The sequence below is a fragment of the Leptodactylus fuscus genome, chromosome 3, assembly GCF_031893055.1.
Source record: "Leptodactylus fuscus isolate aLepFus1 chromosome 3, aLepFus1.hap2, whole genome shotgun sequence".
In the NCBI taxonomy this organism is placed as follows: Eukaryota; Metazoa; Chordata; class Amphibia; order Anura; family Leptodactylidae; genus Leptodactylus; species Leptodactylus fuscus.
In genome coordinates, this window is record NC_134267.1 from 182348019 (window position 1) to 182555731 (window position 207713).

Here is a 207713-nt window from a genome sequence, read left to right on the forward strand (position 1 = left end):
CTTCCAGACTTCTATATAATAATCCAGCAAGTATTCCCCAACATACAAATTTAGTATTGTTTAACTTGACTTTCAGCATTATGATACCTTTCTGTGCCGTGATATCCTATCTCAGAAGGCAACAAACTCATTGAAAGAGATCAGTGAACACTCTGTGCCACATTGTTGATAACGTGACATGAGTCATGTTAACCTTTGCTACATCTGTTCACTTCTGATGTGTCCACCCAGTGTAGGCCAAAAAAGAGGCAAATATGCATTGCAAACCTTTTTTCACTGTATTTTTTTACAATTGGAGTCAGTGACTTGATGCATGCCACTGGATGCCTATAACAGGGCATCTGTCAGACACTTCAGCCTGAGCAACACATGAGCAGAACCTAATAAAGGAGCCAACCTGACATTTCTGCTTTAGTAAATATACTCGAGTATAAGCCGAATTTTTCAGCCCAGTTTTTGTGCTGAAAAAGCCCCCCTCGGCTTATACTCGAGTCAGCAAAAAAAAGTTTTTATTTTTTGGGTTTTTTTAGGAGGGGGGGGGGGGGGGTCTATGACCAGCCACAATATTAGTGTATAGAATATCCCATAAAATATTGCAAAAAAAAAAAAAGATTTAAAATAAAAGTTCTAAATCACTCCTTTCCCTAGAATACATATAAAAGTAGAAAATTACTATGAAACACTTACATATTAGGTATCCCTGTGTCTGAAAGTGCCCGGTCTACTGAATATAGGGTATCTGCAGTGCTTCTATTCCGTCAGGAAGGGGTTAATAGGAGCACTGCAGATACCCTATATTCAGCCAGACTGAATTCCAAGAAGGGGAAGAAAAAACAGTCCTCAAGCTCAGGGAAGGGGCAGACAGACAACCAAAACATCCCCTCCCCTTTCCCAGCACTCAGCAACTACTGCACCCAAAAACTCCGACCATTTTAATTTTTTAAATTTTCCAGTAGCTGCTGCATTCCCCCCCCCCCCCCCCCCCAGGTTTATACTTGAGTCAATAAGTTTTCCCAGTTTTTTGTGGTAAAATTAGGGGCCTCGGCTTATATTCGGGTCGGCTTATACTCGAGTATATACAGTATTTAAGTTCATAATTATTCTGAAGCTTCTTTTCTCAACTCTGTAATCTGCAGTTCCTCTGTAATTCCCACTGGAAATGTATGAATAAATTGACAACTGGGTGTTACCTTTCTCCTTTTTCAAAAGGGTGTGTCCACACATAGTTTAACAATCTGGCAGTACTGACTGGACGATGTCGTCAGTGTCCCCCCGAACTGGTAGTGGTCTGTTATTTATTCATTTCTAGTTGGAATAAATGAGGAACAGGGAATACAATGGTAACAGACATGTCAGCATGGCTGGCAGCTTTTCTTTAATGATACAGTACAGTTGTCTTGGAGCAATGGACTATGTAAGTATTACCTGCAATCTGTGAAAAAATAAGGCTTCCAATTGGGAATAGCTGCAGAATTAGCAGCATAACATTACAGTGGACTCATCCTTTGGCCTGTGGCACTGTTCATACTGCCAACAACAATCATGGCTAAAGTCATCTCTGCATTTCATCAGCATTTCTTATTACATTCATCAATGGGAAATAGTGTTGATCAACGTTTTTACTGTAATAAACCGCAGTTTGTAACCGTATAAGGCAGCAGGTCTTGCTTTAGAGCCTTGCTAAGAAAGTAAGGAAATGAGAAGCCACTTCCTTAATAGTTGAATGTAACTCCCCAGAGAGTTAGAGAATGAAACCTAATATAAACTCATGTAATCTCTATTGAAAGCTTACACGTCTGTATATAATATGTTATAAATCATCATCACTGTGACTGATCTAGGCTCAATGCACAAAGCCCTGCTTTCCATACACAAATCAGAGGTGTATATGGGGGTGGAATGATGGTCGATAGTTTAAAAAAGCCCTTCTGCGGACACTGCCTGACCATTGATCTCCTGAATGGTGATGATGCTCAGGAGAGTGGTGGCTCATTGGTTATTGGGCCCCACTGATCACCAATGAGCAGTAAATGTTCATAAATATATTCACTGGTCAATCCCTGGGCTCCATACTGTATGTGTGCGTGGGACCTGGGGACTGTAAGGGAATTGCTAGAAGAGCAATTCCCCAATATCTGCTGGGGAAACCTGGAAGAAAGGGAACGACAAGATAGTGAGTCCTAAGCTGAACCTGTCCCCTGTCCCTGCCTACTTGCCTCATTACCCTAGGCGTCAGCGGACAACTTGGCAAAAGTCCCTTCTTAAGATATAAGATGAGGTGTATAACAAAGAACGCAGACAAAGACAAACAACAACAAACGGGAGGTCGGCAAGCCAAGGGTTTGGAGGCAGCCGAGCAATGCAGTGCAGAATCGAAATCCAAGAGAGTAGTCACAAGAAAAGCCAAAGGTCAGAAATGTAAATACCAAAAGAAACAGTTTAGAGCCAGCACACACAGAAAGGCAAATAGCAAGAATTAGGGAGTAGGCTGAAAAGGTATTTAAAGGAATCCAGCCTAGACTTGACTGGCCAGGAGGAATGTCAATCTAAAGCACTGAGTTAACTCCATGGTAGCCAACGGATCCTCAGCTGTGCAGCAACAACAAGCGTAAAGGATCATAACTGAACAGAGCTCCTGGTCTGCAGCATATGAGCGGAGGGTGGCACAGAGGTCCGAAAAGGCAAAGATGTTACTGGGACATTATACTTTGTAGAAATTGGGGACATGATACTGTATGATACCTGGGGACATTATTCATTCTGGGAACCACTCAGGGGTTATTATACTGTGTTGGGGTACATGGGGAGAATATACTGGGTCACCAAAGAGAGCATTATACAGTGTGGGGGGCATTATACTGTGGGAGGAACTCACTCAACAATACACCTGCTCCCACCCCTGGGAAACCTCCTCAGGCATATTTGGTAAACACCTCTGAAGCCAATAATAAATATGTAAGTGTTCCTGTTTCTGTATAGACCTAGCCCATGTCCCATCCATCAGGGAATGTGGCCCTGTGTTATATTTGAGGACTGCATTTAATAGGTTACAGTAGTAAAACATTACAGGACTACAGCCTCTTCTGGCCATGTGCGGCACTAAAGAATGAAATCCCCTTCTCATATGTCCCCTACAGGTCCATCCATACCTGCATATGAAATACAGCAGCACATCTTCACTAAGGCTTTGCTCTGTATGAAAACACAAAGAGAGAAAGCCATCAGACTTCACAAAGCATTGCCCTACTGTAATAAAGAGAAATATTTTAAGCACATAGCCTGTGGGGAGTCACTGCCTGACTTTGTAGAGCCGCTGCACACATGTTGCAGAGAATTAGAATGTCAGCAATATGAAGACCTTGATAAAGAGAAAACAGAATGTCCCTTCCCTCAATCCCTAATCCTTTACTTTTTCACCTATGCCCCTTACTTTTCAAGATAAACTCTTGTCTGTCTACATGAGGAATATGCTACATTTTTCACCAGTTTTTTTTCTTCTGTATGCTCTAGCTCTAACAATTTTTAGTACAGACCAGTTGTTATGAAGTCTCCCATAGACATCACATGGAGAAAACTTGAGATTCTGCTCCCTCTGTTATTCTGAAACTGCAGTACCGCACAAGACATTATAAAGAAGTGCTGACCTGTACTGACCTGTATGGAATAAAATACTTAAAGGGGTTGTCCCATCACAAGGTTCCTATCTATACTGCTAGTTTATGTGGATTTAAGACTTTTCCTAAATGCATTGCTTTATCAAAACTGCTTTGTTTGGCCGCTATCTTAATTTATTCACTTCATTGTTTACACTTTGTTTCTATGGCCCTTGGGATTACCTGCTCATTTGTCAAGTGATGTAGCTGCCTGCTCTCAGGGAGGGAGGGAGGGAGGGGGTGTAAGCAGCTCTGAGCTGTTTGTGTCTTTTAAGTAGCGGAGCTTCTCAGAGAGCTCTGGGATTTTTGAGCTCTTATCAGTCGGTTTAATTGAATTTAGCTGATAAGGGCTGAGATAGGGAGTCCGTTACCTCTGTATGTAATGCAAACTGACTCAAATCCAGCTCTGCTACATCAGCTTCACACTGTGGTAATTCATTTACAACCAATCCCGTGCAAGTGAAACCCCGCCCATCTATGTGCCGAGAAAAGCAGAAAGTGAAGAGAGCACAACATCCTGCAGGTTAGTGAACAAGTGTCATGGGAATACCCCTTTAAATTGAGAAAACTTACCATAAACTGCAGCAATCTCTGTTTGTGGCCTCCCTGTCACTCACCTCCTCCACCCTTCTCCACCACTTCTTTCCATAGGCTTCTATGGGCACATGTAATTTGATATTTTAGTGCACTGACATGGCTTCTTGGGAGACCAAGATAAATTAAAGGGGTTGGGTCGTCCAGGAATTACTTCCAGAATAAGCCTCAGGGCACCAATGAACCAGACAGCGTCCTGGAAATTGAAATGTCGGGACAGGTGAGTATGTTTTTTCTTTTTTCACCTTCCCAGAGTTCCTGGCAAAAATCTGTAATTCCTGGACAACCTGTTTAAGCTAAATTCATACTATTGTCTTTTAATCTTTCAAAGGATCAGATCAAAGAACTGAAAATCCAACAGAATGACAGATGCAGACAGAGCACCCTCTGTTCCCATCCATCACTGTTCACTTTAACCTTAAAAAGGAAAATGGATGTTTCTTTAGATTGAGGATCCATGGATTGTAAATTATCTCCATACCTCGGTCAGATTTCCCAGTCCAAACCCATTCAGGAGACTGGACGACTTATGTCATAATGATCTTTGATGCTGGGAGTTCCTCCTCCCTACAGGGCTACTGTCCATACTACTATATATATATATATATATATATATATATATATATATATATATATATATATATATATGCAGCATAATACATTACAAGACCCCAAGTACATATATTAGAATTCTGGCACATTTAGCTAAGTAAAGCTCCACCACTGTTAGTCTGGGATTTTCTATTGAAAGAAATTATCACTGGATTTTCCTAAATTCCAACGAGGGAAAAAATAATGCAGAAATTGAGTGGTTTTTGAATCAGAGTCCACAGGGTAATAGCTTTAGGTTGCAAACTGTTTGAAAACCCACAATGGAAGTCAATTTTCCCTTTTTGTGCCATCTGTGGATTAGTCTTGTTTAAATCTCATCTACTTTGCTACAAGTGTACATTACATTGGGATAGCTGGCAGCAAGTCAGCAGCAGCTAATCTATTGCAAGTAGGTTTAGTGTGGAGCCAACCTCAATGTTTTCTCCACTCTGATGCACAGCCAAATTGAATATTGCTAATAGTCTTCTCTATACCTGGAAATCTCATGCATCCTGCCCTAATAGCTAAAGCTTCATTCCAGTCTGTTTTAGCTTATTTTATCTAACTCAGCATAACATGCCAGCTCCGTAGATAGATAGGTTAGGGCAGTGGTTCTTAACTAGGGTTCGATCGAACCCTAGGCCATATGCATGGTTCATTTTGTGTACCAGTAAAAAAAACATATACCTATGTCTTGAATTTGGAAAAAAAATCATATTTGATTTATCACTAAAGAAGGGTTTGGTGAATGTGCATATGAGACTGGTGGGTTCGGTGCCTCAAACAAGGTTAAGAACCACTGGGTTAGGGCCACATGAATCAAATATGTTTCCCCTTGTTAACTGGTACCTCTTCTGAGATATTGCTGGTCTTGTCAATATGCAAATCAGCTCTTTGGATCAATGAGAGTATTGTTCCCATTGTTTTAAAAAAATGCATTTGCATATTGACAAAAATGGTATATTTCAGTAACAGAGGCATCGTTTCACAAGGTGAAAATCTAACATATCTATCTGTAGTACCGGGTTGTAATGTAGGATTCTGGTGACATGCTCCCTTTAAGGGGGCTCTATCAGCAAAATTATGCTGATAGAGCCCCACATATGCGTGAATAGCCTTTAAAAAGGCTATTCAGGCACCGGTAAGGTTATATTAAACTACCCCCCGTTTTAAAATAAAGCCCTAAAACAGAATATGTTCAACTTACCGAAGGTGCACGGGGGGCGGGCATTCAGGGTCCGATGTCATCTTCAGCCACGCCTCCTCTTCCAGCGATGTTCTCGGGTCCCATCTATCTAGCAAACTGTCATTCATGAAAAATGGTGCGGGTGCATGTGCAGTAGCATGCTGCTTCTGCTACTGTGCATGCACCCGCGGGAGGAGGGAAATGTTTCCTCCAGTCCTTGTGGTGAGAGAAAGAGGATGAAGAAGGAAGAGCCAGGAAGTGACATCTATTCCTAAACTCCTCTCTCCCTACAGTAATACACTAAGCACTATATACTCCTGTAACACTCAGGAGGGCCAGGGCTGGTATCATGGGTAATATATCAGATGTGGCCGGCTTTCAGGGGGTCCCTGGGTCCCAAATGTGCACAAAATCTCCTTTTTGATGTCCCCGACTACCCACCCCCACGTGATATCTGACGACAACAGACAACCAGGTCTCGGGAGTAGCCGTTGCTCTTTTACTAGCAGGACAAGGTAATACAAATGTACATATGGAGTAATTCTTCACATACAATACAGCGATCTTTGTAGGTAGTGTCCAGTTAGCAGGTGATGGAGTTTGGAGCAGGAATGCTTTGGATAGTTTAATTAATAGTTGCTTGGGTAGTTAAACTTGTATATACTTGTAAAGATGGCCTGTATCCAGGGGGTTAGTCCTCAACAAACTGGGTACACGTATGTAGGAGAGAAACTAGAAGTGCCAGCAGTGGGAGACCCTCGAATTCTGCCAGACTAGCTATGGGCTTCTTAAATATAGATTTGTCCCAAAGACTTACTTGAATAGAGAGATATGTGTAGAAGTCCTAGATGTATGGATAAAACAAGTCCGTAAACTTTAGTGCTTGTAGGCTTGGAGTTTCAGAGGAAAACGCTCTCTGAGGAGAATCTTGAGTACAGAGGAAAAGACATCTCTGTTTGGAGTGCTCTTAGACTTGGCTGCCATTTTCAGCTTCCCATGTGTTCGATGGCTCCACACAAAAAGACCCAGACAAAAGGTCCCCAACCCCCCTAGAGGGGGCTGTAACTCCTCCTCCTCCAGGCCAGTCAAGGGAGCTTGATTGGTCCTGAAGGTCACCTGATCATAATGGACACACCTTCACATTGGCAACTCAAATTACAATGGCAAGTATAGGCAGGTGTAGTTCACAAAAACATCCACAAGATGGCGCATTAATAGACCCCCTGTGTGCTGGCTCTGGTAAAATAGAAACACTGGTAAATACATAGAAGGAATGAAGGGGGGGAAACTCTTTACCTTATATGCAAATGTACATACCTATCTCGGTCTGCAAGGACTATTAAAGGGAATGGGACGAGCAGGACCGGGACATTACACTCCTAAAGCTGAGTATACACACATATACTCTTAAAGCAGAACCAGTCTGTATAAATCTACACAACTACTGCACGAAGAAGAATCTGCAGGAGTTATTGGTTCCCCCATTCCAAAGTCATGTCCCCCTTTGCTGATGACTCCGGGGTTGTTTTAATGAAAGGATCTGGTGGTTGAAATTCAACTGCCAGTTTTAGCTCCCCTGACATCAGAGTTAGGAGGATCCTATACCAAATCAGAAGGGGTTGGATGACATACATTGAATGCACATGCTTTCCTTTAGGCTACATATCTAATCTTATCAAAAGCATTATGGAATGGGGGAGTTTATTAAGGATCACATTAATCATCATTGTTTTGGTTAAAATACTGGACACTAAAATACTCTTTCCATTTTACACGATTCCTTTTAGTGAATATTAAATGAAAAGGCCTGGGAAATGTCAATGTGATGAGACAAAGGAGGAATGCTGTGCTGAGAGACCAAATCGGGACATTTCCAGGAATGTGCATTTCCATGGACAAATCTTTAGAACTTAAGGCTGTCATTGTGTGCTCAATATCTTGATATATGCTTATCCAATCTATACAAAGACTATATGATTATAGGGGATTATTTCTTATGTCAAGCACATGTTTCACCACTTACTCAAACTTTATGATATAAATCCCAGTGTTGTTTTAGATGTTAATAATATTCCTTAATAAAAGCATTGCTGAAGACTAGATTTAGGATATATGGGACCTATCAGTGAGGGGGTCAGACATTCAGTATCTCCACTGGTCAGCTGATATCTGTGTGATGTACAGAGTCAGAAGGTTACACTGTATTACCGTAGTTCAGCTCCCATTTACAAATGCACAAAGGTCCAGGAGGAAGAAGAAGAACTTCTTATCCTTATCAATTGATGTATAAGGGATAGATATATATATATAGATAGATAGATAGATAGATAGATAGATAGATAGATAGATATTGTAAATAGAAAGATCTGTAGATAGATTGATTGGATAGATAGATAGATAGATAGATAGATAGATAGATAGATAGATAGATAGATATTGTAAATAGAAAGCTACTGTAGATAGATCGATTGGATAGATAGATAGATAGATAGATAGATAGATATTGTAAATAGAAATTGATTGGATAGATAGATAGATAGATAGATAGATAGATAGATAGATAGATAGATAGATAGATAGATAGATAGATATTGTAAATAGAAATTGATTGGATAGATAGATAGATGATAGATAGATAGATAGATAGATAGATAGATAGATAGATAGATAGAATGGACACTTGACAGATATCATTATAGTCAATGTCCAATGTGAGTGTGGTCCTCTAACAGGCACAGATGAGGAAAAAGTGTAACACTGGGTTTTTTAGAACACTGATATACCAACATATTACCATATTTATTAGAATGGTCTGGACCTTCTCAGCACATTTCTAGAATATGAACCAGATTGCTAGGTCAACTAAGGCTTCTCATCTTGGCAATGGTGCCCAAAATTCGTGACTGAGCATAAATGTGTTTTGCTAACTGCAAATCTTTCTGTTCAGTCACTGTAGTAAAAGCAGCGAGTACTGACGTGTCATCTGAAGGGATACAGCATGGAGTATATACACTTTTCGATTTTACTTGCACTAAAAAGGAAGTATTAAAAAAGAAGCAGGTTTTTATGTGAAGTATTTTATGGATAGTACAAGATGTTCAAGTATAAATAGCATGCCCTAGAAGATGAAGTAGGACACCACTGGTTGAGCATATACTGTAATACAGGAACAATAGTCTAAAGGAGGACATAGGATGTACACAATTAGTTGTTCAGGTGTCTGGCCCATACATATACCATCTTAGATGAGGCAAATGGGGCACCACTGATGAGTATATACCATTGAGGAGTATAGGAGCATGTGAGTGTGAGTTTCAACTCAAGGTAGTTGAAGTTGTTGTTTTGGACTACTGACACTATGTTCACACTAGCTCCTGGCTCTGGAGACCTGGGACCTGGACTGTTAAAACAATGGTTACAAATGAACACTAAAGACCCCATTGTCTATGATGGGGTCCGACTGGTGTAAACCATTTCAAAACTAAAAGCAGCAGAGAGAAAAATCCTCCGTACTGCACTTTTCTCTCAGCGATTTCTGACAGAGACTCCGGTGCAGATGTGAACCCAGCCATAGATGTTTGAACCAAGTTGGAGACCCAAGACGTCCACTTTGGAGATCTAAGGGGCATTCATCACCCACCCAAACTGCTTATACTATGTTCAGATGAGTACCGGTGCTCCATCAGGGGTCCCAAACAATGGAGAGGCGAAAAAATAAAACAGTGGTTACACACGGAGCCCAGCAGAACACATTAACTATAATGGGGTCCGTGTGTTTTTAAAGAGGACCTTTCATGTCCTTGAGCACCTGCGGTTTTATATACCGCTAGAAAACCAACAGTGCACTGAATTCAGCGGCTTTCCTGTTCTGTGCCCCCACTGAAGAGCTCTTCACTGTCAGAAGGGCATTTCTGATAGTCTATGAGGAGCGCCCCTCCTGACAGTAGAGTCCATAACGCTGTACTATGAGAGAAGGCTTTCCTTACCGCCCAGCGATGATGCTGAGCGATGAGGAATGCCCCCTCCCCTCCTGATAGTACTCGTCCATAGACTAGTACTGGGGGGGCAGTCCTTACCGTTCAGCGTCACCGCTAAAAGGTCCTCTTTAAACTGAAAACAGCTGCATAGGGGTCAAGTGGGGTGCAAGTTCCAGAAGAGGGATGGAATCCCAACCAATTTTTACCCAAGGTTCCTATCTTTCTTTACATGTTACACATATGCAGCCTTTCCTTTTCTTCAAAAACCATGTTGGACCATGTGATGTAACTGTAAAGATACAAACGTAAGGAAGTGGTACAGTTGATAGCTTGAGTAAGTTTCTTGCACATCTATCGGTAGCCCCGTTATACAGAAAGGAAAAAGCTTTATCACAATAAAAAGGAGCTCCTACTACCTTCTCTGTTCTTCTGTCCTCCAGCTCTATAAACAGGATATATACTGTACACTGGTTACAACACCATACCTGATTTCATGCCATTCTGACTATTTGATGATGGGGTATATTGAACTTGACCTATATGAGAAACCCCTCTGAGCGAATCATCTGTAAACACACATGACTCCAGCTGGGCATTGCCCTTACCTGTGGAAAGTAGCTAGAAGGGTAATAAAATATTAACTATCTCAACAGAACAAAAGAAAATATATTGTTTCTGCAATAAACGTGCACAATAGCCATAGAATTGAGCAGTGGAAGTGACAATTGACATGTATCAGAGCCAAGTCACAAGCCCCACTATATGACACGCAATACATGCATCAATCTAGGGCTTCTTAATCTTGCATGATCTTTCAATCTCGAAAGAAGAAGCCAACTGATTGGTGTAAGAAATGCAACCATGCACATTTTTCTTGACCACGTTTATTCTTCTAGATTTTACATGAAAAAGCTGTAGATTAGTCACAGTGAATAGTAATGGGGCCAATCCCCACATGCATCTGCTACACATCAACATTTACTAGCACTACCCTCACATTTCTGTCCAGGACCGTGTTGTAAAACGCACTCTGTATATGTATCATACTCGGATTGTACAATATACACAGTAATGACATCATAGAGACCAAGTAATGGGGAGAAGAAGATTTCACTTTTCTGGCAAAGTGATCATTGGGCTCCCACAGGTCCTAGGCCCCATATGTGACTGTAACCTCTACACTTTCTATGCTTATATTCCTTAGCAGACAGATTTATTTTTGAATTTATTCATGTAAAAAACCATAGAGAAATAATAAGACATTATTTACATTAACATTGAAAACACCCGTGACGGACAATTTTGTAAGATCCATCACATGGCTGTTTGTAGCACACATTGGGGAAGACTTATTAAGCCTGGCATTTTGTACACCAATCTCAACTAAATTAGGAAGGTTCTACGGCCTCTTAATAAATTATGTGCATGCCAGTACACCAGAATAGATATCTATGCGAATCAGGAATTGGTGTAGAATTCCTGTATAACACATGGCAGAAAACTGGCATGAGTAATATTAAATATGTTGAGCGGAGGAGTCCCCACCTTGGTCTGATCAATTGTGGAAAGTGGTGAGTGAGGCAGGGGATGTGGTACATCTTTGGTGTAAGAAAGGGTCCTGTGCAAAACATGTGCCTCACTATCATATATCTATGCCACAAAACTGATTATATTTTCCCCATTGAGTACAGTAGAGTTATTCATATGTCCATTTTTTTATGGATCTTTTCATTCGGTTAAAAAATAGAACATATTTTATGTTTGTCCTTTTATTCACAAATCCCTAAATAGACTCAAGTCTATGAGGGATCAATGTACAATGCTTCCCTATGGATGCAAAATCACTCTGAAAAACAGGTCATTGCATTGGTTTTCCACTTTTGTTTTTTTACAATGCTTATGTGAATGTAGCCTTAGTCTACGACCCCATAGCTGTAATCTGCTCAGTATTTTGTATCAGTATTTCTAAAGCCAAAACCAGGAGTGGATCCAAAAGACAGAAGATGTACAAACCTTTCCATTATACTGTTCTCTATGGATTTCACTCCTGGTTTTAGCATGTAAATAATAATGAAGAACACTGTCACACGGGCATAACCTAAACTACTAGCCTAGCCGACTACAATACTACAGAACATTAGTCGTGATTAATAAAAGCCTACAACATTGATGATAGTCTACTAGAAATGGATACAAGCAGCCTCATTTAGTCAATGCCTAGCAGCTGCATAAAGGTAGAGCTAGTAGACTTACCGGTTGTGGTCCATGCCCTGGAGCGTTCCTTCTGCATACCAAGTGCCTAATTGAAATTATACACACCTTTATTCTATGTATTCCTTCAGGTGCTCATCTGTGACTATGATAGAATCGAGTAAAGCTTGTATCTAGGTTGGTGGATATGATGCAATCAAACCCAAGAATTTTTCCTATCTATATATAATATAAGGCTTTATATAATATATGCTCTTTGGCTGTGTCCCTGGAGTTTATTATAATTATTGTTCATGCCACAAAGCCATCATTACACATCTGTCACTCTGCTAAAGAATAGCTACAATTGTTACCAAATGTTACCAATCGTGCAAAGTATTCACATTAGTACTACAGAAGATGAATGACTTTTATGTGTCAATTTCTCAGGTTTAGAGCTCTGTTTGCTGTCATGTGATATACAGTCCATGGTCATGTAATGCACACACAGGTACACAGCTTGTTACAGTCACAGCACAGTAATCAGACATCTGCTTGGTAACGAGCTGTGCACCTGTGTGTACATCACATGACCATGGACTGTATATCACATGTCCATGGACTGTATATCACATGACCATGGATTGTGTATCACATGATCATGGACTGTATATCACATGACCATTGACTGTACATCACATGATCATGGACTGTATATCACATAACCATGGACTGTACATCACATGACCATGGATTGTGTATCACATGACCATGGACTGTATATCACATGACCATGGATTATGTATCACATGATCATGGACTGTATATCACATGATCATGGACTGTATATCACATAACCATGGACTGTACATCACATGACCATGGACTGTATATCACATGACCATGGATTGTGTATCACATGACCATTGACTGTACATCACATGATCATGGACTGTATATCACATAACCATTGACTGATTTTTAACCACTGGGAGTAAATACAATAGATGATATCAAGCAAAGATTTAAAAACTGTGATGAGTTGATACATACAGTATAAACAATAGATTATCACACATAAAAAGCATACAGTATCAAACATACAAACAATAGAGTATCAAGCATACAAATATACAGTAGAGTATGACACATACAAACATACAGTATCAAACATACAAACAATAACGCTTGTCTCTCAATATTGGATTAAACCCCTAGTAAGCCTTGGTGGTGTGACATGAGCATGTAATACCGAGATACGCTCTTTGAACCTGTTGTGAACCTGAATGGGTATCTGAAGGATCTGGATATGTTTTAACTATAGGAAATAAAAGTTGTATACACCGTCTCTTTATCAGGCGGTGTAATAATCAATAATAGTGGGGACAGATACCCTCTTCATATATGCTCTGTATAAAGGTCAGAGTAAAAAATTAAAATAGGGATTTAAAGGATCCACATAAACCACCATGGGGCGTTTAGTGTCCTCATGTGCTCTGCCAAGATCTTTGTAAAGATATTGTTAGCTAAGCTGAGATGTGGATTTCATGCTGTGGATTACTGTGCTCTTGGATGCCGGCCTGGGTAGATAGGTCAGAAGCTTTGTATCTCGCTGTCAATCACTCACCACAAAGGCATCCAAGTAACAAGGCTAAATCATGTCCAAGAGGTGAGACAAAGGCAACTACATCACTTATTGTATATTAGGGATTAACCTTGATGCAGGAATCTTATTATCATATGGAAAACAATAGTGAACAAAATATTTAAAGCGTAACTAAACTTTCAGACAACTTTAGATTTTCTGGCAGTATTTGTGTCATTAATAAATTTTGTAATATACTTTATTATCAAATTTTGTCTCCTTTCTGTGAAATCCTGCCTCGGTTTATTCTTCCCCTGGCTTCTGTATTGAGAGCTGTTCCTGCCTCTCCCTGAATGTTACTGTGTATGGAATACAGGGATGTGTAAGATGTAGAAAAAATCATAGGGTTTATGTACAGACAAAATGAGACATTAGAGTGATACATTAATTCACACAATTGGAGTGAGAGCCCAAGAGCTTACAGTCTACGAGGTAGAAGGGCTTACAGAAGAAGGAAAACGGTAAGATTCAGATAAAGCTGTATGAGCCTGTCAGTCGTCAATGTCATTGTTTAGTGCAGCGCTGAGGTTCTTGGGCAGGCAAGGTTGTACTAAAGGCATCATGTCCTATGTGATAATGTAATGAACGGGTGGAAAGAGTAGGGTTATTTTGGCGTCAGTATGTACAGAATTGTTTGATTAGGAATGTAATAGGCATATCTGTAAAGTTGTGTATTTAGGACACGCTTGAAGCTTTGGGAGTTGTTTGGCCGTATTTACAGGACAGTGAAAAATAGCCATCACAAAGCCATTTTAATAACAGGGCAGGGAATGGGTGTAATCACGTCCCTTTTTTTTACGTGCTGTTTTTGACAGTCATCCGAAAAACTGAAATGCTTTATCTTTGCCCATCAAAACAGACACAGAGCTGTATGAAGAGACCCATAGGCATTCAGCTGTCACATGGCCATTATTCACTGTCATATGAATAAGTCTCTTCCATAGACTTGAACAAACTGACAAGGCTATTTTTCATGGGTGTTAGGTATGTTAAAACTGGTGCTGTTTTGTGAATATAGATGTAGTCTGATTGTCCGGAGTAGCAAATCCCAGATAACAAATGTAACTTGGGAAAAGTCTTGGAGATGGGAGTGGAAGCTTCTCTATAGAGATGTTAGTCTTAGATCATCGGTAGAAGGAAGAATACAGGTAGAAGGGTAGATAGAGATGAAGGAGAAAATGTAGAGAAGTGCAGCACAGTGGGCGAGGGTAATAAAAGTAAATTGTATTCCATCCCATTATGTCATGTCTGTAAATGTCATCTTATTTTCCACAGCACAGTTATCTTTTGACTTAATCAGGGGTCTCACATTACATACGGTATTGTCAATACCAAGGGACAGTGATTTATATTATGCCTGTCTGAATGCTTGGAATGAAGACAAGGAGTCTGTGTCTGCTGCCCTGCCTGCCTAGACTGCTGCTTTTATCAGTACCTGAGTAGGTTAGAGGAATATTCCTGACTCTGTGTCATATCTAGCACAAGCTTAGGCTGTTCTTGGTGGTCCTCCAGTGCTTAATAGCGGGGCCTGGTCCTGCAGCTCCGCTGTTTTCTTCCAGCATAAGTCCCTGCCACACGTGACTGTTGACGCCAATCAGCAGCCTAAGGAAAGGGATTTCTGAGAATTTCCGGCAAAAGAGCAACAGAGCAGCAGAATTGGACCGCGCTGGTAGGCACCGGAAGAATCCAGGGACACGTGATGCTAAGTTCACACTAGCATTCGAGTATCCGCATGAGACTCCGTAAAATCACGGCCGCAAAATAACGCAGCGTATACGATCCTAACTCCTATTGAAATCAATGGGAGCTTTTACGGCGCGCAAACTCTCACACGCCGTATACGTGCCATATCACGCGGCACATTACATCGTGTGAACGCACCCAAAATTTGAGTTTTTTGATGGAAACTGGGTGGAACTCACTAAGATCTATGGGGTCCATGCGTTTTCGCAGATAGGGTTTCCATCTTTTAGTTGCCCAAGTCGACATGAAGGACAGAAACCCAAACTCTATGGTGAGCCTAGCTTAATTTAAAAAATCATTTTTATCCTGGACAACCTCTTTGATCTTTCCTATTTGGGCATCTAATAAATTATTCATGATAATTATTTTCAGGTTATGTTGTATACAAAAAAAACAAAAAACTTGATCGTCTTCAATAGTTGATACCTTTTTAATGGCTAACTAATAATGATCAAATTATGTTTAGAATTTGTTGAATGGGAATGGGATCAATGCTGCTATGAATAGTCACTGTCACAGTAAACTTCTTACTAGAAGGTGACATGTAAAGACATACCCTTCCATACCCAGCATACTATACCACTAGCATGGAACTACAGATATAGAAGGTTCCACTTAGTGAACTGGCTCTTGTCACTGACTATTATCTACCAGGTCACTTATCTGTGTGAGGCCACTTTTTGACATTCCGCAACTTTGGAGTTACAACTTTGTCAACCAGGATCATATGTTTTCAGGGGACAAGAAGTGTGATAGATAGTTTTGTCTGTTTAATACATAGTCAAAATAGAAATTTTGCTCAGCAGGAATGCCATATATACAGTGGTAGGTGAAAACTGGAGTAAAAAACAAAACTAGTAGAAATTGGTGGGTCATAGCATATGGGATTTTTCCAGTGTGATCTTTGATCTTGAATCCGTTGTCTTGACTCAGCCTGAAGTCTCCAGTTCCAGTTTGTGGTTATACATTACATTATGAGCACCTTCACAGAAATGAAAAATAATTGCAAGAAATGTCGTTGTGTGTTTTTAGGACTTTACAAACGGTAATGCATATTCCAAGCATTCCTTCCCAGAAATCGAAGTATAGATTCATTAATGTGCTAGAAATAAATCTATGTGGAGATTAGATTTTCCATAGCCTGGTACAATGTTACAAACATATTTGGGTGGGGAGATATTTGCTTCATAGAAATAACCAGATTGATTCCTCCACTATGGCTAATCTTTTTATAATGAATGAAACATCATCTATAACCATGTATGGTGACCAGCACATCAAAAGGTCTGTGGAGGTCTCTGAGACAAAACTGTAGGGTCTGCTACTATTTTGATCATTAGGATTCTATCACTATACCCTATAAATGGGCACATACAGTATCAAAGACTAGAGATGAGCGAACACTAAAATGTTCGAGGTTCGAAATTCGATTCGAACAGCCGCTCACTGTTCGAGTGTTCGAACCCCATTATAGTCTATGGGGAACATATACTCGTTAAGGGGAAAACCCAAATCCGTGTCTGGAGGGTCACCAAGTCCACTATGACACCCCAGGAAATGATACCAACACCCTGGAATGACACTGGGACAGCAGGGGAAGCATGTCTGGGGGCATAAAAGTCACTTTATTTCATGGAAATTCCTGTCAGCTTGCGATTTTCACAAGCTAACTTTTCCCCATAGGAATGCATTGGCCAGCGCTGATTGGCCAGAGTACGGAATTCGACCAATCAGCGCTGGCTCTGCTGGAGGAGGCGGAGTCTAAGATCGCTCCACACCAGTCTCCATTCAGGTCCGACCTTAGACTCCGCCTCCTCTGGCAGAGCCAGCGCTGATTGGCCGAAGGCTGGCCAATGCATTCCTATGGGAATGCAGAGACTTAGCAGTGCTGAGCCAGTTCTGCTCAACTACACCCTGTGTCGGTCAGCCCATCTGATATAGCAGAGCCGAGTGTGCATAAGGGTTCTAGTGCACCCTCGGCTCTGCTATATCAGATGGGCTGACCGGCACACGGTGTAGTTGAGCAGAACTGGCTCAGCACTGCTAAGTCTCTGCATTCCCATAGGAATGCATTGGCCAGCCTTCGGCCAATCAGCGCTGGCTCTGCCGGAGGAGGCGGAGTCTAAGGTCGGACCTGAATGGAGACTGGTGTGGAGCGATCTTAGACTCCGCCTCCTCCAGCAGAGCCAGCGCTGATTGGTCGAATTCCGTACTCTGGCCAATCAGCGCTGTCCAATGCATTCCTATGGGAAAAAGTTTATGTCACAAAAATCACAAATACACACCCGATAGAGCCCCAAAAAGTTATTTTTAATAACATTCCTACCTAAATAAAGGTTATCCCTAGCTATCCCTGCCTGTACAGCTATCCCTGTCTCTTAGTCACAAAGTTCACATTCTCATATGACCCGGATTTGAAATCCACTATTCGTCTAAAATGGAGGTCACCTGATTTCGGCAGCCAATGACTTTTTCCGATTTTTTTCGATGCCTCCGGTGTCGTAGTTCCTGTCCCACCTCCCCTGCGCTGTTATTGGTGCAAAAAAAGCGCCAGGGAAGGTGGGAGGGGAATCGAATTTTTTTGGAGTTTGCCACGTGATGTTCGATTCGAATCGAACACATCGAACAGCCTGATATCCGATCGAACATGTGTTCGATAGAACACTGTTCGCTCATCTCTATCAAAGACTACCATATAATCGGAAATAAGAGGCTCAAACAGTGTATATAGTACATAATGATGCCATACTGTATGCAAAATCACTGTATAGTGGAAATCTAGGGATACTGCTTAGTAGAGATGAGCGAACAATGTTCGGATCAGCCGATCCGAACAGCACGCTTCCATAGAAATTAATGGAAGCACCTGGCACGTACGCTTTGCCGGTGACCGGTCGCTTAACCCCCCGCGTGCTGGCCGCTTCCATTCATTTCTATGGGAGCGTGCTGTGAGCGTGCTGTTCGGAACGGCTGTTCCGAACAGTGTTTGCTCATCTCTACTGCTTAGTGTATAAATAACACTGTGATGTAGAGTATAAATCCCCAACAACGTGCAGGCGAAGTCGTGGGCAGAGGCTAGTTTTCTATAAACAAAGTGAAACATTTATTGATGGCTACTCCTTGTCACCGGCCGGCAAAACCAAAAAGGGCTTATTCAAATTTCCGTTTTTAGCACATCCAATTAAAGAGGACCTCTCACCACGTACAACATACTAAATGCCAAATAGAAGATTAACGTTAACTGTCCACTTGGTGAATAAGATATAATTTACATTTAATCTTCCAGAATCCATATCTGTTGGATGGATTAATAATACAAGTGCGGTACTGATCAAGGGCACGCCAAGGATCATGTGATCTATGTCACATAGTATTTAGTACTGGCTGACAGGTCCGCTTTATATCATGGACACCAGGTGATCCTATTCTTTTTTATGGGCACAAGTAGACATGTTCCTTTTCCAAGATTGAGGGTAAGTTCACATGGTGTTTTCTGGATCAGAACCTGGCGGAGGCCACCTCAGGTTCTGATCCAAAAACTAGGTAGCCGCGACTGAAAGCTGGTGAAAGCATCCAGCCGCGCACTCTGCTCCGGATTAGGCCCAATGAATGGGCCTAGTCCGGAGGAGGGAGTTTGTTCAGGCCAAATCATAAGGCGAAACGGCCTGAAGAATGAGCATGTCGCTTCTTTTTTTCGGGAGCCAGAAGAAACGGCTCCTGGAAAAAAGACCTGAGCGGCTCTCATTGATTTTAATGGGAGCCATCTTTTTGGTCAATGTTTTGAGCCAATTACGGCCTGACCAAAAAACTCAGTGTGAACTTACCCTAAGGCCTGGTTTACTTCTGCGCTTGGGGAGCCCCCGAACGGAAACCTAATCCACATAAAAAAGCGGTCGCCTAAGGAAACCCATGGACCCCATAGACTATAATGGGATCTGTGTGGTTTCTGTGTGAAAAATGCGGAGAGAAAAGTGCTGCTTGGATAACTTTTTTCTCCACATTTTTTATATGGAGAAGGCAATGGAATGACTTGAACGCAGATGTGAACTGGGTCTAACAGTCTGTGGATAAAGAATGGAGACCCGCTCTATTTCAGTCTGTTTTGTGGACTATGGAGCACGATTCTAGTCTACGGGTCCCTGAATATCACGGACAGGTCCTGCATGCCATCCATGTGCTGTATGTGTTTCAAAGACCCAGATACATTGTTACATATGATAATACATACATATACAATTTTACTGCTAAAACACCAGAAAACTGGTCTAACCCCTGATAGATCCCATTCTATGTCAACGTGGTCTGTTGAATGATGACCGCATGACCATGACGCCAATGTGAACAGAGCCTTACACTAAAAGAAATCTGTGAGAAGTGGTAAAGGGCTCCAGAACTTTTATTGTAGAAATGAATGATGAGTCAGGATGGCATCCTGCACCAACAACACAAAGCTACAACCCATCGGAAAACTGCACTTCCCCTTTAAGTAATTTAACCCTTTTTAGCCTTTTTTTTTATTGCAATGATCACTGCCTTTGTATATGATATAAGGACTGAACACTCCATTCATTGTCAATGATCTCCAGCGCTGTCCACACCACTGCCGGTGAAGAACCGCACCAGAGACGAGCGGTATGTAGTGCGGTATATAGTACTCAGGCTTCAGAGCCGTGCAGGGGGCGGGGCCTGGTCACGTGGTCACCGCGTATAAGAGGGAGGTCACAGGGAAGCTCCATGACCGGCAGCATCTGTACAGCTGGGTCAGGGGAGGAGGCGACCGCAGCTCCGGAACCGCGTACTAATACACTGCACCGCAGAGATGGCAGGTAAGTGCCCGCCGGGAGGAGGCAGGAGCCGGGGCATGGGCTGGAGGGCTGACCGTGCTGCGCGGGAGGGGTAGAGGGCAGAGCGGGACAGGAGAGAGCCGGATCTGGTGTCCTTTCTTACCGGGTGCAGTGAGGACTGGAGTGTCGGGAAGACCGGCCAGTGACCTCCACATCTCCCGGCACTGGAAGTGATGGCGGTCCCGGGACTGCGGCTGGGTAACCCCTTCCTGCCTCGCTACACCTGTGTACACTGAGCAGGCATGGCAGCTGTCGTACATGGTAGAGTAATGGAAGCTGTCATACATGTATATAGTAGTGTAATGGCAGCTGTCATACATGTGTATATGTGCATAGTACATATAATGGTAAGTGTGTAATGTGATGGTAGTTGTCCTGTAGCTGTCATATGTATAGTGCAGTAGACTGACTGCACCTGCACCCCTTCCCCATTGCTTCCTCCCTGCTGTAGAGTAGTGGTCTTCAGCTTGTTCCCCTCCAGTCAGTGCACTACATCTCCCAGCATGCAGTGGGGGGCAGTGTCTCACGGATTGATGGGGTCGTAGCTCAGCTTTGACCATAGAGGGCTAATACTGAGTCTGCAGGGGAAGATGAGGCAGATGGTCGCATCATCCTAGACCTATATAATGCTGCCAAACAACCTGCAACAGGTATAAGGCTAAGGTCTGTGTTCATCTGATGGCAGACCCAGCTGTCCTTATCAGTCTCTCTTTGATCCACACCTGGCTCTCTGAGAAACCTGAATGTGACAATTTCTCCAGGAGGATGGCAATTTCTCCAAGCTGGATATGATCCATCACCATACCCCACACTCAGATGGCAATCCCACTAGATTTTAACAAACCTCTCCATAAGCCTATATACATGTATAGTCTGCAGCATGCAGAGTCCCTGTGACTCCATACTGTGGTGCTGCTGACTTTGGCATATCGTCCACCATACTACAGCTGGACACTCTTCACTTGTATGCAGAAGTCCACTGTAATGTGAATGAGACCTTATGTACCCACTTTCTCTCTGGGAACTAAATTCTATGGGATTCTTATCAGTCTCACAATTTGCAGAGATACAAATATGAATCCCAAACTGGGAACTTTAGAATGGGGTCCTGTGATGGGGGAATATTAAGGACTTGCATTAGGTTGCCCTAATTATTCCAATCCCATAAGGGGTTAAATCACAAGCCTTTCATTGCAGTGTTCTCCCGCTTATTCTCTCCTATTTGCTATCCATGGAGATCCAATGTCACTGTGGCATTCTTCCGTTTGCACGTCTTGCGTGAGCTGTCATCCAGTTGGGATACCCTTCAATCGGGAGCTCAATAAAGATTTATTAATGGCAGGTTATAGGCAGGAAGTGTAACCCAAGGCCATATACTAGCGATTAGTACTAGAACACAAGACACATGATGTGTCCTTGAATGTGCATCATGGAGGGGCTTGCTGATGGTCAGGTGGTACATGCCTGCAGTGCCGTATTGTGTTTCCTTCTAGGAACTTAACATCTTCATGCCTGGCTTGGAAGGAGACCGTCTTACACTTTGCTTCGGTCTTAGCCTCAATAGGTTTCAGAGCATCATCAAAGATATTTGCTTAATTTTAGAAGCCAAAAGACCCTTAAGGGTATATTCTATGTCATGGGCTTATGATGGTGTTTCATTGACCTCAAAACTGAATATTTGTCCCAGTTTAAGGAAATCTAGTAAAGTGAAATTCAGACTAAAACAGAGATGCCTTCCTAACAGGCCAGTGTCTCCTCTCGCCAGCTGTTGGTCACTGACGTTGCTTCCAGCTCTATTTTTAGCTGCTCTTCCATGCTGTCACACTAAACCCAGTTCTTCAGTCTACAGTATTTCCACACTAGAGATCAGGTCTTTTGAGGACCAGGTTTTATGCACAGATCACTGTTGGGCAATGTTCACACCTGCCCCCTGATCTCCACTTGGGGATTCTGTTCCCCCTTCTGCTTTATAAATCCAGAGAGGAGTCCTTTAAGCTGGATTTTTCTCAGTATTTTTCTGGAGGAAATCAGGTGGGAATCCAGCAGACCCCATTAGTCTATGGGATCTGCAGGTTTCCTTAAAAAAAATTAATTTTTTTTACATGTATTGCAGATTAGTTTTTCCATTCACAGGGTTGCCAAGTGGATCTGATGAATGGAAACTCCAATGCAGGTGTGAACCTAGCATTACTTGTGATGAAGGTAATTGCTGGAGCTCCTTTATGGATCACACTTGGTGTGCCACAACTACTACTTAAAGGGGTTACCCTATGGATGACATGGGTGGGAGGAAATGCCCAGATGTCTGAAGTTATTGGCATCAAAATCTGCCTGCCAGGTGGACTAGGAGTTGTATCAACAGTTGCTCTCTGAAAGGCATGAATGTTGAAACGCCAAGGGGCTGTCTCATCTCTCAGTGGGAAGGGGGGGGGTGTTTATCAACACATATAATAATGTGTCATGGCTTTGGCACAAGGCCTTTTCTTGCTCAAATTGTTGTTGCATCATCCCACCGCCACCCCAATCTGAGATCTTATGCCAGTTTCTGACTGGTCTAACCTATTAGATGCATGGGCATATGTCTGATTTATTAAGAGGTCAGGTGCACCTCGTGCCGAGGGGGGGGGGGGGGGGGGGGGCTCTATTTAACAAAAGCGCACAAGCTAGTCAGCACTTCCAAACAATGTGAATAAGAAACTCAGGTGCTCATTGCTGTGTCTGCAATACAAATGTGAACACGTGGGGCCTTTATTTAGACTGGTGCTCAAAATGCCATTAATAAATCATTCCCAGTGCATTTTATACTTCCTGGTCTAGGTTTGCATGGCCTAAGAATGCTCCAGATATATTGCAGTGCCTGATGCTGGATGATAAACCTGGTATAGTCTTATAGCACTTATTAGGCCCAGTTCACATCTGCATTTGGTATTGTTTGGGGAGTCCTCTTGGTGGACCCCTACCCCCCAAACAGAATACAGAACACATTAAAAAGAAGTCAGCAATGGGACCCCATTATAGTCTATGGTGTCCATGTTTTCTGTGCGGTGTCCATACATGTCATGCAGAGCCAAGTGTTTCTTGCAGTACTTTTCTCTCTACGTGATTTTGTGCAGAAAACACAGACCCATTAGTTTATGGGGTCCATGTAACTTCTTAGCAAACTGCTTTTTAATGCTTCCAGTATTTCAATCGGACGGTCCCCAATGGGATACTAAATGCAGATGTGAATCAGGACTCGGTATTTTGTGATAACATATGCTAAATGTTGATATAATTCTGGCTCGCATTGTTGCACCTTCAGGCAAGTAGTGTATCTGAAGCACCAAATAAGTGGTACATGGCATGTAGTTCAGTCTTCTCGTGTATTTCACTTGGTTACAAAGGCTGAAATCCATAGTGTGAACACATTGTAAGACTTTATGTGCTTGACAGCTCTATCATCCCCCACCATGTCAGTTCTGGGTGACATGTTTAAAGCTTCTACTGTAATGCACTATGGATTTTCTGACCACAAGCCTGCACTGGAAAATTTGAAGTGCATGAACATGCCCTACAGAGCTGTTGTCCATTCTGCATGAGATGACCACCCTCTGTGATGGCTGTATGTTCTAATGGGAGGGGGAGCTATGGGCAAGGGCTATCCTGGTGAGAAAAGACATTAAACCTGGTGTATATATGTTCGTGTTTGCACATGTGGGTTAAAGTACAGGCAAAGAGCACCAGCTAGCCAGCCATACAAGTGACCAGCATGTAGTCCAAAATGCAACATGGCAGGCTTGGCTTTTACAGTTTGCTGACAGACAAATTTGGGTGGTGGTAGGGGCGACTGAGAAAGCAAAGTGATGGGAACTACTAGATGGCTCAATTTAAGTTAAAGGGTCACTCTGTCACTCTGCTGTGAATGAGCAGCAGTTCTTATCTAGCACTACAGACCCTTAACATATGGGTTCCAGTAGCTGGGCCCCTGCTGAGTAGGAAGTGATGGCATATCTAATTGCTGTTTGCTTGCAGCAAGGCATCTCTTGGCACTGATGGAGGACCTGATGTTGCCAACTACCACATTGACAACTGTCTAAAGTCCATATCAGACATGCTGGTCTGGGTTTGTGAATGCACACATCTTGTGGGAATAAAAACAGAATGACCTCCTGTCACTACAGCCTTCTAATGTTGTTACAGATCTGTTCTGCAGTGTTGAATGGGTTTTCTGAGATTTAATACTGATGACATAGCATTATGATAGACCAGGGGTAGGAAACCTTGGCTCTCCAGCTGCTGTGAAACTACAACTACATGCTCCATTCACTTCCTTGGGAGTTGCAAGAACAGCAGAGCAAGTATGCATGCTGGGAGTTTTACAACAACTGGAGAGCCAAGGTTCCCTACCCCTATGATATGTCAAGATTTTGATGGTCTACTCTACATCAAACACTGCAACGTCTTCTGGTGAATGTCCTGACATCCACCAGTCATGTGGTCCTTCTGCAGCTCATTCACAGGCAATTAAGCACTCATACTTGGACACAACCACTATCCCAGGGGTGCTCTACTACTTCTAGTACAGGTCCATTTACTGGGGTCTGCCATCAGGGGACAATCTGAACTGGTCACCAGTTGCAACGGTGTCTTCAAATCCAGTGATTCTTGTTCACCATTTACATGGTGGCTGCAGACAATCGGTGGCCTCATCTCTGTATGTCCAAAGCAATGTTAATTGGTTGCAGCAGTCACATGAGCGCAAATTGACTTAAAGGGGTTGTCCAGTTTCAGTCTTTGTATAATAAAATGCTATAAAACTGCAGTATACTTTCTATATCTCTACTTGCTGTCATAAAAATCCATCCATGGCCATGTGATGGACACGCGGGTGCACTGCTAGTTAGTCGCAGCACAGTAATCAGACATCTGTGTTGTACTTGCTGGGAGTAAGCAGAATGAACGACAGCAAGAAGAGGTCTAGAAAACTGAGGAATTGCTACAAAAAATATATTGGAAAATTGTTCAACCTTTAAGACTCTATAATTCTAGTTTGTATACATTGTGAAAGTGGACAACCCCTTTAATCTTTGGAGCCAGGGACATGTGGTGAGGGCAGTGGGGCATAGAATGGGCAACTATGGCTTTTCTAACTCTACCCACCCTCTTATCACTTGGAAGTTACAACACTTCTTGTGGCTGAAGCCCCCCTTATGAAAACTCAGCTTATTTGCCGCTGCGGCAATACCATGGGGGTAAAATGCTTCATTTTCAGTAAGTGAATGAGACTGACTAACACCTTCACCATATTGCTGAAAATTGCAGAATGTAAATTAAACCTGCAGAAATGCTCAGTTTCCCTATAGCAGAATTTCCCAAACTGTGCTCCAGGGAGCACCAAGTCCTCTGAACCATCTACAGGTGCTCTGCGATATGGCGATAATAAACGGTAACAATAAAAAAAAATTGATGTGAAGAGTTTCAAAATTAAAATACTGATTCATATGCACTCCTAATATTCTACTGGCGTGGCACTACGGTCTGTTCAGCGAAAATACGAGGCCGGTGGAGTAACGCTTCACAGTCGGACGGAACTTCCAAACTGGTCTCAGAAAGCCCTTTCTGGCTTAATATGCCGGTCTTGTATATTGTGTGTGTGTGTGTGTGTGTGTGTGTGTGTGTGTGTATATAAACACTACCTACGGATGGAAGTGCTTTAGTCGTCTTTCACGCTCGCATTGTGCGGTCACTCAATCTTTGCTGTGTTAGTTTAGTTTGCGCAGTATTTGCAGTTATTCGCCATGCATTATTCGAAAAACATTCCTAATTTGATCAGCAATGGATTGCTGGTTAAAGACTGGATCCTTCAGAAAAGCAGTTAGTACCACTGACACAGACACTTCAGTAGGAGCAGCAGCTTCAACATCGAACAGATGTTCAGATATTATGTTAAAAAGTCATGGACAACACAGTGGCTCAGTGGTTAGCCTTGCAGTGCTGGAGTCCTGGCTTTAATTCCCAACAAGAACAACACCTGCAAGGAGTTTGCATAGTTCTCCGTGTTTGTGTGGATTTCCTCCCATTCTACAAAAGCTTACTTATAGGAAAAAAATGTACATTGTGGTCCCTATATGGGGCTCACAATCTACAATAAAAAAAGAAAAAATTGGAGTTAAAATATGGATATTGTGATTATCCAGAACCAGATTTGGGTGATGTGACTTTTCAATTGCAGTGTTTAAGAGTTTACTGGTGCTGAAATAATTTGACAGGCTGAAGAGTTAGTGACGCCTAATGCGGCAGAAGTGTTCAACGAATGAAAATGTAATATCTAATATCAATTTAGCTATTCTACCTTTAGGTGTCTTCTCCGTGCCGCTGTTCGGTATAAATCCTGGTTTTCATTGGTATGCAAATTCTCTCGCAGCACTGGGGGCATCCCCGATGCTGTGAAAGAGCCCTCTCCAGCGCCACCTCAATCTTCAGGAATGGCCTCTTCATGCGTCTTCATCCGGCACGGGCGGTCAAACTTCTAGGCCTAGGGCAGAGCATGCCCACAACCACAAGAAAGTGGCTGCTCACTTACTGTGTAAGCGGCCATTTTTCTTGTGGCCACAGGCATGCGCAGTTGGCTCTGCCTGAGGCCTAGAAGTTTGACCACCCGTGCCGGAAGAAATGGAGAGGGTGCTGGAGACTTCAATCGCAGCATTAGGGACTCCCTCAGTGCTGCAAGAGAAATCATTTGCATACCGACAAAGTGGGATATATACTGAATGGTGACGCGGAGAAGACTTCTAAAGGTAGGAGAATAGCCTTTCTTAAGGCTATTCCTACATGTCAACGATAAAATTATTTATTTTTTTTTTTATAGTAGAATCCCTTAAACAGTGGACCACAGCTGCTATGAGAGGCAGGCCTTGCCTGCAGTGACACATGCGATACCTTTCCTCTCTTTCCTCAGTCTCCCTCAGTTTTTACTGGTGTTGAGTGGTTTATGCATTATTCTACATGGTTAGTGAGTGCTGTAAAACAGGCACATCTTTCACTCCAGGTGGGGGTGCATAGAGTTGAACCAGCACCTAACAGTGAGTAAATGTGACCTGAGATGGTCTCCTTCTACAGTGATGTCATATACATCCACATGACATCAGTGGCTTCGTGCTGCACTTACAATTGGCACTGTTGAGGCCAATGATGGCTCCAGTAGACACATGGATGTATAGAACATCACAGCTCTAGCATAACATAGACCACTGGGAAGCAATAATGCACGGGCAGTCTCTTATTTCAGGTTTCCTCCTCCCGGGTAAACTGTTTTCGTCTTCAAATCCAGTGTGGAATCAATGGATCCATTTAGCAGACCCACTTGGGAAATTGACATGTGATGTCTAGGATTACACAATCCAGGACTAGTCCCTGCTATCATATATATATCACAGTATTTCTGATTTCTGCACCTCCTGGCATGGTGCCTATTGTTAGTGTCTTTAATAGACTGGCTGCCATTCACACAGGCCTTCATGTGAGCAGGTAAGCCTGGACTCTGAATAATGGTCCTATTCCAGGAAAATGTGCACTACTTTTGTAAGGGAATGCAGATGTAGGTCATGACTCTGCAAGTATGAGGGCTTTATAGTCCTGCTACAAGAACTATTTACAGAGTGGTATTTTTGTGGGTTGGAGCGGGAGATTAGACTAAGCAATCTGTAATGCCATCCTTGTCAGTGTATGGCCAGGATCACGGCTACAGCTGTCTACACACTAGGAGCCCTGGCTTGCTCATACTCCAGATTACTGGCATACAGGATTGCATTATCTTACTTGTTCTGTATCTCTCCTAACTTGTAATCGGGGAGGATTAGGGCACTCACTTGGCTGAACTTCAGTCTGTTTTAATACATGTGTATTGCCAAAAGATGGAACAGGCAGAACATAGAGCAATTTGGGATTGTTCACAACTGTAATGTACAGTTGCCATAATGGCAGAATTGAGTTTGCAGCTGATAGATGTAGAATGGCAATTTTCAATGCCAAAGCAATACTTTGTATATAGCAAGCGCCATAGGTTAAGTGACAACTGCAACGTGCTACGGTATTGTGTATATGCCAGTACACTGTGCAAATTCCTGTTAAAGTGTTTTAATGGCCTAGCCACTGATTTCAGTAGGGGCTGAGCTGCAGTACCAGTACCTGGCCACTACACAGGGCTTGGCGCTATCTACCTCCAGCTACATGTAGTGTATAGTACAGACTAGACTTGCTAGAATAGATGTGACCCCAAAGTCAGATTATAAATATCCTTAGTATAGGATGTAAGTCTCAATGGGGTGAGTGGTGGGGGGGGTCCAGAACTAAAGGGGGTCTGCCTATTCCTCAGCATTCAGCTGTCGCCTGTTAGAGAACATTAGTGATACCCTTATGTACCTCACGTTTGAGGCACTTGGTGCTCTGGCTATGGGAATTCGACTCTCGGCACTGCTCTAGCTGTCCCTACATCTCATCCCTATGCCCCTTCTGCAGTGAGTTGATGTTCCCACTGCTGACATGACTCATCCTATCTGTGCTCCCAGGGCTGAAGCCCAAACTCTGTAGGCACTTCTCCAAATCTACATATGTGACATAGCAACAAAGGTATGACATGGTTGTGATGGTGAATAGGACTGCACACTTTGTATTATCCTATATTGAGAGAAACATTATACGGACACATTTGTCAGATGGATACCAATAGGGCTCCTTCCACCTCTGGTAAACCTTGGCATAGGCTACCTGACTTGGATTTTGGATAGAAATTCCTGAGTGTTTCAGGTTAGTTGGCACCTTGTCTTGCTTCATGTTAAAGGATTCTTTCTCTGGTAGGCACTTGAGTACACGTCTCTAAATAACTTGCTGAATTCTTGGCAGAAGTGAGTCTAAAGTATGTGGAGGTGAAGCAGTGTCCACAGTATGCCTTTGTCTTCTGTGTGTGCGCTTCTTGTGCAGGGACAGGTTATGTAATGGCTGGCATGCTTGGATGTCAGATAGGAACAGTCTTGTTCCTGGATAAATTGGATACTATTCCATTTGGCTGGATCCGTAAATGCTTGATCTCAATGGACACTTGCCTGAATGAGCTGTTACCTTGTGGTTCACAAACAGAGGCCAACACAGTACAGACTGTCTATATATCCCTTAAGGAATATGGGATGACATTTGACATATGGAGAAATAAGTGAAGATGTATTGAGCTATTCAAAGGTAGAACAACCCTCTTATTGGGTCCTAACCTCATGATCCAGCATTAGTAGAAAACATCCAAACAGTATTGGTCTCTTAGTCATATGGAGACGTCTATCTGCTGCAGTTGCTTTTGCTATGTGCAGGGTTTCCATTGCAGAGCCAAGCTTGTGTCTGGTAACTTCTGTAAAGTGATCTTGTAGCTCACTAATGGCTCTAATGGTGCACAAAGGTAGGGAAGAAACTCCTTGTGGGCAGGACATGTTGACGGGGACTAGGGCAAGATCTTTCAGACTTGGTAAGGATGACAACAGATGTTAGACATGTCAGATGCCTTGCTTTGCTGCAGACAATACACTGAGATATCAGCCAGGTTCTGGCTCTAATGTTCCCGGTAAGAGGCATACTTGGCACTGATGCCTCCGGGGGTGAGAAGGCTGTGGGAACATTACAGTACATGTATGAGAAGTGACAGACTGCCAAGTCTTCTTGCTGTGACACTCTGGAAGAGGTTTTCAGAAATGCTCTATTATATAGTAGGTCATTCTGAGGTTGTCAGTGCTACCAGGCAGCTGAAAGGTCTCCAAATGTTTGGTGACATTGCTGTCTAGCATCCATACAAGTGGTATATAATGCTATAGTGGCTGTCATATTGGCAGAGTTGTATTTGTATTAAGCACAAGGTTTCCAAATACCCCTAACGTTTAGTATCTAAAGTTATAATAAAGGCACCCAGATGCCATCTCCTAAACCTTAACCAGCTCCTGGTCATGTTTGTCTGTGACATTCACCAAATGGAATAAATACTTTGACTTATTTGTATGGACATTTTTTTTTTTTGGGGTGGGGAATACAAATGTACAACTTCTGTGATCTAGGGGAATGGGGATAACATAGAAAAATGTTACATTTCATATTTGTTAATAGCACAGTTGATATGTGAGCCCTAATATTTGCAACATTCACCCCTACTGGTGTTACATGGCAGTGACCCCCTCCTAAATTCCAGACTTCAGTGCAGTGACTTCCTCTGCACCCCTATTGCTTTAGGGACTGCAAAACTTAGTGTGACTACTGCCGGACCCTTCAGAACTACCACAGCTCTCCTGTCCCATAATGAAATGATGGTATAAATGCAGGGACAGAGCGGCAGTCATTCAGAAGCTCATGGCGTATAATGTAAGCTTATTTACAGGAGCCACAGTTGGGCTGGGAAATATGGCCAACCCACAAACTGTCTTAGCCTGAATGCTTGTGTATGGTCTTGTAGTCTTCTGGTTTCTTGCCTCTGTAGATCTGTACATACCCTATGTGCACTTGTAGTAATCTGATGTCTTTGGGTTCTGTAATATACACTTGTTAGCGGGTTTTTATCACCTCATACAATACGGTTTTTATTCAGTGTCAGTCCACTGATTCTGGCAGTTACTAGATCATACACCAAAAATAACAGCATTAACTTGTCCGGTGCAGGGAGGGCTAGTGAAAATTCTACGTAGACTCTATTGAGAAGGATGTCAGTAGAATTGCCCCCAATGTCTGCTCCTGCCTGATACTCTGAATTATGCCTCCCTAGCCTGACACTGCCCCCCCCCCCCCCCCCCCGACAGTATAGAGTTTAAATAGCACCTCATTCACCAAAACTAACTGCATGGATTGCTTGGGAATGGTGGGGACTAGAGAAATTCCAACTGTGCTGGGATCAATGTAGCAGGACCTGTGCAGAGAACTTGAATAGGTGGAAAAGTTGACCTATCCTTTGAAGCAAAAACTGATCAAGTGAATTAATGTCTTGTGTTTTGTTTTTTCCTTAGACCAAGCTTTTGTCACACTTTCCACAAATGACTCTTATGCAAAAGGAGCGTTGGTACTGGGCTCATCTCTTAAGAAACATTCTTCAAAGAAGCTGGTGGTGCTGATAACTCCTCAGGTCTCAGACTCCATGAGGTAAGTTGTGCTCCTTCTTGCTACAGGAGACAACCTGTGGCAAGGCTTTGCTTATTTTCACTCTTTCTACAGAAAAGTACTAGACAAGGTTTACGATGATGTTCGAGTTGTGGACGTCTTGGACAGTGAGGATTCTGCTCATCTGGCTTTAATGGAGAGACCGGAGCTTGGAGTGACTTTAACCAAACTTCACTGCTGGACCCTGATTGAATATTCCAAATGTGTATTTATGGATGCAGACACAATGGTAAGACAATCTTGTATAGATTAGACCTGTAGTAACCTAATGGCTTTTGCATAAGTCAGGTGAAGATTTCCCCACTGATGGCTACACTCTTGTTTTTTCACTTAAGGTTTTACAAAATATTGATGACCTGTTTGAGAGAGAAGAGCTATCTGCAGCCCCCGACCCAGGCTGGCCTGACTGCTTTAACTCTGGCGTGTTTGTATACCAGCCCTCTATCGAAACTTATAACAAGTTATTAAAGATGGCCAAAGAAAAGGGCAGCTTTGATGGTAAGAATGGATTATGGATTCCTGGTGATTCACGTTATAAGTGTGACTCTCCGTTCTTGTGTTGGTGCCCACCAGATTGTTGTATTGTGACAAGAACTTGCATATGTGTAAGTCTTGGGCCCAAACTGACTGGAGTAAACTACTCCTCCATATGAAGTGAATTTGGGGAGGGGTGGCAATACAATACCTAATTTGTGTGGGGCTCTGCAAGGTTTCAATGATGATGCTGGGGGAATTTTTACTATTTCCTTATGACAGAAAACTGGCATAGATTGAAATGGTTATAGCACTAATTTGGCATGAAAATCTGCCACTTCACTTTCTGCACACCACTACAAAATGAGCAGGGCAGAGACATGGCAGGGTGATATTTCAGTCCAACAAATTTGTAGCACTCATGCCAGAAAACTGGTATTCCTTATATAGGAAGTCTGACAGACTGACATTCAGGTGCACTCCATGTGCCAGAATTAAGGGGCTAGAGGGAAATGAATTAATACTGGCATACAGAATGAGACCTCATACGCTTCCCTACAGTGTAAAAGTGGAACAGGATACCTCAAACTAGTCAGTACAATGCCATGTTTGCACACTTATGACTTTGCAACTAAATGCTGTCAGGACATCTAATGTTCCCCAGGTTATACAATAAAGCTGGTTGCACATGACCGTGTGCTAACTGGCATCTGTGAATGAATGGCATGGGCGACACGGGTATGAACTATGTGCTGCCTGTGCATTAACCGTGCTTCCATGGGCCCTTTCATTCAATGAAGCAGGGCCACAATCAGACAGGAACTTCCAAATCATAGCTTGTTCATAATTTGTCAGAATTCCAGGTGGAAAATCCAAGTATTAGTAACACTGGGTCTAATCTGCCTAGGCATCCACTGTCACATCTACGGCAGAAATCTGTTAAGAATTTAAAACAAAATGGCTGCATTCAACTCATTAAATTAAATACAACATATAAATGTGGCCTAGGCCTCGGTCTGCAAACTGGAAACTTGTTTAGGCGAAATATCAACAGTAATACATTTCCGAACTTGTCACCTGGTCAAGGATACTCAGCATTTAAGACTGTTCTCCTGTAGTCACAGCTATTGACCCTGAATGAAGATTCTGTCGATCTGTTAGATAGTGTATAGAATCTGCTTGTATGTAGGTGATGGAACAAAACTATCTACTTCCCTTCATGATGTCTACAAAGGCCTCAGAGCAGGCCTGACCTGAATTAACCTCTTCAGTCTATTGCTCCTGTAAAACATATCTAAATGGTAAAATCTTTTACTTCCCAACCTCAAATATACAATCAGTATCAGTGGGGGCGAACACAAAGCCCAGTACCAAACAGAGTGCACAAAACAGCACATGGCAATCCTTAAAGGAATTCTACCATTAAAAATCTTTTTTTCTGTGGCTAACATGTTGGAATAGCCTTTAGAAAGGCTATTCGTCTCCTACCTTCAGATGGGATCTCCGCCGCGCTGTTCCTTAGTAATACCGGTTTTTACTGGTATGTAAATTAGTTCTCTGGCAGCGATGGGGGCGGGCCCCAGTGCTGAAAATGCGATGAGGGCGTCCCCACCGCTGCCCGAGAACAGGATCTTGCGCCGCCTCTATCTTCTGCTGGATCCTCCCCTTCTGACGCCTGCGCAGTTGGCTCTGCCACTGAGAGGAAAGACAAAGAAAGAGGCGGCGCAGGATCCTGTTCTCGGGCAGCGGTGGGGACACCCTCATCGCACTTTCAGCACTGGGGCCCGCCCCCATCGCTGCCAGAGAACTAATTTACATACTGGTAAAACCAGTATTACTAAGGAACGGCGTGGCAGAGAGCCCAGCCAAAGGTAGGAGACGAATAGCCTTTCTAAAGGCTATGCTGACGTGTTGGCCACAGAAAAAAGATTTTTAATGGTAGAATGCCTTTAAGAACTTGTACAAAAATATCTGTTTGCAAATGTCATCTTAACAGGTAGTTAAGGGGATAAGAATCTTGCAAAGTAAGAATACTGAAATGGTTGGATTATTCAGTTTCTGTAAGTGGTATTTAATACTCTAAAAGGGGTTGTCCACCTTCAAGTGTTTGTATAATGAAAAGTTGTGGGGAAACTATCAATTCCTCATGGGTTTTCTAGATATCTGCTGTCGCTTTTTCTGACTACTTCTATTAGATAAAAATCACTCATGTCACAGGTGCACAGCAGGGATCAGTTACTGTGCTGTGACTGCAAGGCTCCATGCACACATCTGAGGGGGCATCTGATGGTCCGTTCTGATTAGAGATGAGTATATTAGATCGAATACCTCCCCTGCATAGTTTTTGGTGTTTAAAAAAAAAAAAAAAAAAAGCACAAGGGGGAATCAAATGTTTTACCGCATGATATTTGAGTACACCAATAACTATGCAAAGGGAGGTATTCAATCAAATACTACTCTCATCTCTAGTTCTGATGACAGTGGAGCAGGTCCTATCCTGCAGCTTCATCAGAAGTCCCCATAGAGGCAAGTGCGTAACAGAATACATTCAGATGACACTTGGAGTGACATCAAACTTCATTCTGTTGCAAACTTGGGTGTCTGAGGACCAACAAGCTGTTATACTTGACCATAGACTGACTTTTTCACTGATAGTAAGTGGAACAAAGGACAGCAAGCAGATCACAAAAACTGAGAAATTCATAAAGTATATTGGAACATTATATAACATACAAGTGGGGAAGGAAAAACTGCAGCATTCCAGGAATATCAAAAGGCAAAAACAGTGTCTTTATTCAGTCATATACAACTCTCACTCACTGCTGCAGACTTTGGGTCATGCGGGTTAGACTTGGATACAGGTTATATTTGGGTACTGAGCTACTGGAGGTGACCAGATAGTCGCTGTGCATAAACCACAACTAATACAGCCCTTCTATCTGACACGGATGTGAGCACTGCATAATGGGTGTTTCCTCTCTGAATTATTTCACATGACTTGACTACAATAGAAGAGTGAAATCTGCTGTGACAGGAGACTCCTTACTAACAAGAAATGGTCTAGACAGTTTTGGACACCTAGTAATGTAGAATTCAGTGTACTTGTCACAAATGTATAATCTAGGCACTGTACAGGACCTTCACACCAGTGTGGTGAAAACTGACTTGGCTCATAGAAAACCTTCTGGTACCTTGGAAGTTTTACCCAAGTTAAAGGGAGTCTCACCAAGGAGACGCATATTAAACAGATGCTCAAGTTTTTTTTATGAAAAATGTATTAATTGTGAAGATTCAATTATTTGTGCAATCTGGAGCAGAGAGGTTGGTTCCACTACTCCAAAGTGCTCTAACACACCCTTCTTCACCCTCCCTTTAAGTCATGGAGCCATGCAGAAATCTCCCGTCCCAGTGCAGTGTATAGTAAGATGGGGACTTGGAACTGCCCTAAGTGTCCTGGATTGCTAAAACAAATATCTTAGAACGTAGGCATACATTTTCATGAGGGGGTGCAAAGGTGTTAATGGCTTACTATGCTTCACCCTGGTGACACCCCATTTAACACTAGTAATGTATCCCTTTGTAACATCTTATACTACTAAAGGGCTCAACCAGTGTCATAATCGCCATTTAACTCCCCGGTCTACAATATCTTTCAGCATGGAGATGTGTCAGCAGCTGTAATAACGAAATGTCCGTATTGGGATGACATAGGTTGTAGGAAGTAGATGGCATAGGACCCAAGATGGAACTGTAGCAGCGAGGGATCAGGACAGAGTAGCACCTTGGTCTTAGAAAGCTGTTTAAGGTTCCTTGACTGGACAATCCCTCTGTGGTTACCTTGTATGATCTATGCAGTGGAGTAAATTGTGACTAAATTTTTTTTTTTTTTTTTAGGAGGTGACCAAGGTTTACTAAACACCTTTTTTTGCAACTGGGCAACAAAAGATATCCACAAGCATCTACCCTTTGTCTATAACTTGAGCAGTATTTCCATATACTCCTATCTCCCAGCATTTAAAGTGTAAGTACATGTTGGCTTAAGGAAGCTGTATCTGTGCAGGTTCGGGTGGGTGGTGAAGACTTGGCTACGTTGTATCCATGACGAGACATCACATGAAAATTCCATCCCCACGCACTGCAACATCAAGTTACATGGACTGCTTGCAACTGCTAACATAAGCATGACTAAAGTTGGCTTCTGATCATGTACTTCTATCAGGCTTTCCTACTGGGATACAGATTCACTTTATTTTTCTCTGCAGCATTTTCATGTTTTGTGGAAAGACATTGCAGCATTATATTAGAGGTCGTGTGGGGGTGCAGTTAGGGAAACTGATTATGCATTGCTCATTGTATACATCAAATAATTGCCTAGCATCAGGGGCATGGCAATAGGGGAAGCAGTTACTGCTGAGCCCCAAGGGGATCTAAAGGACTCCAAGGGTACATTCACATGGAGGAAAATGGTGTGGAATTTCAGTGCTGAAAAGTCTCCCATTGACTTCAATGGGTTCCTGCTAGCAAAAAAATGCACCAATTGAAGTCAGTGGGAGGCTTTTTTTTTTTGTTTTTTGCGCTGAAATTCCACACCGAATTCCTCACCACTTTCCTCCATGTGAATGGACCCTTACACATAACCAGATTGCTGGTTAAAGTGTATGTCTCTGACTGGTATAAATGTTGCAAAGGACTCTACATACAGTGCCAATCTTCAGCTTCTTCTAAATTACCTTTATTTCTAGTTTTTTACTTATAAGTTGATGTATTTCCCACAGCAGATTGTTGTGCTTGGTGTAAGTCTGTGCTCTTCTCAGAAGGAAAGTTGCCAGAGAAATCTTAATACAGATATTAAGCAGACAGAGAATTCTGATGCTGTAGCTCTGCACTAGCATGCATGTATCCAGGGATTCACACAAAATAAAGCCATAACATGGTTCATAATGGGGGCATATGGGTCTGCACCACGCCACTGGCATAAACTAACCAACCGATAAAACTAGTACCTACAGACAACCGGCTGGGCTTGGTAACATGGACTTTTGTAAAGTGCAGTTCAGTGTTGCTCACCTCTGGCTAAAATCTGGCATGTCATTGTAATACAGCTAGGGTAGATGATAGACAAGGCTGAATGCTGCTGTTCCAAAGAAGTAAATGGATACAGAAATGGTGTCAGAGTAAGGCTATGCTGGCTGTGTAGTGCACACTCACTTCTATGGGAATGGTGTACACAGACCTTGTGAGGACTTCAACAGCATGTTAGCCACCATGAGGAGCTGAAATGGGAATAACCTTTTAAGCTGGGTGTCAAACTGAGCAAGTTACCAGTAGGGCAGCCACTGGCGATTCCTCCAGACGTGCAGTAGTGGATGGGGTACATACAAACCCTAACTTGACACGGAGGGTGGTGGTGGTGGGGGTAGTGCAGTGTTCTGAGCGATGGTTGTGAGCCTGCAGCATGGCACTCATTGCTGTGGGTTCAGCTGCCGTTTTCAGCCCTTCCAATGTAAAGGCTGAATGCTGAGAACCAGCCAAACTAGGTTTCTGTCCACTGTAGGATGTGTGACCTCTGGGTGATCATTCTGTGTTCTTGAAGTGAAGGCAACAATTTGGATGTCTCAAACGCTAGAGTATAAGTAGTCTGCCATCTATGTTGACTGTATACTTCTAGCTGTAACTTGTAAGGGGTGATGTAAACCAGTGTTATCCACAGGAACTGAGCATTGTGTTCTGAGCTACCTGTGAACAGGCTCTTGTATTCCACCATCCATATTAACTTGTGGTCAGATGTTGCGCTGACATCCCACCTGGCTGTGTAATCTCGCTACACCATTACCCCAGTAAGGTCCTCCTTTCTGTTACACTTGTTAATTCTCTACAAAACTACTGCAAAGTAAAATCTTCCCATCACTATAGGAGACCCTAAAGTTTATTCTAAATTTCAATGCAATTTCTCAATTTCAATAATTTTTTACTTTATTTTTTTCTCCTAGGTTTGGTGAAAATGCAAAGGTGGTGCACTTCCTTGGTAAGGTGAAGCCATGGAACTATACCTATGACAGTAAAACAAAGACTGTGAAAGGAGATGTACATGACCAAACACTCATTCATCCAGAGTTCCTCAACCTCTGGTGGGACATCTACACATCCAGGATCCTAATCCTCTTAACAGAACACGGAGTAGTTAAAGATACCTCAACTGGCTTGAAAGCGGTAAGTCTGCCTGTGACTGTCAATGTAATTCATGACACTTGGACATAAAGCAGAATCGATGATGGTCAATATATTGTTAAAATAGAATTTACAGCTGTGAGATCTGAAATTTTGTATACCCTTCAGAAGGTGGTTTGCAAAGGAGCAGGAAAATAAGATCATGTTGGGGTTACTTTACTACTGTGCATCAGATAATGTCTTAACAATCGAATTCTAAAGCTGGAGATCACTCAGATGACAAATTGTCAAGCTTGCTTGTTTGGCATGTAGCATGGGCAGATGGCCACCGGAAAAGCCCCTGGTTTTATAGGATAACTTGAAGAGAACTTAATTCTAAAAGTTTTACTGTATTCCCTTGACTTGAAGTTGCACAAGCAATTCTTCCCAGTATAGCGGTTTCAAGTTGTCTGACTACAATGTGGGAACAAATATATTTTCCTCTCCTGGTTGTTCTTACAGTAGTGTAAGTAATGCTTATGGCTATCAAGCTTGTCCTAGACATGTCACTGTTTCGGGCTGTATGTCCAGATGCAGCTTAAGAGATTGTATAAGAGCACCCTCAATTTGGCTATACACTAGACTGGGCAGCCATGATGTGGTCATCTGATCAGAGACTTTAGTTTAAATTACAACTGGGCATAACAGGACTAAAGTGTAGCCAGCTTTAGTGTATGACTCAGTCCAATAAACTCTTGCTTCAGATAATTAGCCCCTCCACTAATATCTACCAGCTTTGGGTTCAGTACCAACGTGACTGAGCCATTTGGTCACTCGCTGCAAAATAGTCTTGTGCATGAGGCCTTATGAGATCCCTTGAAAAATATAGTGGGGGGGGGGGGGGAAAGAAACCAAAGTAGAAGTGTCGTCACTAACCTTGCATGCACAACTTCACTCCTTTCTCCTGCTCTGCCTCCCTCCCACTACCGTAGTTAATCCTCTTGGGTAACTTCAATAAGCAAGGTATGCTCATGCACCACTGCTGCAGCCATCAGGGATCACAGGAGTGGAGCCAGCAAGGTATCTCCCAGAGATGACTTCAGGCCCCCTTTCCCCAAATCAGGAATTGTAGATCCTAAGCTATACAAAACCATGAATCCTGGAGTTTAACCACTTAAAACTTGACTTGTGCATGCTAGTATTCTAGTTGTGCACATCCATGGGACTCACAAGTGACCTGGTGGATCCTATAGACAGCGCAGTAATCGCTGGGTAGGTTTTTCTTGTACAAGACATTGAGAAGTGCTGCACACTTGTATTTGCATGAGCCATGTTCTTCTCTCGCAGAGGATTCCTTCTTATGGGGAATCATAATTCTTCAACCTATCCACTTTTCTATAACTATTCACAGCTGTCGGGCTTGGTCTGCTCACTGGCTTTCTCTTGTCGCTTCTGTAGAGAAGAGGTATGAAGAACTTGTTGTCCAGCTGCTATGTACAATTTGCAGACCTCATGCAGTTCATCTTTATTTTCTACTTCAGTTTTTCATTTTGCAATTCTTGCGAGCTGTCTAGTTCTGCTTTGCCTGCCTCTTTGCATGGAAGCTATCCATTGGTTTTCAGTTCTCGCTCATGCTTTGGTTTACTTCTAGTGAACTTGACTTATGTATTTTGTTTTAGGAGGAGGTTACAGAAGCGGTGTCACAGATGTCCATAGCAGCGGCAGCACCTCCACCCCCACCATGTATATCCTCAGAAGAACGCAGGGAGAGGTGGGAACAGGGCCAGGTTGACTACATGGGAGCAGATTCATATGAGAACATCAAGAAGAAGCTGGACACGTATCTCCAGTAGGAGTGTAATGTCTTCCACAAGAGCACAAACCTAAAGGGACTTTGTTGAACCGCTGTTTGGCATTTAGGACTGTGTTCTACCACAATGTTTACTAAACTGCTAGGAGCTTTACTAAACCTCGGTTGGTGGATTCTTCCACCCTTGTAAGTGGGATATGTAAATTAAGCATCCTTCTCTTGCGTGCCCAGTTATGTGCCATTTCAGTGACTAGCTAAATGGCTTCACTGGTTTTAGGGGAACTGCTGGGTACCAATGTGCTCACACCCAATGTACGTAGCACTTAGCTGGCTCTTTCACCTTTCCAGCTGGAACCTTTTTTCACGTGGATGCTCTTATTCCCACTGCTTCATTGTCTTGGGTGGTCAAGGATGTGAATCTTGTTTGCCTTTCCATTGACGGAAACACTGTACAAATTTCCTCCATGTACAGAAGTGAATTGTAGTCAGTTCTCTCCAAACTGGACCACATAGCGTAAACTAGGAGCACACTGTAAACCTCTCAACGCTTCCCTTTCTGTTCCTCAGAGGGCTAATGTATTGCTTCCTTCAAACAACTGTAACATGGCACTTCAGAGAAATAAACTGGTTTTGGTCAGTAGCTTGTATATTACTTATTTCTTATATAACCTCTGTTACATAAGGGGGCAGAACTTTACAACTGTAAAGTCAATGGTTTTATTGCAGGGTTTTTTAAGCAGGAGAGAAGTTTCCTTAGCTTTCCCATTCCTCTTGGAGCTCAAATGGCAAAATCTGCCATGAAAGACAAATATTCTGCAACCACAACCTTGTTTTATTGGACAGGGTGATGGACTGTTGTGCTCATACAGAAGTGTTAACCCATCAGTTACTAGGCAGTCCAATATCAACATGGACAGTGTCATGTCACATATAATACACAAGATAAATACACCAGTGAAGTAAGAGTGAAGTAAGAGTGCAATAAGGTCAAATTAGATCTCACATGGCTCCAAATGTTAGCTGGAGTGTGGACCTATACTTCTACTTTATCCCCTATAACTGGTGTTCTAGGGAAAACCTTGCCGGTAGTACTGGTGGCTAGTCATGCAGGTTGGCAGCACATGAAATTGCATCTTTTATATGTTGCTATAACTATTATGGTCATAAAGTCTGAGATGTATGTTTGAAGTGGTCACACCCCCCCTCCAAACCTTGGCAAAACAAGGACAATACTGGAGCCAGTGGAGGAACTTATTAAACTGCCAACCCTTTCACCAGTCTTGATTCCCTGCCAAGCACAACTTGCCAGAGTTACTAAAGCTGTGGCATTTTAGTAATCCTAGCACATATAGATGTATCTGGTTGCAGATCTAAGCGAGCCAGGGGCTGGTATGGATTTGTGGTGGAACTCTTGGCATGAGTTGTAGTAAATCTGCCATGGCCTGGCCACATTCACACCCCTCTGCCCACTGTCTAGTGATCAGGGCACAAAGTAGAAATGTGACAGGGCACCAGAGATGCACCAACATATGCTGCAAGTTTCTGTCAATTCTGGTGGGAAACTATAGTAAATGAGGGCCAGGAGCTTTTTAAAGCAGAATTCCAAAATTCAATGACTTGTGCAAACATTTTGGTACACAACTGTAGTGCAGGTGCATTGAAAACTGTTCATTGGTTTATGAATGATTCTGGAAATGTTGCTGCTTCTGTATGTAAATAAGGCCCTAGTATACTTGGACATGCACAGCATTAACTATTCAGCAGATATCTGCATTGAACAATTCTTTGCTTTTTCCATCTCTTGAAGCAGTCTATCCCACATATCCATGGATTGTCTGGTATTGGAGTGAAAGGCAAGTGCTGGGCATGTGTAGCATACTATTTGATAGGAAACTCATTTTATTCTGTACAACTTCACAGAACTTTATCTGGTGACTTGCATTTTGTTAATCTATACAGTAACCTGGTGCATGGTGGGAAAAACATCACTGATCCTCTGGGATGTCTACACATTCAGGTTTTTGATGCTGCAGAACAAAATTCCATGCAAAAAACTGGCTGCTTCAGGGACATCTATGCCCTCAATCAATGGAAACCATAAGCTTTACAGGGCCCAATGCTGGCAATATTCAAGGTCCCAGCAAACCATGAATGGGCCAAGACAGAAAGGCAGTTCTAAAATAACCCCCAATTTTTTTATTTTTTTTTTACTTGAATGTGTACTACAGTAGATAATCAATATCTACCTGCCAATCTGGTACACTTTGTTGGCATGATGTACCCTAAACTTCATCAATCATAGATCCACTATAAGGGTCCATTCACATGGAGTAACATGATGCGCGATCTGGCACGTATACGGCATGTGAGACTTGTGTGCCGTAAAAGCTCCCATTGATTTCAATGGGAGCCTGGATCGTATACGCTGCATTTTGCGGCCACAAAATCACGGCCGCAAAATAATGCAGCGTATACAATCCAGGCTCCCATTGAAATCAATGGGAGCTTTTACGGTGCGCAGTCTCACATGCTGTATACGTGCCACATCACGTGGCATGTTACTCCGTGTGAATGGACCCTTAGATGGCTGCTTACTACACACTGCTTCATTACACACGTGTTGGCTGTACCCTTTTGGTAGAAGCCTATGGTTCTAGAGGCTTTAAAGCAGAGTTCATACAGGGTTTTGTTTGTCAGATTTTTAATGTGGAATCGGTTTCAAAATCTGGCTCCAAATAAATCTGCCTCCATTGAATTCAAGGAGTTCCCTTTTTCCACAAGCGGTTTGTTCACTATTTGTTAGATCCATTGTATAGCATATGCATGAGGCTTCATGGTTTGTAGTGTGTTCTGCTCAATAACTACTAACCTAGGGCTGGACTGTGGTACAAGTGAGGGCTGAAGCCCGGCATTCTCCATACTTACTCAGCATCTGTCAGCTTGTCACATAGCCCTGCAGGTCAATGTGATGTGCTGTTACCTCCACATCTAAGGATGATCCCTGCTGTGACTGGTACAAGTGAAGGCATCCCTGTCATCTACAGCTAGGGTCACACTACTGGTCAATGTCTGCTGCTAATCTATCACAGGATTAACTGACAGATGAAGCCTCCTCTGTTGGGTTGTCTTTGGCATTTTCCCCATTGTAAGGGTCAGTTCACACGTGAAAACCGCCTAGCTTATTTGTGCGAGGTAAAAAACCTCGTTTTTTTTTTACGCGGTTTTTTGCATTCCACGCGGTTTTTGACGCGGTTTTCGCTAGGTTTTTTTTCCCTATATGTGCTATAGAAACTGCAGGCGAAAACCGCGCGGTTTTGTGTGCAAAAAACCACGCGGTTTTTTTACCGCGCGGTTTTCGCCTCCCATTCACTTCTATGCAATTCTTCAGGCGTTTTCCGCCTGAAGAAAGGTCATGTCGCTGCTTCAGGCGGAAAACGCTAGGAGGAAAAAAAAAGCTAGTGGTCTACCTAGACCACCATGTTAAAGGAGAGGTTTTTGAAGCGAATTCCGCTGTCAAAAACCTCCCCTTTGCCCACGTGTGAACTAGCCCTTAAAGTAATGGTTTAAGTTTGTCGTGTGTTTTTTTTTTTTTTTTTTTTCTTCCTATTGGAAAGAAGCCTAGCATGCAGGGTTACAAGTCAATATAACACAAGATGGTATCTGCCATAGCTACACTAGTCTATGGGAATGGGCACCGCAATGGCATTAACAGTGGCAGAGTAACAAAGCCCCCTGTCTGACAGGACAACAGTAGTGTAAACATGGCTGACACCTGGTACTACACACTGATGGCCTGTCTCCCTATGGAAAAGACATGTTGATAAATCTGGAGGGGGGGGGGGTGTCAGATTACACCACACAAGTCTGCTATTGGGCAAAAACAACTTATCCTATGCTAAATCGAGTGTGTGGATTCCAAATCCAAAGGTTTTTTTTTTTTTTTTATTAATGTAGATTGTGAGCCCCATACACCGATCACAATGTACTTTTTTTTTTCTTTCACCCCTATCAGTATGTCTTCATAGAACAGGAGGAAATCCACGCAAACACAGAGAGAACATACAAACTCCTTGCAGATGTTGTTCCTGGCAGGATTCAAACCCAGGACTTTATCTGTTCTCCATTGTAGAGCTATCTGTATGGAAGCACTTTCCATGTTTGCCACTTGCATGTCCCAAATTGGATGGGGAAGAAGTCAAGATGGGAATGTAAGATGTATTTTCAATAACATTCGGCAGCCAAGTTTTTCATCTGCTGTAAGCCTGTTGTCTACTAATTCAGCAGAGTTTTCAGCTTGTCTATTCCCAAGGAAGTTCTGCACTACCGGCACAAATACATCCCAAGCTGCGAGGTCCAGAGAGTTGATTTTCGTTCTAAATGTGTAATTGCATTAGTTTGTTGATTTTGGAGCCAATAAAAATTGCAGCCTTTATTTTAGCCTCAGTTTTCAGTGTGCTAAACTTCTCCTTCATATACTGGAAACCATTTCCATCACAAAGTGCAATTAAAAATTTTTTCATTGAACCAAGTATGTGAAGTGGTGGAAGATAAACTTGGAGTGGATTGACCAGTGGTTTGTATGGTACTGACCAACTGTGTGCTTGACGAGAAGCCGCTCTCATTTTGTAATGATTGTTGTTCCATAGGTACAAGAAACACACAGGCTTTGTGTACCCTCTATAGGCCAAGTGGCAGCGCTGCCACGGTCAGGTCCGCATAAATTTTCCATTTATGTTCTGAGTATGATAATTTTAAAAATTAACTCCATAGAAGTATGGGTCTCTTTCATTCCAACTGCATGGGCCAATGAAACGGATGGTTTTTCATTACCATTGTGCATCAAGACGCCTTTCAAACTTGTTTTGCTAGAGTTTATGAATAGCCTCCATTCATTGGGAACACGTACCATCTAACTCCATATTAACACCATTTACAGCAGTACGGAAACAGACATCACTTTCCAGTGCATAGTATGCAGCTAACTTGGTGTTATTTGGAATCAGCACCCTTGTGCGGTGTTATTAAAAACTTACTCTAGTGCATGGTATTGTTAAACTTGTCACATCTAGAAGTCTAACATTGATAAATTTAGTGCAAATTATGTAATGCGGATCCAGCAAACCCGACTTCAAAAATACCAAATTGTGATATATATATATATATATATATAATATATATATTTTTTTCTTTAGAGAGAGAGGGGTGGAGGGGGGTCTTGTGTATATTTTTGCTACAGTTTAGACTGAAGCCAGGAGACTTCAAGAGGGATGTGAAATATTAAGTTAGACCTGGAATGTTTTTCCTACCCAATCTAGTGCTGGATTTGGCTCAAAATATGGTGACATGGGCATGTAATCTGAGCTAACAACATTGACTTGCTAGACAAATGGGTATAAATGCAATAAGTAGGTGAAAAACTTACACTAGACAGTGTAAACAGGCACCAGATTTATCAGCCGGCATCTGCCAATGTGTATGGTCTCATTCTACTATTCACTTGTTTTGCCCAGTTTCAGGAATTATTGCCTTTGTCTTCAGAGTCAGATTATAACTATTGCCAAAATGGATTGGAAGGTATGCCGTGTAGTTGGCAAACATACACAGTTAAACCCCTCTGTGTTTCTATGCTGCAACATCAAACCACATTTGTTTTATAATTGGCTTAACCCTGCATACAGAGTAAATATTGTTGTAATGGCTGCTAATATAACCAGGCTCCAGCAACAGGACATGCGATGATGTTTTGTACAAGTGCCCTGGATTGGGTACAGGACACAAGTCTAGTTTCTCATACAGTGGCATGGGATACTTCTAACATAGGTTGGAGTCCTAAGAATGCAAGGTCAGAGTACTTCAGCAATCTTTGGATAAAGCCAGTACCTCGGCACAGTGAATCAGGCCTCATCCAACACCAATTATCCACACAAATGAGCAATATGTGCCAGTAGTAAACTACAATGAAGTAATGGATCTAGCTGCCGGGCTCATACAAACGAGAATACTAACCATACATAACATTCAGCAAGTTATGGGAGCCCAAAATAACAATGTTTCACTAGGGGAAGCATCCAATGAAACTTGCGCTAGGGTTGGTAACTTGTCTGTAGATGCCATTGTGTTACTTTCCAAATGTTAATGTGAATAGTTAGTAATCTTTTCATGTGCTTGAACCAAGAAGGTGACATTTTCTTGTACTTTATCATATTGAGATTACTGGCAATATATAGCAAATGTTAGCACTATATGACATCAATATCATTTAGTTTAATCTTTGTATTAACACATATTGATAATGCTGCTGGAGGATATTTCATAAACTATGAGTGGTAAAGGTTGCTGCGCCACAGAAGGCATAGGCCTAGCTAAGGAGTAGTGTGGGCTCTGCAGGGCATGCTGCTGTGTCTGACACTACAAGGAGATGGGAGTATGCCTCTAGTGGTTTAGCTTTATTCCAGATACCAATAGATTAACTGAGCCAACCATCTTTGGACAGGCTTTTAAGATCTAATTACCGGTATGTTTATTGAAAGTATGTACAGTTCCACCTATATGCAGAGTGTATATATATATGTGTGTGTGTGTGTGTGTATGTATATGTGTGTGTATATATATATATATGTATATATATATATATGTATATATATATATATATATATATATATATATATATATATATATATATATATATATATACACACACACACACACACACACACACACACACACACTAAAGAAAATACAGCTGACTCGTTAGGTTGTAAAGGTTTTTATTTAAAAAAAAAAAAAAAAAACATAGGTTTTCAAGTACTGGTCTCAAGACTAACACAAAAATGGGCTAGTAGTCCTGCTGGCTGAAGCAGACCTTGAGCTTCATGTATATGTAATATTTGTGGTCCCAAATATTGTCAATAGGGCCCTACATATCACCATTGGTATGTTCTATTACATTCTTCAACACATCTTGTGTGAATTCACCCTTATAAACCATTTAAATTGAAAAATACTGCATCAAAAAAAAAAACTTTGAGCCCCTGAAGCATATATGTTAGGTATGTATTGCATGAGGGAAAAATAAAGAATCTGTTCTTGGTATCTATTAAAACTGAAAAGTTAACCATGTAGGAAACCAGTTAGGTTCTATGTTGAGAAAGGCAGGAATCAGGTGGGGAACCTTCCCCCACCCCTCCTTTTTATACTACCATCCCTGCTCTTGGCATGTGCACTGACTGTAGGCTGTGAACTAGATTTTGATACAAGCACTTTTTCCATAAAGGAACATCTTGATATAACACTTATGTAATAATGCAGCAAACTTCATAAATCAACCAGTGTCCTTATTTCATTAAGCCGGGCTTCTTTTATTTGACTTGCACTTGGCTTGTTCGTTCCAAAGGCTCCTGCAGCGAGCTCTCGCTTTTTGCTCTGGATTTTCAGCATGTTTTCTTCCACAGAATCTTTCACAACAAACTAAGGAGAAGTTACAAGATATTTTTTGTTACTGAATGTTTTCTACTCAACTTAGGCCAAGGTCAGGAAAGGGAGCAGATTAGGTCAAGGTATTTTATAACATTATACTATGTAACACTCTCAGACAGCAACAGGCAGGGTGACAAGGCCTAAAAGAACGGTGGAAACTAAAGTTCTACTCTCCGCTCCTGAGTGATGTCATGGTGGTCGGTGAGGAGATTGGCGCTCACACACATTGCACCTTCTTCACCACTGACAACAAATCTCAGGCTCAGCATTGACTCAACTCCCCTCCATTTCTTGGGTGCTGAAGTTGAAACTTTGGGTCAATCTGAACTGGTTCATTCAACTCCACTGAAAATCGGTATTGATAAATCTCAATTTATCCTACAGCATGCAGCCAGTAATATATAGTGTACACTACCATAATAGACCTGCCTAACCCCACAACATCAGTAATGCTTCATGGTCAGTTTGTACATTGTTATCCTGCTGGATGTAACCATTAGACAAGGTATACGTCGATTTTCACCATTGTTTCAATCTAGGCTTATGGACTGAAGTTTTGCAGTTAAGTTTTCCTTACATATGACTGCACTTGCGGCTCCAGGATAGAGCTCAGTTATAACTGCATTCGGTACATTATGTATACTATAAGGGAAGGGTCACTGTGTGCTTGATATTCCAGCATTGGTGATTGCTCAAGGATGTATGATAGGTAGAATGAGTTTGTCAGGTTTGGTGATGGATTTTTTGCAGGTTGTCTCTTTATACTAATTCCTAATTCCCAGGTTTTACCTTGGTGATGATCACTTCCTTAGTTTGTCCCAGCCGGTGACAACGATCAAAGCATTGCTCTTCAGCAGCTGGATTCCATGCCTATAAGTAAGCAGGGATACAAGGACACAGAATGGTCACAGTAATGCACATTTTGCCAAACAGCACTTGAAATGCATATTTAATAAAACATTACATGGCTTTTTCTTCCTTGGATTGGTTATGGAACTGAATTTTGATAAATAGAGGTAGCATGTCTATTTCTATGTGTACGAGTCATGTCATAGTTAAAACTGTATGATACCTGGACACTTCATTGATCATGAGACCAAACACTAACCTCCGGAGACTATCACCACAATGAGCATGTTGTTCCACAGCAAAAGCAACACTGAAGTGTTCACCACAAGGCCTTAATATTCTAACCCAACCAGAACCTGCATTCATCGCAAGACATGACAGCTGGCTGTCAATTGCAGGACATATAATGGATGCTGTGACATCAAATTTATTTCTGCCAAGTGCCTGGAAAAGGTCAGGGCACAGACAGGGGTGTGTAATAAAGTTGAAGCTAGTGTCTGGATGATGGACAAAAACTGCGGGAGCCGCTTGTACTTCTCGGCAGATAAAATCCTCCTCTCTACTGTTAGGCCTGCTTCAAAGCTGCGTATGGCAAATCCATTCAAAATCAGTATTTGAAATCATCAAAAATTGATTTTGAACTGTCCAGATTAAAACCCATTGATTTCAATGGATTTTTAAAAGTAATCCGCACGTATCAGTTTGTGCTTTTTCTGTCTGGTTTCTGCTTTTTTGTGCAGAGAGAAAAGTAGAACTTGCAGGACTTTGTCTCCAAACTACAAATAAGGATTCCAGATGGACAGCAACCGATCCGTTTGGTTTTTCTTAAACATTGAGGTCTGGAAAACGGATTGCAAATGGATAGCAATCAGTTTTCCCCTCTGCGCATGCTCAAAATGAAGAAAGGGAAAGAAAAAAAAAAAACCCAAACAACTGATTGGTCAAAAACGGACAGAAACGGTCAATTTTTTTTTTTTTGAACTGACGCTCATTGACTTAATTAGTCTTAAAAAAATAAAATAAATAAAAATAATAGATTTGGGTATCAGCTGTGTAACCATTTGGAATCCTTTTTGTACCAAATCTGTTTTCCTCTTAAAACTGTTTGCAAGCAGAAGGATAGCAGCCACAGGCCCGGTTCACATCTGCATTCTGTATTCCGTTTGGAAAATCTGCTTGGGGACCCCCAAACGGAATCCTATACGCATTAAAAAGCAGTTAGCTAAGAAACCAAACAGACCCCATAGACTCAAATGGGGTCTGTGTGTTTTCCATTCAGTGTCCGCATGTCTGCAAGCAGCACTTTTCTCTCGACATGTTTTGTGCAGAAACCACATGGACCCCATTACAGTCTATGGGGCTCTGTGTGGTTCCTTAGCTAACTTTAACTTAGCTTAGCTTTTTAATGTATAGATTTCCGTTTGGGGTGTCCCCAAGCGGACTCCCCAAACGGAATACCAAACACTGATATGAACTGGACCTCAATCTGTCAGGACTGACTGGAGCCGGTTTGCTGTGTCTAGATGCTCTTACGTAACCACTATTTCTAACAGCTAGGTCAAAACATCCTAGATTGCAGGCACTTTGGCAAAACCAAACCAAACCAAAACCATGCCACTTCTCAGTGCAACAATATGATCCCTCTCAAAGTCTGTCAGTGAGGCAAAATGTCTTCAAGAGCATCATAGATTGTTAGGCATGTCACCAAGAGGTACACTACCCAAAAGTAGATTCTGAGAGCCTTTTAATAGGGAAGCAGGTGAAGCACTTTTACGCCCCTCTTGTGGTAAATGTCTGATCAGACATAAATCACTTACATACCTGCCTGGAACATAACTACATACCCAATTTTGTAGCCATCCAACTTTTCCATCTGTGTGCATTTGTTTTTATGTGGTTGTACACTCATTGACAAAACAGTTTCCTTACTTTTTCTCTTTACTTCAGCTACTTACAGGATCAATCCCAATTCAAATGAAAGATGGATCTGCAACACTCCTCTTCATTAATAAAACTTCATCTTTAATTCCATTTTACAGGACAATACAAAAACTCCATACAAGTGACCAAAGTTTTTGACATATTGGACATTACTTACAGGATCCATTAAAAACACACGAGAAGCTGCCGTCAAATTCAGACCTACTCCTCCAGCTTTCAATGACAACAACATAATGGTTGGAGAGTCGACATGAGTGCTCTGGAAAGACTGAATTGCTTCGGTTCGTTTTTTCTGTGTCATTGAGCCGTCCAAGCGTGTAAACGTGAAGCCAGACTCTCTACACACAAAATTAGGACAGTGTACAGTTTCTATGACAACAGACATTACATAGATGGAAAAATCTGACTTGGCATCAAGCCTGTGTTATGCAAAAAAAAAAAACTAGGTTACATAACTGCTGAAGGGAAGAAACACGAGGGCAAAAGGCTAAACATGGCCGATGTGTAAAACCTCAGAAGACCTGGGAACCACAGCTCGGCTCTATGCTGCACACTAGCCATGTATTAGTAGACATAAGATACCAAGCTGAGTGTTTATCAAGCACAAGATTAAAATCGGAACTTTATTATCTGCTCTTAGTCAACAAATGAGCAATAGACTGATGTGTATCCTAAGAAAACATGATCCTGGATTTCTTTACTCGGACACATATCAGCCTATTGTTCACTTTGACCAAGGATACACACAGGTAACATGAATATGAAAGTAGTGGAGGCCACACCATGGAATATTAAACGGTTTGTAATAAAGTTATTGTTTTAATCTAGGGCTGAATAACCCCTTATGTTGGAACTGGCCAGCTGTCCATGGTAATATCTGTGCGCTGAACTTTGGATTTGATCCGTCAGTTTGATCTGCATATTGTGGGTGAGCTTTGATCGGTTTGCTTCCTGGCTACAGCCACAAGATACACCTTAAGGGTCAGTGCACATGGAGTTCTATTGGGAGGATGATTTTGAGGTGGATTCGGCGTCAAAATCAGCGCCAAAAAACTCCTTATGCACTGACCCTAAATGTCTCAGAGATACTTTTGAAAGGCACCTCTAGGACTGTGGAGAAGCGGTGTGGAACATCCCATACAGTTTTATGTTACAGGATGTCCTGGCCCCAGATCAGCTCTGCAGTCTATACTGGGAGGCTGTATTCCTCCTATGAGTGCCCCCTGTGATTCCAAACTATGTGTCACCTAGATAAAAACTTGGGTAATGGAGAGCAAAAAATATTTTAACAATTTTAATAGTACTTTATTCTATGTATAAAAAAAAGGCAAAAAACAGCCAAATGGCAGCCATTTCTCCCCTTTTAAAAAGATGAAAAAATGCCTTTGAAACTGCCTACACATAAAAAAAATAAAAATAATCATGAAGTAGTTACATACAATCGAAGGTAACTACGTCCATTATAGTACAAATTAGAAATAACATTTGATACACATTACTTTCTTAAATTGTAAAAAAAATATAAATAAAACAAAAAAAAAAGCCAAAGTCTTACCCAAGAGCTTTCTCTATCAGTGACAAGTATGATGTGAACTGTGAAACAATGATACTCTTCACATGTGGATCTTTATGTCTCTGTTCTGTCAGTGCACATAGAAGAGCATCTACCTGGAAAAGCAAGCAAAGTGAAAAACCTAGAATTATACAGGCTATGAACTAACTGGTATCCTGGCCTATAAAGGATTAAAGAAAAAATACAAATTTGAGAAAATATGGGCTTTAGGAGAGAAGCACACCTAGTCTTCAGGCTAGAATGTGACTACAGAACACCATGGAATCTCTTAAAGGAATATTTCTCCATAAGTGTGCAAGGTGACAACTATGAGTGCTTGTATTTGTATTACACATCTAGAGCTTGGTAGGTGTGAGTGTGTGATATCTGTGCTATTCTACTATTTCTATAGCTGGCAAGCTCCTACAGAGACCTATCCTCAAGTGGACCTATATAAGTAACCCATTGGATCCTCTCCAGACTAGCGCTCGCCCCCAGACTTTGTACCTACAGGAATGCGTCGAAGAACTCAATAAAAGCCACGTATGGTCTATTATGTGCTTCACGACATGAAGCTTATCCATGGATCCTTGTTCTCCGTTTTATTAAGCATCAAAAAACCACTTTCAAAACACAGAATTTATAAAAGAGAAAAAAAAAAAAAAAAACAGAACCAACTAGTTTACCTGTTTTTTTGCGTGAATTATGCTTCTTAATTTTTTTTTTTTTTTATTAAAATAAAATAACTTCCAAAATTCAAAAGAGTGTTGAAAACAGCCCCAAATAAACTACCAACAGGTCAGGTATATAGGTGTGTCTGTGTATGTATATATTATTTTTCTTTCTACCTTAAAAGCCATTATTCGTGGTAGACCCTTAACAGAACAACAACTGGTTGTTATGGGCAACACCTACTATCTGGAAAATAAGCATTTTTGGGTTTTGGGCCCCTTCCCACTGGCAGTATCTGAACGGAAGTGCTGACACATAGGTGGCTGCAGAACGACGGCTGCGTAAGAACAGCCACAAAACTGGACAGGAGTAGGACCTGCTCTGAGTATTGCAGCCTGGAGTGTCGAGCCTGCACAATGATCTGGGTAATACACAGTCATGTGCATGGGCCGATAGAAATGAATAGGACAGTGTATTATTTGAGTGAAAACCCAGATAGCATTCTGAACTTGCAGACGGCCATCTGCAAGGGGCCTTAGTGTAACACACATAAATAAATATTTTTATTTCTTACTTTCGAACTTGACATCCACTTCTGATCTTTCTCTGCACTAGAATCAGTTTCGTCTTCAGGACATTCCAGTAAGTGTTCCAGATGGATTTCACTTCTGCAGAGAGGGCACTTGGCATTTGGCTAGGAGGGAAAAATTTGAAAAATTTCAGCACTATTTTCCTTAAAAGGGCTATTATGGACAATTCTCCCCAATCCACAGGACAGGTGATTATTGTCTGATCACTGAGTCTCCACGCGATCAGGAGGATAGGGGACAGAAAAGTCTGGACGGAAGGCTATGACTAAGGGGTAAAGCATACCCGGAAACGCGTCAGCCAGCTCTCAAGTAATGGGATTTTAAAACACTTTTTGTGTCTTCACCGTCACGTTGTCTTGTCTGTATTATATTTACCCATTTTTACGTATGGAATATTAAAAGTTAAATTTTAAGAAAAAGGCCATCTCAGGAGTGCGGACTGGAGTATATTTTGTATTCGACAGAAAAGTCTCCCTGATGTAAATAGGTCTCCCTCCATGTAAATAGAGTGCCAGTGCACTTGGGTGACCAGCGCGCCATTTACTTTTATGGGGCTGCCAAGACTACAATCTCTCATAGAAGTGAATGCAGCGCCGCTCAAGGGAGCGCATTAGTGCGCCATTCACATGGAGGCTTTAGGGAGACTTTCAGTCCCTTCTCCTCATGATCACTGGGAGACCCAGCTATTGGATACCTATCACCTATTCACAGGACAGGGTATACATGTCCATAGTAGCACAACCTCTAAGTTATAGGATGCACTTGAATGAATGATGAAATAAAAGGGGATCAGTCACAAAATTTGGAGACATTTCCAAATGCTTTTACTACACATTGTTGATACAGCTGGTTGTGACATGGGCAGGACTGGAACAACATGATAGTAGTTTGGCAGATTTCCTTCAGAGCACAGCCATGCCTCCATGGCCAACTAGATCTACTTACTTTTTCACTGTGAATAACCTGACAAATGCAGGGTTTACAGAAGACATGAGCACAACGGGTAATAACTGGGATGTTCAGAGAGTCCAAACAAATCGCACATTCTTCATCTGATCCAGAGGTCAGAACCAACTTTATCTTGTTCACAAGTTTCTCACGTAATTCTTCTGGAGTTGAATTTGCTAGAGAAGAGAAAATATCTACAGATTGAAATCTCAGTGAAAATTTTGACTGAGGTTACATTCACATCTGCACCGATGTCCATCTAGTGCGGGATGCATCCAAAATGGTGTATGTAAAGTCTTGCTTTACAGTTCTATCAGTCCTTCTGGTCCATGATGGGCCGGGGGTATAGACACAGACGTGAATGCACCCTCACGTGGTTACACAAGTTTACCAAATCCAGCTGGATCGTGGGTAGAACAAGGACTATGCTTCTACATCAATACACCTGTAAAACTACACACATAAATAGTTCAAAAGAAGAAAAGCTTTACTATAATATTTGTCTCAAGAGTCGGCCATCTTTTAAAATGTTGCAGGGTATATAAAAGAAAAAAGTTATAGGATTTCAGCATATTTTAATACTTTTTCCTTTACACCAAAATTATAGAGGATCGGGTCAAGAGATCTGACATTACATCACCTGATTGGCGCCATCACGCTGAGCATTTTGAGGTATTGTATATCCAGATATGTTCAGCCATTCTAAACCCTTTTAGTGTTGATCGTTGCACATCAGGATATACTAGCCAAGAGGGCGGTAACACAGCATGACATACAGCGCACACACATTCAGATAAAGAAAAGTGCTCAGGTTGACAGCGCGGTCAGAGGAGATCAAATGAGGTAGGTCACAGTCTTATGTATATGTATGTATGTATATACATGGCTAACATGGTACAAATATATATTTTTGTTACCTGCGATAGACGTGGAAGACAAATTAGTTGAAACAAGATGAGGGTGACAGCAGAGCTGCCTTAACCGCACTAGCACAGCAAGCACATCTGCATAATGGGTTAGGACGGTGCCGTTGTCAAAGTATCTGGTGGACACAAGCATTTATTTTCATTCAGAAAACTAGGAAACATAGTAGGACTACAATATTAAAAGACAACATTAAAGTAAAGTAGACAAACCATCTGCATGACTTAGACATGAGTTTAGGTCTCCTAAATCAGCATCTTCTGGTGCTGTGAAGTGGGTGGTATGGTTTTCAATGGTGTAATAGAGCAGATGGAAATGTCGGCTGGTGGTTTAGTGGGAACATGACAGGTTCCCTTTAATAATAATTTAGTACAAAATTCATCAACCCCCAATCCAGAAAACTGGCATAATAAGTTGCAAGTTTAGAACTTTTTAAATTCAATCTGTAAAATTTAATGCAAAATAGAGTTTTATGCTGCCTTCACCACATACCAGAATGGGGGCAGGGTGTATGAGGAGCATAGGTGAGGAGTGAAATCTACAGAAGCTACACAGGATAAAAAATGGCAGTCTTGATAAATCTCCCCCAAGATATTTAAATAAACTAGGTTAGTAAAATATATCTTCCATTTACGGTAATCTATCTATATGCACTGGCTGCTATCTGCAGTAAGAACTATCTCGCCAAGAGAGAACAAAATTTTGATTCTTCAATATTTCCCAGTAAACAAAATATCAGGACAATGGTTAAGTACCCAGAGTGGTCCTTACAGGACTGACTTGGGATCAGTTGTGGGAGGAGTTGAGTGAAATTTGGTAGAAGGAGACCAACACTAATTGTGGCCTCAAAAACTTTGAATAATATTATATAATTAATGTATCAAAAGAAAACCAGCCAGGAGTCGTCAGAGTCTGGGTTGGAAGATTGGCTTTTGGACACAAAATGTATATCTAAAGAGGTTGCCCAAGACTAGAAAAACACGGCAGCTTTAATCCAGAAAGCATCCAAACACTGAACCACATCTGTCAACAGGTAAAAACTGGATCAGATCTGTCCATTAAAATAAATGGAGCTTAGCTGCAACACCGCACAAACTGTGGACAGGTGTAGCACTGGTTCTCCATTATATCCATATGTCCTAAGAAGCTACTCAAACGCATGGATATCGAATGTCCAAGTTTGACAATCCCTTTAAGGCTATGCAAGAAACAGAATAAATCAGAATCAGTACATTTCTAAAGTGTAAAATGCCTCACCTTCCAATAATGGCTTTTCCTTCGTTTTGCATTGATTCATAGATTTGCCGTTCTTCTGTAGACAGTTTGACATATTTAATATAAACTTTGCGCTCTGGCAATTCCAACACAGGTTTTCCTTTGACTTTGGTTGTCTTTGTCCTTCTCAGAGTGATGTTTTTAATAAGCAACTGAAGTCGTCTAAATACAAAAAAAAAAAAAAAAAAAAAAAAAATTAATAAAAGTAGCCATTTCAAGATTTCTAATGACTTGTATAAAACCACATTGTCATTAAAGGGAGTCTCTCACCATCACCTGTACACCACTCATATGCTGTTGTAGGGCTGTTAGTGGTATAATGGACATGACTTTGTGTCAAAGTGTAATCTTGCTGCTGAAAATAAAAACCCTCTTAATTTGTACATTGATTAAATGTTTCCTGCGCTTAGGGAGTAGCAGGGTTTGTCAGAACACCAGTTTAGCCGCACGTCAGTACCTGTTAATCTTTAAGTTAGAAGGGAATGACGGGTAGGAAACATAGGCAAAAAATTGGTGCCCAGGAAAGCACCCCGGGTGCACCAAACAGCTGATTTGCAGATGAATTACAAGGAGATTTTCTCTCCAGCAAAATTGCACTTTTACACACACAAAAAAAAAAGGGATTTTTGTGTACTCACCTGTAAAATCCTTTTCTTGTTGTTTCACTGGGGGACACAGCACCTTGGGTATAGACCTGGTCACTAGTAGGCGGACACTAGGGAAATGAAGGAAGTTGGCTCCGCCCACACAGGCTATATCCTCTCACTGATAGAGCACTCAGGCAGTTTTGTACCACAGCAGTAGGAGAGAGTCCAAAAACAGGAAAAAACGAATATGGAACCAACAACCACAAACAAAACCTAAATTGTGAAGAAATCAAACCCTGTACACAAAATAACGGGTGGGACCTGTGTCCCCCAGTGAAACAACGAGAAAAGGATTTTACAGGTGAGTACACAAAAATCCCTTTTTCTCGCAGTATTTCACTGGGGGACACAGCACCTTCGGACGTCCAAAAGCAGTCCCCGAGGGAGGGAAAAAACAGATAGTCCTGAACAATCGGCGCACTGCCGCTTGCAGAACCCTCCGACCAACTGGCATTGGCAGAAGACACCGAAAAGATCTGGTAAAATTTAGAGAAAATGTGTACCGAAGCCCAGGAAACAGCTTTACAGACCAGCAAAACGGAAGCCTGATGTCGAACAGCCAGCCCCGGAGACACCGACAGCCCTGGTAGCGTGAACTGCTACATGGAAGGGTGAATCACTACTTTTTAGCTGTAAGGCTTCCTTCTGACAGACCGAATCCATCTAGAGATGGACACCCTAGAAGCGGCAAGCCCTACCTAGAGCTCTCTGGAAGATCAAAAAAGAGAATCACAGTGCTGAAAAAGGTATCATGAGGGCTAGAAAAAAAAAACGGCCGCCCGGAACAACATCCAGGCACTGGATGGCGCTCACGAGGATCCTTAGACTCTGGACAAAAAAAACGGCAAGACAATGTTCCCATTGGTGAGAATAGAGGACGCCACCTTAGAAAGAATAGATGGTGGAGGACAAAGAACCACCCTGTCCTGTAAAGAATCAAGAAGGGAAACTGGCGCGCAAGCTGCCAGCTCAGAACCCTACAAATAGAAGTGATTGCAACAAGTAAAAAAAATAAAAATAAAAAAACATCTTCCAAAAAGAAAATGGAGTGAGCTTTGCTCTAGAGCAGGGGTAGGGAACCTTTGGCTCTCCAGCTGCTGTGAAACTACAACTCCCAACATGCTCCATTCACTTCCATGGGAGTTCCAAGAAAAGAAGAGCAAGTATGCATGCTGGGAGTTGTAGTCTTGCAACAGCTGGAGAGCCGTACGTTCCCTACCCCTGCTCTAGAGGCTCAAGGGAGGAGCCTGAAGTCCCTAAAAAACCAGGTAAAGTCATAAAGGATCAACTGGAAGTCGGAAGGAGGGACACCATGAGCCATACTCTGGAGGAAAAAAAAAGGTCTTTGCTTGAGCATGGAAAACCAGGGCCTACTGGAAAAGAAAGGAAGCGCAGATATCAGACCTTTCAGGGAGAGGCCAAGACCCTGATCCAACCCATACTGAAGAATCGCCAATCTGGGCAAAGAAAGAGACAACAATCTACAGTTCCGCACCAGTGGACATAAGACCACCAAGTGCGATGGAAAATTTTAGCTGACTGAGGCTCCCTGGCCTTGATCATAGACTAAAAAACAGGCTCAGAAAAAAACTCAGCCTCAACAGCCACGTTGTTAAACGTAGCTAACGTAAGGTGAGGTGGAAAGGTCCTTGAGAGAGCAGATCCTCCCACCGAGGAGCAAGCCAGGGCGTCTGCCAACAGAACCATGATATCTGCGTACTAGCCAGACGAGGCCAGTCTGGAGCTACCAGGATGGCAGGAACCCCCTCGACCCTGAGTTCCTTGAAAATCCGAGTAAGGACGGGAAGAGGGAGGAACAGATACAGAACTAAAAAAAACCCCGAGGGAATTACAAGAGCGTCGGACACAACGCCCGAGGATCCTTGCACCTGGTCAGTGCAGAAGAACTTTTTGGATAAAACAGGAGGGCTCAGAAACAAACCGCCTGGCTCTTGGCCCTGGAGAGACAAGGAGGCGACGGCCGTAGAACTGTTGGACTGAAAGCGAGCCGGCCAACCCCACAGAAGGGGGTCCAGTACGCAGTGCCCGAAAGAAGGCCCTCAGTTCCAAAGGACTGAATTGGAGGGAGGATTCCTTCCGGACCACTGTTCCAGAACATCCTGGACCCGGAACTCTGCATCCCCACCGAAAAGCTGGCGTCGGCAATGACACCTGCCAGAGGATGGAAGACAAGACTTCCCCAGAAAAAAAAAAAAATCCCTGGAGTTTGAGATGAACTCGTGGAACACAGGAGTTAGGCGATCCAGACTGGACTGGCACTGGCATCAACGTGTCAAAATTACCAGCTGAAAGGCAGCAATTGCAACTGGACAGAAGAGTTTGAACCTTGGTTTTTGGAGGGAGAATCTTGCCCAGACGAGTATCTAAAAACATATCCAGAAACCTCCATGCGCTAAAGAGCACAAGACAGGACTTTGCCTCATAGAAGAGCCAGCTGAACCGCCAAAAAAGATCCAGAGTGATCTGTAATTTGGAGAGATAGTCTATCCTGGAGGAGACCTAAGCCAGAAGATTTTCCAGGTACGGGATGTCCAGCAGGTCTAGTCTTGCTGGAGGGCTTCTTGGACTCGGAGGACGAACCTCGAGGAGATTGCCTCCTGAAGAGGGAAGAAGAGCTAACACTCTGAACGTCTCTGATAAAGCAGGGAACTTCAAACCCCAGTCGCTACTCCAAGCCCTTCCCAAAGGGACGGCACTGCTCACATGAGAAAAAAAAGGTGGGGAGAGCAACCACAATCATCTTAGAAGCAGGCTCAACGTTCCAGGAACGGAACAACCGTGTGACATATAGCCACAACATCAGCAGCGGTCTTGGCAGACCGGCGAGCCGCTTCAAGGGAAGCATCATATAGACATTAGAAGCATATAGAATCTGATCTACCAGAAGCTGGTAGTCCTGCAGAGCTGATACCTCAGCAAGACCAGCCCTTAGCTGTTTACCCCAGGTGATACGATTAATCCAAGACGCAGCAAAAAGAGGGACGCTGGTAGTGCTGCAGAGCTGACTCATCAACAAGACCAGCCCTCAACCGTTTGCCTCAGGTGATACGATTAACCCTGGATGCAGTGAAATGCAGAGCTGATTTTACAGCAAAAAGAGAGATGCACAGAAGCAGCCGTAAACAAAACGCCAACCAGTCAAAGAGTCCAGCTTTCTAACAGAGAAATCACTGAGAGTGGCAGAGTTACTAGAGGCAAAATAGGTAGTTCTAGAAAACTTGGCAATGGCTAAACCAGGCTTCAGAATAGGAAGAGACACACCAAACAAGGTCCTCCCTGCAAGATTCCCGCCTAAACAGGTGGGAGGAACACCCAGTCCCGCCCTCCAGATTCAAGAAAGCCCAGGAATGAGGCAGGGCCTAACGTGGCCTACATGACGGCGAAGCCGCGGCCTCAAGTAGAAGCCGCGGGCGCCACGTGGTTCCTGGCGCTGGCCGCACGCCTGGGAACACAGTGGGACCTAGTGCGATCCACTCGCCGGCGCCGGCCGTGCGACCTGGAAAGTCCGAGGATGCGGTGGGCCTAGTGCGGCCTATACGTTGCCGAAGCTGCGGCCACCGCACGGAGCCCGCCGCCAGCCACGTGGACCACACTCCCTGCCCAGAAAAAGATAAACAACCCCAAGGGTAAGAGGGGAGAAAGGGAAGGGCAGAGAGTGGAAGAGGTGGAAGAGGGGGAAAAAGGGACAACATACTCCCCTATGTTCCTCTGCTCATACTTACCAGTCTGAAGTCTTCAGGCGCCACAGACTCACCCCTTCGGTGATACCTCGCACGTAATAGTGGGGTCGCCGCTATATCCAGCCGCCAATGCAGCAAGTAAAGAGGGGGACTGGGTGACTGCGAAGCGCTCTATAACAGGGGGCTTGCGCCCGCAGGCGGTACAATTAGTGTAGCCTATACACTGACAACCCCCTGCCCCTGAAAGAAAAGAAAAAATAAAAACAGTGTAAGACAGAAAGACCTGACTCAGGTCGTGACTGACTCCTACAACACTAGGTTAAAAACTGCCTGAGTGCACTGTCAGCGAGAGGGTATAGCCTGTGTAGGCGGATCCAACTTCCTTCATTTCCCTAGTGTCCGCCTCTTAGCGACCAGGTCTATACCCAAGGTGCTGTGTCCCCCAGTGAAATATTGCGAGAAAGGTAAATTTAGTGTGCAGCGCCTACCAACTACAGGAGAGGCCATGGCTTGTGTAGCTCATCCACAGTAACATGCCACTTAAAAAAATAAATAAATAAATAAATAATAATATTATTTAATAAAAAAAAATTGAAAAAAATATTATTCATATTACACCTTACTGATGATAATGTCTTTTGTGTGCAGTAAGAATTGCAATTTCCAATTGCTGGTGGATATGTAAAATTAAAATGGCCACTGACTTTTCAGACAACTTAGTTTCATTTCATGGAGCTTGTGATTCCAAGCCAAAATGTAATGCACATTCAATATGTTGTTCGCTGCATGGAAAAAAAACAAAAAAACACAAACATACATACAACCTCTCTAATGTTCCTGACACTTCCAGCGAATGCTGTTCACTCTGTTACTAGTGAAGGTCCTACCTTAATCCTGCTTGATCTCCCTGGGTGACTGGTCTCTGAATTGTTCGGTGCCACCACTCTCTATCAGTGAATGGTTTCAGTTTCAGGAAAGACAAAATAGACCATAAATCCTTCAGGGAGTTCTGAATTGGTGTACCTGTGAAATCAAAAGAAATGTTAATATTAAAATTAAAGCAGCAAACTATAAAGCATCTAATACAAAAAAACTAAATGGTAGTCATCCTCACTAATTTCCTACGGTTCTGGTTCACACTATGCCCAGGTCCCTGCTACTCTCCACTTTCTGGTATCTAACAAGTCCAGGAAATACATGGAGATGCCTTCTCAGTCAGTCGCGGTCTACGAAGGGTCAATGATCTGCTCACTGATTGGCTGAAAGGGCATCTCCAAGTTGTGGCAGGGGAAAATTAGCATTTTTTTTTTTAAAGACCCTTATGCTCTGCTATTTTAATGTAGTTGCACACACAGACCTTTTGTAGACTTTTTTTGCTGCAGTTTTTTAGTATAGAAGCCAGAAGTGATTTAAAAACAGAAGAGACCTATGAAGATAGGACTTACACTTACTCCTCCTGCTGGATACACTTCTGGCTTTGGTACATAAAGTTATTGTTAATGCTTACAAGTTGGACTTTCCTCTGTGTCCTCCAACCCATTAACCCTTAACCTCCCCCCTCCTTTTATCAATCAAAAGTAGGCACTTGTCTGCACATCTTATAACACAATAGAGGTCCAAGTCCGACAGGCCATCTAAAATCTGTAGTACGGCATATATCTAACAATGCCATCTTCATACCGACCAGATTAAATATAGCATATTAAAACAAAAACAAAAAAAAAAAACAGCTGATGCTTTAACCCCTTCCCACCTCAGCCTTTTTTTAAATTTTAACTTAAAAATTTAAGGGGTTGTCCGGGATAACTGGAAATCTCTACACTAATCTAAACACCCTCCTCTCCTACTTTCTAAATAACATAATTAAAAATGTATATTTACCCATATTCATGGGACGGTCACATTTTCTGATTATCCGGTGACAATCCATATCCGGAAATGGATTGTCGCTACTCGTCCCCCACCCCATTATACTTCTCCTCGACACTACTTCCTCCTTCTTTACTGATTCTGTGTCTGCGCGCTCTTCTCCAAGCGTTGTATTGCAGTTTATGAGTAAATTGCTATATACGTATTGAGGCCTGTCCCATGTACTGTAGACTTATCAAAGCTGGTGGCAAAGGAAAAGTAGAAAGGGAGCCACAGCAACCAGAGTCTCGATGACAGAGGCCCATTTGACAATAAAAGATTGGGCAATTACTCCATGTTTTTCCATTCACCCCTTTAAATAAACGTACTTGGTTTTCATAGAGTTTATCTTGCTTTCTTCCTAGCTACTAAACATTATTTACTTAAACCTAGGTAACGCTTGTAAGAAAATTTCCTATTCCATTAAAATGTACTGATAAGTTTTAATTTCAGAAGATCTAAGCACTTTATCCTACAGGATAGGCAAGTCACAGCCCACAAGTGATCTTGTTTGATTTGTAATAGTGCCGTGTTTGTACCTGTGACAACCCATCTTCTCACTGAATCCAGACTGTGAACAGCCTTTGTCTGCTGTGCATTGGGGTTTCGGATAGTGTGTCCCTCATCCAGCACCACTCTTAGCCATTTTATTTTATGCAATGGGCTGTTATTCTGCAAGAAAAAAACAAACAAAAAAACCCACATAAATACATTTTTCACCCCAAAGTTTTTATCAATCTTCTTATCAATCACATCTTTGGGGAAGGGGGGAGCTGTATTCAGCAATATGATCAGGTTAGCTAATTGCAGTTTGCCGATAAAGGTAAATGCACAAAAAAATAAATAAAAAATGTAAATATTGAGTTTACTGCAAATTCATTCTCTCTCGTTTTTACAACCATGATCGTAGATGCCACAAAGCCAAATGTGTGACATTTTTTCATTGTGTACTTTTTCATTTGTGCAGGTTTCAACCCTTTCCATGTTATTTGTCCCCACTTTCAAGTTCTGAAGAAGTACGGGGCAACACGGTGGCTCAGTGGCTAAGGACTACAGCTGGAGTCCTGGGTTTGAATACAGCCAAGGGCAAAACATCTGCAAGGAGTTTGTATGCTCTCCGTGTATTTGTGTGTATTTCCTCATATACTCCAAAGACATGCTGATAGGGAATGTAGATTGTGTGCTGTATATGGAATTCACAATCTACATAAAAAAAAAAAAAAGTTTTGAAGGAGTTAAAAAATGAAGAATATACAAAAACCACAGTGTCTTCTTTAAAAAGTTCCAGGCATCCCTAGCGGAAGAAGGGAGAAAAGGGGGTTAGAGCAGCTCGAGCGGCAGTGAGGACCACCTTGGTTCCCCCGTCTCCAGCCACATGTCCAAAAGTTGTGTGCAGTATAGCAGATGAGCTCCATTCACAACAATGCAGCTCCGCTGCAATACCAGAAACAACCCAAGGACAGAGGTGGAACGGTTTCTGGAAAAGCAGCCATGTTTTCAATTCCTAACAGTTGGAGATTTTTTCATGTGTCAAATTTGAGGCTGGATCTCCTCCCTGGTTAACTACCTGCACTCCCCATGTTCCTTAAAACCATTTACCAGCTTGTAAGATTTCTTTTCCAGACCCCTTGATATGTGTTTCTGATAAGTCCCTTGATAAGTGGAGGAGGGACTCCTGCTAAGAAGCTATGGAGCTTGCTCACTCTTACTACTCCGGTATAAGCTTATCCATTGTACACACTTTCCTCCTGGTACACACTTCCAGTTTTGCCTACTATACACTAGTGAATGTAGCACCCCATGTCCAGTAGGTAAAACGGTCAGGCTACGGGCATACATGAAAATCCACCCAAAAGAAATGGGTTGTAGAAGGCTTTTGTGATGGACTGTGCCCTTCTCAGCATAGAAATAGACATAAAATAAACATTATACCAAATCTTTTCTGACTAAACTATAGCAATCTGCTTAGCTCCAACTGCTCCAACTCCAACATGGGGTTTGCATCTTAAAAATGCAGTGTAATGTCTGCACTGAAATCTGCATGGAAAATCCATAAAAAATAATTATACGAAATACAGATTTAACAAATAACAGGTTAAAAAAAAAAAAAAAGTGTGCGTCACCGCATAACGCGTCATACAGAGGCATCTAAAGATACCTTAGAGGCATAACATAGCATGTTAGAGAGCAACTACCGAGAATCTTACTGTAAGGAAATGTCACATTATATTTACTTTAGTTTGTAAGATTCAAGATCGTGTCTATCCCTTGTAATACTCACATTCTAAGCAGCCTGTATATGCTGTACCTACCCCAAAATCATGAGTCACAGTACTATATGTGGTCAATACAACATCCTGCTGAGAAAGGGTATCGGGATCTTTCTTTCTTTCAGGTCCATAATAAATATAGATATTTAAATCCACTTCAGCCTGGACATGCTGCTCAAACTGATCCTGAAAAATAAAGAAATAATGATATGTAGTTTGCATTATACTTGATATGTATTAAATCTGCTATGGAATAACATAAGAAAATAATATGGGATTATATCTGTCACTTTGAAAGGGCAGTCCAATCCGCAGGCATCATATTAAAGATCAGGAAGAGTTTAGCAGTCTAATATACCGTATTTTCCGGACTATAAGGCGCACATAAAAACCTACGATTTCCTCAGAAATCGTAAGTGCGCCTTATATATGGATGGAAGCGGCGGCAAAGTCTGCGTGCCGCTTCCATACATACATAAAAGGCACCGTAAGGGTGCATTCACACTACGGAACGCCAGCGTGTATCACAGCCGTATATGCCGGCGTTACAGCAGGGCTGCCGGACACTTCCCATTAATTTCTATGGGAGCCGGCATGCGAGCGCTCCCCATAGAAATGAATGGACAGACACTTCCCATTCATTTCTATGGGAGCCGGCATGCGAGCGCTCCCCATAGAAATGAATGGAAAAAAGCAGTCCATTCATTTCTATGGGGAGCGCTCGCATGCCGGCTCCCATAGAAATGAATGGGAAGTGTCCGGCAGCCCTGCAAAACCCTGAAACAGAATGTGAAACTTACCGAGCGGTCCAGGGTGGGCGGGCCTCCTCTTCCTCCGATGTCCTGACCACTTCCTCCGGCACTCGCGAACTGATAATGGCCTGGGCGCATGCGCAATATCATAATGCTTCTACTACGGCTACTGCGCATGCGCCCAGGCCATTATCAGTTCGCGAGCGCCGGAGGAGGAGGACGGAACATCGGAGGAAGAGGAGGCCTGAATGCCCGCCCACCCTGCACCGCTCGGTAAGTTTCACATTCTGTTTCAGGGTTTTATTTTAAAACAGGTGGGGGGGGGGGGGGTGGTGGGGGGGGGGTAGTTTAATGTAACTTTTACGGTTGGGCTCTATCAGCATGATTTTGCTGATAGAGCCCCTTAAACTCCTCCAATAGAAGCGGCTGGCACGCGGGGGGTTAAGCAGCCGCTGGCAAAGTCTGCGTGTCGCCGCTTTCAATAACATATAATGCGCACCGGACTGCGCCTTATAGTCCGGTGCGCCTTATATATGAACCGAGACGGACTATAAGGCGCTCATGGGCAATGTGCCTTATAGTCCAGTGCGCCTTATAGTCCATAAAATACGGTATACACTTTTTTCAGAGGGGAAAAAAAAAGCAACAAGTCCTATCTTCAGGGGAAGTCCACCTTCAAAAACCCATTGAAATCAATCGGTGGCAGAAAAAAAAAATGTGGCGCAGTTTTTTGTCACAATTTTTGATAGTTTTTTTTTTTTTTTTTTTAAAGGGAAGGTCCATACAGTGTGCTGAAGAAAAAGAAAAAAAGGCAGAAAAAACCACAATGAAAAACACAACAAAAAAAGTCACAAAAAATGCATCATGTTAAAGTAAAAAAACAAACAAACAAAAAAAAAAACAATCCTGTTTCCTAATTCCTGAAGCAGATTTTTAAAACCTGTAAAAAAACAAAACAATATAAACATAAAGAGATTTTACTTACAATCCAGTTACTCAACACTGATAGGGGGCAAATAATCAGTGTCGGCTTAGGAAGTTTTCCATCACATTTGGAATGAGACTGTACTATAGTTTTATCTGGAAAAAAATAAAAAAAAATTGAATACCACCTTCAGACTATAATGCATTTTGTACCATAAATCAGTATGCTTTATGTAGACTACCAATTTGTGTAACCTGCTGTATTTTTTTTTATATCATACCCTACTACTACTCTTGTGTATCCCCTGTAGGTAGTACCTACATTGTCATTCAGTTTTCTTTAACCAGTTGCTGAATCTGAATTCCTGATTCTGTTTAAGGGTCCCTTCACACGAAGTAAACGCTCTGCTCATTTTGTTCATTTTACACTTGTAAAAATATACGTGTAAAATGTGGTTAGCACTTTTTCGTATAACGCGCGTCTTTTTGCGCGCAAAACGTGTAAAATGGATAGAATACACGGAGCGTAGACAGAATACACGGAGTGTAAACTCCGTGTGAAGGCACCCCAAAGCTTATGGTCGGCTATGAGAGCAGACAGCATATACAGTGTTGGCCAAAAGTATTGACACCCCTGCAATTCTGTCAGATAATACTCAGTTTCTTCTAGAAAATGATTGCAATCACAAATTCTTTGGTATTAATATCTTCATTTAATTTGTCTTCAATGGAAAACCACCAAAAGAATTGTCAAAAAGCCAAATTGGATATAATTCCACAGCAAACATAAAAAAGGGGGTGGAATAAAGTATTGGCACTGTTTGAAAAATCATGTGATGCTTCTCTAATTTGTGTAATTAACAGCACCTGTTACTTACCTGAGGCACCTAACAGGTGGTGGCAATAACTAAATCACACTTGCAGCCAGTTGAAATGGATTAAAGTTGACTCAACCTCTGCCCTGTGTCCTTGTGTGTACCACATTGAGCATGGAGAAAAGAAAGAAGACCAAAGAACTGTCTAAGGACTTGAGAAGCAAAATTGTGGGGAAGCATGAGCAATCTCAAGGCTACAAGTCCATCTCCAAAGACCTGAATGTTCCTGTGTCTACCGTGCGCAGTGTCATCAAGAAGTTTAAAAAGCCCATGGCACTGTGACTAACCTCCCTAGATGTGGACGGAAAAGAAAAATTGACGAGAGATTTCAATGCAAGATTGTGCAGATGGTGGATAAAGAACCTCGACTAACATCCAAACAAGTTCAAGCTCCCCTGTAGTCCGAGGGTACAACAGTGTCAACCTGTACTATCCGTCGGCGTCTGAATGAAAAGGGACTGTATGGTAGGAGACCCAGGAAGACCCCACTTCTTACCCAGAGACATAAAAAAGCCAGGCTGGAGTTTGCCCAAACTTACCTGAGAAAGCCAAAAACGTTTTGGAAGAATGTTCTCTGGTCAGATGATACAAAAGTAGAGCTTTTTGGGAAAAGGCATCAACATAGCGTTTACAGGAAAAAAAAAAAAAAGAGGCCTTCAAAGAAAAGAACACGGTCCCTACAGTCAAACATGGCGGAGGTTCCCTAGAAAATGGTTTGAGAGAAAGCACTGGAGACTTCTAAAGTGGCAGCAATGAGTCCAGACCTGAATCCCATAGAACACCTGTGTAGAGATCTCTTGATGGCAGTTTGGAGAAGGCCCCCTTCACATCTCAGGGACCTGGAGCAGTTTGCCAAAGAAGAATGGTCTACAATTCCAGCAGAGCATTGTAAGAAACTCATTGATGGTTACCGGAAGCGGTTGTTCGCAGTTATTTTGTCTAAAGGTTGTGCTACCAAGTATTAGGCTGAGGGGGCCAATACTTTTGTCCGACCCATTTTTGGAGTTTTGTGTAAAATGATCAATGATTTGATTTTTTTTTTTTTTTCATTCTCTTTTGTGTTTTTTCATTGCAAGCAAAATAAATGAAGATATTAATATCAAAGAGTTTGTGCTTGCAATCATTTTCCGGAAGAAAATGAGTATTATCTGACAGAATTGCAGGGGGCCAATACTTTTGGCCAACACTGTATAGGCAGTGTTACTGTCGGCAGAACAAATATACATGCACTTAAGAAAATTGAGTCATACAACGTTTTATGGTATATTGAGGAAGTGCTATATGGTGCATGCATAAAACAAAGTAGACAGAATATCACCGTGTGCAGGAGACCTTACAGCAAGGGTGCCCAAAACGTCGCACTTTTTTATTTTTTTTACTTTTTTTTTTTTTGAACCAGGGCAGGAAAGCGGTCGCTCTCTTTGCGCTGGTTCAGACGTCTACATTTCAGCGTAGGCGTCGTCGTCACGCCGCCTACGCTGATACGCAGATGTCTGCCAGAAGAAAAGGATGCGGCGGCGGCAGCAGCAGCAGCAGCATTGAGGTCGGTAAGTATGAGAACTTTATGTTTGTTTGTTTTATAATAGGCCGCTACCTCCTGGAGTATTCCCAGCAGGCAGCAGCCTATTTATCAACCTCCCCGGACCTGCTCACTGCCGCCCCCGCTTCCCCTTGTACTATAGGCCGTGGCGGGTGGTAGTGAATAGGCCCGGGCCAGGCCGCGATCCCACTACCGCTATTATTATATTTGGGGGTCTTTTCAGACCCCCGAGTATAATAATCAGAGCCCCAGGGGAGGTGAGAGAACATAATAAACAATGTTACTTACCTCTCCGGGATCCGATGTCAATCTGACAATGCTGCGGCCCAGGCCCCGCCCACAAGAAGTGGGTAGTAGATCTTTTAACTGGGTCATTTTATAAGTAGCTCACATGCGGAAAAAGTGTGAGCACCCCTGCCTTACGGGAAGCTCAGAGATTGGTCAAGTGGTCTCTGAAGTGATTATTTGGCTATAAGACACTATTTAGCAAGGAAAAACCTTATTATAAAGTGCCAGTATCTTATACTTTGAAGTCAGGGGCATCCCACAGACTGACTACTTTCCCAATGTTGGTGTAAAGCAGTGCTAAACTCAGTGGTTCTTAACCAGGGTTCGATCGAACCCTAGGCAATATGCACGGTTCATTTTGTGTACCAGTAAAAAAAAACATATACCTATGTCTTGAATTTGGAAAAAAAAAATCATATTTGATTTATCACTAAAGAAGGGTTCGGTGAATGTGCATATGAGACTGGTGGGTTCCGTACCTCAAACAAGGTTAAGAACCACTGGCTAAAGTGATCAGTGCAGGTGGGAAGGAAAGATGAAAGCAATCTCGCCATCATGGAGAAAACAGAGGAAAATGGTGAGGAATTTGGTGTGAAATTTCAGCGCTGAAAAAAAAAGCCTCCCATTAACTTCAATGGGTTCCGCTAGTTGTTTTTTTTAAATTTATTTCTGCTAGCAGAAAAAGGAACCCATTTAAGTCAGTCAATAGGAGGTTTTTTCAGCGCTGAAATTCCACACCAAATTCCTCACCATTTTCCTCTGTGTGAATGGACCCTCAGGAACAAGGACTCTCCAAGCTGCAGGTCCTGACCAATATATCACAGTACAATAAAGGTTCTAGTGTCAAAGAACTTTCATGATGTCATGCACATGTACCACAAACTTACGGTTCTTCAAATACAAACCTATAGTTTTCTTTTTAGATTTTTTCTTTACTGCAGGTGAAGCACCAGACAATGCCAAAGCAAACTGATCATCATCAAGAAGAGTGCAGGCTGGAGACGCTAAACAACAAAACATAGAAAAAGGTAAAACTTCTTTTAAAAGTCTCCACCCCCCAAAAAATAAATACAATAAATAAATATACATTTAATACATTCATCTTGTGCATTCCTTCTATATACTCACATTTCATTTTTCGAGGAAGCCACTCCTCTTCTTCAGAATCATTTAAATCACATTTAACTTTTCTGGATTTCTGCCTTAGGAAGTATAAAGTTTCATTATAAACTTGCCAGAAATGATGGAACACAGAAAACACGGTCACATACCACATGACATCATATAACTATTGAACAGGATATTTATCTTATTTTCTCTGTATTACCTGCATACTACAGTACAGAGTTTGCACTGCTGATTTGATGACTTTTCGCCTCTTTCCTTTTGTTTTCCCCATTGTCTGTGGTCTCTTGTCAATGTTTGCACTTGTATGGATATATATTAATCTATAACATGTATAATCTAGAGTGGATGGGGCATCTACAGGGACAGTTTGCATTGTGTGGGTGTTATATTTATACATTTTCAGCTTGTTTCTTCATACATCTTCTTATATAATATGCATTGTAAGAGATGATAAAAACCCCTCTGGGGTACATACATACTTTATAATAAACAGTCACTGATCTAAATAAGCCATTATCCAGCAGCACTGCCATGCTATAGGGGGCAACAACAATCACCAATAGCAGCAGTCTGGGGATAATATCACTCCTTAAGAAGAGAGCACCTTCACAGGCGTATGGAGACTTACAAAGCCATTTTCGCTCCACTGGGGGATTATGGGAAATATGCAAATCTGTTTTCCAAGATGTAAATAGGAGAACAATGTCTCCGCTTGCTGCCCTCTAGGGGCAGCCCCCTTAAACATCATGCACGACTTCTTCAACAAGCCTTATGCTATGATGCGATGTTTAGCCAAACCATTAAATCTATTCCAAAAGGAACAGAATCCCAGCTGTGGACAGCGCTGTTTCGATCTGTTGGATCTATTCAGCACAGCATAGGGATACTGGTTTGGCAGAGTGAGAGACTATAGACAAATCTTGGAAAACAGATTTGCATATTTTTCCATAATCCCCCAGTGGAGTGAAAATGGCTTTGCAAATCTCCATACACCTGTGAAGGTGCTCACTCCTTGAGGAGTGATATTATCCCTAGATCCTTGGTCTATAGTCTCTCACTCTACCAAACTAGTTTCCCTATGCTGTGCTGAAGAGATCCAACAGATCAAAACAGCGCTGTCCACAGCTGGGATTCTGTTCCTCTTGGAATAGATTTACTGGTTTGGCTAAACCTCACATCATAGCATTAAGGCTTGTTGAAGAAGTCGTGCATGATGTTTAAGGGAGCTGCCCCTAGAAGGCAGCCAGCAGAGGCACTGTTTTCCTATTTACATCTTGGAAAACAGATTTGCATATTTTTCCAATAGCAGCAGTGGCACAGTGACCTCTCTATTCAATACATACTCTGTAAAAGTAAAGGCAGACATGATTTTACAATCTGCACCTTGGGGTTTAGCTGAACACCCAGCATGCTAGATCGCTGAACTTTAAACCAAACCTGGACATTTTCAAAGGTGTAGATTTAAAATCCAGAACCTACGGTGAATTGACATCAATCAGGATAAGTAACATAACATGCTTGCTACATGTTAGATGTGACATACCTTTTATGGCCTGTACTTGCAGTCACTTTGCTGTTACCACTCTCAGATGCTCCTACAGCATAAAAAAAAAAAGTTTAAATAAATAGTCATATCCAAAGGGCTGGAACCTCTTATGAAATGGCATATTCTGTGGAACATAAGTGAACACCACTACCAGCAAAAACTGCCGGCGTTTTCATAGGTACAACAGACATGCTGTAAATTTCAAAACACAATTGCTTTTGAAATGGCGGCATATCTGCTGCAGGTATTTTTCTTCAGTGTGTGGATGAAATTCTCTAGAACAGGGGTCTCAAACTCGCGGCCCGCGGGCCTACTGTGGCCCTCGGGACGATAGCTTGCGGCGAGTCACCCGGCCGGGTGTTTAACTATGGCGGCCACCCGGGAGTCAGGCGGCCGCCATAGCTGCCAGGTGTCTACTGTCACAGTAGACACCCAGTGCTAATGCCTCCGGTCGGTGCCCGCACCAATTGGAGGCATTAACCCCTCAGGCGCCTAGGCCATTTTGCTGGTGATCGCCGGCACCTGGAGCATGCTCCAAGGCCAACATCACGTTGGCATGACAGCTGGGAGCCTTGTAAAGGTTCCCTGGCCGGTCTGCAGTGATTTTCTTTTGCAGGCTGCTCTATGCAGTCTACAAAAGAAATGACAATTTTTTGCAATGTATTGCAATGCAGTAGCATTGTAATGCATTGCATTAGTGATCAGACCCCCTGGGGTTCAAGACCCATAGGGGGTCTAATAAATGCAAAAAGAAATTTAAAAAAGTAAAAAAAAAAAAAATTAAAAAAATTCAAAAGTTTTGAAAATTCAAATCACTCCCCTTTCCCTAGAACACATATACAAGTAGTTGAATACTGTGAAACATATACATGTTAGGTATCACCGTGTCTGAAAAAGCCCACTCTACAAATCTATAAAAATATTTTTCCTGTACGGTAAACACTGTAGTGGGGAAAAAAAAAGTCAAAAGTGCCAAACCGCCATTTTTTCACTGTTTTGCCTCTGATAAAAATTTGAATCAAAAATGATCAAAGCAATAGCAATTCCCCAAAATCGTAGAACTAAAAAGTACACCCTGCCCTACAAAAAAACCTCACAATGCATCCCTGTACACGGAAGTATAAAAAAGTTACGGCTGTCAGAATACGGCGACTTTTAGAAAAAAAATTTTGGGGAAAAACCTGATGCGGCCCAGCCTCACCCAGACTCTACCTCCAGTGGCCCCCGGGTAAATTGAGTTTGAGACCCCTGCTCTAGAAGGACTGTAAAATGCTGTGGTTTTTTTTGCCTACATCGGGCTCAGGCCCAACAGCAATTTATTAACCTACAAATCTACTAAGACAAAAAATATATTATATGTATTACTCACTATACTAAAGTATAGAATAATTATACTAGTTTAATTACGGTTCAAAACACAAAAACACATATGTAATAGCAAAGAAATCATTTTTATTCATTAAACAATTTAACGGTGCTTTCACATGGAGTTATGCTCCGCCCATTCTGACACGTATACACGTGTCAGAGTGTGAGCGCTTCAAAACAGATCCCATTCACTTCAATGGGTGCCGGCTTACGGGCGCTACACATTGAAATCAAAGGGAGGCTTTTTAACACATTGATTTCAATGAATAGCGCGCGTAAGCCAGCACACATTGAAGTGAATGGGATCTGTTTTGAAGCGCTCACACTCTGACACGTGTATACGTGTCTGAATGAGCAGGGCGTAACTGTGTGAAAGCACCCTAAGTGCACTATTGTAAAAATTTATGAGAGGTCAGGGCGACACTCAAGGTTCTTACACATAAATATAAAGTGCAAATGTAAGGTGCTCATGGGTAAATGGTTTCTTAGTTGCTCGAATAAGATCCAATTCATATACTAATACACCAAAAACACAAAAACAAAATGTCATTAAAAATAAACAAAAATCAAAATATAATATACATGATATTCTCAAAACAATATATCAATTGTACAAGCATACTATATATATATATATATATATATATATATATATATATACACACACACACTGTCTATCTATCTATCTATCTATCTATCTATCTATCTATCTATCTATCTATCTATCTATCTCACATGAATTATGTGAGGGACGAACCTGGTACAGTTCATAACCCTGCTCCATGAAGTGTTGTTTCCAAACACAGACTCAAAGGGCAACTAACCAGAATGAAGCCATGACCTCCACCTGCAGCCCCAACACGTGTTTCACCCCTTGCTTTGTGAGAGCAAATTAGTTTGGAGGCTGAATTTGTTATTAAAGGCATTTTAAGGTTTTTTTTCCCCCCACAATAATACATTTGTGCAATAAATATTAATCATGTGTCAGGACTGAAATATTCCATATTTAGGAGTACAGTCAGGGAAGGTTGGGCTGATTCTGTACCGCAGATACAGTAAGAAGCAGCATATTGCATGCTTGACCTCTACTTTATTTGACTCCATGGAAACTTTAACAAAGAATTAGACCCCTCAACCATTAACCGGAGCTCTTCTGTGGTACTGGACTACAAAAGGCTAGCTTCTATTCCTCACACACATTAATAAGCCTTGGGCACCCACGCTTCTAGGGCTAATGCACTGGTTGGCTTTCCTTGGACAAGTTTACACAGCACAAGTTCTGCCATTTTGGCGATGCTGAGCCAGCAGTTTAGGTAGATTTTGCTGCCTAGTATACCTCAACCTCTATTAGGCTGAAATGGTCACATGATCATGTTATTCACTTCACCTATCAGTGGATAAATGTTGTGTGCTTTGAATAGAAGACTGCATTTCATGAAAAATTAAAAGATATATTGCTGGGTTTTTCTTTTTTTATAAAGTTTTCAAACTTTTATGTCTTTAATTCTAGAATAGAAACCAAAATGTACACAAAGTTTTTAGTGCAAAGTAGAAGGAGGACTTTTTAAATACAATAAAAATAGTAATAAACATAAGGGCTCCTAAATACCATATATATTCGAGTATAAGCCTAGTTTTTCAGCACAGTTTTTGTGCTGAAAAAGCCCCCCTCGGCTTATACTCGAGTCAAGCAAATAAATAGATAAATATTATTTATTTATTTATTTGGGGGGGGGGGTCTATGACCAGGCACAATAGTAATAGTATATAGAATCTCCCATAAAATAGTGAAGAAAAAAAAATAGTGAAAAAAGAGCTTTAAAAATATATAAAAAAATAAAGTAAATAAAAGTTCTAAATCCCTCTTTTCCCTAGAATACATATAAAAGTAGAAAATGACTGTGAAACACATACACATTAGGTATCCCTGTGTCTGAAAGTGTCCGGTCTACTGAATATAGGGTATCTGCAGTGCTCCTGTTCTGTTGGGAAGGGGTTAAGAGGAGCACTGCAGATACCCTATATTCAGCCAGGCTGAATTTCAAGTGGGGGGAAAAAAAAAAAAACAGTCCTCAAGCTCAGGGAAGGGGCAGACAGACAACCAAAACACCCCCTCCCCTTCCCCAGCAACTATTGCACCCAAAAATACCAGCCATTTTAATTTTTGAAATTTTCCAGTAGCTGCTGCATTTCCCCCTGGCTTATACTCCAGTCAATAAGTTTTCACAGTTTTTTTTGTGGTAAAATTAGGGGCCTCAGCTTATATTCTGGTCGGCTTATACTGGAATATATACAGTAGCCTCTGGGAAAGCAAGCTGAGATTTTAGTGGTTCCTGTTAGCAACTACATTTTTATTTATTTTTACTTCACTAGTTTTATATTAAATTTCCATCTACAGACCAAGATATCTAAGCAGCCTCTCAAATGACCAAAAGACTCCTTTCTTATCCCAAAATACAGATGGTATTCCCAGCCTAATGTTTATGGCTAGATCCAAAGGATATCTTATAAATGCCTGATAGAAACAAGTCTCACATCTATCTTAAAGGGGTTGTCCAATCTCAAGGATCCTATCTATACTGCTAGTTTAAGTGGATTTAAAACTTTTCCTAAATACATTGCTTTATCTCAGCAGCCTGCTTTGTTTGGCTGCTGAGATTCTTCACTTCATTGTTTACACTGCGCTTCCATAACCACGGACCTGGGGATGGTCTTATCTCTCCGCTCAGGACAAGTGACGTAGCTTTCTGCTCTCAGGAGGGAGGGGGAGCTGAGTGCTCGGAGCAGCTTGTATTTCTGAGCTCTTTATCTCCTGCTCTTCCAGTTATCAGTCAGCTAATTGAATTTTGCTGATAAGGGCTGAGATAGGGAGTCCATTACCTCTGTAGGTAAACACAGACCTAAAATGGAGTTTATTGCAAGCTGACTCTTGGTGCTGTAGCATGTAAATTTGGGATTCTCATCACCTATCAAATCCAGCTCTGCTACATCAGCTTCATATTTTGCATCTGTCAGTGATACTGTTCTAATTTATTTACAACCATACCTCATTACTGACTGCAAACATGGAGAGATAGCAGAGCTGGCTTTGTCTGGGAGACCGCAAGTGAAACCCCGCCCACCAATTCACTGAGAAAACCAGGAAGTGAACAGAGCATACAGCCTCCAAATTGGTGAACGGGTGAGTTGGCAATACCCCTTTAACCCCTAAGTATTATCATGGTGTCTATCATACACATATCATTATGATAGACTTAAGGGTTAAGAAAGTAAGGTGGTGGTTTCCCACATAGGGGGTCTCTGCAGGTATCTACTTTCCCTTGTATAGCAGGATACCGTCTCGGCTATTTTCAGATCACCTATACAAGTGCTCATCACTGCAGCAAGAAGATGTATGTTGTGTGTATCTTTAATATTAAAAGGAAAAAAAAATCCAACACAATTTAATTTGGTTTCACATAAACTTACCACTGCAATCCCCTTGTAACTCTCTATTTCTTAATTGTTTGCCAGGATCACTTATCAGAGACATATCGGCTGTATTTGTTTTCTGAATAGAAGAGAGAGATTACATTGAGGGTGCTATTACATTAGAGGTAGTTGCCACATGTAGCATTTGTGCTTTACTGCTAGTTACTGGATTGCACATGGAATTGCCATGGTTTTACGTTGCATGTGCAGTGCAGAAATTTTGCAGCCAACTGTCAGCTGTAACCCATGGCAACTAGTGCATGCATATAGCATTTGCAAAGCAGTCGGTCAATGGTCAGATAAATGCCCAAATCACGTTAACGACATTACAACAAGGACAACCTTACCTGTTTTCCGGATTTCATTTTGATGGGCAATGGCTGTCCATCATGAAAGTTTGTAAGAATTAATGCAATAATTGACAGAGTTTTTCCCTGAAGTATAAAAGAAGGGCACCGTTATAAACAACAACAAAAACAACAACACCATATTTACATCAAAGATGTGTGAATACTGATTATAACTAACAATTACGTTAGAATTACATCTGCGTCAGGCTGTCTTTTTTGGTCCATTGGAGGACCAGAACAATGAACCGCTGATATAGTGGACACATAATGAAGTGCAACAGACCCCACTGACTACAATTGTGTCTGTCGGGTAACAATGTTTTTAACTGAAAAAGTAAAAAGTATGTCCGAATAGAGAGTCCGACCCAGATGTGAACATAGTCTTAGGGTGTTGCATTTTCTTCTTTTGTAATTAATATAAATGAATCACCAATTGTTATACAGAAAAGGCTGCAGTTCTGTTCAGAGCATTGTGTCACTCTATCTACCACCACCTTTACTCCAATGACATCAAGTTGGGCTATCACAAAGAAGATTATTAACAGAGATTTTCCCAAAAAATTCATTTTATTTATGTTCTTGCAAATATAAGTTAACATTTTAGGGGTCTTCTAGATATTGTCTAACCGTATTAGTGGTGACAGTTTTTAGTCTTGATCTGTTGCCAATGGATATGACCATGAATACAGGACTTTCTATGGACTGACACTTGTCAGAAATATAGCCATGATTTCCTTATTGTGGCCACATACATGAAGAGTCCTTGCCTGTTAGCCTATCCACGCTCCTGCATTCATGGTTGTAGCTACTGCCAATTCATTCAAGACAATTTAATGTCACCATTGTGATGGTTAAATAAAAAATAAAAAAAAGTCTTTAAAAATAAACTAATTAAGTTATGGAACAGAACTGATCTTACATTTATATCAAGGTATAAATTATACCAGCCCTTTAGCTTCCTGCATCTGACATCAAAACGTAGGAAATAAAGAAAGATGGCTTTAAAAAAAAAATGTCAAGATATTAGCCAAAAAGAATTGCGAGTGGTCTGTGTGTCTATATGGTGTACCAATAGACCTGGGATCACTGCAGTGTGAAGGTATGTACTAACAAATGAGAGTATAGGAGTGTCAAAAGATCACAGAGTGGCTCACACATGAGACTCATCAGGAGCAACATGGTGGCTCAGTGGGTTCGAATCCCACCAGGAACATCATCTGCAAGGAGTTTGTATGTTCTCCCCATGCTTGCATGGATTTCCTCCCTTTCTACAAAAGACATACTGATAGGGAAAAAAAAAAGGACATTGTGATCCCTATATGAGGCTCACAATCTACATTAAGAAAAAAAAAAGGAATCAGACTCATCCAAGCCTCATTTGGCCCACAGTTGCCATCAGCTGCAGCCTCCTTCTTGTCCTCCCACTTCCTAAAACTCATCTTTCCCCAATCCTTACTTCTGACCGATCATCAATTGACAGCTCTACTATCTCACCGGTCTCACAAGTCTAATGCCTGGGGATAACTTTTGATTATGCCCTGCTTTAAGTCTAATATCCAAACTTTTTACCTCCTACACCTCAAAAACATCTCTCGTATCTTCTCTTTCCTCACCCCAGAATCTACAAAAAGTCTAGTCCATGCCTTTAGTTCTCATCTAGACTACTGCATTACCCTTATGTGGCGTCTCAACTAACAGTGTTACTTCCCTCCAATCTATCCGTAACTTTGTTGCCCAATTAATCCACCCCTCCCCTCCATTTTAGTTATGATATACAAAGTCACCCACAACTTATTCCCTCCATACATCTCTGACCTAATATGCTTTTACCTCCCGTCACAAGAACTCCTTTGAGACTATCTTCACACCACCGGCACCACCAAGACTCCTCCCATGCATCCTCCATACTCTGGAACTTACTACCACAAGTCAGAAGACTGTACTCTAATAATCACAACCATATGATATACATTGACCCTGCTACCCTCAACTATTGTGTCCACATAACTTCCCATATAAGCCGTGGGCAGGGTCCTCTTACCTACTTGAATTATGATGCAAAATATATTGGGGAAGGGTTCCTCAATGTATAAACCTGCCACGCGCTCCCTCGGTGTAGACAAATATCGATACACGGACATGTAGATTTTATTGTAAAGGATAACGCGTTTCGGTTTTTTTTTTGGTACTATATGAGTACATGCTGATACAGCTTCAATAAGAGATCTGATGAAGGGGTGGCACTCAGTACCAAAAAACCCCAAAACGCGTTATCCTTTACAATAAAATCTACTTTTGTCTACACCGAGGGAGCGCGTGGCTGATTTATACATTGAGGAACCCTTCCCCAATATATTTTGCATCATATACTCCGACCTAAGAGTCGTCGCCGGTGGACGCTACCCATTGTACTCTGTTAATACTCTTCTTTTGCGCCCTACCAGGCGCAACAAGAGCTTGACTTGAATTGGAATTTCCTGAAGTTCTAAGGTCTCCTAATAAGCGCGGTCATACTTGTTCAATTGCTTTATAGGACTACTTGAATTATGGTGATCATCTAGTTAGTTTTGTGCTTATTGCACTTGTTATTTGTACCATGTATGTAAACCTCAAATGTACAGCACTAATGTAGGTAATGGGGTTAACTAACTAAATAATTTGGACAATATAGTAAAGGTTGTTGTCATCACATGAAAAATAATATAATTACTGTGTCATATTAAGAAGAATTTAGAATTACATACCAGGCCCATATCGTCTGCCAAAATCCCTCCTCTAACGCTTTCAGGTCTTTCTTTCTCTGCAAAGTTTGTAAGTGTGTTGTAGTAAAGGTTGCTCCTCTGTTCCCAAAAAAGTGGCAGCTCTTTACTGTTCTCACGTGAAACCATCCAAGCCAAAGCCTGCTTCTGATGCGGAAGCAACACGGTTTGTACAGACTAAACATAAAAAGAGTCAAGTGAGTAGTGATACAGACCCGATTCTCGTCAAACCGCCCACTTTCATAAAGTGACAGGTGCTCCTTTTCTGACATCAACACGCCCCCTTTTATGCAAATTTTCTGCCGTAACCACGTCCCCTTTTATTATGTGGCCACACCCTTTTTATGCGTTTTCCCCACCCACACACATACATACACACACACCCCCACCTGATTCATGTTCTATCAGGAGTGTATTAATAGCAATTGTTTAGCTGGTGTAATATAGAGGTAACCGCATTTATTTTTAATATAGTGGTAACCGGGTTTAATTCTTTTTGCGCTGGCATGAATGATATTTCTTTGATAGAAAGGAATATCATTTATTTTAGCATAAAGTGTCTATAGGTTATTTAAGATAAAATAATATACCTTTTTTTTAATGGTTTAACTTTTTTTTTTATTGATGGTGTAATCAATCCAGGTACCTCAGCGTGTGCGAGGGACATGTCCGTACATAGCCAGAAGACAAACACGTGCGTTTCCATTGCGCCTGCGTACGGGCAAAACATGTATATGCCCCAACATGTTGAAGACTTATACCATAGGTGATACTGTTTCCAGGGTGAGACAGCATCCTGTCAGCTCTCTCTGGTCTGTGTGCAAAAATTTCACACTGCAAATCCTTCCAGTAGGTTGGACTGGGTGTTACAATGGCCTCAACGCCACCTCCAAATACTTTTGACATACACACATATCATTTAAAAGTTTTATTCAGAATGTCAAAACACAATAGATACTGTTACAATGTTAACCACGCTTGCTGTAATAGTTCTCACTTTAGGCAATAATTTCCCGTGGGTCAACCCTGAGGGTGATGAGGGAAAAATGGGCACCCTGGACCAAGATGACTCTGAAGTTGAGGGGTGAGTCAAATTCATTTTTAAACTGTCTAGAATTTCTCTCCTCGTAGGATTACCTATCACACTGGACGGTATATTTAATTCTGCCATCAAGCTGAAAAATACATGGGCGCTAGGTACTTCGCGCACCATGAAGTAATACTACGTCCTGGGGCACTCGCCCGCTCACTTGCTTAGCGGGCAGAATCTTGAGCAGGTGATAGCTGTTACCGACAGCTATCACCCTTTTCCATAACCTCCGGTCGCAGCTTTTACTGAGCGAAGGTTTTTAACCTTTTGCATGCGGTGGTCTGGCCAATGACCCCAGGCTGCCCTGCCATGTCTTCTGGAAGTCAGTGTGTCTACATAGACCAGGGGTGCCCAATACGTCGATCGCGATCTAATGGTAGATCGCAAAGGATGTATGAGTCGATCGCGGGATGCAGGGATCCCCGGTGTCTGCTTCTTCACAGTGCAGGCTGAGAATCATCTCCGGACACTGGCAGGCTGGGGCTGCGGCAGCCCCGCCTGTCAGTGTCTGTAGATGACTCTCAGCCTGCACTGTGAAGAAGCAGACACCGGGGATCCCTGGGCAGCCACAGAACGCCGCTGTCTTGCTCTCACGATCCGCCCGGTCACGCCCACAGACACGCCCGCCCCACCCTAGTAGATCTTTTGCCTTGGTCAGCTAAAAAGTAGCTCACACACTGAAAAAGTGTGAGCACCCCTGACATAGACTGACTTCCTGTTATGCACTGGGAGACACGTGCATGCTGTGTTTAACAATGTATAATACAGGATTAGTGCTGAAATCATCACTGTCCCATAAGGACACATGAAAAAGTTTAAAAAAAAAAAAGTTAATAAAAACAATCCATATTTGGTATCGTGGCGTGGAAATAGTGATTTTTCGCCATCTCACCTTACAAAATATGCTATAAAAAGTGATCAAAAAGTCATATGTACCCCACAACATTACCAATAAAAAGCACCGATTGTCCCGCACAAAATAAGCCCCCAACCAACACTGTCAACCGAAAAATCAAAATGTTACACCTCTCAGAAGACGGCAATGCAAAGAACATTGATTTATGTCCCCAAATGTGTTTGTTCTGCAGAATTTGTATTGCATATAAAAAAAAAAAAAAAAAAAAAAAAAAAAAAAAAATTATAAATGAGGTATCTCCATAACCGTACCGACTTGCAGAATAAAGGGAACATCTTACTTATACTGTACGCTGCATGACGGAAAATTTAAAAGGTAAAACGCAATGCCAGTATTTTTTTAAATTTATTTTAATTCCAGCAAAAAATAAAAAAAAGTTACCGTAATAAAACGTATTCAATAAGTTGTAGGCACCCAAAAATGGCATCATCTCATCCCGCAAACAACAAGCCCTTATATGGGCACATCACCAGAAAAATAAAGAAAATATAGCAATGTAAAGACAAAAAAAAAAAAACAAATCGCCAAATTATTAAAATATAACTAGGTGCAGCAGGAAGGGAATATATAAGCTGTGCGAACAAATATCAACAGACACCTCAGATTTAGAGCTTACGGGGGAAAATATACTAGAAATGACCCCCAAAGTGACTCCCCCAATCATAGGAGCTACTTGCGATATAGTAGGGAATTTGATGTTCCCAAAGTACTCCGCACCGCTTGCATATTCCCTCTTCGCCATCCGCTGTGCATTCACGTCTGGCATACAAATACTCACTACACCACCTGATAAATTCTTTGAGGGGTGCAATTTTCAAAATAAGGTCACTCCTTTGGGAAATCTACTTTTCTGGTACCTTACAGGCTCTACAAGCATGAAATGACGTCCAGATACCAAACATCCGAATCTGCACACCAAAGGCCGCATTGCGCTCCTTCCCTTCTGCGCCCTGCTGTGTCCCCAAACTGCAGTTTATGACACATGTATGACACTAGTGTATCCAGGATAATGTACGTAATGTCATATGTGGGTATAAACTGATATTAGGGCACAGCTGGACACAGAAGGGAAGAAGGGTTATTTGTTTTTTGGAGTGCAGACTTAGACTGTTTGGTTTTTTGATGCCATGACACTTGCAGAGACCTAAAAATTGCCTTTAGAAAATGGGGTCACTTCTTGGGGAATTCCAGTTTACTGTAACCTCCAAGGCTCTGCAAAAACAAGATGGTGCCCAGAAAGTCCCTCTAAATCTGTACCCAAAAAGCTAAAAAGCGCAGTGCTCCTTCCCTTCTGAGCCCTGCTGTGTGCCCAAGCAGCAGTTAACACTCACATATATAATTTTTTTCGCCACTTAATAGATTTAGGAGTGCAGGTCTCTGACAACACAAAGAGAGTGCAATGTATTGGGCACAGAAATGGCATAGGTCTTTAAAAATTTAAATTTTTGGGAAGCATTTTTAGTCTCAAAATCATAATGCCCCTTGATACATTCCTTGACAGGTGTAATTTCTAAAATAGGGTCATTTTTGAGGGGTTTCCATTGTTTTGATACTCTCACGGCTCTGCAAATGAGACATGGTGCCTGAAAACTATTCCAGCAAAATCTGCCATCCAAAAGCAAAATAGCGCTCTTTCCATTCTGAGCCCCACCATGTCCCCATACAGCATACTATGGCCACATATGGGGTATTGCCGTGTTCAGGAGAAATTGTTTAACAAACTATGGGGGCTTTTTCTCTTTTAACCCCTTGTGAAAATGAAAACTTTGGGGAGAAAGTGACATTTTAGTCATTTTTCATTTACACATTCCAATGTTAGTAAAATCTGTGAAACCGTGGTGTCAAAATGCTCATTATACCCCTTTGTCACAGAAAGAGTAAATTTAAAACATAACTTTTAATTAAGATAAACAAAAAAAAAAAAACCCAATGTGCGCTAAAAATTGAGAAATGATACACATTATACGGCATGATGGTGTCCGTGTGCGTTAATAAATTCCTCAATACATAAACTGTAGTCACTGTATAGAAGGATAGTGACCCAATTAGGAGAATGTAGATAGGAGAGCCATGAGCAACTGCCCCTCAGTCATCTATATATATATATATATATATATATATATATATATATATATATATATATAGCACCCTAACCTGTACTGGTTATAACAGTCACTCTAAACCCCTGTGATTAATTAAACACCTGGGGAAGGAAAGGGTATATGGATTTGGCATAAAATAGATATTACTGCTCTCCTATTCTGACCTAATGAGGGCTATGTACTCCTCATGGAGGAGCTAAGAGGAGTACATAGCGAGTGACAGGTGTCCCCGCCCCTTTTATGATGTCACCACGCCCCCTTTTATATGATTTTGACGTCACCACGTCCCAATTATAATTAAACCCCACCCCTTTTATTGATACCATGCCCCTTTTATATACGATTTCTCCATTCCTCCTGATTCATGTTCTATCAGGAGTATATTAATGGCTATTCTTTAGCTATAGGTTAACCTGATTTATTTTTGCGCTGGCATAAATATTTCTTTGATAGTAAGGAATATAATTCATTTCAGCGCTACAGTTTATTTAAGATAAAATATACCTTTTTTTTTTAAATTACTGATGTCATGCTCTTCAGCACCACGGCGTGGTATCTTGAGTCATGTTCGTACATAGCAGCCGAAGAAACAAAACATGTTGTGACATGTCCGTACATAACCTCTAAGACAACTACGTACCATACTTCTGCGCAAGCGTGTAGCGCAAATCATGTTGGACATGTAGTGGCATGTCCAACATGACCGAATGGTATGGCCGGAACATGTCTTTTCAGCATAGCTTACGGTATGGTCTGCATACAGGGCAAAACCACAAACATGGAATTTATTTAAAAAAAAACAAAAAAAAAAAAACAAACACTTATTCAGAATACCAAAACGCAATAGATATTAGGCGTAATCAGATTTTTATTGAAAATTTTTACAAGATAAGAAAACAGAAAAAAAAAAAAAAAAAAAAAAAAAAAAACAATGAAGGTACAAAAACCCCAAAAGGAAACGGGGCCACGCAGGTCCTCAGAATAGAGTATACTTAAGGGGGAAACCCTTTCAGTGAGAACGCAGTCCTCCTAAAAACAACAAACCAAACAGGTCAACTAAGGACTAAACACAGGAAGAAGACAGAGAGAACAAAAGAAAGGAAGGAAGGAAGGGAAAGGAAAAAGGAAACAAGAGAACGACAAAGCAAAGTCCACACACTAGGGACCAGAAGGGGGGGGGGGGGGGAAATACCAGACACTCGCACAAAAGGAGGGGGAAAGACAAAGACCAGTATAGGGAGGCAGACAACAAAGACCGGGGGAAACGCACAGGGAGGAAGTCAGGCAAACAGGGCACAGAAGTCCAAGGACTCCTGGAACTCCACCCACGGCCGCCAGAGGGTTTCAAACTTGGAGGAATCGGGTAGATCCATCGCTACTAAATACTCCATTCTACGAATAAGGACAATTTCCTGTAGCCATTCCAACATTGAGGGAGGAGTGGCACTACGCCAGTGGCGGCCGTAAGGAAGTGGCCCAGGATATTACCTTTAACACTAGAAAGTTTGCCAGGGATAAGGGAGAGGAGAGCCACCTGCGGGGAGGGGGTCAGAGAGCGGCTAGAGACCTTCTTGTACAGGGAAAACACAGACATCCAAAAGGGTTGACTCTCCCCACACTCCCACCAAATATGCAAGAGAGAACCCTCAGCAGTACCACAGCACCAACACCGGTCAGAGACAGAGGGGTAAATTTTATGGAGGAGGGTAGGGCACCGATACCATCGGGTCAGCAGTTTAAAATTTTTCTCTTGAGGGCTACAGGGTAAAAGCAGCTTGTGTGAGAGTAGGAACAATAGATATTATTACAATGTTAACCACGCTTGCTGGAATAGTGGAATAGTTCTCACTTTATTACCTAAAGTCCCATGGGGCAGTCCCAAGGCTGTGGGTGATGAGGGAAAAATGGGGGTTCTGGACCGAGGAGGTCCTGAAGTTGAGGGATGAATCAATAGTGCAGGCCCTTCATTCCATTACCAACCATGTCTAGTCATAAGCATGAATTTATCTGGGATTTCAGAACGCTAATAGTTTCAGCTGTCACAGCAAACATCTTGTTCAATTTCTTTAGTTTTGCTAGATTGCGTGTGCTGAATGTGCGTGGGTTTTTTGGATTGGAATGTAATTGTGCATACCGGGACATCATATCACTGATGAGTTGATGTACACGGTAAAGCTCTACATTTTCCCTATACATGCAAACTAAATCATTCAACACTTGTTCTTCGCTGACCAATTTTCGCTTTAGTAAATTCAGGTTGTGAGCCCTTGGATTTACATGCAGCGAAAATGGGGTTTGGTGTTCTTGCTACAAACTCGGCTGTAGCGAGATGGTGTTCCCCCGCGGTTTCACTGGTAGATGTGTTTGTGGCTACATCGTTCACTACAACAGATCCGAGTAGTGATACAGCCCCACTTCTCGTAAAACTAAAAAGTGACAGGTGCCCCGCCCCTTTTATGACGCAACCACACCCTTTTATTATATGACCATGCCCCCTTTTATATGATTATTTTGACGTCACTACGTCCCATTTTATAACCCCCCTCCCCACCCCTTTATTATGATGCTCCGCCCCTTTTTATATACGCTCTCCTTTTGCACTGGCATGAATATTTCTTTAATAGAAAAGGGATATCACTCATTTCAGCGCAAAAGTGTCTATAGTTTTATTTAAGATAAATAATATACCTATTTATTGCTGATGTAACCAGCTATGTACTTCAGCACCGCTGCGTGGCGTCATGAGTCAAGCTTGTACACATCCACCCCAGAAGACGGCAAAACATATTGTGACATGTCCGTACAAAGGCCCCCTAATACAACTACGTGCCGTGCTTCTGCGCAGGCGTGTAGCACAAAAACATGTCTTGACATGTAGAGGACCTGGCCACAATGAGCGATTGGCATGCCCGGACATGTCTTTTCAGCATGACTTACGGTACGTTCTGTGTACGAGCAAAAAACCACAAACACAGCATTTATTTTTAATAAATATAATTTTATTCAGAATACCAAAAACACAATACATATTATTATTACAATGTTAACCACGCCTGCTGTAATAGTGGAAAAGTTCTCACTTTAGGTAATAAAGTCGCATGGGGCAGTCCCGAGGCTGTGGGTGATGAGGGGAAAATGGGGGTTCTGGACCGAGGTAGTTCTGAAGTTGAGGGGCGAGTCAAATTCATATTTAAACGGTCCAGATTTTCCCTTCTGGTCGGATTACCCACCACACTGGAGGGGATATTTAATTCGGCCATCGAGCTGAAAAATACGTCCCAGCCGGGTGGCGTATTCTTTTTCACCAAGCTGTAACTCTGCGTGGCGTGTTTAATGAGATCCAACATATTAGATCCAGGGATCGGTTCCCCTCTGTAAATAAATTCACCTTTGTCATTCCAGGCTGTGACATCAGATTTCTGATCCATTTTGCTCAGTATAATTTCTGCGCTCCTTTTAAAGCGCGGGCTGACACTGTCCACAATTTCACGGTATGAAGCATTTTTATCAGGTAGTGTATTTGACAATTGCTGGTGGTTGGTGAGAGGAGGCACAATAAGGTTCAAACTAGATAACTTGGTCGTCTCCTGTTTTACAAGATTCAAGTACCTCGCTAGCACCTCTGTGTATTTCTTAATCTTGACATCGTCAGGGAGATCTCTACGCTGTAAAATGTTGTTAAGCTCCTCCTCAAGAGTATGCAGGGTATTTTGGCGCATAGTGGGTGCTGGTGTAATAGGCTGTTTTAGTTTAAGTTCAGTTTTAGGAACCAGGTACATTTTCTCTGCGTGTTCCATTACTTATTAGCAATAAGTCCAGCTATTAGCGGTATAGCAAAACTCAGAGGTCCTATAAATCCACCGCGCTGGTTCACTATGCGCTTCTTTTTCTTTGCGTCTATATAATTATCCCCCAGCTGTCTTATAGCCTTACGCCATTTCTTGAGTATATTCTTCTGTCTCTCTTTTAGAGGAATTCTACCTTTCAAAATATTTAAAGCAATTTCACCTATGGCCAGTATTAAATCTCTACTGGCATTGCGTAAAATCGATGTCCTGAGAGGCAGGGGTGCCTTCAGAGTTTTTAAGAGGTGCCAGTTACGGCATATTCTCTCAGACATCTTGTCGATACTATGCGCAGGACATAGAATGCGACTAGACCTCTAAGTTTTTGTCTTATTAACCTTTGATTTTCTTTTGAACATAGGCAACTGGTAAATCTGGTGGAAACAAACCCACTCAATCGCATATCCTCAGGAGTAGAACCTCTTAAGTCTACTAACAAATAACCGTAAGGGTTACGTGTCGAGTCTTCAAAAGCTTCTAAAAAGAAGCGTGTTTTCCCCGGGTACATCTGCCGTGCTAATGTCATAACTTGTAATTTATCACGAGGATTATTAAAGAGAACCATGTACTTTGTGTTTAAAGCTATCGTTCTACTCTTTTTACCCTGACAAAATATGTTCTGGACTAAATAGAAAATGCTCAGATTTCTGTGATGTACGTACTTGGTGAAAGCCTTCTTTATCTCACCATTTTGGCTCGCGCTCTCCGTGAGATCAACAATTGTCAAATTTACCTTGTCAGGTGGAAAAAGCTCATCATCTATAAAAGTTGCCGGCAGGCCTTCAATAAAACGTATGTTAGGAATGGTGCGAGACAGATCATCGTATAATTTTTGCCAACATGCATAAAACCAGACAATATTTTCGGGTTTGTGTGATAAATGAGTGTCAGCGTTATGTAACAATTGTTTTACAAAATAGCTTTTCCCTGAACTACTAGGACCCGCTAGAATGCAGAAGGGGTGTTGTAATCGGGGGTCCATAATTTCAATAATACTGCCTGCAGCTTCCAAAATTCATCCAATTATATTCTAGGTCAAACCGTCTTTCTAAACGTTGCAACCGACGTAGACTGCGCTGTAGACGCGCTGTTTCTTCTCTTGATCCACGCCTGTGTATATCAATGCTCATGTGTCTCACAAGAGCGTTCCACAAATCTAGTAAAAACACATGAGAGAATGGGTAATGTAACAAGACTAATACCCGAAAGGCAGTGTTGTAAAATCATCTAGCAGATGACGTTTCGTGTAAACGCATCTCTGTGTTTTACTCAGAGGGCGAGTCTCAATACCCCAGTATTTCTTATTACGAACAATGCCAGGCTGTTGCACAAATAATGATTTCTGGGTGCGAAAGTCTGAATTGTGGGGGTAGTCCAAAACTAAATCTTTTAAACTGTCAAAATTAATAATCTGGCTATTGGCGACATTCAGCGTTATCCCCTTAACTTTCAAGACAGTCTTACCAGTGTTCAGTTTGTAGCCGTATGTTTTTGGGCCTGCAGATACAAACTCAGTTATGTAGGAGTCATCGGGTATCTCACTGGTTAATTCACCCAGATAGTAGCCTAAAGGCGGACACCACTCACCAGCACGATGGATGAAGATGACAGAGTGTGTCGTGGTAGAGACACCGTTCCTGCAGTCTGTCCAGTAACTTGTACAGTTCAAGTCTGGCATAGGCAGTAGTAAAGCACGCTATAAAGATGTTTGTGTTTCTGTTGACCGTGTAGTGATCTTTTGTAAATTTCCAATTGACAGAGGCCGTGTCATCGTCTATAAAATTTAGCTCTGAGACTTCATAGTAGGGAAGGAAGACATAACTGAAGAGCACATCAGGGTCTGTGACCAAACTAGTCGTTGGTAAGTTTGGTTTTTGACCAAACTTCCCCCATAATGAATTTAGAAAAAGTTTTGAGATTTGTCTTTTTGCGGGGTTTACTTCAATTTCATCAGGTCTTAATTGTACACCTTTTTCATGAAAGTCAGCTACGTATTGAGCCTTCTTTTCATCATCAGTGCATCTGCTAGGGTAACCCGAGGCCTCCTGTTTATCCCTGAGATGTAATTTAATGTATTTAGCAAATAATTTGTCACTTGAATGAACGAAATCCCACACCTCATAGACCTCTGCTATTCTATAACCCTTTTCAATAGCCATTTCTAACTCTATGGTGCACCATGTACCTGTGAGCGTTCGTTCCTCCTCAGTATGCGTGCAGGGCTCCGTCTGAGAGTTTGCAGCGCATGTATAACACAGAGGGAACATTAATTTTTTGTTAAGCTTCACAGGCAATACTGGGAAGAACAGATCACGTGGAGGGTATACCTTAACTCTGGCAATGCCAAAGTATTGTTTCAGATGACCGAAATTCTCATAAATGATCTTGGGGTGACCTACAGGATATCTTTTTGTTTTGTTGACAAAGGGGTAGAGGCTGGTGAAATCATAGTACTTAATGGTCTCACCCTCAGACAACTTGTGATACAACTTAATCGCGTTAGTTCTACCGCCATAAAGGGCATCACGCGGATCTAGAGGCTTGGGGAATTGCATCTCATCAAGAAAGGCACAGACACCCGCATCTTTTTCAACATCTCTTTCCACTCGTGCTCCCATAATTCACGTACAATAAAGCCACAACTATGGAGGTAGCACTTTTTACGCAGAGACATGTAGTACAATTGACCAAAAGTCGTGTCAGTGACACTATTTTCATCTTCATCATTATAGCAGACACGACAACCGTGATAAAAACAACCCTGAAATTCAAATGCTGTCTCTTGGCCATTAACATTAGCATAACCGTCTAAAAAATATTTCCCCACTTTTTCACCACCTCTCAAAGCGTGTTGTATCTCAATATTCTCACTGCGTGCTACATACATGAGCCACTGTATAGCAGGTGTTTAACACTTTTTTGTCTTGTTGTAATTGTCAGCTGGCACGATAGCTATACTCTTTTTCGGCAAGAATTTAAACCTTTATATATAGACATGCACACGGACGCCAAAGTAGTAAGCTGAAATGGATCAATATATACAGTTTCCAAAATATCCGCCCGCTCTACTGGACAGTATCTGACAACCTCTTTGTCATTTCAATAACGCGGTCCCTATACCGGACATATGCTTGACGCAACACTTCAACATCTTGTTTGCAATATGCTTTCAGCTCTGATTTAAAATCAAAAAACCACGCCTTTCTGCGTCTCATACCACTCCATGAACTCTTTCTTCTCACTCTCCATCATATACTGTACACCATAATCCTCTGGCGGTGGTAAAGGCCCCACATAGTTTTGATTCTTTTCAGTATTAAAAAAGTGGGGAAAATGACCTTTTGTTTCAGAAAAACCCATGGCCTGCGGTAATTTACTCAACTTCATGGGTATAAAATTCAGAGAATCTATGAATCGTATCCCCAAGCCATCAACGGTCACACACACAAGAGCTTGCCACCCTGAGTAATCATTTTTACAGGCAATTTCTCATTTATCAATTCTTTTACTATGAAATATGGCTGCCTGATACAGAGCTCCAAGCTGGGAGCAATCTCTATCTTTTCCTTTTTCACTCTTTTTCTCTGTATCTTCAAGAAACCGGTAACTAAGCAAACTAGCACTATGAATTAGCAACTATAAATCGAATGGAAGACCCTGTGGAGTATTTTGTTCCTTTTGTATCTATTGTTAAAGCATGGACAATGACTCTGTCCTGTGCTCATGTGCCCGTTACCATCCCCCCAAGAGCAAAGCATGGACAGCATATCTCACCATGCGGCATGGAGGAGAAACCTGCATGGATGTGTGGACTTCTTTTCAAGGAGATGATTTTTGGCATCTATTGCTGATGTGTGAAGATGCCTACAGCTGAGTGGTATTTCTTTCTATTACTGTGGACACATGGGACTCTGTTACAGCCTGGGAACCTACCATCACCCACCTACCCCAGGAGTTATGGAAGCTTGGCAAGAGAGCAGCACCATGTATACCTGGATGGCTTCGAACTTCTCTGGGCAGTAGAACACAGTGGTAAGAAGGAAAGAGGAGGAGGGCTTGTGATGAAGGACATTTGAGGCATTTTTTTTGTGGTTAATGGACAATAGTGCTGATGCAAGATACCGAACTATCAGCTGTGAGCAGGAGATCTCACCACCTACCAAAGAAGCTGCCACATGTTATCATGATAGCTGCATATGTCCCCCACCTTTGCAAAAACATTTCTGACTGTTATATCTACATGCTGTGACCTCTCCTCATGTCCTCCAACCACATTCGGCTGTATTATTAACATCACTCCGCACAGAGAACTAAATAATCCTGCAGTGTGTCTGTGTTGCTTTCTTTTTAGTTGCTATAATTCCTAGGATTTCTCTATCTGCCATGAGCTTGTATGTGTTTTTTCTCTCTTGTTATATACTACTGTACCATCTATGAAACTGTATCACTGAAATTTCCCCATTGTGGGACTATTAAAGGAATATCTTATCTTATAACGCCCGCCGTTGTGGGCAACAAATGTAAAGCCAGAAAAGTCACTAGATGTAAAAAAACTGAACAAATTCACTAGCACATGTTTTTCCCTCAAACTCCCAGAACTTGTCACCCGCCAATGTTGTGGCGTATACGTAATTAGGGACATGAGGGCAATTCTCCTGCATGCATTCAAAGTCATAGAAAATATAAGCATCAGTCTCATCCATATCTTTACAGCACCGCATATAACAGAGGTGATCGTCCTATTTTTGAACACGTGCACGACATACACTACAGCGCAGCCCCTCACACTTATGATCATCGAATGTCTCACTGCGTACAAACCAGCAGCACTGGTCACAAAATCTTTTAGCTATACAAAACTCTCTGTCCTCTCTACTCAACAATATGTGGCGCTTCAAACAGTCTCTAGAACGAACATATACACGGCAAATAGGACAACGCACATCAGCTTTCGGGTCCTCTTTACAGTCCTTGTTCCTGCAAGCTCTACACAAATATGACATGACATGAATGATCGTTTTGTGATGATACGCAGAATTACAATACTCACAAAAGTACTTCGCACCAAAATTTTTTTTAATATTTTTGATGCCGTAATAGTGGTCATTGTGATGGAGAATGAATAAGGTTTTACCTGAAGGGGGTTTTCCTGTCTGATAACGCCAATCACCACGGCTGAAATACATGACTCTAATAGTTATGTTCAATACACGTTCAAATTCTGTGACATCGCTAAAACTGACCAATTCCTTATCGCAAATGCCCAATTCGGCATGCAGCTGTTTAGCACGTTCCACTATTTCCCACTCACTCACAGCACCTTCCTCCAGCAACGCTATCAGACTCGAAGCCATGCACAGGTTCGTGCCATGATTATTGAAATCATACAGCCATCTATGTTTTCGCTTAATGATCTGCCTATATGAAATAGCCCTTATATGCTTTTTGATGCCACCTCTTCTATTGCTAATTATGGTGACCGTCAGTTTGAGGCGACCATCGGCTATACACTCGGCGTTACTCTGTAAAGCATTCGCTACCACGTTTAAAAACTCCTCTGCATTGAAATTGTCACGGGCCTGCTTTGTTGAGTAAACAGGGTCTAGACTGCCATCCCCTGAAAGTCTTAACTGCACAAAATCACCAGGCTCTGTGTCACTACGCAGATTGTCAAGTAAATTCTGAACAGCTGTGTGAATTGCATCAATTGTCTCTACAAAAGAACGTATACGATTCAAATTGGCAAAACAAAAATGATCACTGTACACAATACCGTTAAAACCCGCAAGCACTCTCTGGTGATGAAAAATATGTTGTAAAAACACAGAGGTTCAGTTTGAGTCCGAGCCATCACAATCACCATTAGATGGCAGAGGTGTATCAGATATCTCATCACCATGATTGTCCTGGACGTCATGAACTGTATTCGTTTGTAGTGGTAACTGATGCATCTCTGATTCTATACACTTTTCTATGGCATGCGTACGGCTCTGTCTGCGCCTCCTGGCCACCTAGAACGTATCAACATATTTATAGTTCGCTTAACATGCTTACGATTAGCCGCAGCCGATGTGTGTGGTTTGGGCAGACACTTCATTCCATTACCAACCATGTCTAGTCATAAGAATGATCCTATCTGGGAATTCAGAACACTAATAGTTTCAGCGATCGCAGCATACATCTTGTTCAGTTTCTTTAGTTCTGCTAGATTGTGTGTGCTGAATGTGCGTGGATTTCCGGGATCTGAAAGTATTTGGCTATACCGGGACATCATATTGGAGATGAGTTGACGTGCACGGTAAAGCTCCATATTCCGGCTATAAACTTGAACCAGATCATTCGTCACCTGCACTTCATCGCCTACCAATTTTGGTTTTTTCGCTTTAATAAATACAGTTTGTGATACCTTGGATTTACAGGCAGTGAAAATGGATGGTGGCGTCCTCGCTTCAGCTGAGCGACGGCGTCCCCCAGTGGTTTTACTGGTAGGAGAACATGTGTTTATGGCTACATTGTTCACTACAGCAGATCCGGACGGCAGTACTGTGGCTGTACCTGCAGGGCGCATTGAAACGTATGTGCTTGTGTTTTCAGTGTCTGTGTTGTGACAAACCCGTATAATATCTGGTTTTATACAGATTGACTTACCATTGTGTGCTTTCTTGACGGGTGCCGTAACAACTTCGCAAATTAGTGAAAGTGGTACGTGTCTTACAGCTGGATTATGCACAGCTGAGGCCTCTACTGAAGTTTGATTAGGTTTGGATTTCTGTTTTCTCTTGCTATCTTCATGCTTTTTTCCAGATTCCTTGACATTAATTTCTAAAGGTACGTGACTGGGTGGAAAAGGCTGAGCGTTCGGTAGGCACTGGGAACCCTGTTCCGCGTTGCTCACTCCCACTACACCTCCTGACTGCACGGTCTCTGGAATGATTGCGTTCGTTTTGGTGCTCCGATTACGATTCTTCATCAATAATTTCTTGGATAGTCTACGTGGTCGTCGCTTTGTTGCTGAAAAAAGAAAAGTAAATATGTATCATTACAATGCAGATTAACGTTTTGTTGAGTAAACAGGTTTTAGCCCGATCAGTCATTATTCTACTTACAGACTCCGTATACAATGCTGGACATGGCATCGATTTCATTCTGCGTCATTACAGCCGATCTACGGGATGTCGGCACCCCGGGGTCGGTCACTTTAGTAAGCGTTACATTTTCTTTATTTTCCTGGTTTTGGGTCTTTTTATATTTATAGACTGAAAATCAAAATTAAATGTTGTCATTCATACTATCTGTACAATAGTATACACGTAGAGCTCGTTTCGTTAGTCTTTTTCCTTATTTGTTTTTTTATTACGCATTATCAAAGATTAAATTAAAAAAAATAATTCCCTTCTTTTTGTTTAGGGCATCACAACCGTTGACGCTCAATGGCGACTGTAATACGTTCTCCGACAAAGATTCAAAGATTACAGCTAATTAGGTACAAAAGAAAATGTATTTTAGCATTTTTTTTTTTTTATACACTGAAATAGAAAAAAAGGCTAAACCGAAATAAAATAAATAGGACACCTTCGCTGTCTCTTTATATTTTGGTTTAGGCCATCACTGTCTTTTGAGGATACTTGTAATATGTCCCCCGGCAGTGAATCATAGACGTGCGCTAATTAGGGTTAAAAGAAATATATCTTAGCATTTTTATACACTGAAATAGAACAAAGTTATTAACCGTACACGGTATATTTACCTAATTCGGAATCAGTAACAAGATCGCTGTACTCGCCGAGCCGGCTTTCATTATTTTTCTTCTCCATCTAATAATAAAAACAACGTGTTAATAAAATGATGAAAAATGTATATGAGCACAGATTAGCTAGGAATTGTAATAAAACACGCTCATTAGAAGAAAATGGTGAGGTAGGCAACGGCAGAAAAGTGAAGCGTGTTACTAAAATGGTATGCTAGAATCAAAACTTAATTTATCTAGCAGAAAATAATTCATTAGGTATTAATGATGCACAGTCTTTTTAAAAAATAAAATAAAAAAAATAGCGCAAGTCTTACCTTTTGTAGGAATGAATGCTGAAGGCTAGAGCGCTGCTCTCTGTCAGTGCAGATTCGGAAGGGTGAATAACCCAGTGTCACAGGAAACTGACCATTGCTTCTAATAAATACCCTCACAGTTGTATGGTAGGGCTGTATGAATGCTCCCCTGAAGAAGCTATGCAAAATTTACGCGATAGAGCAGATCTTTACTACAAATTCAGTAAAAGCTGCCATAGTAGAGAGATTTAATCGCACCCTTAAAACACGAATGTGGAAATACCTTAGTCACCATAATACTTATAGATATATTAACATATTACCTAATTTGATATATAGTTACAACCATGGTTATCACAGAACGATACACTGTAGCCCTGCCGATGTATCAAAGCATAACTCATTAAGGATATGGAGAAAAAAAAATGTATGGTCAAGAATCTAAAGCTAAAAAGGAAAAACCTACTTTAAAAATAGGTGACCATGTAAGACTTTCCCAGTATAAGCAGGTGTTCGCCAAAGGTTATGAGCAAACATACACTGAGGAAATATTTATCATTACTGGAATCAACACAAAATTCAGAAGATCGCCGATTTGAGCGGGGAACTTATAGAAGGCTCATTTTATAAGGAAAAAAATACAGAAAATAACATTCAAGGAGAACCGTGTCTACAAGATTGAGAAAATAATAGAAGTAAACGTAGTGGCGGGAAAATTTTATGTTTTGTCAAGTGGAACGGTTACCCTGATAAATTTAATACGTGGATAGCTGCAAATCAGCTGATTGATGTGTAAAGCATGATGGAATCAGATTCATTTTATATAATACTGCCAAGCAACGAATCCCGTAAGATTTATAACAACAACAGCATCGCTAGTTTCACAACAAAATTAGCGAAGACTCTCCATTTCTCGGGACCCTTTTGCAGTACCTCTGACAGATACAATACCCCCATACATGGGACAGTTTTGGCACATTGGAGGAAATCTTTTTTTATTGCTAGAGTCGGCGAAGAGCTGGTCGAAATCCAGGGTATTTCTCGACAATGGTTGCATTAATCTCAACTCTGAATGATGAGATTAGAAATCTAAAGCGAAGTACTGAAGACTTTAGACTCCGCTATGAAGAAATAAGAGGTATTTTGCGTATATATACCCACATCACGTACAATATGATTCGAACTAGGCCCTAAGTTGTCTAATATTTTAGGATTACCGTGCTGTTTTGATGCAGGTAAACGGAAACCGTATCCTGATATAAAAGACAGTTTTTATACTCTGTACGTCTACAGTGACATCATACAACATCAGTCGGTGGGCGACAGTTACGTGCAGCTTTTAAGAACTGTAGAGATTGCTGGAAAAAACGAGATTGTTACATTACAGTATAAAACGCTGGATTATATTCCTCTCGCCGAACACCATTTCGACTTGATAACAATAATAATTCTAAACGATTTGGGGAGACCGGTTAGATTTAAGTACGGCAAAAGTATTGTACGATTGCATTTTAGACCCCGCAAGGTGCTGAACACAAAATGCTATCCCAGAGGGTGTATGGGAACCTGGCCATCTATGCGCGTTACTACGTAGCACAGGCCAGCCATGGATTAGAAGGCTTCCGCGTCGATGAGTACATGTATGGAGCGGGTCTCGCTAGCATATTTAGAGGGCTTTTTAGAAGAGCCGTACCTTTATTTAGAAGAGGAATCAAATTAGTAAAACCGCATGTAAAAACGGCTGTGAGAAACATTGCTAATGCTGTTACATCTGTATGAACAAAATCAACAACACAGCTGACGAACAGGAGGGTTCAGGGCTTGTATATGCTGTAAACACGACCCGTAAAAGAAAAAGGCGTGCCCGTTCACCACTACCCCCGCTACTCATGAATAAGAAACCTCAGCGTAAAAGAGCTCAAGGTCATAAACCTGTAAGGCGCACACGAACATCTTCTAATCATCCGTCATGGCGTTCGTTCAGGAGGCCTCTGAGGAGTGTACAAAATCTGAACCCGACATTTTCGATATACCCCCTACTCAATCAAATATTGAAAATTCTTTGGGGAGGCGCAGCCGATCGCGGTTCTGAAGGACAATGCCCCTCTGGAGTTCTTCATCTCTGGGACATTGGATTTTTATTATGATCTTAACTCTTTTATACATAGATTGTAGAATTGTAAAACAGGATAACACGGCTATCCCTGATGGAGCCCGTGTAGGCTTGATTAACTACCCTATAGCAACTCTTTTTAATCAAGTGGATGTCACCCTGGGTGACCGACTTATTTCACAATCCGATAACCTTCATAGTTACAGAGCATACCTTGAGACCTTGTTAAGTTACAGCGACCACGCTCTTTACAGCCGGCCTGCTCTATAAAGATACCGCGGGGGACCATCTCACCCGTACTTTTGGTGGTGAAAATTTGGGGTTTATCTAAAGAGCTCGAGCAGCCGCACGCTCTAGACCTGTAGAACTTTTAGGCCCCATTTTTGCTGATATTTTTAATCAGCCCAAGCTTTACTTAATGGTCTGGATCTGAAGATAAAACTCTCCAGGAATAAAGACACTTTCTGTCTCATGTCAGCGGATGCTGAACCGTATAAAATACAGATTCTCCAGGCCGCGCTCTGTCAATCGCGTTCAGGTCTCTTCAGCAGTCAGAATAGGCCACAGACAAGCCCTTCTAACAAACCCTGCCAAGTACAGTATTGATAAGACCTCTCCGAAAGTATACAGTATCCCTCAAGGCACGCAGGTCGCGAATCATGAAAACCTATTCCTAGGACAAATCCCCAAAACTGTAATATTGGGGCTTATAGAGAATGAAGCATTTTCAGGTTCCCCTGCAAAAAACCCTTTATGCCTTGATCATTTCAATATATCACTAACATCACTATTATGATGGATATCAAGTACCTTCGCGTCCGTTTCAACCCAATTTCGCCTCTGAGCTGTCTGTAAGAGTATATGACTCTTGTGCACATCGCTGGCAAGCAGAAATCGGACAGCGGTTTATCCATAGATCGTGAAGAAATCTTGCACGGGTATACATTATTTGCTTTTGATCTAACTCCGGACCAAGAAACCGGTGGCCATTTCTCCCTCGTTAAAACAGGTAACCTGCGTGCTGAAATAAGATTCACAGTTCCAACACCTCATACGCTAAACATGATTGTATACGCTGTGAACTCTGACATTCTTCAAATTTCCCATAAACGTGAAGTGATTTTTTCATGACATTATTAAATTAAATGAATCTGAAAAACCTGAAATCTGAATTTTGCAAGAAAAATTAGAACCAGCTATCAGAAGAAAATTGTACAACAGCTACCGATGATGAATACTTTACAGATTACAAATATTCTGAATTCAGATTCCTACACCCGGAGAATATTTTCGGGCGTATATCCGTGTGACTTCTTACCGCAAAACAAAATACAAGACCACCCTGCCGCATTTGTTGTCAATACCGATGATTCTATTTGTCCGGGTACCCACTGGATCTTAATTGTACTATGTGACGAGGAAAAGGCTATATTCTTTTACAGTTACGGAATCGTGACATCGAACGCTGTATTTCCCAAAGAATTTCTTTCTTAGAAATGAACTCTGATACCTACATTTAACAGAATAGACAACTACAAAATGTAGATTCTGCTTACTGTGTTCATTATTGCATATACATACTGTTTTGGCTTCGCAGGGACGTGCCATTAAGAGAATTTTAATTCAAATTTAAAAAGAAATGATACTTTAGTCACTACCTTCGTATCTGAAACGATGAGGTGTGTGCATGGAAAAAAAAATTGCTCGTATATGATCAAGTCTGTAGAGCGTGTTCATTTGATTAAATTTATTGTTTTTTTGACAATCTGAATAAAACTTTTTTAAATATTTGATGTGTTTGTGTCTCACTTGCATTCACAGGATTGCATTATCAGCTATATGTCTTCAACATGTTGGATGTATTTCAGTATCTGCAAAGACAGTTTTCCTGTTTCCTTAAGAATCCAGGATACTCATATCTAAGTGTAGAATCATCTGTGAGCTGCTAAAAAAGGGGAAATACAAGTTTTAAACTCTATTGTGACATAAGGTTACTATAGGATGTTGAGACATGTTGGGATATATTTTTGTATCTGCAAAGACACTGGTTTTCCTGTTTCCTTACAAGGCAGGATACTCCAACAGTTATCTAGGTGTAAAATGAGGTGTGAGCTGCTAAAAAGGGAAATACAAGTTTTAAACACTATTGGCAAGAATGAGTCTATTGATACATATGGTCAGGATAGGATGTTCAGATTGCTTTCTAGATGACACATCAGGAAGAACAAATTTTAGTCTTCATTTTAGACAGATACAAACAGTTTTATACATTTTCTACTAGAAACATCAACTTTATTCATCATATGTTTTATATAACATTTGGTCCTATTAAACTCTATTCTAAATAATAAGGTTATTTGCAGTGAGATGCTACTGACATCCCCCTAAACTTCAGGACCACCTCGGCCAGAACCCCCATTTTTCCCCTCATCACCCACAGCCTCAGGACTGCCCCATGGGACCTTATTACCTAAAGTGAGAACTATTCCACTATTACAGCAAGCGTGGGTAACATTGTAATAATATCTATTGCGTTTTGGTATTCTGAATAAAAGTTTTTTTTTTTTTTTTTTTTAAATAAATGCTGTGTGTTTGTGGTTTTGCCCCGTACACAGACCATACCGTAAGTTATGCTGAAAAGACATGTTCCGGCCATAGCATTCGGTCATGTTGGACATGCCACTACATGTCCAACATGATTTGCGCTACACGCTTGCGCAGAAACATGGTACGTAGTTGTCTTAGGGGTTATGTACGGATATGTCACAACATGTTTTGTTGTCCTCGGCTGCTTGTACAAACATGACTCACGACACCACGACGCGATGCTGAAGAGCATGACTGGTTGCATCAGTAATAAAAAAAAGGTATATTATTTTATCTTAAATAAACTATAGACACTTTTGTGCTGAAATGAATGATATTCCTTTCTATCAAAGAAATATTTATGCCAGCACAAAAACAAACCAGGTTAACCTACAGCTAAAGAATAGCCATTAATATATTCCTAATAGAACATGAATCAGGAGGAATGGAGAAATCGTATATAAAAGGGGCGTGGTATAATAAAAGAGGTGGGGTTTAATTATAATTGGGGTGTGGAGACGTCAAAATAATCATATAAAAGGAGGAGTCGTCATAATAAAAGGGGTGTTGTGACTTCATAAAGGGCGGGGCACATGTCATGGGAGCCGTTTTGGGCAGTGGATTTTGAGGCAGATTCAGAGTCAAAATCCCCTGCCCAAAAAAACAAACAAAAAAAAAGCAAAAAAAAAAAAAAAAACTGCGTGAACAGACCCTTATTGAACATTTAAAAAAACACAAGCATCTCTGGCTAGACATCAATATTATATTTGCTTTCCATCGCCCCCTGGTGTTCTTTAGAGTCACTATGCAACAAAGATTTTCAATGACTGTGAAGTCAATTCTAGTGTACACACGGTTATTCGTTGACCTGCACAAAAAGTAGACTTTTAAGGAATTGAAAAAACACCAGGGGTTGCCATAAGAAGTATGTAATAGTCTAGATGCCAGTTTTTTTTTTTTTTGTTTTTTTTTTAAAGATTCCAATTTAATATTTAACCCTTTCACTGCCAAGGGTCTCTAGAAATTTTGCACCTCCAGTAGCCAGAGCAATTATCACAGTTTTGAGATGGACAAATCAAATCTAAACTGCAACATAAAGGGAAAAAAAAAAAAAAAAAAAAAAAATCATCCAACCCCTCATACCTATATATTTTCTTAAAGTAGACACCTGCAGCATTGTCAGCATGCCACTTGGTACTGTATACGAACAGGCACCTTCATGCAATTTTGATTTAAAGTGAATGTTTTATGAAAAAAGGCAAATAAATGTACAGTGTTGGCCAAAAGTATTCGCACCCTTGCAATTCTGTCAGATAATACTCATTTTCTTCCAGAAAATGATTGCAAGCACAAACTCTTTGGTATCACCGTATATACTCGAGTATAAGCCGACCAGAGTATAAGCAAGACTCACAGAGAGTCTTGGTCCACCAATGGCAGAGTAGTAGCCTCAGACATCCAAGCTATGGAAAGATCCACTTGGAGACACATTGGTTTGGGAAGGGGGAACGGGACAACAGATATCTTTGAGGAAGGCAAGTGGCGGTCCAGGTGGAGACATTCCTTTTTCAACATCTTGTCAAAGGCCCTGTCGTTCAGAAAGGTCATGGGGCAGTAGTGGTGACTGTGTCCTAAAGAGACATATTCCTGGGTAGCGGGATCAGGGTCTTCAGATGTGTGAAGGGTATCCCTAACTGCCCGAATTAGGTCCACATGGCAGATTTCCATTACAGCGGGTACACTGATAAGATGTGGCAGCATGGCAGAAGCCAGATATCAATGAGACTCTTCGATTATGGGATATACAGGCCATGGAACAGCTTGTTACAGTCACAAATTAATCACTGTTTTGTTGTCCGACTTGGAAACATTTTTTCGGACCTCACCTAAGACTGGCTTCAGCTCCAACTTCACAGTCCCAGAAAGCACATGCAGACCCAGCTCTGAAACTGCTATAGTCACATTCAGGATAACCGTGTGGCAGCTGCCTTAGTCTTTATTCACACAACAGTTCTCAGCCGTCAAAAATGGATCAATCGTTTTGTATTTGTTCCGTATCCATTTCTGGGTAAGGAACAAATTTTCACTTGTCTTGCATCCAATTTTAATGGACTGTTAATTTGAATGAATTTCATTTTTTTTTTTTTTAATTACCCAACCCATCAATCTGTGCTTTACAAAAGTAACTCAGACATTATTATGTCCATTACAAATGGACCCATTAATGTCTATAGGGTCCAAGTATTCGTCAAAAGGGACCAACGTGGAACATGCCGTTTAGCTAACAGCTTGTTCTATCTTTCAAAAAAGACGGCCATGTGAATACTCATTCACTGTCATTATAACTGAGCGACAGCCAAACCATTGTCACAAAGCTTTTTTTCACAGCACATGTAGAGTGTGATTAAGTCCTTCCGGAAGGGAACAGGTATTAAAACAGCAGAAGGACAGGGAAGTTCAAACACATGACTGATGATACATTTGCTAAAAAAGGACATTGGACAGCACATGTAAAATTACTAAGCCTACTAAATGGATAATTCACAAATAAAAAAAAGTTCACCTTTGCAGGATCTAATTCTTGTGTTTTATCATCTTCTTTCAAATCTTCAAATAATTTATCAAACTCCATCTTCAACTGAAGAATTAAATGAAAAATGTAAATCAAAGAACATCCATCATTAACTGTTCGGCCTCCACCCTTTAACGTAGATTACACTCTGCCCCTAGTGTATCAGTGTTCAGTTTTTACAATAGCACTGTTAATATGCTGCAGTGGTAAATTCACACACACAGGCAGTCATTTATTGGAATGGGGTTGTTTCAGAGATAAGCAAGCCCTATTAACATGCATTGGGTGTGCCAGACATTTCTTGAACAAACCTGTCATGTGAAAATGGGGCACAACTGTATAGATACTCACAGCAATAGCTCTGGATGATGCTTCCATCTTATTATGAAATAAATTAATCTCTAAGTGTTTGTGTCATTATAGGTAAGCAGACTAATATCTCTAACATAAGAATTTTGGCCTATATTTATTAGTCTGGTATGGTGTCATATGTTATTATGAACAAGTCCACGTCAGAGTCAGATGACACAGAGGGCACACATATGATATCCATGCACCATTCATGACCTCCAAGAACTCATATCACTGCAGATCCCAGATCACAAAACTGACTGGAATGTATATGGAGCCATATTATATAATGAATCAGTGTGCTAGCTTTTAAAAATATGGCTAGCACAATGGCAAAGCACACAATCATGTCCATAGAGCCTTAGAATAGTCAGTAGCAGATTTATTAAAAAGGTGCACTTCTGTCCTATAGATGGGGGATAAGTATCCCTAAGTGATCTGGAGGACAGGGGACCGAAATTCCCCTAAGACCCCCATCTGTATGAAGTACCAGTACACTTGCCTGGCTAGTGCTCCATCCACTGCTATGCGGCTGCAGGTGCATTACAGTCCTGGAAAACCCAAAGAAGTTAATAGAGCATCAGTCATATGCACACTGGCACTTCATACACAAGGAGGCCCTACGGGGAATTTCAGTCCCATGTCATCCTGATTACTTGGGTACCCTGTGATCGTGACACTTTGAGTCAGAAAACCAATTTTTAAAGGTAACAATATTTTAAAAATTAATGGATAAAAAGTAAAGATACCATGTAAACCATAAGATAGTAACACAGACCTGATCAGCGGTCATCTGCACAGCTGGAGGAGAAGCACTGGATCCAGCACCTTCAGATAGGAAGCTTGTTCCAGAACCTAGGTCAAAATACATTAAACAATGAAAACCAAAAATGCTAATTTAAAGAGGACCTTTCACCATCTGGGGCACATGCTATTTAATACACTGCTAGAAAGCAGACAGTGCGCTGAATTCAGCGCACTATCAGCTTTCATGTTCTGTGCCCCTGCTGAAGAGCCATCGGTGCCAGTACCGTAGCTCTTCACTGTCAGAAGGGCATTTCTGACAGTCTGTCAGGAGCACCCTTCCTTACAGCAACGTCTATAGCGCTGTACTGTGAGAGCATCATCGCTGGGTAGTAAGGAGCCCCCTCTCACAGTACAGCGCTAGAGACTCTACTGTGAGGAAGGGCGTTCCTGACTGACTGTCAGAAATGACCTTCTGACAGCGAAGTGCTACGGTACCGACACTGATAGCGCTTCACTGCGGGCACAGAACGGGAAAGCCAATCGTGCGCTGAATTCAGCACACTGTCGGCTTTCTAGCTGTGTATTACACTGCATGTGCCCCAGGAGGTGACAAGGTCCTCTTTAAACAGATCGGAGTAAAACTGAAAAATACTTCAAACTTATATTATATGACCATATACATGTACTTAAAGCAAGATTTCTGAATAAAAGAAAGTACAGGACTCCTAAGGAAGAGAAAAAGCCATATTTGAAGTGTCTACACCAGGAGATTGACAGGTCTCGCTGTATCCCCTTTACCATTAAAGAAATTTGTCAGGGTAAATGCAAAACTCATTAAGTGCCAGAGATTGTATAAATAAAAGAGAAGCTCACCTAGCCCCTTGTTCAGGTGACACAGACTGCTGGGACCTGAAGTGCAAAGGTTCTGTTCCCCACTGCAACCAATTACTGGTCTCATGTTGGGTACTAGTGACATTACTGCTGATGCATCACTAGTACCCATCATGTAACCGCTGACGCTTGTGATCATTCACAATGGTCATTTGGGCCACCTCAGTTTCAGGCGAGGCAGTCTGTGCACTGGAATGAACCAGGAGACCTGCCATCCAAACAGAGGACCAGGTAGGATAGTCTCATTTTACTGTACACTACTCTGAAACCCAGATTATTGCAATTATCCTAGAAACTCATGCTGTGATAACACAGGGCAGGTTGATCTTGGTGACAGACTCTCATTCAATTTAGATTTCAGAATATTTACATTGTCATTTTTAACACAAAATAAGAATCACTACTACTCACCTCTTTTAACTAGTTCAAGCTTATAACCATACTTCTTCAAATGGTCTAAAACAGCCTCCTTATTTTCTTCTCTTCCCCAAAAATTCAGATTTACTGGCATAGTAAACACATTGTGTGCACCGTATGGCACAACGCTATTTAGGATAAAAAGAAAAAAAGTTTTTCATAATTCTATAGACTAATTGACACAGAAGGGAAAAAATACTATCTTTAAAATAAATTTATATATAAGAAAAACAAAATAAATATATATATATATATATATATATATATATATATATATATATATATATATATATATATATATATACATACACACACACACACAGTAAGACAACACTTGAGGCTTGATGTGGATAAAAATGAAAAATGTCAGACATCTAGTTTGTTAGACTGTTACAAAACACCTAGATGAAGCTGGATAAAACTAAGATTGTAAGAATATGTACACATGACGGAAAATGAAGAGGAATCCGCAGCAAGATGGAGCAGGACTCTTCATTTTTCCGTGTCCTGCTGTGATCTCTGCCTCCTATTGAAAACAATGGGAGGTGGATTTCGGCGGGAATCTGCCATGGATTAGGGGGCGAAATCCCCCTAGAAAAAAGCTACATTTCCACAATGTGGGGCCTCAGCCTAAAGGGGTATTACAAGCTTAAACAGTTATATGCCCAGATGTGAGCCACAAGATTACCAGATTTTGAAAGCAACATTATTTTACAGTATTGCATCACAAAGTGATATGCTACATGTGTCAATTTTTATTGACCCAGTAATTGTGTTTTGTACTGCAGGCTATTACTAGAATATTGCAATATTGTTTTGAATTGGCTATGGCTCAGAAGTGACCACATGGAGCAAGATCTTTTAAAGCAAGGGTAGGGAACGTACGGCTCTCCAGCTGTTGTAAAACTACAACTCCCAGCATGCATACTTGCTCTGCTGTTCTTGGAATTCCCATGGAAGTGAATGGAGCATGATGGGAGTTGTAGTTTCACAACAGCTGGAGAGCTGAAGGTTCCCTACCCCTGTTTTAAAGGGTCCTTCCCCAGCCAACCTGTGTGGTCCATAAAATGGCCCTGGATCTTCCATGATCCTGTTAGTAAACCTAGAACTGAGAGATGCGGTGGGGGTGTGGTCTCTTATCTTACAAGTTTCCTGTTCTGTGGATGGGTGGTCTCGCAGGGGTGCAGTCACGGGCGAGGATAAATTGGAAGTCCTTAACCAAATTCAAGCTACGTTAAAGGGGTAGTCAGGGATCATAAAAATTAAACACATGCAGCAGAGAAGGATTAGAAAGTAAAAATACATTCTTACTTCCTTGCATCCTCCCCTCCCTTACTGCACAAGTCCCCAGGAGCCTCAGAACCTGTACACTTGCTAAATGTGTCATTTCATTGATTTTCATCCATGGTGAGAAACCCTTGAGACTATATGATGTACCCCCTGGGTATACATACCACAGGTTGGGAATCACTGGCTCAGAGCAGTGTCTGACTGCAAGGGTCCTGTCCATGTGATGTCACTGCTGCAGCTGCTCTGAATATAGTCGTCCGATCCGGTGAAAAAAAAGGCAGGAAGATATCAGTTGGATTTTTTTTTTTTTTTTTATTCCAGCCTTCCCCTGCTGCATGCAGTTTGGACACCTCTATATGTCATACATGTCTGACAGCTGCAGATGTCAGGTGGGATACCATCTTCATACAGAACTTGGTCCCAAGCATAGTTGCTTGCCTGCTTTCAGACGTCCCATAAAAATGGACAGAACCACAGATATTGTGGCTAACTCTCCTGCAGATCGATGAAGGGAAGATATCCCAATGGACCCTAATAATATTTATTAATCTATAATGCATTCAGTCTTCCAGAATTCACCGTCTCCTAATAAGACTTGTTTTATGAAACATTAAAACTTACCCTTCAATGCTCACTAACTTCCGGTCCATAATCTGTGCCAAAGCTGCAGCAAGTTCTTTCCTGATATGACCAACTTGTTCTCCATTAACATTATTCACTTTTACGGCATTCTTATCATATGGATTGTTGGGCTCTCGCTGTAACGCTACCATTTCATTATTGTTCACCTGCAAAAATGTACATATTTTAGAAATTCAAGTGTCCAATTATAAAGAGGACCTGTCACAAAGTACAAAATGCTAAATGCCATATATTATTTGATTGCCATTGTGCCCCTGTTAAAATTGTGTGTGTGTGTGTATATATATATATATATATATATATATATATATATATATATATATATATTTTTTTTTTTTTTCTTTAAATCCATTCATCCATTTCAAAGATATAATCCCTGGAAATTAACTCTGATCCTCCGAGTAATAACCTTCTGTTTTTGAAGTCCATGGGAGCTGTCACTTATGCTTTATTCTCGTTTGGCTGTATTGTACACAGAATAATTACTCTGCCTATTGCTTTAACTTCTCAATTACTAATAAACAAGATAAGTCTGTTTTAGGTGGTAAAAATACCAAATAACTTTGTATATCATACATACCACTCCTGTATAGTATCGTAATCCAACCACATTCCCTCTCATCATTCCAAATAAGACCAGACAATCCAGATCTTCCTCTCCAGATGTAGAGTCATCCGCTGAAAGCATAGTGTCCTCCTCTTCTTCGACAAATATATTGGGCGCAGCATATCCCACACGACTGCCACTTCTATAATATTGTGGAGACTGTAAGAACTTCCAGGCAGAACCTCTGGTGAAATTAGAACAATAACATTTGGACCCACATAAAACTTTCAAACTGATGAACACTTTAGAGGTCAATTTTTGACGTCATCTGCTAAATCTGGTGCTTAGCGTAGGAGATGTCTCCTATGGAGAGCCCACCCACTTTAAGGTTTAATCTATTAAACTGGGATGTTTGGGGATTTGTACCAGATTCACCTGATCTGGAGATTGCTGTTGATAGGGGTCAGGAGTTACAGCCACATCACAACCCCCAGATAATGTGATCAGAAGCAACATCCTGCCCCCTCCCTCCTTCCACGATCTCACAGGTAATTAACTACAAGTGAAATGGGGGCAAACATGACCGCCGGCATCTCCGGGGTTTCGTTACATACTGGTGCCGATCGGCACCCCCCCGCGCGCCGGTTTCGGGGGGTGCCGGTGTTGGTAGTTGGCAGCCGGGGGTCTGATCAGTGACCCCGGGTCTGCCCCATGTTGTCCCCTCCGCGTACCTGGTTGATCCTGCCAGGAATGGAAGCTGTCATCCTGTGCGTCTGCACGAGCTGAGAGCTTCCTGTACATTGCAATACACATGTATTGCAGCGTTCATGTAGTTAAAGGGGTTGTCCCACGTCGCATACTCGCTAGTCTTTGCTGCAGTAAATTCTTCTGGCTTTGTTGCTTCATTGGTGGGCGGGGTTACATATGCAAAGCCAGCGGCTAGAAGTCGTCGCTTCTATGCCGCTGGCCCTGCGTGTGCGCTGCCGATGCACTAGGCATCGGACGTACAGCCTTCAGAATGTAATACAGACCTGGCATCCGCTGTAATAGAGAGGCGGATGCCGGGGAGTGTAGACGCCGGTACAGGTGAAGCCAGCAGCGGCAGGACTGATGCTGCTATTCCGCTCCTCCGCCCCCCCCCTCCCCTCCGGAATAGCAGCATCGCTCCTGCCGCTGCTGGCTTCACCTGTGCCGGCGTCTACACTCCCCGGCATCCGCCTCTCTATTACAGCGGATGCCGGGTCTGTATTGGTGGCCCCTTCCTCCCCCCCCCAAAGTGTAAACTACCCCCTGGCAGGCTCACTCCCGTGCACTTAGCCCCTCCTCCCTCCCCCTTCAGAGCAGCAGATACATCACTTGACTTATGACCAGATAAGTCAAGGGATGTGTCAAACAAAAAAATGAATAAAGTAATATAGTGGACAAACAAAGCAGTTTTGCTGAAGCAGTGTATTTAGGAAAAGTCTTACATTCACATTAACAAGCAGTATAGATAGGATCCTGCAGATCACTGCAGATCACTGCTTCAATCCCCCATGGGGACAGAAAAAAAAAAGTTATAAAAAAGTAAAAATAAGTTTAAATAAGTTTAAAATAAATTAGAAATAAAGCCCCAAAAATCCCATATAAAATGTTTCTTTATGTAAAATAAAGAAAAATAGGAAAAAAAATTACATATTTGGCATCACCAGGTCCGTAATAACCTGAACAATAAAATCAAAAACATTTAACCCGATCATAAAAAAAAAACGTACAAAACCGCACAAAATAATGATTATTCACCACCTTTGCCTTACACAATGTTCAATAAAAAGTAATCAAATGGTCAGATGAAAACCAAAATGGTACCAATAAAAGGCAGAGGTCACACCGCAAAAAAATAAGCCCTCAACCAGCTCTGTCTACCGAAAAATAAAAATGTTATGCCTTTCAGAAGATGGCGATGCAAAAATAGATTTTTTTCCCCCTGAATTGAATTTTATTCTGCACAAATAGCAACGCATTAAAAAATAATATAAATGAGGTATCGCCGTAACTAACGACCCGCAGAATAAAGGTCACATGTTACTTATGCTGTACTCTGCCTGGGAAAAAAATAAATGCTAAAAAGCAATGCCAGAATTGATGTTTCCTTTTACATCCCACCCAGAAAGAGTTAATAAAATGTAGTCAATAAGTTACAGGCACACCAAAATGGTGACATCTAATACCGCAAACACCAAGCCCTCATATGGCCACATTGCCAGAAAATAAAAATAAAAATCTAGCTTGTACAATGTGAAGACAAAAACCCCAAAAGTCGCCAAATCATTAGGACATAAGTGGCTGCGACTAGAAGGAAATGTATAATCTGAGTGAGCGTTTTCAGGGGACACCCCATATTTAGAGATTATGAGAGGGAATACACCAGCGCTGATCCCCCAGAATGCCCCTCTTCCCCGCCCGTGTCATAGGAGCTAGTGGAAAAATAGAATGGGATTTGGTGTACCCAATTTACTCTGCACAGCTTACACATTCACTTCTGGGTTACTAATGCTCACTACATCACTTGATAAATTCTTTGAGGGGTGCGGTTTTCAAAATGGGGTCACTTTCTAGAGGTTTCCACTGTTTTGACACCTCAAGGGCTTTGTAAATGCGACATGGTTCCTGAAACTGTTCACAGCCAGATCTGCCTTCTAAAAGCTCTTTGGCGCGCCTTCCCTTCTGCGTCTCGCTGAGCGTCCATATATTAGTTTACACCCACAAGTGGGGTACTATAGTAGTCGGGAGAACTTGCATAACAAATTGTGGGATGCATTTTCTCCTTTAACCCCTTGTGAATGTGCAAATTCTAGGGCTAAACGAAAATATTAGTAAAATAAAATCAGATTTGAAAAATTCACCTTCATTTTGTCTTAATTCCTGTTAAGCACTTATAGGGGTGAAATACTTGGTATAATGTTGTTTTGGCTTATTTAAGGGGTACAGTTTTGAAAATGGGGTGATTTAAGAGGGGGGGGGGTTAATACAAGGGTCTTTCAAAAACCCCTTCATAACTGGATTAGTCCCTTAAAAAATGGGTTTTAGAAATTTCTTGAAAATTTTGAATATTGTTGTTTCACTTGTAAACCTTTTACTGTCCGTAAAAATTAAAAGGGTGACTAAAGTTTGATGCCGACATAAAGCAGAGATCTGGGACATGAGATCTATGATATAATTTTGGCAGTCTGACTATCTATATGCAATATACATCATGTTAAACTTTATAAAATGCGTATTTTTCTAAATTTCCTATTTTTTCATAATTAAAGAAAACATATCAACCAAAATTTACCACTAACATGAAGTACAATGTGTTACGAAAAAACAATCTCAAAATCACTTTGGTAAGCATTCCAAACTTATTGCCACATAAAGTGACACTTCAGTTCTGAAAAATCGAGCTTTGTCAGGAAGTCAAAAAGTGGCCTCGGCGGGAAGGGGTTAAGGCTATTCCTACGAGTTATTAAGAAAAAAAAAAAAAAAGGGTATCTAATGATAGGATCCCTTTAAAAACTACAACTTGATTGACAAGGAAAAATTTCCGCCAAAAAAACAAAATAATCACAAAGGAGAGATAGACATGTAATGAATTGCATCCTACAACTGGCAGTGCATTATATAGTGGTCAATAGAGAGCTAGTCATAAGGCCTAAATCTATCTGGCCTAAACAGGATGTTCATTGTGGTCTGAGGTAAAGCTGAATAACACTATTGTCCCCCAGGGCTTACTTATACAACAGCCCAACCTGATAGAAGTCAGCCTAACAGCTCAGTGACCACTCCTGACTTGAAAGACCTTTACAACGCAAAGTCCTAACGGGCTGGGGTCGATTCCTATCATCAGAGGAAACCAAGTATAGTCAGAGAGCTTTGTTACAGATTAACAGAGTAGTGTTCCCCCCGCTCCAATGGCAAACAAAACTACCAAGATGCCCGTCCAGGCCCTCATAATCTCCCGCCTAGACTACTGCAACACCCTTCTCCATGGACTCCCAGCTAACACCCTCGCCCCCCTCCAGTCCACCCTAAACTGCGCTGCTCGCTTAATCCACCTCACCCCCCGATCTTCATCAGCTGCTCCCCTCTGCCAGTCCCTCCACTGGCTACCTATAGCCCAGCAAATTGAGTTCAAGCTACTAACACGAACATACAAAGCCATCCACAACCTGTCCCCTCCATATATTTCTGAACTAATCTCCCGCTACCTGCCCACACGTAACCTCAGATCCTCCAATGACCTCCTACTCCGCTCTCATCCGCTCCTCACACAACCGTCTCCAAGACTTCTCTCGTGCATCCCCCATACTCTGGAACTCCTTACCATGACACATAAGACCGACCCCCACAATCACAGGCTTCAAGAAGGCCCTGAAGACTCACCTATTCAGGAAGGCCTACAACCTCCAATAACACTATCACCGCACTGCCATCTGTACAGTCTCCCCCTCTCCTTCTGTCTCTACCCCCTTCCCTCATAGATTGTAAGCCCTCGCGGGCAGGGCCCTCTACCCCACTGCGCCAGTCAGTCATTGTTAGTATTATATCTACCTGTATATTCTGTGTATTGTATGTAACCCCCAAATGTAAGGCACCATGGAATTAATGGTGCTATATAAATAAATAATAATAATAATAAAACAAGTTCAATGAGGGCCTGGTGCTTTTCTTGAAGAGAAAAATATAACAGGTTATGGTCTCTAGATTTTAAGGACACGTTGATCCAGGTTTTTATACTGACTGCCAGATTGGAGTCGGGAAGGAATTTTTTCCCCTGAAATGGGGCAATTGGCATGAGCCTCATGGGGTTTTTTTTTTTTGCCTTCCCCTGGATCAACACTGTAGGGCAGGGGTAGGGAACGTACGGCTCTCCAGCTGTTGCAAAACTACAACTCCCAGCATGCATACTGGCTCTGCTGTTCTGGGAACTCCCATGGAAGTGAAAGGAGCATGCTGGGAGTTGTAGTTTCACAGCAGCTGGAGAGCCAAAGGTTCCCTACCCCTGCTGTAGGGGATTGTAAGGTTATAGGTTGGACTTGAAGGATTGATGTCTTTATCCACCCTCATCTACTATGTAACTATGTCGGCAGTAATGAGTGGCCGCCAGTCATTCCAGTGAGCCCTATACCCAGTAATGTCCACCACCTAGACTGAATAATAAGCACACTATTACCTCATGTATCTCCTCCACGGCATGATGGCACGGACTGAGCAGAGCCGGATCCCAGAGATCACCTACTACATCCACAGCACAACAGGCCGCCCTTCCCGCGCCACAAGTCTCTTTCTAGTTCAAGCTCGTAGCCAATCAGCTTTTAGCAAAGATCCACGAAAACCAATTAAAAACGCAGCCAAATTGATATTATCCAATAGGAATCAGGCGGGAAGGAGTCGGGCGGGAGCAGTGTTTACGGGCGGGGATGTCCCGTGTGGGATAGAGGAATGTTTCCGGGGCAGCTGAGGCGGCAGGCGTGTCCAATGTGCCGGGGTAGTGAGACACACAGGGCTGATGAATAAAGTCTATATAAAGTGACGGCGCTTGTCGTACATAACTGTATCTGAATAACATGGCTCAGCCCAAACAATTCCAAGTTATCACTCGTTTTGTACATTGTATACACTTAAGTGTAAGGCCGGCACCTCGTAGCACACTTGTTTATCCTGCCTCACAAGTATGTGCTATATTACTTAGTGTGTCCCGTCCAGCTTCAGCACTAGGTGTTATGGCCGCTGCACAGCCCCTTCTCCCTCCCGTAATGGACGCGCCCAGGCTCACGTGATCTGCTAATGGGCGTCACATGTTTGCAGGGAAGAGAGGGGGAAGTGTCCTGTGCTGGTAGAGGAGCAGCAGTATAATGTTATCATACAGCTGGCTTATCGGCAGTCAGCACTGATCTGCTGTTGGTTTTAGGATGAGGAGGGGGACAGGTAAGACTGCTGATCAATACTGCCACCTTGTGCCTGGGAGAGGGGCGATCACTGCTAATATTGTTTATGTTTGTTTGCAGAGGACTACTACTCTCATCATAGACATGGGTCTTAGCAGCTTCATTCTCCAGATCCCTAAATAATGGCCTCTATGCGATCAGACACGAGTGTGATGTCCAGTTGTTGTGACTTCATCCGCTAAGTCCTGGTGTAGACAATGGTGCAGCTGTACAACTGCCATCCTTTTGGCTCCCAGAGAATCGTCCCCACGAAACAGGCACCAGAAGTATTTTGCTGTGGCCGGGATAGCGTGTTTGTGACCTGCGCTGGTGGCTGTAAGGTGGAAGTGTTCAATGTGGGACAGGAGCTATGTCAGCCCCTCTGCAGCTTCAACACATTGGGGAAAGTGGTGCATATGAGCTACAGCGATGTAGGTAAGACTGCGGCTGGTGACAACAGGATTGTGGGTGTACTTTCCTTGCCGCATTCGCACCCTATAAAATTTGTGAGCCCTAGTATGGGTATGTTTACATAGAGGCCCAGATTTACCAATGCTGCACTTAGAAAGTGGACAAAAAATGACCTCCAGTTGCCACGTTTTTGGCACACGGTGGCTCATCTCAGCTGATGTGCCCCACTCACCCCTTTTTTAAACAGAGGGCAGAGTGAGACTTTAGGTGCTTTGAGATGGGTGCCCCCCCCCCACCCCCATATAATCTATGCCAGAATCTCATGTCTGGCTTTGAGTTATACCAGAAATCTACAAATTTGAGTTCAGAAGCAGCTCTAAGTGAAAGCGTTATTGAAAGGCCAAAGTCAGTCATTGTGGCTTGTCCGAAAAATTGAGTGACAGCTGCAGTCCACAAATATTCATTGACTTTCATGTAATTCATTACATTAGAAAAAGCTCTAAATGCAAGTGGCAGCTCTGCTTGTGTAAACAGCAGCTTAGAATTGACAGCTGGATATACAGGAGATCCAGCCGTCCTGTCTACATAGGTGATTCCAGTTCAGGCATCAACTGGTAGTTGCCATAGCAAATGGACCTTGTATATTAAACCTTGTACTTGTGAACCTAAGGGAATAGTGATGCTCATCCTTCATATGCTGTCATCTGATTATTTTATGGGGTCTGTACACTAGTACCCCATCAAATGATCATGAGAACGATGGATAACAGGCCACTTTTTCGTTTTCTTTGCTCATCATATCTTCCGATTCTGATTGCAGTTGTGTTTAATGCATTTGATTACTAACAATATGTCTTCACCCTTAGGAGACTACTTGGTTACAATTGAAGAGAAAAATAATATCTCCTCTCTGAGAGCATATGTGAACTGGAGATGTCAGGCCGCAGGGAGCTCCCGGGTCAGTGTTCGGATGGTTGGCCTCCACTTAGAATCTCTCCAAGGTGGCATCTCAAAGGACCAGATGGAAATTATAGAGATGCCCCTCGCTGAAAACCCACTGTGCCTCTCTTGTTGTCCTGTACGAGGAGATCTTCTAGTTGGCAGCAAAAGTAAACTAGTGGTCTTCAGTCTGAAGTACATTGCCATCCATGATACAACAGTGCTAGATTTTGATAGATCCTTGGTGTTACATATTGATGGGATTGTACCTAGTCAGTTGTGCTTTTGCTCCTGGCACATTGGTATCTCAAATGATCTTGAGGTTTTGGTGTTCAGCCTGAGTTCAGAGCCCCCAAAAGGAAACAAAACGATTTTGAAAGATTCAACAGAAGTCGAAACTTTGGCAGGTAAATGTACAAACTAAATACGCGTTCTCAATATTGAGCTCTATCTAATAGAACAAGTATAAAAAGTGTGCCTGCTGACAGATTAATATATAAAACTTAGTAATATAATAATATTTTTATTCATATATATTTTTGGAAAAAAAAGCTTCTTTCCCCACTTATTGGGCTCCTTTGCTCACCATTCCCTTCAGTCAGACTCCTATCACATACATCTTCACACACCGAAGCTCAAGCTTTGGATTTTTAGGTTTACTAGTTACTAGGTTTGTTTGCTAAGCATAGCGTAGCTAAAAGCAATATGTATTTTTTGTGTTGCTTCCAGCATCCTCCACGCCTTCCCACCTATAGACTTCTGTGGTGGAAGGAACTAAGCAGCCTGATAAGTGGAAAAGTAGCATTTTTTTTTCTCTGATCCTGATCTTTTTCATCCGTCGTACTATTCATGTTTTAGAATTGCAGGTGCACTTTAAAGGGGTTAGCTACTTACTGATAAAATGTTACAAATGACACAGAAGAGCTCTGACACTAAAGCTGAAGCACTGACACTGAAGCTCTAAAGTGGGTCATTTCTTAGTCCCATGAGTATACTAAATCTCCTTTGCTGACCATAGGTCCCCAGCAGACGTTGTTTCTATTAATCTCACATGATTTGCCCATGTGACAATCTCACTTACTGCATCCACTTTTGTGCTGACACTAAGGGTGTTCCACACCAATGCAAGAGGATATGTTTCCTGTACTTACCGTATGTATGTGCTGAATGCTGTCAGCACCAGTGCAGTAGAGGACATGGTCACATGGGTAAATAATGTGACCGCTACCAATTCCATTGACTAGACTGTGGGCAGTGCATAATGCATACTGGAGTGCGGAATTTCCTTTTTTAGTTTCACAATGCAAGTATACATTGATTTATGCAATTTTTTAAATTTTAACCGAAAGTAGCCAACTCTTTTATTGTATATATTTAGTATATTGTTATATTGTATATTTTTCTCCTATGATGTGTTCACATGGTGGAATTTGCTGCTGGTTTTGGGACAGATTCAGCCCCAAAATTAGCATCTGATACCGCTCTGATTCTGCCTCCCATGGTTTCGATGGGAAGCAGAGATTGCTGCTGGACAATGAAACAAAAAGCGTCCTCTATGGTCTTGCTGCAGATTCCATGGTTGCTTTAGATGCAGAGTCTAGGGCTTGATACTCCCTACTGAATAGGCCCATTCATCGTCATTCTGCCACATGGAGTTGGGGGTGGGGTTGTTGGCGAGGGTAGAAAATGATGAGGAATCTGGTGCAAATGTCCAGCTCAAATTTCTCTTCATTTTGCATAATGTGAACATACCCTTATACTCACCTGGTAAATTCCCCCCCACCCCCTACACATTGTTCTTGGCTCATTCTTGGTTAAATGTCCTGTAGAGATGCCATGCTGACTGTGCACATGACCTTGGCAGCCGCTTGCTATCCTGATGTTTGGAATGAGACTGCTGAAGACAGTGGCCGCTTGCAGTAGTCACATGTACGTAGTCAGCAAGTCTTCATTACAGAACAGTTAACATAGACCAGTGTCTTTTGTATAAGGTATACTACTTCATTTTATCTATGCTTTTTTTTTTCTTTAATTGACCACATAGTCTTGCCTATAATGTTACTAGACATTTATATAGCCTTGTGTTAACGTTTCTTCTTTTTCCCAGGTAATAAAGACAGTCTTGTTGTGGCATCTTCCCACCCACTAGAGTATGATGACTTTGTCATGTTTCAGAGGCCCGTGGAGCTTGTAGGAGAGGACTGCAAATCCTGCAATATAGTAGTGACACCAGAGTCAACAGGACTGCCCATAGACACACATTGCCACGTGAACTACGTGTTGTACAGGTGATAAATTGAATGTGACCAATCCTAGTTATTCATATATAGTTGTCCACGGAAAAGTTATACTTTAATTTTTTTTATTTGCTACTTAGGAGATTTGCACCAGACTTTGCCGATGGCTTCAGTGTGGAAAGCACAAGATTACATTCTCTACAGATACTACCTATATATAAGACAGGTATAGTCAAATTGAATGCTCACTGTAAAATACTCTACAAACTGCGTCAGCCACTGCAGCCATGTTTTTTAATCCTTTCCTTCCAAAAACCATAACTTTTTTTTTTATTTTTCCATTCAGGCAGGTATATGAGCGCTACATTTTGTGGGACAAATTTTATTTCATAATGGTATTATTTAATATTTTGTATGCACTGTCAAAGCCGGAAAATTCAGAATGAGGTGGAATTAAAGAAAAAACACGTTTGTGTGACTTTCTTCTGGGCTTTGTTTTTTACGGCATTCAGTATGCAGCCAAGTGATATTCTATGGGTCTGCACGATTATGGAGATAACAAATATATATTTCTTATGCATACATTTTCTGACTTATTATAATTTTTTTTCTAGCAGCTAGTTTAATTTATTGAGCTCTCAGGCAGACATGTAAAATGTCTTCATCTATATATAATTAAAGATCAAGGTAGTTCTGTTGTTCTGTTTCTTTTAGCTTATTGAACTTGACCGCTTTGCATGATCACTGATTTGTTTCTTTTTTTTTACTGTCTCCTTTTAGGAACTAACGTTCTTACTGCTGATGCCAAGCACATAGCTTCTCAGAAGGAAATATCTAGTCTGTTTTGTTTCTTCTCCATGCCACATGCTGGCTTCTTGTACACTTTAGTCAGTGCTGTAGAGCAGATATCGGTTTATCAGTATCCAGAAAGGTCACAGCAAGCCGTCCTGACTCCTCAGTTCTTACATGTCATCACAAGGTATCTCTTTCTTAAAGTGGTTAACTTCTTTTCAGTTTCTAAGAAGATGAAGATTGAATTGCTAAGTATGGGTGACTCTAAAAAGGCAATATTAGGTCAAAATGCAAACATGCAGATTTCAGCATACGCTTCTGTTTCGTATTGGATCTAAGCAGAGCGGTTGCAATTTTACTAATTTATTTTGATACTATTTATTTTTTTATTTGTCACATTGTAGTTATACAAGATAACATTGCATTGTTGTGTTGCTACACTGAACCTCGTGTGGCTACCCACACAACAAAGCAGTTGGTAAAATCCAAACTTGGTAGTTTTCTGCACAACTACATTCATAATCCTTTGTTGCATCTATTAGCACAAATTTGTTATCCCAATGTTGCATGGCCAGAAGTCACTGTATAGGTCTAACTTTAAGATAATTTGGGTTTTTATTTTTCCTGAATTGCAATCTCCTCATTTAATAAGGAATTTTCTTTTTTTTTTTTTTCTTTACTCCCGCTTTACAGTAACAACTTGCAGTGTTTCACTGTGAGATGCAGTGCAGCTGCAGCTCGGGAAGAGGACCCCTATATTGATACCACCATGAAGGTAAATGCCTGCATTAAAGGAGTTATCGAGGCTAAACTTTTAAAGTATAAATACGTTGGGGCGTGCAGGAAAAATGGTGTGAACATAAAATATAACTTTTATTGATATGTGTTAAAATCTTAACAAAACGGACGTCCGTGCAAACCCACAAAAGCAGATTAAAAACAAAAAATGAGGGTCTCCAGATGAAACAGAAGGGGTGACAGGTATTTTGGTCACTTAAAGGGTCTCTAAGTTTTCAAGAAGAGTTGAAATACATGCAAGTTCTTGCTGGGTAGTCTGTTCTATGAATGTATAAACCTTCATACATATCAGTTTTTCTGCTGATAAATTATGCCTGAATTTTTTTTTTACAATTTACATTTGTCTGTTAGCCATTGGGTGTGTACAATAAGGAGCAGTCTCCTTCTCACCAATGCCATTCTACCAGGAATGACTACAATTGCAAACAAATACCTAACAAAAGCCCAAGTGGCTATAAATATAGAAGATCTAGGAAAACTGAGTTACATATACAGTGGAGTGGAGCATAGTTGCAGTGGAGCAACTATGGCTGTATAAGTCTCCACACACCTGAGAAGGTGGTCTCTCCCTAAGGATAGACGTTATCCCCACAATCTGGTCTCTTAGCCTCTCACTTAAACCAAATCAATTCTCTCTAGGCTGCGCTGATGAAGTCCAAAGAGACAGAAACGGTGCCGTCCGTAGCTGAGAAATTGATTTGGTTATAACCTCGCATCATGCAGTGAAGACTTCTGGGAAGTCGGGCATGTTGTTCATTGTGCTTGCTATAGAGGGCAGCATAACAGAGGCACTGTCTCCCTGTTTACATCTTGGGAGACAGATTTGCATATTCTTCTCATGTTACATATACAGGGCAATTTCATGCAACCAAGCAGATAAAACACAAGAAAAAAATATAACAATCTATGAGCAGAGTCAGTTAAGCTGCTGATGTTTGTGAATAATATCCCATCTGTAAGCAGGCAAGCAGCCAGAAGTAGATACAATACATAGAATGATTTCCTTACATGGTGAGCTGTAAGAGGTGCAGAATCCTAAGTGTTTTGCACAAATCAACAGTTTGCATAATCGCACCCTCCATTGAATGTGTGAGGATAGAAAAGGAGGGCCATCTATACTCTCTGCGATTAGAAAGAAGGAATTGAATGTATCTAAGGACAGACAGACTTGGTAACAGAAAAGTGAACTGCAAATTAGCTAGAAGGGTAAACCTAGTGTCAGAGGCTTGAGAGAAATTTTTTTAGGCAGTATAATTTTTAATTACCGTATTTTCCGGACTATAAGGCGCACATAAAAACCTACGATTTCCTCAGAAATCGTAAGTGCGCCTTATAGTCCGGTGCACCTTATATATGGATGGAAGCGGCGGCAAAGTCTGCGTGCCGCTTCCATACATACATAAAAGGCACCGTAAGGGTGCATTCACACTACGGAACGCCAGCGTGTATCACAGCCGTACACGCCGGCGTTACAGCAGGGCTGCTGGACACTTCCCATTCATTTCTATGGGAGCCGGCATGCGAGCGCTCCCCATAGAAATGAATGGAAAAAAGCAGTCCATTCATTTCTATGTGGAGCGCTCGCATGCCGGCTCCCATAGAAATGAATGGGAAGTGTCCGGCAGCCCTGCTGTAACGCCGGCGTGTACGGCTGTGATACACGCTGGCGTTCCGTAGTGTGAATGCACCCTTAAAAGTTATATTAAACTAACCCCCCTGAAACAGAATGTGAAACTTACCGAACGGTGCAGGGTGGGCGGGCATTCAGGCCTCCTCTTCCTCCGATGTCCTGACCACTTCCTCCGGCGCTCGCGAACTGATAATGGCCTGTGCGCATGCACAATATCATAATGCTTCTACTACGGCTACTGCGCATGCGCCCAGGCCATTATCAGTTCGCGAGCGCCGGAGGAGGAGGACGGAACATCGGAGGAAGAGGAGGCCTGAATGCCCGCCCACCCTGCACCGTTCGGTAAGTTTCACATTCTGTTTCAGGGTTTTATTTTAAAACGGGGGGGGGGTAGTTTAATATAACTTTTACGGTTGGCCCCTGTAACTCCTCGCCTGCCGAACGCTTCCAATAGAAGCAGCTGGCACGCGGGGGGTTAAGCGGCCGCTGGAAAAGTCTGCGTGCCGCCGCTTTCAATAACATATAAGGCGCACCGGACTGCGCCTTATAGTCCGGTGCGCCTTATATATGAACCGAGACGGACTATAAGGCGCTCATGGGCAATGCGCCTTATAGTCCAGTGCGCCTTATAGTCCGTAAAATACGGTAAAGGGAATCCTCTGTGAAATGAGAATAAGTTGTTTGAAAAATTAGTGACCGTTTAATCATTTACTTATTAGTTCACAAGTTATATTGTCAGTTTTACCCTATTGTCTAGACATTTAATTTATTGTTCTCCCATATAGAAGTTTGTTGTTGTTGTTTTTTAATTACTTTATTTTTTCCCTTTTGTTTCTCAGACTTGCCCACCAGTATCTCTCGATGTCTGTACACTACGGATGCAACTATTTATTGGATTAAAAGCCATTCAGCACTTTAATAACTACATAATCATCTTGACAAAAGCAGATGTTGAGGATGTGGCAGATAAAAGAAAGAGTATCAGAAGGTTATACATTTTTGCCTTATCTTCCTTATTCATTTGTAAAGAAAATACCGTAAGATAAAAATGATGTCACCTTCCTGACTGCATCATGTAAATATGTATGAGGGCGGGTTCACACCTGTGCCTAGTCTCTGCTTTCAGGTTTCCGTCTTCTACCCAAGAAACTGGACAGGAGACGGAAACCTGCAGTCAGTTTTCAAACCCGTTCATTTGAATGGTTTTGCAAAATGTTCGCCCTTGAACGTCTTCTGCTTTTCCAGCAAAACGTTTGTTTTTTTTTAACCGGACACAAAGTTCGACATGCAGGACTTTGTGTCCGGTTAAAAAAAAAAAAAAACTGTTTCGCCGCGGAGACCAGAAGACTCTCACGGGTGGACACTGACTGCCGGGTTTTCGTCTCCTTTCGGCAGAAGATGGAAACCCACATAGCGGAGACCAGGTACAGATGTGAACCTGCTCTCCGTTTGCAATATGACACTGTTAGTTCAGGATCTGATAACAGTATATGTGTACAAGCAGCTAATTGCAGTAATGTATTAGGCTGAGGCCTCTCATTACAGAAATGTTTTTTTTGTTGTTGCAGATTTTGCTGACATTTTTCGAGCCAAACTCAGGAATGGAGAATTTAAAGGAAGCTCTTATACTTCTACCCTCTGCCCCATCCCCTGGCTTTGGCTCAAAAAACACAGCAAAATCTTCTATATAAGAAAAAAAAAACAGCTTATTGGCAACAATAGTTCATAGACACTTCTGTTCTGTAGAAACAATCTACAGGTCCCCTCAACAGAGTAGTTTTCGGTTGTAATTGTACGCAATGTTGGGAACCTGAAACATATCTGTAGGAAAAGTCTCTGATTGATCCCCTTCCCTACTTGATGCAGGAAATCATCTACCAGGGAAGAGGCCTCACTAGATACTTGTTGTCTTCACTCTGTGGTACCCAGCTTTCCCTGTAATTAATTTAACTAGTTCCTTTTTTTTTAAGCTATACAGTCCTATGATATTACCAGGAAGGAACCAATCATAGGCAATTTCTCTGCATTATATAGCGCTTTTCCATCCATTTCCCATTAAGAAATGGTATACAGATCTTTACTGGCAGTAGTTAAATAAAGAGGAAATGGACATACACTCTTAGACTGGGGACACATGGGATGAATACATTGTCCTTTCCACAGTATGTTTTCCTGCAAATCACCACAAGTGGTTTTTGATACAGTTCACCTATAGAAATCTAGATATTGACTGTGAAAATATCTTTGATTTGTTAATAATAGCTTGCGTTTCATTGTAGCTCAAGAAAAGTGAGCAGTGTGAAGAACAAGACCTCTAGTGAGGCTGAACATGGCTGGAATCTCTATGTGGTCAGCACTACACCTACTCTCCAGCTCTACAAAGAAATGGTATTTATTTTTTATTACTTATATTATTGTACAAGTATGTACGAGCATTCGTCTGTGTGGTGTAGTGCATAGCAAAAACACTTCCAGTGGATTCAATGTGTGTTCTATTTTACTATGCATTGGTAATAAAAAAAATGCTGTCATTGCACCCGCGAGACGATTGACCACAGCAGGTCTCTATTACACAAAGCAGCTCCGGCAAGAATCGATGGCCATGGCAATGTAAATGGAGTCTGTCAGGTCCAAAATACCGTATTTTTCAGACTATAAGACGCACTTTTTTTCCCAAAAAATTTTGGGGGAAAGAAGGGTGCGTCTTATAGTCCGAATGTGGCCGCAATACAGACCCGGCATCCACTGTAATAGGAAGGCGGATGCCGTGGACGGTTAGACGCCAGCACATGTGTCGGGGCCTGAGACATCGCTATGCTCCTGCCCTGCAGGAAGCCAGCAGCGGCAGGAGTGATGCTGCTATTCCGCTCCTCCGTCCCTCCCCGCAATGGCAGCATCGCTCCTGCCGCTGCTGGCTTCATGCAGGGCAGGAGCATAGCGATGTCTCAGGCCCCAGCACATGTGCCGGCGTCTAACCCTCCCCGGCATCCGCCTATTACAGTGGATGCCGGCTCTGTATTGGCGGCCCCTCCCCCCCCCCCACCCACCCAAAGTGTAAACTACCCCCCCCAGGGCCGGTCCCCACCAGCCCCATACCTGTAGAGTTGCAGGCCGGCTCCTGCGCGGCGATATCGCAGGAGCCGACCTGTTCAGGTGACAGCCGGAAGCCTAATGAAGGCTCCCAGGCCTGTCATTGCTATATTACCATTGCGGCTAGTCTATGACCAGCGGTAATAGTAATATACAGAATATCCCATAGACGGCAATACAGTTGTATTGCCGTCTATGGGACTTGCAGTCAAATGACTGCAGGTTCAAGCCCCCTAGGAACTAATAAATAGTTAAAAAAAAAAAAAGCTTTAAAAATATATAATAAAAAAAAAATGAAATAAATAAGAGTTCTAAATCACCTCCTTTCCCTAGAATACAATGTGGCCTTGCAGCTGTTGCAAAACTACAACGCCCATATATTAAATATTTTTACCATTTTTTGCTTCAAAAAATTTTTTCCCCTATTTTCCTCCTCTAAAACCTAGGTGCGTCATATAGTCCGAAAAATACGTTGCCTCCCACACCAAAAATATTGACATAAAAGGACTTATAATAGGAGTAGGAACGTCAAAAGTATCGAAGCAATGCACAGATAATGACCCTTTTCATGGATATGCAAATCAGCCTGTAAGTGCATTGAGGGTGGGGACTAATTTACTGATTTGTTTACAGTTGATATGGAATAAGTGCTCAATGTCTCAGCTTTAGCTATGAGTGACATTTTTAAGCCTTTGTCTGCATAACAGTTCTCTGTAGATAAATTTGGTAAATCAGTCCCTGCACTGCTTCATAGCTTGTTGGCCTCAACATGTACCTTTATGTGTGCATAGATACATTCTATACATGGCACTGTTATATGTTTTGGAAGCATTTTGGAGCTGACAAAACTCCCTTTAACACTTGCTAGTTTCAGAACTCTCATAGAAGTGCAGCCATTATCCCCATCACAGCAGGATCTGGATCTAGGGCTCCCTGATTTGGAGATAGATGCATCCCTCACATTCTAGTGGTATTTTCTGTAAGAGATAGGAATTTCCCATCTAATTTCTATTCCTTCATGTTCTTTTTCTGTAGTACTGTGACGTCCATGTGATTGCAGCTGCCAATAATCACTTGGTGAAATGTCACATAATGTTCCATATACAATAGTTCCTAAGAAGTGGTCAATGAAACAGATTATTGAAGTATCATTTGTTGCCTAACACTGTGAAACGCTATTTCCGTTAATCCCTTTTACCTTTTTGGGAGTTACGGGGACAGCTGATCTACTCCAGAGCCAGAGATAGAGAGGGCTATTCCCATCTCAGCCATAAAAGGATGAGATAGGAATAACCCTTTGTGTTCTTTTCCAAGTTAATCCGTATTACTAGGGAGTGTTGGGATACAAGTGGCTGAGTAAATATGACATTCAACAGCGCCCTGTCAAAGCAATTGTTAGTTAAACACTAAGTCTACAATCTGTAGGCCTTGGTAGACAGAAGACTGTGTATGTCTCCTAGTATGTTTCCCCCAGTGTATAAATCCTTGACTAGTGGATAAAAGTTGCTTCTGGAATAGAACTATTGGCGTGCCTTATATAGTGTTGTTTCTAAGAGATTCCAGCAAATAAGGTTAGGAAGTGGTGCAATAATGTGCTCCAAATGTATATTGTTTATTCTTTATAACCTTATGAAGCACTAGTTTTATAACAAGTATAACTAATTTTATAAAAAGAATAGTTTTATCTGCATTTTAATTTTTTTTTTTTGTGAAAGACCTGTTTATTGTGATCATCCAGATTCATAAATGGGCAGAGTAGTAAATGCTGATAGTTGTCACATATATATGTATGGTATCTCATTACAGGAAATTCATGACCTGATCTGGCATGGGACAGTTTAAGTGGGTCAAGTAATCCCAACAGGCAAACTTTAAGGGTTAGGGGGACAGGACCAGGACTACTCCGCTTTCTAATATAAAAACATTATGAAAATATATATTTTTCATTTTAAATTAAAGAGGACCTTTCATGTCCCCTGACGCATGCGGTTTTATATACCGCTAGAAAAGCTGACAGTTCACTGAGTTCCCATCATGTGCTCTGGGGCTGGAGATATTGATGCCATTATAACGGCACTGATCTGTGCCCACTGTCAGAAGGGCATTCCTGAAAGTCTAGCTCGGTTGTGAGGAACGCTCCCTTCTCCCTCTAATAGTACAGAGCTATGGACGAGTACTGTCAGAGAGGGTGTTCCTCACAGCCCAGCTAGACTATCAGGAACGCCTTTCTGAGAGTGGGCAGACATCGGTAATATCACTGATATCTCCATCCCGGGCAACATATAACGGGAATTCGGCGCACTGTTGGCTTTCTAGTGGTGTATAAAACCGCATGAGCCTGAGGACCTGAAAGGTCCTCTTTAAGAGTTGACCATAAAAGCTTACACCTTTTAACTGGGAGTGCTAGAACAAAAGCAAGCCAGCCTTTATTCTTGCACCTGTTGAGTAATGGAAACTTTATTCAATCCTTCATCTGTAGTTTAGTAAAGGTATTTAATGATGGTGAAGCTAATGAAATCCCTTTCAACACAATTATTATACACATTTTCAGGTCAAGATTTTGATCAGATACCATGCTGAATTTTCATGTTAATCTTTTTTTTTTTTCCTAGGTAGAGTACAGCAAGAAATACGAAAATGTAAGGACCAATGGCAGTATTCACCTCCTCAGTGAAGCTCACCTGTTGCTGAGAGCAGCGTTACTTAACCCAGATTTAGAGGAATCTGAAGACAAAAAGGAACTAATGGCAGCATTCAGAGAGAGCTGTGCTTACTTGGGCGACTGCTTCAGCAGGTGAGTATTAGCAACAAAATGTAAAGTTAAATGTTACCTGAGCTGGGTAGTATTTTCTCTGGGTGTATAAGGTTGCATATGTGGTGTCCTGTAAGCTTTTGATAATATTCTCATGACTTCAGCACATAATGGATTTCTCTCTCAGGCCTGGTTCACATCTGTGCATGGATTTCCATTCAGGGAGTCCGCTTGGGAGCCCCCTGAACCGAAACCTATTCCACATAAAAAAGCGGTTACCTCAGGAAAACTGCGGACTCCATAGACTTCTCAGTTTCCGCATGAAAAAATGCGGAGAGAAAAGAGCTGCTTACAGGACTTTTCTCTCCGCATTTTTCATGCAGAGAGGGGAACGTAATGGCCAGAATGCAGATGTGAATCGGGTCTAAGGCTGGTGGTATGTACACTAAGGAGCAGTTTGCCCTCCTCCCCTGCCCACGGTTACTACTACTGGTTTTACATGAAATTCTGCCAGAAGTAGCTGTAAAATAGCAAACAAATAGCTGAGAAAAGCCCAAGGAACAAAAGACTTCTAGGAACACTGTACTGCAAGTACATTGCATGATGCAGCTAAACAGATCCCTGACACAGAAAGAGAAATCTGAGCACAATCAGGGAAGCTACTTCCTGTCTCTGACTAACTTCCCATCAGCAGTAACAGAGGCAGCCAAAAGTAGATACAAGTACATAGAAGACTTTTCTTATATTGTAATCTGCGAGATGTCCAGTGCAGAGAGTGGTTTGCAGATGTGTGTGGAAGCTGTGATGAAAATCCACCCCACCCCTCTCTATTTACAGTATATAAAAGAAAGGAGTCAAAATCTGTTCATAATTAGAGATGAGCGAGTAGTATTCGATCGAATACCACCCCTGCATAGGTATTGGTGTAAAAAAGCGCCAGGGAAGGTGGGAAGGAAATGGAATTTTTACTGCGTTTACCACGTGATATTCGACCGATTATACCAATACCTATGCAGGGGAGGTATTTGATAGAATACTACTCGCTCATCTCTATTCATAATGAATATTACAATATTTATTAATGTCACAAATGTTGTCAGAAAGTCAAATGTTGTTTTAAAGCTTAGGTCCACTTTGATGGCAGTCTGCTGAATACTTGTTCAGTCACCAGCTAATCCTATAATCCATATTATACACATGAACTCTCAGATTCGGATGAGATTGCAAGTGTCTTAGATGGAAAGAAGGATGTAAGCAGCTGCCAGACATCTCTTCTCTCAAGGGGCAAAAAAAAAAATGTAGTTATTAAATTCTCTTTTTTTAATGTTCTTTCATGATTTTCAGACTGGACACAAAGGCTTCCCATCTTGCACTCCCTTACTACAAAATGTCCAGCTTATCCATGTCCGACATAATAGATCGTGTACTATCAAAAGAATTACAGCAGGACTATGGGAAAGGCTTCATGTTTTACCTTAAACATTCACTTTATGAAGAACTGGATGAGAAACTAAGTGAAGTATAAAAATCTTTTTCTTTTCCTGAGTATTTAGGCTATGTTCACATCTGTGCTGTCTTGTCTGTTCCTCGGGTCCATCAATGTATCAAAAGAACAGCTAAACAGAAAAACTTAAATGAAAGAGAACTGAAATTGCCAGACGAAAACATTGGGCATGTAAGAGGTTTCTGACAGATCTGAGCTGGGCAGACACCTGGCACAGATGTGAATGTAACCACACTAGTTATACAGCTTTAATGTATGGAAACAAGTTAAAATTTTCTATAGTTGACCTCAATGACTTTTCTGCTTGTGTTCACATGTACAGTACAATAATCTTGTTCTGCTGTAGCTTGAGCAAAGAACTGTAATATCGTTTTTTGGTTTTGGTTTTTTTTTGTATTTGTATGGTAGCGATAGGTGGAAAGGTGCAGAGTTGACATGATCAGTGTCTTCCCTGCATTTCTTCACGTATCAATCATTGGTAACATCAATGGTTATAGGGATTTTATCTAAAAAAAAAAAAAAACAGTTTTAAACTAAAACCACATAGGAATAACCTTTTATTTTGAAGGTCCGCACTGCCATTTTTGAATTTTTCTTCATTATGGTAATTGTGCTTAGAAGGCACAGGGGGCACTCCCCCTGTGTCTTGGAGCACCACATTGTTATCCATTCCAGTGCCGACTCTTCTCGTCTTCTGCGTCTCCTCCGCTTCTTATACGAGACCACCGCAAAATGGTCGACAGAACCAGCCGACTGCACATGTTCCATCACCATTATTTATTTTTTATTTTTTTTAATGCAGATTGTGAGCCACATATATAGGGATCACAATGTACATTTTTATTCCTATCAGTATGTCTTTGTAGAATGGGAGGAAATCCACACACAAACAGAGAGAACATACAAACTCCTTGCAGATGTTGTTCCTGGCGGGATTCGAACCAAGGACTCTAGTGCTGCAAGGCTACAGTGCTAACCATTGAGCCACCGTGTTGCCCCTGTTCCATCACCATTTTGCGGTGGTCTCTTACACAAGACCACCACAAAATGGCCGACGGACATGTGGAGTCAACTGTTCTGATTGGCCATTTTGCGGTGGTCTCGTGTAAGAAGAGGAGTGAAGACAGAGGAGGCACTTGAATGGATAAAAACGCTGTGCTCTGAGCACCGGGGAAACGCCCTTTGTGCTTTCTAAGCACAATTACCATAAGGAAGAAAATACAAAAAATTCTAAAACGATGGCACGGACCTTCAAAATAAATATAAGTGATGAATAGCCTTTCTAAAGAATATTCCTATGTGGTTTAGTTTAAAACTGTTTTTAATGATAGAATCCCATTATTAAAGAACCTGTCTTGAACTTTGGTCAGTAGATTATAGAAAAGGAGGGGTTAAGCAGTTTGGTATATAGTTGTTTGGGAAATTTACATACCTCATTGAAATTCCTGCTCACTCTGAGCTTAAGGTGACTGTACACTTTAGTCTAACCTTAAATAAAACTTGTTCAACCAAAGCGTTCACATTTGTTGTGTGAAATGTAAAAGGGTTTTCTCAGCAACACCAGTTATCCCTTATTCACCGGATATAACATAAATGTCTGGCCATAGCAACCCCCAGTAATCATGAAAATAGGGGTGCCTGACTCTCGTGTGAGTGGAGCAGGAGTAGTGTGCATTCAAGGCTCCACTTATATGGCTCTGCTGGAGATCTACATGTACAGCACTCCATAAGTTCCAAAGAGTTAAGCATGGTGGTGGTCATGCATGTACACTATGGTGGCCGAACCACCAACGAAACTGCAAACAGTCTTTTTGTAAAAAAAAATTCTTGGCAAGCTCTCTGCCCTTTATCCAGTGTCACTGAACGTGTGGCTAGACTGTAAACTGAGAAGCAATCATTCACAAAAAAAATCATGTTGAACTATTTACATATTTCTGTCTGTGTATGACAACTCTTAGGAGTCCTGTACGTTGTCCTATACAAGGAAAGCTATAAATTACCATTGACGGCATATAGAGCGGGACCTCCCAGTGGTCACCTAGGGCTACCTAGAATGAGCAGACCTATAAATGATACATTATAGTGGATAATTTTTAACATAACTATATATCAATCTAGCCAGCTCCTCCTCTATAACTAGCTTCAAATGTATATTCAATATTGACAGATTAAGGTGAACAGGGACTTCATAAAAGCCCTGTTAGAATAATATACCTGCTGCTTTCCATTATTCATTGTTTCATAATGAAAAAAAAAAAAATGGTGACCGTCTCCTGGTTTCACACAACCAAGTCTCAGATGTGAGACTTGCTCTGTATATTACAGATTTACTGTCCTGTATACTATGCCTATATACAGGACTACTACTATGGGACAATATTTTGCTACTAGTATCATTGATAACAATAATGCCAGGAGTCCTTCCACCATAGTGTATGGGCCAGTAAATCAAGTGAATACACAGAACAGGTCTCACATCTGGGGCTTGATAGAATGAACTAGGATGTGTATATGACCTCTACACTGTGATTTGTGTAAGAGTTGCTCATTTTTCTCTCCTTATGGGTAATTGTTATATATATTTTTTTCCTAGAGTGTGGCCTTAAAAATATTGCAGATTTTTAATGCAACAGAACCAACGCAGCTGCCTCATGCTTTATGTAGTCCTTGTATGGCTAATGCTTGCTCGAAAAAAGCAATGGGCTTCTTAGAAACATTAGATGCCTCAGGACCTTCAGCCCTCATTTGTCTTACAAAGGCAGCCATGGCACTGAAAATGCAAGACATTCAGGCTTATGAAGCAGAGATGAATCGCTACTCAGAGGTATGATGCTATTACATAGGAAAGTCATCTATCCCTCTAAGACTGCGTAAATACCTTAGTGACCCATGCATGCTTGATATCTGTCCTGAACAGGTTAATAAAATATTGTGATTGCTATATTAGTGCAGTTTTGCGGCAGTTAATTGGTTATTTGCCATGTGCTATAGGGGTTTTCCAGTCCCAAATACATTTTTCATACCTATGACCTATTCGCAGGATGCAGTTCCCCAGTGCCACCACAGTAGAGTGGATGGGCTAAAGCTCAGCTTATTACTTACAAACTGCATCTTCTTCCCTCAAAAAGTCCAATGCTGCAACTTACACCACCTGGAGACTGCCAGAGCAGTTGATCAGTGCAGGGTTTAAGGTTCCAGGCTCTCACATTTCATATACTGATGATCTATCTTGTGGCTAGGCCATCAGTATGAAAAATGCATCTGGGGCCGGAAACCCCCTGTAAGTAGAATAGGTGATCTATCAGGAATGGTCTCATCAACTATATTGTTTCATGTTACTGCCCATCTTGTTCTCCACCTTACTTATTGAGCACAAACCCATTTGTCACTCCCACAGACTGTAAGTATCAGGGAGTAAATAGGGACAAATGCAAACAAATGGCAGCCTGCAGGGGGTATGAGTGAGTAACACAGGCTGTGTATATGTGTTAAGAGAGAGGAGAGCACACAATAAAGACTCTGCAGAGGGAAGGGCATCTCACTCTTCAGCAACAGTGATTGACAGCAGAATGTGAAATCTGCCCCTACCAGGTAGTACATGAGAGCTGGTGGGGTCAGCAGCATCCTGGACGCACACACCTTCATACCTTGGGCTTGTTTGATAGTATTGATACTCCATAATTTAGTGAATTTTTACACTTGAATACCTGATATTTAAGATTGTGTTCAGCTGTAATAAAGGACTAAGTTTTTGAAATAAAAATGTGAAGTCCTTTCAGTATATGAGATGACATATATGACATCAGATGTAACCAGTAATCTATTTGCATATTCTAATGATTTGGGCTGCGTTGATCATAGTAAATAGTGTATCGCCCTACAGATGTTTGGCTGCTTACATCACCTTTTAACCATTTTCCAATCATTCTGTTTGCAGATGCAGCTCTTGTATGGTTTTGTGGATGAACCAAGGCTCATTATAAGACGGAGAGAAAGAGAGGTCATACCCACAGAGATGGCGTTTCACTTCCGAGACACAATACCTGGACTACTTGTAGCGATACTGGTGGCTTTTCACGAAAACAGTAAAATTAATCTGAAAGAAGCGGAGTCTTTCTTTAAGGTTTTCTTAATTTTGCCTTTGCATGTATTTATTTTAGTGAACTATTACAATGAAACTATTTGTTTCCTGTTATTCCAAGATGCATGATTTCCAGTGGAGTTTCTGCCCACTTTCTGTGACTATTACTTTATATTGAATTCCCTTGTGTGAACCTTTGGAAATTTTTACTTACATTTTCCAACTGCCCTGTATCTAGAAGCTTGACATATAGGATTACAACTTCCAGAATAGTACAATTTGCTATACATCCTTATCTTTTTAAGATTGTTGCCATACTCTTGACTTGCATGTTGTCAAGCAGGAATGTCAGAAAGTTCCTTTAGTTTCAAAAATATTTATTGAGTGATACAGAAAAATACAATAGATGATAAGTGCAATAGTATACGAAGTATCCAAAGAGAAAAGAACATAAGCAAAATCAGTAAGCAGATATCCCAAAGAGAACAATCAAACATCAGTGAGTTCCTGCAAACATAGAAACTACACAATTTAATTTTTTTTTTTAATTTATATTTCCTTCTGTGATATCCTCTTTTCCTTTCGCCCTATTTTCTAGCATATTCAGATTAAAGCACGAAAACAGTAATGTGTAAGCATGGCTGAGAGATGTAGCTGGCTGCCTTGGGTGAAATATGTTACCAACCAATAAGCCAAAATCAGTCAGTGAACAGGTACATCACAAAAGGGATACTCTACCACATTAGTTGGGAGTCACCAAACCCTTTAGCCTCTACATGGGTGTTAAAGGGACAGTGGACTAAGGGCCTTACAGGGTCAGTTCTGGGTTTGGTGACTGATGTGGGAAAGTATCCTGATATTGTGATACACCTGTTCCTGTCTCTTGCCTTATAACTTGCTCACTTTTGGAGATTCTACACGAAGAACATTCTGTACTTTTGGGGGATTAGTTGACCAAGGCTGGTCTATTAGTGTGCTCCTTGTGTTTTTGTCTTTTTGGTTAATAGTGATCCGTGGGTGTTATGATTGCCCTTCTTCTTATGATATTAGATTGGTTCCAATCTTCATAATTTTTACATTTTATAGATTAAAAGTTAAGTTTTAGGTAATGTTTTTCTATATACTTTCATATTCGAATTAAAACTTAACAGTCTGTAAAGAACTATCTCTGTGTGTGTGTCCAAAGAAATCACCCATGTCTTCCATTCTCCCCCACACTATCCTTTGTCTGGCTGTAAGAGAACTGGTTGCAGCAGGAGACCCCCCTCTGTCCTATCTAGAGGGGTACACAGATTAAGCCACACCTTTCAACCAGTCATCATCTAAAAATGGATCAGATTTGCAGGGAATTAGCCCCTGTTTTTTGTAGATTTTTTACAAGGCTGTTTCACACCATCTCCTTTATTACTGTTACCATTTATTTCTAGAGGGGAACATTCAAATCAAAATAACCCAAGTCAAAAAGCGAGTCTGCTTTGGTAATAACATTAATGAGATTTACAGTGATCTCTCATGACTTAGGTAACCCCTGTGTTGAAGGCTCCACTAGTTTAATAAAATGACAGACATCACCGGATGTGTCTTCCATGATATGAGAAAATTGTTCTGAAACTGTGATTCTTGTTCCCTGTAGGCTTTATGTAACAAGCCTAGTGAAGATGATAATCCACAAATGCTTGTAGATTTTTGGGAAGCTCGTCTATCCTCATATCCCCCAGAATGTATCCTACAAGACATACTGGTTAAGCTGACATCTCATTATGTGTGCAGGTTAAGCACAAAACAACATGTATGTGTCAAATCTCTCAAGAGCCCAGAGGATCTGGTAAGTGTAGATCAGCGGTGACAACAAATAATGATTATTAAAAAAAAAAAAGTCAGAAGCTTGAGGTTTTTGACTTTTTTAAAATCAGGTATTTGTTGTAAAGCAATTACCGTAATAAATGTGCCGTACTGTTCTAATAACAGCCATGTAGTCATATACATGAGGCCTTAGGCCTTATTCACAGATTTGTGTTAGTCTTGGACTGCGTATGTACTCATTGATTTTAATGAGCAGGTGCAGGCGTTTACTTTTGCTCCATTTTTGTGGATCACAGATGTCCATTAAAGTTTTTGGACCTGTCAGAATCATGAATGTCATCCATGTGCTGTTTTAAAGAGGGAAAGAAAAATACTCACCTGTCCCACCGCTCTGTTGTCCTTTTCCAGTCCCTTTCTGTTGCTCCACTGGAAGTCATGAGGCTCACTTGGCCACTGAGACCAATCAGTGACCTCAGCGGTCGCTGGTAAGGAGACAGTGACTCATATGAGTGATGTCATCTGTTCCTCTCTCTGATTGGCCTCAGCAGTCACATGATCCTTGTGACCCCTGGAACTTTGCACCCCAACATGTCACAGAAGGGAGATGCTGAGGACAAGCGAGTATGCCTTCCTTCTTTTAACACCCCTCCCAGTTTTCCCACAGGTTTCTCCAAATCCTGGAAACCCATTTTTAATGTGCTATTCTAATCTTGTCTGTTTTAGAAGAACTCCTGCAGCCATTTTGGAGTGATTAGCCCTTGGATAACAAAGATGGTGTCTTCAGAACCTGTGTCATGTGCAGCCTGTGGAGACTTGTTAAAATTACAGGTCTGTCTTGTATAGTTTCTCTACCATTGTGAAAAAAGGGCGCCCTAGTCTTATTCTGAACCTACTGTTATTATTAGAGATGAGCGAACACTGTTCGGATCAGCCGTTCCGAACAGCACGCTCCCATAGAAATGAATGGAAGCACCTGGCACGGCAACCGGCCGCCGGCAAAGTGTACGTGCCAGGTGCTTCCATTCATTTCTATGGGAGCGTGCTGTTCGGAACGGCTGATCCGAACAGTGTTCGCTCATCTCTAGTTATTATAGTTATAAACCGAGGTGGATGACACCGGCAAGTGGTTAGAAGTATCTTGACGTGTGTTTTCTTTTGTATCTTTTCTTCCTTATTACTACTGCCATCTATACTGATATATTTGCATGTAGGACTAGGAAAGGCTCCATCCAGAGTAGGAATATAAAGTAAAATGTGTATTTATTCACTACCAATTATGTGCTTGTCTTCTGTCTGCATTTAGTCTCTCCTATGTGGCCCATCACTGGATATTGTGTCATTTCTTCCATTCCTGGACTCCATACCAGACAGTAACAACTCCTATCTGAGCATTCACATAATTTGTGCCACACGGCTCCTGAATTATGAGGGCTCCATAGAGAGACTCCTAGATCGCTGTCCTGAGGCTGTTACATTGTATGCAAAACATGAAATAAAAGGTGGAAGCCAGGTAAGACTCTTGGATCAGATGAAAGCCCTGACACCAGCATTATAGTTGACTGTTAGATATCTCACTGTCATGTTTCTAGTTTAATGGGGTTACTTTATATATTTTTAGTGTATAAAAGACTAATATGTGGCATCTGAAATTCTCTGAGGTATAGGGACAGGAAAAAGCTGAAATAACTTAAAGAGGTTATACAAAGGATAGGCCATCAATATTAGATCTGCAGCGGTCAGACACCCAGGTCTGCTGGTGCCCCGAGTGTCAGACCCCCACAAATCTAACATTGATTGCCTATCCTAAGGATAAGGACTTGAATAAAATTGTGAATTGAAAAAAATATATATATATTATAGCATAAGCTTTTATATGAAAAATCTTTGCTGTGCCCCAATGTGTAACAATGAGAATTATTATACTGTAGTTTCTATCTGTATATTAATATTTACATTTATTTTTAGGCTCTGTGGTGGAACAAGTTGTTGCCAGAACTCTGTAATAGGGTTCGCAACAGTGAAAACGATAATGAAGTATTTATTTCGTCCTTAAAAGGTATTGTTTTGTATTTATACATGATGTCAGGTTTTTCTAATTTTTATCATCACATTTTGGCTGGAACATATATTTTACATTTCTCCTTTATTGTACACGCCCTCAGCCTGAAAGAGAAGTCTGCCCCCTGCCTTATACATTACTGATACTGCTCTGCCATACAACCAGGAGTAACTGTACAATAGCAAACAAATAGATGAGAAAAGCCCAAATGGCCATAATATAGGAGACCCAGGAACACTGGACTGTAAACATATGGCTAATACATGGTAAATACATACAGCCAAGCAGTTAAACACAAGGGAGGGGGAGTCAGGAAAGCCACTTGCTGTCTGTGAATAATATAACATATGTAATCATACAAGCAGCCATAGCAGTAGATATAAGAACATACCGTAAGTAGATTTTTCTAGCATTGTAAGCTGTGAGAGTTGCAGAATCCCAAGTCCTTTACACAGCTCAGCAGTTTGCAGATTTTCTCTGCTTGCTGTCATTCATTCTGTTTACTTTCAATGGAGAAAAATCAGTCCATGGTTATGTGATGGAAAGACCATGGTCATGATCCATCATATGACCCTGGTCATGGTCCATCACATGACCATGGACTGATTTTTATCCACAATGTAAGCAATGAATGACAGCAAGCAGAGATCTAGAAAATCATGAGGAATTCATATAGAAAATATATTGGAAAATTGTATAACTTTACTGAAACTGGACAACCCCTTAGCCAAAAGCCATAAATCTAATACTGCAGTTGGAATCTTTGGAAGTGGTTTGGCATTTATAGATACTTAGAAGCCAATTAAACCACCCTTTGGCCAATAGGGGTCTGGAAAGTTGCATACCATATATGGCCCTCTGCGGTGTAAAACATGTCACCCATTTTTTATATCAACATTGTAAACTACTTTACAGTAAGTATTAAAAGATAAGTTTGTGAGCTCAGTTTTTCTGACTTTCTGGTTGTCACTATAAAGGGCTTTTCACGGATTCTGGTGACAGACTCCCTTTAACTCAGCATATGCCAAACTCTGCAGAGTAACTAGGACATTGACCCATATGTCTTTGGAGCAGCAATAACATTCTCATTTCTCCAGAGAGCTCATCTGCATTTTGACAAAATTGGTGATAGCTTGCATTCTTCACAAGGGGAAAACACTGTGTCATATAGGTGACCCTTAGCTTATTTATCTGCAGTGCTGGCTTATGGTAACAGATTCACTTTAAATTTTTCTTACTTCTGCAGTTGCTATAATATATTATACAGATTCATTCAGTGTACCCTGGCTATGGGATATCTGTATTTATTATTAGCATTTTGTCGAAGTTTTAATATTGATGACTTGTATGTAATGTTTGTCTTATTTCAGACACCTTAGACGTGATCGCCATGGAACTTGACCTTCAAGATTTCCTCAATCTGTTGCCTGATGATGGCAATGCAGCATTTTTCTTGCCTTACCTTGAAAACCAAAGCAAAAGAAAGCTTGTGTCTTAACTGCAGTTTTTGCATCTTCCGTTAATGTTATATATATATATATATATATATATATATATATATATATATATATATATATATATATATATATATATATAATATATGCAGTGTCCAAAACCTGCTGCGATCAATAAACAATTCAACAACATGTAATTGCTACGTATGAGATTTTATTTGTACATAAAGCTCGGGTTCATGAAGCAGGGGTACCTAATAGTTGGTATTTGGCAAAATTGCAGGAAAAAAAACACCCTTTAACTATTTTTGATTCATCAAATTTCTAAGTATTGTAAGTAAATATTCAGATTTTGTCCCTAATCAGCAATGTAAGTCAAGGAAAACAGAACTTTTAAAATATTTGTTAAAATAGGCCTGTACTAGTGCTGATGTAGGTATATGACGCTAAAAGCACTATACAAAATGCATATGGCATGTAGTAATAAATATTAATTGGAATGGTCTCATCTGGGTTATAGTGGACCTTTGAGGAGGAGGAGGACAGGGAATGGGCACTATGGCGGTCTGCATTAGAGCGGTCGCACTGCTTACTGACTGTGAGAGTGCTGGACTGCTCTGCAACTCTGCTTCTCGCCACTGTGAGAGGAGGTTTTTTGGGATATCTCTGATATGTAGGATGGTCCAATTTACTGCTGTATGGAATCCTGATTAGTCCTGTGTGGGACGTAACGCGTTGCATTTTAGGGACTACCAGGTTCACTATGTTTGGTCAGTGTTCTAGGACTGCCTTTGACAGAGCAGGAGCTAGTCTGAGTACTAACTAGGGGGTAATAGGGAAATTATATGACCCGTTCCCTCTGACTGACAGTAACTTAGTGCATGCAAGTTGATCCCCCATTGGACGTCCTCCCCCTTGAAGGTGCACTATAACATTCCATTTAATATTGATACCCTATGTCACATTGTATTTTGTATGTTGCTTTAAGCTTCATGTATCTTTTTATGAGCACTTAGAGGCATATTTTAACTAATATATTAATACACTGTCTACCAATAAGCATTTGGACACTAATACAAATGAAGATATCTGCAGTCATGATGTACGTCACGCCTTGGTCCCAGTGCGTGGTAAACTCAACGCTTATTGCACTATTTTAGATAACCGTGTGCTTCTTACATTATGGTAGTTCTAGGGGTCGGGCCAATGTTACTTCCAGGATGACAACGCCGACTGTCATGTAGCGAAGTCTACCATGGCTTGGTACAGTGACAATCAGGTTAACCAACTGGACTGGTCTGCCCAGAGCCCAGATTAGAACCTTATCGGGTAGGATCACCGAACTAAGGGGTGCAGCAGGCGTCCAAAATCGGTGAAAGAAGTTACCTGTCTTCTCCCTGCTGAATGGAATAAAATACCACTAGCCATCATACAAAGAGTAGTCGAAAGCATGCCCCGGAGGGTTGAGGCTGTAATTGCCGCTTGTGGAGGTTCTATCAACTATCGAATATGAATAAATGCTTTTCTCTTCTAGCACAGGTGTCCAAATACTTATTGGTAGACAGTGTAGTTATGTTTTAATGGTTTTACTTTGCAGATTAGGTATATACTCTTTGGTAAATCACACGGACATGTATGATCTCTTTATAGCCAGCTGTTTTGGGACTGCGTTTAGCTTCATATTATTTTCAGCATAACACCAGCCACCATTTAAAGCAGCCAGTATTCTGCCTTTAGCTCTGCATCTATTGGAATACGCAAAGTCAACTAATAGAGGTGTAAATGTAGAATAAACAGTCTAAAGATACGCCAGATTCAGCATCAGTCACTGTGATAAATCTGGTCTAAGTTTACACTAACCCATTGCATTATTAGTAATAGTATGTAGTAGTGGAAAGTATATATAAAATCAATGTGTGTATATATTCAATGAAACCTATGTGACTTGTGTGGATATCTAGGGGAGCAGAAAGGCAGGACAGATCTCCAGTACGCTTACAACCCTTTAGATACATTGATCTTCCAGTATGTGCATAAGCCCTGAGAAACATGGCAAATCTGAAATCACATTGCAGATAGAATTGTATTGCTTTTCTTTGGTGAGCACAATCTCTGCTGGTCCCACGTCATTTATGGTATGTATTTTCTGATATGTGATCTTGGCTTTTATAAGGTTGTGTCTTCTCTTGCATAGTTACAAAGGTTAGTAAGACCTTGGCTATTCTGGAATGCACCATGTCTATTTGTACTGTAAATTACCTGGAAAGGAGAATGACTATTATTACTTATGCAGTGCAGCATGTTATCTGGTCAGCTATATCCATACTGTATTTTGCCATACTTTCTTGTTTCAGCTATGGGTGCCTTTCTAAGCTTTTGCATTAGACCCTAGAATTTTTTTTTTTTTTTTTTTTACATTATCTTGTTTTGGACAACTTTAGCTATGTTTGTGGCTCATCTTTATAAGGCTATGGTGATCAGCAGCGTCCATACAGTCAGCTTTGTTTGGACAAAGTGGCAATACTGACTGGTGCTAAAAGGGTTTTCTGAGATCATAAAGATCAAAGAGAGGTAAATTCCATAAAATAAAGTATTATTATTTACCTGATATATTCTCAGGCTTGTCTTTTTCATTGTCCTGCAGTGATGTGCCATACACCCAAGTTACTGCTGCAGGCAGTCGCTCACCTTAATGATGGATGTCTTCAGTAGGTGATACCTTTTTTAATGGCTAACTGATAATGATGACAGAATATGACGTTTCGAAGCTTTCCTCTGAGCTTCTTCTTCAGATATAACTAAAAAACACTTTCTAGAGGCTGCATATTTATGTACAACAGGACACATAGGGATAGGATTACAGGAGGGAGGGGGGAAGAGGCTTATTACTATATACTTATAACAACAAACAATCAATTGCCAGATCCCCCAGTTCTTATCTTAATGGCTGTCTTAATGATGTGTATAAAAAGACATAAACCCACGTGAGATGTTCATCCCATTGTCCAACGTCTGGAATAGGGTCATGGCCTTGTACTCATAAATCAGTCGCTGTTTCCTTGATTTAAAGTTCCCTTTTAAGATCAAGATTTTCATGTCATTGGTGATATTATGATCTTCCTGGCAAAATTGATTTGGCACGGGAAGATCAGTTCTCTGTTGTTTGATTGTATGGCGATGTGAATTAATTCTCATTCTGAGTTTCTGACCAGTCTCTCCAACATACAGATTTTCAGTGGAACATTTGGTGCAAATGATCAAATACACCACATTAGGTGTGTTACAGGTGAACGTACCTGGGATTTTATATTCCCTGTTAGAGTTTGGTATCTCTATCCTGTCAGTGGTCAGTATGTAAGGGCAGGTTTTGCACCTCTTCTGTCCACATGGGAATGTTCCTTTTGTTAGTTGGAGGTGACAGTGAGCTGCTAATAATCATATTCCTGAGGTTTGGTGGCTGTCTGTAGCATAGGAGAGGGGGGTCAGAAAATATGGATTTTAGACGGTTGTCTTTTTGCAGTAGTGGATGTAATTTGCGTGTGATTCCTCTCAGCGTCTCCAGGTGGGGGTTGTATGTGACAACCAGGGGTACCCGAGTGTTCTGTTTGGTATTGTATTTTAATAACTCCGATCTTGGTATCCTGGTGGCTCTGGTGATTTGGTTATCAACTGTTCTTGGATGGTAACCCTGCCTCAAGAATGTGTTTTTGACGCCCCCAAGGTGTTCGTCCCTATCGGCAGGGTTTGAACATATGCGATGGTATCTGATGGCCTGGCTGTATACAATGGAGTTCTTTATGTGTTTAGGATGAAAACTATCCCATCTTAGGTACGTAGGGCGGTCAATTGGTTTCCGATACAGCGATGTCTCAATTTTGTTGTCCTGTATCTTGATGACTGCATCCAGGAAGTTTATTTCGGAGAAGGAGTGATTGAGCGTCAGGTTGATGGTGGGATGGAACTGGTTGAACTGTTCATGGAAGGTTTTCAGCTGTTCCTCAGACCCGGTCCAAATGATTAGGATATCATCAATGAAGCGATAGTAGGCCCGAGGCCTAATGGTGCAGGTGGATAGGAAGTCACTCTCAAGCTTGGCCATGAAGAGATTAGCGTACTGTGGCGCCATTTTGCTCCCCATTGCGGTGCCGGTCCGTTGTAAATAGATGCAGTCACCAAAGGAGAAGTAATTGTGAGTGAGGATGAATTTTGTCAGTTTCACCACCGATTCAGCGTTCATACCTCGCTTTTCCATGAAAAACTGGCAGGCATTTATACCGTCCTGGTGTGGGATGTTGGAGTACAGGGATTCTACATCCATGGTGGCCAGGATGGTTCCATCTGGAAGGGGACCTATAGTGGATAGTTTGTTTAATAGGTCTGTAGTATCCTGTAGGTAGCTGGCTAAAAAAGGTATCACCTACTGAAGACTTGCAAAGTTTTTTTTTTTTTTTTTTTTTTTTTTATATTTTATAACCACTGGCTAACACGGTACCAAAACAAACATTTTCCTTTTACTTAATGATGGATGACATGAGATTCTGGGGCCGGTGATTGGCTTCTGTAACATTGAGTGTATGGCTTGGCACAGCTGCAGGAAAATCCATCAAGCACAGGCAAAGACCAAAAGAATAGCAGCAGTGAATTTCTCAGGTGATCAATGGGATTTACTGGCCTCAACAGTATACCAAGAGATGGACTCCTAGCATTATAGTTTTCTGTGACCCTCGGAGTCCCTGCCTCCCAGTGATATACTGTCCCATAGTGATTACACTGTAACTTATAATGCTGGGAGTCCATATCCTGGTATACTGTTCATGCCAGTAAATCTGGCTTTTACGCAGACCAAATGAAACACACACGTGAATTTAGGCTTAGCCTAGCCATATACCTAACTGTAAAGTTTGTCATGGTATCTGAATGGTACAGAAGATAACCTACCAGTACAGTATATACCATGTGTAATTCTGTTAATTTAGAGCTTTCTTTTACTGTGGATATTAGGAAGATAGCTTTTCCGAGATGCTGTCATAATTGATATCTTATCGCAGCACTTAGAGGTTGCCCAGGCATTTTTTTTAAATACATAGACAACCAGGAGAGGTTAAAAAAAAAAAAAAAAAAATCATACTTGCCTGTCCCCAATGCTCCAGTGACCTTGTGGCACACTTCGGGACATTCTACTCCTGCGGCTTCTCACTGATCTTTTCTTGAGTTCTGCTGATTGGCCTCAGCCAATTGCCTGGACAACCCCTTTAAGGAGGAGCTGTCATTTCAAATTCTCCCTGCACTTGACTGCAGCCATGCAAGGGCTTCCCATCCAAAGTACAGGAAACGTGGGGGTATAGGAGGTTTCTTTTTTCAAAAGGGACGTAACATTTATATTTTTTCCTTTTTTTGAGGTCCTTATTTTATTCACACTTCTAGACTGGAGAAGGAAAAGTATAGTAGTCCTATCTCTCTATCCCTTGGGGCATGAGACTAGTAGTCTGAGAGCAGAGGATTCTTATTTATTTTTAAAATCCTTTTTTTTTTTTTTCTGATCGGGAGTGCGTACGTTACTCATTTCTGCAAGTTGTTTGGGACCCCTTTACTGTGGCAAGGTGAGGTCTTTGCCCCTTGTTCTGCTGATGACTCATTCGGGCAGAGGTCTTCTTGGCGTGGATACTGGCAGGGAAGTGTCTGGGAGAGTGTGCATGTAACCTGATGTGATGGCAGCGCGATTCTCACTTCCGCAGTTCACTTCCAGGCCGGCACTATGTGGACAATGAAGCCAGAAAGGAACAGCAAATCCAGGCACTGTATACATCTGATAGAAGGGAAGGTAGCCAGACTGTTTCTTCTCTAACAGTTTGTGTTGAGATACACTCCTATACTTACATTATGTCTACAGTACTGGAGGCCCCCCACCATAACCCATCTGAGGTTCTAAGGCCCCTACTTCAATTCTAATATAGTGGATTTATCCAAGGATCTCGTGAGATAGATTAGTTTTTCTTTTCTGGCAATTACATCGGCCAGAAATCCAGGCCTTTTCTTCGCCTTGTCACTGTTTGTTTTTTGAGGATAGAGTCAGCATCGGACCTCTGTCATGTTTTCTCCAAAAACAGTTTCTGATTTTCCCAGAGAGCAGATTATTATTCTTTCCTTCCTAGTGCTCTAACCCCACTAGTGACAAGGGAAGGAGATCTTGCCTAGTTGAAAGGTGTTCGCTAATATTTATTGAAGTATCTGCTCCTTGGAGGAAAAATGAGAATATTCTTCAATTTCTGGGTAACTGGAAGGGGTTAAAGGCTTCTAAAGTCTCCATCGCAAGATGGATAAAGCAAACAATCCACTTGGCTTCTGTCTTTCATTAAATCCTCCAAAGGGGTTTGGGGCTTATTCTACCAGGGCAGTGACAACCTCCTGGGCAGAGAAGTCTGACGCTTCTATAGCCAAATTGGTGGCTGCCCCTCACCCCTTTCCTAATTTGGTTCTAGTTAATAACTCACAAGGGAAATGAAAATTACTAACCGGTAATTGTTTTTCTAAAACCCATCATAGCACCCCAAGTCCTCTCTCTACTTATTAGTTTTTTTGTTTGTTACTTCAGTATATCATTGCATTTTAAGGCTTGAGAAAGCGCACAGAGCTGCGCGAAACGGCTGTTGCCTACTAGCCATTCTATGCTGATCTTTCCCTCCCTGCACTTAAATTGTTTTTAAGGATGTGTTATCTTTAATAAAAGAAGTCTTTTAAGATGAGCCTCGGTGTGGGTGAGTGCCCTTCCAACTTTTTCGACATTTTTTTACTTCAGTATAGACCGATCTCTCACCGAATTGAGCCATTTGGTGGGCAGGAAGGAGCTGATATCAGGAGATAGGAGCACTTCCCTATGATAAGTTGTATTACAAAGTTAATATTAAGATGGCGCATAATCAAGATCAAGCATGGGTGCTTTATGCAGCATAAAAGATGCTGGATTGCCGTCTGCACATCACCCTGTGCTAACAACTATTGCATAGACCGTGTGGGGTTTGTGTCATCCTTTGTAAATGGGTCCTTACTTAAAGTCCATCAGGTCTTGAAAAATGGATATGATCAGTTCTGTCATATTACAAAGTAAAGTATGGACTAGATATGCTTCCGCTTCACAGTTGCCGCACAATCTCTTATATGTTATTTCAGGAAAAGACAAGTCACAACAATAATTGAGATTCAGTATATTTTCACTTACCTTACAGTACTGTGTATACAGTATTCATTCCTGCCACCATATGGTCATCAACATGACAGTGCAGGAACCATGTACCAGGGTTTTCTGCTATCATTCCGATCGTTTGAGTTGTTCCAGGAAAAAGTTCAAATACATCTGTACGATAACATTCACCTTTCTATAACATAGGAGATAAGGGACACATTAATGCCATTTCTATACTCTGAGAACTGGCACAATACTGTAAAATTATTATATGGTATGCTACTGCTAGTAGACGCTATAACTATGCATCACTATCTATAGAGAGCACGAACTGTAATGTCTTAAAGGGAGTCTGCCGTCAGAGTGAGCATATCAGTCCAGTGTTTCCTCTTGTGAATCCATTGCAGAGGTATCACCTTTTTTGTCAGTATGCTCAATGAGGACGTTGGCTTTTCTTTGAAACTATAGCAGCATCCTCATTCCTCCAAAGAGCTCATTTGCCTGTTGACAAAAATGGCAATATCTTGCCAATGGGGGCACCAATTTTCAAGGGGAAAACACTGTTTAGATAGGTTAGGGTCATGTGAATCAATCTGCAGGCTCGGTTGATATTCTGGTGACAGGCTCTATTTAAAAAGGAGTAGGAGCCAGGAAAAGGTGGTTAAACTTATCTTTTATAATGCTTTTATTGTAGTATATTCCTGTGTGTTCTGCTTGTCCCTTGTCCTAAAGTGCACTCAGCTCTCTGCATTGAGCTAGTCCACAGTCCCTCTGCTCTGAGTGATAGTTGTAGCGGTCTCCTGGATGGACGCTACAGCCGTCATTTAGAGGGGATGGAAACTAGAGAGCACTCTATGGAATTAAAGGGCATCTTTAATAATACATTTTTTTTTGTACAAAAGCTATGTTTATGTTTAACCACATTGCCTACCCAATGCTTTCAGCAGCTTTATATGGTGAAACCTAATGACAGACTTCCTTAATGGTAGTCGTCGTCTGTAATCACAACATTATATCAATCCAGCCCCGCAGATGGATATCTTAGAATCATCTGAATCAAACTTGTTTTTTTTCCTTGTGAATTGTTACCAAGATATAGCAGTTATTTTCAATATGCAAGTGTTCTTTGGAGCAACAAGGACATCGCTATTGCTCGAGAGAGGTAAGCAGTAACACTATCACTGCTCCAAAAAAAACTTGCATATCGTACAACGTATAATGTACAACCTGTATATGGACAAAAATATTTTAGTAAAAGGTGCACTGATTCTCAAGAGGAAAAGACCATTTGATTCAGATACCCGTAACCTATCTGGGTTGATTTGTTGGATTCATTGAACAGAAATACATTAAACCAATAGCCATCATGAATTTAGAACATAGAATAATTTATAAAAAAGTAATAAAATTACCGTATATATAAAATTATTTGCATGAAAATGTACGGTGTGAACATCCACTTGACTCCCCATACCAATAAGATGCCAGTTTACATATTGTCCAGCATGCATTTCCAGGCCTTGTAAATTGCCATACATTAGTCCATTGATACCTGAAATACAAGCCATGTTCTACATTATTGTCAGCTGATTTCTGATTTTCCCATTTCATGTATCATCCATCTAATTGTAGAAATTTGTCACAGATCACATTTGCAGGAAGTTTTTTAACTGTGCCAAGATGCAGCAGACATCAGGAACAGATGAGCAGCTCTTATACACACCGGAGTCTCTGTATAACGGTCAGTTTGTGAGCCCGCTATGTTATTATATAAATATTGTTTACAGACGTTATCAGAATACTTCCATTGATTCCATGTTCACCTCTAGATGCGTGTGTCCATTGTTCTAATCCATTGGAGGAACAGAACAATGGACACAAGGACCACTAAAACAGCCCTCATTGACTATAATGGGATCTGTCAAGTGTCCGTTCTTTTAAACTGAAACCACCAAATAAAAAAGTCAGACTTGCGGCAACTTTTCATCCAGCGAATTTAGACAGCCAATGTGACTGATCCTCCATATGGAGACTCTGGTGCAGATATAAAAACACGTAATAAATAAATGGATAAAAGAATTGAGAGGAACATAAAGATTACAATGCAACTTGTTGCTTTCAATGAAATCTTCATCTTCTTTGTTCACTTCGTCTGGATTCAGAGAATACTTTCTGATATTTTCATCTAGATACCAGGATTCATTCTCATTAAAGATAAAGAAAAAGAGTGCAAAGCGCAAAACGTTCCATTCCGAGTTCCATGGATAACGGTTTCTCTTGCAGATAACAAGGGGTCCAATCAACCCACTGCATGTATCCTAAGAAAAAAAGCAATACAGTCAATGTCTACGGTTGAGCCGATCTTGAGATTTCAGGATAGTTTTTAAAATCAGATTTCCGATCATTTTCCATCCGAACCCGATCCCAATTCCAATCCTAATGCAAGTCAATGGGATTTTTTAATGATCGAAGATCGGATTTTAAAAACTATCCTACACAGCATGTAGTCCAAAAATTGAACGCTTCAATTTTTGGATTCCCTTGTATAGTGATTAAAAATCCACCAGCTACTTAGTCCTCCCTGCTGTCTGGGGGTCAGAACCGCTGCATAGAACCGCTGCCTCTGCCGCTCCCCGTTGTTCTCGGTCCTCTCCTTTCTCATTCACATTCCTGAAGAGCGCCGTGCGTGCCCCTAGGCTAGTGTTACTGATGCTGGGAGTAGGCGGCTCGTGTTGTGGCTTAGGAGAGTGTGGGCGGGTACAGGGAGGGGAGACATGAGTGTTACTGATGCTGGGAGTAGGCAGAATTTGTTGTGGCTTAGAGTGTGGGCGGGAAGACGTGAGTGCATCACTCTTGTCTCCCCTCCCTGTACCCGCCCACACTCTCCTAAGCCACAACAAGCCCCACCTTCTCCCAGCATCAGTAACACTAGCCTAGGGAGACGGGGGCTCTGCAGGCATGTGAATGAGAGAGGAAAGGACCGACAACAACGGCCCAGAGCTCCGGGGAGCGGAAGCAGTTATGTGCAGGTAAGTTGAGCGATTGGGATTGGAATTCCATTCCCGATCTTTTTTAGGCGGGATCGTAACCTGATCACGAAATTTACTCAATTGATGATCGGAATCCGATCTTTTCCGATCTTTTCCGATCCCGATCCCTCAACCCTATCAATGTAATCTCCATCGAAGGGTACGCAAACAAATATTGCCTCTGAAAGGGTGAGTAATACTAACTGTTAAGATGAGATAAGAATCTGAATACTGGGGGCTGGGGGATTGCTGGGACTCCCAGTGATATAGGGAATGGGGGTCAGCAGGTACGCCATGTGAATGGGATGGTGCAGTGCATGCAGAACTATTCACTTCTATCAGGTTTCTGGAACAGCAATCTTCTATAAAGGCAGATTCTACCGTTCTATTCCTACCGTTGTACATAATGATAATCCGCCTCAGTTCGATTCCTTTTTAAAAAAAAATGAAATCTATTCATCTAGAATAATAAAAGGGAATAATTCTCTTTGTGGTTTGCTTTTTGACAACTGATTCTCATTATAATTAGGGTTGAGCGATCTTTTTAGGTGGGATCGAGATACGTGATCATTTCCCACAATGCTTTGCTAGCTAGTCTCCTATTCATTCTAATGCGAGACTATCTAACATCTTTAGTAGCTACTTACCTGAAGAGATGGCTGGTCCGGTGCCCGGTGTTCTCGTTCTTCTTCGCCTCGCTGCCCCCGCCTCCCAGGTTAGTGTTTAAAGAGCTAGGAAGAAGGCGGGGCTTGTAGCTTAGGAGAGTGTGGGCGGGTACAGGGCGGGGAGCCGTGACGTCTCCTCTCCCAGTGCCCGCCCACACTCTCCTAACCCGCCCACACTCTCCTAACCTGGGAGGCAGGGGGCAGCGAGGCAAAGAAGAATGAGAACACCGGGCACCGGACCAGCCTTCTCTTCAGGTAAGTGGACACCAGGGGAGACTAAGTAGCCAGAGGATTTATTTTTTTTTTAAATCACTACACAGCGTGGATTCTAACAAAGCGTTCAATTGTTAGATTCCATGCTGTATAGTGAATAGGATTGTTTTTAAAATTCGATCTCCAATTAGTAAAAAAATCCCATTGACTTGCATTAGGATTGAAATCGGGTTCGAATGAAAAATGATCGGATTTCAAAATCGATCCTGAAAAGTCAAGATCGGCTCAACCCTAATGATAATGCTATGAAGAGATTGTATATGTGGGGCACTAAAGTCACCCAATGTCTGATTGGATCACTTCTGTGGGTTGTCTGAAAATCAGAATAGGTTTTAGATTTATTTTTTTTTAAATGCTGCTGACAATAACAAGAGGTTGTTGATCCACTTAAAAGCTCACAATGGTCTGCAAAAACAAACTGAATAATAGATTATTTTGTGTGAATCTAGCCTAAGGGTGCATTCACACTGAGTTTTTTGGCACTGCTTTTGCCACAATAACTCGAGTAAAGAATCAGCACTGAAAAACAGACTCCCATTGACTTCAATGGGATCCGTTTTTTGTGTGGTACACATTGAAATCAATGGGAGGCTTTTTTACCCATTGATTTCAATGTGTTCCACGCAGAAGATGGAACCCGTTGAACTCAATGGGATTCTGTTTTTCAGTGCTGATTCTTTACTCGAGTTATTGTGGCAAAAACAGTGCCAAAAAACTCTGTGTGAATGCACCCTTATAAGAAAAGATAGAAAAAAAATTACCTTCACTTGATCAACGTTGGAGTAGTAAGCCCAAGTTACGCAATATATTTCTTTGTTACTAGGCCCAGAACGTTTCGGTATATTCCAAATATATGTTTGTACCTGTCCTATAACAGTGTAAACACAATGGATTATACATGGTTCAGGATATTTTAAAGAACTACTACTGTATATATTGTTATCCTATAAATATTCTTACCTGGCTTAGTAGGTTTAATGTTATTATCCTGGGGTTTAACACCATGTGCATACATCGAGTACGATCTACTGGCGTTATTTTTAAATATGATCTTCATACGATCGCCCGTGTAAGCTTTCAGGAGCGGACCTGTTATATAAAGAGCAGTGGAAACATTACTGATTCAATATAGTGTAATAAACAAAAACATTTCCAGCCCAATACAAGGTATCGGACAAATACAGAGGACAGGACAATTATTTACCTAGAATTCCCAAATGCTTCTGATCCTTGGACCTTTTCTTTCTCACTGTAAACGTGCCATCGGTATATTCTCGGTACACAGCTTTCATATACTTTTTACCAAGAGTTGTTCGAGTTTTGTTTAAGTATGTATCTCCAGGACTGTCAGAAAAAATACAATCATACTTGCATTATAATATGTATGACATAGATAAATAAGCCTAGGAGAATGTGTATGTATTATGTGTGTTTACAGTATATATCAGTGCTGTTTGTTTTGCCTGAAGAGCAATTTACATATTTCTTGTTGTCTTTTTATGGCTAACTTTATTGAAGCCTCACAGACATAACATCCCATTCATACAAAATCCAATACAGCCAATGCCCTGTGAATCTATTTTATGCTGAATTTTAGTTTCAAATAAATTTGTTATATTACATATGTTCTGCATATTCTATTTTAGTCACAGTTGGGTTCGTTCTAGTCCAGTCACTGCACAGTTGTGTTGTTTCTAGTCCAGTCACTGCACAGTTGTGTTGTTTCTAGTCCAGTCGCTGCACAGTTGGGTTGGTTCTAATCCAGTCACTGCATAGTTGGGTTGGTTCTAATCCAGTCACTGCATAGTTGCATTGTTTCTAGTCCAGTCACTGCACAGTTGCATTGGTTCTAGTCCAGTCACTGCACAGTTAGGTTGCTTCTATTCCAAGTCACTTCACAGTTGGGTTGGTTGTAGTCCAGTCCCTGCACAGCTGGGGTGATTGTAGTCCAGTTCCTGCACAGCTGGGATGGTTCTAGTCCAGTCACTGCACAGTTGGGTTGGTTCTAGTCCAGTCACTGCACAGTTGGGTTGGTTCTAGTCCAGTCAATGCACAGTTTGGTTGGACACTTCATAGTGATTTAAAGCGTAACTAAACTTTTGGACAACTTTTGATTTTCTGGCAGTATCTGTGTCATAAACTTGCTTTTGGTGCCATATGAAAGAGGATATTGCAGTGCAGTTCTATCTATATTATTTCTATAGATGTCACTGGTTGAAAACACAGTCAGAATATTTATATACAGCTGTATAATATAAATGATATAAATATCCCATTCTGACTGTTTTAACCAGTGATATCTCTGGAAATAATATAAATAGAAGAAACCTTAGTCTCATACGAAAGAGAATCTCCTCACATCAAAGTTTTGTAACGTCCGAGATATAATTATTTGAAGTGACCCTCCCCTACCCTCATTTTCTGTACATTTTACACAGCCCCCTACTCCAAGACTGTACTCCATACACAGTAATATTCAGTGAGGGGCAGAAACAACACTCAATACAGAAGAAAAGGGAAGAGTGAAAAATGCAGAATTTCAGAGAAAGAGAGCCAAAATTTGTTAATAAAATATATTGCAAAATTTATTAATGACACAAATACTGTCAGAAAATTTGTCCAAAAAATTAATTATATTTTGCATGATATGTATCAACAATAAGACTTTATTAATTTAGAAAATGCCTTTTAATATTAACATACCTGCCACTTTGATTTGCATAAAATAAATATTCCCAGGTGCGATTGGGAGAAAAGTCCCATTCTATTTCTTCAGCTGCAATGTAATATGTGACATAGCGATAATAAGATGTAGAGGTTTGCGTGTTACGTGACTGAACCGTGTAGCGTTGTCTCATTCCAGCTCTGTGGTGCTCTGAAGTCAAACAGTCTACATCGAATGTACCTGTTTGGAAATAATAAAGTTGTCTCCGTTATCTATGGTACACTAAAGGGTATATATTACTTTGCATTCAGTTTTTTCTTTTTGCTCCAATGCATCGATAATGTATGCAGTAACATTTATCCGGAAATTAAAAATATACACTCACCGGCCACTTTATTAGGTACACCATGCTAGTAACGGGTTGGACCCACTTTTGCCTTCAGAACTGCCTCAATTCTTCGTGGCATAGATTCAACAAGGTGCTGGAAGCATTCCTCAGAGATTTTGGTCCATATTGACATGATGGCATCACACAGTTGCCGCAGATTTGTCGGCTGCACATCCATGATGCGAATCTCCCGTTCCACCACATCCCAAAGATGCTCTATTGGATTGAGATCTGGTGACTGTGGAGGCCATTGGAGTACAGTGAACTCATTGTCATGTTCAAGAAACCAGTCTGAGATGATTCCAGCTTTATGACATGGCGCATTATCCTGCTGAAAGTAGCCATCAGATGTTGGGTACATTGTGGTCATAAAGGGATGGATATGGTCAGCAACAATACTCAGGTAGGCTTTGGCGTTGCAACGATGCTCAATTTGTACCAAGGGGCCCAAAGAGTGACAAGAAAATATTCCCCACACCATGACACCACCACCACCAGCCTGAACCGTTGATACAAGGCAGAATGGATCCATGCTTTCATGTTGTTGACGCCAAATTCTGACCCTACCATCCGAATGTCGCAGCAGAAATCGAGACTCATCAGACCAGGCAACGTTTTTCCAATCTTCAATTGTCCAATTTCGATGAGCTTGTGCAAATTGTAGCCTCAGTTTCCTGTTCTTCGCTGAAAGGAGTGGCACCCGGTGAGGTCTTCTGCTGCTGTAGCCCATCTGCCTCAAAGTTCGACGTACTGTGCGTTCAGAGATGCTCTTCTGGCTACCTTGGTTGTAACGGGTGGCTATTTGAGTCACTGTTGCCTTTCTATCAGCTCGAACCAGTCTGGTCATTCTCCTCTGACCTCTGGCATCAACAACGCATTTCCGTCCACAGAACTGCCGCTCACTGGATGTTTTTTCTTTTTCGGACCATTCTCTGTAAACCCTAGAGATGGTTGTGCGTGAAAATCCCAGTAGATCAGCAGTTTCTGAAATACTCAGACCAGCCCTTCTGGCACCAACAACCATGCCACGTTCAAAGGCACTCAAATCACCTTTCTTCCCCATACTGATGCTCGGTTTGAACTGCAGGAGATTGTCTTGACCATGTCTACATGCTTAAATGCACTGAGTTGCCGCCATGTGATTGGCTGATTAGAAATTAAGTGTTAACGAGCAGTTGGACAAGTGTACCTAATAAAGTGGCCGGTGAGTGTATACTGAAAGATACTGTTTTAAGAGTAAAAAAAATAAGATAATGGATTCCATTTAAAGATGAGTTCACTTAGTTCATTATCTCTCTGGCTCTGGATATTGCTGAGATCATACTCACTTTTATATATATGGCCGTAGAATTAGATACGCGCGTCTACACACAGTTCCACACTCCAGAGGATTAGATACGCGCGTCTGCACACAGTTGTACACGCCATAGGATTAGATACACACGTCTGCACAGAGTACCACATGCCGTAGGATTAGATACACACGTCTACACACAGTTCCACACTCCAAAGGATTAGACACAGTTGTACACGCCATAGGATTAGATACACACGTCTACACAGAGTACCACACGCCATAGGATTAGATACACGCGTCTGCACACAGTACCATATGCCGTAGGATTAGATACGCACGTCTACACACAGTATCACATGGGGGAGGATTAGATACGCGCGTCTGCACACAGTACCACATGCCGTAGAATTAGATACGCGCGTCTACACACAGTTCCACACTCCAGAGGATTAGATACGCGCGTCTGCACACAGTTGTACACGCCATAGGATTAGATACATGCGTCTGCACACAGTACCACATGCCGTAGGATTAGATACGCACGTCTACACACAGTATCACATGGGGGAGGATTAGATACGCGACTCTTCACACAGTACCACACAGGGGAGGATTAGATACGTGTGTGCACACAGTATCACACTTTGGAGGATTAGATACATGCCTCTGCACACAGTGCCACAAGCCAGAGAATTAGATACGCGTCTCAGCACACAGTATCACACGGGGGAGGATTAGATACGCGCCTCTTCACACAATACCACACAGGGGAGGATTAGATACGTGCATCTGAACACAGTACCACACGGGAGGATTAGATACTGGCCTCTGCATACAGTACCACATGCCAGAGAATTAGATACGCGTCTCAGCACACAGTTCCACATGGGGGAGGATTAGATACGCGCATCTGCACACAGTACCACACGCCAGAGTCATTAGATACGCGCGTCTGCACACAGTTTCACTTACTGGAGGATTAGATACGCGCCTCTTCACACAATATCACATGGGGAGGATTAGATATGTGCATCTGCACAAAGTACCACACCAACAAGGATTAGACACTTGCATCTAAACACAGTACTACACGGGGAAGGATTAGATACAGCTTTACTCCAGGTATCCATAACAACTGATCACAGGTTTTTCACTGACATCCAAAATGAGATATACATAATCACATGACGCTTATGGACATACACACAAACCACGTACAAAATACACCAGTGCAAAATTGGACAATTCTTATGGGGCCAGTACACAAACATAAATTGTAATATACCCGTGCGAAGCCGGGTCCTCCCTCTAGTATATATATATATATAAAATTTTATTAAATAAACACATGGCAGTTATATTACAAGAAGCATTGGCTTTAGAGAAAAATTATCCCATTTTAAGACTTGTAAGTTCTACAGGTTTGCTTTTATTTGGGAGACAAATTTGTGACTGTGAGCCACCAAAAATGACCCCTTTATGGCAGCAGATGTGAAGTCAAAATTAATTTGATTTTATGATTTGGCACCAACAGTGTGGTACAGTTGAATGTGATGGACCAGACAGCAGGACATGTGTGGCTTTGTGGTGGCAGCTGTGGCAGTATGGCCTCCTCTTAAAAAATGAAGCTTTTTTCAGATTAGCGCAGGCTGCTAGACTATTTATTAGGTGAGCAACAAAAAACACCTAAAGGGAATCTGTCACGAACATTTACCCCACCAAACCTGCACTACAATATAATACTACAATGGGGCCAATCCATTATTATCTCCCATATGTAAAAAAAAAAATTTTTTGCTCATGTGTTGTTTTAAAAATGAGTTTTTTCGGTTCTCTTCCAGCAATGCAAATTAGCTGTGTGATGTCTCTTGGGACAGTTCTAAAACTGCCTCCATACACCTTTTTGTTGCTACCTCCTGCCTCCTTTCCTTGTATTCTCACAGTTAATCCCGCGCCTGCACACTAAAGTCAAGCTGCACAGAATACAGGCTTGCGCAGAGTGATGTTTCACCAAATGGATGTCTGGGACTGATATTCCGAACCTGCATGTATCATTGCGGGATTTTAGAGGACTTTAGAAGAGAGGGAGGTCTTCAGTCACAGAAGGGGGGTGGCCAGACAGTTCTTTATGAATAAACTGGATTGTTCTCCAAAGAACAGCGCATATCGGACCTTTCTAACTTAATTAGCATACAGGGCGGGAAATCGGGGTTGCTGAGAAAATATTTGGGAAGATTTATAATGTAGATTTCAATATGCTTGCAATCGTGTTTATTTTGGAGTGAATATTTAAGGTGACAGTTTCCCTTTAAGGCTGAGGCCCCACATTGCAGAAACGCGTCTTTTTTTGTTGCAGATTTTGCTGTGAGTTTTAAGCCAAAGTCAGGAGTGGATTGAGCAGAAGGTAGAAGTATAAGTACTTGCTATGTGTTTCCCATTCCTTTTGTAACCATTCTTGGCTTTGGCTCACAGAACTGCAACAAAATCTGCAACAGAAAAAGCTGCGTTTCCGCAACATGAAGCCTCATCCTAAAGCTTTTTGTTGCAGATATTGCTGCAGTTTTATTGAGCAGAAGGCCAGTGTGGATTGAGTAGAAGGGAGACGTTCCTTTGTATTTCCCATTCTTTTTGTAGCCACTCCTGGGTTTGTCTCAAAAAAACTCATCAAAATCTGCAACAAAAATTGCAGCTTTTCTACAACAAGGGCTTTAGCTTTAAGAAAAGGTGATTATTTTCTGATTAGTAGGCTCTGTCACATTGTTTATTGGTTGAGACAAAAAAAGAAATCCGTAAATAATGGAGATTTCTTTAAATTAGCACAGGCAGAATCAGCATTTTGGTGTTAGAACAGCAGTCTGTATGCATTTGACAAAAAAAAAAAAAAGTAAACTCTTAGTAAACTCTTGAATATTGGCTTAGTGGTTAGCACTAGAGATTAGCGGATAGTATTCGAAACTAGAGTTTCGAATACGTCGCTCCCATAGGAATGCATGGGAGCGGCCGTACAGCGAGGGGTTAAGCGCCGGCCGCTTCATCCCTTGCTGTGTGGCTGCTCCCATGCATTCCTATGGGAGCGAGGTATTCAAAACTCTAGTTTCGAATACTATCCGCTAATCTCTAGTTCGCACTGCAGCGCTGGAGCCCTGGGTTCGAATCCCACTAGGAACACCATCTGCAAGGAGTTTGTAAGTTCTCCGTGTGTTTGCGTGGATTTCCTCCCATTCTACAAAGACATACCTAAATGAGAAAAAAAAAATACTTAAAAAAAAAGTGTAAACTCTTGCTCAAAAAAACTCAACAAAAGATTTTTCACTAAAAGACTGATTTTGTCAGTAAAATACTACGTTAATCTGTGGACAGATCAGACTGCTCTATTGCAAAATAAAATTTGATAAAATTAGATGTTTTTTACTATGCAATTCATTTGGAGGTGGACATTTTAGTTTATCTGAAACTAATGACTATTCGGTTTAGTTAAGTCTCTATTGTGTGGGTTGCCACATTCCAAAATCATACACATTTATTGGATTCTTATGAAATTGGCCCTAACACGAGCATGCCTGAGATAGAGAAATTAGACTTTGAGCCCCAATGGACTAATGTGAATGTTGACAGTCTCTTTACAGCACTACAGAATATGTTGGTGCTGTACAATAAAACGAAATACACGTTGCAATTGTTTAGAATATTTTTGGGAAATCCTTTCCCTCACAGCAGCCAGCCACTTCGCTTTGAGAAGTTTCCTGAGGAACGACGGTTTGTCTCAGGTGGACAGTGTCTTTAGCTCTGCATGCTTGATTTTTATGTAAGATATCGTGTTCCCTAAAGTATCTGCCGTTTTCTGGGTTCCGTTTTCCGCTTGGAACACATTGAAGTCAATGGGAGTCTTTTTTTCAGCGTTGATTCTGACGCGAGTTATCGTGCCAGAATCAGTGCCACTTTACTCTGTGTGAACAGACTGTAATCTGCTTCCCATTGAGAGGGGAATACCCCTTTAAAACAGCTGTAACACAGATGATAAATTCCCCCACATCATTTCAGTCACTTTGCATTTACCTGAACAAAGCGCAGGTATTCGTTGTATTTTATTTTGCACTTATGATAGAATGTTTAATAATGTACAGAAATAATATGGTTTCAGAACTGGTTAGAATCATTCTGTGTAACTTACCCGCATTGTCAGGAATCATCGTTGCTGTGAATGAGGTATGTGGAAATACGCTTACTACATCCCTTGTGGTACCATCGATGTTGATGGTATTTCCAGTAAAATGTATTCCATGCATGTCAGCCTCATTCCCTATTCCCAGTATATGCCAATGGACTGACTCTCCTATCCACATCTTCAGTCCCATCAGATTTCCGTACATGTATCCATTGATTGCTGTAAGGAAAGTATAAGATAATGCTATTACTCTGCTGTCAGGAGCCAGGCATTCATGAATGAATTGGTTAATGGGTCAGCTTGGCAGTACTGACTGCTCAGCAGCTAGCACACCTCTAGGTCTCTCTTTTACCTCTTCATGGGGTTTCATGGTGGATACCTACCTGAAGCAGTCAGCTTCCGCTTTGCTAAAAGCTAGTCCCAGCCTATCAGCTTTATCATACCAACAAGCTGTTCATACATTTGATAAAATTTATATTTATTTCAAATGTAAAGACAGGAGTTTTCCCTTGAGGAATGAATGATTGGACATGTTGAAATGCAGGATAGTCTAACCTTCAGCAGTAACCTATTGGAAGGAAGTGGAGGCTGCGAGTAGTAGTAGAAACAGCAGTGGGCATAATGGCTTGTTGACGTCTCCAATTTTCTTTCTATGCTGATGCAGAGCTGTTGGGGACCTGTGGTATACCAGATGGTTGTGGCAATCTTCCTCGGGGCATTTCCTAATGGTCTTCAGCCCCCTTGAGCCAGATGGGAGTTGGAGTACCCATGATGTTGATGCTAGGATATATATCACACATAACTTTACTAGCAAAATGGCGCAGTAAGGCAACCAACAGTTACCAGATAATGGAGGTACAGTTCTTATAACAGAGGTCCACTATGAGTTTGGGATGTGCCCAGGGGATAATAGTTCCAGCAGCCTGCGCTTGGATCTTTCCTCTCACACTAAGTACCAGTCTCTTAGGGCTAGTTCACACGTGAACTGCCCGCGCGGGTTTTGACACAGAGAGAGACGCGGCGAGCCGCGTCTCTCTCTTGTCAAAACCCGCCCGCCGCGACCATCGCTGTCGCGGCTTAACCCTCTGCTGTCGGCTCAAATGAATGAGCCGACATAGGAGGGAGCTGCCGGGGGCGGAAGCCACGCGGCTGAGCCTGCGCGGCTTCTGCCTGAAGAAAGGACATGTCCTTTCTTTTCTCCGCTAGCAGCAGCCCGCCGCTAGCGGAGAAAAGAAGCCCGGCGGTCTCCATAGACCACCATTATAAGGGGAGGTTTTGGACGCGAAATCCGCTGTCAAAGACCTCCCCTTATACTCACGTGTGAACTAGCCCTTACTCCCTCAATATGGAAGGGTCCCCTGTCTGTCCCAAGGCTCAGGCAGGATGAAAACTCTGAGGCCCTTGCTCCACTTATCCTTAGACTCTCGATATGGCATCCGTAGCCCCAAACTTTTCTCTCTCCCTCTTTCAGAAAATGGACTAGTTCAGCTGCAATTACTCAAATGTGTCGGACCTGATTTATTTTTATCCTGGTTTTTACACTTTTTAGCTATAACATTAAAACCACTTGTCTAATACTACATAGGTCTGCTCTATGCTGTAAAAACAGCATGAACTCTACAAGACATACAATATTGTCCTGTGGTATTTGGCACCAAGACATTAGCATCTGTTCCTTTAAGTCATGTAAGCTGTGAGGTGTAACGTATGGCTTGCATCAACGAGTGCGCATGAACCTAAATATCTTTCTTGGATCTCTTTTTTTATAGGTACTAATTGCTGCATGTTAAGAATACGCTAAGTCCTGGCTTTTTAGAGAGACTCTGACATAGTTGTCTAGGAATCACAAATTGGTAGAGATGAGCGAACAGTGTTCTATCGAACACATGTTCGATCGGATATCAGGGTGTTCGCCATGTTCGAATCGAATCGAACACCGCGTGGTAAAGTGCGCCAAAATTCGATTCCCCTCCCACCTTCCCTGGCGCCTTTTTTGCACCAATAACAGCGCAGGGGAGGTGGGACAGGAACTACGACACCGGGGGCATTGAAAAAAATTGGAAAAAGTCATTGGCTGCCGAAATCAGGTGACCTCCATTTTAGACGAATAGTGGATTTCAAATCCGGGTCATATGAGAATGTGAACTTTGTGACTATGAGACAGGGATAGCTGTACAGGCAGGGATAGCTAGGGATAACCTTTATTTAGGGGGGAATGTTATTAAAAATAACTTTTTGGGGCTCTATCGGGTGTGTAATTGTGATTTTTGTGAGATAAACTTTTTCCCATAGGGATGCATTGGCCAGCGCTGATTGGACGAATTCCGTACTCTGGCCAATCAGTGCTGGCCAATGCATTCTATTAGCTTGATGAAGCAGAGTGTGCACAAGGGTTCAAGCGCACCCTCGGCTCTGATGTAGCAGAGCCGAGGCTGCACAAGGGTTCAAGCGCACCCTCGGCTCTGATGTAGGAGAGCCGAGGGTGCACTTGAACCCTTGTGCACCCTCAGCTCTGCTACATCAGAGCCGAGGGTGCGCTTGAACCCTTGTGCACACTCTGCTTCATCAAGCTAATAGAATGCATTGGCCAGCGCTGATTGGCCAATGTATTCTATTAGCCTGATGAAGTAGAGCTGAATGTGTGTGCTAAGCACACACATTCAGCTCTACTTCATCGGGCTAATAGAATGCATTGGCCAGCGCTGATTGGCCAGAGTACGGAACTCGACCAATCAGCGCTGGCTCTGCTGGAGGAGGCGGAGTCTAAGATCGCTCCACACCAGTCTCCATTCAGGTCCGACCTTAGACTCCGCCTCCTCCGGCAGAGCCAGCGCTGATTGGCCGAAGGCTGGCCAATGCATTCCTATGCGAATGCAGAGACTTAGCAGTGCTGAGTCAGTTTTGCTCAACTACACATCTGATGCACACTCGGCACTGCTACATCAGATGTAGCAATCTGATGTAGCAGAGCCGAGGGTGCACTAGAACCCCTGTGCAAACTCAGTTCACGCTAATAGAATGCATTGGCCAGCGCTGATTGGCCAATGCATTCTATTAGCCCGATGAAGTAGAGCTGAATGTGTGTGCTAAGCACACACATTCAGCACTGCTTCATCACGCCAATACAATGCATTAGCCAGTGCTGATTGGCCAGAGTACGGAATTCGGCCAATCAGCGCTGGCTCTGCTGGAGGAGGCGGAGTCTAAGGTCGGACCTGAATGGAGACTGGTGTGGAGCGATCTTAGACTCCGCCTCCTCCAGCAGAGCCAGCGCTGATTGGCCGAATTCCGTACTCTGGCCAATCAGCACTGGCTAATGCATTGTATTGGCGTGATGAAGCAGTGCTGAATGTGTGTGCTTAGCACACACATTCAGCTCTACTTCATCGGGCTAATAGAATGCATTGGCCAGCGCTGATTGGCCAGAGTACGGAATTCGGCCAATCAGCGCTGGCTCTGCTGGAGGAGGCGGAGTCTAAGATCGCTCCACACCAGTCTCCATTCAGGTCCGACCTTAGACTCCGCCTCCTCCAGCAGAGCCAGCGCTGATTGGCCGAATTCCGTACTCTGGCCAATCAGCACTGGCTAATGCATTGTATTGGCGTGATGAAGCAGTGCTGAATGTGTGTGCTTAACACACACATTCAGCTCTACTTCATCGGGCTAATAGAATGCATTGGCCAATCAGCGCTGGCCAATGCATTCTATTAGCGTGAACTGAGTTTGCACAGGGGTTCTAGTGCACCCTCGGCTCTACTACATCAGATTGCTACATCTGATGTAGCAGTGCCGAGTGTGCATCAGATGTGTAGTTGAGCAAAACTGACTCAGCACTGCTAAGTCTCTGCATTCGCATAGGAATGCATTGGCCAGCCTTCGGCCAATCAGCGCTGGCTCTGCCGGAGGAGGCGGAGTCTAAGGTCGGACCTGAATGGAGACTGGTGTGGAGCGATCTTAGACTCCGCCTCCTCCAGCAGAGCCAGTGCTGATTGGTCGAGTTCCGTACTCTGGCCAATCAGCACTGGCCAATGCATTTCTATGGGGAAAAGTTAGCTTGCGAAAATCGCAAACTGACAGGGATTTCCATGAAATAAAGTGACTTTTATGCCCCCAGACATGCTTCCCCTGCTGTCCCAGTGTCATTCCAGGGTGTTGGTATCATTTCCTGGGGTGTCATAGTGGACTTGGTGACCCTCCAGACACGAATTTGGGTTTCCCCCTTAACGAGTTTATGTTCCCCATAGACTATAATGGGGTTCGAAACCCATTCGAACACTCGAACAGTGAGCGGCTGTTCGAATCGAATTTCGAACCTCGAACATTTTAGTGTTCGCTCATCTCTACAAATTGGCACTTGTTATACCGGAAACGCAGCGATTTTCCTGCGGTGGAAATGCTGATGGGAAAAATCATGGCGTTTTACAGTAACTGCAAAATGGAATAAATTCTTTTGAATCCCATGTCCACTTTGCGGTAAAAAACGCAGCGTGAACACATTTCATTTCCATAGGCACAAATCAGCCGTGATAAACAGACAAATTTTTATGGACAATTTCCATCCATATGGTGTTTAATTTTCACTTATCCTTAAGACATGTCCTGTTCTTGATTTGTCGCTCACATGGTCCATTAAAAACACAGACCTGTGAATAGCTTCGTAAAATTGCATTGACTTCAGTACAGCTGTGTTATGGCCATTAAAAAAGAAAGACATCTGTCACACAGACATATTTCGCATCCATGTGAATAAGGCCTATACATGATCTGTGAAAAAAGGGTTATACTAAGATATGCTTTAAATTTTTCTTGGATCGGAGACAGGGCCCATTAAAAATCATTTATGTGAATAGATCCATTGACGTCAGGGGTCTAACTATAGTGGTGCAGAGGTAGCAATCACTACTGTGCTCTGGAGACTCAGGGGCCACAAAGGCCATTGAACAACACAAGAAGATATCTACTGTATATTATAGGTAACACCTGGTAAGTTTGGACCCTGTTACTTTGCATTGGGGTGCAGGAGCTTCATATTACGACAGCACATGTTACACATATCTCTGTACACTTAGGAAAATATACTGCACTCTTCACAGATAAAGTAGTTGCTACAAACATTCATAGAAGACAACTGGACACTGGGCAATTACTTACAATGCATCATATTGGAATTCTGAAAATCTGCATCATCCTTGTTCACAGTCTGTGGCTTGCCAGTAAATAGCTGAATATTCTTTTCTATATACAAGCTCTTATTCTCATCAAATACAGTCGCCATCAAAAAGTAGTCGTGGGCAACATTCTTGTGAAAGTGGAATGAAAAGAGCAATGATTAAAGACTTGCTGCAAATGTCCCCTGAGTTAAAAATGATATAGATGTTATATGGCTTAAAGGGAACCTGACATAATGTACCTAGAGTCCCATATATAGGAACTACTGTCCATATATAGTGTCCTATATATGGACAGTAGAAGGAACTAGGCAGACAGATATATAGTTTTATAGGAAATAATCAGCAGGCAGTCCTACTCAAAGACTGACCTATTGCCTATCATTGTATGCATAGTCATTTAAAGGGATTTTTTGGACCCTGCTCTGTAACATGCTGCCTGAGGATCAAACACCATGTTTATTGTGACCGGATATATTTAAAGGGTTAAAGTGAGATTCCATTTATTTATTTTTTTGTGAACTTATTTTCTACTGTTGTGGTCATCTATGTAAAAATAAATGAGAAAATATTACATATTTTGAGAAGGTGACAGGCAGAGTGCTGGAGCCCAGATATATCAGCCCCAGGTTTCTGACATATGTGTGGTCAAGGGTCGATCTAGAGTAGGCCTCAGCCCAGGGGTAGATCCTGGGCTCATTACTGGGCCAGAAAAAGGCAGCAGATCCTGCATTGCAGTGCAGTTCTATGAAGTGAAAGAGGGTGTATGATTCTGTCCTGTAACCCTGAGTCTGGTGAGACTATATTGCTCCGGTTTTGTTTGTGTGGCTGGAAGTAAGCCACACGTATAGTTAGGTTATCAGTTCTCTTTAGTTAGTTGCTCAGACGAGCAGGTTTTTATTTTGTTTTTGCCTGAAGTTAAGGCTGTATTTTGTTTTGTGCCTGAAGTCAAGGTTTATTTATTTCCTGTTTTTTTTCTAAATAAACCAGTCTGCTGCACATTTTGTGTCTCTGTTTTGACTGTTTTGGTCCAGACCACTGCTTCTACTGAGCTAACTTGCCCACAATATTTACAGTTTGCTTAAAAGCTAAATTTTAGATTGAGTTTAGCCTATTGGTAAATATAAAAGCAAATAGTAGCACTTACCTTTTTGTTGCTGGCCAGGTTCAAACATACCATCAATGTACCCACAAGACCAGAATTAGTATCTTGAACTGGGTCAACAGATGAGTAGTACAGCCATGGTAAGCAGTTTAGGTCATTAAGGGTGGACGCTACACTGTATGGTATGTGCCATTCATACGTGAATTTTTCTCCTGGGGCAACATGGGATGCCGGAGATGTTCCATTTTGCTCTGCAGGTTTAAGTTTTATTTTAGAAGAATGAATTGATAACCTAATTAATTTCCTTCCTATATCACTCAATATCTCGTGCTATAATTGAACATGTATAAAGCACCAAATAACTATTTAAGCAACATTTTAATTGCAGGTTCCTTCAAGAAGACCCAAACACTTAAAGGGGTTGTCCAGTTTCAGACCGATATTGAGAAACAAGATGTTATTGTATGTATAATGAAAAGTCAGACAATTTTCCAACTTACTTTCTGTATCAATTCCTTGCCGCTACATCTTTGTTTGCTGTCATTCATCCTACTTGCTTTCGGTGGGTAAAATTAAGTGTCTGGGGGTCACTGAGAAGCATTATTAGTAGAGATGAGCGAGTAGTACTCGATTGAGTAGGTATTCGATCGAATACTACGGTATTCGAAATACTTGTACTCGATCGAGTACCACTCGCTATTCGAATGGAAAAGTTCGATGCAGAACCAGCATTGATTGGCCGAATGCTATACAGTCGGCCAATCAACGCTGGTTCTTCTCCTACCTTTAGAAGTCTTCTCCATGCAGCTTCCCCGCGGCGTCTTCCGGCTCTGAATTCACTCTGCCAGGCATAGGGCCTGGGCAGAGCAGACTGCACATGCCCACTTGTAGTGCGGACACGCGCAGTCGGCTCTGCCCAGGCCCGATGCCTGGCAGAGTGAATTCAGAGTCGGAAGATGCCGCGGGGACGCTGCACGGAGAAGACTTCTTGGAGGATCCAGCCCAACCCTCACTCGTGGACTTGGTAAGTGTAATTTGATCGAATGTTGCCTACCCCTGAAACGAGCATTTTCCCCCCATAGACTATAATGGGGTTCGATATTCGATTCGAGTAGTCGAATATTGAGGGGCTACTCGAAACGAATATCGAATCTCAAACATTTTACTGTTTGCTCATCTCTAATTATTAGGAGTCTGAAGACCACTAGGGAAAATAGGCTGGGTGTTGGGCCACTGGGAAGTTGCGGTGGCAAAACATGCGTTGGGACACAGGTACTGTACACGGTCAGCAGTATGCCCTTTTTTTATTCATTTACTATGGTTTGGTCTGTTTTTATTAATATGCTTTAATAAATTGGTGCATCTTGCAAGTCTGTCTGGGAAGCTATATAGCAGTCATTACTACATCTGCTGACCTGTCGTAACGCCATTTATTTGTGGTTACGTTCTGGAATTTTCCTTTTTTCATTCATTATTACCATGTTTCTCCGAAAATTAGACTGGGTCTTAAATTAATTTTTGCTCCAAAAGATGTATTAGGGCTTATTTTCAAGGGACGTCTTATTTTTTTCCATGAACAACAATCCACTCACCATTTACTATGTAATATTTTTTAATTTTTTTGCATTTATTAGACCCCCTAATAAAATGGCGCCCGGTCAACTGTGACTGAGTTGCTAGAGGGGTTAATGCCCATAATCAGTGCGGGCCACGGGAACTAGTGCCGGGTATCTGCTGTATAAAAAAAAGCAGACACCCGAGAACTATGATGGCTGCCCGGCTGCAAACGGCTGCCATCTTTAAACACCCGGCATCCGCCATACTAGTAAGGCGGATGTCGGAAAAAGGTTAATAAACTGTAACTAGAGCTTATTTTTGGAGTAGGGCTTATATTTCAAGCATACTCCAAAAATCCTGAAGTATCATGATATGGCTTATTTTCATGAGAAAATAAGGTCTTATTTTTGGAGAAACACAGTATATTTTAATTTTAACAATAAATATGTATTTTATATCTATGTACTGTCTGGTGAGTTTTCTATTTTTGCTTGTTAAATTTCAATCACAGACTTTTGTGATACCTACAGTGTTGGCCAAAAGTATTGGCCCCCCTGCAATTCTGTCAGATAATGCTCAGTTTCTTCCAGAAATGATTGCAAGCACAAACTCTTTGGTATTAATATCTTCATTTATTTTGCTTGCAATGAAAGAACACAAAAGAGAATGAAAAAAAAAGTCAAATCATTGATCATTTTACACAAAACTCCAAAAATGGGCCGGACAAAAGTATTGGCACCCTCAGCCTAATACTTGGTAGCACAACCTTTAGACTAAATAACTGCGAACAACCGCTTCCGGTAACCATCAATGAGTTTCTTACAATGCTCTGCTGGAATTTTAGACCATTCTTCTTTGGCAAACTGCTCCAGGTCCCTGAGATGTGAAAGGGGCCTTCTCCAAACTGCCATTTTTAGATCTCTCCACAGGTGTTCTATGGGATTCAGGTCTGAACTCATTGCTGGCCACTTTAGAAGTCTCCAGTGCTTTCTCTCAAACCATTTTCTAGTGCTTTATGAAGTGTGTTTTGGGTCATTGTCCTGCTGGAAGACCCATAACCTCTGAGGGAGACCCAGCTTTCTCACACTGGGCTCTACATTATGCTGCAAAATTTGTTGGTAGTCTTCAGACTTCATAATGCCATGCACACGGTCAAGCAGTCCAGTGCCAGAGGCAGCAAAGCAACCCCAAAACATCATCTTAAGAGCACAGGATGGACTTATGCTAAGACTAAGGGATTATTCATCCCGAAACGCGTTAGTTGCGTATTTTTATCAGCTTTCTATTTTTTCACTTTGTATGTTTTTCCTTACTTTTTGCACTTTATATTTTTTTAAAAAAAACATGGATTAAAAGTTAAATTTTAGAAGCCGGGTTGTGGATACGTATTTCTTTCTTCATTATATATTACCTAGCTCCGTTGAGTCCCGGAGCACGAATCGCACACCCCGAAGTCTTCCCAGGTGTATATGGTGAGTGGCAACTGATTTTTCTATTTTTTTAATTCTTTTTGTGGTTTTCCATTGAAGACAAATTAAATGAAGATAATACCAAATAATTTGTGATTGCAATAATTTTCTGGAAGAAAATGAGTATTATCTGACAGAACTGTGGGGGTGCCAATACTTTTGGCCAACACTGTAGACATTTGTGCCTGTGTTCTTGTTTTTTCATTCTTTGTTCATTTCCAATGGGGAAAAAAAAATCAATTCATGCTCATGTGATATACAGTCCATGGTCATGTGATGGAAACACAGATGTACACATACCACCCAAGGGGAGGAATCTGCCGGCTGTTAAAAGAGGGCAGGACTGGCCGCCGGCATGGGTATACATTACAGCCGACCTGAGCGACTACACGCTACTAGCACATATTGATGCTATGCAACATTGCAAGCATTATTTAAATAGCTCGCTTTGCCTCTGATGAACCGACTTTTGTCTGGTGAAACGGACCGTCAGGCCGAGCTTTTAATCTACTAATGTACTGACAATTGAGTGTGTGTGGTGTGGAGGGTTTTAAATAGGAGGGAGTGATAACTGCATTCCCTGCTAGTGTGTATTAGGTCCTAATATCGGCTCAGTCCGATTGTATGCATGCCTGTCCTCTAGCATGTGGGGGTTGTGGGTGATTCATGGAACCAAATAACAAAAACCAGTTAGACCAGTAACCCAGCCTAAGGCTAGTGAGTCTATGTCAGGTGGATTTTATAGGTCGAACATTAAGCCTATTATTGGTGGTAGTCAAATGGTGCCACTATTTTTTGGGCTTTTAAAATTACTAATAAAGGTCATTTTAGTGCATTTCATTTTTGGTTTGTTAGTTTTCTAATTAGTGCACATATTTTTTGCATTTATATTTACTTGTTGGTCACACATACCACCCAACTTTCAAAGGAACTGAAAGAGGAACAGAATGTATGGCACACCATATATGCTGCAGAAAATTTAGCCCCACACACTTCCATTTGACTGCACCCATTCCTATTAATTTCTCTTTGTGCCCCCACACAGTATAATGCCCCTACAGTCACTCTGTCATGGTTTGCCATGGTTTTCCCCTACTATTGCCCCCACAATATAAAGAAAAGGTCCCATACAGAGGGATTAAGGTTCATTTTCCATCTCCCTAAAATATTCCCACAGAATAAACTTCCTTTCCTGGTGTGCCCACAGTAGAATGTCCTCCTCCAGCTACCCCAATACTATAATGTTCTCTTCAGTTGCTCCCACAGTTTAATAAAAAAACACTAATATGCACTTAACCTGTTCTCCTGCTGTTCTTCTGTCTTTGGTCCAGAGCCTTCAGTGATGTCACTACATCACACCTACTAGTCCCAGGGCAGAGACAGGGGCCAAATGGTGAAGCAGGGATCTCTCTCCTCATCAGCATATGAGGACGCAGATGAATTGAAGCTGAGACATACCTCTCACCAAAAGGGACAGCACCCGGAATCTAGGACAGTTGTGAGGTATGGGGGTAACAAGCTGTGCGCCTGTTTGCCCATCATAAGTGTTGAGCGAATAGTATTCATCAAATACTTTGTCGGCACAAGAATGCGTGTAATCAGCCGAACACCAAGGGGTTAAATGCATTGAATCTTCGAAGCGTTTAACCCCTTGGTGTTCGGCCGATTACACGCATTCCTATGCCGGCGAGGTATTCGATGAATACTATTCGCTCAACACTACCCATCATGTCATCATGGACCATATATCACATGACCATGGAATGTATATCACATGAATAAGAACTGATTTTTATCCACTGGAAATAAACAAAGAATGATAGAAAGCAGAGATCGAGAAAACCACAAGGAGATGAAACACAGACAGTATATTGGATAACTGTAGAATTTTTCAATGAACCACTTTAATGATATCACTGAATTTTGGTGAAATTGTTCACCCATCTTCACTTGGTTGGACATAGCTTTTTTTTTATATTTCTATGGAACCATATTCAGGGTAAATGTATGTAACAATTTATCAGGAAAATGCACTGGACAGATTTATGCAGACTTGGGTTGTTAACAGCAGTCTTCATAGACCCGGAGCCAGTGCCGGGTGTGCCTCATATATGAGGATATACAGCCTTCGCCAAGTTATTCGCCTCAGGGGAAATCTGCCCTCATTTCCCTCATCATTTACAGCAGATGCCTGGCGTAATTGATGATAAATTTGTTGGGGCTAATGCCCCACCTCTGTCTGCCTTACTACACACTCGTGGGAAAATAGCAAAAGTGGGGTAGATTTTAAAAAGTGAAATTTCTTTTGTGCACAACCATATTTTGTGTAATTAGAAATATCAATTTTATGCACTAAGAAGTGGTTAGAGATCACAGACTCCAATTGCATGTATCTATAACATATCAGCACATTATATTTCACCTGTATGTTCATTCTGAGTTAGGCTCTAGTTTTAACATGCTTTTTTTTTTTTTTTACAAAAAATTAAGTAAAAATAATCTTTACCAACCTTCAGAGACATTGCCTGTTTTATAGACAGCACCTTCCATAGGTTTACTGGTGCTCACTCCATGGGCCTGAATGCTCAATGGATGGCTTGCTTTGTTCCAAAAAGTAATGAGAAGCGTACTTCCAACCTCTCCCCAAATTGTTGGCCCTAATAATAGAGTCATGTTTATTAGTATGAGGTGGAACATACCACGTGCCACAAAAAATTTTGAGGGGGGGGGGGGGGGGAACGGGGCAAATGTCCTTTAATACAAAGCCATGTCCCCTTTTGAAGCCAAGTCCCAATATCCTGTATGGGGCATTAATTTGTATGAGAAATTAAGGGGAATGTTAAATATAGGATAGGCCATAAGTACCACATCTGCAGGAGGCAGACAGCAAGGAACCCTGCAGATCAGCATATTTGAGACAGCATCACTACAGTAATATTAACATGCTGCAGTACCTTAACCCACCACTACACATCATATGATGAGTAAGTAGTTTGGCTACAAGCGTTTTGACATTACCACTAGCCACCATGTCTCAAAACAGCTGATTTGCAAGGAACCTGGTTATTGTACTCCAATAAAGGTAATGTTGGTGGCCTTTCCTAAAGAAAAGCAATCAATATTAGAACGATGAATATCACATTTAATATTTGCCTTCATTTGTCATACAGATAAATGCCCCATACAGGGTATTGGAAGCCGTCACTGCCCCCATACAACATAAAGAGCCCCATCACTGCCGACGTACAGTATAATGACCTTAAATTAGTGTTCCCATAAAATAAAATGACCCCTTTTGCAGGCCACTGTTTTGTCCCCCTTCCTCAGAGAGGTAAGTTTTAGGTCAGTACTTACTGTATATACTCGAGTATAAGCCGACTTTTTCAGCACTGTTTTTATGCTGAAAAAGTTCTCTTTGGCTTATACACGAGTCAGGGTCCACAGAGCACAGAGACCTGCAAGGTCCTGCATAAATTAAACGAAGGGGGAGGTTCTTTAGTACTACTGCTTTGTGACTGCTTGTCATGTAAGTCATGTGACTGTGATGTCATCAAAGGTCCTGTAGCCTCTGGTATGTAACATCTGCAGATAAGTCAGTGGTCAGGATTCAGTGTGTCTTATAGAAGATGTCTGTTGTATCGAGGAGAGGAAGCTACAGTAAAGTGAAAGTAAAACACACAGGTACCTGCTGGCATTACTATTCCTAGAAATGTCAGGCATTTGGGGTTATTAATTTAGTTTCAGTAACTCCATGTGCCTCACATTAATAGCAAGTAACCCCATCATGTCCCTCATATTAAAGGGGCTCTATCATTGGAAAAAGTCTTTTTTAACTAATCACATCCTTGCATAGCCTTTAGAAAGTCTATTCCACACCTATCTTTTGTATGTAAATTGCCTCAGTAGATTTTGAATAAGTCTGTATTTATTCATATGCTAATTAGGTCTCGGTGCACCCTGGAAGTCTCTTTGTGCACTGTCTTCTATATATAAAGCACAGGCTGCTGCCGACTCCTCCCTGCTCTCATACAGAGCACACAGCATAGAGAGGAGAGTTGACAACTTCCTGTGCACCGTGAACCTAATTAGTATATGAATAAAAACTAAATTATTCAAACACTACTGAGGCGATTTACATACAAAAAGTAGGTGTGGAATAGCCTTTCTAAAGCCTATGCAAGGATGTGGTTAGTTAAAAATGACTTTTTCCAATGATAGAGCCACTTTAACTCCTGTGTGCCCTAAATAAGGGTTACTAATATGTGAGACACATGGAGGTACTAATAAAGGACCTTAATTATGAAAATACCTAATTATTACCTCCATATGTCCTACTGTACATATCAGTAACTCTTGTGTGAGGCACACAGGGGGTTAATGTGAGGGACATGATGGGGTTAACTGCTATTAGTATGAGGCACATGGAGTTACTAAGCTGCAATGCACATGACCAGACTTTTTTTTATCTACAATGGTGGAATTCCCCCTTTAGGCTTATACTCGAGTCAATAAGATTTCCCAGTTTTTTGTGGTAAAATTAGGGGCCTCGGCTTTGGGTTGGCTTATACTTGAGTATATACGGTACCTCACTGCTCCCCGGCCCTGCTCTTGCTCTTCTCTGCACTGTTCTAACATGTCATATGCATCCAGAGCAGGAAGTAGTGGGAACGACTAGAGAGTAGAGAGGTAATTACTGTACTAGTACTTTCTGATCACTCTCTGCAGCTTGTAGACCTAATCTAGCCTGCAACTTACAAGTGGTAGAGGAGGGAGTCGATGGCCTCCTGCTCTATCATTTTCAAAATCAGCTCAGGGTTCCACTTCAGCTGTAAAAAATACAGTCGGGTTGTGGAACTGGGGAGAGCTGGGTGCATCCTACCCTGAGACTACACAATGGACTCCAAAAGGAGCTCTAAATATGAAAAAAAAAAATGCACAAAAAGAATGCAAAATCTCATCCTTTCCTTTGATCCAATTTTATCACATTTTACCCTCTTCTTTCTCAATCTCCTATGTCTAGCTGTAAGACAACTGGATGCAGCAGAACAACAACAAAAAAAAAATGGCAAAAATGGAGAGAGGATTGCACTGATCCTAATTACAAGAAGAGTCGACTCCTAAGTATGAGAAAGGCTCCGATATAAATAGCGTGCCCTAGCACCAAGATAGACATAGATATAAAGACTTGTTAGATATAGAAAAAATCCAGCACTCACGATCCAGAGGTTAAGTATAAAAACTTCATACTTTAATTCTTCATATTAAAATTTTCATAATCATAGAGGTGCTGCTCCAGCAGATCAAGCGTATCGCTTAAAGAATATTGCAATATTCTTTAAGCGATACGCTTGATCTGCTGGAGCAGCACCTCTATGATTATGAAAATTTTAATATGAAGAATTAAAGTATGAAGTTTTTATACTTAACCTCTGGATCGTGAGTGCTGGATTTTTTCTATATCTAACAAGTCTGCACAGACCGGGCAAGTCCATCGGCATCCGTGCACTCTGACTAAGGAGGATTTATACAATCATTGGAGCGATAGGGTGAGCCGAAATATATATTTTTTATAGATATAAAGAGATGAATAGGAGAGTGGCACTTAAAATGAATCTAATAAAATACCAAACTTTACTGGACAAAATAAAAATTGACCGGAAAGAAACCAAACCTATACAAAAAGATGTCAGATAAAGGACAGAAACGGGACAACACGGTAGCTCAGTGGTTAGAACTACAGCCTTGCAGCGCTGGAGTCCTGGGTTTGAATCCTGCCAAGGACAACATCTGCAAGGCGTTTGTATGTTCTCCCTGTGTTTATCTGGATTTCTTCCCATACTTCAAAGCCATACTGATAGGGAAAAATGTACATTGTGAGCCCTATATGTAGCCCACAATCTATATTAAAAAAAAAAAAAAGACAGAGGCCGGGGTAATGTAATAACATGATTACTACAGTATATAGCCAAATATGTACATTGCCATAAAGTATACATAAAGTAAATTCATACAGTCCAAATAAATATAAATATAAATACTGTTAATACTATACAGCCAATACTAGTAGAGATGTCTACAGTATATACATACCAAAGAAACAAGTGCTGACACATAAGAAAGTGCAAGTGCATAAGTAAGCTGAAACAGGCTGTATTAGTCGATGTAGTAATATGGCAACGGATACATAATGCATCATAAGTACCAAAACAAATTAGTCACACGTACCCATAAAGATGATGGTGAAATCCTAGTCTCTGTCCTCTGACACCGCCCGACGCACATTTCTACGCTTGTGCCTTCATCCGGGGATGGTGCCAAGAGGACAGAACAGGGTTTATATATAGCATATATGTCATGACATGGATCTCCTGACTTTCAAGTGAAGGTAATTGTACATCTAATATCCTTAACTTCGATTGGATACTTGTCATGTATAAACCCTGTCCTATACTCTTGACACCCTCCCTGGATGAAGATACAAGCATTGAAAGCTGCGTTGGGTGGTGTCAGAGGACAGAGACTGCTGAATTTCCCCATGGTGGGACTATTAAAGGATTATCTTTTGATTATCTTATTCCACCTCCATCTTTATGGGTATGCATGACTAATTGTTTTGGTACATATACTGCATTATGTATCCGTCGCCATATTACTACATCCACAGATACAGCCTGTTTCAGCTTACCTATGCACTTGCACTTTCTTTAATTATTTTCGTGTCAGGGCTTGTTTCTTTTGTATATATATGTACTGTAGACATCTCCACTGATTCTTATACTAGTATTGGCTGTCTAGTCTTAACAGTATATATATTTATTTGGATTATATGGATTTACTTTATGACAATGTACATATTTGGCTATATATTGTAGTAATCATGTTGTTACATTACTCTAATCTCTGTCCTTTTTCTGACATCTTTTTGTATAGGTATTGTTTCTTCCCTGTTAATTTTTACTATGTCCAATACAATTTTGTACTTTATTAAATTCATTTTGAGTACCACTCTCCTTTTCATCTCTACATATGGATGCAGCAGAAACCTCCCTTTTCTGTCCAATCCCATAAAAAGATTGTTAAATCCCACCCCACTGTCTATTTCCCGCTCCTGCAGCTATTCTCCTGCCAAAATGGAACAAATCACAAGGAAATGTTATCCTCTGTATTCTTTCCAGCATTTCTACAAGATTGTTTGCTTCAAGGATTTACACTGAAGGGATGAGATAAACCCTTGTAATATTAATCATTCATTTCCAGTTTTAAAGTTTCTATATCTGAGCAGGAATCAAGCAACTTACTTGACTAGCATCTGTATTATACTGTACCAAAGACCTTGTACATTAAAAAGTACCTATATACCTGAGTATAGAAAAATCAGGAGTAATAGGGAATCAGCTATCTAAGGTTATGGACATCTTTATGGTGATTAGATTGGAAAAATATGAAAAACTCTTCCATAAAGAAATATTCTGCAAAACAATATTGGGGTAGAAAAAACTGTATTCCTGCTGTTTTGGCCATGCTCCTATATGAGTTTTCTATACTTTCTAAGAACCCGGTGTATCTCTGTGAAAATGTATGGACAAGTCTTCCAGGATGTAAAGAATTACCCAGAATTCCAAGATGTTCTTCTTCTTTGGATCTTGTTTTCTTTGTAGTAAAATTTGCATCAGTGTATTCCACATAACGTGCTTTCATATAACTTCCTCCAATTCTGTTCTCATTTTTTGTAAAATATGTCGCTGATTCACTATAAGAAGAAAAAACATCACAGATTTTCTAAAAATGCCGAATGAAATAACACAGCGTGCTGTAGTATTATGTCTAGTAAAGTGCTGGCCCACATGATGAAATTCGGTTCAATGGCACCAATGGTATATCAGTCAGGAATTGGGCGCTTCCATTACTTTCTGTGTTCTGGTTGTATATTTATATGAGAACAATAGACATAACTAATGCAGATGTGAACAGAGACTGATTCCAGTGCCCGAAGTGCGTCCTTATGGTTTAAGTTTGACTTCTTTGGTTATTAAAAACCCTAATATTATCTGATCTAGGATACAGTTGTATAAACTAAGGATTTCTTTATTTAATGTTCACCAGTAACATTGATTAAGTATACCAATAAAAAGCTAATTGGTAAAGATTTAACCATAACTGAGGTCCCCATCAATCCCAAAGAGGGGGGCACACAATGAAGTGCCCTCTACACCTACATACATAGCATCACTCATTATTCCACCATTGTTACACACTTTTTCTACATCTCTTTACATACACTCACCGGCCACTTTATTAGGTACACCATGCTAGTAACGGGTTGGACCCCCTTTTGCCTTCAGAACTGCCTCAATTCTTCGTGGCATAGATTCAACAAGGTGCTGGAAGCATTCTTCAGAGATTTTGGTCCATATTGACATGATGGCATCACACAGTTGCCGCAGATTTGTTGGCTGCACATCCATGATGCGAATCTCCACATCCCAAAGATGCTCTATTGGATTGAGATCTGGTGACTGTGGAGGCCATTGGAGTACAGTGAACTCATTGTCATGTTCAAGAAACCAGTCTGAGATGATTCCAGCTTTATGACATGGCGCATTATCCTGCTGAAAGTAGCCATCAGATGTTGGGTACATTGTGGTCATAAAGGGATGGACATGGTCAGCAACAATACTCAGGTAGGCTTTGGCGTTGCAACGATGGTCAATTGGTACCAAGGGGCCCAAAGAGTGCCAAGAAAATATTCCCCACACCATGACACCACCACCACCAGCCTGAACCGTTGATACAAGGCAGGATGGATCCATGCTTTCATGTTGTTGACGCCAAATTCTGACCCTACCATCCGAATGTCGCAGCAGAAATCGAGACTCATCAGACCAGGCAACGTTTTTCCAATCTTCAATTGTCCAATTTCGATGAGCTTGTGCAAATTGTAGCCTCAGTTTCCTGTTCTTAGCTGAAAGGAGTGGCACCCGGTGTGGTCTTCTGCTGCTGTAGCCCATCTGCCTCAAAGTTCGACATACTGTGCGTTCAGAGATGCTCTTCTGGCTACCTTGGTTGTAACGGGTGGCTATTTGAGTCACTGTTGCCTTTCTATCAGCTCGAACCAGTCTGGCCATTCTCCTCTGACCTCTGGCATCAACAACGCATTTCCGCCCACAGAACTGCCGCTCACTGGATGTTTTTTCTTTTTCGGACCATTCTCTGTAAACCCTAGAGATGGTTGTGCGTAAAAATCCCAGTAGATCAGCAGTTTCTGAAATACTCAGACCAGCCCTTCTGGCACCAACAACCATGCCACGTTCAAAGGCACTCAAATCACCTTTCTTCCCCATACTGATGCTCGGTTTGAACTGCAGGAGATTGTCTTGACCATGTCTACATGCCTAAATGCACTGAGTTGCCGCCATGTGATTGGCTGATTAGAAATTAAGTGTTAACGAGCAGTTGGACAGGTGTACCTAATAAAGTGGCCGGTGAGTGTATATGGAAAGGGCAGTAAAGACAGAAGTCAATAAACATGCTTGGATTGGAGACTCCCAGGTTATTTGACCCCTTAGATGAACTGGGGCAATGGTGTAGCAGAACCTAATGGTGTAGATGTAAGTATTGTCACCTCTTGTCATTCATAGTTGGCCGCTAGTAATATTCTCTGACACATAAAGCTGCGTCTTCTGACTAGTAATACATACCTTTTAGGATCATCCAATATTTGTCCATTGAACTGGTTTTTTGATGTTGGAGCATAATTCCAGATTATCTCCTCAGCAGCAATATAATAGTGCTTTACACTCGACCCAAAGCCACAAGACTTCTCGCTTTGTCCTGTACAATTCTTTATTTCATAAATTGCCTGCATTCCACCTATGGAACAATAAATTTAATTTTATTTATAGAGATAGTTCTAGTCAACCAGGGCTATATGGGAGAGGTGATAAAAAGTTTACATGGTCTGTAAAAAAGGGGATCAGTCCTTTTTAAGGTGCCCTTAGGCAGAATTTAGGCAAACCTATAGCTCTAGTGATAACAGGGGTCCACCCAATTCTCTCCCATGCCCAAAGTCAGGGTAGAGAAGCTTCAGCTGCGTTGAATTTCAGCATGCCCAATCCTTTATTCCTATAGGAGATAAGCCATTGCCCGTTGCCAGAATTTTTGGCAGTAGGCCATGTTCATGCATGTTTGGATGTTCCATTTAGGTTTTCCATCCAGAATTCAACTTCTCCTAATGGATCTTATAGGACGTCAAAGGAGAATAGAGCCTTATTCTTTGAACAGATAACAGATGTTTATTCAGATAAATCTAAATTTTCATTACATGTAAAATAACTTACCTTCCAAATGATCATTAACTTGACAGCTGAGGAGCCATTTCCCAGGGACCTCAGGTGACATTGTGGCTTGGATCATGGTTGCCGCAAAAATATTAAGAGTATCTACACGATGACGTTGAAACGTTAATACCTCATTATGAAAGTACACTGAATGAATATCTGCTTCATTTCCCACACCAAACATGTGCCAAGTGATCTGTTCATTGTTACACATGGAGAGGCCTGGCAGATTCCCGAACATGTGTCCATTGATACCTGTGACATAGGAAGAAAGGTGATATCATTATTTCAAGTATGACATATTAGGTTGAGTTCACACATTCACATCTGTATTTTTATTTTTCTGTTTCATAATATGAAAATAATGACAAGACCAGATCTATCACATGGACAACAATGGGTGACAACTCCTTTGACTGTTATGGGGTTTGTTGGATTTTTATCATGATGTCCATCACTTTACCCCCCCCCCCCCCCCAAAAAAAAAAAAAAAAAAAAAAGTAGCCTCTTTTGTATGAAGTTTTTGATGAAATTTGTGATACTAACAGATCCTCTGACATGTGTGGACCTTGTAGCCATATTCCATTTTTTTTAATTTAGTCACTGTCTTCTCCATGATGGCAATGATTCCAGAAAATACAACACATGAAATCTGTATGTGAGTACACTACTGTTCAAAAGTTTAGAAATTTCCTTACTTTTGAAAGGAAAGCACAGTTTTCTTTTCAATGAAGATAACATTAAATGAATCAGAAATACACTCTATACATTGTTAATGTGGTAAATGACTAGTCTAGCTGCAAATGTCTGGGTGACCCCAAACTTTTGAATGGTAGTGTATCTCCTGAAAATCCCAATGCGAACCAGACATAATATATATATATATATATATATATATATATATATATACTGTATATATATATATATATACAGTCCTATGAAAAAATATTCTAAATATTCTAAATATTCTAAATATTTTGGTGTTTATAACAGCCATTTCAGTTTGATATATCTAATAACTGATGGACACAGTAATATTTCAGGATTGAAATGAGGTTTATTGTACTAACAGAAAATGTGCAATATGCATTAAACCAAAATTTGACGGGTGCAAAAGTATGGGCACCTCAACAGAAAAGTGACATTAATATTTAGTAGATCCTCCTTTTACAAAGATAACAGCCTCTAGTCGCTTCCTGTAGCTTTTAATCAGTTCCTGGATCCTGGATAAAGGTATTTTGGACAAACAATTCAAGTTCAGTTAAGTTAGATGGTGGCCGAGCATGGACAGCCCACTTCCAATCATCCCACAGATGTTCAATGATATTCAGGTCTGGGGACTGGGATGGCCATTCCAGAACATTGTAATTGTTCCTCTGCATGAATGCCTGAGTTGATTTGGAGCGGTGTTTTGGATCATTGTCTTGCTGAAATATCCATCCTCGGCGTAACTTCAACTTCGTCACTGATTCTTGAACATTATTCTCAAGAATCTGCTGATACTGAGTGGAATCCATGCGACCCTCAACTTTAACAAGATTCCCGGTGCCGGCATTGGTCACACAGCCCCAAAGCATGATGGAACCTCCACCAAATTTTACAGTGGGTAGCAAGTGTTTTTCTTGGAATGCTGTTTCTTTTTGGACGCCATGCATAACGCCTTTTTTTATAACCAAACAACTCAATCTTTGTTTCCAAAATGAAGTTGGCTTCTCCAAATGTGCTTTTGCATACCTCAGGCAACTCTATTTGTGGCGTACGTGTAGAAATGGCTTCTTTCTCATCACTCTCCCATACAGCTTCTCCTTGTGCAAAGTGCGCTGTATTGTTGACCGGTGCACAGTGACACCATCTGCAGCAAGATGATGCTGCAGCTCTTTGGAGGTGTCTGTGGATTGTCCTTGACTCTTCTCACCATTCTTCTTCTCTGCCTTTCTGATATTTTTCTTGGCCTGCCACTTCTGGGCTTAACAAGAACTGTCCCTGTGCTCTTCCATTTCCTTACTATGTTCCTCACAGTGGAAACTGACAGGTTAAATCTCTGAGACAACGTTTTGTATCCTTCCCCTGAACAACTATGTTGAACAATCTTTGTTTTCAGATCATTTGAGAGCGGGCTGTCCATGTTCGGCGACCATCAAACTTAACTGAACTTGAATTGTTTTGTAGAAAGAAATGGTCCAAAATACCTTCATCCAGGATCCAGGAACTGATTAAAAGCTACAGGAAGCAACTAGAGGCTGTTATCTTTGCAAAAGGAGGAGCTACTAAATATTAATGTCACTTTTCTGTTGAGGTGCCCATATTTTTGCACCGGTCAAATTTTGGTTGAATGCATATTGCGCATTTTCTGTTAGTACGATAAACCTCATTTCAATCCTGAAATATTACTGTGTCCATCAGTTATTAGATATATCAAACTGAAATGGCATTTGCAAACACCAAAATATTTAGAACTAAAAATGATTAAGACTAATAGGGGCGCCCAAACTTTTTCATAGGACTGTATGTACACACATATATATATATATATATATATATATATATATATATATATTCAGTCCTATGAAAAAGTTTGGGCACCCCTATTAATCTTAATCATTTTTAGTTCTAAATATTTTGGTGTTTGCAGCAGCCATTTCAGTTTGATATATCTAATAACTGATGGACACAGTAATATTTCAGGAGTGAAATGAGGTTTATTGTACTAACAGAAAATGTGCAATATGCATTAAACCAAAATTTGACTGGTGCAAAAGTATGGGCACCCTTATCATTTTATTGATTTGAATACTCCTAACTACTTTTTACTGACTTACTGAAGCACAAAATTGGTTTTGTAACCTCACTGAGCTTTGAATTTCATAGCCAGGTGTATCCAATCATGAGAAAAGGTATTTAAGGTGGCCAATTGCAAGTTGTTCTCCTATTTGAATCTCCTCTGAAGAGTGGCATCATGGGCTACTCAAAACAACTCTCAAATGATCTGAAAACAAAGATTGTCCAACATAGTTGTTCAGGGGAAGGATACAAAAAGTTGTCTTAGAGATTTAACTTGTCAGTTTCCACTGTGAGGAACATAGTAAGGAAATGGAAGACCACAGGGACAGTTCTTGTTAAGTCCAGAAGTGGCAGGCCAAGAAAAATATCAGAAAGGCAGAGAAGAAGAATGGTGAGAACAGTCAAGGACAATCCACAGACCACCTCCAAAGAGCTGCAGCATCATCTTGCTGCAGATGGTGTCACTGTGCATCGGTCAAAAATACAGCGCACTTTGCACAAGGAGAAGCTGTATGGGAGAGTGATGAGAAAGAAGCCGTTTCTGCAAGCACGCCACAAACAGAGTCGCCTGAGGTATGCAGAAGCACATTTGGACAAGCCAGCTTAATTTTGGAAGAAGTTCCTGTGGACTGATGAAACAAAGATTGAGTTGTTTGGTCATACAAAAAGGCATTATGCATGGCGTCCAAAAAAAACAGCATTACAAGAAAAACACATGCTACCCACTGTAAAATTTGGTGGAGGTTCCATCATGCTTTGGGGCTGTGTGGCCAATGCCGGCACCGGGAATCTTGTTAAAGTTGAGGGTCGCATGGATTCCACTCAGTATCAGCAGATTCTTCAGAATAATGTTCAAGAATCAGTGACGAAGTTGAAGTTACCCCGGGGATGGATATTTCAGCAAGACAATGATCCAAAACACTGCTCCAAATCGACTCAGGCATTCATGCAGAGGAACAATTACAATGTTCTGGAATGGCCATCCCAGTCCCCAGACCTGAATATCATTGAACATCTGTGGGATGATCTGAAGCGGGCTGTCCATGCTCGGCCACCATCAAACTTAACTGAACTTGAATTGTAAAGAGGAATGGTCCAAAATACCTTCATCCAGGATCCAGGAACTGATTAAAAGCTACAGGAGGCGACTAGAGGCTGTTATCTTTGCAAAAGGAGGATCTACTAAATATTAATGTCACTTTTCTGTTGAGGTGCCCATACTTTTGCACCAGTCAAATTTTGGTTTAATGCATATTGCACATTTTCTGTTAGTACAATAAACCTCATTTCAATCCTGAAATATTACTCTGTCCATCAGTTATTAGATATATCAAACTGAAATGGCTGTTATAAACACCAAAATATTTAGAACAAAAAATGATTAAGATTAATAGGGGTGCCCAAACTTTTTCATAGGACTGTATATATATATATATATATATATATATATATATATATATATATACATATCCATCCATATGTAAATCCAAATAAAGACAGCACCAGTATAGAGAATGGTGCCAGCCCCAGGAATATGCTATATCCCCAAGTAGTATCCAAAATAATCAGGCAGCACTCCGCAGAGTATGAGGCAATAAACTACCTCATCTTTTTTTACCTGACTTGCGGAGCGCTGCCTGATTCTTGTGGACACATATCCATCCATCTACCCATATTTGAACAACCTCATATGTACCTGTATTTCCAATAATATACTTACTATGCTTTAGATTGCTTTCGATAAAATCCGGATCTTGTTTATTTACAGAAGCAGGGTCAGTGCAATATTTATTGATATTGTCATCCAGATACCAACTGTTGTTTTCATCTAGCACAACAAAGATTAGGATGAAGAATTTTTCTTTTGTCTTCTTATTTAGGGTACCTGCAGAAAAAGACAGTATCACTTATGTAATATATTACTGCCCAACTTTACTTATTGCTCACAGCAGATGTGTCTGTCCTTACATTTCTTCTTGGTTCAACATATTTCTATTATTGTTATTTTGCTTATTTATATAGCGCTATCATATTCCACAGTACTTTACAGATATTGTCAACACTGTCCCCGTATAAGGCTCACAATCTAAATTTTCTACCAGTATATTTATTTATTACTAGCATTTGCCCACGACTTCGTTTGCGGCTCGTCTGTGGGGCTCGATGCGCCCATGCCCGCAACCCCCCGCTGCCCACCCTCAAAGTTATCTATCGCACCCACCCCTCCCGCGCGGCACACCGTAAATTACTACCCCGTGTCCACCTCTGGCGTGGCCCCGTAGTTTCCCTGGACCACTCAAAGCCGTCTCCTGCACCCCCTCCTCTCCTAGGTATGTGTCAAATCTCAGCCAAATCCGATCTGCCGTTTGGCCGAGGAACACACATCCAAACATCCAAACACACAAACTTTCACATTTATAATATTAGTAGGATTATTTTGATTACTTGTATAGTGCCATCATATTCTGCAGCGCTTTACAGACATTGTCAGTCACTTTTCCCATATAGGGCTCACAATCTAAATTCGTTACCAGTATATTTATTAATATTATTATTATTATTTAGCATATTCTGCAGCGCTTTACAGACATTGTCAGTCACTTTTCCATATAGTAACTCAAATAAAACAGAAAGACAGCACCAAGCAGTACATAGTGTAAAAGCATAAAAACAGAAGAGTCACAAATAAGTGACTTAGGAAAAGCTCTCACCTAGGTATGTTGTGAACCCAGTCACAATCACCATATACAGTGTTGGCCAAAAGTATTGGCACCCCTGCAATTCTGTCAGATAATACTCATTTTCTTCCAGAAAATGATTGCAATCACAAATTCTTTGGTGTTACTATCTTCATTTAATTTGTCTTAAATGGAAAACCACAAAAAGAATTGTCAAAAAGCCAAATTAGATATAATTCCACACCAAACATAAAAAAGGGGGTGGACAAAAGTATTGGCACTGTTTGAAAAATCATGTGATGCTTCTCTAATTTGTATAATTAACAGCACCTGTTACTTACCTGAGGCACCTAACAGGTGGTGGCAATAACTAAATCACACTTGCAGCCAGTTGAAATGGATTAAAGTTGACTCAACCTCTGTCCTGTGTCCTTGTGTGTACCACATTGAGCATGGAGAAAAGAAAGAAGGTCAAAGAACTGTCTGAGGACTTCAGCAGCAAAACTGTGAGAAAGCATGAGCAATCTCAAGGCTACAAGTCCATCTCCAAAGATGTGAATGTTCCTATGTCTACCGTGCGCAGTGCCATCAAGAAGTTTAAAGCCCATGGCACTGTGGCTAACCTCCCTAGATTTGGACAGAAAAGAAAAATTGCCGAGAGATTTCAACGCAAGATTGTGCGGATGGTGGATAAAGAACCTCAACTAACATCCAAACAAGTTCAAGCTGCCCTGCAGTCCGAGGGTACAACAGTGTCAACCCGTACTATCTGTTGGCGTCTGAATGAAAAGGGACTGTATGGTAGGATACCCAGGAAGACCCCACTTCTTACTCAGAGACATAAAAAAGCCAGGCTGGAGTTTGACAAAACTTACCTGAGAAAGCCAAAAACATTTTGGAAGAATGTTCTCTGGTTAGATAAGACAAAAGTAGAGCTTTTTGGGAAAAGGCATCAACATGGAGTTTACAGGGGGAAAAAAAAAGAGGCCTTCAAAGAAAAGAACACGGTCCCTACAGTCAAACATGACGGAGGTTCCCTGATGTTTTGGGGTCGCTTTGCTGCCTCTGGCACTGGACTGCTTGACCATGTGCATGGCATTATGAAGTCTGAAGACTACCAACAAATTTTGCAGCATAATGTAGGGCCCAGTGTGAGAAAGCTGGGTCTCCCTCAGAGGTCATGGGTCTTCCAGCAGGACAATGACCCAAAACACACTTCAAAAATCACTGGAAAATGGTTTGAGAGAAAGCACTGGAGACTTGTAAAGTGGCCAGCAATGAGTCCAGACCTGAATCCCATAGAACACCTGTGGAGAGATCTCTTGATGGCAGTTTGGAGAAGGCCCCCTTCACATCTCAGGGACCTGGAGCAGTTTGCCAAAGAAGAATGGTCTAAAATTCCAGCAGAGCCTTGTAAGAAACTCATTGATGGTTACCGGAAGCGGTTGTTCGCAGTTATTGTGTCTAAAGGTTGTGTCACCAAGTATTAGGCTGAGGGGGCCAATACTTTTGTCCGGCCCATTCTTGGAGTTTTGTGTAAAATGACCAATGATTTGACTTTTTTTTTAAAATTCTCTTTTGTGTTTTTTCATTGCAAGCAAAATAAATGAAGATATTAATACCAAAGAGTTTGTGCTTGCAATCATTTTCTGGAAGAAACTGAGTATTATCTGACAGAATTGCAGGGGTGCCAATACTTTTGGCCAACACTATATATATATATATATATATATATATATATATATATATATATATATATATATATACTGTATATATATATATATATATATATATATATATATATATATATATATAGTGAGAAGGTGACAGGTGAAATTCTGGAAGGTCGCTATATCTCCCTCAGATTTCTCACTCATGTGTGGCTACAATTCAGGTAACGCCTTATACTGTGAGATGGCTCCATCTGTTAACCTATTAGAGAGGAGTCTTCAAACACAGGTGGGATCTGGGCCTCATTAAAGGCCTATAAAAGATTGCCAAGACCTCTGTCCTGGGCAGAGTCCAGTCTGAACTGTTACCTTTACTGTGCTCTATGTTGACCGTGTGGCTGAAACAAGCAACACGTACAGTTAGGGTATTTGCTGTGTAGGTAGTAGCTCAGACAAGCAGGATTTCTGTTATTGTTTTGCCTAAAGTTAAGGCTTATTTTGTCTGGGTCCGCTGCTGCTACCAATGAGCCTATACTCCAACACTATATATATATATTTATCTTTGTAATCTGAAACCAGAGTATATGTGGAAGAAATCCCCACAAACACAGGAAGAACATACAACAAACTCCTTGCAAATGCTTGCTTTCGCTGAATTTAAATCTGGGACTCCAGTCCTGCAGAGCAACAGTGCCAGTCACTGAGCCAACGCACTACCCATATCCCTATTCCTGAGATGTGTAGTAGACTATAGATGTGCAAGATTACCATTTTATAAAGACAAAACAAAAGATAATTTTGTAAAATTTTCAAACAATGTTTACCCCATTCATGCATATGTGGTTATGTTGTAGAATTCAGACTGTCTAAAGTTTTGCTAGCATGCTGCAATATTGGATTGATCTTGCTGAATGAGACACTGGAGTGCTTGAAAGGAATCTACAATCTCCCAAATCACATTTAGGCTAAAGCCCCATGTAGCAGGCCGTAGCAAAAACGCGCTGCCAGAAAAACCAAGGCAACAACACATCACAGTTTTTCCCTCAGCACTTTTCTTTGCGGTCTTTCTGATTCCACTATACCTATCGGGAAACCGTCAGCATTTCCATAGGGATAAATGACATGCTGCGATTTCCAAAACCGCAACCGTTTTGGAAATCGCAGCATTTCCGCTGCACATATTTTTCTGCAATGTGTGTATGGGATTTCCTAGAATCCTATCCACTTTGCAGTGACTGTAAAATGCAGCGTTTTTTGCTGCATTGTTTCCACTGTGGCCAAACAGTGGCGCGTGTGCCAGGTGGGGCCCCGGCCATAAAGTAAACATAGTAGCCTGTAACACCATTTTTAAACATATATTTGATATTCTTACAGGAAAAGATGCTGTGAAGAAATATGCTAATGAGCTTCCTGGTACACCAGGAGTGTGGTCATGCCTGTGAACCTTCGGCACTTCTATAGCTGTGAGACTAAGGCTGAGTGCACTGGCATCCAGTCGTGGCATTCCACTCTGGATTAGGCCCAAATGAATGGGCCTAGTCAGTAGGGAGTGTCACGCCGCGGTAAGAAAGGGCAGCTCGCTGTTTTTTTCCGCGAGCCGGGAGAAACCGCTTGCGGAAAAAGGAAGTGAACGGCTCCCATTGAAGTCAATAGGAAGCGTTATTTTTGAGCCAGATTCTGAGGCGGATTCCTCATCAAACTCCAGTCCAAAAAAACCTGTGTGAATTCAGCCAAGAACTCCCAGCATGCTCCATTCATTTCTATTGGAGCTCAAAGCAGAGTAAAGCCGGGTTCACACCGGGTTTTTTGGACCTCTCCAGCGACTAGGTGCGACTGGATGCTGGTGCAGTGCACACAGAGTTTTCCGCCATCCAATTGCAGCATTCCACTCCAGATTAGGCCCAAATGAATGGGCCTAGTCAGGAGGGAGTCTTGCTCCGCGGATTCTGTGGCTGAATCAGACGCGGAATACACATCAAGAAAGGGCATGTCGCCTCTTTTTTCCACAAGTGGGAACAAACCACTTAGGAAAAAAGGAACCCATTGAATTCAATGGGAGGCGGTTTTTTGTGACGGATTCTGAGGGGTATTCCGCGTCAAATTTCGGACCAAAAAATCCCGTGTGAACCCAGCCTAAGTGTGCATGTTGGGAGTTGTAGTTGGTGATCCCTGGTCTACAATGTAATTATACATCATCAATATCTTTTATCCATACTTTATCTAATAGTACACTGGGCTATTCTTTTTTAATATATATATATATATATATATATATATATATATATATACCTTCTTTATTGAAACTAAAAAGAATTATAAGACAGTAACAGGAATATCATGTCATACCTTTCTTGCAGATAATTAAGGGTCCAAAAAGTCCACTGTAAACATCTTTTGTAGAATCGACGTGTGAATGATAAATCCGGGTCAAACAGTCATTGTCCATTGCAGTCGGACCCTGGTCTTCGCCAACATTCCAATAGTAAGTATAAGATTGACCAGGCTGTACTGCATCATCTTTCTTTTGTTTCCCTGAAGTATTATCTGGATATAAAGCTCCTGAAATGAACAAGTAATTAACATTAATGACATTGTAGAATTTATTTTATATTATGATAATAAAATATAGTAATATAAGCAGTAGAGATGAGCGAACAGTGTTCTATCGAACTCATGTTCGATCGGATATTAGGCTGTTCGGCATGTTCGAATCGAATCGAACACCGAGTGGTAAAGTGCGCCATTACTCGATTCCCCTCCCACCTTCCCTGGCGCCTTTTTTGCTCCAATAACAGCGCAGGGTAGGTGGGACAGGAACTACGACACCGGTGACGTTGAGAAAAGTAGGCAAAACCCATTGGCTGCCGAAAACATGTGACCTCTAATTTAAAAGAACAGCGCCGCCCAGGTTCGCGTCATTCTGAGCTTGCAATTCACCGAGGACGGAGGTTTCCGTCCAGCTAGCTAGGGCTTAGATTCTGGGTAGGCAGGGACAGGCTAGGATAGGAAGGAGAAGACAACCACAACAGCTCTTGTAAGAGCTAAATTCCAGGGAGAAGCTTGTCAGTGTAACGTGGCACTGACGGGCTCAATCGCCGCAACCCAGCTTTCCCAGGATCCTGAATGGAATACACTGTCAGTGTATTCCCGTATACCCGATATATACCCCCGATACCCGTTCCAACGGTGTGCCCCCCCACCTTCACCCCAGAAATACCCTGCAAGTCCCCTAGCAATAGAATTGGGGCTATATACACCCACTATTTTTGCTACTGCCATATAGTGCCATTGTCTGACTGGGAATTCAAAGAATATATTGGGGTTACGTGCACCCACAATTTTTACTACCGGTATACAGTGCCAGTTTCTGACTGGGAATTCAAAGAATATATTGGGGTTACAAATACCCTCATTTCTTGCTACTGCCATATAGTGCCAGTTTCTGACTGGTAATTCAAAGAATATATTGGGGTTACGTGCACCCACAATTTTTACTACTGGTATACAGTGCCAGTTTCTGACTGGGAATTCAAAGAATATATTGGGGTTACGTGCACCCACAATTTTTACTACTGGTATACAGTGCCAGTTTCTGACTGGGAATTCAAAGAATATATTGGGGTTACGTGCACCCACAATTTTTACTACTGGTATACAGTGCCAGTTTCTGACTGGGAATTCAAAGAATATATTGGGGTTATAAATACCCTCATTTCTTGCTACTGCCATATAGTGCCAGTTTCTGACTGGGAATTCAAAGAATATATTGGGGTTACGTGCACCCACAATTTTTACTACTGGTATACAGTGCCAGTTTCTGACTGGGAATTCAAAGAATATATTGGGGTTACGTGCACCCACAATTTTTACTACTGGTATACAGTGCCATTGTCTGACTGGGAATTCAAAGAATATATTGGGGTTATAAATACCCTCATTTCTTGCTACTGCCATATAGTGCCAGTTTCTGACTGGGAATTCAAAGAATATATTGGGGTTACGTGCACCCACAATTTTTACTACTGGTATACAGTGCCATTGTCTGACTGGGAATTCAAAGAATATATTGGGGTTATAAATACCCTCATTTCTTGCTACTGGTATATAGTGCCATTGTCTGACTGGGAATTCAAAGAATATATTGGGGTTACGTGCACCCACAATTTTTACTACTGGTATACAGTGCCAGTTTCTGACTGGGAATTCAAAGAATATATTGGGGTTATAAATACCCTCATTTCTTGCTACTGGTATATAGTGCCATTGTCTGACTGGGAATTCAAAGAATATATTGGGGTTACGTGCACCCACAATTTTTACTACTGGTATACAGTGCCAGTTTCTGACTGGGAATTCAAAGAATATATTGGGGTTATAAATACCCTCATTTCTTGCTACTGGTATATAGTGCCATTGTCTGACTGGGAATTCAAAGAATATATTGGGGTTACGTGCACCCACAATTTTTACTACTGGTATACAGTGCCAGTTTCTGACTGGGAATTCAAAGAATATATTGGGGTTACAAATACCCTCATTTCTTGCTACTGCCATATAGTGCCAGTTTCTGACTGGTAATTCAAAGAATATATTGGGGTTACGTGCACCCACAATTTTTACTACTGGTATACAGTGCCAGTTTCTGACTGGGAATTCAAAGAATATATTGGGGTTACGTGCACCCACAATTTTTACTACTGGTATACAGTGCCATTGTCTGACTGGGAATTCAAAGAATATATTGGGGTTATAAATACCCTCATTTCTTGCTACTGCCATATAGTGCCAGTTTCTGACTGGGAATTCAAAGAATATATTGGGGTTACGTGCACCCACAATTTTTACTACTGGTATACAGTGCCATTGTCTGACTGGGAATTCAAAGAATATATTGGGGTTACGTGCACCCACAATTTTTACTACTGGTATACAGTGCCAGTTTCTGACTGGGAATTCAAAGAATATATTGGGGTTATAAATACCCTCATTTCTTGCTACTGGTATATAGTGCCATTGTCTGACTGGGAATTCAAAGAATATATTGGGGTTACGTGCACCCACAATTTTTACTACTGGTATACAGTGCCAGTTTCTGACTGGGAATTCAAAGAATATATTGGGGTTATAAATACCCTCATTTCTTGCTACTGGTATATAGTGCCATGGTCTGACTGGGAATTCAAAGAATATATTGGGGTTACGTGCACCCACAATTTTTACTACTGGTATACAGTGCCAGTTTCTGACTGGGAATTCAAAGAATATATTGGGGTTACAAATACCCTCATTTCTTGCTACTGCCATATAGTGCCAGTTTCTGACTGGTAATTCAAAGAATATATTGGGGTTACGTGCACCCACAATTTTTACTACTGGTATACAGTGCCAGTTTCTGACTGGGAATTCAAAGAATATATTGGGGTTACGTGCACCCACAATTTTTACTACTGGTATACAGTGCCATTGTCTGACTGGGAATTCAAAGAATATATTGGGGTTATAAATACCCTCATTTCTTGCTACTGCCATATAGTGCCAGTTTCTGACTGGGAATTCAAAGAATATATTGGGGTTACGTGCACCCACAATTTTTACTACTGGTATACAGTGCCATTGTCTGACTGGGAATTCAAAGAATATATTGGGGTTATAAATACCCTCATTTCTTGCTACTGGTATATAGTGCCATTGTCTGACTGGGAATTCAAAGAATATATTGGGGTTACGTGCACCCACAATTTTTACTACTGGTATACAGTGCCAGTTTCTGACTGGGAATTCAAAGAATATATTGGGGTTACAAATACCCTCATTTCTTGCTACTGCCATATAGTGCCAGTTTCTGACTGGTAATTCAAAGAATATATTGGGGTTACGTGCACCCACAATTTTTACTACTGGTATACAGTGCCAGTTTCTGACTGGGAATTCAAAGAATATATTGGGGTTACAAATACCCTCATTTCTTGCTACTGCCATATAGTGCCAGTTTCTGACTGGTAATTCAAAGAATATATTGGGGTTACGTGCACCCACAATTTTTACTACTGGTATACCGTGCCATTGTCTGACTGGGAATTCAAAAAATATATTGGGGTTATAAATACCCTCATTTCTTGCTACTGGTATATAGTGCCATTGTCTGACTGGGAATTCAAAGAATATATTGGGGTTACGTGCACCCACAATTTTTACTACTGGTATACAGTGCCAGTTTCTGACTGGGAATTCAAAGAATATATTGGGGTTACAAATACCCTCATTTCTTGCTACTGCCATATAGTGCCAGTTTCTGACTGGTAATTCAAAGAATATATTGGGGTTACGTGCACCCACAATTTTTACTACTGGTATACAGTGCCAGTTTCTGACTGGGAATTCAAAGAATATATTGGGGTTACAAATACCCTCATTTCTTGCTACTGCCATATAGTGCCAGTTTCTGACTGGTAATTAAAAGAATATATTGGGGTTACGTGCACCCACAATTTTTACTACTGGTATACAGTGCCAGTTTCTGACTGGGAATTCAAAGAATATATTGGGGTTACAAATACCCTCATTTCTTGCTACTGCCATATAGTGCCAGTTTCTGACTGGTAATTCAAAGAATATATTGGGGTTACGTGCACCCACAATTTTTACTACTGGTATATAGAGCCATTGTCTGACTGGGAATTCAAAGAATATATTGGGGTTATAAATACCCTCATTTCTTGCTACTGCCATATAGTGCCAGTTTCTGACTGGTAATTCAAAGAATATATTGGGGTTATAAATACCCTCATTTCTTGCTACTGGTATATAGTGCCATTGTCTGACTGGGAATTCAAAGAATATATTGGGGTTACGTGCACCCACAATTTTTACTACTGGTATATAGTGCCAATTTCTAACTGGGAATTCAAAATGCGCAAGGCTCCCGGAAAGGGACGTGGACGAGGCCGTGGGCGAGGTCGGGGGAATGGTTCTGGGGAGCAAGGTAGCAGTGAAGCCACAGGGCGTCCCGTGCCTACTCCTGTGGGGCAGCAAGCATTGCGCCACTCCACAGTGCCAGGGTTGCTTGCCACATTAACTAAACTGCAGGGTACAAACCTTAGTAGGCCCGAGAACCAGGAACAGGTCTTGCAATGGCTGTCAGAGAACGCTTACAGCACATTGTCCAGCAGCCAGTCAGACTCTGCCTCCTCTCCTCCTATTACCCAACAGTCTTGTCCTCCTTCCTCCCAAAATTCCCAAGCTTCACAGAACAATAACCCCAACTGTTCCTGCTCCCCAGAGCTGTTCTCCGCTCCTTTCATTGTCCCTCAACCTGCCTCTCCACGTCACGATTCCACGAACCTAACAGAGGAGCATCTGTGTCCAGATGCTCAAACACTAGAGTCTCCTCCATCTCCGTTCGATTTGGTGGTGGATGACCAGCAACCCACCCTCATCGACGATGATGTGACGCAGTTGCCGTCAGGGCATCCAGTTGACCGGCGCATTGTGCAGGAGGAGGAGATGAGACAGGAGTTGGAAGAGGAAGTGGTGGATGATGAGGACACTGACCCGACCTGGACAGGGGGGATGTTAAGCGGGGAAAGTAGTGTGGATGTTGAGGCAAGTGCAGCACCAAAAAGGGTAGCTAGAGGCAGAGGCAGAGGTCAGCAGCTTAGGCGAAGCCAGGCCACACCCGGAATCTCCCAAGATGTTCCAGTTCGTACCCAGCCCCGAAAAACTCCCACCTCGAGGGCACGTTTCTCGAAGGTGTGGAGTTTTTTCAAGGAATGCGCCGAGGACAGATATAGTGTTGTCTGCACAATTTGCCTCTCGAAATTGATTAGGGGCTCTGAGAAGAGCAACCTGTCCACCACTTCAATGCGCCGTCATTTGGAATCCAAGCACTGGAATCAGTGGCAGGCAGCAACGGCAGGACAAAGGCCGCCTGCCGTTCACGCCACTGCCACTGCCTCTGCCACTGCCTCTGCCACTGCCACTGCTGATTGTGCTGGCGATGCACTCCAGAGGACGAGCCAGGACACCACTTCATCTGCCTCCGCCACTTTGTTGACTTCTCCCTCATCCTCCCCTGTTCCTGTCTTATCTCCTTCTCCTGCACCATCAAAGGCACCATCAGGCGCTTCTTTACAACAACCCACCATCTCTCAGACATTGGAGCGGCGGCAGAAATACACTGCTAACCACCCACACGCGCAAGCCTTGAACGCCAACATCGCTAAACTGCTGGCCCAGGAGATGTTGGCGTTCCGGCTTGTTGAAACTCCCGCCTTCCTGGACCTGATGGCAACTGCGGCACCTCGCTATGCCGTCCCTAGCCGTCACTACTTCTCCCGGTGTGCCGTCCCCGCCTTGCACCAGCACGTGTCACTCAACATCAGGCGGGCCCTTAGTTCCGCGCTTTGCACAAAGGTCCACTTGACCACCGACGCGTGGACAAGTGCATGCGGACAGGGACGCTACATTTCACTGACGGCACACTGGGTGAATGTAGTTGAGGCTGGGACTGCTTCCCAAACTGGCCCGGTGTACCTCGTCTCCCCGCCTAACATTCCTGGCAGGGACACGAGAAGAACACCCCCCTCCTCCTCCTCCTCTACCGCCTCCTCCTCCGCCACCGCCTCCTCCTCCGCCACCGCCTCCTCCTCCGCTGTTAGATTGACCCCAGCTACGAGTTGGAAACGTTGCAGCACTGGCGTTGGTAGACGTCAGCAGGCTGTGCTGAAGCTGATCAGCTTGGGGGACAGACAGCACACTGCCTCCGAGGTGAGGGATGCCCTCCTCGATGAGACGGCAATATGGTTTGAGCCGCTGCACCTGGGCCCAGGCATGGTCGTTTGTGATAACGGCCGGAACCTGGTAGCAGCTCTGGAGCTTGCCGGACTCCAACATGTTCCATGCCTGGCCCACGTCTTCAACCTAGTGGTGCAACGTTTCCTAAAGAGCTACCCCAATGTTCCAGAGCTACTGGTGAAAGTGCGGCGCATGTGCGCCCACTTTCGCAAGTCGACAGTAGCCGCTGCTAGCTTAAAATCTCTCCAGCAACGCCTGCATGTGCCACAACACCGGCTTTTGTGCGACGTCCCCACACGCTGGAACTCAACGTTTCAGATGTTGAATAGAGTGGTTGAGCAGCAGAGACCTTTGATGGAATACCAGCTACAAAACCCTAGGGTGCCACAAAGTCAGCTGCCTCAGTTTCTCATCCATGAGTGGCCATGGATGAGAGACCTTTGTGACATCCTACGGGTGTTTGAGGAGTCCACAAGGAGGGTGAGCTCTGAGGATGCGATGGTGAGCCTTACAATCCCGCTCTTGTGTGTTCTGAGAGAATCCCTGATTGACATCAGGGATAACTCAGATCACACAGAGGAGTCAGGGATAGCATCCGATCCGTCACAGCTGGAGAGTAGGTCCACACATCTGTCCGCTTCATCGCGTTTAATGGAGGAGGAGGAGGAGGAGGAGGAGGAGGAAGAAGAGTTGTCCGATGATGTGATGGTGATACAGGAGGCTTCCGGGCAACTTCGAATCGTCCCATTGTTGCAGCGCGGATGGGTAGACATGGAGGATGAGGAGGAAATGGAGATTGAACTTTCCGGTGGGGCCAGAGGAGTCATGCCAACTAACACTGTGGCAGACATGGCTGAGTTCATGTTGGGGTGCTTTACAACCGACAAGCGTATTGTCAAAATCATGGAGGACAACCAGTACTGGATCTTTGCTATCCTTGACCCCCGGTATAAAAACAACATCTCGTCTTTTATTCCGGTAGAGGGGAGGGCCAATCGCATCAATGCTTGCCACAGGCAATTGGTGCAGAATATGATGGAGATGTTTCCAGCATGTGACGTTGGCGGCAGGGAGGGCAGTTCCTCCAGTAGGCAACCAAGTTCTCACCGGTCCACACAAACGAGGGGCACACTGTCTAAGGTCTGGGACACCTTGATGGCACCCCCTCGCCAAAGTGCCGCCACAGAGGGTCCTAGTGTCACCAGGCGTGAGAAGTATAGGTGCATGTTGCGGGAATACCTTTCCGACCACAGCCCTGTCCTCTCCGACCCCTCTGCGCCCTACACGTATTGGGTGTCGAAGTTGGACCTGTGGCTTGAACTTGCCCTATATGCCTTGGAGGTGCTGTGCTGTCCTGCCGCCAGCGTCCTATCTGAGAGGGTGTTCAGTGCAGCCGGTGGCATCATCACTGACAAGCGCACCCGTCTGTCAGCTGAGAGTGCCGACCGGCTCACTTTGATAAAAATGAACCACCACTGGATAGAGCCTTCATTTTTGTGCCCACCTGTGTCAAGCACCCCAACATGAAACTCCATGTCTGTACTCAACCTCTCCAATTCCTCCGCATCCTCATACTCATCCACCATAAGTGTTGCACAATTCTGCTAATACTAGGCTCCCTCCAACATGATTTCCCCCAACTCTGCTGGTTAGAGGCTCCCTCCACCCTGATTTCCACCAACTCTGCTGGTTAGAGGCTCCCTCCACCCTGCTTTCCCACAACTCTGCTGGTTAGAGGCTCCCTCCACCATGAATTTGCCCAAACTGGGCTGGTTAGAGGCTCCCTCCACATTGAATTGGTCCAAACTGGGGTTTTTAGAGGCTCCCTCCACCATGAATTTGCCAAAACTGGGCTGTTTAGAGGCTCCCTCCACCATGAATTTGCCCAAACTGGGCTGGTTAGAGGCTCCCTCCACCATGAATTGGTCCAAACTGGGCTGGTTAGAGGCTCCCTCCACCATGAATTGGTCCAAATTGGGGTTTTTAGAGGCTCCCTCCACCATGAATTGGTCCAAACTGGGCTGTTTAGAGGCTCCCTCCACCATGAATTGGTCCAAACTGGGGTTTTTAGAGGCTCCCTCCACCATGAATTGGTCCAAACTGGGCTGGTTAGAGGCTCCCTCCACCATGAATTGGTCCAAACTGGGCTGGTTAGAGGCTCCCTCCACCATGAATTGGTCCAAATTGGGGTTTTTAGAGGCTCCCTCCACCATGAATTGGTCCAAACTGGGCTGTTTAGAGGCTCCCTCCACCATGAATTGGTCCAAACTGGGGTTTTTAGAGGCTCCCTCCACCATGAATTGGTCCAAACTGGGGTTTTTAGAGGCTCCCTCCACCATGAATTGGTCCAAACTGGGGTTTTTAGAGGCTCCCTCCACCATGAATTTGCCCAAACTGGGCTGTTTAGAGGCTCCCTCCACCATGAATTGGTCCAAACTGGGTTTTTTAGAGGCTCCCTCCACCATGAATTGGTCCAAACTGGGGTTTTTAGAGGCTCCCTCCACCATGAATTGGTCCAAACTGGGGTTTTTAGAGGCTCCCTCCACCATGAATTTGCCCAAACTGGGCTGTTTAGAGGCTCCCTCCACCATGAATTGGTCCAAATTGGGGTTTTTAGAGGCTCCCTCCACCATGAATTGGTCCAAACTGGGGTTTTTAGAGGCTCCCTCCACCATGAATTTGCCCAAACTGGGCTGTTTAGAGGCTCCCTCCAGCATGAATTGGTCCAAACTGGGGTTTTTAGAGGCTCCCTCCAGCATGAATTGGTCCAAACTGGGGTTTTTAGAGGCTCCCTCCACCATGAATTTGCCCAAACTGGGCTGGTTAGAGGCTCCCTCCACCATGAATTGGTCCAAACTGGGCTGGTTAGAGGCTCCCTCCACCATGAATTTCCCAAAACTTGGCTGTTTAGAGGCTCCCTCCACCATGAATTGGTCCAAACTGGGTTTTTTAGAGGCTCCCTCCACCATGAATTTGCCCACACTGGGCTGGTTAGAGGCTCCCTCCACCATGAATTGGTCCAAATTGGGGTTTTTAGAGGCTCCCTCCACCATGAATTGGTCCAAACTGGGCTGTTTAGAGGCTCCCTCCACCATGAATTGGTCCAAACTGGGGTTTTTAGAGGCTCCCTCCACCATGAATTGGTCCAAACTGGGCTGGTTAGAGGCTCCCTCCACCATGAATTTGCCCAAACTGGGCTGTTTAGAGGCTCCCTCCACCATGAATTGGTCCAAACTGGGCTGGTTAGAGGCTCCCTCCACCATGAATTGGTCCAAACTGGGTTTTTTAGAGGCTTCCTCCACCATGAATTGGTCCAAACTGGGGTTTTTAGAGGCTCCCTCCACCATGAATTGGTCCAAACTGGGGTTTTTAGAGGCTCCCTCCAGCATGAATTGGTCCAAACTGGGGTTTTTAGAGGCTCCCTCCACCATGAATTTGCCCAAACTGGGCTGGTTAGAGTCTCCCTCCACCATGAATTGGTCCAAATTGGGGTTTTTAGAGGCTCCCTCCACCATGAATTGGTCCAAACTGGGCTGTTTAGAGGCTCCCTCCACCATGAATTGGTCCAAACTGGGGTTTTTAGAGGCTCCCTCCACCATGAATTGGTCCAAACTGGGCTGGTTAGAGGCTCCCTCCACCATGAATTGGTCCAAACTGGGGTTTTTAGAGGCTCCCTCCACCATGAATTTGCCCAAACTGGGCTGTTTAGAGGCTCCCTCCACCATGAATTGGTCCAAATTGGGGTTTTTAGAGGCTCCCTCCACCATGAATTTGCCAAAACTGGGCTGGTTAGAGGCTCCCTCCACCATGAATTGGTCCAAACTGGGCTGGTTAGAGGCTCCCTCCACCATGAATTGGTCCAAACTGGGCTGGTTAGAGGCTCCCTCCACCATGAATTGGTCCAAACTGGGGTTTTTAGAGGCTCCCTCCACCATGAATTGGTCCAAACTGGGCTGGTTAGAGGCTCCCTCCACCATGAATTGGTCCAAACTGGGCTGGTTAGAGGCTCCCTCCACCATGAATTGGTCCAAACTGGGGTTTTTAGAGGCTCCCTCCACCATGAATTGGTCCAAACTGGGCTGGTTAGAGGCTCCCTCCACCATGAATTGGTCCAAACTGGGTTTTTTAGAGGCTCCCTCCACCATGAATTGGTCCAAACTGGGGTTTTTAGAGGCTCCCTCCACCATGAATTTGCCCAAACTGGGCTGTTTAGAGGCTCCCTCCACCATGAATTGGTCCAAATTGGGGTTTTTAGAGGCTCCCTCCACCATGAATTGGTCCAAACTGGGCTGGTTAGAGGCTCCCTCCACCATGAATTGGTCCAAATTGGGGTTTTTAGAGGCTCCCTCCACCATGAATTGGTCCAAACTGGGCTGTTTAGAGGCTCCCTCCACCCTGCTTTCCCACAACTCTGCTGGTTAGAGGCTCCCTCCACCATGAATTGGTCCAAACTGGGCTGTTTAGAGGCTCCCTCCACCATGAATTGGTCCAAACTGGGTTTTTTAGAGGCTCCCTCCACCATGAATTGGTCCAAACTGGGGTTTTTAGAGGCTCCCTCCACCATGAATTGGTCCAAACTGGGGTTTTTAGAGACTCCCTCCACCATGAATTTGCCCAAACTCTGCTGGTTAGAGGCTCAATCCACCCTGATTTTCAAAACAAATGTTGGTGCCAACCTCAACTTACTACAAGGGCCAAATTCACTGCTGGTGACAAGCTCTCCTCACTGCAAGTGCCAAATACACATGTTTCAAGGTGTTTTCCTACTGTCAGAGAGGTGGTATTGAGTGTGTAAAGTGTGTAGTTGTTAGGCTGTGATGTTGGGGTAATAGAGGGTCTTTGGTGTGTTAGATGCCCCCAGACATGCTTCCCCTGCTGTCCCAGTGTCATTCCAGAGGTGTTGGCATCATTTCCTGTGGTGTCATAGTGGACTTGGTGACCCTCCAGATACGGATTTGGGTTTCCCCCTTAACGTGTATCTGTTCCCCATAGACTATAATGGGGTTCGAAACCCGTTCGAACACACGAACAGTGAGCGGCTGTTCGATTCGAATTTCGAACCTCGAACATTTTAGTGTTCGCTCATCTCTAATAAGCAGACTAAAGAATATATTGTGTGTTCTGAATAATTGTGCTTTACTAATGTAGTCATAAACATCAGGCAATACTCTGAGCAATTCCAGAGAAGCAACATGGCCCCGATATTAAACAACCCCTAAGATGCTGCAGTGTTAGGACTGTGCAGCAGGTGCGGCAATAACATCAAAGTCGCAACCTGTTCCACTACGCAGTCCAGCAGTCATAGGGTCAATTCCCTTTGCAGCAGCCGGGCGTGGTCGACTGTCTGACTGACTAGGGTGTCGACCAATATGTAAGCTTGGCATGGGCAGCACCCCATGTGAGCACCCCTTCCCTATTTAAGGGGGCTGGTCTGGTCTGGAGTGTGTGTGCATGCGTGCGTGTGTGTCTCTCTGTGTGTGTGTATGTCTCTCTCTCTGTCTCTGTGTGTGTGTCTCTCTCTCTCTGTGTGTCTCTCTCTCTGTCTCTGTGTGTGTGTCTCTCTCTCTCTGTCTCTGTGTCTATGTGTGTGTCTCTCTCTCTGTCTGTCTGTGTCTCTTTCTGTCTGTGTCTATGTCTACATTCACACTGCCATCATTAAAGTCCATTGCTCTGATTCATCATAGTATCATTGCAATGGACTGAAACACTGATAGAATGGAGAACCCTCCATGCAGGACTTATTCCTATGTTGATTTTTGGAGACTCTGCAGATGTAGACATGAACATAGTGTGATGTACGGGGGATTCAGAAGCTCTGGTTTCTTTCCCAACAGCAGTCTTTATTGCAGCAGACAAGCTTACAGGTACAGGTAGTGCTGCTCAGCAGCTCAGCATGTCAAAACAAACAAATGAAAATAAAGGCCTACGCCTCTCCGGCGGCTTACTAAACAATTTCTTCCCTCACTAACCGGGGGTCAGCCTACTGTTGACCTCCTAACAAAACAGGGTTTACAAGTAAACAAGGGGTGCACATACCCGGCACTTTAACAGCATCCTTTTTGGGCAGAGCTTTCTCAGGCTGGTTGACTGTGTCAGTCTTTCAGTCTCTCTCCTCTCCCTCTCACTAACCAGCCCACCTGTGCTACTTACAGGGCTCTGCTGGTCTATTCCCAAGACTGGAATGGATTGCCCTGCAGGACTGGCCCGAACTTTACTCCAGTCCAGGACCTACAAACTAAATACCTGTGAATACTGCAACAGTCTTGGGGAAAAATAGCGCTTCTCCCACACTATACCCCTCTCCACTTCACAGTAGCCTTTTGCAGAAGTGTGATTTCTGTGCTATATATACTATTCACAGACAGCAGCCCACCCTGTGGATGGAGTGCTGTCTGTGGTTGGTCCATTTTTCAGATTTTAGACAAAAAATCTGATCAAATAAAAAACAAAGCTGGTTCTGGTACGAATGCGAGCAGTGTGCGGCAAGCACACGGAGCCCATTATATGCTATGGGGCTGTGTGCTTAACTGTCCAGCACTTGCGCTGATATTCCATTCGGGGGGGGGGGGGGGTCCTCCTGTGGACTCCTTCCGGATGGGAGGCAAGCGCTAATGTGAACCGGCCCTAAAAAGCAAAGTGGAAGGAGTAGGACACGGCGCACAGCGCTCCTCCTCAACACTCTCCTCCTGCTACTCGTGGACTTGGTGACTCTCCTTTAGTCGAATAGTGGTTTCCCCTGAAACGAGCATTTTTCCCATAGACTATAATGGGATTCGATATTCGATCGAGTAGTCGAATATTGAGGCGCTACTCGAAACGAATATCGAATCTTGAATATTTCACTACTCACTCATCTATAGTCATTACACATCGAGCCTCCTGCACTCTTTTCCCCCTTCTCTTTAGATGGATTTGGAGTGCTATAATCCATCTTACTGATATGAATAAAGTAGGGTATGCTGGTAATGTAATACTGCTTAGTTATTATGCTATAATTAGACAATTAACATGCAGTAATTCCATAGGAATCTCATTTGACTTCCGGTTACTACATCAAGATACAGTAATTTAATGAATGTAGTTGCCAGGGGCAGAAGATTGTGGAACTGCTTTGCTACCAAACTGGTTTGGCTTGGGGCCGCCTCTCAGGGTGTCATCCTAGCAGACTCCCCAGTCTTCGCCATCTAACAGTGATCATCACGTCTTTTCTGCAGGGAGCCCACCAGGCTGTTTGCTTAGGGGTCCCAGTTTGGTAACAGCTGACCAAGTAGAGCAACACAGAAACCAGATAAAATACATAATGTGTCCAGAGACTAAAACCAGGACAGAGACTAGAAACAGAAACCTCAGGTAGATTTATACTTCAGAAAACCCAAAGGCTATATATATGTAGAATTGTACTACAGAAAGTCCAAAGACTATAAGTATATAGCAATCCATTGAAGAAAGTCCAGGCCCAAGCACATAACACAGCGAAACAGAGATAAAAATAGACATGAGGGGAAAAGCGTACAAAGGGATAGACAAAGACTGTGGCATAAAACAACTGATTAGCATACATGCTCAAAAGATAAAACTCAGAACTACCAAACTGGACATACAGACAGCAGAATATAACAGAATGCATACATGGAATCAATACAACATATTGCTCGGCCAAAGAGACAGACTTGGGCTGGGGCCACAGTATCACCATGCGACCCCCTACACTCATATTGGAGGAATTTAAAAGGTGAAACACTAATAATGTATATTAGAGGCTAATAAACGTGTTGATGGGTATCTCATATTGAACGGGTTACCATTGATTTCTATGGATACCAGATGTTTCACATGCTGCTAACTCTAGCTAAAAGTGATTCTTATTTATCAGCTCAGTATATTTAATAGGAGAAATGAAAAGTCTAACTTGGGGGCTTCCAAACGCACTAGAAAGGAAGGTTAAGAGATTTGACTGGGAAACAGCAAATTTTTGCAATTGTTCTAAGGATATTAAAATTTATTGGTGACTGATTTATAAGACGTGGCAGAAAGCATCTTTTGAATGTCTAATAGAGCAACCCAAAGTGCATACTGCCGGTAAACCGGATAAAGCATACTCTGCAGATGTAATAGCAATTCCCTTGTATGAAACATGAATAAGGATATTGCATATGTTCAGACCCAGAATTGGAGGCAAGAAATCATGATAGCAATGATCAGAATGTCAGCAGGAATAAAAGGCAACCCTTCTACATGACCAGAATTAGAAATGTAGACATTTTTGGCAATGCAATATCTTACAGGGCTCTCTCCTACTGTATCTTGTCATGATGCTTGAAACTTCTATAATTCCTTTCCCCTGCTTTGTGTTACAATGTACAAGAGCCCAAGTCAGGAAAGGATTCATTCCATTATCATATAAATATCCACTTAAGAAAATACATTCTTTAATTTTCATTCTGAAAATATTAAAAGTCCAAGAATGATTATTAATAATGTATATATTATTTTTAGCATTCTATATTTTACTTTGTATGAACAGTCCACAAAATAGGAACAAGTTTACCTTCACCATCCTTTTTGTATTGCACTGCATGTGGATGTACGGAGTAAGGTCTGGTAGCATTGTTGTGTAAATGAAGAATGATTTTGTCACCAACTTCCGCTGTTATCATTGGGCCCATTAATCCCATCCAGTCCGGTTTCATGATTTCTTCTGTGTATGAATCATTTGTGTATTGCGAGTACATAGCTTTCACATAGACCTTGCCTATTCTAGTGGGGCCAGACTCAAGATAGATCTTGGCATGCCTGCATAGACAGAAGACCACATTTTATTAAACTGTGTCAGAACTACTAACAAGAGCATTGAGAGTTGCCAGGATTTTGGAAGGGAACTGGATATTTCATAGATTACATATCTACAATTTAGTTAAAAGAGATGGCTAGCAGGATGGGATGAGGATGAGGGGATGCGGATTCACGCAGACAGAAAAGCTGTATGTAGACACACAGTACACCTCTGTGCTATGGAGGTAAGTCTACTCTGTGTGGCGATCTCTTATAGTGCCCTAATACATAGTTATTCTACATAGACGCAATAGTTCTGGTTGAGAATAGCTCCAAGTACAATGTCCAATGGACTGACCCTTATAGGCATATGGTTGCTGCATACATTGATATTTATGCAATGTACAGTTGATCCATCATCACATGAGTTAGTAGGATAACCTAGTTAAAGGCATTCATTCTTCTATTCACTGGAAAGGAGGTAAATTCTAGATTGGTGGGAGTCTGACCCAATGTCGTGTTCCACTCAGCCATCACCATTAGGAGATTCAATAGAATGGCAGTCACTCATGACTCAAAGTCTATTGTAAGAGACAAGTGAGGCCCTGCAGACCCTCTTATCCATTTTTACAGCCGAACATACACCAAACCATCCATGATCAACACATTCTGCGAGAGATAGCAGCAGAATCACAGTTATATATTATTATATTATTATTATTATTATTATTATTATTAACGAACCCAATTAGTATTGTCACACCAGTAACATCCCAGAAAATGAGATTAGTACATGATAATTGTCATGAATCTTGAAATTCAGTTGCCAGAATTGTTCTATTCAATTCACCTCTCAAAAAGAATTTCAATTTTCAATTGCCTATGAAGTATGCCTCTGGACCTGCTTTCTTTCCCACATGACTAAAACGCTAACGCCGACGTGAGGACCGACCTGTACCCCACTTCCTCTCTGCTGTATTCTAACCTCCCCCCCTCCACACCTCTCCATTTGTCTCTTTCTATATGTTTGATTTATTGTATGTCTGGACACTCCACACTTGTAATTGCTATATCTTTATACCTATAGACGTGAAGCTTGTGTTCTCCAAACACGAAAACAAATTAAGATCAATTTCTGAAAAAAGGGTTCATTGTGCGAAAGTAGAAAAACAACAAAAAGTATATATATATATATATATATATATATATATATATATATATATATATATATATATATATATCCCTATTCAGTGACCATGCCTGACATAAACATATCTTAATTAGTTTTAATTGCTTTTTATTGTCTTCTGTGATAAGATATTACACTGCAGCGGTTTAACCAATTACAGAAGTTTGGGTTAACTCTGCTACATTATAAAATTTAGAAAATGATGAATGTTGGAAAACCGAGGGGGAGTACAATGTTACTATTTTAAGGTTAAAATGAGTTAGATTGCTAAAGGCTTACAATGCACATAGGCAGAGTTATGTGTCAGAAATATTTATTTAAGCCATTAATTCAAAATCTGCAAAAAATCTATAAAAATAAATGATATTGTCTGAATGGTGTTTGCAATTTTAATATCACTGTAGGAGGTTATAGGGAATCTGTTAACAGTACATTGTCTATAAATGGAATCACAGCGCCTTGTAGTGGGGTTTCCACAGTTTCCAAAGATGCCCAATATGTTATTCAGCTTTGGAACCACAATTTGTATAAATCACCCCTTTATTCATGGAGGAACATTGCATTAGGACATGTCTTAGCTTCCCTGGGATTTGGTTTCAGCACTAGATTCCAGGGCACAGTACTACCCCCTTATTGGTATATGAATAAAAAGTTGCATGAAAATGGGGCCCCAAAGCTGAACATCCGGGACATATTTGGAAACTGTAGAATCCCCTCTACAAGTTAATGGGATTAGGTTTATAATAAAGTTACTGCTGCCAGACTCTCTATAAAGGTTAGGTATGCTTTAAAGTAATCATGATCACATACATTATACAAGTGCATATACATGAGGAAATATTATATAAATGTATATAAATGCGTTTTAAGAATTTTTGAAATCTCATACCATCTTCAGAAGACTATTTGTTGTATAGACACACAGATAGTTACATTGACATACTGATGTGAACTGAAGAATGAGTTTACATTTGCTTTTTCTATTTAACAGCAAACATAATATTTTATACTTACTCATCCTCAGCTATGGATTTTCCAGAAATGATATTTTTGCCAGTGTAAGCATAATTCCATTTGCGTTCATGAATTGCAAAGTAGTATCTTCTGTCTTCCCCTACAGCATTTCCTATGTACCAGAGACAGAGGAGACACGTTCCTAGCAGCTTCATTGTTCTGGATTAGTGCTGACAGGTCAGTGTATATATCAGGTTATAAGCAGCCAGCCCTGGTACATTGCACTTCCCCAGTATTACAGAAGCTACAATGTCACATTTGTTGACAAAGGTAAGTAAACTTCCGCTTCTACTAAACCCCTGCAGGCAAGATTACCAAGAAATTGACTGACTTCTACTTCATATTCAATTTTTCATCCGGGTGTGCCAGGAGATTTGCATAGATGCAATGGCATCCAGAAGGTTGCTGGCAATATCTGTTTCTTGTAATGGAATTTTTTAAAAGATTTATGATAGTAATTAGAGATGAGCGAACACTAAAATGTTCGAGGTTCGAAATTCGATTCGAACAGCCGCTCAATGTTCGTGTGTTCGAACGGGTTTCGAACCCCATTATAGTCTATGGGGAACAGATACTCGTTAAGGGGGAAACCCAAATCCGTGTCTGGAGGGTCACCAAGTCCACTATGACACCCCAGGAAATGATGCCAACACCTCTGGAATGACACTGGGACAGCAGGGGAAGCATGTCTGGGGGCATCTAACACACCAAAGACCCTCTATTACCCCAACATCACAGCCTAACAACTACACACTTTACACACTCAATACCACCTCTCTGACAGTAGGAAAACACCTTGAAACATGTGTATTTGGCACTTGCAGTGAGGAGAGCTTGTCACCAGCAGTGAATTTGGCCCTTGTAGTAAGTTGAGGTTGGCACCAACATTTGTTTTGAAAATCAGGGTGGATTGAGCCTCTAACCAGCAGAGTTTGGGCAAATTCATGGTGGAGGGAGCCTCTAAAAACCCCAGTTTGGACCAATTCATGGTGGAGGGAGCCTCTAAAAAACCCAGTTTGGACCAATTCATGGTGGAGGGAGCCTCTAAAAACCCCAGTTTGGACCAATTCATGGTGGAGGGAGCCTCTAAAAACCCCAGTTTGGACCAATTCATGATGGAGGGAGCCTCTAAACAGCCCAGTTTGGACCAATTCATGGTGGAGAGAGCCTCTAAAAACCCCCGTTTGGACCAATTCATGGTGGAGGGAGCCTCTAAAAACCCCAGTTTGGACCAATTCATGGTGGAGGGAGCCTCTAAACAGCCCAGTTTGGACCAATTCATGGTGGAGGGAGCCTCTAAAAACCCCAGTTTGGACCAATTCATGGTGGAGGGAGCCTCTAAAAACCCCAGTTTGGACCAATTCATGATGGAGGGAGCCTCTAAACAGCCCAGTTTGGGCAAAATTCATGGTGGAGGGAGCCTCTAAACAGCCCAGTTTGGGCAAATTCATGGTGGAGGGAGCCTCTAAAAACCCCAGTTTGGACCAATTCATGGTGGAGGGAGCCTCTAAAAACCCCAGTTTGGACCAATTCATGGTGGAGGGAGCCTCTAAAAACCCCAGTTTGGACCAATTCATGATGGAGGGAGCCTCTAAACAGCCCAGTTTGGACCAATTCATGGTGGAGAGAGCCTCTAAAAACCCCAGTTTGGACCAATTCATGGTGGAGGGAGCCTCTAAACAGGCCAGTTTGGGCAAATTCATGGTGGAGGGAGCCTCTAAACAGGCCAGTTTGGGCAAATTCATGGTGGAGGGAGCCTCTAAAAACCCCAGTTTGGACCAATTCATGGTGGAGGGAGCCTCTAAACAGCCCAGTTTGGACCAATTCATGGTGGAGGGAGCCTCTAAAAACCCCAGTTTGGACCAATTCATGGTGGAGGGAGCCTCTAAAAACCCCAGTTTGGACCAATTCGTGATGGAGGGAGCCTCTAAACAGCCCAGTTTGGGCAAATTCATGGTGGAGGGAGCCTCTAAACAACCCAGTTTGGGCAAATTCATGGTGGAGGGAGCCTCTAAAAACCCCAGTTTGGACCAATTCATGGTGGAGGGAGCCTCTAAAAACCCCAGTTTGGACCAATTCATGGTGGAGGGAGCCTCTAAACAGGCCAGTTTGGGCAAATTCATGGTGGAGGGAGCCTCTAAACAGGCCAGTATGGGCAAATTCATGGTGGAGGGAGCCTCTAACCAGCCCAGTTTGGACCAATTCATGGTGGAGAGAGCCTCTAAAAACCCCAGTTTGGACCAATTCATGGTGGAGGGAGCCTCTAAACAGGCCAGTTTGGGCAAATTCATGGTGGAGGGAGCCTCTAAAAACCCCAGTTTGGACCAATTCATGGTGGAGGGAGCCTCTAAACAGCCCAGTTTGGACCAATTCATGGTGGAGGGAGCCTCTAAAAACCCCAGTTTGGACCAATTCATGGTGGAGGGAGCCTCTAAACAGCCCAGTTTGGACCAATTCATGGTGGAGAGAGCCTCTAAAAACCCCAGTTTGGACCAATTCATGGTGGAGGGAGCCTCTAAACAGGCCAATTTGGGCAAATTCATGGTGGAGGGAGCCTCTAAAAACCCCAATTTGGACCAATTCATGGTGGAGGGAGCCTCTAAACAGCCCAGTTTGGACCAATTCATGGTGGAGAGAGCCTCTAAAAACCCCAGTTTGGACCAATTCATGGTGGAGGGAGCCTCTAAACAGGCCGTTTGGGCAAATTCATGGTGGAGGGAGCCTCTAAACAGCCCAGTTTGGGCAAATTCATGGTGGAGGGAGCCTCTAACCAGCCCAGTTTGGACCAATTCATGGTGGAGAGAGCCTCTAAAAACCCCAGTTTGGACCAATTCATGGTGGAGGGAGCCTCTAAACAGGCCAGTTTGGGCAAATTCATGGTGGAGGGAGCCTCTAAAAACCCCAGTTTGGACCAATTCATGGTGGAGGGAGCCTCTAAACAGCCCAGTTTGGACCAATTCATGGTGGAGGGAGCCTCTAAAAACCCCAGTTTGGACCAATTCATGGTGGAGGGAGCCTCTAAAAACCCCAGTTTGGACCAATTCATGATGGAGGGAGCCTCTAAACAGCCCAGTTTGGGCAAATTCATGGTGGAGGGAGCCTCTAAACAGCCCAGTTTGGGCAAATTCATGGTGGAGGGAGCCTCTAAAAACCCCAGTTTGGACCAATTCATGGTGGAGGGAGCCTCTAAAAACCCCAGTTTGGACCAATTCATGGTGGAGGGAGCCTCTAAACAGGCCAGTTTGGGCAAATTCATGGTGGAGGGAGCCTCTAAACAGGCCAGTTTGGGCAAATTCATGGTGGAGGGAGCCTCTAACCAGCCCAGTTTGGACCAATTCATGGTGGAGAGAGCCTCTAAAAACCCCAGTTTGGACCAATTCATGGTGGAGGGAGCCTCTAAACAGGCCAGTTTGGGCAAATTCATGGAGGAGGGAGGCTCTAAAAACCCCAGTTTGGACCAATTCATGGTGGAGGGAGCCTCTAAACAGCCCAGTTTGGACCAATTCATGGTGGAGGGAGCCTCTAAAAACCCCAGTTTGGACCAATTCATGGTGGAGGGAGCCTCTAAACAGCCCAGTTTGGACCAATTCATGGTGGAGAGAGCCTCTAAAAACCCCAGTTTGGACCAATTCATGGTGGAGGGAGCCTCTAAACAGGCCAATTTGGGCAAATTCATGGTGGAGAGAGCCTCTAAAAACCCCAATTTGGACCAATTCATGGTGGAGGGAGCATCTAAACAGCCCAGTTTGGACCAATTCATGGTGGAGGGAGCCTCTAAAAACCCCAGTTTGGACCAATTCATGGTGGAGGGAGCCTCTAAACAGCCCAGTTTGGACCAATTCATGGTGGAGAGAGCCTCTAAAAACCCCAGTTTGGACCAATTCATGGTGGAGGGAGCCTCTAAACAGGCCAGTTTGGGCAAATTCATGGTGGAGGGAGCCTCTAAAAACCCCAGTTTGGACCAATTCATGGTGGAGGGAGCCTCTAAACAGCCCAGTTTGGACCAATTCATGGTGGAGGGAGCCTCTAAAAACCCCAGTTTGGACCAATTCATGGTGGAGGGAGCCTCTAAAAACCCCAGTTTGGACCAATTCATGATGGAG

General features: G+C 41.9%; 4 protein-coding genes across 4 annotated transcripts; 2 read left to right on the plus strand and 2 right to left on the minus strand.

Annotated features, from left to right (window-relative positions):
• The first annotated feature begins 20298 nt into the window (after positions 1 to 20298).
• GYG1 (glycogenin 1) lies at positions 20299 to 40651 on the plus strand. The gene is given in 8 exon segments (XM_075268828.1): positions 20299 to 20382; positions 20384 to 20405; positions 31430 to 31562; positions 31635 to 31809; positions 31916 to 32078; positions 35949 to 36075; positions 38045 to 38264; positions 39881 to 40651. Coding segments are annotated over 8 exon segments (1083 nt in total). The 5' UTR covers positions 20299 to 20313; the 3' UTR covers positions 40055 to 40651.
• Positions 40652 to 46818: 6167 nt separating this feature from the next.
• On the minus strand, positions 46819 to 113384 carry HLTF (helicase like transcription factor). The gene is made up of 24 exons (XM_075268830.1): positions 113112 to 113384; positions 107951 to 108161; positions 107350 to 107516; positions 105433 to 105566; positions 104162 to 104238; positions 103024 to 103098; positions 79751 to 79942; positions 77004 to 77090; positions 76654 to 76735; positions 71815 to 71866; positions 70272 to 70345; positions 70049 to 70147; positions 66502 to 66596; positions 64807 to 64950; positions 63034 to 63166; positions 61474 to 61609; positions 56221 to 56400; positions 54957 to 55081; positions 54037 to 54215; positions 53076 to 53195; positions 51833 to 51945; positions 50435 to 50615; positions 48277 to 48357; positions 46819 to 47478 (listed from the first exon to the last, which is right to left on the minus strand). The coding sequence occupies exons 1-24, from the start codon at positions 113132 to 113134 to the stop codon at positions 47326 to 47328; spliced, it is 2913 nt and encodes a 970-aa protein (XP_075124931.1). The 5' UTR covers positions 113135 to 113384; the 3' UTR covers positions 46819 to 47325.
• Positions 113385 to 113751: 367 nt separating this feature from the next.
• On the plus strand, positions 113752 to 137479 carry HPS3 (HPS3 biogenesis of lysosomal organelles complex 2 subunit 1). Its single transcript, XM_075268831.1, has 18 exons — positions 113752 to 113866; positions 113947 to 114300; positions 115143 to 115622; positions 117323 to 117503; positions 117593 to 117678; positions 118233 to 118431; positions 118938 to 119019; positions 121512 to 121660; positions 122952 to 123060; positions 126375 to 126556; positions 127859 to 128033; positions 130612 to 130842; positions 131956 to 132141; positions 133733 to 133924; positions 134626 to 134730; positions 135206 to 135412; positions 135868 to 135958; positions 137332 to 137479. Exons 2-18 carry the CDS (start codon positions 114084 to 114086, stop codon positions 137457 to 137459), a joined length of 3000 nt encoding a protein of 999 aa, XP_075124932.1. The 5' UTR covers positions 113752 to 113866; positions 113947 to 114083; the 3' UTR covers positions 137460 to 137479.
• Positions 137480 to 144622: 7143 nt separating this feature from the next.
• LOC142196759 (ceruloplasmin-like) lies at positions 144623 to 203765 on the minus strand. Its single transcript, XM_075266732.1, has 18 exons — positions 203611 to 203765; positions 201184 to 201428; positions 186189 to 186401; positions 181215 to 181379; positions 176714 to 176968; positions 176075 to 176246; positions 173987 to 174126; positions 168887 to 169033; positions 163387 to 163601; positions 162229 to 162376; positions 157084 to 157296; positions 151266 to 151467; positions 149767 to 149906; positions 149523 to 149651; positions 149324 to 149430; positions 146697 to 146913; positions 146008 to 146147; positions 144623 to 144788 (listed from the first exon to the last, which is right to left on the minus strand). The coding sequence occupies exons 1-18, from the start codon at positions 203763 to 203765 to the stop codon at positions 144633 to 144635; spliced, it is 3159 nt and encodes a 1052-aa protein (XP_075122833.1). The 3' UTR covers positions 144623 to 144632.
• Positions 203766 to 207713: the final 3948 nt, after the last annotated feature.

What these genes read in the sequence shown, in the direction of transcription:
- HLTF (XM_075268830.1), bottom strand. Translation starts at nt 113,134, where the DNA reads ATGCCGTGGAGGAGATACATGAG. An exon ending in TACGATACTATACAGGAGTG is followed by an intron (nt 107,517 to 107,950) that starts GTATGTATGATA and finishes ACATTTTTGCAG; the next exon opens with GTGAACAATAATGAAATGGT. An exon ending in GAGAAGATGGGTTGTCACAG is followed by an intron (nt 61,610 to 63,033) that starts GTACAAACACGG and finishes TTGATTTCACAG; the next exon opens with GTACACCAATTCAGAACTCC.
- HPS3 (XM_075268831.1), top strand. Translation starts at nt 114,084, where the DNA reads ATGGTGCAGCTGTACAACTGCCATCCTTTTGGCTCCCAGAGAATCGTC. An exon ending in TTCTTACATGTCATCACAAG is followed by an intron (nt 118,432 to 118,937) that starts GTATCTCTTTCT and finishes CCCGCTTTACAG; the next exon opens with TAACAACTTGCAGTGTTTCA. An exon ending in TCAAGAGCCCAGAGGATCTG is followed by an intron (nt 133,925 to 134,625) that starts GTAAGTGTAGAT and finishes TGTCTGTTTTAG; the next exon opens with AAGAACTCCTGCAGCCATTT.
- LOC142196759 (XM_075266732.1), bottom strand. Translation starts at nt 203,765, where the DNA reads ATGAAGCTGCTAGGAACGTGTCTCCTCTGTCTCTGGTACATAGGAAAT. An exon ending in CTTAATTATCTGCAAGAAAG is followed by an intron (nt 181,380 to 186,188) that starts GTATGACATGAT and finishes CTTTTTCTGCAG; the next exon opens with GTACCCTAAATAAGAAGACA. An exon ending in AACAGGCAATGTCTCTGAAG is followed by an intron (nt 163,602 to 168,886) that starts GTTGGTAAAGAT and finishes TTAAACCTGCAG; the next exon opens with AGCAAAATGGAACATCTCCG.